This window comes from Chamaea fasciata, unplaced genomic scaffold (genome assembly GCF_029207755.1).
Source record: "Chamaea fasciata isolate MVZ Bird 193981 ecotype frontalis unplaced genomic scaffold, bChaFas1.0.hap1 SCAF_5, whole genome shotgun sequence".
NCBI lineage: Eukaryota > Metazoa > Chordata > Aves > Passeriformes > Sylviidae > Chamaea > Chamaea fasciata.
This window is the reverse complement of record NW_027094090.1, coordinates 61,702,794-61,991,151: the sequence shown is the minus strand read 5'-3', so window position 1 is coordinate 61,991,151 and position 288,358 is coordinate 61,702,794. Positions and strand designations below refer to the sequence as shown.

General features: G+C 43.8%; 4 protein-coding genes across 4 annotated transcripts; 1 reads left to right on the top strand and 3 right to left on the bottom strand.

Moving 5' to 3' along the window:
* Positions 1 to 8,353: 8,353 nt before the first annotated feature.
* On the bottom strand, positions 8,354 to 8,920 carry ASCL4 (achaete-scute family bHLH transcription factor 4). The gene has a single exon (XM_066184647.1). The coding sequence runs from the start codon at positions 8,918 to 8,920 to the stop codon at positions 8,354 to 8,356; it is 567 nt and encodes a 188-aa protein (XP_066040744.1).
* A 6,274-nt stretch (positions 8,921 to 15,194) lies between these two features.
* On the top strand, positions 15,195 to 31,482 carry PRDM4 (PR/SET domain 4). Its single transcript, XM_066183994.1, has 11 exons — positions 15,195 to 15,271; positions 16,799 to 16,932; positions 17,574 to 17,759; positions 19,776 to 20,570; positions 23,688 to 23,837; positions 25,015 to 25,133; positions 25,866 to 25,951; positions 26,946 to 27,073; positions 27,619 to 27,933; positions 29,086 to 29,254; positions 30,308 to 31,482. Exons 1-11 carry the CDS (start codon positions 15,261 to 15,263, stop codon positions 30,615 to 30,617), a joined length of 2,403 nt encoding a protein of 800 aa, XP_066040091.1. The 5' UTR covers positions 15,195 to 15,260; the 3' UTR covers positions 30,618 to 31,482.
* A 524-nt stretch (positions 31,483 to 32,006) lies between these two features.
* Positions 32,007 to 49,756, bottom strand: PWP1 (PWP1 homolog, endonuclein). Its single transcript, XM_066183993.1, has 15 exons — positions 49,631 to 49,756; positions 49,491 to 49,549; positions 47,170 to 47,327; positions 46,635 to 46,720; positions 45,033 to 45,129; positions 43,406 to 43,516; positions 42,516 to 42,646; positions 41,882 to 41,952; positions 39,630 to 39,726; positions 38,637 to 38,698; positions 36,789 to 36,900; positions 35,411 to 35,501; positions 34,916 to 35,037; positions 34,367 to 34,472; positions 32,007 to 33,648 (listed from the first exon to the last, which is right to left on the bottom strand). The coding sequence occupies exons 1-15, from the start codon at positions 49,694 to 49,696 to the stop codon at positions 33,533 to 33,535; spliced, it is 1,485 nt and encodes a 494-aa protein (XP_066040090.1). The 5' UTR covers positions 49,697 to 49,756; the 3' UTR covers positions 32,007 to 33,532.
* Positions 49,757 to 71,016: 21,260 nt separating this feature from the next.
* ABTB3 (ankyrin repeat and BTB domain containing 3) lies at positions 71,017 to 237,284 on the bottom strand. Its single transcript, XM_066183992.1, has 17 exons — positions 236,315 to 237,284; positions 142,397 to 142,546; positions 128,742 to 128,946; positions 118,103 to 118,255; positions 105,876 to 106,041; positions 102,534 to 102,623; positions 99,311 to 99,412; positions 98,094 to 98,187; positions 97,847 to 97,982; positions 95,973 to 96,193; positions 94,388 to 94,566; positions 82,703 to 82,808; positions 81,796 to 81,898; positions 79,983 to 80,064; positions 78,963 to 79,031; positions 75,907 to 76,020; positions 71,017 to 73,461 (listed from the first exon to the last, which is right to left on the bottom strand). The coding sequence occupies exons 1-17, from the start codon at positions 237,273 to 237,275 to the stop codon at positions 73,252 to 73,254; spliced, it is 3,141 nt and encodes a 1,046-aa protein (XP_066040089.1). The 5' UTR covers positions 237,276 to 237,284; the 3' UTR covers positions 71,017 to 73,251.
* Positions 237,285 to 288,358: the final 51,074 nt, after the last annotated feature.

The window sequence follows — 288,358 nt, the reverse complement described above, 5'->3', positions numbered from 1 at the left end:
AGTGAGGGGAACAAAGTGCTGCTGGGGAGGATTTGACTCAAGACAGCACTTCAAATGGAAATTTCCCTGTTTGAAGTGGATACATCCTTCAATCCTACACCTTTCATTTCTGTTACACTGTGGGAGCGAGGGCTCAGAGGGTCTGTTCACAGGAGGGTCAGCTCCTGCCCTGGCTCTTGTCTGCAGAAGGTTCCGATCACCTGGCTGTGGGTATTCTCACTGCTGATGGGAGCCCTGGGGAAATGTTTTCTTGGGGTGAAGGGGCTCCTGCAGCCCATCTTGGGAAGCACGTCAGCCACTGCTCTGCTGCCCCAGGGCTGCAAGCTGGGAGCCCTCCACTCCTGACCAGCTCTGGGCATGGGCGTCTGTCCATGTAAACACTGAGCCTATCCCAGGTATTTCAGATCAAATCACAGGGTCTTCCCCTTCCTTCAAACACATCTGAAGCCTAAAGGAAATAGATCAAACATGTAAATTTGAACTGAGATTAATTATACATTTGCAACTGGAGGGGGAAGGAAAAAAAAAAGCCATTAAACTTGTCTGCATTAACTATGCCTGTGGGGGTGTTTCTTTGTCTTTGCATGTGATGATACTCCATGAGATACCAGTCTGGTTCCACCAGATCTCTGGAAAAGCCTTAGAGGCTTCAGGAGACTCTGCAAATGTGTTTCAGCAGGAGGCAGACAAGGAGAAGGGAACTGTCGGCACTGCCTCCTCAGAGCACTGGAGGAGCCTTTGTTGAGTGGCTGGAGGCTACTTCTCAGCTCCCCGATTTCAAACAAGTGTAATTATCAGTTGGATAGGGTTCAGGACACCAAGGGAGCTGCCAGATCTTTTATGAGGAGGTGAGTTTGTTCCATTGAATCTAGGATTTAAAAAAAATCAGGAAAGATATCAAGAGGGATATAATTTAACCATGTAAGTGTTGTCTTACATCCATAATGTACCAGGTGGAATATACTCCTATCTGGTAGTCTTTCCCTTTGGAGCATTTGTGTTATAACATTCTTATCTAAAACCTGGCCGAAATGAAGAGGCACTGGAAATTTCACTATAAAACCTATTCTCCAAAGAACTCCATCCCAATGAGTCTCATTAAAAATTAGCATGCGATCTTCCAGAAATCTCAACAACTCTTCAAACCTTTTGAACTTTTTTTTACTCTGCCCTGCAAACTGCCTTTGCTTAAACCTCTCCAAGTAAATTTTAAGCAAGTCTAATGAATTTCCATTCACACATTTCATGGTGTGGAAGCCTTAAGCATTCACATATGCCAAGTCATTTTCCTAATTGTTGCAATGAAGTCAATATTTGAGCATACACTTGTGAACTTTGTTCTCTGTATTAAAAGTTAGGGCTAGCTGAAAAAAGGAAATGCTTGCAGAAAACAAAAATAAACCCCAAACTGCCTCTGTTTTGTGGGCATGGCTCAATACAAAAATATTTTTTACATTATCTCTACTTATATTCTTCCAAACTGAAAATGGCCTCATTTACAGATTGACAGAATAAATTTTTCCTTATCTGTAAAACTTAACTTCAGCTATAAAATAAAACACACCATGCTGATGATTCCTGGACACAGTTTGCTGCTGCCACTGTCACACCTGAGCCACAGGTTATACCAGATGACACCTGCCCCGTGCTCCAAGGCCCTGCTCTCCAGACCCTGGTGCCTGCTATTGCAGGTGCTCTGTGGCATTTGCCCCACGTGTCTGTGCCTACACCTGCATGCCAGGCATCATTCCTTACGCTCTCACTTTATCTCATGCAATCAAGAACCATTTGGGAAACTCACCAGTGGCTTTCTCAGAGGTGCTCTTCTTAACCCCTGCTACAGACATTGGAAGTCTGGCCAGAGACCCCACTAGACTTTGTTATTGGGAAAAAAATAATCCTGATACTGTAAATGTGCTCCTTAAGTCAGTGGCTTCAGTGAAATTCTAGTAAAGTTTGCAGAAACTAACAAATGCTCAGAGATTTTTGTCAAAAATAAATTTAAAAATGTTTAAATGAAATATGTTTTTCAATCACAGAGCCACCTAATTTCATTCACCTCTGAAGGCACTGACCCCTCATACTACAGAGCAATTCAGCTATTTCGTGGTGGTGGCATTGCTGCTGTTTTGTCTTTTCAAAGCAAGCTCCCCCAACACATGCGGCTCCAACTCAGCACCCTCATGAAACTTGCTTTTAGTAAAAATGAAACCAGCTGGTAACTGAATGAGCTGCTCAGACAGGATAATATAAACACCACTTAATAACCTTATGCTTTATGGGCTTGTTAATCTAAATGGAAATTTTAAAGCTTTCATAGTGCTGCAAAATGCAAAGCTATGGAGCACACTGCACATAAACAAAGGCAAATTCCTTGCATTTGTATTGCTTGTCATGCTGACAGCTTTGATCTGTCCTAACAGGGCCCTCGGGATCTGCACCGCCACTTGCAGTGGGGCATTGCCCCTGCAAACCAGGGCTGCAGCATTACCCAGGTGTGTTGGGAGCACACCACTGGGGTTGGGGGGCTGAAGGAGGCAAGAGTGGAACTGGGCAGGGCTTTTCATGGTTTTTTTGCCTAGCTTCAGCAGTGGTCTGCATTAGTCAGCAGTGGAATGCTCGTGGGCAAGGAGGATGCCAGTGGCACCGTTGTCAGGACAGCCTGGTAGAGAGGTTTATTTGTCCCCACCACCCTCACTGTAACTGTACCATAAGGGAAAGAGATGGAAGGAAATAGGGATAGGGAGAGTAGAAATAGAAATAGAAATAGAAATAGAAATAGAAATAGAAATAGAAATAGAAATAGAAATAGAAATAGAAATAGAAATAGAAATAGAAATAGAAATAGAAATAGAAATAGAAATAGAAATAGAAATAGAAATGCTGGTAGCTCTGCAATACCAGAGTTGGGTAACTTGCAAGGGCAGGTTTATCTACAAGCACAGGGGCTCTGGGTGCTTCCACTCACACAGGGGACAAGAAACCCATGCAACCAGCTCCTGGTAAAGCATTACAGGGGCAGTTTGGTGATGCTTTCCAGTGAGGCAGCATCTACTGGTGTTCCCAACACAGAGGCAAGAGGTGGGCCATGCTGTTGTTGAAACAGAGGCAAAGCTCAGGGCTGAAGTAATCTGGGTTTATCACTTGGCTCGTGGCAGCAGGTGAGCTGAGCACTGTAATCTTCCCCTCGGTCCCCAGGTAGAGCACAGCCTGCTCACAACTGCTCAGCTTTTTGATAAAAAATACACTTGGAGGTATTTTGCAATGATGAATAAGAAGTGGTGATAGGTAAATAAATACGGTGTGTCTGAGATGCAGGAAAATATATTAAGTTTGGGGGGTGGTTGGGTTTATTTTCCCAGAATTAATCCTCCCCAAAGATATAATATCTCATTTGTTCCTGTTTCCCTTGTTTCAGCTGATATGGTATCAGTGTGAGGCACTTCAAAACCACTTTCTTGTCTCCCTCCCCTCTTCCATGCTTCCACCTTTTCCCATGCACAAACACCACAACACACACTCCTGTGTTTGTACCTCTGGCTTATTTCATTTATGCATTACAGTTTATTATCAGTTTCACTGGTGAAGCCCCAGTGTGCTTTAATGCCTCTGGGTGTGGAGATGCACACATCACCTCTGCATGAGTGATCCCTTGGGATAAGCTGTCTGCAGCTGAGCCTGGAACTTCTTCAGTGCTTTTTACATTTAAAAAGCTACATCAAGAGAGCAGCCTCGCATAGCAAAATGCTGCAGTAAAGCGCATACATGAAAAGATGTGAAAATTCCGTTTATTTGTAACTACTTGTTCTCTTTGTGATCTCAGTGCAGGTGGAAGAGATTGGTTAGTATTCAGTGCTGACATCTTATAGCCCTGGAACACAAAAATCTGCTGTGCATGCCCAGAACCACACCACATCAAAACAAAATCACGGAGACAAGCAAGCTGCTTTGTGAGCAGCACAGTAAATGCAGCTTAGCTCGGCTTTGTGCTGTATAAGCTCCAAGGCTTCACTGCCCACTGCCTTCCCCACCATTTCAACTTTTCAGCCTCCCACAGACCATTCATGTAGCTTTCCCCTCCTGAAAAAAAACCCCAAACAAACCCACCTTCAAAATACTTTTTTTTTTCTAACTAGCACCAGTAGAACAGGCAAGAGGCAACAAAAAGCACATGTGCCTGCTCACAGCTGGCTGGTGCCTGTGGGCTGGCTGACCATCACGAGGGCACTGTTAGCTTTCCCCTCTGTAAGGACTCTACATTGGCACATTTTCCTACTCTGGAGCCACCAGCGCTCGTGGACCATGTAGGAATTTCATGTCTTGGACACCTCTATCTCCAGTCGTATCAGAAGTGAGCTGAGGGGTCTCAAAAATTTTCAAGGGGGTCTTCACTCCTCTAACTTGTTCTCTCAGCAAGCAAAGGCAACTTGAAGAACTTTTCCACTGCTCTGTTAGTGGATATAGTCACAACATGGTAGAAAAGAATTGTGTAAGAATCATGTGGGAAATACATGAGTGAGCATTTATAGTGGATTTTTACTTACAAGCATACCTTCAAGTCAATGAAGAATGCTGATCCTCTTGAGTTTTCAGAGCTTCTGTGAGGTGAAGACCTTGTGTGGATGCAACTGCAGTCTTGCCGTTCTGCTGCTCCCCATTTGTCTAGAAAAAATTTAGTTCTTCTCTGTAGCCATCTCTCTGTATTCTAAGGGTTACTAGTGAGAAGCACATGCTGAAGTTATATCTGCTTAGACTATTTTGGAAAGGCTTACTGAGACCTTACTCAGCTACTGCACTTACCTCAGCTTACTTCAGCAGGGCTCTCCTGTTGGTACCTCTTCAGCGTGTCTCTTCAAAATGTTCTGGATCTTGTTTTGCCTCCTGCCTAAGTATGCTGGAGACAAATGTTTTCAAAGATACTCTGTGTGTGTATGGGTGTGTGTGGACATTCCCTGCTCATTTATTCCAGTGAGATAAATTGGCCCTGATTGTTTACAGCCTGAACATGACTTTTCTATAGTGCCTTCTGGTTTTCTTTGGCCACATTATTGACACTGGGTAATATAACATGAAAGGATTGTAGGTGGGCTTTTACAAAGAAATCAGCTAAATAGCTATTAGAGGATTGAAAGCAATATCATGGCTGGGATAACACATCTTTAAAATGCTGATAATATCAAGAAGCAAATGGATTTGTAATTTAATGGCAGCATAGGGAAGATTTCAGATGTCTGTTTTTTCCAGATTTTGGAGAAAGATTAAAGTGTCTGCTTTTGGTGTGCAAGGGTTGGATAAAGCTGTAGCATGGTTGCCTAGAGATAGCAGCATTCACCTTTCTTGTAAATCGTAATTGTCCCACGTGGAAAGAATTCTTCTGGTCAACATTTTCATTAAAACTTTAATTTTCATGGTGGCAAGTTGGATCATTGTCTGCTTTAAAAGTCTGATAATGATACACTTTAGAAGCTTTGAGAAAACCTTTGTCTAGACAGAAACAGCTTAATAAAGCTTCTGAAATATGGCATTCACTTTAAACCTTTGCTGATGCCTGGATAAAAGCACCAATCCATATTTAGGAAACCTCGTTTTCTACTTGCTTGTGCTAAAATTGTGCAAGAGGTTTGCATAACAACAGGAACTGTGAGAAACAAAAACGTACAACTTTCCTCAAGAGAGGGGTTCAATCTGTGACAGATTTTTCCCACAGAAAGAATTTCCTCTTCTGCCAGAATTTTTTTTTTAATATAAAATTAAATTAAAATGCATGTGGCATTCTGGTTTTTGCATCTTCAGCATTGAGGTTGGATTGGGAGGCATTTTAAGGACATGTCCAGATCTGTTAAAGATGTATAGTCTGAAAAAAAGTAGCTAGACAGCCTAAAGCAGTGATGGCCAAGCACAGCCCCAGGGTGGGATAATTTCCACTCTATTAGATGGGAACACTGAGGAACACTCCACGTGAGAGATGAAAAGGGGCAGAGTCACAGCTTTGTCCCCTTCTCCAGCCAGCTGCTCACGGAGAAGGTGGCACAGTGCACCATCTCTCTGAGGTTTGGGAATCAAGGATTGAGGCTCCTGGATATTCATCTGTCAGGGTCAGACCTCTGTGATAGCAATCTGACCTAAAAACTCATCTGTGGCCTTATCTGACATGTCCTGCCCAGGAAGTAATGGTCACTCTGGCAATTTTTATTTTTGATGGCTTGGTTTGATTCAGCTATTTATTGTCATTATATCATGAAGATGCTTTTCATCTTCGAAGTGCTTTCTAAAGAAGTATGCTTCACAGAATTTGCCTCTGGTACTCGGAGGGAGTGTAAGTTTTTTATAGATAACAAAGATTTAATCTTTGCTTTAAGGGAGAAATGCAGTGCAGGCTAATTCACAGAATTACCAGCAGCAACACCGCATTTCCAGAAATCTCAAAACTGAGTCAAAGAGAGAGACGGGTAGAGTCTCTTGCCAGAGAAATAGAAAGGAAACACGAAGAGCCAAGAAACAATAGAACCCAATCAGGCATTTGGACCTGTGCCTCGTTGTCCTCTTCTTTCTTGGGTAAGAAATACAAACACTGCACAACACTGCGCTCAGAAATGAGTGCATTGGCTCTGGATCTGAACTGTCCAGGCAACTAAACCTCAATTTCTGAGTCTGGTAAGCAGCCTCTGCAAAAGTAACAGCCCTCAGTGAAACAAAAGTCAGTAGAAAATGGAGCTTCTCCTACGTAAAGGGTAAAGAACAAGGCCTGTGACTGCCATGGACACAGGAGCCTAAAGTGTACAGATGTTGAGAATAGTCTTCCAGAAAGCAGCAGAGTATTTTTATACCAAGTAATTTTTATTAGATGCCCAAAACACAAGCCTTCTCTTTATCTAAATTTTAAAATCTAGATTAAAAATTTAGTTTTATAGGTGGCAGTTCATATTTTCTTCCTTTCCATTTTCTCTATTTTTTTCCTGAAAAGTTACTACTCCTGCAATCAGAGCTGTCTTGTTTGTTATCAATTAAAAGTGAAAAAAGACACAGGCAGGATTAATCACTTTTTTATTTAAAGGAAATTTATGGACACATTTTGAGGTATTTGATCAGTATTTGTTCTTATTTAAACATGAGTATTTTTTCAGATGTTCAGTCAACATGACATGAAGGAAAGAAAACAAGATACAAAACCACTTCATCAACACAAGGCCAAAAGAGCAAAAGTTTGAAAGGTGTGTGGAAAGTGGATGGGTAAGACATTTACCCCATATTCAGAATGGAATTTAAGCCTTGGAGAAAGTCAGATTTTAAAGCAAAATGGAGAGAAAAATCTCATTTTCAGTATATGCAATCCAAATTAAAGGTACTCCATATATTTTGAAGTATTAATTTTAAAAGCTGTGTCCTTTGAAAAAGTAATACAATGTCCTAAAAAAGGAGCAATACCCATATTTTCATGCAGATGTAAACTGCTATATTCAATGTTTCCCCTTCGGTACACACCACTACAGGTTTTATTTCTGAGCCTATAATTTCTGACCTGCCAAAGACACAAAGAAGACTCTTTTGTCCATGAACTCAGATTTCAGAAAAGTAGGAAAAAGGCTTTCATTTTTTCAGTATCTTGAGTGAAGCTTTGATTTTGAAGGTGCAGTTTTAGAGAATTCTGTTTCCCTCTTCCTAGCATTGATTGAAATAAGTGTCCAGCTTTATTTTCCAGAAAATTATCCTTAGAATAATCACCAAATAGTCAGTGTCCAGTGTATGAAACGTTTCTTTCACTTTAGAAGCTGCTTTAAAAGAAACAAATTTCCAAATATAGCCTTGTTCTTATTTGAAAAATTGTTGTTTCACAAATAGAAGTATTTCTGTGAGTTTTCAGAAATATTTATGGAAAGATATTTTATCTAAATCTTACCTTCCCCAGTCCAAGCGTTTGCAGTGCAGTGCATCTCAGGTTAGCAGTCAGGAAAAACAGACAGTAACACTCACTGGACAAAGCAGGAGAAAGGGGAAGAGAATTTCCTGAAATGGATTTATCTGGTTTGACTGTCTCGAGTGAAAGGCAAAAGAAAATAGAACAGAACAAAAGCTGAATGTAAAGTAGAATGCAAATGTTGCTCCAGTTTAGCAGTCCAAATGAAGCTTAGTAACTCAGCTGAAGCAGCCTGAGAGATAATGTTTGTTTACAAATCACATTTAAGTTTTATACAGCAAACATTTAAAGCCCTTTGACAGATTAAAAGTACCTCTTTTTTGCCTTTCCTATCTGTTTCTCCTTTCCCCAATATTGATTTTCATCTGTAGAAAATTCCCCAGCATTTGGAATTGTTTTTCAGCCAAACTTGAAGCTTTCTGTGTCCAGAGAGGAGACCTAGCTGCCTGTCTCCTCAAATTCACTGTAGGGGGATGACGCTGAAGAAGTTTTGGACTCTCCATCGCTGTTGCACTCCCGCTGGGAAGCCAGACTAGGAGCTCCTGGGCACTCCTTGGCAGAGAGCGCTTCCTCACTGGTGGAGCCTAAGGGATGGCAGTCCAGCAAGCTCTGCAGGTGTTTGATGTAGCTTATTGCAGCTCTCAGGGTCTCCACTTTGCTGAGGCGCTTGCCAGCGAATTCCTTGGGCAGGTGCTCCCTGAGGCGCGTGTAGCCCTCGTTCACGCAGCGCACCCGCTGCCTCTCCCTCTCGTTCCTCTTCCGAATGAAGGCAGGCTCGAAGGAATAGTCATAGATGCCCATGTAGCCAGGAAATGGGATGTAGGAGATGCGAGCTGTGTGCCCACTATAGGCTTGCTCCCAATAAGATGGGTCCAGGTGGAAGGGAACCCCAAAGGGCTCCCTCAGGGGTACCCCATGGGGGTGCATGTGGCTGTTAGCCAGGGACACAGCTCCTGGAAATGCAATCCTCTTCAACAGTTTATCATCGTCTTTAGTGCTGTCCATGCTTCTTTTTTTCCTCACCAGTGGAGTGTTAGTTCCTGAATTTGGCTTCCAGTGTATCAATCCAACATTTGTATAGGTACCCTGCCGCACAGGCTGCAGTTTCCTCCTGTGGTGTATAGAAAACTCAGATCTCAAAGCAAGGCTAACAACTCATGAGGTCCGCACTGTGCCTGGAGAGCCTTGTTGTTTTTATAGGTGTAGGATGCCAGTTAATGTACAGACAGGTTTTGAGGACCATCACTCCACAATTTAAGCCCTTCTTTTCCTGTGATCTTCATATTTCAAAAGATAATAAGAGGGTTCCTGTGTATTCCTTTTCTCTCCACTTGAAATTATGACCATAAGAGTTAATGCCAAACATAAATAATCTTCCAGGCTCTAAACACTTCTCATGTATTGTAATCCATGATATCATTTGATATAATTGTCTCCAAAAGATGGGTAATTTGCAAAGTTTACAGGGATCTTCAAAGTTTTGGCAGAACTCCTCACTTCCAGGAACCAAGGATCTTCTGTCATCTAAAAACTACCCACAGGCTTTTCACAATGAAATCCAAAAGACAACTGCAAGCTTTGTTGTTTTGGCTGCTCTGGTCTAACTGAACCAGCTCACAAGCAGTTTGCAAAACTTATATGGCATATCTGCAGCTTTCTGGGGAAGCTGAGACATCTTCAAAGGAAAGAGTGCTCTCTTGTGGTTGCAAGTCTTGTCAGATCAAGAATGTACTACGTGCAAGCATGAGAGGAAAACTGCCTTCTTTGCCCCAAGAGACGTTTTTTCAAGAAGTGTGAGTTTCACAAATTGAACATGAGCATTTTGGCATTTTCAAACAGTTTTCAACGTTTTGTGTGTTTCTGTTCATTGTAGGAATGCTCTGTCATCCCTACGAGAACTTGCCTCAGACAAACAAACACAAAGGTGATGCCCTGATAGCCCCACGTGTAGCTATTACCAGATGTTTACATGGATATTTGCTTACCTGATGGACCCTACCCACTGCTTTAATGGGAGAGCTGAAAATCCCTCTTGACCATGCCAGGTCTGTGCTGTCTCCTTCTGTCTGCCTGCAGCTTGCCAAAGCAAAGAGATGGACAAAAGACAAGGACATTTGGCAGTATAAAGTCCTAATGTCCTTGTCTGTACCTTTCCTCTGAGATACCCTGCTGTGCTAGGATCTTCCTCTGCAGCAACTTGACCGTCTTTGACTTTTCCCATGTTGTTGTTCAAGAGCTCCTTAGTTACAGTTTTTTGATGAAAACACATTTTCACAGTTAACTGAATCTCCTTTTTTGGCCATCATCAGAATGTTTGGTCTGGGAGAGCTGTGAGAAGGGACAGACATGAAAAGGTACAGGTATGTAGGCTCTATTAAAATTGTTCTTTTGTTCAAAGTGAAAGTTTCCACCCTGTTCAGTGTTTCATGCGAAACTGCCTCAGAAGTGTCAGTAACTGAAACAACATTCTCCACTCTGAGAAACACACCTATGCCTCTGCTGAGTTAGAAACTAGCAGCAATGATGTGGGTAGCATGCATTTTCGAGTCAGCCTCTGTGTCTCTGCTGGCCTATTCTGCAGCTTCAAAAAAGCAGTGGTAATCTTCAAAGTACAATGAATGTACAGGCAGACCATTCCAGACAGACATGAGTGAGAACAGTCCTGGACTCTGGTTTATGTCAGGGGTAGAATCAGCACCAAAATGGCTCAAAAGCCTGAGGAAAAATTACTGGGGAATACCCCATGGTAGGTACAGCTCATTTCAGATCAAATAAATGAGAATCTTTCTGCCTGTTAAAAAAATCTTTGGAAACAGTTGATCAGGATGGACTTTTCAATATTACTGCACTCCAAACTTCGTTGTCCAGAAATGTTTTCAGAAATACATGCTTAAAGGAAAATAGCTTCTTCACTATAGCACTAGGTTGGGCTAGGACTACTAGCTTTTTTAAAACAAAGAGGATGTTGACCTCTAAGCAAATACCTGAAGCAGGCAAAGGCCATTTGATCTGTGTTATCATTAGATTTAAAACACTGCTCTCTGGCAGTATTCCTGTAAGGAAATGGAAGCATGCCTCTTGGGGGGCTCAGCTGCCGGATCATTTCACAGCTCTCCATGACTTTGCCAGCAGCCTGGCCATGCTCAAAAGGCAGGGTCACCTTTCAGTTCTGTCATGCAAATGCACTGTGCCCTGCTACCAGAACTCTTTTCTGTGTTTACTGTAAATGCAGGCCACCAGCACTTCCCAGAGTTGTCAGAATTGCACCTGTGCTAAAGACATCGTCTCTTCTGAAAGAAAAATCCACATTTCTTATCCTTTAGAGAAATACATGAAGAAAAATTACCGGTAAATGTTAGTTGTTGACCTGAATTATTGAAGCTGATCTCATATCAAACAGACTCTGAAGTCTGAATTTGTTTATGTGCAAAAGAAATGAAAAAATATGCCACAGGCTTTTGATGAATGTGGTATCTTGTTGACAATCTGATGTCACTTGCTCGGAAAGGGATTTGCCCCTGGGCAGAGAGCCAGAGCAAGGCCAACACATCTTACATCCCACTGCAGGTCCTTGTTGAGAGCGTGAGCCGGATTAAAGCAATTTATTGTTCCTGTACTGACTTCTGCACAAAGCCTCAACATGTCTGCACATGCAGACACAGTGAAAGTAGCAGGACTGGACCACCAAAGGGAAAGGCTAATACGCATTCTTTTCAATTTTAAGAGTAGGTTAAGACTACATGAATAATGTTCTTCTTTTAAGATAAGCCTTTGATCTTCTTTCTTACACTGTTTCTCCAATTAAGTCCTCTTCACACCTTTGTCTGGATGAAGCTTTGACTCCACAATGAAGTATCTGTCATGCTGATGCAAAGCTGATGGCCTGGTTTGCTTTTCAGGCAGTGAAAATCAGGTGTTCACTGCTCTACAATGGCAGAGCTCATGCTCTTTGTACACATATAGTATGTTTAGCTTTTGCTTAGGTTTTTGGTTTTGGCTTCATTATTGTTTTGGGTTTTTTTGTTTTGTTTGTAAATACAAAGTCTAAATGGGGATTCTGGGAGATTACTTACCCACGCCATCATCTGTGGTATTCAAACAGGTTCTCTTCCTTTTCTTATACTTACTATAAGCACTCAATTACCCAGCCGAAAAAAAAGAGAAAATACTCTTGACATATCTAAAAATAAAACATTTAGGCATCTTCCTTCCAGTTACAACTTAGTTGTGGTTTTAATTGCATATATCCTAACACAATATCTGTAAGTATTTTTGTACAAAAGAACCCTCAACATGTTCCCACTCCCACGGGAACCATAACCATGACTAACACTACTGACATTACACAATGATTTGCTTTGAATTATTCGAAGAAAAGTTCCTCCTTGACCCTGTCCCTCTGTGTATGAAAAGAAAGTCATCGGTGGAGTTATTGTAATAGAAACACAAGAGTCAGCTGAACACATGCAAGTCCACTAACTTCCCAACAGAAGATGTCCTCGCTGTTTTATGTGTGAACAAGTTACTGAGAAGGAAGAAGAAAAATACACCATGAATTTAAGAAGAAACTCTCACAACAATGTGCATTTCTTATATTGAAACTTTCATAATATTGTGCATTTCTTATATTTTACTGTGCTGTAATTATGTCAAATTCTAGTATCTATTATACATATCATAGGTTGTCTAGGCTGCTTCAATTTAATAGATACCAAAAAATGTAATTAGATTAACTTGTTAAGTGCTCTCACAGAATTATAGTAATAACTTTGCTTGAGACTGGAAAACGGGAATACAGGATTGAGCAGGTTTGTGTCTGTCTTGTCCTGTTTTATCCTAAACAATGGGTCATCTCTTCCCAGCCCTACACCTAGAAGTGAAAGCTGCACATAGACTACCTAGGCTTCATACTGTGACTATCACCAAAAACTGCTGACAAGCCAATAAAAGGTGATGAGAAATTCGGATTTTTGATGGTAAAATGGCTTTTTGCATAATCTTCATTCCAGTGTTATTCTGCTTGGTGTGAGAAAGAACCCAAGGGCAGGTTTGCAATAGCAGAAGAGAACGAATAGTACCAAGACATGGGCACGGTTCAGAAGTGACTTTGGCTCATACTGCAGAGAAGGACTGAAACATGTTTACTGCCTCTCTTTCCCCTGTGGTTTCAGAGTCTCCCTCATCTTTCTGTATGTCTCCAGAGTTTGAAGACTACTTGAAAAATAGCTCAACAATTTGTTCCTCACACAGCAAGTACCGCTATAAATGTCAATAAACCAGGCTTTCAGGAGACATAGTGCAGTTGTCTTATCAAAACACTTCACATATAATAAAAGCATTTGGTATATTAAAAAAATATCTTTCCTTGCAGAAGAAACAGTTCCCAAATGTGTTTTATCACAATACCTTGGGCACGCAGCATACATCTCCGTAGACAGAGATTAATTTCTCATTCAGTGACACTTCATATTATCACTGGCTTCCTTTGATACTTCTGCTTTAAACTGGTAGTTAAGATATCACTAGTTCAAGGGAGTAAAGTGACTACAAAAAAAGCTGGAATCTCAGAGGACTTATGCTTGACAGTGGGGAAAATACTCTTATCTACATATGACTACAACCAATCTGGCTCATAGGCTCGAAGTATTACTTTCAGCTCAGACAGTTGAAATAGCACAAAAATTTCAGTGCCAGGACACCTCTGCTGTGGAATCACAGTATCATAATCGGAATTAAGACAAGCTGAGGGCTTGGGTTAACCCAGAATTTCAGGACAGAATTGAGATGTACTGAGTGTGACTGTGAAGTTTTAAGAATGAGAACTGAAAATGGAAGGTCTCCTGCCATCTCCTATTAGGAAATACAAAGTGAAGAGAAAGACTTGTGGGCTTGTCATTCACTGTAGGTTCTAAGAAAGATGTGAAGTATTAACACCAACATGTGAATATGTGGGACTACACACACAAAAATGAAACAGACCTAAAGCCCCCATCACAGGATTGGCAGTCCATAAAAACTTGAGTATTGGTGAGTTCTTTTTTGACTTGCTGAAATGTTTGGACAATTTGGATAGTCAGTCAGTCATGATTAGGGTAAGGATTATTTGTCTTGGTGGAGGAGAGGTTGTGGCATACGTGGTAAACTAAATAAGGTCATTCTTTTGGTCATGAATAACAGAGACCTGGACTTACTTTGCCTTAATGTACTCCTTTAAACGTTAGATATTTAGACTAAACCCATTATGCAGGTCCCAGTTTCAGGCCATAGACACAGAAAGGCAGCTCCAAAGGGAATTCTTCTCACACATCTCTGACACCTACTTCAGGATGGGACGAAGCACTCTCTGCAGCAAACTATTTCTCTCCTTCAGCTACAGAGAGAGCTTCAAAAAGAAGTGTATACAAGGTGTTTAACTTTCTGACAAAGTCAAAGAAGAAGAATATGTTTCCATCCCCAGAAGAATCGATAGGTTTGTACTGAACTAAAACGACCTCTACATTTAGGCTCTTTAGATCAGGGAACGATCCTTACAGATCCTACATTTAGGTTCTGTAAAAGAGAGTAGACAGAAAAACACTTTGAATTTCCTCCTGCGCAGACAGGCTATCGAGGGAGGGGTCATTTAATGAGGCATCGCCTAAGTGTCAGGCACACGCAATTTACCAAACCCCATTCCAGTGCTCCAGGAAACAGCTGTTCGCCCCGGCACTGAAGGAACGCAGCGTGTATGATGACTATCCACGTGTCGCAGGCGAAAGCGAACTACAAACCTGCTTGCACACATCAAGAGATTCCCTTGCAATGTCACCTTAGCCAGAATCGCACATACGATCAACCACAACTGAACGACGGTGTCCAGAAGGCAGCTGGGCACGTACGGGCGGACGGTACCGGAGGACACAAAACGCAACATTCTAATGACAGCAGATACGACGGTGTGACGAGAAAGCGGTGAGACGGCTGGGGATGTTGTGTGGGAATACTGTGTGAAAACCCGGAGTAAGCATCGCAGCGTTCTGCAGGAGGCGGCCCGGGAAGCCTGGGGCAGGGTGTCCGCGCTGGCGCGGGGCGGCCGAGCCCCGGGGCGGAGGCGCCGCTTCCTGGCTCCGGCTCTCGGCGGCGGAAGCGGCCCCGGCCCCCTCCCTCCGCCATCCCCGCCTCCCTCCGCTCCCCCGCCCGCGCCGGGCCCGCGCCGGCCGGGTCCCGCCCATGAGGCGGCGGCGGCGGCGGCGGTGGCGGCGGTGGGGGTTGCGGCCGGGCCGTGGCCGTGGCTGGGGCCGGGGGCAGGCGGCGGGCCGGGGCGCAGGGCCCTGATGCGGCTGCGGGCGCTCCGCCGGCGGGCCCCATGCACCCCAGGTGAGCGCCGCGGGGCACCGGGCGGGGCGGGCGGGACCGCGGGGGACACCCGGCCGAGGCGGCCAGCAGGGGAGGGGGTCCCTCAAGCGTTCGGCGCCTCCCGCAGGCCCCGAGGCTCGGCCCCGAGGCTCGGCCCCGAGGCTGGGGTGGTGGTTCCCTCCCTCGGGCATCGCCATCCTCAGCAGCCGCCTGGGCCGGGAGGGGAATGCCCTGCCCCGCCGGGCAGCCGGAGCCCTCGGCCCCGTCCCTGCAGAGCCGTCCCTGGCGGCAGGCAGGCGTGGTGCCAGGGCTGGGCAGAGCCGAGGTGGCGGTCCGCGACTCCCTTGGCGGCTCAGCGCTCCGGGTGGCAGGTGGTCTGCGAGGAGCTGCGGGTGGACTCGATGTTCCTTACGGGCCCCTTCCGTGCTGAGATCTTGTGCTGTTAACTTGCGTGAGTTTGGTGGATTCGGCCGCTTTTCCTGGATGAGTGGTGCCTTTCCTTAGCGGAGTGGCAGCCCAAGCTCCAGCTCTCCATCAGTACTGCAGCGCTGGGGCCTGCTGCTGGCAAAGGCCATTTGGGAGGCCTTGGTCAGCCGGGGGGGCGTTGTGTGTGTGGCTGCAGTGGGGCAGCTGGTGTGGCTGGCCCTAGCGGCTGCTGGTTAGACCTGGTGTGTGGGTAGGAGGGCTGGGGTGGGCACAGCCTAGGTCAGGCACGGCTTGCAGAGTTGTGACAAGTGTGAGTAGACCTTGTCTTCCTGGTGTCCCCATCCTTGTGAACTGGTTTGGGCTGCATGTGCAGCTTGAGACCCCAAAGGGTATATGTGCTCCAGATTGACATGGTTTTTACCAGGGCTGAGGGTTTGGGGTGTTGGGCAGTTCCTGCAGCTACTGGTGTGGTGTGTGCCCACTTGAGCGGTGCAGTTGGTCACTGAAATAGCATGGCATCCATGGGGCCAGTTTTTAATGTGATGGGAGCATGTAGAACCAGACTGAGGCAGTCTGTTAAAACTGTGCTATGGCTGTTTTGCAGTGGTAGCTGTTGTCACTATTGGCCTGGTTCAGACTGGTGGGGAATTAGAGGTTGTGTGTCTATTACCAGTTTGAAGCGATCTTTCCCCCAGAGTCTGGATTTTGGATGTGGATGTGGTATCCAGAAGTCATGAAATATAAATCAGGTGCTGTTGTCTGCATATTTCTGACATTCAGCTTGTAAATGGGTCTGTGTTCACAACAGTTTAATCACAATGTCTTTTAGTACTAGGAGTAAGACTTTGTTTTCTGGATGGCAGGGAGGAAGCTGTGGTCTGGTTTGTCTTTCTGATCTGTTTTTCAATCCTGATTATTGCTATCTAATATGATCAATATGTGATGACCGTGTGAGTGGCTGATGTGTTTCATGCGTAGCTTTTTAAGGCAGAGTTTTTATATACCAGTATCAGATTTTGAGTTTATTTGCTCAACCTTTCCTCACCACAGTGCAGTCAGTAATCAGCAATGCTGTTGCATCTGTTTCTTTCTCCTGCTCCCCTCTCTGTTCCCTGTCTCCAGAATGAATGAAATGAACTTGAGTCCTGTAGGGATGGACCAGCTGACCTCCTCCTCTGTGAGCAATGCCCTGCCAGTCTCAGGGAGTCACTTGGGCTTGGCAGCGTCACCCACTCACAACGCCATACCAGCACCAGGTAATGTGGCAGGGTCCCACCCAGGGTACTGCAGCTGCTGCTCTGTGTTCTGCTCTCACAGCAATGGTCATCACTGGGCAGGAGTGCCTGCTCTGATAGCAAGTCATGCCGTAGGTAACGAAATGATGCAGAGCTGGGGAAGGGGAAACCATAAATCTTTGCTTATATAGGCAAAGAAAAACTGCTTATCAGGCTTATGTTTTAGTGGGGGCCTGGTTTTGTTTTAATGGGGTCATTTGTAATGTGGGTGAATAGTATCAGAATCCTTTGAAATTAGAGCCCTAGCTGAAAATCTGTCTTCCTCCATGTCAGATTTCTCTCAGGTGAAAAATCACTTGTAAAGCAAAACTGTTTGCATAGCTCTTCTTTCCAAGGGGTTGCACAGACAGAAGTCCATTACAATTGTCAAATAGAAGCAAGCCCTACAAAATGTACCAAAAAAGATCTAGCCATATTCAGGCATGCCTCGCAGTGCTGTGATAACTGATCCTTTCTTTGGTACCTGGCACCTTATGTGGACAGTGCCACGCTGTATTTCCTTAGGGCAAGAGTTCCTGGGGAGTTAGTAATCTCTTTGTTAGTTCGTGCGTTCATAAACTCAGGGTGTTCCATTGAATTTAAATGGGCATTTTCTCTTGCAGGCTTGCCTGTTGCAATTCCAAACCTGGGCCCCTCCTTGAGTTCCTTGCCCTCTGCTCTGTCTCTGATGCTCCCAATGGGTATTGGGGATCGAGGAGTGATGTGTGGTATACCAGAGAGAAACTACACCCTACCTCCACCACCATACCCTCACCTGGAGAGCAGCTATTTCAGACACATTCTACCTGGTAAGTGCTCTGGTGCTGATGGATGGGAACAGACAGAGAAACTGTTTTAAGAACCATCTGTTTCTGTCCTGAAGCAGGCATGACTGACAGTTTGGCAGAGCTGCTGTTTCCCTGGGTTCGTCTGGAGACTGTTGTGTCATTTACACACCTTTATTTTCAGATATCTGTTTCTATACTTGTGTATGAAAAGAATTGCGGGGCATTTTCTATTTAAACCTAACCTTTGATTGCTCCTCCTGATTTGATTTTAGGATTAACAGAAAACAAAGCATGCCTGGTTTCTGCCTCCTATGGCTTGTAGCTTGGAAGTTGCTTCTGTTTTTCTTCTCCTGTAGTCTGAAGCAATATTTATTATGTGCATAATGGGAGGTCACAGTAGTTCAAAGCTGAAAGAGGGCAAGACACCAGCTGTGGTGTTGGGCACTTTCCCACCTATTTAACCTAGGGCACATTTTTTCTTAATTTTTCTTCAAGGTTGACTTCCAAAGGCCTAACACACTGACTTCTATCTTCATTGCTTTCTCACATGTGCTTTGGAGTATAAATGTAGAATTTTACATGTTAGTGTATGAAAACATAGAAACTGGAACTTTAAATGCAGTCCTGGTTTTTTTTGGTAGCTAAGATTGAAAGGGTAGAAGAGGTAGTTAAGCTTCTTCAAGGTAACTCACTGGGTGTTTTTGGTTCAGCCTGGGTTAGGAATAAACTGTAGCAGCCCAGGTCTTCTGCAGCTACCTGTTGACTGATGGCTGAATTTGCAGCTGCTTAGGAGTAACCTTTCCTACTGCATTGCATGCCTGCCTGTTTAGTTGCCAAAGAGTAGACAAGGAGACTGTGCACTAGGACAAAAGGTATTTGCCATTCTTCTGACCTGGAATAATCTTCCTGTGATGTTTTATAGGGTTCTTCTGTCAGTCATCTTTTGCTGCCATCAAGGATCCTCTGTGTTCAAGCCACAAGGCAGCATTGCAGGCAGAAATATTTGATGCAGCTGATTAAATTAAACTTTTCATTTCTTGCCTTGTTGTGCTCCAGAAAGAGTACCTGTGCTTGCATCCTTGTAGTAACAAACCTATTTGAATGGAAAACTCTTACAGAACAAGTGGCTCATTGGGTTGAGGGCTAAAAAGAAACATGCTGAATCAGATCTTGCAGAATCTGCAAAATCTGTCTCTGTCTCTGCTGGAAATAATGTTTACTTGAATGTGCTGTTGTATTTCTTCCAAGGATTTTTTGTTTGTTTTTAGTATGTAAACACAGTTTAGTGTTTCCTCATATCTTAAGTTTCAAGGTTATTTGATGTTGAGAAGCTTCCCAGAACTACCAGAAAAGGTGGTAGGGTTTCTGATTTAAATTCAACCAAACAATTATTTCAGGAGGAACAACATGCTTTCATGTAAGGAAAGAGAGCAAATGATTCATGAAATCTGTGAGAGAACTTGTCTTTGTCCTTCAGGATTGCAGTTGATGACCTCTGAGACAGACAGTTATGTCACTTAGTCTTAGAGGAAGGAAGTAGTCATAGTTAAAACTTGAATACCTGATCAAAAATCATGTGTCCTGGAGAATTGTTTCTGCTTCTAGCAAAGATGAACCAGGAGTTAACAAATTATACATTCCACTAGCAGTCCTTCATCCTTTGTGGGCTGTTTCTTGGGAATGAAAAATTAAGCCTAAAATGTGAAGAACCTCTTTCTCATTCGATCTTTGTACTGAGCAGCCTAGGTGGAATTCTGCTATTAACTTTGCTGTTCAGAGTTTGAGAAATAACGAGAGACTTGCTCTGTTGGGTGGAAGCTCTGAATTAGTTGTTAAGTGGTACTTTGACAAGAGTGTCGGGCTGGCATATGTTTGTGAGCCATGTTTTAAAATTAGTGGATTTTAATTGGAAATAATGTAGAGAACATGTCTTCAGGGATCTGGGTCTCAGTGTGCTATGCTTCGACTGATTTTTATTCAAGATTTGAAAACTGATGTAATCTCACTCCCTTCTTTTTCTCCCTCTCTTCCTATCAGGTATCTTATCTTACTTGGCTGACAGACCACCACCTCAGTACATCCATCCCAACACTATAAATGTTGACAGCAATCCAGCATTGTCAGTCTCCAACAATCCATCAGCCCTGGATCCCTACCAGCCCAGTGGGACCGTGGGGCTGGAACCAGGGATTGTCTCCATGGACTCCCGCACAGTGAACACACATGGTCCTCAAAATCTGCATCCCAGTGACAGCCACGAGGTAGCACTGGATACTGCAATCACCATGGAGAGCGTTTCGAGGGTAACCAGCCCCATCTCTACGGATGGGATGACAGAGGAGCTTACAATGGATGATGTAGCCGGGGATCACACGCAGATCCCAAATGGCTCCCGGAGCCATGAACCTTTAGCCGTAGACACAGTGGGGACTAACTTGCCATCAGACGCTGTGGGACACGGCGGTGTCATTCCCATTCACGGTAGCACTTTGGAACTCCCTGTGGTCATGGAGCCCGACCACATTGCTGGGCGGGTGGCAGGGATTTCGGACAGCACACTAAATGACCCCATTCATACTGTGGCCATGAGCACCAGCTCTGTGAGTGTGGCGCTCCCTACCTCACACAACCTCGCTTCTCTGGACTCAGTAGCCTTGCATGAAGTGGGTCTCAGCCTGGAGCCCGTGGCAGTGTCTTCCATAAGTCAGGAAGTAGCCATGGGGCCAAGCCATGTCGATGTGTCTGCGGACAATCTTGCCTTTGTACCATCATCTCTGCAAATGGAAGACTCTAATTCCAACAAGGAGAACATGGCAACCTTGTTTACCATATGTGAGTGGACATTTCCTGCTTTTCCTGGGGTAGGGCTTGTCACATCGCTGTTGTCTGGTGTGGCAGGACTCTGGTTACTAGTCTAACAGATTTATGGTGAAAAAAACAGGTACTTTTAACAAGTCCAAAAATTGAAACACCTGCAATGCCAGATTAACTGTTCTGAAATAACAGTAGTTGGAACTAGTAGAAGATGTAGTAGGATGTTTTAGCCTAATTCTCTTTGTATCCATTTCCCATGTTGACATGAGGTTGGAAACTGAATCTTGATGAAGCTCGTGATTTTGTGAATATGCTTGATATCCTTTCCAATGAGATTTCTGTTTTTATAAAGTCACATCACAAGTGGCTCTTCTTGCTACATTAAGAATACACAACAACCACCACCACAAGCCATACTTTCCATCAAATGGGTATAATTATTGAGTATGACATTATGTGCTTTTGCAAAATTTATATTAAACCATGAACAATCATCATGAAATTGTTGTTCTAAACAGGAAAAAAAGAGCAGAGAGGGAAGGAACTTTATAATATTTCTAATTATTCTCAACGAAGTACTTTAGTCCAGAGGTTAGTGGATCTCATGGGAAGAGAGGAGCACTGGGTGTTGTATTTCCAGTCCTGTTATCATTCAAGGAGAAGTGTTTAAGAGCTGAGAAGTTCTCATTTGCTGGGAGAGAGATTTGAACTTTCACCTGCAGATGTCTGGCTTCCTGCCACTGAACCATAAGGCCAGCTTTTATATTAATTTTATTATCTGCGGTAGCATTGCTGAGTGCTGCTCTTCATCCAGTCTGGCCCTACAACTGCCAGAACCTAATGGCTTGCTTTGTTTGTGGAACATATTTTAAGAAATTGAAAGATACAGTGCTTTGGTTAGCAAAGGGAGAGGTGCAGTTTAGTGTAAAGTGTCTAGTCAGTCAGACATTTAGATTAATGTATTAAGATTTCGTTCTGTGGGATAAAATACAACTTCAAAATAGGTGGGCATAGAACTATGATTAATTCACAACTCCCAGAGGGAAGAGTTTTACAGTTGATGCACTCAGAGGTACCTATAAGCATCTGTTGCATGTTGAACAAATAATGATCCAAATACTATGATATCCAACATTCTTGTGGTGAAATCACTTCTCTTACTCTCTTAAAAGTGAGATTTGATGTGTCAGCTTTTTGTTGTTATACTTAACATAGTCCTAAGCTGTTTTCCAAACGATTCTCCCCTTTGGTGGGACATTAAAATGGCTACTGCATGCCTTGTGCTTGCATGTGATTTGCAAACAGATTCTTGACTTGAGGAGGTTTAAATTTTAACCTTTTGTTGATGTTTTTAAACTTCACCTGAATAAAGAGGAATTTGTGTCCATGTAGGTGACAGCAAGGACAAAGAGTTGTTTTAGAGCCCCTTAGTAGTTTTTCCTCACTGAGATGGCAGGAGTCAGCACCTTTTTCAGAAAACTTGTTACTGTTCCTGAGCAGGAAATAAAAAGTGTGCCTTTGCTACAGTCCTGAATGCTTGCACAGCTTCTAAGAAGCGGGTTTTTTGGTCATCTTTGTTGACAGTTCTGGGTATCCAAATCAGAGAAGTAATCACTGATTTTCCTCTTTTAATGATTTGACAAGGACAGTAATGGAAATTATATTTCACTTTCTGCAGAATGTGAGATTTTTTTTCTTTTCCAACATCTTAAAAGTGTATGAATGGTTGAACTTCTCCAAGTGTTAATGTCCCATGCCTAGAACTTTTCTTCCTCTGCCTCTCCTTGGAGCTGGTCCACAGACCCATAGTGGATGTGTGCCAGGCAGTGCTTAAAAGCAGCTGTTCCACCCAGTGGTTCTCATTACTCAGGTCTGGCCATTGTTGTTGCTTTATTACTGCATGTCACCTGTGCACATGAAATAATGCTTACATAGGCTCTACCTGATAATTTTTGGAGTACTTTCCTATCTGTTAATGTGCAGTTGCTCAAACTGTACTTTATATGAGGTCACATTCTGGTACCCTGGTATATCAAGGAAGTATCTGGGAAATATCTTTAGCATGTAAGGATGGAGCTGCTGTTCAGGCCTGCTGAAGGCTACTTCTGTGATAGCTCTTTTATACTGGAGCTGTGTCATCAAGAGGCTAAAGAAGGTCTTTGTGGAGATCCTGATTAATTACTTGAACAACTTTCTTCTGAAGAAGAATACTTATTTATCAGGAGAGTGGTTGCTGAGTAGGTGTTGGTTGCTCCATCCGCAGAGAATTAAAATGACATCGTTTTTGTATATGAAATTGTAATGCTTTAGAGAGCATTTTTTGTGCTGTATTTTCCCTCAGATTTGCTAGGCTGACTGAAGACTTTCACTGGTTTCTTTTATAACAGTATTTCTGGTGAATGACAGATTGGGCAAGCGAAGCTACTGATTCTTCTTGGGCTTTTGTTTTTTTTGCATTCAGTGGCATACTCACACTGCATGAGCTTACTGCAGTGAGTCCTTCAAATGCAGCAGTGAGGTCAAGCTTTTGCTGCTGTGATTTACACATTGTCTAAATTTAAATGGAGGTAAGGGGATTTGTGGTTCACATTCAAAAAATTCTAGAAGGATGACCTGACTGCTCCATTTGCGTAGATAACCTCGAGGTTCTACATGCAAGAAGTTTCTGGTTAATTCCAGAAATGTAACCAGTTAGAAGGTGTTTGGTTTTGTCTTAGATTTTTCTGCCAGTACAGTTCATTTCACTTGTGATAAGAGTGACATTCTGAAGCTCTTCCATCACCAGCATTGCCACCAGCACTCAGGAGGCTGTCATCCATTTTGCAATAGCCCTAATGAAGAGTGGGCTCTGTCCCATTGCTAGATGCCCCTGTAGGGGTAGTCTGGAGTCTAGGTCATCAGTTTGACATCAGGAAGGTAGGTGGAGATCCGCACTTTGGATCTGAATTGGATAGAAACTGACATGTCGGTGCCCACCTGACTGTCACAATATGATCCATATTCTTCTGGGTAAAAGCTGGTAAGTGGACAAGCTGAATGTGATAGAATCAGCCTTTGGCAGGGGCTGAGCTGACGCACACTGGTAGGGAGCTGTTGTGTGTTTTTAATGCCTGCTGTCCCCTCCTGTCTCTGCAGGGTGCACGCTGTGTGACAAGGCGTATCCATCAGACTGCCCGGACCACGGGCCCGTCACCTTTGTCCCCGACAGCCCAATCGAGAGCCGAGCCAGGCTGTCCCTCCCCAAGCAGCTGCTGCTCCGGCAGTCTATCATGGGAGCTGAAGCGGGTAAGGATCACATTACTGTGCACTTCCCTGCAGCACTTGAAAATACACTCACCGCCTGAAATCCAAAACCGTACGGAGATTAATGTGGGAAAGAAACTCTGCAAGAGAGAGATGCTTCCCTCTTCTGTAATCACCCTGACTTAACGTTATCCAAGAGCACCTTGTGGTCTGGTTACTGCTTAGACTTCAGCTATAGGGCTGATGCCACAGAGCGTGGCACTTCTTAAGGTCAGGCAAGGTATGTGCTTAACAGCTCAGGCACAGCTTTGGTAAGAAAATAATGCAGCAATTGCAGTTTGGGGGAAGGTGACAATTAGAAGTAATAGAGAAGAATTCTGTCTGCTTGTTCATCAGCTTGGTTTGCTACCTTCTGGGTGCTCTCTTCGGAGTATTGATCACAAGTGCCTCTGTTTTTTTCCCCTCTTCATTTACATTTGGCATGTAGACTGTGACCTTGTCACTGGATGTGGACCTTATTACTATATTTCACGTCACTGTCACCTGGAAATCGTGGATTGCAGTGCAGTACCCTAAGGATCTGAAGGCTAGAGAAGAATGTTATTATTGGCTTGCTTAGTGATGCTGCTTGTTCAGAGTAGATTACATCTGTTCTTTTCAAGCTGCACTAGTTTCCAGTTTATTCCTAAGAGCTATTCAGTGTATTCATGTAGACCTATATATATAAAAATGTTTAATAATAAATAATATACATGCAGGAATCCCTCTGCCCATGACAGAAATACAGCTGCCTCTGGGGAGAAATACAGAAGCTGCTTAACAATGCCCAGCAACAATTCTGGAAGTTCCTGGGGATTAGGTAGGCAAAATAGTAGTTACTGAAACTAGTATTTTCTGCTTCTGCAGAAAGTGCCATGAGAACTTTAATTGGTACAAGTGGCTAGGATGTTAGTTTTATAGCCTACTGAAAAGTAAATTACTTGCTTTTGGCCAAATAAATATTTGTAATTACACCAAAGCGGCTCCATTAGTGTCATGTGGTGGTGGTGGTTCTTGTCTCTGCCATAGGTGTGTTTCAGATGTGAAGTAGAAGCTTTGATGATCTTATGCATAGATAGTACCTCTGAAGCATTATCTCATAAGCCTCCCACTTCTTTATTATGCATGATTAATTGTTTAAAAAAATTGATTTCTTCAGATTTTGGTCTTCTAATGATAGGTGTATGGACACGAGAAACCATTCCTGTGAGGACTTGTTTTGGACCTTTGATCGGGCAGCAGAGCCATTCTCTGGAGGTGGCCGACTGGACAGACAAAGCAGCCAGTCACATCTGGAAGGTCAGTGGTGTTGCAGTTCACAGCCTGCCAGCATACTTTTTTCTGGTGAAAGCTACCACATGACAGCAACTTTAACATTATCATCCTTCCCAAAAGTCAAAAGTAATGCAGTTTCATTGTTTAATTCTTAGTATTAGCAGAGCTGTATACCTTGCAGTATGCTGGTAGTCAGTCCTGAAGTACAAAAAGCTTCTTTAATGCCTTCTCTTTTTCAGGGTTATATGTTGTTTCAGTATTTGTGTGGAGTTGTAGCAGAGATTGTATAGTAATTACTAGGCAGCAGTTGTTTGTTTTGTATCTCTGTTGATTGAAAGTTCCTCCAGGTGATGAATTACTTGTTCTAGGAAAGCCAATTTAAAACTTTCTTTTCCCCATCATTTCATTTTCAGAAAGTAAATCTGACCTATATAAATAAAGGATGTACTGTTTGCCCAGATTTTGTTATTTGCAAGACTTGGTTTGTAAGAAAACCAGCTAAATGCATTTCTGCTGGAAGGTAAAGGTGAGAAAGATGCTGATAAACAGGTTTTCTGGCCTTCTGGATAGCAGAGGTCACAGTACCTGTGTCAAGAGGAAAGTAAGGAGTGAAAACAGGGCTGTGGTGTTGGCAGTGGCCATGGAGACTTCCTGGCTTGTTCTAGGTTAACACATCCTCTCCTAAAGAAAGAGGCTGGCTTTCACTGCATTTATTGCTGTGTTTTGTCTTAAGGTTGCATTTGTTTTTCCTGGTAGATCTATCACAACGGTGTCCTGGAGTTCTGTGTCATCACAGCTGATGAAAATGAATGTAACTGGATGATGTTCGTACGCAAAGCCAGGTGAGAGCCACTTGTACTGTGCTCAGCAGCTTTGAGTCTGAGCTGTGGGCGCATAGGAAGCCTTACTGGAGAATGAAGGTTGACCTTCATTCAGCTGAAGTTGACCTTGATTGTCCTTTTGATTTTAATACTTTATTAACAAAGTGTCCCTGAGTTCTTATGGCCGAGTTCCAAGCCCCTACAGCTTGTGAGACCTGCCGTTTTCAGTTTTTCTGGAGTCTGTGATGAAAACTATCCAGGCTGGCCTAAGTATTGCTCCATCCATGGTCCACTGAGAAGGCTGAACCTTTCTTATTTCTCTGTGACACAGAGGAAGTGTCTCCTGCAGTTCATTTCATCGTCTCATATGCAGGAGTCAAAAAGTGTAATGCTTAATCACCCACTGCAGTGGGGCAGAACTTTAGCTGGTTTCAGATACTGGGAACAAACATATGTAAAATAACTGCTTCAAAAGATGAATGACCACATCTTGAGGAAATGGTCCTCAAGAGGACTTTTTAAAAATAATTTTGCTTTAAGACATTACTGATATTTTTTGTCATGCACTCTCTATTTCTTAAGGGATATATCTGTAAATGAATCTATGTGTATGAAGAATCTATGTGTATGAAAAATAGATAGATTTTTGTAGTGTCTTAGGAGATCATAAACTCACTTCTCTCAGCCCACTTGAGTTTCTATTAATATTTTTCTCAGAAGTGGTGTGAGAAATCATCATTTGGTGGAGGAGATTGGTTCTGAAGGTCTAGTTTGTCTTTCCTTTAATAAAGAAGGACAGAAGTGACAGACATGAAAGTTTTTTTAATATGCTGACAAGCACTGAGGTTCTTACTACCTTTTTATAGGAATCTTTCCTTTCCCCTCCTACTTTACCCTTCTACTTTCCCTTTCCTGTTCCCTTTCCTTTTTTCTTTCTTTTTTACCTCTCCCTCTCCCTCTCCTCTCCCTCCAGTCATTACTTCTGAAGGGTTTTTAACTGTTGTTACTGCTGTAGGAACCGGGAAGAGCAGAACCTGGTAGCTTATCCTCATGATGGAAAAATTTACTTCTGCACCTCTCGGGACATCCCTCCTGAACACGAGCTTCTCTTCTATTACAGTCGGGACTATGCACGACAACTTGGTAAGTAAGAGGCCATTTTTGTTGGCTTTGCAGGGACTACCTGGCTTGAATTCCGTTTCAGTGCCATCTCTGGGCTCTGTGACTTGGGAGTGCATTATGTTCCTTCTCAGTTCCCACTGGAGCGTGTCATAGTCTTTTACATTTCATGACTACAGAGTTCCATCATTTAAAAGAAACATTTCCCTACTTAATTCCACTGATTAGGACTAAAAGATCACAGTTTTGAAGAAAAATCGTTTTAGTTCTGTTCATCCAGGGCTAAGGGAGTTTTGGAGCTGAAGATGTTCCTATCCTCCCCCAGCTTGGATTGTGATAATTTAGATTTGGTGGAGCTGTGCTCAAAACTGTTCCAAAGTTTGGCCCCTCCAAACATTTCAAATGACCTACCTGAAAGAGCTGGAAAGCAACACCGGAGCTGAAAAGAACAAAGGTGAAAATCTCTGCACCTGGTTTTGATACCACAGACTAAATGTTAATGTGGTCCTCGTTCAAGCTCTGTTAGGCCTTACTGTGCCTCATTACAAGTGATGCTTTTGTGCCCAAAGGTGTCCCTGAGCATCCAGACATGCACATCTGCCACTGCGGGAAGGAATGCGCTTCCTATGTGGACTTCAAGGCCCATTTGAGCAGCCATATTCACAACCACCTCCCCAGTCAGGGACACAGCAGCAACCACGGGCCAGGCCACGGCAAGGAAAGGAAGTGGAAGTGCTCCATGTGCCCCCAGGCTTTCATCTCCCCTTCCAAGCTGCACGTGCACTTCATGGGGCACATGGGCATGAAGCCGCACAAGTGCGATTTCTGTAGCAAAGCTTTCAGCGATCCAAGCAACTTACGGACGCACCTCAAGATCCATACAGGTGAGAGCTGAGAGCTTTATATAGATGTCTGTGCGAGGACAGGGGAGAGGGTGAAGGTCAAGTTACAGTAGACAGTTGTGGGTATTTTTGCCACTTTTTTTTTCAGTATTTCTTATTGGGAAATCAGAAAATTCACATTACAGAGCTGGAAAAGGAATAAAACTGGGAGTTCAGTGCTCTCAAGTCAAGCATAAGAAGTTGTAGGCTCAGTAGTCAGGAGTTTTAATGGACTGATCAAATACTAACGTGGTATATACAACCACAGAATACTCAGTGGGGTGGGATTCAAGTGGTATTCAAACTTAGTCTGAGCTCAGTAGCATGCTGGGGTTTTGAACTATTTCTGGCAAAGAATAACAGAAGTACTGGTAAGTTGAAAAATGGGATAAAACAGAAGTTATCAAAGGGCCAGTGAGGTTTGTACCTGTGTGTTTGTTAGATAAGAGGACTTGTTTTTACAGACAAAGGCAATGCATTGCATCAGATGTGGTTGGGCTCCAGTAAGGCATCAGATACAATTCCTGTGGGAAATCAGTGAGGATAGGGATGTACTAATGTACAGTAACTAGATGGTTACCATAGTTACTGTTACAAAGGAAGCTACCATTGTTTTTACTGAAGAATTCATCTTGGATAAGACTAGTCTTTTTAAGCGTTTGCCTGAATCTCTTGGTGGAAGAGTGTACAGAGCTGCTGGGGGTGTTTTGATGTCCAGAACAGGGAGGCACAGTTGGTGTGGACAAGAAGCATAAACCCTGCCTCACAAGAAAGGCATGCTGACCACGAGCACTGGAGAAATAAGAGGCAGCCGTGTTTAGAAGGACGAAGTGCAGAAAGGTGCATCACACCAATAGTTTGAAACAGTATCATGATGCTGTTTTTTTTTGCTTGAGGGCATGGAGTAGAGGATGAAGAGCTTTGGAAATGATGAAGTCAGCTGCCTGTTTTTTTTCATAGCTAAATATAGATTGGAACTAAGTAGGCCTTTATGCTGAGTCTGAAGGAACTGAAGGAGAAAATAAGTCCTGTTTACAAAGAATCTGCCTTTCTTCATGGTAAAATAAAAATTTTCAGCAAGGGTCAGGCTTGTTTGCTTACTGCATTTCTTGGGACGCTGAGTGGCAATCTGTGGGTGTCCCTGTGTACTCCTAGGTCAGAAGAACTATCGCTGCACCCTCTGTGACAAATCGTTCACACAGAAGGCTCACCTGGAGTCGCACATGGTCATCCACACCGGGGAGAAGAACCTCAAGTGCGATTACTGTGAGAAGCTCTTCATGCGGAGGCAGGACCTCAAGCAGCACGTCCTCATTCACACACAGTAAGTGACCTCCCAGCAGCTGTTGGACTGGCCAGTGCGAGAAATAATGAAGATGAACAGCCTGTGACAGACTCTCCAGTTTGCAAATAGTTTGGCCTAGGGAGCATAGGTAGGTTCATACTCTGAAATAACAGAGAAGTCACTCAAGACAAAGTCCTTGTTTTACTGGCTGCAGTTTTGGAGTTCTAGTGTTTGTAATATCTCAGTGCCACAGTAAATTCCAGGCATGTTCCTTGTGTTGTGAAATGGCAGTCTGGAGCGTTCATCATTTTGAAGAGAAAGGAGGTTGTTTGATTTACATTTCATTCTTTGCTAAGACCTGTTCCCACGTCCCAACGTGACCACAAAAGACAAACTTCTCCATGCTATTGTCAGGAGTACCTTGTTAGTGAACTCCACCTGTTTGCTGTAGCCGTGTGGTGCAGCCATTCCCAGCCCTTTTCTCCCTGCAAGTCTCACTCAAGTGCTTGCTCTCCTGCTCCTCCTGTAGGGCAGATTCCTACCCACAGGGCTCTGCCAGGCCAGGTCTTTTGTTCTGAGAATCTCTCCATCATGTACATTTACTCCTAATCCAAGGTCCTCCTTAAAAGCTGCTTGTCCAAAGCTAGTCCTCTGCTTATTTCATTTTCAGCATCTGGTTTTTGTACTTACTTGGAATCCATTGCTGCTTCTGTCATGCTGCCTAGGAGCCAGTGTAGTGCAGCCAGCATGAGTGAGAGAGGCAGACAGCAACTCAGACTTGCTTTGCTGCTCATTCCTACAGCCTGAGCCAGGAGCAGTACTGCTGGGAGGTATTTTGCAGTGTCATTACAGAATTTGTTGCAGTCTGGTAAGCTGCTCTGCTTAGCATTTACAGACTGAGGGTTGTTAACATGCAGCAGCCTTGTTTCCTTAATCGTTCTTCCGTGCATCTTCCCCACCCCCCTTCCAGGGTGGGAAGGAGGCTGACCTTTTCATCAGGGGCAGTATCTTTGTCCTTGCTAGAACCTTAATCAGCATTTTAATACCAGCTGCCTTGTGGCAGGACTAAGCTCACTTTTTTGTGTCTTGCAGAGAACGGCAGATCAAGTGCCCCAAGTGTGACAAGCTGTTTCTGAGGACAAATCACCTGAAGAAGCATCTCAATTCACATGAAGGAAAGAGGGACTATGTCTGTGAAAAATGCTCCAAGGCTTATCTAACCAAATATCACCTCACTCGACACTTAAAAATATGTAAAAGCCCCACATCCAGTATGTCAGCCCCAGAGGAGGAAGAGGAAGAGGATTCAGAGGAGGAATTAATAGACTCTATGAGGACTGAAGACTGTAGGATTAACAATGGAGTCTATTCAACAGGTGATGTTCTCTCCGGACACAAATGAAGAAGAGAGGGAAACTTTCCTGGATATTACAAGTAGGGAAGGAAAAAACCCTCTTCCTTGTTTTCCTAGTCACCAGTGTATGTCAGGTGAGGAGTTTTCCTTCTGTTTTTGTCTCCACACTACCACCACTTAATATAATCTGTAGCCAGAACACTGAACAAGACTGGATCATGCACATCCAAGAGTTGCTAAGAAGGAAATGTGAGGCAAGATTTCTTTCACACACGCTGCACATACTTCTCCTCCAAATCACTCAGATTAATCCATCCAGTGCCAGGACACGTGACACACCTCGCACAGCCCTTCGAGCAAAGAGCCAAGAACCAGAAATGTAGCTGGGAGATTGCAGTGACCTGTAAGCCAACTGTCCTTAACTGCCCAAGCTGTGACATGAAGAGAAACAAGGAAAAAATGGTGGCGGCCGTTGATGTATTTTAAAACACTTTAACTGAAGGATGTGGTTTGGCACAAAGCAAAGACTTCTCAATGCTCAGGTTTCCTTCTTAAAACAAAAACCTTTTGGTTTAAAAAAAAAAAAAAAGCCAGTGAAATCAGCACTTGCATACAAAGTAATTACCCCACTACCGAAAATCAAACACTGGTTTTTGGAGAACTGTTATCCCCTCTTCTCCCTCAAGTTCACAGCCCATGGAAGCAGGTGAAGAGAGAAAGACTGTATGGACTCAGTAAGGAAGGGGCTTACAGACCATCAGGCAGTGTTTACAGTATATGTTACTCCTTGTGCTGTAAACCTTTTACCACCTGGAATGATGGGAGGGTTTGCTGCTAATATTATTTATGGAATGAAGATTATTACATTTGGTTGTTGCCTTTTGAAATAATTAAAAATGTGGCTCTTCTCTAATGTTCTTTTTTAATATTTACATATGCTGAAAAAGAATGTTCCTATTTCTGATAATGGTGAGAGAAATAATACCACTTTTTAATCACCTGCCTCTCCCAAGCCTTCCTGGGACATGGTATGTGTAGGAGCACCTCCATGAACTGGGGCAGCTAAAGAACTCTAGATTTGCTGTGTCACTCCTCTGGCTGTGCTGCAAAAGAAGATTCAGCTGTGCTCTCTTCTCTGACAAGGTAATGGGAGGTTCCCTTAGGAAAGAGGCTCTGCTTCTGGCCCTGAACAGCCCAAGCTTAGCTGTACCTCTCCCTGTACACTGTAGTTCTTAGAGAGCTCTGAGGGTTCTTAAAACCTGAAAACACTTGCCTCAGATCAGTATGTGACCAAAAAGCTCCAGAGACAGGTGCTAGGATCTTGGTAAGTCCAAAGATGTGTTGCTTCCAGTAATGCAATTTCTTCCAAAAACAAAAGAGAGTTAGTGCCACTCATATTAGTAGGCATAGAGGTAAGAGAAATCACCCTCAAACATCTTAACACAAAGCATTTATTTAAAATCAAAGCTTTGAAAAACTTGGAAGTTTTCAATGGAGAGAAGTTGGACAGAGGTGGTTCTGGTACTGACACCTCCCTAAGCTTTACAAAAACAGTTATTTATTGTCCACACATCATTCACTACTGCTTGGCAGAGACAGGATGGAGGCAGGAATCCCAACACAGCCAGAGTAGTCTTGGTTCCTGCAAAGCCATGCTAAACACCTTCACCAGACTAGAAACAGCTGAAGTAGTTTTAGAAGCAGCCAACTATCTCAAGGGATAGGAAGGAAAATTACATACCTGCCTTTTCCCCAGCTGCAGTTTGTAGGGACTCAATTTACCTGCTTTACCTCACCAGAATGAACTACAGTGAGTTAGGGTGGAAAGCAGTGGGAAGAGCCTGGCAGCTCTATGTACGATCCTGCAGCTGCTTTGGCATCAGTGGATTTAAAACCCAGGTCGTTTCTGCAGCAGGAACACTCTACAGGCACCTTTAGTGTATGCAAAGGACAAGTATTCAATGGAGGGTAAGAGTATGAATTAAGTTCCTGAGGAAAGCACCTGGGTGTTACATTATAAATGCAAGGAAATCCTTTGAGTCACATCCCTTGATTAGGTTCCTGATCCTGCAAACAAGGGGCTTAAGTTGGTGGTTAAAGTGACACCTAAAACTTTCCTCTGTGCCTTCAGGTGTCAGGTGTCTGCCTGGGCGGAGTTAAGAAAACAGCTTTTCACCAGTAACAGTGACCAGCTGGGATCCAAACCCTCACTTGGTGTCCTGACAGCCTCTCATCCTCCTTGAGTAGCAGCTCCTTACTTCAGTTCAAATTCTCTTGAAATACATCTGGAGTGTGAAGAAAAACCCAATACTATGTGCAGCATCACTAAACTTAGGTGCTGTGGAACCTGGAAAAAGAAACCGCCAGTTTTGGTGGGATAGAGCTGGGTTATTTTTGGTTTGATACTGGTGATAACAGGATTCTGTTTGGAGACTCCAATTTATTGCCTGAGAATACTCCTAAAATCTAAAAAGTTACATGGAAGATCTAAAATCTGTAAATCTAGCCTCAAATTAAGGATAAATTATCTATTTACACTTGTAATTTAATTCAATTAATCTTTTGTTTATTTATTACACAACTGTTGTGTGAAATATTTTTCCTTACGCCCTTAGAAGGTAGAAGATAAAACTGTCTTTGCAATATTCGACAAATTTCTGGAGTCACAGAATATTTTTCTAGTGACTGTTCCACTTTCTGTATCAGCTTTATATATGGTAGCCCCTGTTTCACGGATGATTATCTCAGGCTAAAGCGAGTGATTCAATCTTTCAGAGCTGGTAATAGAGGCAGGAGCTTAGAGCTTAACCACACCAACATCTTTCTTTGTCTGAGATGAAGAAGCCTGCAGATTGCAAGACACCCGGAGTCATGTCCACGAACTCTCACCAAGCAGGGGCATTTGCAGAATACACATTAGTTGTAGTCCCATTGATTATTTTGATTTTTTGATCTTTGGTCCATCATGATTCCATTGCTGTCTCCAAATCGTTGCTGCTTCTGCTGGCCATGGAGCTGGAAGCCGCAGAGTTGGCACTAGCCAGGATGAGCCTCTCTCTGTTTCCAAAAACTTCATTCACTGCAATACAAACAGGGAATTGCTTATATGTTACTTTCCCAGAGGAAAGAGGAGTAGAGCAGGGACAGCCTGGTGAGCACCATGGAATGGACATCCTAACCTGTTTCAAAGCTCTTCCCCTTACCCCAAGTACAGAGTTGAAGCTAAAGGTCAGACCAATTGCCTGCATATGATACTTCAATTACAAGTCCTGTTATTTTTCCTCCAGAGCATCTAGACATTTCCTCTGCATGATTCCTGTACCTAAGTACTGTAAAACTGATGAGGTTTGAAGAGCACATCATTAAGTTTCAATAATTTATTTCTGGTTTTAGTCTCTGGTTCCCAAAAGGCTCTTAAAAGCCTTCTCCAAAAAAAATCATGCTGTTTAGTTACACATAGCTGCAACTGATCAAAATTGGTCCTCACTTTTCTTTCTCTACTTATCGAAGTACTCAAAAAATGTGATACCAAATCACATCAGGAACATGAGGAAAAAAACATAGGTATTATAAGGTATTACACTTCAGCTGCAAGAAAATAAATCATGTCAAGCAGTTCTCCAATTTAGAAAAAACCACATATTTTGGAAGCTGAAAATGTGACCATACATGCAGTATTGGTGTATTTTAAAATACTGAACTATGGTTTTCTGTCATAGTCACAATCCATTACTGAATACAAATAGACCCTGAAAGCAAGGGGAGAACCACAACATTCAAAGAAATGAGAACACTACCTGCAGAGATCTTGCTTATATCCCAAACGCGTAGCCCTTCCCGCTCTCCTCCAAAGGCAAAGACAAATGGCAAGTCAGGGCAGCAGGCTGCACAAAACAGAACTCCCTGGCAGGGTGGGAGAAAAGAGAATTTTTATTTTAATCTTAAAATGAATTTGTCATCTGAAAATACTTTCACCAAGCAAGTTTTAACAAATGTAATTAAGTTTCTGAAACTTCTTTTGTAAAGACGTAACTACTTTTGTAAAGTCAAGAGCTGTTAATTATAAACAGTTAATCACATCTTTGTCTCGAATGTAGCACATGCAAGCTGGAGCACCCATAGTTCTACTCAGAACATTGTATCTGGAATTTGGGTGTGAGGCTTTGAAGCAGTTTGCCAATTCCATGTGGAATACTGCACTGTGATGAGAATGATTTACCCAGAATGTGTCACTTATTTTTTTCCCTATGAGACCATAAAAACAAGATTCAAACTAGACAGAAAAAGAATAACCAGACAGTTTATATATAAAACTTTGTAGAATCAAGAAATAAATATTACTATACCATTTTCATATCCCTGGAATGGACTAAACTTGGTCTGTCTCCCAAGATATCCCAAATTTTCATGTATTTGTCAGCAGATGATGTCACAAGGCACCCTTTGATCTGACTGCTTAGTTGTAGCCCTGGAGGATGAAGAGTGCAGCAGTGTGACAGCAGCAGGCAATCCCCATTTCAGAGATGAGGATACATTTTGAAGTGAAGACACGAGAACAACCCCAATATTCTCCTCACACTAAACTCCATTTCAGAACAAAGGATTAATGCCGCCACTGGTCCCTGTAGTGAGAGCCAAGGGAACCATGCAGGCCTATTTTGCCTCCCAATCCCCCTCAGCAGAGATTTGTTTCACACAGCAGCTACCATGATCAGCATGCACAACTTATTTGTTAAACAAGGAATCACTACCACCTCAGTGCTACGGATTACAGGCATCTTTCAGATGTGCCTTGCCCACTTGGAACAAACAGGACACAAAAGGACACACAGGCAATTTACCTGACACCTCTTCATTGTGAGCTTTCAGGGTAAACAGGGGCTTATCAGTGCGAGCATCCAGACAGTACACGAAGCCATCGTCTGTGCTTGCCTAAGGAAAGCACAGCATTTGAAAAACAAACAGCCACAAAAACCTCCAGCGAAATAACAGCCACCCTCTGGCAAACCCCTCAGATCTGAGGCAGACACTACTTCAACCTACGACATGTTACACTGTTCCCAGGCTGACACTCCCAAAGTCAGGCTCCACCCAGCTGGTGCCCGAGCTATTCTACAAACCTCAATTATGCTGCACTGATGACATGAAGTCTTAATCCCAGGCAAATTTCTTTATGTGTATTTTGAAGAGAGTTGCCCCACTAAGTCTGACCCTCAGGTCAGGCAATGAAATGCAGAGCCTTCAGCCTCTTGACTGTCAGTTCAAAGCTTTCAGAGCCATCAGTAGCTGCACAGTAGTCCTGTGCAAAACTAAGTGTGATTACACCAGGAGACATCCACATCATAAACCCAACCGAGCTGAGCAGCCACTTCTGTTGGCTGTATACACAAAGCAACAGAGAACTAGACAGCCACTGAGATAATAGCGAAGATTTGTTTTAAAATTCTGTTGCAAAGTTTTATTGTAAAAAACTCAACCAAGATATTTTTCCCTTATACTCTAGGTACTTTTTCCCAGGTAATAAGCAATAGAACAACAGAAAATGGCCTGAAGTTGCACCAGGGTTTAGACTGGACATCAGTCAAAGTGTCTTTACTGAAAGGGAGGTCAAGCACTGGCACAGGCTGTCCAGGGAAGAGGTGGAATCCCCACCCCTGTAGGTATTTAAAAGCCATGCCGATGAGGAACTTATGGACATCTAGTGGCGGACTTGGCAGTGCTGGGTTAACCTTTAGGCTGGATCTCAGAGGACTTTTCCAACCTGAAGGAGTGGATCACTCCATACCAGCCAGGAGGACAGTGCCCTCTAGCGCTGACTTGAAACACTGATTTAATATTCAGGATCTCAGTTCTAATTAGCTATTTCTCAGCTGCAATTGCTTCATTGCGTGAAACAACAGCAACTGTGCAAAGGAAAACATATCTCAGCCACTGAACACTGCAACGACGTGACCAAGATTGTCATCTCTGGAGTGAAAAGCACCAGAATCTATAGCTTTTCTACTGTCACAGTGAAGATACCAAGTAAGTAGTTTGTCTAGAGATACTCACTGAAAAAACTACCTAAAAACATCCTCCCCCAGACTGCATTTTTATAATAAGCAGCACAAACTATCCAAATGTCCACTGGCTCTGTTCTGATTCAGAAACATAATTAACACTAAATACAGGTTAAATGACATGGCAACAACCAAGGAGAACAGAAAAGCATGTACTCACCAAGAAATGGCAAGGTGAAAAATGATTCCAAATGACTCTCTCAACCTGACCACTAAACCGCCACACTCGATGGCTGTCCTGGGGGTTTCTGCAGTCGTACAGCACTGCTGATCTAGGGGACAAAGGGACGGGAAATAAAATTAAAAAAAATCAGGGCAGAACACTTTATGGCATAGTTTGCTTTCCCACTGACATTTACAGAAGCTCCATGTAAACTATAATTAAAAAATTAAATGGAAACAACTTTACTACTTAGTCTTCTAATTCAGCAACAGATTAAAATCTTGCAGATAAGCATGACATTTTTCCATGTGCTTCAAAGTTTCATCTTGGTTACCAACAGCCGCTCTATTGAAACTAAGCAGAGCTTGAATTTGCTCAATACGTAAGATACTTATCACATAGCAGACCATAATTATGCAAATATTTCACTTAATTACGAACAGACTTCAGTAAAGTCAAGTAATGATGCACTAATTAGAAGATCATTTTGTCATACATATGCATAATTTTCAAATATGCTTAATAAAAAAAAATTCTAAAAAAGCAACAATCTTAACAAATAATTAGAGAAACACTACTCCACGAAGGAGAAAGAGTGGATGGCAGTTAGTGGGTCCTCTGGGATTCTTTACAGACACGTGCTCAGCTGTGTGGCTGCAGAATCCGTCCCAGCTCAAAAAGCTCCTGGGTGCAAATGCAACAGAGGAGCAGTCATGTCACTCCAGCATCACCTCACCACTGTCAACATCCTCAGTGTAACCTACTCCCACTCTATTATATAATTAAAGAAGTGTGATGTGGGTCTCCCAGGTCTTTTACCAGGAATTTTACACACAAACGTTTCTTTTTTCAGGCTATGAAGGCATCTCCCAACGCTCACTGCATTGCCTGTGGTCCTGCAAGGCTTTGCAAGAAAAATCCACAAGGGCACTCTGTTAGTTTATGGATAGCACAGTGGTTTAGAGGTGTCCATGGTACCAAAGGAGCAGCTAAAAAGGAATCAGCACCTGGTCACTGCTTGGACTTAATGCTTCCTTTTATCAAAGGAAGTCGAGAGGGAGGAAAAAGACGGAAGCAGCTTCCTAACAACAGTAAAAGGTCCTCCTCCAATACTTCAGCAGATGCAGCAAGAGCATAACAGAAGCCAGAGAACTCAAAGGCTTGGCTAAAGGTTGGCAAGTCTATAAAATATTTCAACATAAGGACAAAGTCTTAAAAACTGAATTAAAAAATCAATGGAAGAAAATCATTGTAATAAAACAAAATTTACCCCATTGAGATGGGAGAACAGAGAGGGAGTTTTTGGCTGGCAGGACTTACAAGAACTGCCATCTACAAAGTAGTCCAAGTGTGCAGACACAAACCATTTCCCAGCATCTCCAGGCTGCAATCACAGGAGACAGCCCATTACACTTCAGCTGTGCCTATAGAGGCTGGAGGGAGAGAACTGGGATTTTAAAGTCCCTTGTGCCTCCACCCTGGCCTTACTGGCTGGGAAACACTGGGCAAAGGTGTTCCTTTGTTCCAAGGAATGAAAAGTGACACGTTCCCAATGAAGGAAATGCCATTAGGCCAAAGTAAGAAATAAATTTGGTTTGGAGCAGGCAGACACCTGGCACAGAAAATGTCAGTCCAGATGGTTAAAGCACTTGCTACCCCTGAAAAAGAGGTAAGGAAACTACACCCTGGCCATATGCAAACGTGGCTTCCTTGCTGGAAAAAAACAACAGCATTACTCAAATTGGCACAGTTATAAAAAAAAAAAAAAAGAAAGAAAACACAAGGCTTAACTGAAAAGGAAACCCCTCCCCAGGTGCAACATGTGAAAACATTACCCTGACATACTTATCAAATGATCCAGAAACGAGGGTCTGAGTTTCAAAAGGATGAAACTGCAATGTCTGGACCTAGATAATGGAAGATATTATGTAACACACATACACAGGAACTTTCTTGGAAGGAAGCACATCCATCCCAACCCCAAGCCAGCACACAGTCCTCCCAAAACTCCCTCCTATTAGGCTTCTTGATCCTCATATTGCTCAAAAACAGTGCAAGAGATGCACGTTATTTCAAATACCCCCACCTAGTGAAAACAAGATATTTTCCAATATTGAACAGAACCCCATGCCCCCCTTCTGCCCTAGATATTAATTTAAAAAAAAAAAACCAAAACAAAACAAAAAACAAACAAACAAAAAACAACAACAACAAAAAAAAAACACAACAAAAAAAACCCCTAGAGGTAAAAGAGTATCTGCTTCCAGTTTGGGGGGAACAAAGCAGATGTTAACAAAAAATGAAAATCAGGAGTTGGTCAAGGGCAGTGACTTTGTTAGCAGCAAAATAAGGTTACAGCTATTAATAACCAGCTGTTACATTTTAATTACTATGAGATTAATTCATTTCTGAAGTACCCATCACTATGGTATTTTAGTATCATTTATTTTAAACCTTTTCACCTAGAACAAACTGTAACTGACAGTCATTGTTCCCTTAAGAGAGTTACAGTTTGACCTATGTTCAGACATCTATTTTTGTAGCCTATACCAGCACTACTATATTCCCCACCATTAGGGCCAATACACAAAAGATATTTTAAAAACTGTTACAAATCTTTACTAACTTTCTAAAAGTTAGGTTAAATAACATTTTAAAAAGCAAATAGAGTGCTGTTTGCAAAAGTAACTAATTAATAAATTTAAACAACTCTGCACAGATGTCAGAATATTAGAGAATTGTTGTTTTGAGGGTTCACTAACAAGTAGTTAATGAAAAACTGCAGTCATATTTTTCTCTGTATTCTACAGTGGAAAAAATACAGCAATTATTCCATACCTTGTCTGTATGTAGTGTCAGGCTGGCTGCTGGCTTACCCACAGCCATGTCCCACAAAATCACTGTGTTGTCAGCAGAGGCACTTGCTAAAACATTCCTGATAACGGATAAAAAATCAGTTTTAAAACTTTTTATACAGATAGAAACAAATAATGGTCAAAACCCCAAAAGACACACAGACCCCGATTCTGAGAACAAGGACATTGTGGTCAATAGATTATTTCTCTCAAGTCTGAGGGCTAACTCCCTGAAGGCAATTCTAAGTTATAAGTAAAGATTATAAATAGGCTATATTACATTACATTAGTACAACACTTATAACAATGACAGTTCTGCTTCTATTTCCCCTGACATTACTTACAATACCATTTACTCAAAGATTTCTCGAACAAAACAAAGTAATAAGGGTTTCGAAGCACATTCATTCCTTTGACATTGAATAGTATTTTAAACATTACTTATGCTACTTCATTGTGTTTGCATATGCATGCAGCCAAGAGCCTGCCAAACCTGTTTGTGAAATATTTTGCTCTCTAATATCTGTTTATACACCTACTGAAGACATAACACTCTACCCTTTGTAGACTGCTGAAAGTAACCACTAAAATTTCAGTTAGTTTACAGACCCCACATTTCAACTTAAATTTGACCAACTGTGTTAAGAGCAATAAACACACCTTAAAAGTTTGATCAGAAAAAACAAATCAGAACATCCCCAAATGCCTGTCAAACACACACTACAAGTCCTATAACTGCTTCATTGCTCTTAAAATCAGATTTATTACCTCACCATGTTGTTTCTGATTGAAACTGCTCCCCCTCCCCTTTTTATATTAACCAAGTGCTTCTGACTGAAAGAAACATTTGGTTCGTCAAAGAAACATATCCATTCTGTTTTGCCTAGCAAGGTTACAAGGAGAAGTTAAGAAAATGCATAGTGAAGGCTGTAAGAACATTTTACAATAACACCACTATGACCTACAGGCAGAAAGCTATTTGTAGAGCTGTCACAACATGCCTTGCTTTAAAGAAAGAAACAACAGTAAAATATTTTATATATAAGCTGCTCCAAGGAGTTCCTTGTTTTGTCCATAAGCTGCCCACTTCAGGGCTGGTTTTATTTCCTGAAAGACCAACGAGAATTAATGAATTTGTAACTCTGCACATTACAGAATTACGCACTTCAGACTTAACTACTGAAGCCATCATTTTTTTTATCCTTGTCTATAGTATCACCAGACCATTCCTAAGTAAATGAAAGCTCCTCTTTTTTAGATGGACTGGTCATTGTCACACTCTGTGCATATGTGTGTAGTTTAAGAACAACAGACTGTAAATTAAGAGTGCAATTTATATACATTTACTGAGGTCTGTGTGGGTGTTTTCTTCATCAGTATCTAGACAAGAAAGCAGTAAAACTGAAGGCTCACACCTGCTCATCAGAATATGCAGAATTGTCTGTGTACATCTTCAAAGGCAAAGGCATTTATGACAGCAGAAAAATAAAATTTAAAAAATAAATCAGCCTGCATCTGACTGAAGCAGTTTCAAGACCCCCGCTAAGGATCCTCTGACAGATGAACTGATAACAACCACCTAAGTGATAAAAAACCAGCAGCATCTTTACTTCAGTCAGCACATTGTCCTTGACCTCTGCCCCAAGATGGGCCAGCTTTGTGTTGCTTCAATAGCAGCACTTCATTTCTAGTTCATTCTCAAGCAACAGGGAATTTTTCTCTGCCTAGAGGCCAGAGACATTTAGGGCTATAACTGAGCTATTAGGGCTTTTACACTCTCTTTCCTGTTCACAGCTTTGGGGCAAAAGCCAGAAGGAAAAAAAAACAAAAACAACACAAAAACAGAATAGCAAGGACTTTCTTCTATAAATCTACTTGTCTCTGTTGAAATGGTGGTTTAGGCCACTGGCAGATCAGCATAGCTCATGCAGCCCTTCTGCTTCTCCAGTCTGAACAAGAGAAATGTAGACAATTTACCAAATGGCTCACACCCACCTTTGCCCTGCCTTCATCTGGACAACCTGCAAATCAAAAGTGACCTGCAGTAATGTACAAGTATTAAAAAAAAAAATTAAAAATCAATAGCTCTAGTTAAAAGAAAAAAGTCAGGAGTGTATTTTTAAGAATGTGTTCATTTTAGCAGTGCTTTCAAGGTTTTAGATTTTGTGTGAAAACTGTATGCCTAATTAAGACTGCAATTTTCTAACATCCATTGTTATTCAAGGATTCTTTTACCTGCTTTGTTTATTCCATGAAAGATCAAGCACAGCATCAGTATGTCCTTCCACAGTCCCTTCTGATAAACTCTGTGTACACACAACATAAACAGACTTTCGAAAATTACAGCTTCAATGCAAATCAAGCATTACTCCACATCAGTACGAATTTCCTAAAGCCTCCACAAACAACTTCATATTAAATTACACTCACTTGCTGCAACACAGCTTTTGAGAGAACTGTCTCTGCACCACCTGCACCCTGCCTCCCACCCCAGATCACAGATTGCTCCAACTGCTGCTTTACAGAACTGGTTACTCCCTTCAGGCTAGTTAAAGAAACCTCATTATTTCCAGCTAATGTGCAAGTTCTTCAGCTTTTTTCTAAACACTTCTGGCAGTTCCCTCTCTCTCCTCCCAATTATCTGAGCTTTGGGCCCTTGCAACTGCCAGCTCCTGCAACTTCTAATTTTAAACAGTCAAGATTCAAAGTTTACTGGGACACCACCCCATTCCTGTTCTGCTCTTAACTCCAGGTTTTAGTTATTTAGAGAAAAATTAGCATTTCAAATACTGAAAAAGAGAAAAAGAAGGCATTATCCCTGCTCTAAATTTCCTCCACCCAACCAGGTAAACCATTCTGCAACGCTTACTTTCTTTCCTTTCTTTTTCTTCTTTTTCTCTTTCTTGCCTCCAAGAGAAAAGACTGGTTCCAAGGATTCTACTACATCAAGGTCCCAAATGTCAATGACTGGGGTCATGTTACCCACTGCAACATAATTTCCTACAAACAAAAAAACAAATGCAACCACATTTATTTAGCTATGAAACAGTGCATTTGGCAATCCAGCTGTTCCTTATTTCTTTAGTTAAGTAAAACTTATGTGCCACAATCTTCTATTTGAACATATTTATGTTTATAACTGGCATGGAACAATTTAAAAATATCGGCTGATAGCAGATGTTGCCAGAAAAAAAATTACTGGGTCTCCTTCCCTTTCAGTACAAGTAACTGTTCAAACAAGCTGTATAAAGTTGCATGTTTTGTTTGTTTTTTAAAGAAAAAACAAACCAAAACTAAACCACATCCTCTGTACAATGGAAGAAAAAAATCTGTGAAACACAAGAAAAAAGGTTAATAAATACATAAATACAAAACAAATATATACATTTTGCTGTGTTTCACATTTAATTAACTGCCTTGGACATAAAGAGATTGAACAAAAGCAACCTTTAATTTGCAAACAGAAAATAAAGCAGATTTTAGAGATTGCTCTGGTCTGCTGACAATAACTTGCTTATAATAAAATCAGTATTTTAGTAAAACCATTTGTTACAGCAGCATCACTAAGATGACTGTATCACCAAGGAAAAATACCTGATATTCACATCTTGGTTATCTCAAGTCAATATTATCTTGATATTAACATTGATTTTATTCCTTTGTACTGCAGGAAGAAATTATTTAGTGACAACATTACATTTACATGCCTTTCAAGCAAAAATTCTTAACTGGACTCTGACAGTACCCTGTGTAATTTACCTGTTGATTCATCTGGGTTAGGATCAAAATTCAACCACTCCAGACTCAGAGGGTAAGCAGGCAAGATAATGTCATGATGTACATAAAATGAGTCCTCTTCATGATTATAAACTGAAAAATAATTAAAGTTAGGCAATACATCAGCAAAGAGGGAAAGCAAACAACCATGAACAGGTCACTTCTACAAAAGGCAGTTGTGGCAAAAACTAAATTCTCAAGGAGATCTAGAAGGTAAATTCACAGAATCTTCAGAGTTTTACTGTAGAGGCCAGATCCTCTACCAATGTTGTACTTCACAGAATTACACAAAAGAAACATTCTCCTGTGTACTTTAGATAAAGAAGTGACAAGTTCAGTCAAGGTTCGATACTTTTACCTTGTTTGTAAAACCTCTTCATAATTCATGCTCCATATCCAGCACTTTCTACATCAAGACAGATTCATTTTACAGGACTAGCAATTAAAAAAAATTGTTCCAAATGAGGTTGAAAGAGAAATGAAGGTAAAAAGACAAACCAGAGGAAGATGAACATGAGAGAAGGACAGAAGACCATTAGCAGATGGCAACTGAGATACAGGAAAGGTTTTGCTAAAGCAGGCATATACTAAACACAAATTTCCTGTAGCCAGCTATTTTTCTCCTTATAAAATAACTTACCAACTGGACAGCATACAAAACCCATTAATTATTTTAATAACGTCTCATCACACACACAAAATAGCTTTTAACTACATGTGACAGATATTAACTGAAGTCTCCAGTTAACTAAGTAACCTTAGTAGTCAGCTAAGACAAGGTTACCCAACTATTAGAAACTGCAGAAGCCTTTGCTATTGTTTTTTAAGTTAATATTGGATATAAGCTTACAGTTGATAAAATTTGTAAACACCTCCAGACACAGAAAATGCCACATGCTGGTATCTGAGGAGATGCTTTCACACATTTTGGTCATGTTGGTTGCTTAAAATGAAATACTTTGCCTACAGAAACATGGAGCACAAGCAGCCAGAAACATTCCCAGAAAGAACCACAGTAAGCAAAGAGAGTAATTTCAGCACATTCAGTAGTATTCACTGGCTGCAACAGAAAAATCTTTTACACAGCAAAATTAAACCTATTTCTAGAACAAGCAGTATTCAGGCCCTGTTAAGGATTATCTCTTCTAAACCATCATGATAAAGCTACTGGTTCTTTTAATCCCAGCAGTGGAAAGCCCACTTAAAGAAGCAAAGAGAAAGCTAAAGAAAACAAAACAAAACAACAAACCACTAGAGGATGCTTGCAGGATATGCAAAGTAAGACTGGAATGAAGGGCATATGTTCAGAAAATAAAAATGCCACAGTATGCTTCCTAAAAGTTTTAAGAAATGAAATAAGGAAAGAAATTGCTATACAGCCTGAAAGAGGCAAGCTATCCTTAAATAACAACAATTCCGCGCAAAATACTCTAGTCCTGAAAAAGTGCTGCTAAAGCACTGTGACTTGGAAAAGGACAAAACACAAGGAAGAAGGGGAGAAAAATCCTTCCCAAAAGCAACCCACTCCCTCTTCAACACAGCCACACGGCACATGCTAGGCAAGACATTCCCTATGTTCACTGCAAAGAACAAACCGTATTTTACTCACCATGGACCTCCAAGCTACAGCAGTCTTTATCAACTCTGCCACAAAGGACAAGATTGTCACTGGGTTTAATCAGAAAGTCTTCCTGTTCATATTGCTCCTAAACAGCCAAAAGGAGAGGACAAGGGGCATTGAGCAAAGCACATGAAAGCATCAAACCACACATTTTCAAAACTGTTATAAAAAACCCCCCGTTTCTGCTTGGTGATACAGCCATAACTGAAAATACTCAAAATCCAACACCCTAACGCCCACCCACCTGAAACCAGGTAATGGTGCTAAACAGAGAAAAGCTAGAACCAGACCCAGTCCTGGGGAGAGTGAATAGTCATTAAATTAGATTGAAGGACTTTTATGTGAACCTAGGTGGGTTTGTAGAGGTGTTTAATTACCAAATATAAAACCGTATTTCAAGGCTATCCTGATGCAGCTGATTGTTGAGAAGAAAATCACACCCAGGAGTCCACAAACAAAGGTCATTTCCCTTGTGCTCCTGTGCCTTGACCACTTGTATTATACAACAGCATTTTGTCCAGTAATGATGCTGTGGCTGCTCCTCACATCCAGGAAATATTTCCCCTGTCTACTTCCTGGAAAATATCTCCCAAGAAGTACTGCCTGCAGCGCTACCAGGCATTCAGCTGTACCGGAAGAAATGTAACCTCTCATCTGATTTTCACTGTTACTGAGGAATGGGAGGAACTTGGGAATTTTTGTTGTGAAAAATTAAGAACTGTACAGATGTCAATAATCTTACAGAGTACCATCCTTCCCATTTTCAACACATACAAGACTTTTTGGACTTCTCACTGCAAGCTTTTAATTTATTTTTTTATTCAATTGAAGCATACTTCAATGTTTGAATTCTATCAAGTCCTGCAATTCTTTAAATTAACTTAAGGTTATACAATACTTAGTCTTCAACAGTTCCAGCAGTAAATACCAAATGACAACAGAAGATGCACACTGAAGAACTTTCAGAATCTGGGGAAAGAACTTAAGCATAGGAAGAAGAGCTTGAGAAAAAAGTGTTCATTTTCTGTAGATCTACAAACCCAGCTTCTGCAACTTCTGCAAAGATGTTTCCCATCTGACAGTGGAAACTCACACAGGCAGAACGAGCCAATGACCCAGTACTTTATACATAAATATATACGTATATATATACAGAACATTGATATATTTATATATCAGACACATTGCCTGAGTCCACCGCAGCCTGATTTCTTACACAAACTGGTGGAAGGTGCAAGAGTCTCGAGACCTGCGTAATTTTCTCATTTTGGTCACTAGTGGCCCAAGACTTGTTATTTCTCCAAGTGCTTTCTGGGTCCTAGTAGGCAGGTGAAAAACCACTCCACGTACAAAAGTGCAGAGTTTAAGTAAGGAGCCAGTTCACCTTAACCTCCTACTTAAATGCAAAAGGCACAGAAAGAAGGGACTGTACAAAGCAACCTTAAAAGAAAAGAGCACCGTCCAATCAAAAATCTGGCACACCTTTGAAAAAGGACTGCAAGCACTTACACGCCCCAAGGCAGAGTGGAAAATTTAACTGATTTTGAAGTATATGCTGCTGAAGATACTTAACATTCTTTAAGTACTCACAGTGGTTTTTAGAGTGATGTAAGGATCGTTTTCATTGCTCCCATATACTGCCAGAGTAGCCAAAGAGTCTTCAAGTTTTACATCACCTAGATGAGAATTTCAGAACACTTTTATACACATCTGTAACAGGCAGAGTTAGAAACTCCTGTAGCAATACCTGCATTACCTATACAGCAAAGTATCAGGAGTGGGCTAAATGAACTTCCAAGTTCCAAACATAAGCACCTCGGTAAGACAAACTGTTTGGTGCTTTCAGGGACTTCTGCTGCTCTGCTCCAGCACTACAGCAGCCAGAGTGACAGCCTTTCCAACATGCTCTTGGTCCTAGTGTCAGCGAAGGGCACACTGAACTGCTTCCCTCAGTAAATGGCTTCCCAAGATGGGACAAGCAAACCATTAAAACTGTGAATTCCTAGCATCTGAAACTTAACACAGTTAAGTTAGGATAGCCTTAGGATACTAAAGTCTTAAGCACAACAAGAGATGGAAAGGTTCTTCACTTACACTGCATATCTGACACACAAATTTTTCTTACCCGTGTATTCCTCTTTATCATAATTGTCCAAGTCATATTCATCCAGTTCATGATCAGACAGTTCCTCATTGTTTTGGGAAGACTTAGTGCTGCTGCCAGGCATGGATGCATTCGTGTCACCCGCTGTCTGGCCTTCATCACTGCCACCAGCACCATCACTGTGGAAAGATACACAGCCCTGAGAAACTGTGGCAGACACATGGAACACTTCCAGGGGGCTGCTGGAGAGATTTCAGCACACAGTCCCAGCTGCTCACATGGCTTTCAAGTCTTTATGCCAATAATTTTGAAATCCATTCACTCCTGCTAGAGCCTTTCCTCAAATACAAGGCATCTATAATTCTCAAGCTGTCAGAGAAAGTTCTTCCTTGAAAGTTTTCTTGACAAAAACATGGCATAAATTTTCCTCAACAAGGTAAACTGTGTGTCCAAGTCCCTTTCTCTTACACCTATTTGGTGGATACAATGCGCTTAACCTCATTTCTGTGTGTTCACATGTGTCCATGTCATTCCTTCCTTTCCTTTTCCCCCTCAGAGGAACAGTCATGTGTGAGAATTCCCACATTTTTTCAAGCTTTTAAACACCTCATTTCCTCATACTTCCCATACTTATGCGAAGTAAAATTAACACAGAATTCATAAAGTCACACTGTGGATTTTTCTTATGGGGTAAACTAGGCAACATCTAGAAAATTCAGAACTTTGTGGCATCACTTCTACGTGCAAGGAATTCAGGAGAAGGAAATGCACATTAAACACTGGCTGAGAAGAGAACAGACATCCAAGGTGTCCCAATGGAGCATGCTCCAAAGAAACTCATCCCTGCTCAACACACTGTATTTCTGTCCTTCTGCATGCAAAATTCCCAAGCAACAATGAGCCAAGGTGCTTCTCAGATACAGTTTCTAAATTAAATATCAGAAACCCCATTTTCCTAATTTGTTCAGTAAAATAAACACATCACATTAACAACATAGCTAGAGACAAGTAACAAGATAATTAAATAAATTAACTAAATCCGAGTTTGATTTGTGATCTTTTCACAGAGAAAAAAGTGAGGTGTTGCAAGAAATTCTACAAAGCACAACAAATTATAAATAGATCAGCTGCTTCAGATTGTCTTCATACTTCCATGCAGAAGTTTTACAGAATTCATAAAAGCCAGCACCACAAATCTTTCCATGCTTTTGAAATTGCCAAAGAAAGGAAATCACTCAGAAAACCAAAAGTTTACATACAGAAAGGGGAAACAAGTAAATCCAGAGAAAACAGGAACATTAATCAGTTAAGAAATTAACATGACATGAGAATCTTCCAAATGTTTTAAGATTATTTTGGAACCATTAAATAACCAAAACCAGCAAAACCAGAATAAAATACATCTTGGGATGTTACACTGTTCAACAGTCGTGTCACTGACGCATCCAACAGAAACGGGGTGGACAATATTCATCCAGCTGTAACAACTTTTTCTGCGACCTCTTGCATCTGTTCAGCCACACACACCATGGCACAGCCACACACCCTACACAGCTGAAACACTCAGAAGCCTAAACCTATGAAGGGATCTAACAAAAAATGGCGAGAAAATGCAGTAAGACCTCAACCCCCCGTATTTTCTAGACAACAGAGACTTCTCTTTCTTGTCTTCTATTGCGTTTCCTAAATACGTCACTTCTTATATCAGTTTTGCAAATACCTTTTTCTTAAAAGCAGAGCGACAAAACTCAACACAACTACATGACTAAGGGCTCTCAGGGCTGAGGGGAGAGTTGCGATGTCGCCAGTTTCACTGTGAACCATAAATACACCCCGAATGACGTTTTGTCTTTACCAAAGCACGAACACCACGTCACTCTGATCCCCACCGTGCCCTCCAGATCCAGACTGTCCCGTCACACCCTCGGCATCACTTTTCCCCAGTCAGTTCAGGAACTCCATCTCGGTTTGCCACATCTCCGAAGCACCCACAGCTATAGACCCAGCGCCTTAATGCTCGCTGTAGACGGGAACAGGAGCTCCAGAGAGCGCCAGGCGCCGCAGTGCCCGTCCATCCTGACAGCCCGCACGGCATCAGCGGGACCGCACGGGGACCAGCCGCGCTGCCACGTCCACGACGGCAGCAGCATCTCCTCCATCCGATGCTCCTCCGGAGCGCCGGCCCTCCCGGACGCCGGGCTGCCTGGGCACGGTGTCTCCAGGAGGAACCCGTGCTGGCTGCTGCCGCTCTCCGGCACGGCCCTGCAGCTCCCGGGCTGCGCTTTCCCCCTCCCCGGCCCTCTGAGCGGCCCGGCCGAGTCCCTCCCGCCGCCCCGGCTCACCCCAGCCTGTCCTGCGCCTCCTCGATGAGACCCTTCAGCTCCTCCTCGCTGAGCTGCACCTGCGGGGCGGACACAGAGGTGTGAGGGCGGCGGCGGGGGCAGGCGGGGGTCCCTCAGCGCGGTCCCCGCCCCGGCCCCACCTTGTCGGGCGTCTCCTTGGCCACGCCGCGCCGCACCCAGGCGGCGCAGGGCACGGGGCAGCTCATGGCGGCACCGCCACCGCCACACGTGCCGGCGGCCGGCGCGCCCCAGTGACGTCACGGGAGGAGGGGCCACCCACGACGGCGAGGACCGGGGGACGGAGACTTATGTGGCGTCATCTCCGCGCGCCGGGGCGCGGCCACGAGAGATGGGCGTGCCCTGAGGGGCGGGGCTAAGTGGGGCGGGGCCGAATAGGGCGGGGCGGAGGGCGGGGTCGGGCGCTGTCCCCTCACGGGGACACGGGCGCTGGGAGTGCCCCGTCGCTGGGATTTGGGCAGAATCTCGGGATCAGTTAAATTGGAATAAACCTTCTGAGATCACCGAGTCCAAGCTTCCAGTGCTCCGCTCCCCACACCGGGTCACGGCCTCCCTCACGCGGTGGGTGAGAACTGCCCCGCCGCTGAAAAATCCCGGCGGCAATCCACCGAAATTAGAAGTTAAGAAAGGCCTTTTTTTGTTATTGGTCCCTACATTTTATCCAAGGAAAAGAATCCAGTGCACAGAGTCAATGGCAACGGGGAGGTGCAGGGAGTTGAGGGTCTGCTGTCTCCACGGGAGCAGCTGCTTTCTGCTCTCCTACACGACCTAACTCATTAAATCAGAGGAAATGGATTAAATGCCAGATGGAATGTACAGGAAGGTACTCTCTTCCTAATATACAGAAATCATTGCTGGTCCCATCACTGGAATCTTAATTCAGTGCAAAGTACAGGGGTGGGAAGCTGAGGAAGGGGAACATTTCTCACCTCAGTAACCGAAATGCTTGGCAGATAAAATGGCTTCATTATTCCATCCACAACACCGCTCATTATTTTTTATCCCAATTCTTCTGTGGTTCTGGCATGAGAGAGAAATAAAAATCTACAAAATATTACTATCTCTTCACTTCCCCTTTCATTTCACCGATATGCCGTGTTTTGTCTTAATGTAGACATAAACATACCAAGGCAGAAGTTGGATCCTTCTAGCTCTTCCTTGTAGGAACCTGTCACATGGACATCCTAGTCCTACCTGTAATCCTGCGTTTTGGTGTGCTTGCCTTTTTGCTGGGCTGTATTTGCTTTGCTGGCCATCTTCTCTTAACAGTGTTCAAGAAACCCTTCTTGTCCTCCCATGCATGAATCGGCCACAGTTTGACCTTCAGTCTTCCTCCAGACTCTGAGGGAAGTTTTGTGAAACTGGCTGCTATTCTCAAAGGACAGGCAGAGGGGAGTGTTAGGCAGCCAAGAGTAAGAAAGCCAGGTTGCTTTCCCATGACTGTGGTTCCTGGATATTTAGGGGTATTTTGGGATATTTTTCAGATGTATACATTTACGGTGTGGAGGTTTGCACACTAAATGGAGCCAAACTTTTTTTTACTGAAGCCATACTCAGAGGGGGCACACAAGCTCTCCCATCTGTCCCACCATGTACATAATCAAAAGATAGCAGAGCACTGTGGGGAGTCTCAACAGCAGAAGTACCAAAGACAAGACAGCTGGAAAAGGAGGAAGAAAGGAAAATAGGTAGCAATTGTGCACGATGGATATTATAGCTTAGAGAACTGCAGTTAGTAGTAATGATTTTATTTCTGAGACTCAGTCCATAAATGTTGGGTGATTCCAATACCTCTCTCTGTCTTGCTGGGGATGTGCCACTGTTTGTTTTTGTTTGTTTGTTTGTTTGTTTGTTTTTCCAAAAGAAAGGCCATTCTGTTAAATATATTAGTGTTCCACAGTGCCTTGACAATCACAGAAATATGTCTGAAAGAGAGGTGCCCCAGGCAGGAAGCTTCTTGCAGATGGAAGCTGCACACCCACACCAAGGAATCCCCCAGAATGACTTATGGGACATTACACACCAATGAAAAATGGTCTTGGTATTCAGCGTCCAAAGATGGCTCAGCCACAGGGATGGGAAGATTAGCAAATAAAGCAGATGTTAATTTCTTCATTTGGATGGAATTCTGCAACCATTGGAGGGATTTTGGGACAAGCCCAAAGAGCTGTCCTAATTGGGAATGAGGCTGTACAGCTGACAGAAGTGTTTGAATCTTTGCTAGATGGGAAAAATGGCCATGAAGAAAGGTATGTGCAACATTTCTCAAATGGCTGTTCCAGGAAGGGTGTGAGGACTAAGCTCAGATCCTGTGGAAATAAAAGAATTGTCATCAGACATTTTCATGACACAGCCTGTTCTGGACTGGCCTTGGGCCTTTCCTAAAAATGATCGATCTCCTGAAAGGATTCAGCTCCACTCCCCTGACCCCAGTCAGAGGTCAGACACAGCAGTGCCTGAATCTCTTAGACCCATTTATTAACATCTGATGAGGAGAGCTGAGATTCTTTTTATCGCCATGAACATCCATAAAGGAAGGCAAGACTTGACAATAGCAATTTTCATTTTCAATTTAGTCACTGATTCTGGTGTCAGAAATTTCTGTCTGTCTGAAGTGAAAAGCACTAAAACATTGTCCCTGTTTCTGGATTGGTACTTGACCTATGCCCACTGCTTTTCACCCAAGGATGCAAGTGCTGGATGAAAGCAAACTTCTGTTCTGGAGTGGATATACCAGGTAAAGAAAAGGAATCAGTGTGGAAAAAAAAAAAAAATCAATGACTCCTTGAAAGGGAAGATTCAGCTTCTTTTTTAGGGGACATGTCAAGGTGCCCAGGGAGCACCCAGAGTATTCTTCTTCACATGAAGTCAGATGGAAAAGAGGAGAGCTGGTTGATGAAGTGATGTTGAAGTAGCTGGTTCCAGCAGGCTATCCAATAACTACTGGAAAACTTAAAGAGCTCCAATGTCCAAGACTCTGCTGAAACCTTAATATACCTTTGAGTCATGAGACTCTCAGAGATACTGTAAAACATCTCTAGCATACAGCTGAAAGGTACTACAAGGCCAGGAAAAGATTGATTGTGCAAATCATATAGGCTGTCGGCAAGAAAACAAAGGGGATTTTATGTGTTTTGGAGGTTATGCTGTAGGTTTACATCTGTGGTTAAGTTGACCTCTTCAGATGAAAAAAATGGAAATGTGATCAAAATACACTGGCATCTCAGATTATTATTTTTCTATTTTATCAAATGATCTGCAAAATACCAGTGTTGCAGTCCCAGGGATGCTAAGCGACTAAAAGCAGTCACATAATCAAGAAATCCTCTAACTTAGGAAAGAAAGAAAGGAGTACTTAAGAGTGACTTTGAAATGCCAGTGGTAGCCATCTAAGTCCTCAAGGTTACCTTTTGATTTTCTGTTTGCATTCCCTGTGTGTTTCTGTGAAGCCCCAGAGCATGAATAGTGGCAGGAAACCAAAGAACTATCAGCTCTCAGTAGGGCAGCATCTCATCAAGGGAAATGACATGCCCCGTTTGCACACTGCTGCATAGCCTGGGGGGAAGAACTCTTGAACTGATAGCTAGGCAGAAAGTTAAGTTTTCAGGTAGTTAAAACAAGGCTGCTTTGGTTTTCTTTCATCCAGGATCTCCTTAAGGAGTTCCCTGGGAGAGCATAAACCTTCTCACTTTGAAAGATAAAACATCCTTGTGCTAAGGCTTATTTTCCCAGATCTTACTTATTGCTTTCGGTAGTCTTTGTTTAACTTTATGGAATAAATGAGGTCTATCACTTATCTTTTAGCTACATCTAATAAGTGTGATCTCAGTGTGAACCAGATAAGTGTGAAAGACATTAAAACCTCACTGGGGCACAGGAGCTGCGTTATCAGAGATGTAAGCTTATGGAGCAGCTGCTTCCCCAAAATGTGTGCTGGAGACTTTGGGAATGAGAATCCCATCATCCCTGCAATGACTGCCATCAGCAGGACACCTCAAAACACCGAGGACTTGTACCCCTCCACCACCATGGGAGCAGTGGGGGACATCAGGACCAGCGTTTGGCTCAGAGATGATCTTTATTTCCTCCGTGTCTAAGCGTGTTACTCAATGCTGGATGCTTCAAGTACTCGTTATTACAGGAGGACACAACAACTTCTTACACAACCCAATGGCTTGTAGAGCCAACAGGCTAATAAGCTCCTAGGAAAGTAGCCAGGCTGCAGAGTTGTGCTCGGAGTGGTGGCCTCGCAGCCTGCAAGGATATGTGCACAGGTTCTCAGACGTTCTCTACATTGCAGTTTTACATCTCCATAGCAAAGCTTAAAGACAGACAGCCCGCACGCTTACTCTAAAACGTTTTCCATGAAAGACTCATTGGACAAAATAAAAGCCACTGAGGAAATGTTCATTAAAATAGAAGGCTCTGTCAACGTAGAAAAATTTAGCTGATACCACTAGACACCTAGAAATATAGCTGCATAAACCTTTATGTAGATTTAGGAAAAAAATATTTCTGAGTGGTTTAAATGTTACTTATACATAGTCAAACATAATAACCTTTATGTTATACACATGCTTCTGCTGCTGATTCCATCAACAGAACTACATCAAGCACTTCTGGCAGTGCTTTAGCCTCAGGATGAAACCTTGGCTCCTCAAGGCGAGCTCTGCTTTGTAGCAGGGCGAGTTTAGACATCATTCGCCATTTCTGCCCTGTGGAAGGGAAAACACAGCAGTGGGCAAGACTGTCCTAAACCTTAATTAGCCCAGTGAACATGTGCCACAGCCTTCAGTCTCTACAGAAAACCTCAAGAACACAAATGGGAACAGAATGTAGAAAAAAACATGGATAAGTTTACAGAGAACCCAGAAGAATGGTGTGAACATTTCTGGCTGAACTTCACTATTTTTCTCAGTGAAGCGTTAATTCAAATGCCCAGAAAAAACGGTTTTATATTGTTCCAGTATCAACAGTTGGGTGTGGTGGCCTACAGCTGGCCTGGAGGCCTCAGTTATAAATAATCCCAACTTTATAACTGAAATGTGGTTGATTACACAATTCCCTTCCTTATGTAACTCAACCAGTAAGGCCCATTGGAGAGCAGGCCCAGGAATCCTGTTGGGGATTCAGGCTGCTACTGGCTGGGTGGTTGGGTGGCAAACAGCAAAGAGCTCAGCCAATGAAGATTAACTGCACGGGCCTCCTGATCTAAATAAGGAGAAGATAAACGTGGCTGTTGCTGCATGGCCTTCTTGTGTGTTTGTTGCTTTCCTGCCTCCGACACATCACTGCAAAGTCTGGTGACACCGATGTGATTTCAACAAGCCGCCGTGTGTAGAGCGGAGGAGGCAGGAAGGCAGCGGGACCAGCTGCCTGCAGTGTGCAGAGCTGCTACCCGCGACTTGTAGAGCTGCGGAACCCTGGCGAAGGCAGCGTGTGGAGTTGCTACCTGTGGTGCGTAGAGCTGCAGAAGATGGTGTGGAAAAATGTGTCTGCGTCTGGACGCCCGCCTTATTTGAGGATTTAAAAAGAAGCCACCAGGATAGGAACATGGGGCTCTACGCCAGAGGAGCCTACCCTCCAGGTATAGACATCTCTGTTAAGAAACGAGGTCTAAAGTATGTTAACCAGGCTCTAATTGCCCTGCTAACATGGTGCAAAAGCCACAAAATGGATGTGATTGAAGGGGCTGTTTTAGATTTTAAAATATGGGACCGGGCTGGCAGGCTCATACTTCAAGCAGCATCCATTGGAGACGAGGCTGCCATCAGCGTTACTAAGCCATGGAGACTCATAATGGACCTGCTAAGGCAGCTACAGAGAGTGGAATGCAAGGGTGGCGGAGGGGCGCCGCAGACACCTTCCAAGGCAGGTGAGGGGAACCAGGCATCAGGAGAGCCGGTGGGAGGCGTGGCTGCCGCTCCAGGTGTGCTGAGGAGCAAAATGGCCATCCAGGACCAAGCCCCCGCGCCGTCCCGCCCTGCATGTGGAGCGCCCCACGGCCACACGGGACCGAGCCCCACAGAAGTGATTGCTGAGCCATTATCGGGAAGTCAGGAACCTGAGCGTGGCACAACTGAAGCATACCCGGTAATAAGGGGCAGTGGAAAAAGCACCAGATGGTTAAACACCTTTTCAGTAGCCAGTTCTTTCCAAACTGCATCAGCTTGTAGCCAAGTACGGCCAAGCAAAGAAACCTAAAGGTCACCTGAGAAGAGCCATGTTATGAGGTAGGGGTCTTTCAGCTTTTAGGACTACCACCATTGGCTTGCCCTCAGCTCCAAGCCAGGCTGGATTCACTAGTGCTGACACAAGTAAAGGATTTGGGGATGCAGGCATTGTTTAAGGTAACAAACATGGCAAATCCAACCCAGACCTACTCAAAGGTCAGACAGGGAATTAATGAGGGCATATCTACAGTTCACAGAAAGACTGCAAGATGCAATGGAGAAACGATAAACATAGAGGTCAGAAATCAGTTAATTTTACAATTGGCCAAGGGCAATGCTAATGAGGACTGTTGAAGGGTCTTAGGACTGCTGCCAAATGAGAACCCATCCTTGGATGCAAATGCATGCACCAAGGTTGGGTTGGATCCAATACCCACGATGTTCTTGTTAGCAGAATCCATAGTGGCAGCTGCAAAAGTGACACTCCTGTGCTACAGATGTGGACAACCAGGTCACCAAAAAGCCATTTGTCCCCATAAGTCTACACTACCGGGGACAATTCATGGACGAAGGAATACAACCTGTAGCCAGTGTGGAAGAACCAATCTACTGACCAGACAATGCAGATCCTGAATTCATTCCAACAGAACTTCCTTTATGGACCAGGGAAACGGAAGACCCAGTGTGAAGGGGAGATGTGCCATGATACAAGCATCTTCCCACCTTCCTGTCAGAGCCTCTGTGACCAGCTCACGAGAAAGACCAGAGGAGCAGCTGGAATGGATGGTTCCACATCCATCTTAACAAGCACAAGACTTTAAAGGTACACAAGGTCCCTCTCGAGGCCCACAGGCCCATCAGGAGAGGACTGAGTGCACTGTTGATTGGGGGATCCAGTGCTACTCTACAAGGTATTTTTGTGCACCCTGGTGTTATTGACGCAGATTTCACCAGGCAGATACATGCTTTGGTTTCAACCCCTATTCCACCCATGACAATCCCTACAAAAACACAAATTGCCCAACTCATCTATTTTAAGTCTCTTGTCCCCAAAACAGAGCCTATAGAGCGAGGAGACCAAGGCATCGGATCCACCGGAGAACCCCAGGTGTGCTGGACTCAGGTCATAAGTGATGAAAGACCTAATATGGTGTGCACTGTTATAATGCCTCAGGCGAGGCCCTCACAAATACAGGTCAGCAGGATGGTTGACACAGGGGCGGATGTTACCATCATGTCTGCCCATATCTGGCCATCATCATGGCCCACCACAGCTGTAGGGGCTGCTGTTGCTGGGCTTGGGGGAACCACACCGAGCTGCTTGAACAGCAAATCGGTGTTGGTCAAAAATCCCGAAGGTCAAACAGCTACCATCTGACCATACATTACTGCAGCAGCACTCAACCTCTGGGGGTGGGATGTTCTTTCTGCACGGGGAGTCCAGGTAGGAATGGATTTTTTTAAAGTGGACACTGTTTTAAAGGGCATGAAATATCCCACACAAGCCTTAAAATGGCTCAGGCATTAACATGAGTCAGAGAATAATTTCCGGGGGCGTACTGCTACCACTATATGGATAATATTTTAATAGCAACCCCAACCAAAAATGATTCTTCATTAATTCGACCAAGCCTGATGCAAGCATTAAAAACATTTGGACTGCAAGTGGCACCAAAAATAGTGCAACAACAACCACCCTGGAAACATCCTGGACTCAAAATCATAGATCACACCATACAGCCACAAACAATTTGAACAAAAATTCAAACTCTAAACAATGCACAAAAGCTTTTGGGTACCATAAATTGGCTGAGTCCATATCTAGGATTGACTACATCACAATTGGCACCCTTATTTAACATCCTAAAAGGTGATCCCAATCTGAATTTCCCCAGAAAATTAACACCAGAAACAAAAGCCACTCTTGAAATAGTAGAGCAGGCTGTCACAAAGAGACAAGTTCATCAGATATACCCCGACGTATGTATTACTGTGTTTATTTTCATAGTTGATTTCCATCCTACAGTTATCATAGGGCAATGGGATACTCAGTGGTCCAACCTTTTGCATGTCTTAAGAGTGGGTGTTTCTACCCATCAACCTAAAGAGACAGCAGCTACCATCTTTGAGTTAGTCACTCAACTAATCATTAAATGCCATCAAAGATGTTTGCAACTGGCTGCAAAAGATCCTTCCAAAATTATTATACCTGTGACTCATGAGCAATTTGAATGGTGCTATGCCAAACAGCACATCTTCACAAAGTGCTTTACAAAATTTCTCAGGACAGATTAACTACCACCTAGCAAGTTATAAATTATTGCAATTAGGTGGGACTACTGAAATATCCTTAAAACCACTGAATAGTCGTATACTCCTAAAGGGTATCACTGTATTTACCAATGGGTGTGGGAAAATGGGAAAAGCCATTGTGACATGGAAAGAAGAAAAGGAATGGCAGAAACTGGAAGGTTTTGAAAATGGGTCACCTCAGGTTGTTGTGCTACCTGCAGTAGCTATGGCCTTTTCAGTGTTTTCCAGACACTCCTCTAAATATTGTCACTGACTCCGCCTACGTTGCAGATATAACACAAAGACTGGACCGAGCCCTGCTCAAGGAAATTGATAATGCACGATTATTCAGCATATTAAAAGGTCTGTGGCATACCATCCAGGCCAGAGATTGTCCCTATTATATTTTACATGTTAGAAGCCACACAAATCTACCAGGCTTCATTGCAGAGGGCAATGCCCATGCAGACTGCCTAGCAAGCCCTGCTTGGACAGCACCACAACTGGACAGGCATGCACAAGCAAAGGCTTCACATGCCTTTTTCCATTAAGGCATGCGAGCCCTGCAGAGACAATTTGTTATCAAATTCAGAGGCTTGCAACATAGTCAGCTCCTGCTCTGACTGCCAAGGTCGCACAGCACCACAGTTGAGAGTTCATCCCCGTGGCCTAAGAGCCTTGCAGATTTGGCAAACAGATGTGACTCACATTCCAGAATTCGGAAAACTAAAATATGTGCACGTGTCAATTGACACGTTTTCTTTGGCTGTATGGACTACTGTACATACTAGAGAAAGGAGCAGGGATACCACTGTGCATTGGCGATCAGGCTTTGCTGCTTTGGGTATCCCGCACACCATAAAAACAGATAATGGCCCCGCTTACACTGCACACAGCACTAGACAATTCCCTCAACTACGGGGCATAAAACACTACACAGGTATCCCCCATTCAGCAACAGGGCAAGCCATTGTCGAACATGCCCATGGCACTCTAAAATGTATTCTAGAAAAACAAAAAAGGGAAATGTGTGGCGAGACCCCACAAAGTAGAGTAGCCAAAGCCGTCTACACCTTGAACCACCTAAAAGTCCCAGAGAAATCCCAGAACCCAACATTCCTGAATCATTTTCTATCCTTGCAGTCGTCTGGTGATGCTCAACCACCTAGACCTAAGGTAATGGTAAAAAACATTATTATGAATAAGTGGGAAGGTCCATGGGACCTCATTACATGGGGATGTGAGTATGCGTGTGTTTCTACAGACACCAGAACGCAGTGGATACCTGCCAGGTGTGTCCGTCCTGCCCTACATCATGCTCAGGACCAGAGAAAATATCCTCATGATGATGCTCCAGCAGATGTCAAGGAGCAGTGACCTAAACAACTTGTACACCTGCCACACAGAGAACTGGATTTTCTTGAGATGACGAGTCTATTTAAGGATTTGATCTATTTATGGACATGAAGGTTTTATACATATTCAAATGTGAGGACTTGATGATTTTGACACAGATTGTTTTTCTTGTTGGTTGTTTTTCCCACAGTTCTGAGAGTTGCAGTGTTTCCTGTTTTTAGAGTTAAGTTGTAAATTGGTAACCTTTAAGCTATAAACCTGCCCCATGCCAATTTGACAACTTGTACTGTTACCTATTCCGCCTGACAGCTCCGAGAGTGAATGTTCCAACTTCAAAGGTATATGGGATACATCACCAACTGAAAAGGGGCTGGGCCTGTGGAATTGAGTTGAAGGCCTGATTGAAGCTTTTCAAAACCTAGGTTTTTACACAATGCCATGCCTGTCATCTTGTCTGCAGAGGCCCTGCAGAGGATGACAGACACTGCTTTTGTATTTAAAAACAAAAAGGGGAACTGTGGTGGCCTACAGCTGGCCTGGAGGCCTCACAGTTAGAAATAATCCCAAGAGATCACTGCGACAGTTGGGAAAGGGAGGCAGATCATTCCAGTTTTCTACATGTGAAAGCTTGCTTTGTTTTCTTCCAGATGCTGGGGAGGCAGGCAAGAGGGAGCTACATCTCCTGCAGAATTTGGACAACTGCAGGGTTCCCTATGAGGTGCTTTTCAAAGTCTGCTCCTGGACAGCCAAGTCTGCAAAACTTAAAGGCACCTGAGACAGTCACCAGTGGTCTGGTGTGAGTGGTGTCTTACTTCCGCAACTTATATCCAAGACATGAAAGGATGTCACCCTCTTTGCCTCCTGAACCAACCTGTTCCTTAATAATCTGGAGAAAGATTCTAACTACAAAGAAAGAACTCGACTCCAAATCTACTAAAACATACAAGACAGAATATGCTGGAAATCAATTTAAGGAGTAAAAAAGAAAAGAAAAAAAAAAAGCTTAACCAAAAATATTTTTAAAACCCGATTTTCACCCCCATGCCAAGGGTAATCAAGTCCCTCTGTTTATACCTGACTTCCCTTTGAGATACCCATTTCCAACATATTTGTACACACTTGCAGCCTTTCACATCTTCCTGCATTCCAACTCTATGGCTACGATGCACTTGCATCATAATTTTAAGCATCCTGGAGCTCCATTCCCAGGTCTTATGTGCCCATTTTATGGCAGATTAGCACTTGGAGAAAGGTTTTTGGGAACCAACTCCATAACACTTCTTCAAGTGCACAGCAAGCACACTGATAGCAGTGTGTGTGGGAAAACAGCACCAGGACTTCAGATGTAAAATCCTGAACACGTGGTTTCTGGGAGATGGTTCTTGGGAGAAGTCCAGTCCTGCTGCTTTCTGAAATACATCAAGAAACACCTTAAGGGGAGAAGAAACAACAAAAACACTCACAGCAGCCATTTCCTAGGCTAGAAAACAATGGAATTTTTATTGAACAGAGATGGCTCATAAATACACTCAAAGGAGTTCCACCTGCTGTTCAGCAATATTCATTGCTATCTGGTAATAACCTATGGGGGCAGCTGTATAAAACAGGAATAAAATACCAAATGGCTATATTCATTAATAACTTTGCCTTCCAAATACAGAACCGTAAGTATTTCAAGTCTGAAAATAGACCACAATTGTTAGCATTTAAACCAAACCTTTATGATAACAAATATACAAAAAAAGGCAGTCAATATATTAAACATTTAAATCAATAGCATACATTTCTCAGAGGTAAACATTGAGCAAACAAAGCCACCAATGATGTTCAGGAATCAGGTAGAAGTTTCAAGGTCAAGCTCCAAACACTGTAGCTTTTCTAAAGCCCTACTGGTATTACACTTTTATCTAGTCCCTACATTGAAAACTATGTAGCATGAACATTTGAAAATATAACATTGGCTATCTGGCAGGGAACTGCGAGTTCCGTAAGTCCTCCTTGTGTTTATATTGGAGCACCTGCAGAGACAGAGGGCAGTAGGAGTCAAGCACTTTGTTTTGCAATGTTGGGGTTTGAGTTCTGTTCTAGATGACACGAGAGTATTTGCCTGACAACCTGCATGAAGAATCAGCCTTGCAACTTGCATTAAACAGAATGGGACTTGCACACCTGCCTATTTACTGAAAGCCTGTGCTATTTCTACTGCACAGAAAAAAACTTCTTCAGTAGCTGATCTAATGCCTGAGGTTGAAAGCTTGGGCATACGTACATACACTGAAAAACAACGTGATAAATCTACTACCAACAACTAATAAAAGTTCGTCTTGCGATATTGCTCACAACATAAATGTACAATTTGCACAAAACATGGCTCTTCAACGTGAAAATTTTGCAAGCTACTATATATATATATATGTATGTATATATAATATGTATAATTTCTTTTCTTAAAGAATTAAATGCCAGAGTGCATGCAAAGAATTTCAAAGCAGTAGCACAACAGGAGCAATCACTTGTTTACAGGTTACTGAGACCATTCAATACAGAAACAGTGGGGTATTAGATAACAGACAGACAGGTAGGTAGATGTATGTACACACTGCTTCTTCAGGGACCTTCCCATGTGATACCTGAATCTCAGACCCCTTTGAAAGACCAAACAGGGTTCTGAAGGTTCTCACACTCTGACCATAAACCGCTTCTGTTGGAGACGACAGCGAAGGAGGCACTTGTCCTTCAGCCAGGAGTAGAGGCAAGCAATCTTCTCCATAGCCAACATCTGTTCCAAATCCTGCTCCTGCATTTCTAAGCAGTGAGTGGCGAGCATCTATCCGTCCAATGTTTTAGCTGGTCCCAAGCAGTCTCCTGCAGCCTTTACAGCTGGAAATCCAGGACTGAGAAGCTGGATCCCCTAAAGAGCAGTGCACAGCACTGCCACCATTCTAGTCAGATATGTACAAGGAATGACATGTATCCTCTGGTTTAAAATTTACATAGAGTATATACAAATAAAGCTTTTCTATCAAGGTGCAAGTTTATTATTCTCTGGTGTGTTCCAATGAAGATTTCTTAAAAAACCTTTAAACAGACCCACCAGGAGTGTTTAAACAAAGTTGACATTTTGTCAAGCTCATTATGTAGGCTTCCTTTTGCAAACTCCTGAAACTAATGGAAACTCCTGATACTTTCCCTTGGAGTTCTGCCTATGCACAGGGCTGGATTTGATAGACTACAGCCACGTCTAATATAATTTCCTTGATTTCAATACATTTTAAACTCAGATGAAATGGCACCAAATGTTTTGTGTTTTTTTTTCCAGGATGTCATTCATCTCTATGAAATGAGGCAGGACATGTAACTGGATGTCAGGGGAGTTACACTTCATGTGCCCGGTCCAGCTTTCCTCACTTTTACTGGGACTGTGGTGTGTGAAGCTGGCACAGTTTGGCCCTATGGGTATGTCTGGAAGTCCTTGGTGCTATTTTACACTGGCTGATGACAGGCGAAGCCCTCAAAAGAAATTAAAGAAAAAAAAAAACCCAAATGCAATTTACTAAACAGTAAACACCAGACTGATGCACTAAACAGATGGGTATGGAATGCATCTTCTCTAAAATTAGAACTGTTGTTTTCTTAGGCAGGTCTAAATTAATAAAAATCTTTCCCATCCCATGCAGGCCTCATTCTGCAGCATGTAAATATATGATGCTTCTAATAAAAGTCATTGGGAACACAAAGGCTGTGATCAAGGAGCAGAAGGAAAGCCTGCCCTCTCCCATTTCTCTTCAGAAAAACTCAAGTAACATCAGTACATGTTTATGATCCCAGCTGAAGCAGAGGGGCTGTGTGCAATGACAGCAGGATTTGGCCTTCAGCCTTTATGGTGTACCAACCACAACTGTGCAGATGACTGGATGGGAAATTACATCTGCTACTGCATTAAAAAACCATACAGCCTTGCAGTAACTCCCATTAAAAATTCCCCCTGACTTCAGGAGAGAGAGCAAGAGAGCAGTCTTTAGCAAGTGCATGTTCTGCTCCACTGGAGTTACATTTCACAAAAATCTTTCTGTAATACTATTTCCCTCCATTTTGTAACCTGATTATATCAAGGCATTCACAGCAGAGGCTTTGCACGTGTCCTCTCTAGCTAAGGGGAGCATTTCACACTAGAAACAAAGATCTCATTAGGTTTTTTTCTTTTTCAGAGTAATGCAATAATAAAAATCAACTTGCTGGTCTCACATGCTGCAGTGCCTTTATACAGCCTTAACAAAATGACATCTTGCAATGACAAATGAATCCTAATCTCATTGGAGATTTTAAAAGGATCAGCATCAGACAGACATTAAATGGGGTTTAAGATGACCTAAGGTGCACTTGGAGAAGATGCTGTGAGAGCGCTGCAGCAATTAAAAAAAGGATTCAAAAGAAATTAAATACAAACACACCCTTTAAAATAATGTTCGAGTTGTGGACACAGTGGACAAAAGCAAACAAAGCTGCCACCTCAAATTATAGCTGAGCTCCTCTATTTTCATACATTTCCCTCTACCTTGGTTCTGAGTGTCCTCAGTCTCTCCAGTGGAAGGGCTTGTGCTGGATCATTAACAGCACAAACCAGGCAATTTTCAAAAGCAAAACCCACTCAAGAGAATGGCATCTTTGAATGAGCTATAGCTATATAGCTATAGCTATATGCCTATCTGTCCTTTTAAGAAAAAATATTTGGTCCCAGAAACATTTGTATTTCTTAGATATCTTCTTTCTCCACTGAAAAATATCTGCCATCCTATTGTCCATACTCTGTTATTTTGTTTTTATCCACCATAAATGGGTAAGCAAAGGGGAAGAAAGTTTCACCTGTGTTGTTAATTATAGATGACCTCAACCATGCCTGTGAAGCCACAAAACAGTATTTAAGCCACATCTGTGGGGTGGAGGACAGGATCTCTGTGTTTACTGATGATGGCTGTTGGGTTATGTGATCTTTCATTTCCTTCTCAATAAAAAGTGAAATGAAACCTTCACATAAAACCCCAACAAAAGATGGCAGCAAACAAAACCACTTTACTAGAAAAAAACCCGCAAACCCAAATTCATAACAACCATAACAAATGCAAAACAATCATAACCATTCCTGGGTTTCTATTACACAAATTAGGAGTCTGCCCAAAATCTGCAAAAAATCAAGATCAGCACAATGATTCTGCACATCTTATTTCTGGCACATCCTTTCCTCTTGTTGTCACTTTTCTTTCCTAGCTTTCAGTTCCATGACATCTCAGAGACAGGTGGGAGTGGAAGTGAAGAGGGAGAAAGGAAGGAAAGAGCTGTCCCACAGACAGTGCTAGCTCTTCTGTCTTTTCAGGATGCTCACACTGGGATTTCCTAATTTAGGTGTTGCTTTCAGTGATAAAGACACAAACCCAGCCCTTCAGAAGTGGATCATTCTCCATTTAAAACTGAGATTGTGCTTTCTAATTACATATATGCATTTGGCCTGCAAAGACTTCAAAGGTGACACTGCATGAAAGAGATGGAAAACAGACCTAATCCACAGACTAGAGAAATCAATGAAAGGGCTTCCAGCCATTTTAATGGAGCAAATCTCATCACACTTTCATGTTTTGGTTTGTGAATGATGTTGTAGTAGAATCTTAACTTGTATTTTTTCATAGAACATTCATTTATTTTTAACATGTAAATTACTTCTTGAACCCTGTATCAAATATTTATAAATGCTAAACTAGGTACAAAGTGAAACCCATTTGGAAAAGTGGAGCAGAGGGAGGTTTAGCTGCACTAATGGATATTGCATTAATGCTTAGCGTCAAGGAAGGCTGACTGCCATTAACAAGAAATCTCATTACAAACATGATTTCACGCCTCATAACATATCCCGTAGATCTATTTACTGTCCATCTCTCTCTCTTGAACATACACACAATGATAACTATAGACACAAAATCCAAAGCGTTGCACATGCTTCATCTTTTCTTCCCAATGAAAAAATAACCAAACCAAACCAAGCAAAAAGAACCCCCCAAATCGCCCCCAAACCGGCCAACCAACACAACACCAAAACCCACAAAGAAACAGAAAATTCTCAGCGTGGATGATTGGAATTCAATGTTTTACAATCTCACTTCTGCCCTGAATGACTTAAGACACTTTCCAGACTTTAACCTAATGGAAAGCCTGCTCTGAGGATAACTAATGTACAAATAGCATTACAAGAAGCTTTCGGGAGTGGGACTGAAGGATGCTCTAGCAGTCCACCTGTTACTGGGGATGGGGAGGGCAGAGAATGTGTTATTTCCTGTGGGTTTTTCTTTTCTCTCCTCTCTGTGGTAGATGGCACAGCCAAGAGAGAGTGGGGACAAAGAGCACTGATCCTAACTTGGGGCTGTAAACAGCAGAGATCCATTATCCAACCTTCCCCATAGTGCTGAAGAGATCAGTAGGAGGAATGTCCTACACTGCAGAGTGTGAGATTTACTTATTTGGTGTCTGCATAATGCTCAGGGAACCTCTGTTCCCCACTGGCACAACAGATACGGCTGCACAACAACTGCCAGGCTCCAGAGAAACAGGGACAAGAAGCAATCTTCTGGTCAAAATGCACTGATGGGACTTAAATGGGTCAAGTTTTTCTAGTATGAATTGGAATTCAGCCAGGAACACGAGGTCAAAAAGCTTTGAGATACATTCCTATAGTCCATGTATTCTTCAATGGATAAACATAACTCACGACTGAAGTAAGACTGCACATTTTACTGCATCCCCAAATGGCACAATTAGTCATTGGCTTAATAATTGCAAGGCAAAACTCAGTTCCCAAGGTATTGAACTGACTGGGTTAAGCAGGGTATTTGACCAAGAGACTGCTTGGATGCTGGGGAAGCAGCTTTCACTCTGATGAGGCTCCAGAGGCTTCCTGTGCTCTTTCCTGCTTTCTGACCCAGTAAGGCACAACCACCACTGGGGCACAGGGGGCTTTTGACTGTGCTGAGGGGCAAATCCCAGCTTGCAGATGTGCTGTGAGCTCTTCAAAAGCTATGCAGAACAGAGAGAACCTGACTTTGGAAAGGCTCATCTGAAAGTCTCTCATGCAGTAAGCTACCGGATATTCAATTTATCCACTGCTGGGAAGGGGAGAGGGTAAGGCTGGACTCCCTTGAACCTGTAGCTTTAACAAGTCCAGATGTTTTGAAACATGTTAATCTGTCTCTGTCAGAGTAAGGTTTTGACCTTAATTAATTAGAATTACCTCCTAACACACTGGATTTTCCTAAAGTGGCAGTCTCTTTTTTTGTTTCTGAGCATCTCCCTTTTCCTTTGTGGCCTATTGTAAACCATAAAAGATTTTCAATTGGATATTTCAGCAAAGCTTTTTCCCTGTCTTTGTTTGCTTTAAAAAGGCAGTAAGAAACAAGATTGCCTCTCACTGTGCTGGGAAAAGCCAAATAATGGAAGTTTTAATGATAACACAGCAGCAGAGATGATGGGGAGTGGAAACACCGAAGCTAACCAGCAGCAGCAAAGGAGATATTTGTAAGGACAAGAAAGTGCCACCAGTTGCTTCAACTTCGTGGCTTTATCTGAGCACTTCTGGCTGTATCTCGGACCAAGCAAACCCTCTGTGTGCGCACTGAAGAGACTGGAGCCAGCTGGGCTGGCTGGGAATGCCAAGCAAGTGGTGGGAGATGGGGCTGCTTCCCCTCTTCCTGCTCTCCCCTTCCCTTTGATTTCATGGAAACTCTGAGTTGGGGAACAAATGAATTAGGCAACAGTGAACACTACACCTCTGGAATCAGAGGCAAAGATCTGAGGTTATACATTACAGTTCTTGCATGAAATCCTCTTCCCTTATTAAGACCTCTTCATTAGTGTGCCATCCAGCATGTACAGAAAGCTGTGCCTAAGCTAAGCAGGCCCATTCACACACTGTCACCACCTCTACAGGGTGAAAGATCAAAACTGTCAGCCCAAAGAAAGGTGAAAAATGCCTCTCCAAAGGAAAAGAAACAACGAAGTTGTTGTTCTGGTACAATCAAGTGGACAGATTTAGCCAACTAAACATGCAAAGCACAAGAATTTTTGTAGAATTTAACCTATCCAGCCAACACAACCTCTCTTGTAAGTTGCTGCCATGTCTCCTGTGTGTTTTAGCTGACAAGCAGTCCAAGCAAAGCACAAAACCCATTGTCTAATGAGACTCTTGACTTTGAGGTGGTGAGATATCACATTTTAAGTCCTGTGCAGGCATGCAGGACAAACACACTCTAGGCCATTCATGGCTGTTCCATGCAAGAAGCCTTGGACAGAGCTGAAGGAATGACAGCTTAATGGCAACAAAAAGAAACTGAATGCCCGCCTCCTACCCACACTAAGCTTGCTTCCCCAGCTCAAAGGCTCACTGAAGGCAGCCAACAAATTCCCATTAGTTTTTCTGCAGGTTTCCAGATTTTCCACTTTGGGCACCACACGTACAATATTCTCAGCAGTGGTCTCACTGAAGTCATGGAGCATGAGCCACAGCTGAAGACTTGGCTTAGCTGTTTTTTGCACTTGAAGGCCAGTTACAAATAGCAGGTCAGGTGCAATAGTACTGAAAAGTGATAATCTGGTCGGAGTGGGCATCCGCTGTTCTCACTCACTGGAGAGAACAGGCCTTACCTCAAAATAAATAACAAGTTAAAAAAATAGTAATTTTGCTATAAGTGTATGGTAGTGCTGCAAGTTTCTTTACTTATAGGTTGACATCTAAAATTAGTAATGTTCTCATCTATGGGGTTTCAGATATTATCTGAGGGCTCTTTCAAGGGTAACTTCCTGCAAACTAGTTTATTAAGTTTTAGGAAAATCCTAGGCAGCTTTTTCAATTCTTATAAATCGCAACATCTCTGTGCCAGAGGATGAAAGCAACATCAGGCCCTTCATTTCTGTGAAGCACTTGCAGAGCCTCACATGAAAGACACTTTGTCAGACAAACGAACTAACTTAAAGTCTTTGGCTTTAGGTAAGTCTCATTCACCAAAAAAACTGCAACAAACAAACAAACACAAAATAAACACACACAACAACAAAAACCAACAAAACCCAAACAAACAACCAAACCCAACAACAACAAAAGAAAAATAAAGTAACCCCTCCCCCCACAACAACAACAACAACAACAACAACAACCAAAACCTCCCCAGTGGCTTCAGAGGCAACTTTAGTGAATGCAGGTTTCAGGCTGTCATCTTTCAGCAGTATTTTTAAGACAGAGCCAGCTTCCTGAGGGACCCTGAATATGTGCAACTGACTTCAACTAGTTCTGTAGGTTCCCAGCTTCTCCCAGGATTTAACCCACAGATGGGTGCACTAGGAATGGCTGCTTTTTCTAGGATGGCCTAATCCTTGCCTTGAGTATGTGAATGTGTTAACTTAAAAAACACCCATTTAAACAGGGTCCTGCATGCCTGAGTCCGCACAGACCTGGCGGCATTCCACACCGTAACAGAAGCCTCCTCTGATTTTAGGCAGGTACAGCTAGGAAGAAGAGACAGCCTTTCCTTTTTATAACTGCACCACCTCAGAGCATTTTTATTTCAGTGCAAACTTCCCTTCTTATTTCTACCCTTTAAAGAGCAGCACATGTTGCTATGCTTTGAAAAAAACTAGACTTTATGAAAGCCCCCAGCACATCACACACTACAGCCCATCCAGGACTTGTGCAACGTTTGGTACGAAGCCAATGGATATTCAGTGGAAAAAGGCTCAGTGTCCAAAGCAGCATGTGGAGGATTCAGCAAGCAGCTCTCATTAGTGCCAGTAGGAGCCTGGCTACTAAACCTTCACACCTTTTTAAAGATGTTTCCTCTGTCTTTAATAGACATTTGCACAAATCTACTCCGGAGCCGAAACCAAGCAAGCAGAAGTTTTAGCTGGGGAAAAAATGGTCTTAACCATTAGAAAGCTGGCCCTGTTCCAGAACAGAGAGCATCTGGCCACCAGCTGTGTTCAGAGGACAGCAGGCCTGAGGAACAGATCAGGGAGAAATCAGAGAAACAAGTAGACAGTGCTGAAATTTGAAATGAAAAGAATGCCAGCCTTCCTCTGTGATGTCCAAAACCTTTGACCTCCTACATTCCCCATCCATTTCTCTTCTCAGCTCTTGAGCCTATTATTGGAGATTATTGGAAAATCAACTATTCAGGACAACACAGATACCACTTCTGGGCTTGGGAAAGAATCGAGCAGGGCTCTAGAGTAAAAAAAAAACAACTGGGAAGTGTGGAAACTGGCAGGCAGCACATGAAGCAAAGTGGGAATGTGAGGAAATTCTGGAAACTAAGGGAGGATCGTGTAGGAATATAAGGAAAGATCTGCCATGAGGCAGGGACAGGATGTCTGTAAGTCTTCAAATATTACAGCAGTGGATTAGTATAACAATGACAGATGGAAAGGCACCTTCACTCCTTACAGACTGGAAAATTCTGATTAAAAAAGAAAATCCTAAGTTTTTCTAAGGATGTTGTATTTTTTTTTTCCATTTTACCAACACTGGAGGCAATATTTGGCCTCAAAATGTGAAAATTATTGCAGCTCATACAAAGACTAAAGGAAGAGAAAGCTTTTTATTTTCTAAGATGATAACACCATGTCTCAAAAAAATGCTAATAAAATGCTCTGTTGGAAAGAGCCTTATCTGATAGGATGGTATTCATGGGCACCCACTGAAACTCACATTGCTTTTTAGATTAAATTGACAAGAGCCCTTCCCCCCAGCCCCAGATTAATGGAATGAAGAATCCATGCATGAAGCCACATATAATAAAGGTTGGTGATTATGAAACAGGCTAGAAGACACGATCAGAATTGCAATTGATCTTGATGAAGTGGGGAAATTGCCCTGATTAGAGCAGAACAAATTTAATAAAAAGAAATTGAAAGTGTTATACTTTGAAAGGTGTAGTAAACAAATGCACGAATAAAGATGGAACTCCTGGGAAGGCAGCAGTGAATCCTTCAGGAATTATAAGATAGACTAGATCAAAGTCAGCCATGTGATGTTCTTGCAAAAAATATCTGGAGATATATTTTCTGATATGCTCTACATAAACCACAGCAACAGTTTTTCTGCTTTGCTTGTTAATGTATAAAACTCCTGCTGAAGTACGGAAATTTGAGGAAACAGGAAGCCATGAGGGGAATGACAGCAAAAATCAGAGATCTAGAAAACACTAGCAAAGGAACTAGGAAAGACTATACTAGTGAGGCAAGGCGGATAATTCCTATCATACGCAGAATAACTTTCTAAAAAGATCTTGTAAGATCATCTGTTTTCCCCATCAATCAGGACTTGAAGGAAACGTGGCTCGATTTGCAATGAAGAAATTCTGAAGTCTCTTAGGAAAACCTTCTGATTATGAGAGTGGTGAAGATCATGGATCCCTGTGAATAGATTTTAAAGAGTCTGCAAGCTGCACATTGTCTGGCATGGTTCAGCTGGACCTCACCTAGTCTCATATCAGGAGAGGCAGACTAAAATCACCATTTCCAAACTCTGGTTTGTGGATACACAAAGGTTTGCTGGCTGCTTCCAGGAGAAATTAATGCCAAGTTTACACAGGCTGGCTCTTCTGCGGGCAAAAGTCCTGGGGACCACTGGTCAAAAAATATTGAAAGTTATGACTTTTTTCTTAAGGTTTCCTTCAGCTATACATCTGTGATGTATTACTGGTATTTCGATTACCAGTATTTCCAAGGACAAAAGTTATTCCTGTATAAATCCTTAGCTCCAGTCCCTTCCTGTAACAGCTCAGGGTGCCAAAACACGGTGACCACCCCAGGTACAGCCACCAAAGGCCCCATTAAGTCCTTTATTGCTGAACGAAACACAGTGAACTTTACCACAGATACTCTCAACTCAGAGGAAGGACTAACATGGAGTTACCAGTGTTTCCCTCCCATTTAATATAATGATTGTTCTTTGAAAAATTTTGCTATTTTAAACCATGAGGCTGCAGGGTGAGGCCTGCTCTTAGCTAGTAATTTTTGTCATAGAAGGATGGGTTTCCACGGAGGAGAAGGCACACCAAGCAACAACAAGCACCCCTGTATTGCTGTTGTATTAACCATGGTCTTGCTTCTCTATGATCACAACATTCACACAGAAGTAGCCATTAGTTAGAAGTTCCAGACAACATCTTGAGTGAACATCTACTATGCAGAAAACAGTATCTAATTGATATGCTGTGTCCCTGCAACATTAGTGGCAGTTTAGATATTTTGTTATTTGTTGCAGAAACTGTAGAGGCTTTAGAAGACCAAGCACAAAGGAGGAGTTACACCTCAGAGTCATAAAACAGCTTCTTACTGATAACTAAAGCCAAAACAGTGTTCTCTGAGCATGTCAAAAGCTGGAACATGAAGGGGCACCTGATGTTGATGCTTCAACAAAAGAAACAGGTTAACATGCAAACTTTTAAGTTTCCCAGAATGGCACGCTAGAAAATAAATATATTAATGTCACTTTGCCATGGAGTAGGCAACATCTTTGCCTGCTTCCTACTGTGGTTTTCAGAGAGAGGGCATCTGGAATGTTATGGCACATAGCAGATTTGTCTTGCTAACAATATGCTACAAAATAAACAAAGCTTTGACATTTAAATCACAACCCCCCCACCACCCCACCCAAGCCCTGCATTCGTAGCTTACCTATACATTCTCAGGATACAGTGAGAAACCATTCTATAGTACATATTTAATTATAATTTTAAAAAGTCTAACTTGGACACAATCTCTGGCCAGTAGCAAAATACCCCCACATCACTAAAGTAAAGATCTGTTATTACCTCTTCACTGCAACAAACATGAATCAGCATCTTGAGAAGGAGCTCCAGGGGTATCATATCGCAGCCAATCGCACCAGATAAAAAAATAAGCTAATTTCACAAATGAAGTTTGACAAGAAGTAACATTGCATTTGTCCTGGTGAAACAAAGCACGAACGTAACATTTCACAGGTACAGTTACCATGCAAACGCATGTTTGTTGAGTTTGTCGTTGATTTCAACCCCAAATCACGAGTAGCATGCAGTTCTCCTGCCCCCCCAACTACTGTATTAGAGACAGTCTGGGTAATGTGCCTGTTTGGTGTAACCATAGCCTCTTGGGCAAGATTATACCACCCTAGGAAGGAATACAAGCAAAAATTGATCATACATGTGTTTACACAATGTACATTTTACCATTTAAAAAACCAAAACATGTTACATAGATTCTCAAACACAGCTCTGTTGAAAATGAAATTTTAAGCTTAAGAAATAGGTTTTAAACTACAAGGCCACCCCATTATTTTTTATGAACAGTTTAAAAAGTTCCCACCCCTAAAAATCTGCCAGTATATTTCCTCAACTATAACAGTCTTACCCACTCTCTAATACAATTGATCTTTGCTGGACAGCAATAACAGTTCTTACATTTCTTGAATGCATGAGATAATGGACTCTGGGATAGATATAGTTCTTAACTGTGTAACACTGGAACAAATATGACTTAAATGATTAATTGGTCAATTCAGCACTACCCTTCAGGCAGGGACTTCTGCTGTTCACTGATGTGAGTTCTGGCTTTTGTTGGCATCAAGCTCCACGAACAGGCTCGTGTTCAGCATGTGAGTACAAGGGATTTCACTGGACACTCTGGTATCCAGCTTGCTCAAAACCAGGGAGGAACTCTGTCTTCTGTATTCTCTCATCCAGGTGGGGACACAGCCCCAGCGCAGCACCTTTGGCCGAAACAGAACTATTTGGATGCAACGTAGAATTTTTTACATTTTCTTTTTTTGTAGTCATTTAAGCAACTGCAACAGGTTTGAGCAACTGCAACAGCAGGCTTTGATTAGAGGGTTACCATCTTCCTCAGCTTTACACAACAGAGCCCTTTGAAGAAGACAAATGAATTGACTGAATCCTTGTGGCCAACGTCCTCTGTAAGTCCTCTAGTACATTCTGACCAGATGTTTCTCCATTCTTGTCATACAACAACTGTTTGAAAGCTTCGTTTTCAATGAGGACCATCATATTTTTTAGAAAGTAGCCTTCACAATAGGCAGATAGTTCTGTGACGCCGAGGAACTACAAGAAGTGAAATTAGAGAAAGATAACCATTCTGATAAAACCCAGGCAGCAAATACAGTGCATAAGAGCTGCACACCAACAAATACACAAGCTAAGCCTTTTAGACAGGAACAGTCTAAAATGTGCCTACTTACAGATATGAATGCATGGAGAGGAAGGAGTTAATAAAACAGTATTTTATGCTGATGATTCTCATCATAATTCCACATTAAAAGACCCTGGCTGTTGGGGAAACAAAATTCCACCGGCTGAAGCTTTGCTCCCTTGGAAATGGATGCGAGTTTTATCACAGTTTACCAGACCCATGATTTCATGCCGGAAGGTTTAGGTTTTCACCCTAAAACTACAGGTTTGAGAAAACATTACAGACCATGTTTCAAGAATGCTGTCCTTAGCAAGGATGGGGCATATGACTGCAGAAAGCTGTCATGCAAAATTTCATGCTTTGAGGAGAAATGGAAATAATCAGCCATTGAAAAACATCTCCCCAGAGCAGAGGTGGATTTCCCAGCATTGGACCCTTTCAGATTCAGCTGGGCAGAGTGCTGGGCCATCTTGTCTAGACTGTATTTTTGCAAAGAAAGGTTACATCAGATGATCCTTGAAGTCCCTTCCGAGCTGGTATTCTATAATTCTATGATTGCATTTTTAAAAATGGAAAGCCCACAGGGATATTAATGATATCAGTACTCTCTAGTCAGCTGTTATTTGTAAATATGACCAAATCCACATTACAGAATCACAGAATATGCTGAGTTGGAAGGGACCCACAAGGATCACTGAGCCCAAGTCCTGGCCCTGCAAGGGGCCATCCACCAAACAGTATCTTTCTCTCAGTCTTGATGACAAAGGCTGTGCCCCACATGTCTCTAGGCCAAGCTGCTCACACATCCCCCTCTGGAAAGGCAGGTGATCTGCAGATGCAGATGAGCTTGCAAAGCAGCAAGGTCAAGAAAGGTGTCCCTGACCATGGCTCTAATTAGATGATCTTTAAGCGTCCCTTCCAACCCAACTAATTCCAGAAGTCAAAGATTCATACACAGCCACGTTGGCTATTGCTGCAATGCCCTACGCACAGCAGTGTCAACATGACTCTGGGCTGTAAAACCTACCTAGGTACCCCATTTCCACTGATTCCATTGGAAGGTGCAGGCACAAATAACTTGCAGGTTGGGGCTCTTACAGGCAAACAAGAAGCTGTTTTTAGCCACTGGGTTTATTAAGTCCCAGCATGTAAGAATTTTCTTCAATCAGGATGTAAATAACAGACCCATTTCACAATTCAAAGCAAACATGATTTTAAAGCAAAATTATTATTTTTACTGACAGCAATACAAATTGACAAGTTCACACATGAGCTAGAAGACAAATCAAATATTTTTCAAATGATTCCTGCACTGTAATTTTTTTCCTCTTCCATAAAATGGACCTCCAGATATACCTCATTCCTTATTTTTATATGTAGACCTTTGTGCTATTTCAAACACTGATTCCATGTTATCTGTACATGATGACCTAACATTACTATTCTCTGTAGGAAATACCTGATGATGGGAATGGAGGTTAGATCTGCAGGGGTTTGGAGAAGTCTGCAGGATTACTCTGTTCAATCAAACCTCCATGTCACAGTGCATCAGTTTATCTTTTGTATAGACCATGCAAGTTAAGGGAAAAAAATCTCGTAAGAAATGCTTGAAGAATATTTCACTGCACTTCTTTGTGCGTCATTTCCATCTTCCAAGTGAAAATCTAACTACGACATGTGAGGAGGGAAAAAAATGAAACTAATCAATGTGGTAACCACCTCCAACAATGCGTGAAAATATGTTTTCTAGGTCAAGAAATGCCATGCTTTTGTGTCTAATGACTTAGGCAACCTCACAAGCTACGTATATAATTTGATTCCAATAAGAAACTCTCCAAGACATAAAATTCTCATTACCATCCTTGCAGGGCTCTGAGCCACTGCACTTCCACAACGTGGCATTTTTATATATTGACAAGGTGTCACCAGCATTGAGCGTATCACCCCACTGGGCTTCAGGCAGGAAGAAACAGGTAATGGAAATGGGAAAATGCATCTTGGAAGGTGAAAGCAGAGATGCCTACTTCACTTAGTGATTCCTGTAGAATCAGCTCAGCAGTTTGTGTTGCTATGAATGAGGGACTGATCTCCCGCAGAGTGGTACACTCAAATTGAGCTTGAACCGCTCAGTGAAGGGGCTGAGAAGCTGCCACCTTGGACTAGACTACCTAATTTTGGATTGTCACTATACCAGGTGCCTATTAATCAGTCCCTGTAAATGAATGACAAATCTTAAACATGCAACAAATGTACTAAGCATACGAGATATACACACATATATAAAACTACTTATTATAAAACTACCTACAAGGATGATGGCAGACACACAACATGCAAGCATATGCAGTTATTTTTACCTTGGCATGATTATAAATATCCACGCAGTTTTCTGTATTAATGCTTTTTGCACAAATGATCTCACAGTGTCGTTGTAAAGCTTCAAGCTGGAAAAATTTAGCAGCAGAGAGAAGCTAAAAAAAAACAAAAGGCATGGAAAAAATAGTCAAAAACTGCTGAGCGATACAGAATCAGAACTTGCTTCTTTACTGTTTCATTACAGTTTTTCTCTGCCCCTTCTTCAGTTAGCATGAAAGTACTGACAATAAGTCAGAATAAGAAGATTGCTTGGTTGTTTTAACCCTCTGCAGTCCTTCCTGAATCACACAACGGGAATCTATACACAGAGAGAACACCAAAGACTGCTCAGGTGCACATGCTGACTTTGGAATGGGACAGGGAGAAAAAGGAAACAGTGGCTTGAAGAACATTCTGTCACTTTGCAAACACGACTCTGCAATAGGGGACCTGCAAATACATGCCCAAACCCCAAAGTTCTAGTTCAACTTTCAACTGTTCCCCAAGATCTTTTTGAAACAGAGTACCTGGATGTGGGGAACTCAGCGGGAAGGTCAGGATCAAGAATATAGAGGAATTCAAACCAAATGATGATGACCATCCTGGGCAGTCTTAATCTAGAAAGACAATAAACCTCAAATCTGCCACCTCAGCAGGCTCAAGGGAATCGAATCAGATCTCCATACGCTCCTTGTCCTAGCTTGTGAGCAGCTGTAAGGAGATGTCCAGGCTAGGAGCACTGAAACACTGTCTGGGGTCCATGTTACTCCAAGGAACGAGTGCACAGAGGTAGGAACCAGCTTTGTGAGGCAATGCCTAGCTAGCATGCATGTGAGAATCATGTGGCTGTCACTGCTCTACCACAGCTCTCCTGACACCAGCAGTGACCTCCCTCTTTGGCCCTGCATTCCTCCTATGGCTATACTGCCTACCCTGGCACTGCCTTGGCATCTCTGAATGCCTGTGGGGTGAAAATGGCTTGAATTTTGAGTTCTCCAAGTGATTTCAGCAGTGTTAAGATTTCCTCTATTGTCCTTTTTCTGTCCTTTTACAGCAGAGAAGTCATTTCATTTTCTGTCTTTCCATGGTAGGTCATTGGCTCTCTGCTCTGCTTTAGAAAGTAGGTTGGAGTTCTTCATTGCCTGACACCTTGCTGTAACCCAGCCAGACCTTAGGCCAAGCTGTTCATGTATTTAAAAAGCACTTATTCAGGTATTCAGGCTTTTACACAGCCCTTATTATTTGAGACTCATATCAAAAAGCTAACACGTGCACCCAAAGGGGCTCTCATGCTGCACTGAGGAACAAACAAAACCCTGAAACTTCCATGACATTATTCTGACTTCTCCTATGTAGTCTGCTCAAGATCTACTTTAATCCCATAAATAAATCCAAGTGCTGGAAATCTGCAGTGCTGATGTGATAGCAGCCAGCTGGCCCCAATTATGAATTGCAGCAAAGATTTCTGTGGAGTATTTCTGGTGCTTCTTGTTATCATATTTGTAATAAGGCAAGTTACTAAATGCAGTTTTGAAAGATAAAGCCAATTCCTATTCCAGCTGTCTCTGTGGCTCAAGCAGTCATGTGCTCATTTGTAATTACTTTAAACTGTGAGGAACCATGGCCAAATCTGTTATCAAGAGATCAATCAATCACTCATACATTCTGGAATCTCAGAAGTTTTGAGATGTCACAAAAGTAGAGCAAGCTGCCAGCTGAAATGCAGCACAAGCTTTTTAACAGCCTAGGTGATAACACACACATCTCCATAAAGCCACTGCACTGCCTAGTCTAAGATTCTCTATTTCAGAAAAGGTTAGAAATTCAGGAGGTTTTTCAAAACTCTGAGTGCAATAGAGAATTAGAGGACTTCTATACAGCTCAGGAAGTTATTGTAGGTATGCTTACTTAAAAATCCACTGCCTGCACTAGAGAGGGGTAATTTCAGTCCTGTTCCACCAGCCAGCTTCAGCCAGTTCACCCTCTGGCTGCCAGACTGTAGTGTTATAGGGACAGAATAATACAGGCAACAGTGGGACAGTGACAGGACACAAGGAAATGGAAAGCAGCTGCACCAGGGAAAAGTGCAGACTGGCCATAAGGAACAGTTTCTCCACTGAGAGGGTGGTCCCTCACTGAAGAGGCTCCCCAGGGAAGTGCTCATGGCACCAAGCCTGCCAGAGTTCAAGGCACATCTGCACGACACTGAGTGATGTGGTTTAGTTTTACATAGCCCTGCAAAAGGAGCAGGGAGTTGGACTTGATGATCCTTATGGGTCTCTTCCAGCTTGAGTTATTCTATGACCCTGTGATCATGGTGGCAGGCACTGATGATTACCAGCTGTTCAAGTAGCTCTGAATTTAGTCTTTACTGACCTGCATTCTTTTTGGCTGCTGGAAAAGTCCCCGAATGATTATCAAGAATTTGCTCAATATATCTTAGTTCTGTACAGTTGGAGTGGTTTTGCTGATCACAGCTGACAATGATGGCACACAGTATTTGGAAGGGGATAACTTAACATCCATAAGGTTTTGGTTGCACGGCTACACTGAAGGTTCAGCCAGCTCCAGCTGGCTTGGGTTGCCTTTTGCAAAAGGCCACAACAGCACCTGAGTGTTTTACATCCAGTGAGAAAGGGGCAAAGAAGTCTCTGTATCTGAGGGAGCAGATTATGGTTTTGTTCATAAAGTTTGAGATCACTTGAAAAAACCGAACTGTGTCTCCATCTCTCATGGTTACAGCCCAGCACATGCCCAAGACTTCTCCCATGTGAGGAACCAAACTGGATGCTTTAAAGCTGCTGAGATAGGGAGGATGGACCACTAAGCTGCTGGAAATTGGTTCTAGATTTTGGTAACACCAGGTTTGCCTCTAAGTAGGTATTTGCAAAGTCCCCAGTCTCCTGCAGGACTGCAGAGAGCCTTGGGCACTCCAGGTGAGGCACTGCAGGCTCTTACAGGAGTGCTCAGATCTTGCCCAATGGCCAAGTGCCCTTGGGTGAATGGCACACAGATCGGTCAGCATCACTCCCACTGCAATTAAATAAATATCTCTTACCTCCATAATTTCATTGTTTTTAATCAGGAGTGACTCTGCACCTCCGTAATAAAGGTACTGCATAACCAGCTGTAATAAAACAAAGGGAGTTTTATAAAAACCAATCCAAGACATAGAGGAACAGGAACAATGCAGGCATTACCCAAGGCTCTCCTAACACCACCACAGATTTGTAGGTAAAAATGGCTCAAGCCTCCTGATTTCAAAGATAAACTCGGTTATTCTCTCTGCAAAGTTCAGTGTTTCCTTCTCACTAGTAGTCTAATGTCTCAACCCTCACCCTCAAATTGTCTGGATTTCCTGGTGAGCTCCAAACAGTTTGCAGGAAACTGATTAACTGATTCTGAATTTTCAGTCTATTTCCCAGTCTGTTAAGTACATCACTGATTCACGCAAACACAGCATATATAATGGTTATTCCCTTATACCTTCCCTGGCAAAGGCCACCTTCATCCAGCTGTGTGTGGGCATGCACGGATGATAAGAAAGAGATGGAGGAGGCTTTGCACTGTAATACAAGCCAGCTAGGATCCCTCTGTGGGGAGCCCAGTTATTGTAGGCAGCTGGGAATTATGTGCAGCAGTAACAGTCGATACATGGACCTGCCTGAGCTCCAGCTCAAAGCAAGGGAAGCGTATCCATGTACATGCTACAAGTACAGAGACCAAGCTCTGCCTTTTCATGGCAAAAAATTGATTGGAGAGCACTGCTAAGGAGGAGAATAACATGTGTCTCTTCCAAACCTGTCCACTAAATACAGGAAGAGCCAACTACAGAAAGCAATGCCTTATGCTGACAGGCAGTGCTTTGTGTGCACAGCCCATGTCAGTGAAATGCATGTTGCTGTATCTGCTGGGGCACATTTGCAATCAATAGCACTCAGCAGTGCTCAAACAGATATGAAGCCTGTGCTTGTGAAACCACTGCTCTGGTTCATCAGGTACATAGGTACTAATTTGGACAGGGCATGCATGGTCTTCCTCTTACAAGTTCCATTCAAATTCAGCATGAGGACTGTACCTGAAAGATGGGGTACTTCACATAGTTGATCTCAATACAAGTACTATCAGATGAAGGCTTGCTAGACAGCAATGCTTTAAACCTAAATAAAAAGGACAAAATTGAAATATCAGTTCAATTATCTCTGTGGGAAAATGCAGTAGAAACAGTACAGAAGTGTAGTGGAATGACAGCATCAACTCTTGCAAAAAACCGCATACTGAAATGAACGTATTTGTCACCAAAAAGCATCAAGATTTATGACACTAACATAAAGTTCAAACCAAAAGGAAGAAGCCTCTCTCTAGAAGATTTCAATTTGAAATTTTTGAAAAATACATCTAATATAACAATAGAATATAATGTACATCCAAAATTCAGATTCTGTAATGATGCATATTACAGAACCAAATTTTTTTTCTTGAAGGCAACATGGTCTTTTATGAAGGTTTGCAACATTTGAAACATGAATGTTTTCCTTTTCTGAAGGCAATAAATTTTGGCTTATGTCCATTATGCTGATTTAAAAAATGATTTGGAACAAAATATTAAAAAAACAACACTAAGACTTTTAATGCTCCTCTGCACGCTCAGTATAACTGTGTAAGAAGAGGCAGGAGAGAAAACTGGATAGGTTGCTGCTCTCTGAGTATCAAAACCTGAAATTCAGACACAAGTTTCAGGACAAAAACCCCGCATGTTTTTAGTAAATAATTGCAGACTTATGTGAGATATATTACATATGTAACAATCTACTTCTGAAAACCAGGTATTCCCATAGATCAGAAGGTGAAAATGGGAAATGTCCTGCCAGAAACACCTGCCCTTGTACTTCCTCTCTTTGATAATTCATCTGACCTTCCAGCAGTAGTTCAAAGCTCAGCTTATCTCTCAAGACCAGCATTTGCTGGATGGTAACCTTTTTCGTATCAGGACTGCATCTCGTTAATTAAAATACACTCTATTATGAACACAATTTAGTAGGCTTAAAGCTGGAGTTTGGAACATATTTGCACATTTACCAAAAAGCTCTAAACCCCAATACCCATTTCTTAATTGAAGGCAGGGTCAGGTACTGCAGTTACTTTATGCAAATCTCTTTGCTCTGTGCTGTGGGTTGGCAGCACGACTGGCATCAATTCCCACACATTGCTTAAATTATCCCAACTCAGTGCTTTGTCCTTGCCACATTTCAAAATAAGCTGTTATGGAGGGCCAGGAAGATTTGTTTAAAAGCACACCTTGAATTACACAGCTGCATACAAATAATGTTTGTGAGCAACTCTGAGGTTGGGTTGAGCTGGGTAACCTACACTCAGCCTTCTGAGCACAAGAAACAGATTATAAATACTGCTTTTGGATACAGTATGGTATGTTTCACAGCTATTTAATTTCATTTAAAAGTTGTCAAATGCTCTCAATGAATTGTGTGATAGTAGCTTGTTCTTCCTGGAGACTGCTGAAACTGATGCAAGGCAGGATTTAACCACTCATAAGATAAACTATTAAGAATCAAAATACCACAACTCCTGTATGGTCGAGAACTGGGTGCAGGAATGAGCACCATGCCAATGTGCCTCAGTGGAATGAAGTCAGATACATGGTCGGAAGCATGGATCATTTACTGGATGAAAATCTCTTGACAGGAGCACTTGTTAAATGTCTGGCAGATCAACCAGAAACAAGCTGTGGGGATGTTCTGATTAAGAAAAACTTGAAGACTGGACCACTAGCCTTCAAAGAACTGGAACAGCAAAACAAACAAAAAAACCCCAGAAATCCACAAAATCAAATTCTGTTTTTTTAAAAAAACAGAGATGTATCTCTATTTTACCTTGGTGATGCAGTAAATAGCAACACTCTATGTGCATAAAATGGTCTTCCTTCCACCAGAAATGTGACATCTGACATCTCTTTATTGTTAAGAAAATGGGGATCTAGAATCACAAAAAGAAGGAAACAAAAAAGCCAATAACTTTAATTTGGAAGAGGTCAGGAAACACTGAGTACTTCCCTGTTTTGACAAAAAAAAGCAACAGAATAGAAGGACGTTGGTTTTAGTGAGTAAAGCCCATAAAGCTATTTGGGACAGCCTGAGACAACCACATGGAGTTCAGACAAAGGGATTCAAAGCTCTGAAGCCCGTGACGACCTTTGCTGAAATGACAGCCAGCCGTCCCCGCCACGTGAGGCTGGCACAGCCTCCCAGCTCTGCTACCCAGAGCAAACTGCAGCTCAGCAGATGCTGGGGGCCCTGTGCTCATTTATACTCGATTATAAACAGGGCCTATGAGCATAGGGCCACTCTTCCTGTGTGAGGAAGTCTCCGTCAAGGAGAAGAGGGTCCTGGAAAACTGCTTGGGTCTTCTTTCAGTCCCTTGAAAACACCCTGGGCTCTGCTGACCAAGCTGGGAGGGCTGTGCTGGTGCAGCATCACCTGCAGCCAGCCAGGGTGGTTTGAGATCCAGACAGACACCTGCCTCCAGGCTCAAGGCTTGGATCCCAGCCTAATTAGCAACACAGACAAATCTTTGCAGATTTACGGCCCCACTCCAGCGCACCTGATGACCCTCCTGATGTCAGTGGGAATTTTAGGTAAGGCTAAGTTTGGGGCCCTTCCTTCTTCTAATTCTTTCAAATTGAGATTTTTCTGACTTGTGGCCCCTTCAAGCACCTGGCCAGCAACAGCCTTCCCACAGCTCTCCCTGGAGGGCCAACGAGGATCTTCCAGTCACACTTACCCAGGCGGGAGGTTTGCTTGCGCTTAATTTCCACGAGCTTTGGAATTGGGTAGGGTCCATAGCAGTGAGTGAAAATGACAGAGAGCTGCTGGCTAATCACCTCGTTCTACACAAAAGAAAACAAATATATACAACATAAGATTAGTATGCGAACGACATGTTACGTTGTTCCCAACAGCTGCCTGTTTTAAAGGTGAAAAATGTGATTGCTGAAGCTTGATTAAAAATAAGAGCCTACGATTATTAGCATTTGTTAGAAACTGCAGTTGTCATTTACTTGATTGCTATGTCTCCTGTACAAATCATTTTAAATTAAGAAGTCTTCTCCTTGGATGACAAGTCTTCTTTGCCTAAAAAATTCCATAGCCCAGTCCCCTCTGCAAAAACAAAGTTCCTTTACAACAGTGATTTCATTTTATTTGCAGACTTACTGTACTGGAAAATGACATTTTTTTTGCTCTTTAGAAAATGGTCACTGATCACATCTTAGAAAACCCGAGCTACAGACAGATGCAGCTGCACAGCCCGCACACATTTTTAAGTGCAGCAGTCTCACAAACAGACCCTTCCCCGACAGAGTGACTGAGGCACCAGAGTCAGCCCCTCACTGAATCCCAAATGTTTCATTAACGTGCTCTTACACCTCTGGCACCAGTGTGGGCACCATTGTGCTGTGGAAGCCGCCAGACCCTCATAGAACCAGGTCTGGTCCCTGGCCTTACTCCTTCCTGCCCCAGCTCTGGGGGCAAGGCACCCACAGGATGTTTTCCTAAGCACTTTGAGTATTTGTACGCCTAAGATGCAAGAGTAGTGACATGGATTTAATGCTTAACTACCTAAGTCCTGGATGAAAGCAGGATTTAAAAGCTTTGGCAAATTTAATCCCACACTTTGCTGATAACTGGAGCAAGTCTAGACAAGTTCAGCAGTGCCACACGTTAATTTATAGTGACATCTTCTAACTACCCTGTTGGCTGGTGAGTCTCTCCACACCAGGAAAAGCATGAAATGGCAAAGCACTTAAGACATAAGAGGGTCAAAGGCAAAGGAAATAAGCAGGTGAGGGACAAAAAAACAATCCTAGTATAAAAATTTGAGGAGTGTAGTTATTATACTAAAAATATCTCCAGGCTTTAGAAGCGGAAATCGAAGCTTTCCTTGCTCTGAGCACGTTTCAGAAGTGCTCCTTAAATCCCCCAAGTGACAAGGAGGAGTGGCAGAGATGCTGTAATGACTCTGATACTGAATCTAATCAAACAGGGTGGGAAGGGGTAGAGCTGTTCCCTCACAGGCACATGCTGATGTCAAAGGAAATTACAGGCACTCGCCCGCAGGCAGAAGTTGGCTCCTATTACTACGTCAGATGTAGCACTGAAAGAAACGCTGAGATAAGAGGAATACTCATCCTGGGAGAGAGCATTTAGCAGGCACAGGGCCCAGCCCTCAGAGAGAGGCTCACTGCTGTGGCTCTGAGACAAAGACAGCGTCTCACCCCAGGAGCATCTCACTGTTCAGCATCCTCCCGTCGGAGCTCTGCAGAGCGCCTCACAAAGGGAGTGAACCACAGGCTAAAGAGAAAAGGAAGATTTAAGGCCAGATTTAAAGAAGGAAGTGACTCAGTTGCTGGGAGGGCTGGGAGGGAAAGCTTTAGACAGGCAGGGCAGAAAGAGAAATTTCTTCTCTGCTGGGAAGGGCTGTGCCGAAGCGCCAGGGCCGACTGAGTCAGCCAGGGAGGAGCGCATCCGGGGGGATGCTGATTACCAGCAGGGCAGCTCCCGGTTGGATCTGGGAGATGCTAGAAGTCAGAAAATACAACAGAAGATGGGGACAATTCCATGGTTAGAGCAGAGGGAAGCTTCTGGAGAGGAGAAACAATGCTCACCTTTACCTGCAACGAATAAAAGCGAAGTGCACTGAAGAGGAGAGCTCCTGGCAGCCCCCTCCCCAATCTGCCGGGTGCACAGGTCCTGTCTGTGTCACTGAGGTTTTAGTGGGTTCCACAAACTCACCAGTCCCAGCCACAGCTGTGCCTACACAATAGCTTTTTAAAAACACACACATGCATCAATAAAGGCAATGAATCTCCTCCTTCCAGGGTGTTTGTGGGAACGAGCTGGAAAATCAGTGTATTGGCTTTGCAGTGCCTTGTTAGGAGCTGGAGGCCCAACTCACCAGACCGAACCACAGCACCACGGACCAGGACATCCAGCTGCACAGAGAGCAGGCAAGGACAGGCCAAATTCAGCCACCCAGCTGCGAGAAGGGGATCCCTACTACTAAGTCCAACCAACACAAAGAATGAGTCGTGCCTGCAGACAATCCCATGGGAGCCTGCCTACACGAGCAAGGTGCTGCCACCTCCCTGGGTCACCACCTCTGTGGCGTGCAGATACAAGCCCATTAAAAAAACACTTTGCCCACCAGCCTGTGAAAAAAAAAAAAAGGTGTTAACTAAGCTCTAATTAGCTCAAAATGTGATACATTTATGTCAGAGACGCTTCAAAACCCCAAGACATGGAACAGAGATGGGACAAAGAGAAAAGAGACCTTAGGATGGACACATCAAAGAAAGCAGGACCACCAGACAAACAGTGGCTCTCGACCTCCAATGCAGAGCACTGACCTCATTTGGCAGAGAGGAGGCTGGAGACCTTTGGCTCCATTGGTAACATTAAATACTTACATCTCATGCCATCCAAAGGCCAAAAAATGTGCTCAGCAAGAAAGCTACAGCATGTGCTTATTTAGAATCATTGCTAGCCAACAGCAGCAAGGGAGGGGATTGGTAGATTATTACAGCACACCAAGTTTGCTTCCCACACCCCTAGCACGTAGCCAAGCTCACAGGGCTGTGGCCCTGGATCTACTCCCCACAGCGCCTCTGCTGACTTTTACCAATAACCCAGGCAGAAACAGGAGAGAGAACAGGGATGCTTTATCTGCAACTGGATGGCTGGGGAAAAATTGGCTTTGTTTAAGTCAAATCCTGCTCTTGGAGGACTTGGGCTGCCTGTGAAGTAACTGGGAATAACTGCAGCAGTCCATGATCTGGGGTGCAAGCACTGCTCTGGAAGACAGGAGGACATGTTCAGCCTATTCAACCCTCACCTTCACACAGCGCCCACACCGAGGGGCTCAGAAACTCCCATTTGAGCACCAAGATGGTGCTTAAATTCTCCCTTGTTTATCCTTTCATCCTGTCAACCTAACTGTGAAAGCCCAGCAGTAAGAGCTCACTGCAGCAGTTATGGGCAGCAAGATTAACACTGGAGGAGCAAATCAAAGTTTGTTTTCTTGCTACAATTTGATGTTGGAAAACATTGAGCCAAGATGTGTGAGGCTGATACCTGGAGCGAGGCCAGCCTCCTTTTAGACACGGGCCTTCATTTGCACTCAAAGGGAGCCGACGCTCATCTTCTTCTGTGGGAGGGGGAACAAAGCTTGGCACAGGATATAATAAAAATATTTACCTAGCCATGGGGTAGTTTACAGATAGGCAAAAGGGAACAGGGAACAACAGCAAGTCTTCTGAGAGAGATGGTGCTTCCAGCAGAGAGCTGGTTGGTGAGCAAGCAACTTTGCTTTGTAGATACAAGCAGTCCCCTGACTTAAAAGCATTCTTCAGCAGAGATCTAAAGGAATTCCCCAGTCCTGCTGAATGCACTTGAACTGTGATAGGAATTAATAAGTTCTTTTGAAGCAAAGCTGGAGGCTTTCAAGTTGTTGGACCAGAGATGCCATGTTGATTGATCTGAGAAGAGGTGAAGACCTGGGTGGGAAGTGCAGGGATACTTTTTCCTGAATGTCCATCTGACAAAGGTCTGTGGCAGGATTCAGGGAAGTCTCCTCCAGGCTTCAGCACACACCCCGGGACAGCTTGCTCCATTCCAGGTTACATGGATCAATGCAGCATAGCCATTCTGGGATGTGTTCCTACAAGGTACTGGACACAACTGGGAGATACATAGCCAATATTCTCCAACACCTGTGCAAGACACGTGTCTATGCCCCAAACTCTGCAGGGTAAAATGCGTGTTGCAGACTGCTCAAACCCCACTGCTTAGTTCTTACCAGCCTATAGACACCCTACCACCTCCACGTGGCTGCCCTCTACAGTGGTAACAAATCAGGCTTCTTTTCTTTACCTCTGAAATCCCAAGCAGTATTTTGAGGTTTTCATCTATTGATGCTACCCTCACCAGCTCAGCTCCATTAATGTTGTTTTACCTTAAGTCTGCCAGGCCCTCAAAGTCCTCTCTACCACATAGCCCAAAAACTGAAAGACCACCACATTAAGGCAGAAAAAGTAACACCTATTCTTCTGGGCTTGGTATCTGCCTGTTAACACACATCTCCCCAGCAGGCTGAGAAACCACACTGCTCAGAGAACAGGAGCACTAGCAAAGATACCTTCTCTGGTCCTGAGACTGCTCAGGGGACCCATTTCTCTGCTAAATGCAGAGTGGCAGAAGTGCTGTTTCCAGTCACCCATCTCACACACTGTCCCCAGCAGCTGTTCTAGCAGTGGTAGTCTCAGGATACCCCCGAGCCCACCGAGGTCTCATCCATGACATGCTGGGATATCCTTGAAATAGTCCTCTATCTATGCTCCCCTTCCCCAGAAAAGATGATAAAGAGTGAAGTAACAGAGAGGGATTTTTGCTGTCCCCCATCCGAGACCTTCTCAGACTCTGAGACCTTTGCCATCTCAGAACTGTCTCCACCTTTGCACAGGTATTCTGGCTACTGTCCTCTTACATAATTCACTTTCACTAAATGCCTCAAAACTAAATAAATACCACTTCAGATGGTCACTTCTGGATGGTTAAGCAGCATACACATAATTAATATTAGTTAACAACTGGAATAGAGGGAAGCCCCAGAAGCTGGAGCTACAGTTAGAGGCAGTGAACTGCGCAATGAAGCAGGTTTTGTTAGTGCTGGGCTCAAGCCCCTCCACTGCAAGCACAAACAGAAAAGAATTAATCACAGGTAAGGCACAAACGGACCCTTCCGTTGTTCTGGGAAAGCCGCCAAGCCTCCTTTTCAAAAGGCTCTTTATATCAGAGCTGTGCATTGTATGTAAAAAGCTCAGATCCATGGGCACAGTCTAATCCCTGGGTGAGAGCCCAGAAAAGGGCAGGTGTCCCATCCACGGCATTTATTTATTGTAAATGAAGAAACGGTTCCTGCCTCCGGCAGGGAAACATTTCAGAAGGCAGCAGAGGGTAGGAACAAAACCACACCTGTGTTAGTAAGTACCAAGTTGAAGGTGTGTGACAAAACCACAGGATGGGGTTAGCAGTGTGTTACTAACATGCCACTCGGTACCTGGCGCTCGCATCTCACACGCAGAATGCAGGATGTACATGTGTGGATAACCTGGGTCCGCCTTGCTCGGAACTGTTCAGACACAGAAGTGCTACAAGTGACAATGGGCAATGCTACACATCACTGCAGTTGCTTGAGGACAGTGAAACCTGACTAACAAAATCACAGCAAGTCCCAGCCAAAAGATCGATCGCTGCGTGCTGGCTGGGCACTGGATGACACACAGAAGGGCATTAGCCACTCCATGGAATCCATAAGCAGACCTTTTAGCGTCCTGGGATGTCTTCAGGGTTATTTGCAGTGCAGGTTTTGTGTGTCTGTCTCTCCTCTGTGGAAACTCCACGTTTTTCTTCAGCTGAAGTATTTCAGCTGTCAGCCAAAATATTCCTTTTTCAGGTGTTAATTTTTTCAAGAAAGGTAAAATATTATGTGGGAAACAAATATCCTTGTAAAACCTTTCACTACAATAAAACCTCAGTGATATGTTGAAAAGCAGTTTAACAAGACAAGGAGGAGTCTTTCCTGATGGTCTCCAGGGAAGAAAACATGCACAGCACTCTCCCAGGGGAAGATTCCCTTGGGACACAATTATGACAAGAGTGCCTGCCCTAGTGCTATGCAGGGTTCACCTCTCCTCTGTACCCACAGCCCTTCTTCCAGAACAGGGCAGTCTGGCTTCACACAACAAAGGACAGCTTCACACAAGCTCATCTGAAACATTCATTTCAGCCCACCACGAAGCAAGGGAAAACAGTGGGAATTTCTAGATCCATTGCTTTCCAGTGCTTTTTAGGTCACATGCAGACCCTGGGGAAATACTGATTTTTGCTGACCACCATGCCTGGACTTAGTAGAACAGACACATGAGCTGAGTCTGTTGACATTCTTCAAGGAACCTCTTCCAACATTTGTTTTAGAAGAATCAAATCCAGAAAAACCCCAGCAATAGAGAAACAGAATGCTCATCTCAAGTTTCAGCTTCTGAAAGTTTTCTTGGAACCCAACAGGCAGATGTTTCAGTCTTTCCTGCTGCCTCCTATTTGATGGAGATATGAAAATGCTTTTTCAGAAGTTAGCACATCTGCGACAGAGGCTATTTCTGAAAAGATGTATTTTAAAAAACACCCCAAAACTTTCTTTTTAAGAGATTTCAGTTTCCAAATGGAGAAGTTACTGCTGAAAGAGTACTCTAGCTTTTAAACCGTATAGGTTAGATTTCTCAAGATACCCACATGCCTGGATCTTTTTGGAATTTTAAAACTAGTTATTGTTCTGAATTGCTATTTGTTCTTGATAACTGTCAACACCAGACTGATGACTGTTATTCAAACAGCTCAGACTTCCAAAAGAACCTGTGCACTCCTGCACATTTTTTCAGCTGCCTGTAGGTGCATTTTTAAATGTTGGAAAGCTGCAGGAATTTTAAATCCAGAGGAAACATCTTTGCAAAGTAGTTTCCTGCATCTTTCAACAAGCCTAGCTGTCCAACGCCTCACTAATGGGCTAAATATTAAAATAAACTAAATAAAATAAACATGTTGTCACTGACAGATGGATGGGAAGGACGAAGAGAGAGCTGCAGAATGCAATGAAGGTATGGCAGTGAAGGATCGCTCCTATGACTTCCCTGGCTGATTTAGTCTTAGACAATACAATAGCAGGAACACTTACAGTCCTAAGCCAAGTTTTTCTGGAGTGAAGCACCTCTAGGAGCTTCAGACAGTGCTTCAGCACATGTGCTCAATGCAGGTGTGGACTCACACATGCACTTCAGTAATGCATGGCCCAAAGAAATGGCAAAGAGCTCCTTACCTGTCCTACGGGGGAAAGGAAGAAAGCTGTAAGAGAGATTATTTGGAATTAAAAGATTGTGTATTTTCTCCAAAAAACAGGCCAAGGACACACTGATGTAAATTGCTGTAGGCAGAAAAAGTAGTGGATGAAACTGGCTCACGACCTCATACAGCTGGCAACAGTGCTGGTTCATCTATATGGATGGAGCTGGGTGATTTAATGACAATTCAGTCTTATGCAGAGCCCTGGAGTGGAAACCTAAACCCAGCCTCCTCCAAAGGCCAGATGTGCCTAACTTCCAAGGTTGTGGGTTTGAGTCTCTCTTTTCAGGTTGTGGAAGTCTCAAGATCAAACTGAACAGCTCCAGGATTTTTGTAGACAGAGGACACAGAAACATCTCTGTACATTCAGTGTATTATCCTTAAAAGAATCTCTGCAAAAACAGAAGAGATGACCTGCATGCCTCACCTCAGGCACTACAAGCCCACAGACCTGGATGCAGCCCCCAAACAGCACTTTTAAAAGCCTCCATTGGGGGGGGGGGGGGGCACATATCCACTCCTCAGGTAAATATGGTCCTCTGACATGGGGCAGGTGGGCATTCCAGCTCAGAGTCAAGCTCAGGCAATGCAAACATCAACCTCAGCTGGAGGGAAAGGAAAGCTTTTAGTCCGGAGTTTGGGGAAGTTTTCCCAGGCCATAAAGAGCACAAAATAGATACCAACAGGCAGGAATTCAGCTGTATCTTCCTATCATTCTTCCATAACAAGATCTCCAGTGCAATTTTAATTTTGAGGGACTCGACTCTGCTCTACACAGCAGCTCAAGTTTAGCTCACAGCTACTCACTCCCAGAAGTGACTCTCTGGCTTCTGCCTCACACACCCCTGTCCAAACCACTTCTAGCAGGTTATGTTTGTGTGCTTGTCTTCCAAAGAGATTGAATCCATCCCTAAACGACAGTGCCTTTCCCAGCCATGTAGTGTCTCAAAACCATCATCTGTCATCGACATCTTTAGTGTCAGAGTTTTCCTGGTTTGGGTTTTGCTTGCTTTTAGGAGAGGTGCCTCAAACCAAGCTCTCCATGTCTCTGCCACAGATGTTGCTTCTTCTAGAGTACCTTGACCCTGGTCTTTAATTTGGTAATGACCCAAACTCACTGCAGGACAGCAGAAGCTGCTGAGGGAGAGACTGCATAGCAATCCTCTGTCTGTTCTCACAGCTCTGCCTCAGCAGCATGGAAATACTGCCACTTCCCCACTCCCCATGCAATTCTCAACAGTGCAGCTGATTTAAGACATTTAAAGGGATGAAAGGAAATGAAAGAGCTCCATCCCACTGGAAGCCACCAGGAGCTGGGTATCAAACCTTCATCGGTGCTTTTGGAAGACTTCCTCCAGGGCTTCAGTGCAGCAGGGAACAACCTATATGCAACCTATACACTGTTCTCCCCCACTAACTTCACAGTTTGAAGAAAGGCAATAAACCCAGGGACTTCAGCTCAGCTGCCCGACTTGCTGATTTTTGTTGCTGTTCTGTGTTACAGCATCCGGACTTCTGCAAATTTTATTTTTGTTTCTACTGTCAGCATCCTGGCACATAGATGGGAATGGAGTGCTACCCTGTCAACAGCATCAGTGCTGGCAGAGCTCCCACATAAATCCTCACATCTGTATCCTCTAGAAACAGACATTTTATAAGCCATCTGTAAGACAAAAGGGATTCCTCATATCTGACACTGGTCTTGTAGATATTGGTTACATTTTCTTTCATATTTTCATATCTGTAGCATGTGGCCTTTTTTTTTTTTTTGCATGGCCTGGGAACCTGCAAAAACATTTCGTATGACAGTGCAAAGTAGAAGGTGGAGGCAGAAAGTTTGCTTCCTACACTGAGACCTGCCCTTATGTTTCCATGTGATTTTTGGGCAGCTTCTCTCACCAAATTACCCAAAACTGTGAATTGCAGTCTGGCTTATCCAGGTTATCACAGCCTCTGAGACTGGGACTGTCACTCCATGAGACACTGAAAATCTGCCTGTTTAATTACCTCAGTTTCCCTGTTGGTAAAGGGAGGATAAGATCTTCTTCCATGTCTCAACTCATTAATATTAGTAAATTGTTCTGAGATTATGGGATATCTGGAACTATTTATAGGAACACAAAATGCCATTTCTACTAGGTGCAAGTTGCCATGCAATTAAAATATACTGAGCATCACAATATGTAGCAAATGGGACAACTTGTTTTACATCAGGCAAGAACTGCTAAGTGGCCCTCTGCTTCCTAGTTGCTTATTTTATACTTTTTGCCCTGAAAAACTCATTAAGGAAATGTACTGGGCCAGACTGTGATGTTTAGCAAGAGTCATAATCTCTCTCGAAGTTTCTAGCCCACAGGGAATAGAATGTCTGTGGGGGCAAATCAAGCTCTTCTCTCCACAGCTCTACAAAATGCAGAGCTTTCCAATTTGCTGTCAAGAGAGGGTTGTGAACTGCAGTTATGGCCCTTCTGCACCTCTTAAAGGAGATTTCCATTCTGTGGGTATACACAAGAATCTCTGCTCTCAGCCCTTCCAGAGAAGGGGAACAGAAGATCCTTTAAATCTCAGCTTTCCTCAGCTGCCTTCTATGGAGTGACCAGGGAGAACTTTTATTGGCTCATTCTCCTACAAACGAATTTATGTAGATTCCTTCCAAAGGATTGCATAGTCTCTTTCCTCATTTCTATCTGGGAGAGCTTTGTAAGAGGCCATTTGGACAAGACCACCATAATAATTCATAACATTTGCAGACAATTTGTAAAACCTTACAGTGTCCCAGAATGATTAATTATTTTTTCTAAGACTATGAAACACTGTGTGACTGTGTGTTTGTGAATATACACAAAGACAGGCAGTTCCCCCAGGCCCAGGGGCAGGCATAAGGATCAGCACAGATTTCCTCTTTCTTGTGTAGGGGTTTTTATGATACTTCAGTTGTTTTGTCCCTCCATATTTTAGGTTTCTAAGTGAATCCAAAGCAGAAAGTAGCAGACTTATTTTTTTCCCAGGTCTCCTACAATAGACTGTGGAAAACCTAGATGTACCAAAGGTATAATCCTAAGTAAATGATTTGTTCTACTGATGATTGCTGGCCTTAGCTTCAGCCATTCAGGAGAAATGCAATTAAAGTCACCCCTCATCCTAGATTACAAGGCCTAAACTTATTCTCTGTTAAGTTTTCAATATGATTAGTTTCATATCAACTTCCAAAACAAACAGCACTTTGCTGGTAGTTTCTGGATGAACATACATTAACCCAAGTGAGTACAGAACAAGGAATCTACAAATCCTAGGATTTGGAACAATTTTCTAAAACCTATCTCAAAATATTCTCCATAAATACCCATCCAATACAAACTTATTGCAAAACCAAGGAAGGCTCATGGGAGCAAAAATCAGAACAATGCTGGAACAAACATGCAGGATTTGCTCAAGACTCTAGTCCAAGCCTGCTTCTGCTGCAAGGTGCAAGAAATAAATCCATGTAGGCCATCATTAGTTATACCAAGTCTGGAATATTTAGTATTGAGTACCTATACCAGAACCTCTCCCCTTTTCACATTATTTAGGCTATTGCTAAAAATTATTTGCTCCTTGTTGTTACTCCTAGAGTTGGGTGATAGAAGTTACTTACTTTCAGTTTAACAATTAGAAGGCCATACCAACATGTATTGTGGAGCATGAGGAAGAAGAACACCAGTCAAATAATTCTGATGCTTTTCATCACTACAGTGATTTTCTGTTAACAGTAGATGGTGACTGGGCATTTTTTGGGAGTGACTGACTCTCAGGGGAACTAGCAGAGAAGAGACTATTGGTTGTAACAAATTTTGAATTCTTCACTAGGTAAGACATTTTCCTCTCCTTGCCAGCCCCATGATCATCCCTTTTGCCATTATACTTGTTTACCTGATGGTACCTCCTTGGAAAGGTTTTGTTAGCCTGATTTGCTTGGCTAAGAAATACATCAGCTGAAAGAATAAATCTGGGGAAGCTGCAAGCACAAACATGCACACAGAACATTTGAAAAAAATAATTCTGTTCTGTGCTTGTAGAAACCAGTCTCCTCACAAGGTTAAGAGTCCAAATCCCACACGAAGGGAAGAGAAAGTCATGACAGGCTAAAGAAATCCAAAGTAAACGTGAATTTCAGCTTGGTTGCATGGTTCTGTAAACCAACCTGTGTGAAATTACTCTTTGGGTTGGTTTGGTTATCAACATCTCTTGCCACACTGCCATGACCCTTTTGACTTTAATTTCACCAGTATGCACCAGCTTCTGTTGTCTCTCCAGCTTATTGTTAGCACCTGTTATATTAGGCTGTTCTAGCAGGAGCAGAGATTAGCCTGTGTGTTTATAACCCATGCTTCCAAAAAACCCAAAATACATAATACAGACAATAATAATCCTGTGCAGTCTAACAACCTTTGGGAGAGCTGTTCAAAAATAACACTGCAAGCTTTTGTGTCTTATAGGATGGGAATAAAGGATTTCCTTTAAAACACATTATTTTTCCTACCTTGCTGGCCTTCAGTATCTCAAACATCAGAGGCAACCCTTGTGTGATAAGCTCCTCAGTGTACTCCTCTTCCTGAATAGACTTGAACTCCTTTAGCAAGCACTGGATGAGGGGCCGTCGGTGCTGCTGGAAGGATGTGCGCAGAGACTCCAGCCACGTGTGCAGTGTCCAGGGAACTCCTGCAGACAGAGGACACAGCTCATTCCCAGCTCCAGGGAAGGATGTGCCCTTCTGCTTTTTTTACCTTTACTGATGTTGAGATTTTAAGCAAAACCTGCCAAATCATTCAAGAAATCAAATTCCTATTTATCCTTAATTTAGAAGTCTGATGGTTATCAGTACATCCGAAAGCTAATGCACAGAGGTTTTCCTCCAAATGCTAAGAGAAGACTGTGGTCTCTCTGCTCATCTAGCCTTCAGCTTCTCTGCTGAGACTACCAATTTGTGGTAATTGCTGTGGTGTTCTGCGTTGCAAAAGCCTTTTGGAAACTAGATTTACACTAGCTCATTTGTTTGAATGTGGCCCTGGAGAGCCATTAAACGGTGAAAAAACCTGATTTTGGTCACTACCTACCTAGATTCAAATTGGTGGTCTTCAGATTAAAACTTGCTTTAAGTGATACCCCATGTCCTCTCCTGATCATTAGTATTTTCCCTGAAGAGCACTGGGTGAGTTAAGCAGATCAGCCCTTTCAAGCAGCTTGTCGTGGCAGAACCACTCTCCAGGAAGTTAAAGGGAACTGCTCCCATGCACTGATCGAGAAAGCACATGGAGCTAATGTACCTCTGCAGGCATGAGGCTGGATGTGACCTACTTTCTGCTCTTACAGAACAGAGTGGAAGGAAACACAGGCCTGGTGTTTGGAAAGTGAAGGTTTTTCCTTCCATGTCAGAAAATGTTCAGTGCCTGGAGACCACTCCTGCCTCTCTCCTCTCATTCATCTCTAGATCTTTGCCTGCACTGCACACTCTGACCCAAATCCCATGTCCCCAGGGCTGGAGTACTGCCCCAGGCAGAGGCACACCAGGCACTTGGGTCTCTTTCCCTGTGAACAGATGAATGGAGTTGGTAAATACACAGTCCAGATCGACTTCCATCTGTGCCACACAACCACCCTCCCCACAGGCAGAAGCATCTTCACAGCGGGCTGGTATGATGTCCGTCACTGGCAGAGCTGGCATACCAAGGAGTCAGTTCCCTGCTCCTGCCTTCGGAGTCTTGGAAAATAAAGTTGCTTTAATAGTGGATTGCTTTACAGCAGACTGCAAAAGAGAAACAGCTGGAGGTGGCCTATGACAGCTGAACACTGCCCCAGAGCCACACCTACACTCTGCCATGCAGTAGTGCAGATGGCTCCCAGTGGAAACCACTGTGTCCTGCAGAAAAAAGCCACTGGCCCCTGAACAGGGTGTGCTGTGGAGCTGGAATAGGCTGGGAACCTGTCAGATCTCCCACCACCTTCTATTCCTAAAGAGCTGAGGAAGATGTGACCGTGGTCGGTTTAAGCAACAGCCCATCAAGAGGGACATGTTTCTCCCAGCGGTCCTTCCCCGGACAAGGAAGAGGAAGGAGGCCAGGACTGACCTATGCTCCGGATGTCGATGGTGACGTCCACGTAGCCGTGCTCGGCGCTGTGGTACATGGCCTCCTTCAGGGCCTTCAGCTTGGCCTTGCTGTTGCGGCTGGCGCAGAGCGGAGCGGCCGCCGAGTCGGGCAAGTCCGTGCCCTCAGCCAGGATCTCCTCCAGTGACAGGATATCACTCTTCTCCTTCTCCGGCTGAGCAAGCAGCTTGCGGAAAACATTCCTGTCAATCACAGCATGACAGAGAGAGAGAGGGAGGAGAGGAAAGGAAAGGAAAGGGAGAGCAGAGTCAGTGGCCAGGCTTTCACTGCACCAGGCTTACTTGCTGTGATGGGGCAAGTTAGGACGCCTGCCCAAGAGATTACTCCAGCCAATGGCAGAACCAGCTGAGAGCGGACTCAAGGCAAGCACAGCTCCTGCTAGCCCACCTGCACTGCCTGGGACACGTCTGCAAGTCACTTCTGTCATGACAGGAACCGCACAGATGTCGCATGGGTGGCGGCATCTTGTGGGAACAAAGACTCGTGAGCTAAATGTGACTCAAGACTTCTTCAGCAACCAGGGAAGGCCAAGGTGCCTCTGGACAAGCTCTTGGGACTCCTACCATGGCAGCCCCCTGAGAAGGGAGCTGCCTGGAGCTACTGAAAGCATCATTACTCAATTCACATTCAAAGCAGTCTGGGGAAGCTAGAGCAGCTAGACATTCAACAAGGCCAGTCAGGGCAGGTTCAAGCACAGCCGGGACTACTCTACAGAGCCACTGATCCAGCTGGGCCATCAAATAACAAAAGCCAAACTCAGAGACTTGGTGCGCTCAGGTTCACACCAGCATAACCTCATCAACCTCAATAGCTTCCCTTGGTTTTGCAGCTGAGAGAAGAGAAACTAGGCAGGCTCCCAGCTCATCCTCCTTGTATGCCAGTGTTCCCCCAGCTCTCACTTAGACCGCAGCATGGTGTGTCCCAAACAAATTTAGAGCAGAGAGGGAAGGAAGAAGGTGTGTGTTATACAGGTAGGAACACAAGAGTTAGAGTCTGTGACGTGGACAGCCAGCAGCCAAGCCATGGAGAGTCCCAGGCTCTCTTTGGGCTTGTGGCTCCCATTCACACTGGGTGAATGCGAGACTTCAACACCCCAAGTGTCCTGTCTGTGCCAGGGATCCCTTGCAGGCTCCAGATGGGCAGAGCTTTTGAACCTGCCCTGACGTGCCGTGAGCGTGTTGTTAGACTGGCAGCTTGTCTCTAAGCAAACACACGGTAGGTACTGGCTCTAACCTGTATCTATGTTCCTCTGGATGGCTACAATCAAGAAAGTAGGAATGTGAAGATCATGAGACTAATTCATTACACTGCAGTCAACTCCTGAGCGTTGCAAGGTCATGCATGCCAGGTGCTCATCTCAGTAGTTTTTGGGTTTTTTGTTTGTTTTTTTTTTTTTTTAATTGCAGCATTACAAACAACATTAAGACACACAGCACTTTACAGTAAACATAGATGCAGAAACTCTATTCAACAAAATTAAGGCTGCAGCAGTACAGACACAATTCATTCAAACCTGAGAAAAATATCAAGAAATTCAGAAGGAATGTTTTGGGCATTCCTTTCTGCTGTCACATCAGCTGCCATTTAACAACCACTGCACTGAACACACCACAAGACATTCCCTTCCCTTTTTTTTTTTTTAATACATCAGAAATCAAAACGCAGCTTGTACCACCAACTGGTTTAATTCACATGCTAGCAGAAAGCCTTATATCTCTGCTCAGTTGGTGGCATGTTCAATTGTTCATGCAGAAATTTCACCCATCTGTTCAAACTGGATGCCCAGGCAAAAAAAAAGCACTTGAAGGATGCCACTAGACTTGTTCCCACTCTACCTGTGTCCATGTGCAGCAGCCTGACTGAAAGAGTTCATGTCACCTTGTGGAGTCATGGAAATGCCATTCCTGTACATTGTTCCTATCATGGGGTCAGCTCCTCGCTCCAACAGCAAACTGACCAGTTCAAAATTTCCTGCAAGGCAAGAGGTGCATTTTACTTCTTTTAAAATCCAGTATTTGGTCACCTAAACCACAGGTCCCAGCTGAGGAATTGTTGCAGTGGGAGGAGAAAGAAAGTCCTTACCAGCAGCTGCTGCCAGCTGTAAAGGAGTTTCAGAGTAATTTTCCTCTCCATGCTCTAAGGAACCTTCTACCTTTGCTCCAGCATCCAGCAATAGCTAGAAAGAAAATTCACCATTTAGAGCAACTGGGGGTATCACAGTCTTCAGAGATCATGAACAGTGACAAATGAGAATCTAATGCTTCTTGTTATCTGCAAACCAGATACAATGGAGACAACGTGACATGCAAATTCTGCCCATTGTTTCACAGAGGCAAATAGTTCCTTTTTTCGCTCATTATACGCTGCCAAACACCAGAAGCACCAGCGTCCAACTTCAGAGCCAAAAAAGTGTAACCCAGTGTTTTTGAATGGGAAATGGGGTACGGTCAGTGTTAGGAAGTAATGCACTGAAAATGGAAGAAAACTAGCCCAACAAGCATCCTTCCTTTGTGGTCTTCTAGAAGCCAAGCACCATCCAAAAATGGATCAGATTTCAATTTCAGTATCTTTTATATGAAAACATGGCCAAAAGAAAGGCAATTCTGAAGAACCAATTGCAGCAATGAGTCCAAAAGCTGTGGTCTCCATCGGGGACACTTCCATGTAAGTAGCAACAATGCTGAAAACAAAAGTGGCCAAGGAGAGCAGGATGGAGCCTGTGCTCCAAACCCCCTCTTGGTCACTTCTGTCTTAAGGCCTTCAAAGTTTTGGTGCTTGAGTGTGTCACAGATACAGCTTCACAGACACAGCTGTTTGGAAGAATAAACCTCCTCAACCTCTGAGATGCCAAAGCACAAAACCAGCACATCCCACGCAACACCTGGATGGGGTAAGGAGAGTGAGGGATTCTCCCCCTCTGGAGCAGCACGAGGGCTGTTGTCCACCTCTCTCCCACCAAGGCAGTAGTTTTTTGTTTGCTAGAATATTACAGTGTAAGAAAGTGCAATGAATGAATAAACAAACATATAAAACAAGTGGTCAGGAAGGAGCACAAGGAGTTGTCAGACTTTCTTTGGTGCAACTTTGCTTTAAAATTGTCCTTTTTAAGCCTCATATTGGTTAAAGTTTGAACACCATATTCACTTTGTAAGTCTATCCTGTATCAGTACACTCCTGAAGAAGCAGAAGTAACCAATATGAGTATGACAAGAGGATGCTGGTTTGAGATGGATGTAATTAGAACTGAAGAGGAGAAAAAAAAAAAAGAATGAGATGCAGGTAGGGAAATACAATAATACCTGAACTACAGGAATATGTCCATGCAACACAGCAAATGTCAGAGCTGTCCAATGGCGGGTCTCAGGGTGGACGGATGGGTATTTATGAGCAGTACTGACAACCTATAAACAAATTAAAGTTATTTTTTTTCAAGAGCTATATGGAACAAAATTCAACCTGCCTGAAAGACAGGCATGTGAGGGAGTAAGTGAAATAGAAAACCTGGGAAAGGTGCTTTATAAAATGATTGGCTTCATTTTTTTCCTGCAACATTTTTCTCAATATTAAAACTGTTCATGCTGATTTGACAGCTTGATTTGAGATCTTACCAAATGAAGTCTTTTACCAACTACTGTAGCTCCATCTAAACCACTGGCCACCAGATTCTTTTGCACAAGGGCAAAACATCCACATCTGGTTACAACAGCACACATTGGGGAAGTAAGGATGGATCAGGACACTTACAGCTAAGGACCACTCCCACTGACTTCACCAGACCAGGTACCAACAGCCCTGAGTCTTGGGATTGCTCCAGGCTCAGTCAAATTTCCTTGCATTTAAATCAGTATTTGTCACTGCTGTCATGAAAGACACATCACAAGCCCTACCCTGGAGTTTGCAGGCATTCCTTCCAGGCTCCTCCTCTCTCACCAGAGAGAAAAAAGAAAAAGGTCTGAGAAGTGATGGGGCAGAGTGTCACTTCAGAAATGTTTAAGAAAAATCTCCTTTTTACTGCCTTCTCCTATCTTAGTTGAGCTAAAAGTGCTGGGTGGTGACAGTTAAAAGAGGTGCAAACTATACCCTTAAAAAACAAACTGCTATTCTTCAGATTGCTCCTTCCATTTCCTATGCCTTAGTGTCCGGAGCCTCTAATGTAGACATTGGGGAAGATGAATAACCATTCTTTGCTTCTTCCCTGTCTTAAAGATGGGGGTATTAATATTGATGAGGTTCACAGAGCTGGTAGAAGCTAATGAACGTTTGCAATCCAAGGCTGCACACTCAGATGGAGTGCGACACTAAAATTCAAAATCTTGTTACTGATCTTCAGAGGAGGACTAAAATCAGAGTAAAAGTTGCACCATCTCTCTGTCTCACCAGTCAGATCTGCTTCCACTACCTTGTCTGAAGTACTTTTATCCAAACAGGGGAGCAGGGCCAGTTATTAAATATTCGGTTCCACCAGCAGCTCGCATTTCCAAGCGCCACATGCAGTGTTTTGCTAGAAGCAGGCCCTCAGTCCCAAGGACAGGGATGAGGGCAAAATCTGAAGACCCCAGGCAGATCCCTTGCCAGATCTGCACCAGCACCTGGCTGTTACCACCCAGATCTGCCAAAGAGCGAGCTCAAAGGGCACCACAAGGAGTGTGCTGGCGTCTGAACAAGGACACAGGACTCCTTAGGGGCTGAGTTTGGTCAAAAGGAAGAGGATTGAGCAGTTCAAGCCTTGGGGTTTGGGATGTGGAGCAAGAGCAGCAGAGCGTAAGGATGGGCAGGACCACGGCTCAGTGAATGCATCCAGCTCCTCCTCAAGCATGGTTCCCACCACTGTTCAGGGCAGTCCATGGGAAGCGGCAAAGAAAATGAAGTCATTTTAACTCCTTTGCTCCATTTTTAAAAAATTATTATTATTTTCAAGTCAGAGTTCTCTCCAACATAGTGTTTGCCAAAGACCGGTGGCAGGATAAGCTTTCAAGGATGAGACTGGCTGGGCAGCTACAGGTCCCACTGAGTACAGAGCAAACTGTAGTTCCTGAGCACATCTGGAAATGAGTCCATTTTCACTAAGGATTGGCAATCAAAAAGGGAGGTGCCCAGCATTTGAAGCTACTTTTGGAAACATATTTGCAAAGTGAAAGGGAGAAAATTATGCAGGCACCTGACAGAGTATTTATTTTTGTTCATGGTTGATTTGCCTTTTTTTTTTGCCATAATTGCCCAATTTGCACAGTTGGTTGTGGTGTGCACAAATCATCTTATAATTGCACGCCATAATTATTCACAGTTCTTGTCCAAAAGTGTTTTCATTTGATTTTAGAGCAAACACTCTACAGCAATGAATTGGGGAGGTTCACATTTCTCACTGGAGCTATTCTCTCATACGTCAGCAGTTTCAGAAAGACAAAACTGTTTAAATTTGTATTTGATTCAAGCCTGGAAGATTACTGGAGCAATCGGGAGGACTGCTCCTAATGAAAACCCGTCCTAGGAACCAAATAATGCCACCTCACATCTGAGCCACAAGGCAGGGTTAAGGAAGAGATCAGCCTCCCTGCCCATCCAGTCTTTGGTCTGACTAGGGTGTTCAGTTACTGACAGTTTTGGGGGTGGTGTGCTTGACTGTGGGGAACTGAAATCACCAGCTGATTTCACAACACGGTAGTAACACTGTCAGTCTCCTACGTGTGAGATGTGCTCCATTTCTACTTTTTAAATAAGACTTTTTAAAAGTGCAAAATGTCTGTCTGAAGCAGTGACTCCAATTTATCAGCTCGTTCAAGTCCAAACAGAACAGATGGAACACAGATAAGTGAAGCAGACAGCTTAATTTACTCATGACCTCAACAAATTGAAACTGGAATCATTAACAAATAACTCTTCCACGGATTTTCAAATGGCTCTTTAAAAATGTACATACCTGCATTGCACTGAGTTGGACAACAATCTGTTTGGTGGACAGATTGTCTGAGTTTGTGATGTGCATTCATCAATGAGACATTTATATTCTGGAAGCATCAAGCTCCTCATCCAACAGTTTTTAGCCCAAGGCACTTTGCAAAACAAAACAATGGAACCTATATGGCACTTGTGTGCTGGGGATGCTTACTTGGAACATCCATATGCATAGAAATGCTGAGCTTTGGCAGGTTACCAGATGGGTGTTTCTTTTACCTTCTTCGTTTAAAGTCAAGCTGAGATTCACTGAGTCCTTCTAGCAGCATTAGAGCTGTGCTCAGGGCTAGTGCTAATTGTTGCCTGTATTCATTTGCAGTGTGCAAACACAACTAAACCACTGTTACCTGTAGGTTAAGTCGGATGACCGGAGCCCTTCTGTGCAGTGAATCCCAGTGTTAACCTAATGCCAATTGATTTCGCTGTTCATTTCAGGTGGTCCCAATCCCGGATAATGCACATTTGTTTTCTTTTTAATTCTTGTGATTTTCGCTCTGCTACAGTTTCAGGGGGTAGTTTAAGATGTAAACAAACAACAGAAAAAAGATACAACCAACAAGAAGTCCTCACCTCAGCATTTAGATCTGCTCCAGCATCTAGCAGCATCTGCACCATAGCCTCATCACCCCTGACACAAGCATACATCAGTGGAGTCATGCCCTAGTCATTTTTTGGAGTTAAAAAACAAAGGAATTGACAAATTTAACATAGAACTCTCTTTGATTTTTACAAACAATTATTTAAGTATATATAATCAAGACTAACAGCATGTATTTAATGAAAGCCATTACTTCTGTTACAAACATGCCCCTCAGAGTAGCAAAAGTCAAACATTTTTGTAAAAATCTCTGTTTTTGTTGTCACTTGTGCTAACTGCTTGCATTTTTCATGTTGTCTTCAGCATGGTGAGGGAAACTAGGCTTGCCAGCCTCACCTCCATCATATACTAAACTGAGCACTTTTGTCTTTGGGGCCCCAGCAGAGACGTTTTCACCAAAGCAACCATTATTTCCACTGGTATTTTAAAAATACAAGAATTCTATTCAGTTTTCTATAATAGAGTGTCTTAAAATCTAACTTTTCAATTACTGAAAGAGCCTTTGAAACATCTCAAGCTCCTTTTAAGATCAGTCAGATTTGAGCACAGCTTTTTCAACATGGATACTGTAAGGGGCTGGAAATGTCAAGGTTTTGTATAGCACTCCCTAGCAAACATGGACTTAATTTTAAATGAAATGCCAGACAGCTTTGTAGCAAGTTGCTGGCTCTAGGAAAACATGGCCCTGCTTGGAGAAAAAGTAGATTAAGTGACCCTTCACTACAGAATCACCACAATGCAATTTGTATTAATCTGAAATACCTGCTAAGCCTGATCACCATTTCCCTTAAGGGAAGTACTGCTGTGGCTGTGGTAATGAGTCCAGATGAAACCATGAACAAAATTATTAAATCTAGTGCAAATTATAACAGCAAAAGCAGCTTATTAAATACAGTAGGGGATGTTGACCAACAGCCACCAGTTGCTTTGCAGTAAATCTCCTGAAGCATGCAGCTACTTCTGATGCATGTTTACATCCTGCCTCTAGGTCTCCCACTAAATCTGCTGTCAGACCACAGTCCATTTGCTCTTTAACCCAAGTGCTGCTATGAAGGGAAGTTATTTTCAGAGAAACTGGAGGTACCTGTCCTGGCCAGACACTGAGCTGTGACACTGCTCTTCCGAGCAGGAGCCCAGCACCACTGCTTTTGCTGAACTACCCCAGTTTTCTTGTTTGTTTGAAGGGCTAAAGGTAGTGGGTGCTCCTGTAGAGACAATACAAATTAAGATTTGTCCCTGCAAGGTCCTCAGATCCTTCCTGAAAAATACTGAGCATCTCACAGGATCCAATCTGCAGTGTAGTTGTGGAAAAGGCACTTAGCCACGGCCAGTGGCAAAACATTTCCTTTGGCAGTCAGTAAACACTATGGGAACAAACAGGACCGTGTGAATAACTAAAAAATTGTGAAGGATGGGGTTAAAATGAAATTAATGTTAAAATGAAATTTATGTTCCTACAACTGTTTTTTTTTAGTTTCTGTAAGTGGTGTCACTGGATAATTAAGTCTAATGTTCATTCAGCACAAGGGGTCTCCTCAGATGTGTAGAGAAGAATCTGAAAACCTGGTGCTGAGGCTCCCCCTGCAAGACACAGCACATGGGCAGCCACAGCGAGGAATCCTGCAGCAACATCCGGAGCAAAGGCTCAACCTGGGAACCACACAAGATGTTCAGACCCTGCTGCAGCTGAAGGAGGACTTTACACTGACTAAAAGCGGGCTGGAATGTCATGCTGCAGTGTCAGGGTTTTAAAGAGTTAATGAGGATTTTAACCTCCCCTTTGCTTGCACTGCTGTCCCTGTTGCTTTTGCCTCTGCCAGTCCCCCCAGGCTTGCCCTGCAGCTCAGCCTTGTGCTGCAGCACCACTCACCCCCCTCTCTGCACGTGGGAGGAATGGATTTTTAATGAGCCCATCATTAGTGTTCGAAGCACACACAGGAACACAGTAACCATGTGTACAATCAACACAAAGGGCATTTGGCTTATGGCAAAATACAAAATTACTGTCTTTCTTTCAGCTTTGCATGGCTTGGGGCTCTGTCCTGCAAGATGTGGGATCCTGCAAGATGTGGGACATTTGATCCAGCAAAACATTTAAGCACAGGCTTAACTTTCACTCAAATAGGATGTACAAGCATGTGTTCAGAGTTAAGCATATGATTAGGTACTTTGATGAATCAAGCCAGAGTGTTCCTGGTTTTCAGCATGGATGACAGAGGAAATATGCTGTGAGAAGTTTCCAGGTTCAGACTAACTTAAAATAACAATAATTTTTAAAACTGTACTGTATGAACCTTGGAATGAGCAGTCCAATACTTTTTTTTTTTTTTTTTTGCAGGAAGTATTGCCCTTTTCTAAAGCTTTTCTCAGATGAATTCCCAATACTGACTCAGACTGAAGCTACTGAACGGCAACATAACTCACATTCCTGGAACAGCATTCATCTCAGAAGACCTAAACCCATGAACAGTCCAGCTCCTGTTCCACATGACCACCTGAGGGGTGGCAGACACCTGGCTCCTGTCAAAAATGATGCCACAGCTCTGGGAACACGCAGTGACAAACTTTCGTCAGGGACACCAGAAGGGTCAGGGGACTCTATTTCAAAAGAAAAGGTTAGTATTCATAGCCACCATTTCCCTCTGGGAAGGGGGTATCACCTCAGTGAGCATCACAGTCCAGCAGACAGCTGCCAGTAGGTAGCTGCAGAGGACAGCTTTATCCCCAGGCACAACCACCAGCCTCACAGAGGGGTAACTCCAAGGAAATTTAGGCTTTTCAACTGGCGGATGTTGGCCACAATGACCAGCAGAGGCGTAACTGAAGAGATCTGTGAGGTCCATTCAAACTGGACTAAAATCCATTAAAGAGCAACTGCAATTAACCATTTACTGGCAGGCTGGGTGGTGCACACGAAGTGGTGACAGATCCCAGAGCCGTGTGCAGTGGAAGGCTGCTCACCTCACAAAGCCCTGTCTCACAGCACTGTGCACCACACTGAAGCAGTTTAAGTATTCAGCTCAACACTAAGCTCTCCTGGGATCTTCTTCTGCCTTCACTCAACTCAGTTCACTGTTAAGAACATTTCAGGGGATGCAGTCGCCCTCATGCTGAGCTACCTTAGTACTGGCAAATCAATACAACTCAAAACGACCCCACTTAACAAAGACATTCACCTGCCAGTGCTTTAACTCAATGCAGGGGAAGCACTAAGGTCCTGTCTATGCAGAGCTGAAAGCTGGGGCTCATTTTTGTGACAAGCCGACAAAACTCTCCCATTTCACAGCTGCCTCTTTAAACGTCTCTCCCGTTACCTGCTCGCTCATGCTGTTGATCCCATCTGGCCCCAGCAAGGATATGGCTTGCTTAACCAGATCCGTCCGGCCACAGTTGAGCATCCGGAAACCCAGGTCCTGCTTGAACTTGGCCTCGGTGGCAACTGCATCCAGCTTCCGAGAGGCGCAGAAACAGTCATCGATCCTGCGGGGGGGAGAAACAAACTCCCTCAGAGGACAACCAGAGGACAGACCACCCCAGGAAAATAATACTGTGCCCTGGTTTTGAAGGATTTAGGTCATGCACGCATCCATTCTCCTTTGACCTGCATGTGCAAGGGAAATGCTGAACGTGAAATGATAATGCAAGCTAATGGGAGATTGCCCTTGGTCTACCTTTCACTGGACAAGTTATACATTTCAATAAAAACTGGGGGGAAAAAGCACAGCATTCATTTGATTTTGTGTCCCTGTTTAAGCAATGCACAGTACATTCTCTCCACAAATTTCTCCCTGCATGGCAACGTTATCCAATCCCCCTGATCCCTGAAAACTTCCAGTGACTTCAGTAAGCTTTGAACTTACTTCAGATGGATGTATAATTATTGATAATACACCAAGAGAAAATAATGTCACTCCAAACACCTTCAAGGATCTTACCAGAATAGTCCCAGTAACAGGGAAGCCTTTTCGGAGCAGAAAGTACAAGTCACAGAATCTCAGGCTGGCTGAGGTTGAGAGGAACCTCTGGAGGGCACCTGGTCCAAGCAGGGCCACATGTACGTAAGACCACCATGCAACAGGGGAGTAGGCAATCTTGCCAGGTAGTCATGGCAAAACACCACAAATCCTTGCTGGCTGTGTCTAACAGATGAGATGTCATTCTTTTAAGGTCTTATTCAAAGGATCTTCAAACTGTGAACTGATATCCATTTCAAATGAAAGAAGGGCTAGGAGTTATTTAGCCAAGATGTGAATCTACAGCTCCAGAGAGAGCCAGGCAATTCAAATCTAATGTTTATCCAAATTGTTTTCATCTTGTTAAAAGACAGATTTGCTTTTCTTTCATGCTGAGGAGTGTCTGGGGCAGAGGGTGGAGTCCAAATCCACAGCGCTTTTGCTATGAACTTGGATAAAGGACTGTTTGGAAAAGCACCGCTTTAAATCTGCAGAAATGCTAGGTCAGAAAACGAGGGGCTACTTATGAAGGAAAAACAAAATAGAGATCAAAAGTGAAAAAGTCAAGCATACATCAAATATTTGTTTTCTATTTCATATGTTAAAAACTGCAGCAAATCAAAAGAAAAATAGGAACGGCACATCACTATCATTTAAATTTCTTCTTCAAAGCGCTTTATCAGACCTTTATAAAATATATAACACTGCTTAATATTTAACAGCACTACGCAACAAATATGCTGTTTATACAGAAGCTGTGGTATGTAGCAATAGCTGCTGCTCTTCCTCTTTCAACAGAGAAAGGAAAGTGAAATGCAAAATACAAAGTGTTTTGATCAAAGCTTCTACAGGTTTGAAACTAGCATCCGATCTCAGACTTGCTCTCTGCTGTGCTGGGCCACAACCAGTCTGGAGGACACCAGATGTTTTGTTGATATTCATTTGACTGCTCAGTTTGGGTTTTGACTGATAAAAAAGTTCATGTCCTAAGAATGGGAAAAAAGGTATGCTTGGAGTATCACCACTCAGGGGAACAAGGATGACGTTCCATCACCACAGGATGATGCAAGATTAATGCACAACACTCAGTCACAATAAACACACTGCAATAACAATAACAGATTCTTCACCAGCAACGTGCCCACAGCAGAGAGGAAGAAAGCAACACAGCAAGGCTGGGTTTTCTGCAGTAATTTCTGACTGAGTTTAAGTAAAAAAGCAAAACCAGCACAGATATATGCAGGGCTGAGCTCACTGACACTGACATCCATGGGAGCAACTGAGGCTAAATACATTCACACCACATGGCACATTTCTGACACAAGAGCTACAGCAACATTTGGTGCTTGTTACTGCCATAGCATGAGATGCTGGAGATCATCTGTGCCCTCCTTTATGGCATGGCAAAGATAAAGCATGCTCAGAAGTTAGGTGGTGGGGGTTTTGGTGCATGGGGGAAAGACCTCCCAGCTGCAGATAGCATTCCCAAATGATTCTGGGCTGGAAATGAGGTGGTTCCTCAGCAAAGTGCAGCTATGGAAAGATCTAGACATCCTCTGCAGAGGTGTCTGTTGCTATGAATCACTGCCTGTGTTAAGTCACTGCTTCATCATTTGTACTGAGGTATGTAACATACACTGAATAAAATGGGTCAAACTCTGACAGAGCTCCACTGACGTCAACCCAGCTCCTTGCATGCAAAATGATAGCTGATCATCTCCTCTTAAAAAAAAAAAAAGCCAGACTTTGACCTGGGTTGCACACCCACAGATGGGAGGAAAGAGGAACAAGGACCTATCTCACCTAGCCTGTATGGGCTCCCCAGATCTCTACTCTGGCATGGGGTCAAAAACCACCAGGAACTCAACCATGAACTGGCTCTGGTCTCCTGAAAGTGTGTCAGTTCATCTGCTTACTGTAGTCAAGGAAGGAGAGTCATAAATTTCAGCCATAAATTTCCTGATATTTAGTATCAGCAAATCAGTACTCCTCAATCAGCTGTGGGGATAAGTGTCTTGGTCCAAGGGCTCCAGGGTGCTACAGCTGTAAAAACAGTGCAACAATGACATGGATGCAGAGGAGTGCCTGGGCTGCACAGTTGGGTAGGACACCAGTGCTGACAAAGTCTGAACTAGACCGAGTTCCACAAAACAAGAAACCACAACTCAGTACCACTACCAGTGGCGCACTGCCTTTTTTATTCCAAAAGGAACACTCTGAGTTACAGCCCCAATCTATGGGACACAGCAAAGGAAACTATACAGCAAATTTTGATACAGAACACTGCCTGTGCCACCACTGTCAGATGTTGACTAATAAACTGGATAGTGATCAAACTGGTGAGTTTATTAGAACAGGAGCATGACACAAAGCAAAGGAGCAGAGCACGAAGAGAGAAAGAAACATCTCGAAAAGCCAGAGAGATGAATGAGTTAAGGAAAAAGGGATTTAACATGCACTGATAAAAAGCAGTGAAGAGACATCAAAAAATGATCAGGAACTACAAGTACAAATAGAAGAGCACAGCATCACTTTTAACACTGGAGAAGGCCAGCTGGGAAGATGGCACGGCAGACAGACCGAGCTGTCGCATTTCAAAATGAAAACTGGAAAACTAAAAAAAAACCCAAACCCATCAAAAGTCAAACCTAAGCCAACGCAGCACTGCATTTTCTCCCAAGTTCTCCTTTTTACCATTCACTTTGGCATAATACTGATGCCAAAGAGAAGCAGAGGGTGGCTGCTCCATATTACACAGTATAAGGGGACACTGCTCCATCATGGACACCATCCAGAATCACAAACATTAAAGAAAGCAAGATTAAAAAAAGAGGAAGGGAATAGATTCCCAGGCTTGACTCGCTCCATACTTTTTAACTTTGGACTGAAGCAAACATACTGACAAGCTCTGAAGAGGTGGGAAAGGGATGGGAAAAATCTTGAAACATAAGGCTGACAGGGAACTAGAGAAGTCAGCTAAATATACAGGGTCATTCTTTAGAGTTGTGAAACTGTACCTGCTAAGCAAGGGAAGAGAGCATACGCGCACACAGAGCTGGAACCCTCCCCAGCTGCACTGTCAGTGCAGGGCCCTTTTGCCAAAAAGTCTTTGTGATCTTTCCAAGTGCACAGGAGGCTGACACCAGCCCAACAGCAGGATGTCTCCCCCAAGGCCACCTTGGTTTGTTGCCGGTCTGCCAGCCATCAGCATTCACAAAGGTCATCCTTTCCCCAAGACCTCACCCTGCAGAAAAGGTGCATTTTCATCAAAGGGGCTGGGAAGGCTGATGGGAGGAACAGAAGATCATGGAGGGCCAAGGCTCTTCTGCTCCTCTTCTACCTAGGGACAGTCTCAGGATGGCAGGACATCACCACACCAGATACTGGCTGGGTCAGGCAAACTTTGAGGTCTCCCAGAGGTGATAAAGTGACAAAGGTAGGACTGACCAACATCCTCTGAGACTGATAACCCCTCTCTCAAGACAGAGTCCATTCTGAACTTTCCTATTTAGCAACCTGTGGGGCTGGGCAGGCTGCTTGGCACAACTACCACTGCATAAGTCTCCCATTCCCAGAATTGAGAAATAGTATGTTTGAATTAATAATACACGCTGATCATAGTCCTTGTGCTCAACAGCAAATTCACCTCTCTTATTCAGGGGTTCAGTCACACAGTCTGTCAACTTCCCTACTGTGAATTAAGCCAACAATTGCCTTTATAAATAAATGGAAAATTAGAAACAAGCGAAATAATCTCAATTTTGCATTTGCAGTAAAATTGTGACCACATTTTTTAACTTAGAATGCAATACAACTTTCCCCAAGTCCTTTTTTAATTCCTGACAGATACTGCCTGTACAACTGTTATCTTCAAGATCATTACAGTGTTGTCACTGCACATAATTAAATGGATTGTGGCATTATATGGGGAATGCCATGGTAACATTAATTATTTGCAAATGGTCACTGTCAAACACTGCATGGTGACCATGATACTCCATCATACTCTGAAGTACTCAAATCGCTGAAAGGAGTTAATCTTCTTCATTTGTAATGGGTCCTGGCAGTACAGCAAATTGTTTTTCTTTTCCCAAACTCACATTATAAAAACATAATGCAGCACTTCTACAGCAGCACTTTAAACACAAGGGATGTGGGGTTTTTGTTTTTTTTTTTCATTTACACTCCGACTGGCTAAGAGAGAGCCTGTGCAGATCTTTAATAAGTTACTCATGGGTTGAATACATTTGGGAAAACGGATGATTCAAAGGCAAAGTGTTTCCATCGTAACTGGTAGACGCAGATGACTGAAAAGAAATGGAGTGCAGTCTGTGATGAGCAGCAGGACAAACGTTACCCTTGGCTCAAATGAACAGATCACCGCAATGATAGCCAAGCATCAGAACCTTGTTTGTTCACCTGGGACTCCACCACTAGCCCTTTCAACTGAAAGAATGATAATCTGCTAATTAAGTCCATCTTTTTAGCTTTGTAGAATTTATCCAGTTTGTCCTAAATATGAATGAGGTCTTGAGTCAGAAATTATAGTTCAGCTGGTTGGAAGCCTGGAAGGAGTCACATTTTAGCCAGTAATATACATGCATTTGCAATGCTGAATTTCTTGAGGTCATGGATCACCATTTTGATCTGGGCTGCACAGCCCATAGCACAAAAGGGTCTCGTTCCTTGCCCGGGGCTCTTCAGTGAGACTACAGACACAAACAGCAAGATTGGGAGCAGCAGACAATTTGATTTAAATTTTTGAGCACTCTTTATTCCAACATGGTGCTTTAAAAAGGACTATAATGCTGATATTAATAGAACTGCAATATAAATACCATATTGAGACAATTATTTGCATTTTCAGTTTTGGAGAGAGGAAAATGTAAGCACAAACATGTTGATCAAAGTGATGAAGAGCACTGCTTTTTATTGCAGAAATAGAATATATCCATTTACTTTAATCAGGAGCTAAATTCAGACAAGAAAAAATACTCCGGATGTTTATTATCCAACCTCTTATTCTTTTTAAAGGTCTGAGAATACAAATACCGGAAAAAAACATTAGAAAAGCAATGGGACTATCAAATCAAGACCCAAATCTGTATTTCAAAACAGTCTTAATACACCAATTCTGTACATATAGGTCAGGAACCATGTTCAAAATTAAATCTGAGCTCAGATTTTGAACAAGGCCACAGTGCCATAGGAAACTTTCGGTACAGACTCATCTTTCATATAAATAGATAGCACAAGTCTGAACTTGTGCTTAATGAGTGGAAAACGGTGTGTTATCTGTATCCTGATTATTGTATTCAGGAATGTAATATAGGGACATGTAATATATTCAAGGATGCAATAAAAGAGGCAGAGCATATGAGACCGCAGTAAAAGATGCTGCTTGTAATGAGAAAAAGAAGGCTGGATCCTAAAGCCCATTAAAATGCAAGTGTATTCTCCCCTAAAAGTGAAGGAGAACATGAGGCCCCAGTCCTCCCCTTCAATAATTTTTTTATTAATGCTGTCTTCAAGCAGACAGTTGGCAGGACAGGTTGAGATTCACCCCAGAAATCCATGCTCTAACTCTAAGTAATAAAATCTCCTTCATCTGCTGGCACCATCTGCCCCAAGGGACTGCTGGATTTTGTCAAGTAGCTTGTTTGCTACTTACAGCACAATAGCCATGGCTGGTGTTAAAAGATTAGTGAAAATTTGTGGGAAGAACAAGGACATTCAAGCAGCTAGGCAAACACCAACCATTCCTACTTGAAGGTGGCTGTATCTAATTCAATAGCAGAATTTCTTCACAATTTTATACTCTCCCTCTCTCTCCAGAAACTCAGCCCCTCTACCCAACAGATTTTAAGAGAGAAGGAAGAGCACTGGAAATATTTTTTCTGTTTTCTAATCTCTTTATAATAAAGTCCATTTATATTTCCATGCTCTACTACCAGCACAAGATTTCCATAAATAAAACATTATATGCAACTCCTCTGCTTTCACTTTCAAGTCAGAATTGCACACATGTGGTATAGTAGTGGGATGACACAGCAAATGGTATAGACTACTCTGAAACAACAAAACAACAAATCTTCCCTTTACATCACTGTATTTTCCCCTTTCCATAGTTTCAAGAAAGCTCTCTAGAATGCATCAAGGACACTCAAATAATATTTGCTTTTGAGACTGATAATCCAATTTTCCTAGAGAGCCTTCTTTAAGAGGGATGGTCCCAGACAGAAAAGCAGACAGGTATTCCCCGGACAAGGCTAATAGGAAATCAGGACTCATTTTCAATTAAAGAGAGATTTTCTAACGCACTCAGACCCTGCATTTGCCCAGAGACCTTTCTGGATCACAGCTGCAAATGCAAGTCTGAGAGCTGGGTGAGCCTGTGAAGGGCAGCAGCTGAGGGAGCACATGGGACTGGAGGTCAATAAACCTGGTCCTATGCTGCAGCAAGGCTTGGATACATCTACACCTTCAACCTGAACTTACTCACACCCTGCTAACACTCACATACTCCTATGTCCATGCTGACCTTTAAATAGTGTATTTTTCTTTCCAAAGTGTTTACTCGTGATGTATTTCTGGAGAAGAGCCATAGGTTCCCTCAGCACACACTTTGCTCAGCTGAATGAACCCCTTTCTTCACGTTTGTCTCCATGAGAACATTTTGTAAAAAAACCCAAAACACCCCAGCCCATTTCTTTCCACTTGGTCCAAAGGGAATATTTTTTTGACCAGGACACAGGATTTGTGCTTCCACATCACTTCCTACCACTTTCACGTGGCACCAATACTTTTCTGTTACTACTGGAAATACCTCTCCCAGTGCAGCCTCAAAATGCATTTGCTTTTTTCATGGCTGAGGAGAAATCCACTTTTGTGGTTTACAATCATTCTGAGATTAAATACTGCTCCACAGCCTTTACCATCACCTTTCCAACACTCTGCTCTCAACACAGCATATATCAGGATGTATATAGAGTGTATATGTTACCTATACACTGCAGTTTGTACATTTATATTTAAAAAACACATTTGCCTTCCATTTGTGGAGAAGTGCATTTCCATTTGTGGAAAACTGCATTTCATCCCATTTATTTTGTCCCAGCCCTCAAGGTCATCCACTTTTTCCTGGATGATTTCCCAAACTTCCTCTGTCAGGACAATGCCTCTCAGCATCATGGCATCAGCAAATTTTAACTTCATGAGCACACTAAGATTTGTGCCAAAACCCTTTCTGAAAATTAAAAAATACCCATTTTTAAGAATGAGAGCTGAAGGTCCCTGCTTGCAACCCCGTATCAGCCAAGCTAGCCCTTGCCATCTCTCTCGAAGCCAGCCCCTGCTCACTTTCCAATTTCCTTACTAACCCCCATCTTCTTGTCTTAATAGACCCCTGCACGGACTGTATCAGATCTTCACTCAAGTCCAAAGAGATGCAATTCTACTGAATTTCCTTGGGGTAGAAAATCAGTTATCTTATCAAAAACGTTATTAGATTAGCCTGGCAAGATCTATCTTTAGAAAAATCTGTGTCACATTTTATCCCATTTTTCCCTCAACAACATGTCTTTAATCAGCCTTTGCTTAAAAAAACATTCAGAGGCCATGCATTAACAGCCTGGAATTTTCCTTGGATCATTTCTCATCCTTTTCAAATGTTGGGCATTACTTTTATTAATCCTCAGAGTTTTGGCATCACTCCAGGCTTTGTTAAAAATATTTCCCTCTGACCCCCTGATTTTGTGAGGCAGCTTTTTCTCATCGTTGGGATAGAGGTTATCTGGTCATCCTGACTTGACTGCATTAAGCTGCATAATTTTCTCCTCTTTTATTACTGTTTTCTCCATTTTCATAACCTTGTTGCTGATATTTGTTTCTCCTTTTCCAACAGGATTTTCTCCCCCCAAGCCAGAGGCAAAGTATTCACTTAAGTTCCTGGGTGACGGCCTCTGTTGGCACTGATGCACACTTCTCACAGGTGTTCCAGCATCTTTACATCCTCCAGGATTGCCACGATATATTGCCACCAGAAATGAAGCCCGTGACCCTGATGAAAGGCACAGCAGCCTTTGAGCTGAGCAACACAGGATGCTCCTCCCTTTTCTCCGTTTCTCTGCCATCAGCCTCCAGTCCCCAGATGCAGTCATGCACCAGTGATCCTCCCCACCACATGTCTAACACATTGGGGTTTGTTTTAAACAAACATCCCACAGAATGAGGGAAGGAAAGATGTGCAAAGAGCTTCTTGTGTTTAGCTGGAGCAAGGGGAAAGGTACCCCTTGCAAATGTGATGATGAGGAGAAGCCAACATCTGTTTGCAGCCAGATAGTGCCTGTGCAGGCTGAGCAGTGTTGCTACCTTATTACAATAGAAAGACAGGTCAACATAGTCTTTACCACCAGGCCCCTTTCTGACAACAAATTACCTTCATCCCTGATGCCTTCATTAATAAAAGGTCTAGAATAGGGAGCAGAGTACCCTGTTCATGATTCATGCCAGCAGAGAGTCACCTAAACTGACCGCCAGCTGCCTCAGGTGGTACAAAGGGCCTGGCTGTAAATGAGGCTTTACTTAACTGTGACAATATCCTGGACACAACTTGGGTCTCTGTCTCAGTGAGCTGTTGCGCATCCAGCACTCAACCCATCTGTGAAGCCTATCCCCTTGCAAAAGGTGGAACCAACTGGTCTGTCTTCCTCTTCCTGGAGGAAGGTGAACGCTTACCTCCCTGCTCATCTCCCAAAGCTGGTGAGAGGGAAGAAACTTCCTGGCACATCTGCGGCTGTAAAATGAAAAGAGAGCAGAAAGGAGACAGGCAGCTCCTGGCTGATTCTAGCTTCCCTCACTCCTCTACTAAAAGCAAGAGCAAATCCTCTTTCAGGAGAGGAAAGCATTGCCAGAAATTCCAGGATGATGGGCTTTTTTAAAGGGCTCAGAAAAAGGGCAGAAGAGAGGAATGAAAGGCAGGAAGAAAGCAGGAGTGATTTACAAAGCCGCAGAATGGGAACCTCACTGCCGTAGCATGTGATTGTGCTGGGAAGTGTTACATGGATTTGCAGGGAGACCTTCATGCTGTAGTTCAGATAAGAAGCTGAACACGTGGGTTTTATCCAAACTGATCCAGAACTTCATAGCCTTTTAGATCCCGTCAATCTCTCCCTCTCCCCATATGCATGTTTTTCCAGTTTGGAAGCTGGAAAACGCATTATGCACTTGCAATGACAGGTTGTGAACCAACACCATGGAATGATGCAGTATCACCTGGGACTACGGGAACTTCTGGGTTTGGGTCTCTGTTTCAGGGACTAAAGAAGATTGCTACAAAATCCTAGAAATTGAACCATTTTCAAGGTTCTACTTAATAAACCTTTCCTATAGAAGTCACAAAATTTATCAAGTAAAGTGCACGTAAAATCCTTCCAGCTTCCATCCATCATGCAGCTTACTTGAAAAGCCATCCCCTGCAAAGTCATTGTATTCCCTCCACCAGTGTTAAAATTTATGGAATTGATGCTCCTTGAGGAGTTAAGTGTTGGAAAGACACCCTCCCTAACAAAGAGGAGCGAAGGGTTGCTGTTTGGCTTACGAAAATCAGGAGTGCTGAGGGTCTGCTGAATACAAATAAAAAATTACAGGCTGCAAAGTTCCAAATTAACATCCTGATGACTCATATTATTCTTCAGAAAAGCTCAGTCTTCCCTTTGATCTCAGGATTACAGGCAGCCAGAGTCCTATTTGCAGCTAGGCAAAGAACCTGCTGCACTACACCAGCAGTAGGCACAGACCTCAAAATAAAACCCAAGGTATGTGAACACTCATCTGCCAGCACAGCAGAGAGATTGTCATTTTGGGACATCACTGGATGAATCCAGCCCCTGCAGTCAAATACAGGCACACTGCAAAGGCTGGTCTCTCTAAAATCTAGAATTTGTCTCAGGAATAGTTTTCCCTTTTCATTCTCATTTAATTAATCTCAGGCCGTGCTCTTCAGGCTCATTCCCATTAAGACAAGTAGGACAACAACAAACATTTGTATTCTTTCTGAAATGAATTCTTGATGGCAACCTTAAACTAAGTGCTGATTTGTTCCCCATAATTAGTACATTCTTCTGCAGTATTATACAACTCTCCACAAGTTCCAATTATTCTGAAACTTCCTAATAAGAACTCAAATAGTGTAACAGTTGATGAGATTTTTATATTTATGTGTATACATATATACACACACATACACACTGTGAAAATAAAACTTTGGCTCGTATATTGTGGGGTTTTTTTTAATCCACAGGTATTTTACTGTATCTACCTTAATTTTTAAGACAGAGCATATAGAGCAGAAACATTACTGCCTTATTTGCAATGCTAGCTAAATACTTGGAGGAGGATTAAATTAATTGTGCCCTTTCAGAACCAACTGCCAGTTCTTCAGACAGTGTGTACCTGTACCTCTAAGTCCTGACATTTCAGCAGGGACACAGAATGTAGCACTTCTGGAAACGAAGGCCATGGTGTGCACACCAAGGGGAAGCAATTACAGCAAAGGTTTGAAATCTGAAATGATCATGATTTGGCTTTTGAAATTCCATATATTTCTTCAATTAAATATTGAATAGCTGTGGCTATAAAAAGCCTATGTAGATCTGGCAGTAAAGTATACTCTCTGGTTAAAGAGCACGTCAAGGCCAGAATCAACAGAAGGCAGCTGCTCCCATGCAGGTTGTCACAGCTAATCATGTAAATCAGCCCCCTGCGTTCTGTTGCAGGAAAGAACGCATCTACTGCTGTATCAAGAGGCAGACTGCTGAAAATTGGGGTTTCAGAACAAATTTGTGAAGCAATAGCAGCAAATCATTTCTGCTTTGGCAGATTCAAAATGCCTTTTCATATGAGCACCAAAACCAAACATATTCTTGACTCCAGAACAGTCCTAGAACATACTTTTTTCCAAGTACATAATAATAAGGCAAAACAGACACTAAAAACATATCCTGGCAATAAATACTTTAAGACTTCATTAGAAAACCAAAAGGTCACATCTGATACACAAAAAAGTCAAATTATCTAGGCTGACATTTACAAGTAATTTGAACTGACATTAGCATGAAAAATACAATTTAACTCTAAGAAGCAGTCTTACCTCTAAGTTTAAATGTGCCCTTTAAGCATTAATGCTGAAAACAAAGACCTGAAAAATATCTGCAGCCCTGCCAATTACATTTCAGTATTTCATAGCAAAGCAACGTGAATCAGACAATTAGCAGAACGTTTCAGCCCCTCATTAGCAAGCAGACCCTAATAGGAAGAGGAAAAAAAAAACCACCACCGTGTAAGCTCTGACGAGCAGATTACAGGCTCGATCCAGCTGTGAGATAGTCAGGCACCCATTACCATGCAACCAGCTTATCCACGGATGTGAGCAAATAGCAGGAGATGATTTTGCAACACATCCAGCGAGAGCCGGAGCATGCCTGCGCCTCCCCAGGCAACAACAGAGCCCCGTGCCCACCCGCCTGCTCCCCGGGAGAGAGAGAGACACGTTCCGCACAAAGCAGCCGATCTGCATTCCGGGGACTTACTTCAACTGCCGAGGCTCGCAGTCAACTCCCGGCAGCAGGAGCCTGGCCGCCTGCCGCACGTCATCGCTGTCCACCGAGAAACTGCGCCGGTGCCCGGCGTGAGCCACCGCCACCCGAATCCACTCCATCAGGGGAGGCAGCACGATGAACGGCCTGCGGGAGCACACAGACATCAGCCACACTACCATCACAATGACAGGTAGAGAGAGGCAGAGAGCAGGGGGGTGCGGGTGTGTGCGTGTGCATATATGTGTGAGGACATAAATATACACAGAGAGAAGGGAGCAAGGATAACGGGAAGAATGGGAGAGCAAACCAGCCCAGCAATTTTCAAATAGGTCTAAATCAAGATGTCTCATCCTGTCTCCAGGCCAGGACTATTTGGAGAGTGAGATTTATGAGCCGTGCTCATCCATGGGGCTCTGCGAGGTCAGCGCACCCAACTGGCAAGCCCTCCTCCCATCCTTCGCATAGTGTAATCCCAAAAAGAGGACAGGAGTCTGGCACAGGACCATGTCCCGCTCTGGTTGATGCGCTGGCCTGGGTTCACTCCCATGTCTCTTCACAATAAGGACAGGAGAAGGGACCCGGGCAGAGAGAGGGGATGCCCCAACACTGAGATGCCAAGGATGGAGTGGGAATGATGCAGGAAGTCTCCAACATCTCCTCCTGATGCAACAGGCACCACGTGCTCAGTGCTGAAAGTGGGAGACTTCGTGGCCAACGTGAAGGTTAGCTGTGAGCGAGGTCAGGAATCAGGACATGGACTGTTTGGTCTCACTTATAGCAGTATCAAACTGCTACACCTTCAGGTGGCAGCTGTACTGCCAACAGCGCAAAAACATACAAAAAACTGCCCCCAAAAGTGAATGCTGGGATTCTGGGCTACACCCCCACAAAGTCTGGGCACTATCAGAGACACGGTCCTTCACTACACAATACCTGGACAGCCCCATGTCCCAGCAAGAGCTGCCCGGGCTGTAGATGAAGCATGCACCACACAGTTCATCTAGGCTAAGAATTATTTGGGAACCAAGAGAAAGATACCAAACCATAAGTAAAAGCCATAGCTTCAAGTCCTGTTTCAGAAGAAAACTAATAAAATAACTGCAGCTGAACACCTTGAAGGTCACTGCAAGTCTCTTGCTTGCCTTTCCTTCTGCGGTCCCTTTTCATGGAGGAAGGGGGGAAAAAAAAGTCTGCATTAGGTGCCGAGTAGGCAAATATTTTACATTTTAAATGTACAACTTTACCTCAAAAGGATCTACCCTGAGAAAAATTATTTAAGAAGATGTTGATTCTGGAATATGCTTTTCCTATTTATAGCTCTTTATGCATTTCTTTCGCTATCTGAGGACTTGGCTTTACATAGCTCTGATATTAATATTCTTTAGGGGGGATGAGACACTTCAGAAGCGCCGAAGGACAGAGAAGCCCTGAGGCCACTAACTCTCCCTAGGACACCGGGTTCCCAAATCTCACAGGCACGTAAATGAACAACCTCTTTTTGAAATATGACATCTTTGGCTGACTTGCCACTTCCATCATTTTTCTATTCCAACACATCACCTCAAGACCAGCTTTTGTTTCCAAGGCTTTTGCTCTCCCCTGACCTGCCACGGCCGCATAAGGAGGCAGATAAGGACAGAAGATCGTCTCCCACAGCTCACGTGAAACAATTTCCTAACGCAGCTCATTTGTCACGAGGGTGGTGGGAGCCAGAGGAGGAAAAGGCGGGAAGCAGGGGTTTGTTCCTGAAGGTGACTGCTTCCCAGATCATCTTCAGAGCAGAAGGGACCCTCTTTTGAGGCATGAAATGCCTGGGAACAGGTTATCAGTAGGAGTTTTTTCATCCCTTGCTGAGCAAACAGCAGAAAGGGAGCTGCAAATCTCACTGTAAAACTACATGTAGTTACAGATACAACTTGGTTCTAGGAATACAATTAAATGAAAACTCAGTTCGAGGTTATGTTTTGCAAGAGTGAACACAGTTTGGATCAGAGAAATGAAGACAGGCTTGTACAGGGCCTTCCTGTAACATCTGCTGGGCAAACAGAAAAGCAGGGAGCTGTGGCTGAACAGGGGGCTCAGAGGTTCACATTTTTTCTCCTCTTGTGCAGGACAGAAACTCACCCAGCACAAAATCTGCCCCATCACAGTAAGGAGCAGAGCAAATGAAAATATTTACAGGAACCCAGATAATTGCAATATAAAATTGCCTTTTTTTTTTCCTTTCCCGGTCTTGCAAATTTCAACAGAGAAACAGAAATGAGCATAGCTATTTGGTGCAATAAATCCCAAGAGGGAAGAGAATCTGTGTTCTGCAGCGCAGAAGCAGGGAAATTTTCTATAAAGTCCAATTTCAGTCCCTAGATGAGGATATGGAGTTTTCTCACAACATATTACATTCCTTTTTCCAAGGGGAAAAAAAAAAAGGCAAAAGATCATCACTGCATATCTGTAAGGAAATTTGTATTTTGAGAAGAGAACCAAATCTGGCTGAGTGCAATAGGTTAAAAATACCCTTCAAGAGTCTGTGCACCATGTGAAGGGCTGGGTTTTTTCTTTTAAATACTGCTTGTGTGCCAAAGAGGAAAGAGGAACACAGTGTTATAAGGGTGTGATAATCCACAAGACAATGTGACATCAGCAAGAAATATTTCACTTTTCAAACAGCACTGTGTGAAAATGGGTTAGCCAAATGCATCACATCACTGCCATATACACTGATTTATGTCTGGTACAAAGGCAGGTACCAACCAGGAGAATTCAGTAATTTTGTGCTCCAGAGCAGACACAGAGCAGATAAGTCACCTAGTTACATGCTTTGGTAGCACACACCTTAATTAAACTAGTCTAACCACGGTGCTGGGCTTGATTCTGCTTTAAGGAAATCAGGAGCAGCTCAGCTGTTGCACAAACACCTTACCTAGGCTGCAGGTGAGAGCCCTTCTCTGTATCTGTGTTTAACTTTAAATGCATGCTTCCATCCTCTAATTCCATGCAGTTTAAAGTCAAGTATGAACTTAAGTTAAAAAAAAAAAAAATAAAAGCGATGCATTTTGGCACAGACTTGTATTTTCCTGAGCTCACATCTAAACGGAAAAATATGCCAGATGAGGATTCAAGGAGAAGTCTGTGCACAGAGCAACTCCCATCCCACACACAGGAGCTGGGAGGTGGGGGAGGGCTGGGGGAGATCAACACAAAGCAGATCCCAAAAGGGTTGGACCCTTTTGGGCCCTGTCCCCCTGCTCTTGGCAAGGGGGTAGCTGGCTCCTCTTGGGATTTGCCTTCTCCTACTTCATCAGAAAAGGCAATTATGAGTGCCCCACCAACCCTCACACCTCTGGTTCCTCCTCCCAGGCAGCATCCTTCCCTGTTCCCACTCCTCTCACACCTATTTTTTTGACAGCTCAAGGTCCCATAAGCTCCTATGCCTTGAAGACATCTGCAGGTAGCAACACCCTGCTGGCCCTGCCCCACAAGGGACAAGTCCTCACTGTCCTGGCTACCTTCACACGCTGCAGCTCCCTGCCAGCACCCTCCCTCTAGAGCGGGGCAAACGACCCCTGCCTACCCCATCAGACCTCAAACTTATCTCGGTTTTGTGGGGCTGTTACCTCCGGAGCACTCAATTACAGAACGACTCAGTAGAAAAGCAGATGGTATGGGGGGGGGAACCTAAATGAGACCACATGAGAGCTTCCCTAAAGCCTGCACTCCCTCCAGAGGCACACACAGCCTTCCTGGGCTGCCCACCACTCCCCCCCCTCGCTTTCTTGCACAGAGATATTAAAAATCCTGTCATGCATATGCAATAACTCAGACTTTTCCATTCTTATTAGCAGTAGTAGTAGTACTGTTATTGTTATTGTTGTTCTGGTAGCAGTCTACCTGTATATAAACAGGAGGAATTGTCAGGTGGAAGACCATGAGAAATTGTGCACCATAAAATGCAATAGGATGCCTCATTATTTTTGTATGGGTCTGTGAGAAGATGGATGAAGCTCCTGTCTGGACACCACCTGCTGCAATGCCGGATTTGCAAAGCACTAGGGCCATCACTCTGACAAATTCCAGCTCCAAATAATCCCTGGCCCTGTTTTTTCACAGTTCCTACCATCTTTGCAGAGTGCAGAATCTCTGCTGGCTGCTGACCACCTTCACAGTCCATATTCTGCCCAGAGCAGGGCCACTACACACAACCACTCCCTCTTTGATTCCCAGCAGCAGGAGCAGTTCTCTTCACCAGCTGCTCCCTCTCCCCTATGGCGAGTAAGAACACTCATCACCTTTGAATGCTCCTCACAAAGGCTCACAAACCCTGGATGGGCCACCAGGCCCCTGTTCTCAGCAGAGCCTACAGCATGCTCCAGGTCCCAGAGCTCATCAGTGCACATGAGAGATTCCCAGACAATCACAGCACTCCAAGGAAAAAAATCATCATTTCAAGCACAGCACAACAGCCTCTTTATTTCCAGGGCCACTTCACACTGCTCTTCTCCAGACACCTATGGAGCCCTTGCCCCACCACATGCACTCATTCACTGCCCGTGTGAACTCAAACTTTAGGGAAAGGACTGGCTTGATAGTCACAATGGGAAGAGAGAAATTCCCGAGGCGTAATCCTATCCGGATGTGAAATCCCACGGCTATCTCCTGTTGTCCCTCCCTCAGCTTCCCCAGCTGTGAAGTGGACACAGCTGAAAGATCTGACCTTGCTTTAACTTGGTTCAGTTGCTACAAGTGCTTCAGATGACGTGTTTGCAGGATCCTTCGGCTACTGAGGAAGACGGTGGTGGTGCAGGCGTGGAGTCCCTTCTCTCACTCCAAGGATTCAGCGCCGACTGCCAACCTTTGTGGCAAATTGGTACACAGAGGTCGCTGCTGTTTAAATTTGCAGAAGCTAACAAGTTAAAGGTGCTTCTCAAAAGCATAAGGCTGTACTTTTACACAAAAAAAACTTTTCTAGATAAAGGTAGGGAGATTTTTTTTTCTTGCAGATGTGAGTCAGCAACCTTAACACTGTAAAAAGCTCTTTATATTTGTTTGGTTTGTTTATGTTTTCATGGATGGTTTTTAAAGAAAATTCCAATATATGAATTGAAAAGCATCCTAAGTTCTGACAAGTTTTCATTTGGAACATATGATGAAAATATATATGCAATGCTAGTCCATTTTTAGCATTACTGAAAGACAGAAAATCATGGGTTTTTCCAATGCAGAGCACACATTTCAGATGGGTTTCTGGGCTGCAAAACTCATTTATATTTACACCATACGCTACTTGTCTTCAGAGGGAGCAAACACTTTTTGATGTCCTCAAAAAGCTGCAAGTCCTAATCCTTCCCAAAAGCTCAGCAGTGCCAGCTGATGCTCCATGTGAGTTCACGCAGCTACTCTATGCTAGGCAGCTGCTCTGCCACCCCAGAAGCCCAGCTAAGGGTGACCCAAGTAGTGAGTTCTGCATCTTGTTCAGGTTGAAGGATCAAACCTCCTTGCTCTCACGAGACCTGCCTGGGCAGAAGGAGGATCTACCCTTAGGCTTTTGTGCACCAAGACATTGGTGCTCCAGAGTCCACCAACGGGTATCTGCACATCAGGGGTTTTGAGCTCACATCCAGGCCTGGAATGAGCTGTCCCTGTTGCCTCTCATGCATTAAAAACATTAATGGCCAAGGCTTGAAACACAACTGAGTCAAAGTGATGACTCAGCCAGCAACCGCAACAGGCAAACATTTCACTGGCAGTTCTGACATCAGATTTGACACGACTGGCAATGGCATAAATCCCTGAGGACGCACAGCATCCAGAGTGCAGCACAGAACAGCCTGGATACCACGCAGTTCTCACAGTCTCCTCCACTGAGAAAATCCTATAGCCATCCCATGGACAGTAGAAGTCCAGCTTGACAAATTAGATGCAGAATACAGACCCAGTCCAGCAAGGATATTGCCATGTAACAGCCAAGCTACAAATAATGCCTGAACTATTCCTTGTGACATGTGCCATCTCACATGCTGCAGGCAGCTCCAGTAACACTGCTGAAGGGATTTCTAGAAAGTGGGAAGTTTGATATTTAGCATGCAAATCTAGAGGCTTTAGGTAAGGATGCACTGGGATTTCTTTTCAGTGGTTCCAAGTCAAATCAACCCTGCTCTCAATTTTGACTTCAGCAAGGCTACAGCTTTACTATGTGAAGTTTCCAATCTATAAAAATAGATGGGGTTACATGGGGCTGTGGCATACTGGCACACCAAGCATGTGTAATCCCTTCTGCATATACAGGTTCATTCAGGTTTCACTGCAGGACTCTCATATTCCCAGTGCTTTACCTATTTTTCATTAGCATTCCTCACCACTCTCTCCACTCTCTTGTGGTCTTTGCTGGAGACTGCCCTACCCAGGGAATTTCTACCACATAATAATTTAAATCAGGGACACTTTCCCCTAGTTCTCTTACTGAAATTTTTCTATAGGTATAATCTGTACTACACACATGGCTGTAGCAGTTACAAAAATACTCTGAAAAAGTTCAAATTATGTTTAAAATTATTTTAATAGCATGAAACACTCCTCTCATTAGAGGGGCTGCATCACATTAATTAGTCAGCTACCCCAATAGCTACCTGAAGCATGAAACAAAACTGGGTTACCCAAACTCTTTACATTAATCATGAATGACCACAGTCTCCAATTTGCAGGTGTATGCACATGCAGGGAACATATATATTTTCGTGTGTGTGTCCCTGTGAGCGTGCAAGGCAGGCAGAAAGATGAAAAGCAAGCAGTAACAGCCCATGGGAGTTTCCTAAGAGACTGCTCCCCATACAGGGAATAGCTAAGGGAAAATGAAAAGGTTAAAACCAGACACATACCCATCAACTCAATTAAGACTGGAGGAGAAAAGCTAACAGCTGCCAGGTAGTAGAAGGAGCTCCTGCTCCTCCAAGGTGGAGCAGCTGAGGAAGCACCAGAGAAAGGACTTGGCTGCCTGTGAGCAGGATTAATGGGTGGTTCTGGACTGGCTGAGCTGCTGAGCCACAGCTTCTCAGCGAGTTGTTAACAGGGAACACGGCAAGTTAGGAAGTAATGAGGACTTTGTCAATACAGCTGCGGATAAAAGTGGGTAAGGAACCACTTAAGGAAAAAAAAAATCACACAAATCTGCAACTACAGATTCTGCACTTTCCGGTGCTTAAGAAATTATTTGCAATAATTTTGGAAGCATTATAGGGGCTGACAAGCCAAACATAACCATGGGACAGATCTTTTTATTAAGATAGAAGCAGCAAGCAAGCAAGAAATCTTGACAACAGTACCCTCATCTACAGTTCTTTCTCTTTTTTTTTAATTCCAAGAAAAGCAAAAGAACCACAAACCTAAATAATCCGCAGCCTCCTGCAGGTGGAAGCACTGGAGGAGCACTGCTTTTGTAGGCAACACCCAGCACAAGATAAATGGCTCCAGCACATCCCAGCTGGGTGCAATAGGGAAAGGGGACCCCACAAAGAGGTTCACCCTCCTCTCCCCGTACCTCCATGCCTGCTAAAACAGCCATCTACAAGGTATTCAGGGGCAGCAGAAATGGCTTGTGTTGGTGCCAAAAAATCAGAGAGTCTCTTCCAAGGGGACCAGATTGAAGGAATACGAGTTTGGGGTGGAAGGGACATCCATCTTATGCTTGGGTTTGTCAGCATTTAGGAAGTGGGGAATATTTTCCAGGTTTTCTAAGCAATTCTGGCCACTCTCCACTCCTCCCTCTCCCATGAAAGCAGCCCCCTCTGCAGCAAGAGTTTCACTATATAATAATTTTTCCCTTTTATTTTCTGTGAAGGTAAACACTGTTAAAAACATACTACATTCTCATTTCTTTACCTCCATGAAGCGCAAACACAGAGAAACGCTCCCTAGAAACGAAGTGCCGGATTTATTCAAAGGTAAAAATCCCTTTTTATGTCTCCCCCAAGGCTCTGAGGGAGGTACTGCTTTCTGAGCTGGAAAGTGCTAAGCCAGGCAGCAATGCCACCATACTGGATTCCCCTCCCACACCCAGCCCCTGCAGAAGCACAAGTACAGCCTCTGTGGGTTGGCCTGGTTCAGACCCAAAATCCAGGTGGGCTGGAGATGAGTGAGAAGAATGGGATGGCCTCATGGTCACCAAGCCCTGCAAGTGCTGGGAGAAGCCTTTTGCTGCATCCCACAGCCCTCTCCTCCCTGGGCTTGCACTGTCAGCGAGGAGGGGGCCAAGACAGTAGCCAGGCTGGCTTCACAAAGAGCCAAGGACGACCCCTATTTCATGAAAATACTGCCTACAGCCAGATCCACACTGTCCTGGCTTCTCTGCACTAGCAGGGACACAGAGAAGCCAAGGATGGGGAAAAATGCCTGGACCTTCTTGCTTCCTTCTGGGCTTCTTCCAAAATAAAAGCCAACTGCCGCAGCTGGAGAGCAAATACAGCACACAGACACACCACAAATCTTGCAAACATTTTGCATATAAAAGTGTCATGTTTAACAAACCCATCACCCTGCAATGCACAAAACCCCATCGTGGAAGCCGAAACCACCAAAGATAAGTCATGGACCACAAAGCATGACTGCATGTAAAAAACCAAAATATGGGAAATGGGTAGAAGGCTCCTCAGAGCACTAAAGAGAAGTCGGCCTCAGTGCTCTCCTTTCTGAGCAGCACAGGGTGGTTACATCCAGCTGGTGATACTCCAGAGCTCAGCTCCATGGAAATATCCAGGCTCACACTCAGCCCTGCACCGCTCCCACTCCAGCACTAAGTACTAATGCATGTTTGATTAGGCAGCAGGAGATGAGTCTGCTCCTTCCAGAAGTGACCACAGGCTCTTGGCAGTAACACCAAGTCCTTGCTCTGGCCCTCACCGCACGCCGCAGCCGTTCACCGCCCTGCCAAGGGAAGGCGTCCTGCCAGACAGAGTGTGCAAAATAAAGCAAAGAACAATCCTTTTACATAATCAGTATTTCAAGTGCTCTAACGAAGAGGATGTGTATTAAGGCAACCCCAGAGAAAGGAAAACCTATTAAAGCAAATGCTGGAAGTGATTTTTCAAATATATCTGCCCTTTTCACTTCTGCACAGGGAAGTCTGAAGAAATCTTACAAAACCAGAGGCTCAGCTTTATTTACCCCTGTATTTCCTCTGGTTCCAGTGGCATTATTCCCACAGATAGGAACTACAGATCAGGTGAGGGTATAATCAAATTTTTTTTGTGCATGCTAACCACTCTTGGACATGAGTTAGGCCTTCCACAATAGCAAGACTGGATGACAAATCATTAAATTACAAAACAATTTTTTAAAAAAAGAGAAAATTCTGGATTTTTGTCATTTCCATTCTGGTTTTTTTTTTCATACTTTGGAAAAAACAGAACAAAAAGTGACAAGCATGCTCACAGAGCGACCCAAACTTGAAAAGAAACAAAATGCCATCCAAAGGCAAATGGCAAAATTCCCAGTAACATCATTAATGCCAGAATTTCATCTTGTATGCTCTTCTGCAATTAATAAAAAACTATTTCAATTAAGATATCATAATATATACCATTTACAGCTACACACACAATGAGACCTTCAAATGCTGCTTTTGAGATGCAGACCTCATTCTGCAACAATAGCCAAGCCCCCATAAGTGCAGATCAGAGTTTGGCTCACATGTACACTGCAATACATACCCTGGGATGTAGATGTGGAGCCCAGCCTGACAAACCAGCTTGCATTTGCATCACCACAATACCCATCCTAAAAATTCATATCCAGCGCTTTCCAAGCACCAGCCGCTCTTCTCATATCTCTGTACTGGGGATGCCTGGTTTAGGGCTGGTGAGAGTGTGGCAGGGAAGCAACAGAGTGTGCCCCAGCACACAGCTGGAGGCATGTTTTAAAAGAGGGTTTGCTGGGCTTTTGATGCGAGATGAATTCATTTCCTTGGTCAGCGATCTGTCCCCTGTGCTGGGCACCCTGCCTGCCAGCTTCAAAGGCATCACCTTCTCACCTTACATCAGGCCCTGAGCCAGGACAGGGCCACAGGTGCACCTCCCGGGCCCTGCCCATCCCTGGAGCAAGGACAAGAGCAGCACAGCTGGCACTTGCCACCTCCCTGGCCAGGGCAACCCCAAGGGCACTCCTGTGCTCCGTTACTCAGTGCGGCTGGAGCCCAGCATCTTTAATGACTTCTCCTTTCTACACACTATTCTATTCATTTTCCATTTCCCCAGTCACAGCTGTTGAGCCCTATTAACACGCAGGGGAAAAAAAACCCAACCCTTTAAAACCCAAACCTCGTAGGCCAGAAATAGAAGTTCTCATTTTCTTTTCCAAAACACAGAATAGCTGAGCAACAACGAAAGGAAAAGGAAATCTCTCCCAAGTGCACATCTGGAACCAATTTGCTGTCTGTAGCCACTGGGTGTCACTTTTGATATATATTGGTTCAGCCACGCAGCAGTATGGGGAGAGCAGCAGATTTCAAGGAGGTGATCCTAAACCGAACCAGACTGCTCCGCAGCCTCTCGCGCACAGGCTGTAATTAGCAATTAGCCAGCCAGGCTGATTTATTAACAAAACATCCTCACCACTACACCAAGCACCGTGCAGAGGCTCTTACCTCTCAGTCTGCAGCGTGACTTTCGACGGCTCCACGTTGGGGTTTTCCCACTCCATCTGTGGACAGTGCATGAAGTAGCAAAGGGTGTACAGAGCCTCCGGCTCCCAGTAGAAGGATCCCTGCTTCTGGTGCATCGGTGTCCCGTTCCCGTGCTGCTTGGCATTGAGGGGCTGCAGGTGGTGCATCGCTCGAGACACCAGGTCACCTGGGAAAAAGCAAGAGCCAGGTGAATGCCAGGCTGTTCAGTTGCCTCTCCTGAGTTGCAAGCTGAAAGGCACACTGGGTTGGTCTTCCATTTGACCTCACATACGCAAAGAGCAGAGAGTAGGACAGGATCCTGGGTGTTACTCATCACAAGACTGAACTTTTCCTGGTGGTTTTAGTGGCCTGGTGTGACATACCCAAGCTGCAGACAAGCCCACAAAGGCCTGCAGGGGACGTGTTTCTGTGAAGATGCTGCTGTGGGCAGTGCCAGGCTGGCCCGTCTCAGCACCACCACGAGAGCTGGCATGCTGAGGCCAGGATCACACTTAACTACTCAGCAGCCTTTGGAGGATGGTAAAACCATACAGACCCAAAAAATGACCATGCAGGGTGGCACCAAAAGCTGCATGCTCCTAGTCAGAGGGACAGTGAAATCCAGCCCCTTGGAATGAGGAAGGAGGCAGTCAGATAACACACAAAGCACTGCAGGAGGATGTGAATGGGCACATGGGTGAAGAGAAAAGGGGGGAAATATTGCTAAAAGACAATATAAAAAATGTGCAACCAAAACTAATTTTTTAAGTGCAGGCTAGGCCTGGAAAACTTCTTGTAAGCAGAAAAATAAAACCTATGAAGTAGGCTCACCTGGCCCCCCAGATTTCCAGAGCACTGAAAAGAGGAAGATGCTCATCATCCCCTCCCTGCACCAATATAGTTTGGGGCACTGACTCACAAGGCAGATACAGGAATCCAGCCACAACATGTGGACTGGGATAAGCAAAGCCAGCAAGTGAGATTACCAGGCAAATACATGGGCAAGCAGCAGCACAGTCTCTTAGCACAACACTGATTGTAACTAATTAACTAAAGCATCTCTCTCCTAGGCAGTGAATTTTATATCTATTGACAAGTGACCACTCTATCAAAGGCAGGGAAACAACTGTGGTTTAAACTGCCTTTTTTCACATGTTCAAATCACTCTGAGAGTGCTTTTGGGGGAAATAATGATCTCGAATCAAATCAGTTGGTTTGTTTTAAATGAAAATCTGAGCAAGAGCCCTTTGGGTCATTCTTCAGCTATACAAAAGCAGGTGATGAGAAAAAGAGGGCATAATTTTCCACTGTTAAGAAGAAGTCACGCACTCCCTCTTACTTGCTTTACCCAAGTGACCACTGAGCACTGAAACTTGGAAGGAAAAGTTTAGGTTGTACATCAAGGTAGGAGCATAAAACCAGTTGCAAAGGGATAAATAATGAACTCCTGGGCAAACTTAAAGGACAACCACTCTGACAGTGTGCATGGCTGAACCACAGGTTTTTGCAAAGTCCCACCCCTTTGAAGATAACACATCACCTCTCTCCAGCCTGACTCACACAGAAAATGCTGCTGCTGCAGTGATAATGTGCACCAAGGAGAATAGAAATCCACTTAAAAATCTCAGCCAGTCCTCCAAAAACGTAGCCTTAAAACCACGAAGAGAAGAAAACCACTGGCATGAGGAAACTGCAGAGTCCATGATTTCAGGGTTTTGACACAAATTTTTGCTTCACTTTGCAATATTCTTCTGATTCAAAGGTTTCATTTAAAAATAGCTTGTGTTCTCTCCCTCTGCCAGGAAATTGCCATGATAGAACCAATCTTGCAGTCTTGCATGCTCATAATTTCCAAGAGAAACTATGCATGTAGAAAGTATGCAGGATCAGGTCAGCAGAAGAGACAGATGTGCCTCTGAGATGACTCCCCAGTCCCGCACAGGGCTATTTGCAAGCAACCAGAAGCAGCAGGAAAGTTTGGGACCTCCTTCACTCAGCCCACTCCAGTCACAGCAGATGTGCACTGCCAAGTCTAGCACAGGCCAATTTAACTGCTAGCAGCCTTGTTCCTCCATTTTTCTCCAGAAGGAAAAAAAATTGCATAGAAATGCTGGCTGCAACATCCAGCTTTAACAATAAGAGCAAAGGCAGAGAAAAGGGAGACACACACTAAATTCAGCCTTCTCAGACCCACGCCATTACAGCTCTGAAGAACATGGGTCAAGTTTAGCAAACAGCTAGCCTTATTTCAGTGGATTGAGACAGCAGGCACCAGAGAATGCCTCTGACTTCTGTCATGAATGACGAATAAAAACTAAGATGCAATTTCAGCCCAGATTCTGGCAGCAGCATTACTTCATCCCACTCCTCCCTGAGCGCTGGGGTGGTGTGACCTCAGTGCCACGCCCAGGACCAGAGGAAGCTGCACGGTGAACAAGAAGGGAAAGCAGCAGCAAGAATGATCTGCGTGGGACAGGCAGCTAAGCATCACTGCTGATGCAAGACTGGAGGAACTCAAGCCTTGCTGAAAGGCAAAGCTCCAGCCCATGTCAATATGACCAGGAGTTCATCCTTTTATGCTGTATTTCCTCTACTGCTTCCTAAAAAACCCAAAACAATTCATACCATTAAAGCTGAATTATTGTTTTTTTAATATTTTAGCCTCATTTAATTACATTATACCAAGAACTCATTACTTAGATCTTTCTTTTGCCTTTCCTATGCTTTCTCTGGTCACATTTGAAATAATTTCTATATTAGCAATTATCGTAACATTTCTTTACCAGAAAGTTGACTTTTTTCTTTGGACCAACTCAAAGCCTAAATAATCAATACCTGTAAAACACTGAGCTTCACAGAGAACAGTAAGCAAGCATAAAAAGCCCCATTATATGGGTACCCGACGGACAGAGCTGTGGAGGCAGGACAGGAATCACTGCTCTGTTTGATTCCACAGCCTAACCTCGAACAATCCGATACTTGCCCTAGTGCCCTTTGCCTCCTCCAGCCGCATCCAGTTACAGCAACAACTCTCCAGGGCAGAGACCGTGCCTTAGCATATCTGTTCTCCAGGATCAGTGCCAAGAAGGCACAGGGAAGCTGACAGGCACATGCACACACTGCATGGCAGCACTTAGGCAAACACTGTAAAATGTAGCACAGTGCAACATCTGGTTCTAGGTGTGTGTGTGTGTGTTGTCTTGAATCCCTACCAGGTTTTGCTCCTTCTATTGTTCCTTGCTAATATGCTTTTGCTTCTCCATTTCCTTCCTAAGAATGTATCAAGAGTTGAGACTCTTTGATTCCAAGGCACCCCAAAGCCTATGGATGTGAAATCAGCTTCATGATGGGACTCTGGTCTGCTCTCCAGCAATCAGCCAACTCCAGTCTTATCTGGCAAACCCAAACTACACATGCTCTCCTTGCCAGCTGTAAAAGCTGTGTTATATCTGAACAATGAGGGCAACCTTGAATTTATGGCCACACACGAGAGAGCCGCCTTCACAAGTCTGTGCTATCCCTTCATCAGTGACAGCACCCCTCAGGGCTGCGCTCAGCACAGAAACGCTCCGCAAGGGCAGGTTACCTGCTCACGGCACTGCTGGCTTTTCTGCTTCTTTTTTGGCCCTGAAAATATGTCTCTGCTGTATCAGCTGAACACATCTGAAAGGCCGATAAATTCCTCACTGCATCATCTACCCAAAGAACACATCTAAAATAAAATTCCCAGCAGCTGCACTGACCTTGTAACTCCATGAATGAGGTTCCCGATGGCTGTGGCATCATGACCCTAGGGGCTTGGCAGGGATCCCTACCTTGCCCTCCACTGACCAAATTTTCACTCTGTACCACCACCTGAAGGACAGAGTGGGGAGATGATCTGCCTGACAAGAGAGCTTGCCAATTTTATTTTGTTTTTAAATTAAACTCAATGAAAACTTCCGTAATTTATGCAACATAAGCCAAGTGAGCCAACGCACCAACTGCTTTGCAGGCACAGCCAGGAAGACAAAAACATCACATTGTGCAGGGTAAACACAAGAAAAAAGAAAAAGAACAGCGAAGTGGGGGGACATTTCAGGATATTTTTGTTGCCAAAGCTGGGAAGCTACAACTAGAGGACAGGCTCCCAGAGGGCAGCAAAGGCAGCGGCAAGCCCCAGGGTGACACTGCCTTGCAGCTCTGATTCAGGATGGGGAAGGGCTCCAGGAATGCGGCTCCACACTGGAGCTTGTCAGCCCAGAGGAGAAAGGCTGTGCCTCGCACACCAGCTACCAAAACCCTAGGAAACCACCTCTGCACCGCGGTGTGTGCAGAGCAGCCGCTGCAGCTCCCAACATTTCACTCTTCCCATTACTAAAGCGGGGCTCGTCCATTGCTGCTGCTGTCAGATCAGCACAGTCAGTGAACGCAAGGTCCACATACATTTGATTTAAAGATTGAAAATATTATGTAATGCACATGTTGTGACATGGGCCTGGTTTAAGGCAACACTGAATATTTAAGGAACAGCTTCACTGACTTCAAGCCACAGATATGATGTGACAGACAAAGTAAAGCTGCTCCCATCTGCATAGGAGTGCAACATAACATACAACAACATACAGCATGCAAGTGGACAACTTCAGCCTGAGCCCTCTCTGCAGCGACCAGTACCAGTACAGCTTTTTTTTTTTTTCAACTGTGTCTGGCTTCAGTAAAAGCTATTATCACTGCTTTTACTATTTTAGAGCCTGATGTTTAAAGAATAACACATCTGTTTCCAATTTTGTAGGGGGGGGGGGGGCAGGCAGAGGAAGGCAAAGAAGAAGGAATAGAAAGAAAATGACAGATACCCAATGCCCACGTCTGAGAAGCTTCCTGTGGGATTTTCTGATCTATCATGATAGACCTGATGATGCTATCTATCCTGCCTGCCTAGGAGCAGGCTAACTTTTTTCAGACTGAACGACTGCCAGAGCCAAAACCATTCAGCTGAGTGTATGCCTGCAGAGGCACAGCCCTGAGGTGAATGACATGGACAGATCCTTATGTAGCCGCTCCTTATGACACCCACCTCATGCTTTTATTGTTCCAAAAGCATGTTCTAAAACTACCAGAACAACTTAGCAATGATGTCTTTGCACACGGAAAATGAGACACTCAGTTCTTTGACCCGTGTCTTTTCCTTCAAAACCCAGGGGAGAGAGAGGAGCATCTCTTTCCACCACAGCTGCCTTCCCACCTGGTGCCCTGCTGGGGCACTGCGTGAAGCACCAGGAGACCATGTTTTTAGCACGACAGCATTGTGCAGGCAGCACCCATCAGTTTGATAACGCTGGCCTGGTCATCATTCCAGGTGTCCTTGACTCCTACGTGCATAGTCTGCACTTGGGAATCATGCCCTGCAGTGGGGCATGTTGACAGCAGCAGTGTTACTGCTTTGCTGCACTTCCTGGGTGGATACTTCCTCCTGCAATGAGCAGGCCAGAGCCAGAGGCAGGAGTTGTGTCTGTCTTTCAGAGCCCTTAACAACCTCCTGTGTCCTGTACAGACCATGAAAAGGAGGAGTATGCATCAGGGAGCCGCATTCTAGATGCCAACTTCATGTCATGGTCAGTAGATTTCCCCCTTACACGCACGTGAGCCAGGTGCAAAACTCATTTTCTTGACCTAGATTCATTTCACACTTCAACACAGAAGTCTTGGATCTATGGTTTTGCTCACAACCAGCTCTGGGGAGACTGTATTGAAAACGTGAACTTATATCTGACAATAAACCATGTTCTATTTAAGCAGACTGCTAGCTGGTAGCCACAGCCATTCTGCATCCTTCCCAAAGTGTACCTAAGTCTCTTTCCCTTTCCACCTCCTGCTGCCTTTGGTTTCTGCACCCAGGGACAAATTGGTGCAGTTTGCCCCAGTACACACCTGTCAGCACATCACTGCAGGTGAATACAAGCAGCTGAGCTGCGTCTCCCCTACCGGGTCACCCTCAGCCCGCCGAGCCATCCCTACTCTTGATTCCAGCTCCTCTGTTTCTCCACGTTCCTCTGCCTCCAGTGGTACATCAATCTCCATCTTTTAAAAGTCAGCTGAGGCAAAACTGCTTGAGCAAAACCCATCCTCCAATGATTTATCGTGAGGCTTTCTATTGTTAACTCAACGCTACTCATCTACACCAGGAAAGGAGTGCGCACAGAGATAGGGTGGCTGCACACTAGAAAGTGTGCAGAATGTATTCACAGTGTGTGTGTTCTTAGCACAAAGTATCTTCAAAGATAAGAAAGTTAAGTTGTTCTTGGCACACAGTATTTTCCAGATTTTATTCCAGCTGCCTCAGGCTGTGGGTGTGCTTGGGGTGCCATAACCCCCATCCAATGTGCAACAAATTAATCATTGAGCTCACCTTGCAGAAACCTCCCCAGCTCTGCCATCTCTGCTGTTCCCTATCTGCTACCACAGGCAACCTTTTATTCTCCTAAAGGCCATTCATCTCTTCCATACGAAAGCAAAAGAAGGAACTGTGGTCCCAGATCCAGAACTAAGGACCAGAACGCAAGCAGCCCATTTCCTGGCAGTGGTTTCCCTGTGGCCTCCCACAGATCATTTAATCTTTTTATCTTCACTTACTCCACCATACCAAGAACCTTCTATTTATATTACAGAGTAAATGTTTGCATGTAATTTAGTGTTTGCAAAGCCTTTGAAGACTGATAAATTAGGGATTGGATATATCCCATAAAAAAGCCACAATAATAATTAAACCCTCTCAAGTTCACATACCTATTATAACAACACTTACACGTTTAGACTCCCCAATCCAACGTGGCAAGCGTGATGTTTGTGTCTGATTCCCTTAAGCCACATCAACTTCAAACAAAACAAGCTTTGACTCAGATGAGCTATTCATGTGCTGGCCTAATGCAGAGCCTTCACTCTGCGGAACACCACAGCCTTATGGACCACCATTCCCAGATTTCCTTCGGCCTGACAAAGACCCCTGTCCTCAAACAGAATTTAAGAGTGCCCATGGCTGAGCAGACCAACTAAAAGTGCTCACCCTGACCTGACCAATTGTCTGTGCTCTGCACAGCAGGGACATGGAGGACTGCAAGGAAAGGAAAATGTCATTTGAATCCCGAGTGTGATTGTGATGCAGGGGTTCAGAAGGAACAGGAGTCTGTACCTCAAATGTGGTGCACAGTGGGGAGCTCTGAGTTCTGTGAGAGTTCACACTGGTGTACCAGGGAAGGCTAGTGGCAGTTCCAGCACTCCCCAACCACCACGGCAATGCCTTTTGCCTCTAAGCATCAAACCTGAGTAGGCTGAAACATGGGAGGTAGAAGCCCCGGAGGAACAAAAACACCCTGGGCTTGCCCCCAAGAAAGGCAAAGGTGGCTGAGTCTCACCCATGGAGGCAGCCAGGGAGCCCCCAAAGGAGCACTGAGGACCCAGACAAGAAACAAGACAAGCTGCCTTTGTTACTCAAGACAGAAATCCACCCCCTTGGTCAACAGGGCAGTCAAAGGGAAGATAAAGCCTGAGTAGGGTGTAACCTGGTATTTTCAAATTATTCTCCCTCACACTTCATCTCACCTGATAAATAAATATATTGTTTTATGGCTGATGACAGTGGGTATCTCAGGGGGAAGAGAAGAAAAGCAATATATATTTTTTTTTTTTGCTTTTCGGGCTATTAAGTAACCCAGAACTCTTCCTGTGCACAAATGCAGACGGTGAATGGAGCCTGTGGTCCATCACTCAGAGGAGGCAGCAAGGAGAATGGGGTAGCAGCTAGGAAAGCCTGAAACCAGGCAGCCCTTAACAAAGGCAAGAAAACACCTACCATTTAAGCACTGCATTCATCGGCCTTCTGTCCTCTGCTGGGGGGCAGGGCTTTCTCTGCTGAGGAGCATCTGAACAGCTTCTAACTTTTACACACAGACTGGATGATGTGTGGATATCAGCAAGGAGAAGTTGCAAATTAGACACTCAGAAAGCAGGTGAGTGAGGACCTAGAGACCTTGGGCAATAACCCAGTGGAGGGCCCTTGAAAACTGGGAAAAGCATCACCATATCTGAAGAGGTGATACACAGGATGTCAGTCTATGACCAAACACTATGCTGAAGGGAGCACATCCATCTAAATGGTTTTGGCTAGTACCAAAACCAAAACTAGCAGGTTTTGGCTAGTACCTCTGCTTAGCTCAGCACTGTGCTCCACAAACCAAACTGTTCACAGGGAATAAGCTTGGTCTTACTCTACAGTGCTGCTTAGTCTGAGAAATACATCTGACAAACAGGGCATTTGTTCTGGCAGTAAATTAGCAGAGCACTTACAACCACACTCCTTCAGATGCCACCCTTCCAGCAAGCACCTTTAACCTGGCATTTGCTTCTAAGCCTAGGTTTAACCTCTTATTTAGAGCACACAAATCAATTTGTATGGCTCCTGCAGCACTCCTTCCTGTTGGCTGCAGAGGATTGAGACTAGATGAAAAGGCAAGGGAGGGGATGAGACTTTCATCATCTCAGCTGGGGCTGCGAGGAGAAATGAAAAACAGTATCAGTATGTGCAATCACATTCCTACTTATACTTGAGCAGTAACCCTTCCTTTCATCCGTGAAAGGGTGCCAAGACCCAGTGGGAGGCTTTTATTTTGGAAATATATACATTCAGCAGTGTGGATGCAAAGTGAGGATGATGTGTAATGAAAAGAGGGGATGGAGGGTAGCATTTTTCCAATGGCAAAAAGGAAAACCTTGTTGAGACCCGACTGGTGGGAATACCAGCCTGGACAGGGAGGGAATATCAGCCTGAACATCACATCTGGGGACTGCTCTAAATTAAACACCGTTCAAAAGCAAAAAACCTCTGATATCAACAGTGTTAAATCACATCTTCAGATTATCACAGTTTAAAATGAAAATGATTATTCACTGCGGTTAACACTCAGAGTGATACCAGCACCAGTCACTGCGGTTTGCACAAGTCTGGGTGGCAAACTTCTCACTCAGGAAAGCCGTAGGAGATTGGCCATCTTTGCACCCAAAATAAGCCCCAAACAGATTTTTGCTCTAACCTGAAGACACACACTAAGAGACTCTTTGGATGACATCCTAAGCCATGGTTTATCTCCCTGTGCTGCTGGAGACACACAGCCTTCTGCAGCCCTGCGAACACATATCAGCACAGGGTGGTTGTCCCACGTCAGACACTAACACCTTGACAACCTTTACCCCAAGGCAGTGAGGGATGAGTATTTCTTGATGCCAGGACTGATGCCCAGTGCACCATAAGGCTCTGCTCTGCCTTCTCCCCACTTACTTAGTGTACGCTCAAGAGAAAGAGGGTCCTCCTTCACCCCAAAAAACTGCAACAACCTTCAGTTATGAGCCTCATTCCTTCTGCATTTGGTCTCCAAGCCAGCAGCGGTATTTTTAGGTGGATGATGAATACGTGTCTTGGAGCATTATGCAGTCAAATATAACATAAATGTCTGTGCACTGCAAACATGCATATAAAGAAGTTAGGAAAAATATTCAAAGGTCAAAATACAGTATCATGGGATCTCTCCACAGCAAAAGCTCTCCCTAATGTTCCTGTCTTTTTCTATTCAGTCTACTTATTTTTTTCCCATCTGAAAGGGGAAAAAGTGAAAGAGAAGAACTAGAAATCTAGGAGAATCCCAAAAACTTTCTGAAAAAACCCAAACAGATCTATTTCCTTTCTTCTCTAAGTCTGGTCTAGTAATACAGGAAACTTCAAGGAAAAAAAACTGGGGGGGAGAAAAAAAAAAAACACCAACCCAACGGAAAAAAAAATCCTGTGAAATATTTTCCCTAAGACTCAATAGTGAAATACTGTCAGGCTACTCTTTAAATCCTATTATTTCTGCTGTGCTTCAGTTCTTCCCAATGTTCTCTATATAATAAGCATTTCAAATGAAATTACATTATTTTAAAACACACTGTAGTAGGCAATTACAACTGCTGCATACTAAATGCCAATATAACATAGACCAGATTTATTGTTGTTCCTTAACTTTCTGCCATGTTCATTATATTTTAATGAATAAGGTTTCACATTAATTTTTTAAGCCTTTGCCTTGGAATCATGCATTGCTGCTGTAATTGTGGTGCAGAATTAGGTGTCTATTTACATGCTCCTCCTAAGTCACAGAGACAAAACTTCCCTTTTTTTTTTTTTTTTTTCTCTCCTAAGTCAGCAACATCACCTCTTCTTCCTATTTTCTGGAGAACACCTGATGGCCAGTGACACTGCTTCACCTGGTCATTGCCAGCCAGGACGTGTCCCAGCGAGGACCAGTGCCTGCTGAGCCTGGAGATGAGAGCAGAAGCACCAGGCAAGCAGGATTTGGCAGGACCAGAGCAGCATCCATGAGTCCAGTTGCACCAGTCTGACTAGGAGCACTCCTCAATGGCAGCATCACCAGATGGTGCTGCCCTCCCTCTCTGGTCATATCTGCCATCCCACCTTTCCCCAGTTTTTTCCTACCTTCTGTCACACCCAAGAAGACCCAGCTTACCCAAATGGCCTTTTCTAATACACTGACAATACATGAAAAAAAGAAAGGGTGCAGACACATGAGGGCCATCATGGGTAGGGCAAGGTAAAGGTACCAGATGATACAAGGCTTGCCACCCTGCGAATCTCTTCTTCCCCTAGGACAGACTGTAAAGAAATTAAGATGATGTGCGCTGAAATACAGGTGCTGGGCAGAACACAGGTCCCATTTGCAAGCTGTTGTCTTCCATGGGGCAGATTCAATTCCCTGGTCTCAAAGCCTCCAGCAGCTCAGCAGCTGGTCACGCTGCTCCACGCAAGGATGCTGGGTAGAACTGAGAGCAGGGGAAGCCTTTCCTCTGCACGCAGACACTTGTTAATTCCCGTTATTCTGTGTACTTACAATACTTTAATTATTCATGTCAATAAACTATAGGAAATTTCATTCAATTAGAATTGCTTTTTAAAATATCTTTTTTTCCTGAGATAAAATTAAATTGCTTTATTGCAAGATCAGTCTTTGCCCTTGTTTTTGTGCTCTTTTGAACAGAATGAAGTAGCTCTGCCTTAAATGTGCGACAATCTTTCCTTTACTTATTGCAGCCTTCAGCTTTCTGTCTGCCCATCATAAAACAGACATCCCACTGAAATGAGAGAGGACACCAATAAAGAAATTAAATCCTGGCTCCTGGGATACTGCAAGCTGATGGGACAATGCAGACACATGCCTGGGGACTGCTCACTCTGCTGGTCCACAAGCCGAGCTTCTGCCCCTGTCATCCACTTCTGGTTGCCATCTCCTTCTCCTTGTGATCCTCTTCTCAAGTGCTATCCTCTGAATTCCCTCCTCTCCAGAGAGTCTCCCACATCTCTTTTATTCACCCCCACAAAAGCAGGCTCTTTTCCCTACTCAATCCTTCCCTCATATCTCATTTTCTCCATGGCAGTGCTTGCCATATCCTCTTTCTTCTCCACAGTGTCCATCCCCCTCACGCCACCAGGGCAACAGTAAATCCTCCTTTGCCTTCTGCCTTCATGCCTTTATGATCCCCAGGTGTTCCCCCCACCCTCTCCCCACTGCTCTGCATTTCAGCCCCACGCTGTGGTTCCCCACCCACCCTCCATGGCAGAGGTTCAGCTGTGACCTCCAGCTCACAGCCACTGCTTATGCCAGAGACAGACACACAAGCACTGAACAAAGAGCAAACCTACTTGTATCTCCTCACTGCTCCATTTTCCTCCCACTTCATTACTTTTCCTCCAAACTCAGAGGGTTTTCCCCACCAACATGCTGCAACTCCTTCCACATTTCACAGCTCGGTTTTGAACTCTGCACCGGCACTGCTCCACAGCACAGACTTCTACCCAACTGAGCATATCAAGCCTTGCAAGCTTTGCCAGTTACTGCTCCTCCCACTGCTGCTTTCCTGACATGCATCTGCTTGCAGTGGCCAGGGAGGATCCCCCAAGTTGGCCACAGGGCTTTTTGGAGGGCTATCAACCTGCTGGATGTGCCAGCCTCTCCGACAGCTGCATCCAACTCCCACTGACGTGCTCCGTCCTTCCAACTGGCCACCCTGAAGAGTGTTTTGCCTGTACAGACGTACAGAAAGCAAACCCTACCAACCAAGCGTGTGAATCTAAGACAGGACACTCAGAGGTGATAGAATTCAAACTGCAAAATGGGATGGGGTGCTCCATCTAAGAAGTCTGGCTTGTTGGGTTGAGTACAAAGGTCCAAAAAAAAATCCAGAATAAAAACCCCACCCACCCTGAAATACCCACAAGTTACTTATTTATTAAACTCCAACCATATGAAGTGTAAGAAAGAGAGCTGTATCATGCATAATTTAGTTGGGACACAGACATTACTGTTGTGTGTTTCATACACGTGAAATAAATGAGCATAAATTACTTCATTTGAATAACACTGAACACCTGATTCCAGAGATGGAGCAACACTTCACACTAAGGCTCTTGGCTTGTTGGCACTGCACCAGAGCAAATTAAAATTAGCAAGCTGAAAACAGAAATTTATCTTGTGCCTTCTAGACAAACACCCTTGGTGCACTCACATAGCTCACAAACAGGAGGAGACTGAACCATGATGACAGAATGGAGCTACAGAGGAGACTCCCATTGCTACAGGAAGTGCCAAAAAATGAACAAGAGTTCTTTATGATGTTGGTAACACACAATTCATTAATAACAATAGCAGTAGGTTAGGTAGTCTATATCTTAATGGATTTGAGTATTTTTAATTTCTCCCCGAAATTTTGTAACAGACTTCAGGAAAAGAATAATTGACAGTATTTCTCACAAACCTCAGAAAAAACCCCAGGTTTTTTGTCTGAATGATTCTGTTTTCCCACACATAGCTACACCACAAACATGTGATTGGAATGCTTCTCTTTTAAGAGAAGTTTAAATAAAGCACTTTTGATAACTTTATCTCCATGTCACATGAGGATGCATATGGCCTTTGCCTCCTACCATATATCAGTGCCAAAAGCCAACGTTTCAGATTTTGACAACTACACAGATCACCATGTTTCTCAAAAAGTGCTTCGATTAATAGCCATAGCAAACAATTTATCTTTCAGGAATTAACACCTCTGGTGCAGGTTTGAGTTGTAGGGCTGGAGAAGGAAAGGCAGGTAAAGGATCTTCTTTAACAGAGGACGAAGCAGCTCTGCCTTAAATATGCAACAATATTCCCTTTACTGATTGCAGCCTTCAGCTTTCTGCCCACTCATCATAAAAGAGACATCCCATTGAAATAAGACACGACACCACTACAACAGACACTTGCAAATGTGGCCAGGCTGAGAGGTGCTCTCAAATACAACAAGGGGAAGATGGAAGAAAGCATCTTTCGCCTTTAAAACTGAGAGCAATGTACACAAACAAGCAATAGACATTGCTATGAGTCTGCACAACACTTCTTTCCTCCTACAGCTCCAGCTTCTGAACTACCAATGGATCATGAACACAGCTAGATCTACCCAACGTCTCCTTCAACATTACACAGCCCCCTCATCTCTCCTCAGCAGAACCAGGCAATGCACTTAGCTTTGCTTTACTTCAAGGAGAGAAATCCAAACATTCTCAACGGCCTGGTACTTACTGAGTTCGGAGATGCTCCCCACGCGTGTGGCAAGCAGAGACTGCTCGATGGTCCTTAGCTCTGACTGGCTGAACATCTGCACCTCCCCGGGCTTGTTTGACCTTTGCTGGTCCTTGTGAAGGTTCAAACTGTCCGGCAGGCAGAGAACACCTACAGTAGATAAAAAGAAAGGAGAATTCCAGTGTAATTTCAGCGAGTATGGTAACTTTGCTGCCACCACCACATCGTTTTGGGGACATTCCAAGACACGGCCTGCGTGTGCAGAGCTCGAAGCAAACAACGTGTAACGCAATGTCATAGATGACTCATGCAGAAGTGGCCCTTGTTAGCCCTTCTGAGTATCTTCAAGCTGATTACAATGTCACCTCGGGATAATTCTTACAGGAAAACCTAGGAGGATTGCTCAAGGAGGATTTCAAAGAAGCCTCCAAGAAACTACTCCAAACCGATAAAAAATTATTAGAAAATGGTATCTCACAATTCCTCAAGATTGGTATTAAAATTATATATGAGACAGCCAACACATTTACAGGTTTTTCCTGCAAGGGGATTTCACCATCAATTGCCAAAATAAGGGACAGCATCAAGATGCTAATTGAATTTCTTTTGTAAATACAGATCCGAGCAATTGAACTGCTTGGGCTCCAAAAGCCCATTATGCAGAAGCCCTTAGAGCAGTGAATTTTTAAGGTGCAGGGCGAAAGTAAAGCTACTGACATAAAATGATTTACATACACATTCATTCAGGCACAAAAGTCACTTTCTGCCATGACATGTAAACCCTCAGGAACAGATGGAGGGCATCTATTTATTCAACAAAATCATTGTCATGCTAAAAACGAGAACATATTTACAAGAGCAAACATTGCATTACCAGCCTTGGGCAACAGCTGCATTGGTCCAGCTTGAAGAAGAAGCTCTCCTCCCTTCCCAGGCTCGCTGTACTGTCAGCTATGGCTATGCTTTTCACAGCATCACCTTCCCAATCCCACTGGGACATACACAGGTGGAGAGGCACTGGAGGCAGTGGAATTGTACCTCTTTATGATGACTACATAACCTCTTATCTCCAAACATTACCTTTGAAAACAAGCCAGAGTAGGAAATGTATTTTTTCCATTAGTTTTTACTACTCCTTCTTTAAATACAGAGTGTAGGTTCTGCCCTTACAGACCAAGCAGACTGCAAAATCCATTAAGGAATAGGTATATACTTCATGTCCTTCTTCAAGGGAAGAACTTAGTTTCTTAGTTGTTTCATTTCCCAGCTCAGTAAATATATGACATTTAGCGCTACCAACCAATATTTCTGTCAGTAGGTTGACAGAACTGTCAACTGCTTTGGAGCACTGCAACACCAGGAAATGCACCTGAAAGGAGATGCTTCTCAGACATCTTGTTAGCTTCACCAAACTGATTTGGATTCCCCTCCTCACATCCATCTCCTCCCTGCAACCAATTGAGTCTGCGAGTAATATTTGTAGCACAGACCTAAAAACATCCATCCTGGGAGGAAGGAGGTGACACAGGTTCAAATGAGCCCATTCCAAAGAAAAAAGCAGGGGTATACACTGGGAAAACCAAAGGTCTTGTCCACCACGGCCATGAGACAGCCACCTAAACTAGGATCATCCTCTGCACGCAGCAGTGGCACCAGAAAAAAATCCCCAATAGCCAGTTGGAATCCTGGAGATGAAGGAGCAGGAACAGATGTAATTCCCAGCCCCTGGCCCTGGTCCCAGGCTTCTAACAACCCCATGAATGTGTAGAAGGTCATGAGAGAGTAACACAACTCATAAGAAAGTGCCCTGGAGAGAAAGAGCAGGACACCTGACTCGGCACTGAGGAGGGAAGAATTCAAAGCCAAGAGGTAAGGAATGAAAAGTGACAACAGCTTATCAAACAAGCCCTTCAGATTTTCCTGCCATCACTCAGTGGGCTGACTCTCATAAACACTTGGTGCACTGATCAACATTTATATTCTGTGGATGTACAGAGCTCAGAAAGTACAACACCTGCATTTAAAATGCAGGTTTGCCTGCATATATTAGTAAGCATTCTCTCTTTCTTTTTTTTTTTAGATTCTGCTTTATTATTTTAATCAATAGAAATTAAGATAAAATTGGAAGAGTCTTCCCTGCAGAAAACAGATGTAAAAATGATACAATATTCTAAGAGATTTCTAAAAACAAGAAATAGAGAACAAGCAGCCTTATGGCATCTTTAAAAAATGAATTGGATAATTTTTCTACAAAAACACACCTTAAGTGCAGAGAAAAAAAATACTGTTTTAAGATAACTTTACAAATAAAATTCAAATGGTTTAAAATGATAATTGTGTACAGAAGATATTTCTCCAAGTGATTTATGCAGTGGGATATAAAAATTTTATTCTCTACTTTGCCTATGACTCTGTTCCCATAGACAGGCCTTTTCCTCACTAACAGCCCTGATGATTAATTGCTCTCGTCTGTAGTGAGGGGAGCATATTCTTAGGCTCTGGGAGAAAAAAGCACCAACAAAATGCAAAATGAGCCATTGTTAGAAAACTTAACAAATTATAGGATGTGTCATGCCAAAGGGTTACACTTGGGTTGGAGATTGGCAGAGACACACAATAGCCAAACATCTGATTCTTATATCAGCTTTGGAACTATAATCGACCACAGCGAATGACCAGTGGAGTGATGGAAGATTTGTTTGTAACTCATAATTTTGCTGGATCAAATCTGGTTTTCACAAGCACGGAGAAAAATAATTTTATGGCTTGGGCATGCAACTCAGCCAATCTTCTAGCTTCAACTGTTTCCTCCAAAAATATAGAAGAGACTAAAATGCTTTTTAGAAGAAAAACCCACTCTCTTTTTATCAGTGTCTGATGTAAAGCTCAAATTTTCTGATGGAAGGCTACAGCAGGGAAGAAGAGAGCACACCAAAATGAAGGGGAGGGGGAAAAGATAAACAGTTTCTGATTATAAATATCTTTTCTATAGATAAAAACATCTAAAAAGCCACCATCATCTTTCACAGGTTTGGCTACTGTTCAACATCCTTATTTTAATTCTCTGCCAACTGGTATTATCCACTTCCTTTTTCAGCCTTATTGTGTTGCACTTGAGAAACAGGTGAGGACAAGTTTCCAAAGGCCTGAAAACCAGAAGTTTTTCCCTGTTCCTTTTCTGGCTGTCACCGCCAATTCTATCTGTCATTCCCCACTGAAGATTTCTGCACAGTATCTTCAGAAATGAACAGTGGTACCTGTCTTTTCTCTCAGCTGGCACTATTCAACGTCCTTCCTTTCTGCATGGTTACTCAACCCTGTGTGCTTCTTCGCCCATTATTTTATCCCTCTTCCTCCCTGCAATTCACTGGAGTGGAAATTAAGCAGTCAGCTGTTGCCCAGCGATTCCCGGGCCAGACTCTGTCAGTGCATCCCTGTCTGCTCTGTGCAGCAGCCACACACCAACTGCTGTGAAGTGCTGGAGCAAGGCAGGACAACCAAAGCACTCCAGTGTATTTGGATTTTGTCACCTCTTTTGGTGCTTCCCTTTGTCTCTGTACTCTCCTTAGGGCATGGATCTGCCTAGCACCTGACTGCATGGACACATCCAGAATGGGCCATACCCAACATTGCTGAATTCATTTTGCCCTTGGCCTCAGAGTACCCTGCTATCTACAGGTAAAAGACTGAGGAGAAATACATACATTTTAAAATTAGCAGGATTAAAAAAAAAAAAAAAAATCACAGTGATAACCTCTTAATGCTCCACCCATGAAATCTCTAAAGAAAAAGCAACATCATAGGAAAAATCTGAGGCACAATTAATACATTTCACGTTTTCCTGCCTTCTGGGCTCACCTAAAGAACAAGCTGGAGTCCAATCCCTAAGGACTTAAAAATCCCAAACCGAAGTGTTGCACAAAAGGACGAAGTGAAGGTGCCCAAGCTTATAAAAGGAGCGGTTATTTTAAACCGTCATGCAAACTCATCCAGAGACTGGGGTACCTGGTAATTCTTTCAGCCTCCTCCTGCACATTCCCACCTCTTGGGGCTTAGCTGATACACCACCCTGCACTGCAAAGCAGATTTTGACACAAAAATAGGCGCTTTCCTGCACACTTCTTTCAGAGCTTGCCACAGAGCTGACCAATGTTGTCCTTGCAGCACAAGACGCGTGAGTGCATCACACAAATATCCCAAACTCAGTGTCCAGAAGCAGTCCCAGCAGAGCTCCTCAGTGCCTCCCCAGCAAAACAGCCTGAAGGACCTGAGAGTCAGGAGCAGCTCCAACACAAGACACAGCAGGCATCGTGTGACTTCTTACAGCTTTTCAGGAGAAATGCAGGGTTTGTAGACCAAATTTCACCTAAATACAGAAGAGTCATTTAAAACAGTATTTTTTGAAACCAAAGCTTTCTCCACTGCTTCTAAATTTAGACAGACACCTGCACTTATATACCAGCTCTTGCCCAAACACCTAATTCCTGAAGTGGTGGCACCTACGGTGCCCATACTCATACCTCACGCCCATGCCTCAACAATTGCTGAATTTATACATACATATATATCTGTATGTAAAGTGACAGTGCAAGGAATGTGCACTGCCTATATTATGGGTCTGAAATATCTATTGTCATTCACATTTCAAATTCTTCGCCTGCTCCCTCTCCTTTAGTAGCCAAATATCATGCTCCAAACAAAACAAATTTCCAAAGTCATTAAATTAATAAAAATGCTCACTGAACAATGTGATTCAAACTGGCCCATGGCTGAGGAATCCAGAAGAAACCTAATACAAATGTGTTTGCTTTCACTAAAAATATAAGTGCTGTAAACACCATAAAATACTTTTTTCATATTTTACCATTCACTCCTTTGGAAAGATTGCCAGACTTCTTTAGACCAATTTAGAGTCTGAATAGAAGCATGAATACTTTCTTGTATCTCTTTAAGGGCTCCTACTTTCAAGACAAAGTAATTCACATAATCTTTGACCTCCCTCTTTATTACATCTTAAGCAAACGTTTATATATCTGGAAAAGCGTTTATACTCCCACTGCAAGGAATAGCTGGATCCCACTAAGAGACTATAGAATTTAAGTGTGCAGGATAGATATAAGGCAAATTGCTATACAAAATGAGCCTGAAAATGGTAGTTAACCCTGAGCTGTCCCCAGTACGTGGTGTTGCATATTACATTGCTCAAGTAAATGCCAACCTTATCCAGGAGGACTACCTTCAGGAGTAGGAAATCCCCTCAGTCATCACAATTTGTAAATTTTATTACATGGGAACACAGGACTAGAAAGTCTTTGAGTCCAGTCTCCTGCTCTCATAAATAATCATGTGAAGTTCAAGAGCTCACAAAACATCAAATGAAAAAAGAACAAAAACCCTTTTCTTCCACAAGCTTACGTACAAAAATAGTTTCCAGCACCAGGAAGCATTCTTGAGACCTACAAATATGAACATCCATGGGAAAAAAAATAAAAGGGTCAAAGGTATTGCCAGCTGCCTTTGGAACAGCAAAATACTAGACTAGGTGCAAACCCCTCACGGTTGGTATTTCAACATTCAGAAAAACTCTCCTGACCCCACATTCTGCAGTTGTGGCAACCATGAGTACACGAGAAGGATCCCATCCAGATGCTCAGCAGATTTTGAGGGATGATATGGGAACAGCAGCACCCTGAGCTCAGCACCCGGGCACCTGGTGAATGTAAAGTGACACAAACTGCTACAGCCAAAGCTCACACCTGGAAAGAAACCCTACGGTCTCCATTGTTTTAAACCACCTGCGCCATCATTCCCAGGCTCAGCCTGTCCACCTTAATGGGCAAGGCAGATGGAAAACATTCTCCTTACAGAAATGAGACCACGGGGAAAACTTTAAAGTTAATCATATCAGCCACTGCTTTCAGGAACAGACGACCTGGAAACCATTCAAGGCAAGAAGAGCAAAGTGTCTTCTTTCCACACATTCCAACCCGGTTAAATAACAAGGAGTGGCTTTGCATGGAGAAAATGCAAAGCCCTTGGGACAGCTAGGTGGTGAGATCAAGTTTCTAGAACTGGAGTCTTACAGTAGGCAGAGCAGCCCAAACCAGGAAGGGTGGAGCAGGCACAGGAATCAGGAGACTAAAAGGACACTGCCTTTGTGTGTCTAACACCCAGTACCCAAAGACATGAAAAAGCATTCCAAAGGTCTATGTTTCACCTCAAGACACTAGCGTTATGCAGGTAAGGTAATATTCATGTCTAATTCATAGAGAAAGTGAAAGTAAAGCACAGGAGAGTTTAGTAACTGATTCAAGGTGAAAAAAAGAGTGTCAGAGAAAACCAGAAAAAGACCATAAGGCCTCTAGTCAGGCATTTTAACCACAGGAGATCGCCCATTCTCTCCTGGAAAAACCAGGAGAAGAGCAAATGAATAATACTTAAAAATTACAGAACTGCAAGCCTAACTGAATCATCCAAAGCAGAGAGCACCTCTGTGAGATACCAGAGCAGATGCGACAGGAAGACAAGATACTAGCATTATATTACAAAATGCGACTGTGACATCTTTTCTTGTAATAAAGTTTCTTAGCACAGCACATTCGACTTAACTGGGATGTCCTCCCTATTAGGATCCCCCTAAAGGCAATAGTTTTCGCCTAATGATAATGAGTGGCAATCACTGCTGCTTAAAATGGCATACAAGTAACAACAATTCAACTAAATTAGGATCCATTCTGCTAGCACCAAGCAGTTAAGTGGTGCACAACCAAGTGGAACGCAGGATGGATTTGATTGTTCAGGCTATATATTACAAAACCAAGAAGAATCAGGAAATTAAATCCCCTTAAACATAGAAACTGAGCTCCCAAATCACCAACTACAGGTTTACATTTATTTTTATTAGGATATAGAGAAAAGAAAACCTTAAGTCTTGCCAAAATGAACTGCTAAACTTCAAAATCCTCAAAACCACCACAGAAACAACTACAAAAGCAGTGAACACGGAGCAAGCCAGTCCACGAGAGAAGAAACGGAGATCCATCTCCTCATGCTTATGCCCAAAGTCTTGCCCCAGTCTCCTAAAGTGATCTTTGTGGTATGCTGAAGATGCTGTTTTCCAGCACGCATCCATGGGCTGGACAGCCAACGCGTGGGATGACAGCACAGTGAGGGGTAGCTGACGCCACAGTGCACTGATGTGCACCCTGTGCCTTCACCTCCCTGTGATTTTCACTACTTCTGGCTCCCTGTTGGCCACAAAGGAGCATTTTATCAACTTTGCAACAGAAAAATTGCACGACAGCACACTCTGCTCAGTCATGCTGTTCCACTGTCACTGTGACCACAGAAGTTTCAGGGAGAGTTGTGATTTTTTTGGCAGGGAGATGTTAGAGCTGACATAGAGCATTAATTTCATGTTGAACACCCATCAGCTTGAGATTACCCTGATCTAAGCTATGCTGCCCTAGAACTCGCGATGTATGGGAAAAAGGTTTTGTCTTACTCTTTGATAGGAGGCATTCACTACAAAAAAAAAAAAAAAAAAAAAAAAAAAAAAAAAAAAAAAAGAGGGAAAAACAATTAAAAATGCCAGTACCATCTTCCTTCTTCGCTACATGCAAATAAATATAACACATGCAGCCTTCAGTGTGGCAACCCGGTAAGAAGCTGAGAGGTCATTGGGAATCTGATGGAAGGAAAGATCACAATGAATGTGTTGGCAGTTCCAGCAAGTGAGGAAGTTCAGAGAAATGCAGATTTGATGGCAGTCAAACCATGAGAGTGCCTCTTGCAGCAAGACCTAAGACACATACCCAAGGAGGAAAGGATGCACACTGGTAGAAATGTGACTCTAGGCATGCACATAAGTACTAACCCATGCAAAAATGGGTTTGGCTAAAAACAAGCACAAGTTCCTCTTAGACTATGAGTTCAAAGAAGGTCTAAGCCTTTGAGTCACCAAAAATGACTAAGAATGCATTAATGGGTTTTATTTTACAGAAAAAGACCTGTCAGCTGATAAGAGCAGAATGAGAGAGGATTCAATGATTCATAACTTATAATATGCTTTCCCAGAGCCTGTAATTTCCTTCATTCATTACCTGGCCCCCTGAAATGCCCAGCCCAGACTGAAGCCTTCCCCTACAGAACTGTGATGTGGGCACAGCCCGAGAGCCCCACAGTGCTGATACAGCACCTCTCCTGACCCAGCCCTGTCTCCTCCACTGCTGGACACACAAGGCACCAGAAGCTCTTTGGGCACTACCATGTATGAGCAGTGGGCTTCTTGTAACAATGCTGGTTGGGGCTTCTTAAGAAGAGAGACTGGGTATCAAACTGCAAATGAGTAACCCCACACAAGTACATAATCTTCTGGTTTTGCATAATCTACAGTCCAAACAGGCTCGTGTTCCAGGTCCTGCAGCTATAGTAAAACAGCACAAAATGCCTGGTCCAAAAGAGCCTATTTTCTGTTGCTTTCTCTGTGTGCCACCATCCTTCTGGCACAGGCACCACGTGTCAGATGCCTTCAAGGGTCAGGCACATCATTTCAAAAACACCCACGTGCTTCCATTTCTGAGCAGTTGCACTAATACTCTACAACACACTTGGCAAGAATACTCTGAAAATCCTAGAAAACACCTCCTCCATTTGCTTCAATATTTGCAAAGATTAGCATGCTTTTTACAAAATAAGGAGCTGATCGCCAAAAATCCCTCCTTTCACTTTGGAACACCATCAGCTTATACAAAACTCTTCAAATAATACACAGCAGACCAGACACACAGCGCTGAGACTGAGCACGGGGTTTTCCCGTTGTAGGTACCAACTGCACCCTTCCCATTTCCCAGGTGGAAGCAGCTGGAAATGGGATTGAGGGGAGTGTGACAAAGCACCTGTGGTCTATGGAGCAACCACTTGCATTTGGGAGTCAGTTACGTATGCAAAAGCTGCTGCAAACCCAATAGGTAAAACAGGAGTAAGGATGGTTTGCAATTCAAACCGGTGAAAACACCTGACCATACAAAGGTGAGGGAAATGGTTGATGGGAGAATGACACCACCTCCTGCAGAGCTGGGTGCTCGCTCTTTGCTTTTTAAGTCACCTTCCACAAATGCCAAAACCTTGGACTCTGGCCCAGGCAACGCTACTGTAATATCACAAAGCTGCTAAAATCATCACCATCCTTCAATTCAAACAACTAAAGCATCAGCCCTAAAGGTTTCTGGGAAGGCACTAGGTATGTGTTTTAATGAAATAAATATAAAATTAATAGAATTAGTGATGCCTGCAATTAGTAAGGCATCAAACCCCAAAACACATGACATACAGTGGCTGCAAGGAAACCCCTGAGCTTATGAATACATGTGAACAAAACTGCACTGCTGCTGCATGCCCCAGCAAGAAAACGTAGGCAGCTCTGACAGAACTCTTACTGACTTAGGATCAGGATGTTAGTCCCCCAAGGAATAAGTTTTGGGCAAACTGGAGTGTGTGAAACCCACAGAAAATAAGTAATTAGGATTTCCTTTCAAATGCTTGCACAGATGACTATCAGATTAGCCACTCCACCCTCACCATGAAAGTCCATGCTTCATGAAAGTGAAGAATGATAAGATGATTTAGAAACACAAGCTGCTATTTACCGGCTTTAGGGCAGTATCCCATCGCTCCAAGAATTAACTATACTCTTTCCCACCTTGCTAAGGATGCACTAAGCAAACAGATTATCACAGCAGGATAAAAATCACCTACCCACAAAGTTTACGGTACAGGGTTACAGCAATCTCCTGAACTGCCTACAAACCCTCAGAAGGACGTGCCCCACAGTCTCTGTGCGGTTGGGTACATCACCTGGGGTATCCCTAGCAGGTGAGGCGTCCCCACCTGTAAGCACCTGAGCTCAGGGACTGATAGCCATGACCTGCATGGGAACAAGGTACCCATCCTCCCTCAGGAAAGGGGAAACCTTCCGCATGCGCTTCGATGGGGTTTTGCCATGTATTTAAAGCCAAACACTCACCTAAAACTTTCACTGACTGGAAACCCTGGATGCCAGCCAGATGACAGTCTTTTCTAAAAGTAACCTTTATATTCTTCCAAAATTCCACTTGGCTTACTAAATAGAAATTGCCTGCTAATAGCACGTATTTTACCATTCAAACCTTTGATATATAGACACCCACAACAATAAATCAGTTCTGACCAGTAAAGGTTAACCTATATACATATATATATGGCAAAATCATTACAGACAATGAAAAAAATTTACAAGAAGAGAGGTTAGACTATGCTGCTAGCACACATTTATGACTGCTTGCCTTACAGATTGCCTGGCTGAACCCATTTCAAATAATTCAGGTTTTAGAGAGCTGATCGACACACTCTTCCCTACCCAGCTATAATACAAATTGTGTTCATGTGCATGTGCTCATTACATGGCTACCAGTTTATTTGAAAAAGACTTAAGTTTATTTTACAGACATCTAATAGTTCTTTTTAATCCATGCAGACTATGCATTCATACCTTCTGGATTTACATAAAGATACACAGTTTTATTCCTAAAATATTTAATATATTTTTTTTAAATTATGCCCTCTACTACTTTTCCCAGAGAGAAACGGCTGTACATTTATTCTCAGAGTGGTTAAAGGTCAAATGCACTTTTCATTTATGCATAATCTGAAGATTCGAACCTTTGCATTATTAATCTTCTCCTCTGCTTCACCTAGGAACCCACAGATCAACACAGACCAACAAACACCAAAAACCCTGTAGTACAGGAATATGACCATTTCTATTTCAGCCTTCTCCAGAGCACTGAACAGAGAGTAGTTAATGAATAAACACGCTCACTATTTTATCTTAGCGGTTCAGTGTGGTTTCCAGCACGACTTTCACGTGACCACATCTTATCCATCCTCTGCTTTGAATAAATGCCATTCCCTGTGGGCTCCCATCTTCCCACTGGTGCCCTTGCAGGGACTGAGACAAATCCTCAGCAGTGCCTTGGCTGCCCTGTGGAGCTGCTTCACCTCAAAGCACAGCTCCACCAAATACTAAAGCATCAAAACCAGGCTGAGGAGCAAACCACAGAGCAGTTCTGCCCCCACAGCCTTGGTTTTAGAGGCAGCTGAGACAACTCTGCTGAAACGAAAACGAAAAAGCCAAACAAAAAAACCCACACCACACACAAAACAGCCCACCACTTAAAAAAAAAAAAAAAAAAAGTGTTTGAGAATCATTTTGGGGGAACTGATTGCCCTGGAAAAAGCTAAATACTGCTGGACCATATCAGAAGCAACTGAAATCAGGGAAGAATTACAATACAGCAGGTAGCTATAACTGCCTTGCCAGCTACATCACATCTGCTGATTTTATCTAGCCTTTTTACTTTTAAGCAGACTGAAAGAAACCAAATGGTGTTTGGAATCTTCCAGGCAGGGCTTCAGTGGGTCAGCCTTACTTACCTGACTGGCTGACTTAAGCAGCACTATATGCAATGAAGGACATAGAAACTGAATGTAAATCTTCAAAATTGATTCAAGTCAAAATCTTAGACAGGAAAGACCCCAAAATAATAAACCAGTAACACTAAACTCAATTTCTTTCACTCAGGTACAGTACCCAAACAGATGTGCGCTCATGGCGTCATGCAGGTGGCTATAGCTCTTGAACTAACTAAAGTTGTATCTATTCCAATCACATTCTCTATGGATAAACACAAAAAAAAAATGCTCCCTGGTTTAGATTTCTTAATACTAACAATTATATGAAGCACAGGGAATTAGAAGAGAATTATGAAGTTTGTTTTATTAGGGAAAGACATGGATTCAATGGGAACTGTTTTGCAGCATAAAAGCACACCATGAAATTTAATTGCAATGCACAACACTACAAAACCTACAAGCATGTTTTCATTGCCTCAGCTGCACGTCAGAAGGAAAAGGAACAAAAATAGACTAGATTTCCAGTGTGAAAATAAAATAAATTTGTAATTAATTATTTAAATTCTATTCTAGTGAAAAGACAGAACTCTGCAGTTCAAATCATTTGCAGATTTGTGGTCTCCAGCTATGTGAGGACAACACACTACCACTGACCCTAGACACAGGGACTGCTACACAAGGCCAAGAGTGATCTATGAGCTTCATTAAGAGATTTAAATAGAGTTCATATATATATATATACGCACACATACAATGTGAAATTAAAGCAGGCATTTGTATCCACCAGACTGCCCAGAGAGTACCCACTGCTGAAAAATTGTCACTTACTTTGAGCTCATTTGCTCAGAAATAGATAACTAGGGAAGTAATTCTTGCTGCTAGGAGCTGGAATAAGAGTTAGACTTGGCTGCGCAGAGAGATGCTTGGAGGGTCTCCACATACACCCCTCCTGGTGGGTCTTCTCTGGAGCCAACAGACAACATGCAAACAACGAGTTACCATGCCCTGTCCCTTGTTTATCTGGGCTTCCATTCCACCTCAAAAGTTAACAGGCAATTGGAGCTGACTCTTCTCAAAGCATTTCAAATGAGGGCTAAGCCACAGTACAGTGCGAAGGATGCTGCCACACAGGCATCTGACAGCTTCTGAACATAGCACCCAGAGCACCAGCAACAAAATACCGTATTAAGTAAATCAATGCCATTTCTCTTACTGCTGTGGTCTTTTACATGAAGTTTAAATGCACTCAGAGACAAAAATTTACTAACTAGTCTATGCACAGGCAAAGCTAAACTGTTCGTTTTAAATGGGAAACTGTCATTTTCTCTAGCACCATTATAGATATAAGTTACACAGGTGCAACATGTGAAAGATATGTTGCACATTGGTCATCTTTTCTGATGTGAGGTTTGCATAATGAGAAATTTCTTTCGTTCAAATTCTTCATGTTAATCATGTCCCTAAATGACTAGCAACGGATTTACTGGACACTCAAAAGGGTTTGTTGTGTAAGAAAGTTGCTTCTAACCGTGGTAGTTGTGGAAGAAACCTCCCTCCTCCCCAATTCCGCCAGTGGAAGCATATAGTACTTTACTGGTAATACTCCAAAATAGGCAGGTCACCATGAGCCTGGTCGCTGTGGGCAAAGCCTTCAGTATGAGAACTGAAAGACTGCATTTAATCCAGAGGAATTTCGACAAAAAAGCTAAGCATCTTTTCTTTTTCCACACAGAAATTGTTCTTGGTATTTCCATAGCACAGGAATGCAGTGAAACTTTTTCACTTCATATGTCTAAAGCTCCTTCCTTGTGCAGTTTCATCTTTGTTCAGCACTCAGGTGGTATGCTTTGTCCACTAAGCTTAGCTATGGAATTTGACACATTTCCATTTGGTTTCTGAAATCAACTGTGTGAACACACCATCTGTACTGACTTATGACCGGGGGTTCTCTCCCCACTCTGCTTAGGCAGCCACCACATGAAACTTTCAATTCAGAACAAACTTTATGGCAAACAGACAGGAAAAACCCTCCAACTCAAGTGATTTAAAGCAATGAGTGTAACAATCATGGCAAAAGCAATGACAATGGAACAGTTTGAAAGCCTTCAAAACAGTGCTCAAAATTACAAACATCGGAAATACAGGTTTTACCCTATACTGAACCCCATAAGGATTAAAAATTCTACCAGTTCACATTTAAGGATCCCCAAGTAATCTTGACTTTGCCCTGATCACAATGGGAACAACTGTAAATTTTCAGACCAGTTTTTCTTCTTCAGAGAGAGCTGGAAAAGGAACTGAGGAACTGTCCTTTGGGTTTGGCTCTGGATTTATTATAAAGCTCCCACCTGGAAATCCCACCACCAGAGTTCTTATGCTAAAAAATGTTTCAGTAGAGATCTGACTCAGACAGGGCAAGTCCAGCAGCATGGCTTTCCCCAGCACACTCTGAGACAGGGAAACAAGATGCAGATATAGGCACCAGCAGCCCTGAACTCATTTCTCAGGATCCATTGCCATGATCTTCACAATCTGAATTGTTCACACAATGAACAATACATTCTGGGGTCAGCACATCATGACAGGGGGTGAAGTAAAATATGACTGCTACAGACAGTGCTTGAAAATCTCAGAAGAAAATGAGCAAAATATTCTTGCGATGACTTCAGAATCATGGGAAATAGGCAGGATGAAGCAATGGCTTTCAGGTGCCATAAAAGTATGATTAAAATGTCCTTAGGCACATAACTCAAGAGTCAGCACAGACCAATATGATGTAGAAAAGAGAGATAAGGAACTCGTGAACTCTGGTTTACTGATAGGACATACAAGATTAATGCAAGCAGCAGTAGAGAAGGAAAACAATAAAACCATAAATGATGGGAAATAATCCTTACACTAAGCCACTCTGTATGCTTTTGGGGGATGAACTGACGGCTGAGTGTGCGATAACATTCATGTGATCTACCACCCTCTTACCCTTTCCTGAGTTAACAGCAACTTACTGTGGGTGTGTGGGAGCAACATGTAAGGACAGCTCTGTTGAAGCAAACACCAGTTTGCACTTCATTTTAACTGTGCAGCACTCCTTAATTTAGGTACTTCAAAAGCAGATTGATCAAGAAACCACTCACTCTGAAGCAAGCAAGGAGAGAGATTCAAAATATGTAACACTAACTCAGAGACAGATTATGCATCCTGGGGACAGCCAGAACATGCAGATGTTCTTTGGATGAAGGCAACGTTCAGGACATCAGCTAAGGAAACGCCTTATCCAAAGACCAGAAATATATTAATAGAGATGTATTGCATCCAGCTCTGGAGTCCTCAACACACAAAAGACAAGGACCTGTGGTAATGGGTCCAGAGGAGGTCACATGACAAGAGGGCTAGAGCACTTCTCCAAAGAAAACAGAGTTGGCGTTGTACAACCTGCAGAAGAAAAGGCTGTGGTGAGACAAGGAGAGTTGATTGAGATAAGATATAAGGACAAAATTTGTTTATAATGAGGGAATTAAAACACTGGCACACGTTTCCAGGAGAGATGGTGGATGTCCCATCCTTGGAAACATTCAGGGTCAGACTGGATGGGGCTCAAAGGATTCTGACCTACTTGAAGATGTCTCTGCTCATTGCAGGGAGTATGAATAGCCTTTAAAGGTCCCTTCCAGCCCAAACCATTCTGTGATTCTATGAATCTAGGCTGGGGGGAAACATGTTTTTGCCAACTTTCAGATGGACAATGGCAGTTCATCTACTGACCATGAAGCCTTCAGGCCCTGCCAAGCCCCAACTAGTGCAGCCCACCATCTCAGCCACACAAACCCCTGCAGGCACCTAAGCCACCACATTTCCCCCTCAACTAAGAGCCCCGTGGTGTCCCACCTTGCAATCCAGGTGCAAGACACTTGACAACCAAATGGTTTGGCTAATACCCTGTTTTGAGATTGAATGCAGATCCACACAGGACCCGCCGGAAAAGCTGCCGCTGAGCTGGGCAGACCCCAGAGTTTTGGATGTGGAAGGTGACTTCCACAGGCCCGCGAGCTGCCTGCAGTGCTGGAACTCAGCTGGCGACAAACACCAGTGAGCTGGCTGCCTGTGGAAATCCTGTTCCAGCAACAGCTCCCCACCGGTGCGGCTGTGCCTGTGCCAACACCTGCTCTTTATTCAATTCCCTCCGTTAGTTATCTTTGGCTGTTGACCAAATCTCCACACGCCACAGCCTACAGCCAGGAATCTGTGAGGGTGGCCAGGGAACAGCAGGGAGGCTGATGGCCACAGCCACACCACCGCCAGCCCAAGAGAAGGGAAACCAGCACTGCCCTGAGCTGGGCTGGCTCCTCACGGCTGCAGGAGGGCTCAGGAACGATCTGTCCCCCGAGGGACGTACGTGACATCTGCAGGTGCCGTGTGGTTTGCGGGCTGTGGCTGCAGACAGGCACGGAAACGGGCTCGGTTCTCAGCTCGTGCAGCTGCACGTGTGGGTGAGCATCCTCCGGCTTAGGGGAGCCACTAGCACAAAGCAGCCCTCAAGTTTGTAAAGCACACTGATGGGTTTGCTTTAGCACCACAAACCGAGTACTACTGCAAATGACTCCCATAAAATGAGATACACTGCTGTAATAAAGGAAATAATATTTACCAAGATACTTAGAACTCTTATTTTCAATATATATCTTCAAAGCAATTAACTAATATTAGAACATTCATTTTCCTCAGGCCTCCACGACTCCAGTGAGTACGGCTAGACCTCTCAGTTTACACAGTTAAGGTGTACTACTTCAAATCTGCTGCCTTGAATAGGAGCAGAGGTATCAGCACCTGCAACACAAGCAGAGCTCAGAGGTCTTAATCCACAAGCCCAACCCTGGCCTCCAAAAATACCAATGTACATTCCTGCTTATGCCTGTGTAAAACTAGTGATGCCACAGAAGCTTGTTACAGCAACATTTAGAAACCACCTTGAGAAGCACTATGCCACATAAGCAGCTCCCTCAGAAGGTTTTATCAACAAATCAATTCTCAAAAGAAACTCTGAAAATGGAAAATGGGAACTTCATGGTGGCTCATTTAAACATGGGCAGATGACTTGGCCTCAGTAGCAGATGAGCACAGGCTCTGCTCCTTGGGGGCATTTCAAAGACTACTTGGCTATCCAGAGGTGAAAATGAAGTGCTCTTAAAATAAAATGCTCCCCTCACCCTGCACTGTAACTTTAATAAATCCAGATGTCTAATATTTCAATTCTGAAAACTGCGCCTTGTAAAAAAAATAAAAAAAGCACACTTTATATTCATTAAAGAGCTCACCAAACTGTACAGCCTAATCAGGAGAGTGAAAGGAAAGAAGGAAATCCCCAAAACCAAAGTACAGACATTTCAAATCATACAGAGCAAATATTCAAGGGCTGTGAAATGTTATGAAGTAGCTTAGTTGAACTGTTTAACAGTCTCAAAGATACTTTAAAACATTTCATTACTGGGAAAACCAAATGTCAAAAAGCCCCAAAATTGGCCTAAAAATATATTTTTTTTATGAGTAAAAGTGGAGTTCTTTCATTTGCTGCTTCATTTCCACAGCTCTCAGCGCACGCTCTACTCTAGTCATGCTGTCAAACTTTTCTCTTCAGACAAGAAAAACAGAAATTACATTCTCCTGCATGTCAGAGCAAAAGCTCTCAAGAAAACACAGGAATCCAAGAGCCGGGGCTTTAGGAAAACCATCAAACAGGCAGAGAACTTTACTAACCACATCTGACATGGTTCTTAACTGGATCCTCACTGGTATCTCAGCCATTCAGTCTGAGATTTTTAGTAGCACCTTTCATAGATTTACAGGCAATAACTCTTTCAAAGCCTTCTGCTTTTCTTTCATCTTTTCTGGGGGTGGGGGAGGGGAAGATGAAGAATGCCAAAGAAAAGCTTGTGTTGTCTTCTAAGGAAAGAGAAGACTGAAAATAATTCATTGCTACAGAAAGGAATCTGTATTATCAAAGTTTATAAAACTGTGGGGCAATACACATATGATTCACGCAAAAGTCGCACAACAAGAGAGCATTTCTTGCAAGTTGTTTCATGATCGTATCATTATTTCTTAAATCATTCCAATACTCTGACCTTTAGCAGTATGAAAACAGAAGAGACCCCTGCAGGTCTGGGGACAGAGGCAGAAGCTGGGGGCCAAGTGCTGGAGCTGCCTGGTGGGACTGGAGAGCCCCAGGGCTTCGCAGAACCCCATCAGTGTCATGCTTTGCATGCAAACATGCCACAAGGGACTTAATAGAAATTAGTAGTTGTATAAACCATGGTGATTTTAAATATAATACAATTTGAAAATTTTGGCTTGGATGTCACAGCATTTCCTTGCTTTCAGCTCCTCTGAAAAACGTAAATGCATCATCACCCTTTCGTTCTTAAGAGAAGTTTAATAAAAACACCAAGAGACAGTGATAAATGACTTTAACAGGACCATGGATTCAGCAGAATATTCTAAACCAGATGAAGCCTGCAGGAAACAGCTTTCAGACAAGGCAAAGCAAATACTGATTTTATCATCAGCACCATAAAGATTAGTGATGGTGGGATATTTTTATTTGTCAACTCACCTGTTTTTTGGCTTTTTAAAATCCTACCATAAAAATAATACACTAGTTCAATTTCTCCATCACTACAGTGAAAAATGAGAAGTAACAGCAACAGAGTCACTGAGATGACCATTGAGCAAAACTCTTGGGAAAATCTGGTCTCCTCTTTCTTTTTTGGGTATAAATACATCTCATCAGCAGCTTGCTAATCACTTACAAAATCCCAGGAAGCAAGGGATGCCAAGAGAGCCATCCATAAGGTGTGCAACCCATCCAAACAAGAGGCAGAACACACTTATCTCTGCAAAGCTTTTGTTTAACTACCTCAGTTGAAAACACATGCAAAGTTAAATTTACAAGTAATTTAACCTAAAATTCATCTGGGGTTTGTCAGTCTTTGCTGGAAACATTTGGCAGCCATACCCAGCCTCAGTGATGGGTACTCACAAAAAGCTGGCAAGATTTACCATAGCTTGCTGGTCATTTTTTCAAAAATGCTTTTCTCTGTCATTTTATATAAACTTTGCCTCAAGTTCCATAAACTTTTATTTAGTGAACTCGAAGTGAGTTCACTAGTGAACTGATTTTCACAAAAAAAATGAAAGAAAAATATCCATGAAAATCTGAAAGAGGAAGGGAGTGAACAGTTTGACCTGAAAGCTCATGTGTTGACCAGATTTGCACTGTAAGGCTAATCACTGAGGAAAGCACCAAATGGCAAAATTCAGTCATGATAAACTTCAGAGATTTCAAGAAAGCACTTGACAGACTCCATCACTATTCACTCTGGAACATCTTGAAGTGTTAGGCTTGCCAACAAAAATAATTACATCATCAAGCCTTTATACCAAGCTACAGCTTGAAAACTTGGAGATTTAAGTACAGGGTTCAATACAAAGGCTGGTGTCAGATCAACAAGAAATCACACGCTTCTATAGCTGGGCACTGCAACCGACTGTATTAGGAAAACAAACATAAATGCAACAATATAAGGTTTAACAACGCTCCTCTTTAAAATCGGGCCACTGCAGCTGTCCCCAAGTCCTCCAAGGGTACCCTACCCAACATGCAATACTGATAAAGGCCAACAGCTGGGTCCAGCACTGGAGGATGCTGAAGTCAGCAGGCTGGTGCAGAGGGAAAAGTGTAATTAGAACATAACTTCCACCTTAGAAGTGATCCAGTTTATACAGTAATTGTGTGTGATTCAGAGTCAACTGGGATAATTTCACCAGCTGAGAAGAGGGCATTTCTTCTTAGCATCTTAAATGGGATTCACTAATTAAAAAAAAAATTATCTACGCCTCAAGCTCTTGAAGGCTACAAGCCTTCAATCCAAAATGTTATTCCTGCCTTGATTTACAGAGAAGAAAGTTGTAAATCCGTGAACAGTACAGACAGATCAATGCTGTTAGAAGCAAATTTATCAGAAAAACCTGGGTATAGCAGAAAATGAATTGATAAAGAGGTACAAGGATTTACCCCAAAGACTGTCTCTTATCTGTAGGGTTATTGAGAAAACAGGGTGGAAGCATTTGGCAAGTGCAGTGGGGATTAAGCAGAAGGAGGAGGGGGGAACCTGGAAAAAGTGGAAATTACACTGGAAGTTCTGCAAGCACAGGTGGCTTTTTGAAGTAGCTCCTTCTCATCTTCAGCTACACAAGCAGACAAAAAGCTGCATCATTAGATCCTGGCCACAGCAATGCAGAAATACCAAAATGCTGCAATTTTGCTCATGTAATGGAATCTACCCTTGGGGCTTTATGCTGGTCAAGCTTTGCCAGCTGACAGCCACACCAGCAGGACTTGGCAACACCAGCACAGATCCAGCCTGCCCTAGACCCATCCCCAGCAACCACTGCACCATCACACGTGTGAAAATGCAACCCATGGAAACAATGCCCATAAAAAACTGCCCACAATCAAGTACGTGGGGGAATGGCAATAAATCTGTCCCCCTATGTAACTGATCTTCACTGAAAGAGAAAGGTTTTATAGAGCTGCAGAAGAGATGAGGCACTTACCAACTAGAAATGGGATATGATGTGAATGGAATCCTTCTTTTCTGCTCTTACAATTTTTATGTTTCTATAAATACTTTGCACACACATACTATCTGTCCTTATTGTAAGGTTGTAAAATATAAAGACTTATTTTTTAAAAAGACTGATTTTTTAAAAGAAATGTACATCCCCCTAAACAGCAAAAGAAGTCTACAGCTTTTAATATATTGCATCTACTAACAATCCACTAGTGTTAAAGTGGCCAGTGTGAGCATGACCTGGACTAAAACTAAACTTCACAGGCCAATACTACATGGATGACAAAAACGGCATGTATTTTAAGACATGCACTAAATACAAATCAAAGAATCCTAAAAATTTGGAAAAAGCCACACACATGCAGGAAAATGATTGTACTCATCAATATATAAGTAACAAAATAAACAAATCAATACTTCTAGTTGATAATTCACAAAAGTTACAGGAAATTCCACACATAGCTCAATCAAAAACCATAACATGAGAAACAAGTTAGTTACTGTATGCCCAAACCACACCAAAGGAAAATTAAAGTCTCAAACTCATGTATTTCAGAATTAAAAATTGCAAGATTAAATTTACTACTGCAATCATCATTTTGTTCTCTTGTGCATGCACCCTGCCACACATGGTTTTATTCCACTGCCAGGTTTTGGTTTTGTTGTTTTTGGGACTTTTCCACAAAACTGAGAAAAACCTGCAAAAACTACTGTAAAGTTGGAAGAAAAGCAGAAATAACAGGAGATTACAGTGATTAGTCCCTCATTCTAGAGAAAAACAATAACAAAGAAAAAAAAATGGTAACAAAAACACCCGCTGTGTTTCTTTGTCCTCCTGTCACTGAGATAGATGGCTTCACATTGATGTGTTTGCAATGTACACTTAGCCACCCTTTCTCTGGCTGGACAGCTACAGAGTGATACCTTCTCCTGGGACCAAAAAAAAAAAAAATATATAACCACCATAACAGATTTTCCATCTGTAACAGGTAATATTCCAGGCAATCTGGAAACACAGGACAAATCTGCTTTTGTGAAATACTGCTTTGTAATGACAGAGTTTTTGTTCACCTCATTTTTTTTCCTGTTCGGCTGTAGGACACTCAAACACACAGCAAAACCCAAAAAAGGAAGCATCTGAAACTTTATTTGCTCAGCTTTAAAACTATATCCCCTCATTAGAGAGCCATCTCATTAAACAGCCCATCTGGGTCATTGTGCAGGTTCTCTGCTCTAACAGGCAACACAAAACCCCAGAGAATTCAGGGACTGCTGATGTCCAAGAGCTTTTTCTTTGCTGCACTGAGCAAAGATTTGTCTGCTGTCTCTAAGGACCCTGACACCAAGAGGTTGGGAGCCTTCAGTTTGTTCTCTCCATCATTAAATCGCCAAGGGGAAGCACTGTCTTCCACTATCAGCATCATTAGCACTTCTTGGTGACTATGAATTCAGTTCCTTGAATCATCTCTCACAACTCTACTGCAAAAATCCTCTGCAGGAGCTCGCTGACTCCTTCTAATTCCAGCTAAAAATGTTTGTATTACTAAGTTATTTAAGAGGACATTTACACAGCACAGAGAGCACATGTTTCAAGGGTGAGGTTCACCAACAGAACAGGATGATGAGCGTTACAGCAGTGTAGCCATCATTTCTTTAACACCTGAAGAACCACTGTGTGTCCACACATTCTAAATCTCATGTTTATTTGAGGTCAGAAGCAGGGGTGACTGAATCTAGACTGACATTTGTGTTCTCAGTGGCAGTTCTTTAGTCATTTACTGATCCTCTCTGACCTTCCCACATGATCACTCACATGAACTTCACTTTGCTAAAACAGCTATTGAATAAATTGAGAAAATCTGAGAGGGTGCAAGACAAGAAAACAAAATGTCCTAATGGCATTTCTCTCCCTGAATGCCACTAACACAGAAAACAGGACCCTACTTGTAGTTCCAAAGGTAACAGACGTTGAAGTGCCTTTCTGATCACCTTCCACATATTTCTGTGTGTAGTTCCAAGCTCAGGAACTCTCAGCTAATATTGACAACAGACCAAGTGAACATTCAGGGCTTCATAACCTTCAAAAGGTAAATGCTTCCACACCAAAAGGAGGTTTCAAGACTGCTTACACCATAATAGACCTTTAAGGATGTATTTAGAGCATGCACATAGTAAACAAACAGCCTCAAATGTCAGACAAACTGTTGATGTAAGTTCTGAAATAAAGAGGAAATCCTGGAGTTCACAGTTTCCCAGTGAAACAGCAGCTGGATGCTGCCACAAAGCTGGCACACGTGCTTCAGGATATCAAAAAAAACCAAACCTGACACCAACCACTTTGAAAGCAGGAACAAAACAACACCTTGCTTAAGCAGAAGAGGAAGCACAACTTAAAAACTCCAGCCTAAGATTCAAAGCCTCTTAATAAAGCAGCATGCACACATATAAAAGCAAGATGTTTGTCACCTTGATTCTTCTGCCTTCTGATGTTTTCATTCTTGGACCAGAACTTTCTCACACTTGTAACAAAAACAAAGACCAATATTTTGTAAATATGCATTCCTTCCATGAGGAAGGACAAATTGATGAACTTCTAAGGTTGACCACTGAGGTCAGAGAGGTGTAACTCTCTTGTCCCCCAGTCCCTGAACAAATTCCAAACCCTATTAAAACCCCAAATCACAATAAACTTTCTCTCCTCACTTCTCAACTTAACGGGTAAGTGTAGTTCTTTCGCGTCCTCTAGCAACAGATGTTCGAAACCTTAGAAAACACCCCTTTCAAAATTCTTTATTTTGTTTTCTAGAACATGTACTTTGACCCTCATGTCTCATGCCACCCTACTTTGTTTTGCTTTTTTCTATTTCATTCAGAGAGAACAAAAGGAACATGAGTGACTCAGACTTGGAGAGAACTACCCACATTTGATGGTCTTTTTGCACCTCAACGGTGTGCAAGAGCAAATACCCCAGATGTTCTCCATCCCTCCCTTCCTCTGAGACCACATCCTCTCCTGGCTCCAGATGTGTCCTCAGTAATTCAACCAGCATTTTGATCATAGTGGCTCCTGGATGGGGATGGAGACAGTCTCTCCCATCCATGCAAACAGCCAGGCTGTGGAACCAAATCCTCCAAGCTGAGTGGTGTTTTCTCAGCCCACAGAATACCGAGGAGGCCATTCATTAGTTGCAGCCTTCACCTATTAGCTTTGTAATCTGCCGAGGCAAAACCCTGCTGAGCGCTCACATTAGCAGGAAGTCTTAATGAGAGTAAATGCTGGGAGCATGCCTCAAGAAAACCAATTTCCTAGCTTAATTTGGACAAGGCGAACCTGACAAGAAGATATTGCAGTTATAGTTAGTCCGTCGTACCTACAAGCTCAGGGCAGGTGGAGGCTGCTGGCTTCAAACCTGCAGCTGCTACTTTTACAAGGGGTCTACTCAGTAGACATCACTAGTTTTCCAGCAGATTAGGTTCACTCATCCCTCAGAAGGAGGTCAGGGAAAGGCAAGATATACTACAAAGCACAAACCCACACCTGACACACTCCTAGATTAGGTATGCAATGGGGGCATCTTCCTAGCACACAGCATACAGAAAAGGGCTTTTCCTAACACTTATAAAATTTCAGTCAACTACAGAACAATTTTACATTTAAACCTCCCTTTTTTCCTCTTGTACACCCAAACCAAAATAATTAATCTGACAATAGCCATAATTTGTCTTTATTTCTGCAGTTAGGCATGGGGCTTCTACTGGCACAGGTATCTCAGCTGGGGGTAACACAAAGTTTAAAGATCTGGTAATTTTAGCAGAAAAATGCATCTGATGCAAGACTAAGAAATTGTGGTGCAAGCTTTTAAGGAATGTGGTCCTGAATTCCTAAACACTACCTGTCACCCATATTTCTATCATCATTTCTTTCTTCTTCATGTACAGAAAAGTAACTTGAATTATCAGGAAACCTGTTTTCCATGCAAACACAAGGCAGGTTCACTCATTTAACAAAGAATGGCTTCCAGAGTATTCTGCCTATCAAGAGACATGGACTCTATTCTCAACTTGAATAAACCCTAAACTTCCAAAATTAACTTCACAAGGAGCACAGAGTCTTCCACCCTGAAAACACATGCATATGTATATCTTTGCTTAATTGAACTGTTATTCATACATATAGATGTTTGCAGAGCTGGGGCCTCTACCTCTTTGTATTCAAGTTGCTTGACAAGTAAAATGCAAATGAGGTGATGTGCCGTAAATGCAAATCATGTATTAATGATAAAAAGTTACCATTCAGCACCAGGATATAAAGAGAAAATACTGAGGCCTATACTGAAAGAAAGGAGTTGGAAAGTTAAAGACTTTTTTTAATCTTTTACATTTTCTACTTATTTCTGCCTCTCAAACATTTTTCTCTTTGTTATCCCTCGAAATGGAGCACCTCGCCTTCTTTGGCAACTTCAGACTGCAGACAGATGCTGAGATACTATTCTGCCTACCAAGATGTGCTTTTCTCTACATTATATTAAAAAATTCCCACAGAGGGCACTGAAAGTGGGTGATGGCAAAGAGGTGAGAAAGGCAGAAAAGACTGCTGTGCTCAAAAGCTCTGCTGTGTTTGGCCACATATTTTTCTCATTTGTTTAGTCTGAAATTCCTCCTTCAGCAACTCTGGATTTGTTACTTTTTCAGAAGGCATCGAGAACATCTGGACTCCATATGGCTCACACCTACTCTTTGCCAAACGAAGCTATATTCTGTTTTCTAAACCCTTTATTTCTCCCTGCATTGCCACCGACAGGGTTTTAAATATCTCCAGAACGGACTACAGCGTAACCTCAGAATCACTTAGTTTGTTGACACAAATTCCACCGTACTGCATTAACTGTGCCTGGGTTTGCCAGCATGTTTTGCCTTATCTTCTTCACTTTTCCCAAGATTATGATAATACAAAGGAACACATACTGAGAAGGCAGTTCAGCAGTTACGACACCTGCACTCAAAAAAGCCGCCTCGCCAAGATAAAGGGGGGAGACAGATCATCCTGATGGCCCTGGCAGAAAAAGTCGCATTTCTAGACAGAGTTAATTTTTTTTCTTTGATCTTTTCTCTTCCAGCTTTTCGTGGAGCTACCTTGAGTTTTCTTTCAAGAGGTTAATGATTTTCTGAAACTCAAAAACCGGGGAGCATGTAATAACCTTGTAAAAGTATTACTATCTCCCTTGGGTAAAAAAAACCAAGAAATAGAGCTCTTTTTTGTCCCCTCCCTGCTAGACATTTCTGCATCACAGCACCTCAGAGGCCTTTCTCAATATCCACTGCTGCTGGGACTGCAGCTATAGCAGCTGAGGCTGAACTCAGGTTTCTGCCAGTCAAACCCACTGAACCAGAGGTTTGTACCACCTTGAACCTTGACACAGGGTCGTTTTGCTGTTCCTTGCCCTTCAGGAGGGTTGCAGAGACACAGAAACACCCCGCTGATTATTTGGATGCTGTTCCAAATCCAAAGAGGATTTTAAATATTGTCTCTGTTCTAGAATAATTGGATATCTGTATCTTTTTCCTGCTGCACACCAAGTTGATTCAGAGGTGTTAATCTTAGCAAAAATAATTGGCAATCTGTATTTTTTCCTGCTGTCCACAGGTTTGAGTCAGAGGTGTTAATCTCAGCAAGGAATCCACTCAGGCTCTTTATACTGAAGGAAATACCAAGCCCTGGATCCCAACAACTACTACAATGCATCTTCAGTGTTAGAGATGTCATGCTTTTCCCTGAGCTATTACGTTTTGCTTTGTCATTAACAAACGTCACCTCAGTATTCAGGCATCAGCCTAAAATGGGAAAGACTGGGTCCACTTCTACCAGCTCCTCAAGGGGCCTGAGACAAAGCAGCTATGAGAATGTCCAACCTCCGATCTTCTCCCACCCCATGTCTACCCACAAGATACTGGGCTTGTAAGGAAAGGAGACAGTCTTTCTGAATGCAAGAAATGTCCCTATCTTAATGTGACAAGCAGCAGCAGAACCTTCTGGATAACGTAATAAAATCAGTGAGAGTCACACCACCCCCAAGGCCCAGTTGGTATTCAGGCTATTTTCAGTGTTACTGGTGAGACATTGGAACAGGTTGCCCAGAGGAAATGAGGATGCCCCACTCCTGAATGTGTTCGAGACAAAATTGGATGGGAGCAACCTGGTCCAGTGGAAGGTGTTCCTGCCCACGGCAGGTGTGTCAGAACTAGATGATCTTTAAGGTTTCTTCCAATCCAAACCGTTCTGTGACTCCACAGTTATGGGTCAAAACCCCAGCTATTTAAACCAGCATACCAAACATGTATGGTTCAAGTAAAATCCACTTGTGCTCCAGGTGTGAATTGCCTAAGGCAAATGTTAGTCCTCACAAATATCTCTCTGTCAGTGAAGACATATTTAAATTCTGCAGTAATTGTGGCATGAATTTACTGATGTACAGAAGATTGCACCTTCCTTTTCTTCCAGGCCAAGCATCCTCAGTGCTATTAACCTCCTTGCTGAGTAAGACAACAGTGCTTCAAGAGATGCTTGCAGACAAGACTATATATTTATAAAAAGTTGTCTACACAGAGGTGTAGCTGTTCCACTACATGGCACAAGTGCTCGCATCTCCCCGGGCACTGTGCAACTCTTCACGTGGTCACAGCAGCGGCAGTACAGCCTCCACAGTGTCACGGAGAGGTCACTCTGGAAGTGAACCAGGAGGGTAATGCACACTGTCACTGTCACATCAACATTTCTACACGTCACCAGAGCAAGAGCAAAAGCTGGGATAGTTTCAGCAGCTTTTTTTCTGCCCAACTCTGTCCCACAGCAAATGAGGGACTCATGCTGCATGGCCAGATGCACAGGCAAGAGGGGCTGTGCTTCCCCCTCCACTGCAGGTGATTCCTCTTGCTCTGGTCCCATCCAGTGAGCAGCCCAACAGGCTCCTGCACGGCTGCCCACAGAATCAAACTTCTACAGAATGGAGCCCTTGCTCCAAAGGTCTGCTGCCTCTTTGTCACATATACTGCTTGCCACATGCCAGACAAGAAACTTCTTTACCTTCACTGCTTTCAGCACCCACAGTCTCCTCACCTGTGCTCCTGGGGCTCAGACCCAACAGATGCTGAGTTACCAGGCTGTCATCCAGGGAGACACTTGAGGTGCCTCCTTGAATGCCCCATTGCTGTTTGCACCGTGGGAGTTTGAAGTCTTCGCCAGGTCAAGGCTGAAGCTCTGACACCCGGTGCACCTCGTTATGACCAGCCACGTGCACACAGGTGACATGCATGTCTCTCTCACCCACAGACACACACCCATCCCCATCCCTCCAAAGCACAAAGGAAAACACGGAGCTGTCTGTACACAAACATCCCCGAGAGGAGGAACCACATGTGGCAGATGCTACTGCATTGCTTAATGCATCATTTAAAGCCTTTTGGGGACTGTACCGCCGTGATGAGTAATTTGGCCAGAATATTGTCCAGAGACCATACTGTGTGGATTAGGGCACTCTGAAGGTCACTAGCTGGGTTAAAAGCAAGAAAACTCTGCAAAAATCAAAGCTCACCATCAGCATTTTCATCAGCAATGAAAATGAGAGGAGAAATAGGCTGTGTAATGCAAAAACATTTCTTTCTTTCACTGCTGAGCCTCCCTGTGTATAAAACATGCTGCAGATCTGTTGGAAAGCAGAGGCTGGCAGAACACTGCCTGTTTGCATCTACACTCAAACCCAGCTTCAGCTGCTTTGCCACTTGAGCTGGGTACAAATTCAAACCCAAGGAGATGAGCAATCACAAACCACATCTCCACCACAAGCACCTTTTCCTGCCCCACAGCAATGCAAACGCCACATCTGTGAATGAGATGAGACAATCTTAACTTGTCCTTATCAAAAGGAGTCTCAGGTCAACAGGGATTGTGACTGCTCAAGTGCCACCCTGATTTACACAGCTCTAAACTCCGGCCACTTACGAACTCAGGCAGAAAGGCAAGTTCATGAATTATGAACAAATACAGTGTGCCAAAACACATCAATCATCATCAGTCATGGACAAGCAAAGTGGAAATGTTGACATTTGCACAAAACTTATACAAAAAATCAATCAGATTCCATGGTTGACTGCAAAAGGAGATGTCTGGTTTACGTTACTTAATACAAGACTTCTCACTGAATGAGAAATCCTGAAAGACTTTAAAATAAAACTGATGGAGAGTCAGAGCTCTGGTCAAAAGTCAGATAAATGGTTTCTGACCACTAGAGAAAATCGATTGATTCACCAGCTAATTCTTTTCTTCAAAGCCTGCACTGTCCTTCCAAAGAAATGCAAAGAAAAGGCTGTAAACACAAATGTAGGCAACAATTGTTTTAAATGCTTACAAGAAGGCTGTACAAATTACCCAAGTAGCCAGAAGTTGCAAGCTGTCATATCTAAAAGTAGCAGGACTAGCAATATTTAATAAGCTTAATGAGTTTTGATGAAAAACTTGCTTATTGGCCTGTCTTCTTTAAATTACTATTGTCAGCTACTTGGCACTATTTAGCCTCATATTAGGACTACTGAGGGTTGTCTGGAGACAGCTTGCAAAATGATCTAGCCTCGTGTGTTTTGTGCTACAAACTGCAGAGCTCCCAGCACTCTCTCAGGCAGGAACAAGCATTTCCTGAGAGCGTGTTTTGGGCAGAGTACATTGAAAGAAGAGGAAACTTCTGTGGTTTTCTTTCTCAACTGACACACAAAAAGGACTTCCTTGTGTTTGAGATGAAAAGGGAAGACACACTTTCCAGACAGCCAGGCAGCCTTTGCTGTAAACACAAGGTGAATGCGGCTCTTGTTCTAGAGGCCGTACTGTTACCGGTGACAGTTCTTGAAAGTTTTTCAAAAGAAGCTGCCATTTATTTGCTGGAATAGTTTTAGGAGGCATCTTAGATCTGTCACCACAGCACGGGCCAATGCAAAAGCAAATGCAAACCAGCTCTGCAAGCAACCACCTTGGCGAGGTGCATGGTTTTATCAGCCAGCAGAGCATTCCCAAAGCACCCCGACCCTCAGCGGGGTCCAGTGCTGCTGACAGAGCCACCCGACTGTGTGGATGTAAAGCCGTGCGAGCACACAGATGAGATAAGAATGCATCTGCAATATTTGCTCTTCACACAGTAGTCCTCTTCCCTTCTGCTACATACATAAAGAATTGGGCACTGAGTCAGCCAAGCACAGAAGTATGCACTTACATTTCAGATAGCAAACGCTGATAATAGTCACAACGCAAGAATTGTTGCTATTGTCAAGGGGAGGCACAGGATTAAATGCAAGTGCTTTACTGGATTGATGTTCTGATCTCTTTTTCACTTGTATCTAATCCTGTGTCTGAGCCAGACCATAAGACCCCAAACATGGAGAGAAAAAACACCCTTCTGTGACCTGAAGATTAACAGGCATGCGAGAGAAGGGTTAACTATTTATGTAACATTGGATACAACTTCAGGTTTCACTCCACATTTGTATGAGATTAAGAGCAACTCCAAAATAAATAAAACCTAAGCTGTCAGATACTCTCCCTGGGAAAAACTGAAAAGGTGGAGTGGGGGGAAGGCAAGGGATGTGCATGCACTGGCCAGCTGAACAACCGGCTGTTGTTTCTGAGGTTGGGATGAGTCTCTGGGAACCTCACAGTTTCCCAGTCCCACTTTGTGGCAGCTGTGGGATCAGTGAGGCCCCACTCACCAATCTCCTGCCCTGGCTCTAGGCTCTGCTGGGACTCTCCTCTTGGGGGCTGCACGGCAAACGCAAGATGGCAACAGCACCTCCCAGACTTTTCCCTGGGATGTGGGACCTGGTCATGTCAATGCCTGTGAAAACAGCAACTGCCCTTTGTCACAATGCTGACTGCCAAAAGAAAAGCTCTGGGTCAAGATCTTTCATCTGAAGGGGCAGGAAAACTTTGGTTTAGCAGTTAAACCACACATCTCCATGGCTGCTGCAAGAAGGAGGGGTAGGGAAGCAGGTTCTGTGGGACACTGAGAGCAGCACTTCACTGCACCCAGCTCAAAACAGCAAGTAATTAGTGCATTTCAAGGTCGATACACTGCAATTGATTTTCCTCTCACTTACCAAAGTAAACTGGGAATAATTACATCACAGTTGATGTAAACATTAGTATAAAACTGGTTTAAGTCAGAAAAGCATGGGGTTGAATGTGTTACTATACTGAAAAGCTGATTTCAAAAGAACAGTCCTTATTTCCTTATAACTATGTCTACCATCAATAAAATTTTCACGATTATCTTCATTCTAAGGCCATTTCTCAGATTCAGACTGTAATAGAAAGCACTTTTGAGTCAAAATTCAAAGGCCCATAAGAATTCACAAGCTTCCTTCTTATGTGCCACAAGTTCTACTTCTGCAGAACACCCAGGCTGAAGGCATATCCAGCACAAGGAGTGATCCTCAGACATGAACACCATCATTCTCTCCACCTCTGTGCTTCTCCCTCAACAGAAACCAACGTGCTTCTCCTATTTTCTCTAAGGATAGCCACAGAAACTCTTCTGTGCATGAAAGAGGGTTTTTTTCTGATTAAGGCACAACCTCAACACTGCCATTCCATAAAGCAAGAGCAGATGCTCCCTACTAACTATACTCTAAATACAGTCCTAGGCCACACCCCAAAAAATTGGCGGCTTAAATTTTGTATGTAAAAGGCAAGTCCCCAACCAGGACCCAGTGCTTGCCTTTTGCTGTGTGCTCATGAAGGGTGATTCCCCACACCACACTTGGATAAGCTCAGAGCTACCCTGGGGTCCTGCAGCAAGGGGCGTGAAACAGGACTGCAACAGTGACTTGTCCTGCAGGACTGACAAAGTCTGGGTTTAACAGCCAGTCCCCACCTCCAAAGCAGCAGAGAAATTTTCTAAACCACCCCAGAAAAAAATGAGAAAAACTTCTTGGTGTACTTTTAGAAGGAGATGGCAGATTTTCCCGGCTGCTGCGGAGCGGAGCTGGGGCATCTCTGCTGTCTGTGTGATGCCCAAAGCAAGCGGCTGTCTGCTCTGTGCAAACGTCTTGCCTCTCACGGCCTGGATTTAGCCTGCTGGAAATTTACACAGAAATGCTGCTGTCGAAAGTTTAAGCCCACAGTTGTCATCAGAGAGGTTTCTTTTCCAGAGGTTTCTAAAGCTAGTTGCTATTTTCTCCAAGCATACAGCAAATAGATCATCACGACACTTCTTCTTGTTACGATCACTTTATCTTTAATGTTTAAGTAAACCTACCCAATGAGTCCTGAAGAAGACAGAGCAAAAAGCCTGAGCTCTCCATTTGGGTCAAGTTTCTGCCAGTTTAAACTAATGTTATAAGTATAACAATGCTATCAAATGCAGATCCAGAGCTTAGCAAAACATTTGATTCTCACACCAATTATTATCTCTCAGTAAGCTGACATCTGTGAGATCACTCCTGGGCCTTTTAATTTAGCATGTCTTCTAATTAAAGAAAGATTAACTGTACTTCCAATAATTGCTCCTCCTACCTCTGCCAGGCTCAAGCTTCTGTCTTCCTCCGAGGCTCTGAGGGAGGGGAGCAACCTGAAAACACATCCACCACAGTCTCTCTGCCATCTGCAGGGCAGAGCCCAAGGCACCTGCTCCACCACAGCCATGGTTTCCCTGGACAGCACCTTCTTCTGAGGAAGAGAATCTCCCTGTGGCAGGACAAAGGCTGGATAAAACCAGCTCCAGATTCAGGCTTGAACCCTGCTGCTTCCCACAAAGCTGGTGACAGAAAATTCACTTCCTCCTTCCAAAGCTATAATCAACTGCCTGAACTTAAATGGGACAAATCCTAGTGTTTGTGCTGAAAATTGAACAGGCAGTCTTGGATCACCTCACAGTCATCTACTCAAGTCCAACTCTTCCCTTATCCAAAGGCATACGCCATCCAACTCTGCTCACCACCCAGGGAGCTTTCCTCCTGTGCCTCCCTGGAGCATTCCCCAGCACTCCCTGACCCCACAGTTCAGTTTCCATGCAGATATTTCAGGCATCCTCTTCCCATTAAAAATGCTGGGGGTTACATACCTGCAACCTGAACTGATCAGAAAAATCCACCCAAAAGCCCTCCCTCGTGCCCCCAAACCCAGCCATTGTGGCAGATGGTCAGTGAGCCACATGCACACAAACACAGACACTGCAGGTGCTCAAGGGTAATAATGAGGCCTCCATATGCAAAAAATAGAGCTGGGAAAGATGCACCTAGATCTCATTTATCTCCATGAGGGAAAGCACCTGGTGTTAAATGAGTTTCAGGAGTGGTAAAGAAAAGTCCAGCCATCCCCTGACTCTGGCGTAAATCAGATCCCTGCTAACTTCCCACAGTAATGGATTTTCTGTCCCCTCCGCACCAACCCCTGAAGAGTATGGTAAGGGGACAGCTGGAACCAACAGACACCAGCCATGAGAGGGGTCTGCCAAAATTTCCACTTGCAGAAACATCCTATAAAAGAGCAATTCCTCTGATACACACCTTAGTGGACACACACAAACTTTCCAGACCAGTCTCTCCTACAAAGTGCAAATATTCAAGACTTATCTTGAGAGACAAATATGAATATTTTCCTGCCAGTGTGATCTCTCATGGGTGGTGTGCACTGTAGCCCTGGTTTCATGCCTGAGATGTTTTGGTTTTCTGAAATTCTTTTCCCAGGGAATTTTCTGTAAATGAGAGACATGTTTTTGTAACTGTACTTACGTTTACATTCTTTCCCTAGGAGGGACTTCTTCTTGATGTCCCTCTGGTCTGACCAATGTGATTGAAGAGGTTTGTGTTGTCACCAATCCAATTGGTCTCCGTAAAAAAGTATATAAGGGAGACACATCCCAAAATGAAGGAGTAATTTACAGCCTTCTGAAGTCGGAGTCTTGTGTTGTTGTGGTATAAAACAGTGTCAGTGCACAGAGAGAGAAGTGCTAGTACACCTGAGGGATGAGGGTTCACTATCCATCTATCTGCCTGCAGCACAGACGACAGACAGACAGGCAGCACAGGCACCCCCATATGCAACAGCCTCAGTGCCTGCAGATGACACCCACCCTCCTGCTCCTGATGGATGATCAGGCTTTTCCCCACACTGCCAAAGGGCCAGGAACACAGCTGCTGGGCTCAGCCTGCACCCATGCAGCTTCGCACAGCCCTCCATCCCACTCTCTTCCACTGCAAGGTTTTTCCTTGGCTCTCTGGTAAAGTTACTACCTTGCCAGGAAGCGCATAGAGCAGGGAAGAATCCAGCAAGGGGGTACTGGGAAACCTAATTACAAAGAAGGAGCTGGAGCCTGCATTCTGGGAGCAGCTGTGTGCCCAAACATACCCTCACACTGAGGTGGTGTGAGTGCAGCAGCTCCAGCAGTTCAGTGTGGGATTTTAGCAGGCTCCCTCCACCCACATCTGCTGCATTCTAACCTGCAGGACCATGTGCACACTGGGCTCAGCCCATGGCAGTGCTTGGCTGCACCCCTGGCACCCCCTCACTGTGGAGACACCAGGCTTCCTTGGACCCAAGGCGTAAGCCAGTCTTCTACCATGTCCCATCAGCAGAGGCTCCCCGGGCACAACCTAATTCCACCACTGCCAAACTCTGTAGAGCTCCTGATGCACAGTTTTCTGATACGAGCAATAATAAGCTAAAATCAAAACATGTTCTTAACTTTTTCTACATATGAGTTACTATGAAAACACTGGCTAGACAGCCAAGGTATAGGAGTTGTCCCAGAAGGAGGGACGTGAACAGGTCACTCCACCCTGTGCCATATCAAGTTGGAGATCAGTACTGATCACTAACTCTACCAACAGCAATAGACCTTATTCCCATGATAGCGCATCAAAATGAGCAATACATCCGTTCCACTCAAGAGAATTTGTTATCAGAAAATTTTTTTACTTTCTCCATAAAAGACTCTTGCTCACTCTCATTTAAAATCAAAGAGCCACTTCATCAAACACTGCTCCTCCTCCACAGACAAGTTTTGCAGAAAGCAGAGGGGGTTCATGTTAGATCTGCTGCAGACTTTTGAGTGTGATACTGGTACTCTCACTGGTCACGGGTTTCACATTTGCAACACCATGGAATAGCACCTTCTCTCCACCACCCACCACTCTCTTTCCCTTCCCATTTTATCTGAAGCACAGATGCAGTGACTTCACTGTCACACACCTCCTGGGCCAGGCAAACGATCAGCCATGGCAGCGACAAACCTGGGCTGTGACTCACTCCTGCCCCGTGTGGAACAAGACTTCATTCCTGCTCTTTTTCCTTCTCCACCCATCATTTCAAAAAGCCTCTCCATATAATACGTGAGGCTCAGTACAACCCTGCTGCTGGCAGGGCCAGCCCTGAAGCACAGATTACCTTGGCTCACAGACAATGGTCTGTGAAGACAAGTTTCTCCACGACACTTTAAAATCCATCTTTCTGGGTGGTTCCCTGAAAGCTCAAGTATGAGCCTTTCTTATGTGGGAAAATGGGGCTGCTTCTATGCAGACAGCCCCTAACTAGGGCATTTTAATTAAGGGCTCAAAGCATGTTCCAGCTTGTACAGTAACAGCTTGTAAAACAATCCCGTACAACACCCGCTCACATGCCTATCCCGGTGCAACAGCGGGACAGGGACAAGGAGGTTCTGCACCACTGCAGCTCCCCACCAAGCCCTTCTCCTGCATCACCCTGCCAAAATGGAGAGGCATGGCGGGCAGAGCTTGGAGTGGGTCGGCCCTGTCCCCAAAGCTGCTTCATCCCAGGGCCTGTCCTGTGTCCTGTCCACAGCCTGCCTGAGTAGAGGGAACCCGCTCCTCTTCCTTCACCTCTGCCACAGCTCTCCAGCACCTTCAGTCTTGCTTTGCAAACGGTGATGGGTTGGGAGAGGGACATCCCCACAAAAGACTCCTGCACAGAGCCACCTTGCTCCTGGCAGAAAGAGGCAGTGGGGATGCTCCCAGGACCACACGCAACACCACACCATTCCCATGACCCGAGATATCCGGGTGCCTGGCAGGCCTGAGTTTGTAACAGTCATCTCAGCACCCCACTCTGCAGGGACTAATGAGCTTCTTCTCAAAAAAACCCAAAAACATCCACTTAAAAATAAAAAAAAAAGGTATTATCAAGGAATACAACTACTTCTCTCTTGCTTTTTCTAACAAACAAACAAAACAACCCTCAAAATATTGTGCAATGACAGGTTTAAGTATCACATTTAACATTTAAGAAATCTGAGACTGTTTAAAGGGAAGGTTTTATCCTAGAGGCACAGAATTTGGAAGGGTGGGCAATCCAGCTTCAATCTACACCCAAGTGTTGCTGCAAACAGAATCACCTGCACCCAGGGCATCACCTGCACCACTGCTGGCCAATACCGAGGTCAACACCCTACTTATTTTTTTGGAAAGAAGGGGAGAGCGGCAAAGGGAAAATAAGAAAGGTTCATCTTACCTTGTGACTACTTGCACAGAGCCTGGGACCTTCATCACACACATGTTAAAGTCAGTGAATTCACATCTACAGGACAATTTTCATCTTCTCATTCTGCTCAAAGCAGAACGACTCCTCCTCTCTATCTCTTAGCAACTCCTACTCCTCAAGACCTAAATCAACCTGATTTTTCTTTTTCTTTTATTTTTTTAACTTTTTGTTTTCCCTGGTCTTGGAAGTCTGAACGGAAAGACAAAAGGAGAGAGTTGACAGAAGAACTAAATATGGAAACATGCAATCTCGCTAATCAACATGAAGAGCTCTCAGACATGAAGAAGTTCTGACAAGGGGACTTGCACAGACACAGCATATTGCTTCAGACATCCTGTGTATTTGTGTATCTGCCTGAGAGGTCTCAGGGGGCGCACACTCCACATAAACACCAATGTGCCATTCCTGGCCATGTCTCCTGCGTTCCCTCATCTCCCACAGCTGGACTTCCCTGACAGCACATTCTCCCTGGCGCTGCAGCACCAAGACAAAATGTGGCAACCCCAGTCACTGGCTATTCCTCCACATGGCCCTGGGTTTTTTTTTGCCTGTTTGAACTTTCAGTCCAGGAGAAAAGCACAGATTATAAAGCTTTACAGTGGAAAACCTTAATCCCTTAATTGTAGTAATCTCCCTCTGCTGTGCCTTACTTGCTCTTACCAAAACATAACCATATAAAGATCCAAAATCCTAGACCAGCACAAGGGCAAAGGCCACTACAATTGCTTCGGTGAAGCTGAGCTAAACACAACCTTTTATTCTGTGTTGTAACATTGCTTTGTCATCCACCAGTGGCCAGGAATGATGCTGCTGCTTCCCTCAGAAACTTGCCCCAGACTGAAAATTGTGAAATTGCAAAATCCTTTCTGTTCTAAACTGCCTGAATATAGCCAAGTTTCACGGCGAGGTTCAATCCATTAGCTGATTAAAAGCTATAGATCACGCTGTCTTGGACACATTCAGGCCATTATGAATAAGACCTGTCAGAAAAGCTCCTGGCACAACTGGTATCTTTGAAATTGCTAGGGCTCCAGTTAATAAAACCTCATGTTCAATCCTTCTTCAATCCTGCAATACCAACAGGCAAAGAAATTTATGGCATTCTTTGAAATTACGCATTTAGAAGAGAGTTACAGGTACAGAAACTTTAATTCCCAAACGACAACAAAAATAGCATCCCAAAAGAATACCCAAGCCATTCTTGCATGCCAAAGACAGTCTGCTTATGAGAACTGTAAAAAAGAATTTAAATAATCACTGATTAATTCCAGTGCCAACTTTTAGATTTGCTTCCGACAAAGGAAAACCTTGAAGTTTCTCTACAGACAACTTTCTTCATATCCATCTATTTTTCCCCATCACACCTCAAAAACATCCAACACCCCTCTAACCAACAATGCATCTAACTATTATTGACTGCTCTTGAAAGCCATCAGCTTCCCAGAGCAGGATTTTAAATTTAACAAACAAACAAACAAACAAACAAACAAAATCAGGATAAATACCAGAGTTCTTCAAAGTTTGCAAATAAATGCTGCCTGCCAATCAGCAGCGTCTGGTTTTGAGTGTCACTATGTGTGTCAAGCTCCTTCCAACTCAACTCCACCCCATATGCAAGGAGAGCTAGGCCCTGGGGCTTCCACCATGCCTAAAATTCAGCCGTAACCCCAAGGATGGGATGGGAACTTGCACTTGTCTGGGAGGCCCCATCTCTCCTGTGCTAGCACCAAAATAGCACTACCTGTAGCCAAATCAGGCAAGCAAATTCAGAGAATGCAAATGGGTTTTGAACACCCCTAAGCTTACTGTGTTGTTGCTTCTGACATCAGTTGCCTTGACAGGGAGACACGAAGACCACTGTGCTTCCTCTGCCCAGGTAAATTCCCCCTCATTTCTGCCATGGGAGAACTCATTCCTTATGAAAGCACTCTATAAATGCACCTGGACATGCTGCTGTCTTTGGTGTAGAGTCAAGCCTCCTATTACAGGAGATTTACAAGACCTCCTAAAGGCTCAGCAAACCTTCTCACTTCTTTTAAAATCTGTAGGATAAATAAGTCAAGATTTTTCACCTGCACATTACAAGGACACTTAAGCACTTGCCTTTTAGAGCAGCAAACCTAAATCTTGTCAAATTGCTGGCTGCATATTTTTTACCTAAATATTTACCCTTATATGCTCCACATGATCTTCAAAGAGGCTGTACAGGTTCCCAGTGTGTTCAGCATTCATGGCCATGAGACAAATAGTTTATGCAAATATTTTTAGCTCAGTTTATATTTGCCAGGTAGCTGCTGTGTCCCAATCCCAAACTCACCAAGGCAAAGAAAAGACCCTGTAATTATTTATTACTCCTTCTTCACCTGCCATTCTGTATGAATGGTACCCTGTGAATATTTGCAAGTGTTCTGTGACCTTGTGAATAATTTTATTGTAAAATGTAGAAAAGCAGCTTTTCAGAGTGACAGGGAGTCATTTATAACCTGCACAGTCTGGTAAATGATTTAAGTGCAACTCCACACACATATCAGCATTCCTCACATGGTATTATTTTTGAATGTATGCTTATTGTTATAACACCCTCCACTTTCAAATGAGAAAAAAATACAGGGGAAAAAAATGTAATTTTGGCTACATTCACGTTAGAAAAAAAATCTTATCCCAGAAAATACTCTGGGCTTTACTACCCCATTTAATGAATAGCTAACAATGAGGTTATCATATGTTGTCTGTTTTGAACATCAAAGAATTTAAATAATAGTAGTCACCCCAACTGGCATATCACAATCAAAATATCTAAAACTGTTTTTTTTTCTGATGAAACTCTGAAGATGAAGAGAAGTCTCCAAGAAAGGGGCTTGGAGCTACAGAGTATGAACAGCATTTATTTCCTTCAGAAAAGAGAAGGACTTTTGGATCAATGAGAAGGGTGGTTTTAAACTCCACTTCCTAAAAACTTTCTATGTGCACCACAGATTCACAGTTCTGTTGATGACAAGGAGCATTTGCAGGGACCTCACAGTTAATGCACTATAAAGTGCTAAATAGAGGTCAGAAATTGCTGGGCAAATGGGCTGGCAAGCAAAGCAAACATTCAAGTAAATACAATACAGAAAACGGGTCAGGTAACATCTGACTACCAATGACTTTGAAGGAAAATCCAGAGTTCACTGGATCATGGGATGTTTTTTGTTTAGATTGTTTCCCCCCCACTTGCCCATGATTTTTATGCATGAACACCGTGATGCACTTGCTAATAAACTGCTGTCATCTGTAACAGTTGAAAGAAAACAGCATTTATCTCAAAAGGAAACAAGTGATCAGAATATTCCTAGAAGCCTTGACCTTCAAAAGTAAGAGCTTGACTTCTTAGGGCAGCAAGACTGTGAAATAAGGACATAAGAAATTAATAGAATGGCAACTTGACTGATAGTACCAAGTCTATAAAAGACAGTTTTCAAGACTCAAGAGCTACTTCAGTCAACCAAATAGAACTCATACATATCTAAAAAAAAACGTTACAAAAAAAGTCCAAATCTGCGCCTGCATTTGGAGCAAAAGATCAGCTAACTAAAGGAAACACTTTGACAAGGAGAAGAATAATCCAAGGTCTAGACCTGTGAGAGATGGGTGAAGTGATCAGATTTACTCTGAGGTCAGCAAACACATCAAAGGTTGCCACAAATAGAAACAAACCTATTTGTTCTCCACAATGACAGTGTGCAGAACAGGAACTTACAGACTCAAACTGCAGCAAGGAAGATCTAATTCAGGCATTAGGGAAGGCTTTTTTCCAATGGTAAAGATAACCCTGGGCAGGTTTGCTGAGGGAGCCTGGGGAATTTCCCATGTTAGACTTCTACAAACTGAATACGCAAATTCTGCCAAACATGGCAAAGGTAGTCTAGCGGGGGGATAAGGAAGTAGGCTCCTGAAATAATTCCTCAGGCTACTCTTATGAGTGTATGACAGATTCCTGGACTGAGAAATGGCAAATGTCACGATCAAGAATAGAAAAGATGCTCCCGTCTGTGGGCGAGGACAGGAAGAAGGACAGTGATGACGGAAGGCTGAAGGAACACTATTTGCCTTCAAAACTCTTGTTGGCTGGCATTGCTTAAGCTCAAAATGGCAAACTAATGACTCTGTTATCATGGAAACGGTTAAGCCATAATGTATATGCACTGCTTGTTCAGTGCTAAACCCAGACACATCATTGGTGAAAGAATAAACAAGATTTTAACAAATACACCACCATCAGTTCATAGATCCTCATGCCTCAGGACCCAAAGCACATCAACCAGCCTCCCACTCAGGGCAGTGACATCCCCACTTTACACAGAGAGGTGAGGCAGACAGAGCTTGGTTTTCCATCTCCAGTCAGGTCATTATGATGGGAGGTACCGACACCCCAAAGTGCTCACGATTTTCCCATCCTCCCAACACTATTTTAACTGCCATGAGATTTCCAGCTGATATAAACCCACTGATTTCTTAATGACTACCTGAGATCACAGACCTAAACTGAAGAATGGCAGGGACTCCAGAGGTTTGAGAACTAACTCACTGGGGGAAAGCACGGGTCTGAAATTATCTGACAGAGGTGGCTGCCAGGAGCTCAGCAAGCTCTGGAACTGCATTAGCCTCCAGATACATATGTCTGTGTCTTCATTTTTTCCACTGAAAATGGGTGTTTAGAAGACTAGAAAGCCATCACTGATAAACATGGGAACTGAGGATGTTTCTTTTTGACCACAAGATAATATGAGCAATTTTCAGCTATCTCTGTCTGCCCTCTGTTTTGTATTAGAGGACATTTATTAAAAAAAAAAAAAAATTGGCACATAGGTGTATTTATAAACATTAAGTAACATTTCACCCAAATGTAATCCTAAAATCACAAGTACACTTCCAGGTGAAAGGAATGACAGCACCGTTACCTTTGCAGTAGCATCTGCTCCAAGCACTTGCTTGCATTGTTTGCTATCCCCAGGGAACAAGACAATACTGCTTCAGTGCAAACGGAGGCTTGGGAAAGGAGATAACGTCCCAAACCACCATTTCTAAGGCTCTCTGAAGAGCTGGTACAGATATGATAAACAAACTACTGAAACTTCTTGACAGCAGTCAAAAAGAAATTTGTTCTTGGAGTCTCATTTCCAAGTTTATGAAATGCTGGACTAAAAAAAGCAAAAATCACTTCTTGCATACTAGCAACACCTAAAAAAAGACCTTTTGAAAGCCCACCATCACAAGCAGCCAAGGACACTCACTGCCACATGTGTGGGACTGCTCAGGAGGACTTTTCAGACGATCCAAGGTAGGAACCTTCTCAGGAGAAGCTTTATGTACACTGTGATGAAGAAACACAGAACCAGTGCATTAGGTTTTTCAAGGGGAGAAGGGATTGGCAGCATGTAATGCATGCCTTGTGCAATGATGCTCAGCTCAGGGCTTTTTCTAGGAGACATCGTTTACACTGAGTACCACTTTCCTACACAGTGCTGAACACAGGTTTTGGCAGGATCCCAGTTCTTGGGGTCCTGCCACCCACCAGCCAGCTCTTATTCAGCCAAACCATCCTGCATGCAACATGACCACCATCCTTCTAGGCAGCAGTTTTCAGGCAGGCATTTCACTCCTTGACACCGCCTTTCAGCAGTAGGCTCTCAAATGAGGACTGATTTCTGCCCCATTTTTAATCCTTGAAGGCTTAGCCTCTGATGTCTTTATTTATAAGCATGCCCATTAGACCTTCAGATTAGCCATCTGAGGACATCTTCAATACGTTTCAATTTCCAGATGGCTCACAGAGCTGTTATTTTCCTATCTGTTTTAGCTACTGGAGTTATTTGACAACATTTTTATCTAAAACCTCCTTCAATCTAGTAAGATTTTACTATACGCTGCATTTAGTATGATAAAACCACAAAATAAGGATTTCTCTTAGATATCTTCTTCTCACCCATGGGATCACTCCTGCCCACATGGTAAAAGACAGTTTCCTGTCAAACCACTGAATATGGATCCGCCAATACTATCCTTCAGGGCAGGTCCCAAAGTTTCCAAGCTGCTTAAGAAGGAGCAGCTGCTCATTAGAATTTATTTTTTTTTTCCCAGGAAAAATACTTTCTCAAGCAGAGAATTAGATTTAGTTTACCTCTTTGGGATCTCGTTATGCCTGGTAAGTTGGAAGCTTTACAGGCACAACTAGCAGCAGGGAAACAACAAAAGTGTACGGAACAGATTTTTTTCTCTTTCTATCCTCTTTCCCTTTCTTCCTCCCTCACCCCAATACACCTCTTACCACCTCCTTGGAAGTGATGGGGTGGTAGATGATGAGGGAGGCATCCTGAAACTCAGAATCTAATATAATGCTCCTGAGACAAAAAAATCTCAGCAAAATGGCTCAGCTTAAGCATCGTTAATTATTTAGAGAAGCGCCAAAAATACTCCAATTAGACAGTTCTGTTATCCTCTTGCTGCTGCCTTTGCTGAGGAATTTCCAGAGCTCTGCACTCCATGTAATCTTAAAACTTTTCTACAGGAGAATGAATAACAAAAAAATTAAGTGCCTGTCTGAATACTGAAGCTCTGGCCCACCTACAAAGATGCGGCACTTTGTGTCCTGTGGCTTTTCACTACCTCTCAGTTGCAAGCATACACTGAATCAAAAAAAAATTTATGTATAAGTTTGTGTTTTCCATCTTTCTTGCTCATCTTAAGGATGCTGCTGTTACATGTGCTGGCTTTAGATATCCACCGAGCATTAAAAAGAGAAAATATGCTGACAGGTAATTTAAGTTTTCATCATCCACTCCGATGGGAGTGGGTCAGGTCTTCAAGTCTGACTTGCAGTACAGAATGTGGTGACTCCCGAACCTATTCCTACATCTACATAAAGGCTGTATGTTAACTATGACAATGTTAATACTAAGCCCACTGCTACCCATTGAAAACTAAAGGCAATATACTGAAGAAAGCATCTCTGAACGACAGGATATGATATAATCACCATGGCATTTTTCTGAATGACAATTCAATTGTCTCTATCCTAGAGATGCACAAACTTTGCTGTAGTCAATCAATCTGTTATCAAACATAATACAGCTATTTGGAGTACCAATTAGCAATGAAGATTAGGTGAGCATCAGTTAAGCTTTTCATGTATTTACATATAATTAATTTTCATGCAAAATGTTACTGGATAAAATGATAGTCTTTATGAATGCTGCCTTTTTGTTGTCTTGCAGGGTGCTACATCTTGCTTTTCACTCATCTAACATAGGTTTACTGAGTGCTCAGGCAAGCCTTTGCTTATTCTGAATGCAACTATTTATGTTAAATGTTCATTTGAAAATGTCTCCTACCAAACCTATGGATCTGAAGCAGGTCAACTAATGTACAGGCTAGAATCAGATGACACCAATTTTTCACGGGCTTTTCTCAGTGATGTCCTTGGGTACCCTCTCAAAATAGAAAACACCACCAACATAGACAACAAGATCCCAGACCCTAACAAAACATAACAATGCAATAGGTCTTACATTAATAAACTGCAAAGCTAAGAACAGGCCCAAAGAGAATCATTAAGTTATTCACTCAACAGCAGAAGCTTCTTGGAGACGGTCTGTTGAGTACTGCACTTGCACTGAACATTATGAAATTGCACCTCAAGTTTAACAGGGTTTCTCTGCAATGTCACACACTAAGCCGCTACCAGCAAGAGACTGGCAACATGACCCATGGCACTCTTACTGCTAATTCTGCAGTCTGAAGAATATTACCCATGCCCAAAAATTTTAACTGTAGTAAAGTAATGCCAGGTACTTCAACAGCAGCTAAATTCTCAAAAAGCACAGCCTAACATCACCATTCTCTAAAGCACTTCCCTTCAGACATCATCTATTTATACACACTTGGGGACAACTCTAGAAAGTAAATTACCAGCTTCCGCTTGCCACAGCGGGGGGCAAAAAGAGATGACTGAAAGCAGGGCTCTGATTTAAAAACCTGTGTATTCCTGTCTTAACACAGGAAATCGAAGGAGAAAAACACACAGTCATCAGCACATCCATCCTGCCCGTTCCAACATTCCACAGCTGGGGCACCCCAGCTCCTGCCCCACAGGGCGCCCAGGCAGCAGCATGCCTCTGTTCCCACTGGCACATAGGACCTTCCTGAGATGACCGAATTGTTCCTGACCAGTTCTTCCGTTTCGTCCTGGGATATCCATGTCCTCTTCAGAGAAAATGCCTTTACAACCTCTCCAGCCAGTTCAATGCCTCAGGGACCAGTTCTTTGGCTGCAGGCCCCCTTTGCACCTCAACCCTGCCACCTGTGCCAGAAGAGCTGCCCCCACCGACTCTTCAGTAACAACAAGCAATGACTCACTGAATTAAAGCACCCTAACTCCTGGTAGTTACAAATTTAGCACACAACTGCTAAGTTTTTGGCTGAGCTTCAGCCTGCTCTTGATTTTCAACCAGTCTTGCAGAGAAGCATCCCAACCCGAAGGGGAAAGGATGGTTCACCCCACATCACCCTTGTGGGCGAGTGGAGGGAAAGGCACTAGGAGGAGGCTCCACACAAGCCCCGCAGCTCAGTGCAAAGGCTGGCCAGGCTGCTGGGGAAAGGAAAGGGAAAAAAAGCATCCCCTCCCCACATTCACCAGCTGGGTCCCCAGGGCTGCCCGCAGCCATGAAAATCACTGCTCTGCCCCCACAGCCTCAGCCCTGGAAGTGACATGGCTACAACCGCCCCAAAGCCCTTCGGCCTCACAGATCAAGGCACTACCCTCTGGCAGGGTCTCCAGCTCCCATGCCACAGTGCTCAGCTGCTCTTCTCCAGGCAAACATTTCCATTTCCTCATCACACCCGAATCTCCCCCGCAGTCACTTCCCCAGCAAATGTGATTAGAGCTACACATTTTCTCACATCCTCTAAATAAAGAGTGGGGTTTTCACATCCACAGTCACTCTCCTATATGTTTGTTTATCCAACTATTTACATTGGCAAGCAATCATCCTTGTAACCATTACAAACTAACCACTGGCGAGACCAAACCAGCGTGTTACCCTGCAAAGGGCCATGGCCCACTAGTCCTGCTGCAATCACTGGCTTTTTGCACATTCTCATTTAAGCTGACATTTCTCCCCAGCAGTTTCATTATCCCGGCCGTCAGCCAGCAAGTCCGACCCCTCCTGGGAAAAGTCTGCCTTCCTGATTTGCCTCGTTTCTTTGACCCTTGGCAGGTCTGGTCCTGTTTGCATTCAGCCTCCCCCAGGTCATGTAAAACTAAGAGGGGAGCAGGGAGGTGGGGGGAACTCTGCAAGAGGTGCAGGGTTTCTATCCTGACAAGTCCCACATTAAAGCTGCATGTCTGATGGGTGCGGGCAGCACCGCTGCAGGGCAGGCTTTGGGCAGAAGCAGGTGCACGGGTGTGCTCCTCACTAATGGTCTTCAGGCGGGACATTCCAGCACCTCCAAGGTGACCCATTAACGACTGGCAGGATGCAGTAATGAGAATAGGACAAAGAAAACGGCACACGCCTGACAAGGCCGGCTATTGAGCCTGCGCTTCAAAGGGAAACCTCAGAAATTAGACATTTGCTGGCCTAATAGCATCGGGACCAGTATATAAATGTCTTTTTATATATTTAGACATTTTCCTCATTGCTACCACTGGCTGTACATGTGCCTGAATTTCCCTGACTAAATGGCAGAAATGCCACTGATATGGCTGTTGGAAGCCTGCAAGGAACTGAATGTGTGCTGGGTTTAGGTAACATCCACCTTGTGCTATCTATTAATTCACTGGGGTGCTTTTTCACAGACCCATTTTGCCAGTCTTGCTCTGTGTTTTAGCAATGCTCCAATCAATTGAGAAATCGAGAAAGTTAACTGTGGGATCTAGGAATTACTTAGAAAAATGGAAAACTGGAAAATGATCTGAAAGTCAACCAGAAAAAGGACCTGAAATTCTCCTTTAATCACTCTTTTGATACTATGAGGCTAAGAGGCTTATTTGTACCTTGGAAGGTTGAATTTTCTCATCCCTTTTGAAAAGCAAAGCATAAGCAGCAAAACAAAGAGTCTCAAAACCAGGTATGAAATGTCACCAGGAAAACATGGCACAGTTACAGCACAGATAAGCAAAAAGAAAATACTAGTGATAGCAAGTGTGTTTGGCAGGGAGGGCACTGTTCTCAAACTGCAGAAAAAAGCAACCAGAACTATCTAATAGTCCCACTACTTTCAAAGGGCTAGTTTGTTTGAATTCTTTTTTTCTTCTTTTGAAATGGGGACAAATTTTGCCAACATGCAAAACAAATTTTGTGACGCTTGTAATGCTTTCCCACTGAGAATAGAGGGCAGGTTGCTCTCCATCAGCAGGTACCCAATGGGTTTCTATTGCTGCAGCACCCACAAGGCATCTTGCTCTCACCTAGAGGGGCAGCAAGAGAGTTTCTTCCCTAGATATCTGAGGCTCACTGGGGAAGCCCATGTATTATTCACTGAAAACTTTTAACATCCGTTAAATTATTACTTAATGTCAACGTTTAATATTCCACACAAGAAGGGATGCATTTTGTTGCCCTTCAAAATAAATGTTTGCAGTAAAATCTCATGAGGGTCGCCCCTCATGAAGAAGAAGAGTGAGCCAGCTGGGCAGGGGCTTGCCCTCCCCACTGTTTTCCACCATCAGCTTTAATTTTACTGTTTGAATTCATCCTTCAGTGCGTGCAGTCATGAAGAACATCCTTGTCATGACAATAGTGAGACTGGCTGGGGTACTTTGGGTTTAACTTTTTTTCAGAGAGGCAGGGGGACACCTCTTAAATACCAAAGAAAGGTTGAGGAACCACATCTTTCAGCCGGAATTACCAGCTAGAGTGAGGCATCTCCCCAGTTTCACATCCGCCATCACAGCCCTGAGGTCAGCAATGTCGTGGGTTTTACACACAATGATGCAAAACACCTCGGGGTTGGAGTTTCCTGGGTGACTGAGCCTGTTCCTGCTACACACAATGAGGGAGCAGCAGCTATGGCACTGTCTGGAAGGGAAGAACAGCCCAGTCCTCAGCAGTTTCTGCTCCCCACAGCTATGGCTACAAGAGACACGTCCAAGTAGTTCGGTACAAACGTCCCCCTATTTCTTTTTTAACTCCTCATGCTGCCAAACTGAAGACTTTCAGCTACATGGTAGTTCTTAGGATCTCTGCTGCTTTTCTTATTTTGTGGAGAACACTGAGATCCTTGCCTTAAGCACTCCTTTCAAAGAAGAAGCAAAAAAAAAAAAAAAAAAAAGCCTCTATCTCCCAAGGGAAGGACTTAACTGAGCATCTCACTGCAAGCGTCCTACAAGGTGATGCTGACAGTGGTGTCTGCAGTTAATGCAGCTGCAAAAGCTTATATATATCAGCATAGGTACCCAGCTGGAAACAGTCAAGAGGCATCAATATCAAACTCCCCAATTCTGGCACTAAAATTTATGGCTGTGCTACCTCCTGATTATTGGCATGTACATGTTGCCTGAGATGGGAGTATTTGCCATCACCTTCCAGTCAACAACTCTTGCTCCTGCAAAAGTAGTACACTAAGAGTGGGACCTACGCAGAGTACACTCAGAGTGGGACCTATGCAGCAGATTTTCACTATCTATTCCACCCTTGATAGTGTCTATAAATTACCCGGAGAAACCAGCTGTAAAATTGCTAAATTGCTGATGACATGAAACTGAAAGGAGTAGTAAATATAAAGCAAGTACAAGAGAGAACCAGAGGGATTCGGATCACTTATGTAACTAGGCCAATACACTGAAAATTAAATTTATTGCAGAGCAAACGTAAACTATTGCTCAGTTATTGAAAAAGTGCAGAAGCAAAATAACTGCACTTCTGAACTAAAGCACAAGGGAACAGGACCGTAAAATAGTGGCAGACACCTATCAAAAATCTCTTGGAGGAAGAAAGCTAATCCAGCAGAGCCGCTGCTGTGTTGGGATCTGTGGGAACTGGGAACAGCACAGCCCTGGCAAGGGGTTGAGCAATTTGCTGACCACACTCTACTCAGAGACTGTAGGGCAGCTACGAGAGCAGGCTGCACAAGGAGGCTGCAAATAGAAAACATCTCTTCTTAGCAGGCAGAACTGCTGTTTGATTGCAAGCCCAGCCAAGGGCAAAGCGAGCTGCTCGGGAACGGGATGAGAAGCTCCCAGACCCGCTGGCCATGACTGCAACAGCCAGTGGGGAGCCCCAGGCACTTGAGCCCAATAAAAGCTCTGAACTGAGAAATGCACTGAGCCCAGGAAATGCATGAACAGTGGATATAAATTATGGCTTTCCCAGATTATCCAAGCAAGGACTCATTTGTCTCAAAGAGGCACACAACATCTGTGTGTTACTTCATACGTCTGTTAAACCCAGGGGAGTTCAGGCAGAATGGGAGCACCACGAAGCAGCCGGGGTAGCCGTGACACCACTCAGTCGATGCTGTGACAGGGACATTGGGAGCTGAGGGAGCAAGGCAATGGCACCTGCCTGCCCCAGGCACCAGGAGTCCAGTCCAGCAGCAAGGGCTGCCCCAGCAGGGATGGCCACTGCCCAGCGGGATGGAGGAAAGGGAGAAGCTAGGAGCCAAATCTGGTCTGCTCCCAGAATGACATTTTTCCAATGCTTTGCACTTCACCTCCTTTGTACAGATCCTTGGGAGGACAGGGAGGACGGGGAGGAGGCGTGCCTGCCACCAGGCAGCTTCTCTGCCAGATTCCAACTCCTTACTCCCACAAATAGCTCACCTGGGCCAGGCAACTTATTTCCCCATAATCTCACTCTTCAAAATACCTTAGCTATTTTGGATGTAATTCCTTCCCATTCCAAAATAAATAAAGTAACGCAAAAGCATCACTTTGGCTGACCTTCTTGGGAAGTTTCAGTACAGAGATTTATGATTTGGCAACCTGCAAACAGATTATAAAGTCCCAAAGTGCAAGAAGTCAGTCAAAGGACTTTGCAGAGTTTGCTACCTGCATTGCATGCTCCATTTTAAAATTACAGAGGAAGTGACAGGATCCTCACTACAAAATATGAAAGAACCATCTAGTGGATGAAGAGAAGTTTGTGCTTCACTTTAACACAGCAGGTCACTGGGTTGCTATTTCTGCCTCCAGCAGTGAGCAATACCTGATTCTTGCAGCAAAAGCAGACAGCCTCAGGCTCCTGGTCTGCCAGGTCCTGGGCAATCCTGTAAAAGTGCTGCCAGCCTTCACAGGGCACCCAAGGATGTTCAAGCTTCCTTGGCCGTTTGCAGGACCAAGGCACCCAGGCCACTGTGCAATGCGACAAACTGCCTCTCCTCATCCCCAGACAAGCAGCTATGTCCCCAAGGATAAAACTCATTTAGTTCTGCTTTCATATGGAAAACAGAGTATCTGACATAAATTACATAATCTCTATAAATACATATATAAATAAATAAAAAGGAGTTTTGATGCTTGGCTTGACAGCACCTAGTAAACATGAAAGGAGAGGGGAAACTTAAGGAAAAGATTAATTTTTAACTGGAAAAAACAAAATGGCCTCAAAAAGTAAAACCATTATGATAAAGAACAATATTGAAAATGTAATTTAAAATGTTATTAGACATAGCTTCAGGAGAACATAAAATGAAAAACTTAACAGCATTGATAAGCCAAATCTCCCATTTAACGTGAAACGTTATTGTCTATAAATCAGTACCAAATTTCACCATACGTTATTTCCTCCAGAAAAGCTCATGTTTTTATTTTTCTGCTTTTTTCTCATAAATATAATACAGTTATCTGACTGCATTAGCTCAACCATTGCCTCTCCATCCACACAGAAATTTCTCTAAATGTTCTTCCCCATTGTGCCATTCAACAGCAGCCTGCTATCCCAGGACAGGGAGTCCCATGTCTCCTGGCTCCTTCTGAACCCATGTCCACCCTCACTCCTGTCTGAGGGAGAGAACAAGGTTTCCAAAACGTGGAGGCTCTCCAAAATGAATGAAAATTGACAGTGAGACAGAGGGTCAGAAGGAGCCAGAGGGCTGGCTGCCTCTTGTCTGCCTGCAGCGCGGGGGACAGGAGGGGGCTGGATGGAGCCTGCGGACACAGGGACAAATAGGGGACACGGGGGGCTTGTCAAGGAGAGAGTTAGGACTGGCATGCTTGGCTAACGCAGGCATGCACAAATTCATTGAGAAAGCTTCTTTTAACAACTAATCACAAATTACTCATTTTCCATCTGAGGCTCTGCTGGTTTTTTTTTCCCCCTCTGCCTGATTTTAGCTCATAATTCCACCACGCACCAAGGCTTCTTCTCCAGGATCCTGCTGAATCACAGTGCTAAATTGGGAAGTGTCCCAAAATGTGTTTTCCCTTACAATGCCTATTGCAGGATTTCTACCAGCAGCACCCAGTGGTGAAAAACAACCCAGTAAGAAAATAAAGGAACTGATGGGTCTGGTTTTTCTTTCCCTTCTCCTCCCATCCTGATGAGATTTCAAAACAGACATCAGTTCATGAATAAAGAAAGGTTGTTTTGTTTTTGTTTCCAAGACAATGAAGTATTGTATATTTTCAGTGCCAAGGAAAATAGATACAGAAGAAAAGGAATGAAAGCAGCATGGGTGCTGTAATTTCCATTTTCCTGAGTTCCATCATCACCAGACTATGCTCCACAAAAGGAAGGACTGGGTCTTCCTGGGTGGCACAACATGTGATTTTATGCTATACTGAAGTCAATGGGACAAAGGCACATACTTAAGTTTGAACAGCCTCTGAGAGACCTTCACTCAGTCCAGGGCTTCCTTTTGATGGGAAAAATTCAAAACCAAAGAACTACCATAGGACCATGAGCCACAGCAGCAGAAGGGGATTTAAAAGCTTTGCAGAGGAGGAATAAAAAGATGGTAGGAGAGGGTTAACATCTGTAGCAAGGCTTGAAATGTAGCAATAAGAACAACTGCATTTGGATGAGAAATGCTAAAGATTAAGAGCTTGCCTTCTACAGCAGTGATCGGGTAATTGAGTCTTGGTTCTTTGCAGCTTACAATGAAGCTGAAGAGAAAGGCGAGATGGATGGTAATTGCCACAGGTATGAAGTCTGGGTGCAGCTGTGAGCACACCGGGTCAATAGTGATAAACACACCAATCTATATGGTTTCTGACACGAGGTGCTCTCCTCTTATGTTTGCTGAAGCTGAATTACTGCCATCTCTCACCCATTTGTTCTCTTCCCAGAAGAAGCAGCATGCAGAGGAACACCTTTGTCTAAACACGGCTGGTTTGTTCAGACATGCATGGCTACACATCCCTAAAGACACGTTCCTCAGGAAAACCCAAACTCATCCCACAGCACTGGACAAGCTCACAACTCTTCCACAACCAAACTGGGCTTTTAGCGTGGCAGCTACCAACAAAATAAAGTCTACCCCAACAAGCAAATGCATATTTAGGATAATGGCAAACACTTTTTCCAGTCAGATGTCTATTCAAAAACTGTCCTTACCAAAGGCCTGATCTTACCATAGCTTAGTACACCTAGCTACAAGTGCAATCAACATCTGCTCCCAGGCCCATATGAAACCTCTTAGCTCATTCAGATGATGGCATGCGTGTGGAGCTACTACACTTACAGAAAAAGAAGAAATGCTCAAGAAAGTTCAAATGGAACCATTAATTTCTCTCTGTCACTAGCATTTTCCTCACCATCCACCAAGTTAACATCTCAGTATTTATTTATATCCATGGCACCCAAGGATTCATTCCCGAGACATCAGAAATAACCTCTACCTCTTGCAAACACTCACACTCCTCCGCTGACTATCAGGTCATTCCAGCTTGAGCAGCTTTAAATACACAGCTCCTGACCTGCAACTAATGCCTCAAGCTCCAGCTGCCACTGGAAACACCTCCTTCAGTGCTCTGGGTTCATTTTACCATTTAAAAACTCACTTTGAAATTATCTCAACTTACAAAAACTGGAGAGTTACATTTTTCTGGGTGAATGTCACCTGGGCCCTGACTCAGGAAAGCAGGTATTGAGGTCCTGCTGCCACTGGCAGGACTCCAGTATCCACCTCAAATCCAGCAGGTGCTCAAGTGTTTCCTACATACCAGGATCTGGATACAAAATAATGTCTGGCCCTGGGCTTCCCATGATGATACCCACTGGCTGTACCCCACAACAGGCAATCCCTGCCTCCAGAAGCCTGCAGCATCTCCAGTGGAGGCTCTGTGGCCCCCTTCTGAAGCAATCTTCATCTTTTCCCCATTCATTCCACCTATTTTTTTCCCTCTGCTGCTTCATTCATCACTATTTATATCCCAACTGACTGGAAATAATTGATCCCTGCCCGCTCTCAAACTGTTCTTTATGTACTTGTAGATATTGTGTCTCCTCAGTCGAATCTTTGCACAGAGCTCATCCTCAGCCTTTTTTATTACACATTTTCTGCTTCCAAATATTTTTACGGTTTCTTTTGTCAATCCCCTCTGACTATTTTCTAGAATATCCATTTAGATTAACAATGGTACCCAAAAGTTAATACAGCAGAGGAAGCAGCACTGGAAGAAAAGCGGAATAAATTACCCTGCTTTGCATCCAACATGCCTGCGACTCACTAGAGACCAGTGACTTTGAACGCCAATTCCATGGGAACTGGGAGAGGTCTGGCTTTCAAAAAGCACAATTTGTCACTTCCCAGAAGCACAGGGTGTTTTTTACTCAAAAAAAAAAAAAAAAAAAAAAAAAAAAAAAAAAAGTACCCAGTATCAAGGATCACTTCTGAAATAAAAGCAATTTTTAAAAAACCCCATCTGGATATTTTAAGCCAACTTCTCACAGCTGGAGATGGAGGTTCAAGCCTCAGTCCTCTCTCTTGAGAACCAAGACACGGGTTTGTACAGCAGGTGGTTAGTCTTAAAATAATAAATGTATTTCATGTCTTTGATGACCAGCTACTGCTGCTTCTCACTTAATAAGGATTTGGGAGAAAAAGGGAGTCAATGACAAATGCAGCCATATACATCAAGAAGATCAAGCTATGCTTTGGTATTTCAAGTAAGAGTTTAAACAGCACATGAATCCTTCTGTCAGCTGTCTCCACCTGCATGAATTCAGCACTGACATATGGGGGGAAAATGGGTCCACAGATGCCCACATCTTTGGGTGATGTGGCAGAAGAAAGCTTCTGCACAGGTCTGGTCCTGAGCACACCCGAGACAGCCAGGTCTCGACAGCCTCTCCAGGCTGAGACCAATGTAAAATCCACTCAGCAGTTACAGCATTGGCAGAAAAAGTCCAGCCATATTCCCCCATATATTTTCTCTATGACCTGGAGGATCCACTCAAATTAATTAGATGACACTCCAGTACATCCTGGATCAATTACTCTTTGGGCAAAGCTCATGTTTTAGAGGAGACTGTGGCAACAGCATTAGATGCTAAGGTTAATTATTTAAATAAAAGACTGCTTAAACTTCATTTATAACAAAATGTGAAATGCACTCAAGTTTAACATGTTCTCCAACACTTTTCCCAATGTGCTCTGCCTGCCTGGCTAAAGCTTCTTTGACATGCATAACCAGTACATGAGGTCAGGGACTCAGATCAGCCAACCACAAAGTTTTTTATTTCATCTGCCAGCCACCCTCTTCCCCCCAATGTGTGACTGGCTGGAAAAGTCCAGTGTATGTATTTTCAGACTGTAATTCTTTTTATTTGCTGTCAGCTTTCTGAGCCTCTGGAGCACACATGCTTCATATTTTTGAGATCTTTTGCACAGCCACAGCATGTTAAAAACTGCTGTGGGTGGTGGGGGTGGATTTTTAGAAAAGGAAGAAAATTAAATGAGCATAGGAATTCTTCTGAAATCTCCGGGCAGTAGCTGGGACTTTAGAGGAAGTAAGAAAACAGCCCCCAAAACACTAGCAATAAAAATCACATAAGCTGCCAATGGTGTCACTATACAAGATGGTCACAAGCACCACCTCAGTGAACTGGTGGTCTACAATCATCATCCCCAATCACCACTGAAAAAGAAAAAACCCTGTAGGTTATATACCAACAGCAGTATGTTTTCAGTGCTGCTTCTTCTGCCAAAAAAGGAAGCAGGTTTAAAATCCACAGTCAAAGACAGACTTCGTGGTCACATTTTCAATCACACCAGTTCTGTCCCCAACACCATTCAAGCTGATGTGAAACAGAACAATGTCAATTTCTTCCATCTGTTTAGCTATTTCTTCTTACTCTGAATTTCCAAGTTCTCCCTTGAGAGGCCAGGAATAACTGGTTAATCAAAAACACCCTGTGGTTTGGGATAAAAAAAAGCATTAACTGATTTATTTTTTTTTTTAGAGTCTAGCATTCCTGCTTGCAATCCGCACTAACCATAACTTCAGTTACATGATGGTATCACCTTGCTTTGGGTGGCTGAAGTACCTGGATTTTCTTGTTTATACCCAAGTTACCAGCTGATATTCTAGAAATAAAAAAAAGTATTTAAACCCTTCCTACACGATGCTTTTAAACCGCCACTGTACTAAGTTACATCATTAAATAAACAGTTCCCATGGCCCCAACTAACCAATGCTTTCCACTGAAAAATTCTACTTTTTGTTTTGGTTTGGTTTTGCAGGCTAGTATTTAACTAATAGCTCTTTGGTTTATCCTTGCTTTTGAGAAAAGTTGTTTTAAGTAACCAGATTAACAATATTGCAACACTAATTTTAATTTTCATGGGAAAATGATTTACATGCTTCCATTGTTGAAAACTGATGGAAGATATGAACCAACGTCTCTTTCAGAGCTGTTGAATATGCAGAACCTCAACAGAACTGGTCTATTTGATTATGTATCAATTTATGTTTATGCAAAATTTAATGTGAATGTATCTTTACCTTAAAGGCAATAATCTGTTCCTTGCATACACACTTCATTCTTTTATTGAATGCCTTCCCTAATGAATAATCGCAGTAATTAATTTTTATAAAAATGTTCAGGAAAACTCTCAGGCTATTTTTAAACCAGACCATTTTACCACAGAAAAATGCTGCAAAGAGAACTGTTCAGCTTTACAAATCGCTACTAAATGCCTTGTAAAGCAATGGAACAGCTAACTCCCTGCCCACCATTTTGGGCAATCTATTTCTGTAACCTCCACATCCTTCATGCAAAAGAAAGCAACCTATTCCTACAGGAGAAAAAAAATAGAATTCTATGGGGGGCTTCCGCATACTTCAGGAGTCTCTATCCATTCAACATCCATGAAAACATTATTATTTATGATTTCTCCTTCAAGGAAGGATGTCTCTGGAAATATAATATCCAAAGTACTGTTTTAGAGGAAAAACAACCAATAGACTGCTCAGAACTACTAAAGCAGCTTTACACACAAAACTCACATTGTTTTAATTCAATTACAGCTCAAGGAAATTCCTGTCTTGGGGAAGAACCCAACAACCACACAAGTACTACTGACAGCCAGATGTGCCAAAGCTAATTCTTTGAAAAGATCAGATCCTCTAGAAGTAGCAACATGAAAAAATAAAGTATTGGAAATCCTTTCCTAGGAGAAGAGAAAAAAATAAATAACTGACAGACAGATGCAAAGTTGAATCTAGTTTTTTTTTCATAATGTACTGGTTTAAATTGTTTTTCAGACTGTAAACAAAATATGCACATACTAGAAAATATAAATTGAATCAAAATGACATTTTTAAAGATAGCAAAAGACAATTACTAGAATTAAAAAAAAGTTAGAAGCGTGAATGAAAATTTCTATGTGCTACAAATGTTTCAGCCCAAACTTCTAAGATGTGCTTTTCAATTTTTTTGCGCTGACAAATTCTCTTATTCTCTCTCCTCATCAGACCATGCTTTTTCTTCTACCTTCTTGTTTAAGACTCCCCTCACAGAGCTAATATCCAAGTGGCAGCCAAACATCCTGCCACATGGATTTACAAGGGTGACTCTGACACAAATGAGCAAAAAGCCACTCAGGCATGCACCATCATTCCCTGGTCCTTTCCATGCCTGCCTCCTCATGCCCCTCTTCTGTGCTCCAGATTTCTCCTTTGATAAGCCCTCACTGTACCACCAGCCACCTATAATTCCATCATTGTACCTCAAAAGTCGACACCCAGACAGGACAGACTCAAGTTATCACTCGGTTTTCTGTGTCTCAACAGAGCCCAAGGACAAAGGAAGAAATGAACACAAGCCCAGCAGGCAGACTCACTGGATTAGCTTCAAGCACTGCTCACCTGCAGGTTTTCCCATGCAATTCCTGATGGACTGGCTGGTGCCTGAGCTCTGCATCTTGCTAACAATACCTCCCTCCTTCTAAGGGCTGTCTTGCAGTTGAGAATTACACTTTCTGTGATGAAAAGCACTAAATGCTTGATGAAGGTCAGTGTCACTGTGCACATGGTGAGCAAGCTATTTGCATGACCTTTCTCCAAAGCACCAGAAACACAGCGACTTCTGGGGGTCTTGCAGGTGTTACAGCTGACTTAGACACTGGTATGTTAAATTTCAGTACGACTGCACAGGCACTACTTCTTCTGGGCTCCAAAAACTAGACTGAGCACCAGTTTGGCACACGTACCATTCATTCCTGTACCCATTCTTGGTACCTGCAACCCAATAGAAGGCCATCACAGGCAGAGAAGCGACTTGTGTGAGCAGAGGTGTTTTTGCATCTGCAAGGCCAGTAATAGGTGTGGAAAACTGGGCACGTGCTTTTTTTGAGGTGGCACAAACTCTTCTGTACATGCTACAAACATTAGCGGGACTGTAGTTTTTCCACAGCCGGCTCAAGTCATCCCCCCCTGTGAACATGCAGAGCAAATACCAGCTGCCACCCTGCAACACCACCAGCACACACATGCATTCCTCTTCAAAGCGCTGCCCAAATACCTCACCCATTAATCCTGAGAAGCAGACACCTCTGTTATCCCCAAATTACTGACTGGGAAGCCAAGGAGTGGAACTGGAGACTTGAATATTCAAGGGGATCGAAAAGCACTAAGGGCCGCATTCAGCTACCCCAAATTCCCATGTACGTGGTGTACGTAGACACAGGGATACAAGGACCACAACACTGAATGAGCAACCCCCAGCCTCCGCCTTGTACTCAGGACCAAACAGCTGTCCCCTCTCCACACCATCAAGCTGCAAGAAGTAACACAAACCCAGGCCTCCGCTGCACAGACACAACAAAGCACCAAGATCAAACAACCAGGTGAGCAGACACCTGTCTGAACTCATACCAGTAAATACAGGTTGCACATCTTCAGAATTTTAACCAAAGCAAAAATATGAAAGCTCTTCCCATGGCCTGAACAATTCACCTACGCTGGCCAAAACAGTAGAATTGCACATATTTATTTGCAGGGCAGGAACACAGGTTCCTTCCCTTGCTCTTTCAATTTAACACACTTGAGTGGACAGCCCTTGAGCAAAGTGACCTAAATTTGAAGTTGGTACTGCCTCGAGCCCAGTGTTGGACTAGATGCTCTCCAGCAGTCTGTTCAAGCCCCAGTCCTCCTCTGGCTCTCTTCACCATGACACTGGAGCCCTTTTTGCACTGGTGATTTGCAGGCTCAGAGTGCAGCGCTACAAACCACGCAAACATCCATGGCCCACACCTCCCTTCTGCCTCTTTTCTGGTCTTAACCCACTACAGGGAACTATTCATACAGGTGACTCTGTTTTGGGGGGAACCACATCTGATGGCAATCCAGTCATTCTGAGGTTTGTTTAAATCACCACCAGGTGAAAAGCTAGTAAAATGATGTATTTTGGAGAACAATAGGACACGGCCACAAACACAGGAAACTGGAATAGCTTCAGGCAACATGGCTCATAAGCAGGCAGCAAACTGAAGAGCATTCAGCTAGAAGGAAGGCAAACAGAGCCAGTGTTGAGAAGGGGGAACAGTAAGAAGACAGGAGAGAGAAGGGAAAGGAATCAGGGAAGGCGCAGAGAAGAGTGACGCCCTGGTCACTCAACAGAATAAGCCAGACTGGCAACTGGTGCAAACTGGCCAGACATGTCTCCCTCTGCAGAGCTGGCCGTGCTGGGGATGGGTGAAATTCAGCTCTTGGTGACGTGGCTCTAGGAAGGAAAGCTGTTGGGGCACCCACTGTTTTGCTAGCACACACACCCAGATGCTGACTGTGGAACATCCAGTGCCATTTCTCCCCTTTCTTATTTAACAGTTTCTACAAGTATTTAAGTGTCTGCATTCAGAAGCCTGTGATGAGCAAAATACATGAGTTTTTACAGCAAAGAAAGGAAAAAAGAAATGACATGGATGATCTTTTGTGATTTAACCTTACTGCGGGCTGTGCTCCTCACTGCCTGCACACACAAATCCAGTGCACTTGAATCTCGGAGATCTACTGCAACAAGCTTTCTCTAGTCCTGATCTAGTTTAGTATATCCAGTCTCTGTGCCTAGTGACATGCAAAGTACTTGTCTTCTCATATGGCACATAACACAGCAAGCAGCCACTCCTTAAACCACTGTACCTTAATACGGCTGATGTGGAACAACTACTATCCTGTAAAATGTTATAATGAAAGAACTACCAGAGCCTTTTAGTACAATTCCAGAAATGATAGAGCTCCTTCTTCCTTCATACACTAATTGCACTGAAATTGCATCCAATGAGTCCATGCATATTTAATCAAGTCTGGGGCTGCTGAACACACTGCTATTGCATGGGGTGCTATCAGCCAGAGCCATAAATTATTAACTTTGCCAACTAAACTTCTGCTGAATAATTTTAGGTTGGTGGTGCATTGTTTGACTGAGGCAAAGCTTGCATTGTGTATCCCCTTATCATTAATATTCTTCCTGTGTTTCCTATGGCACCAAAGTGCTGGGAAGGGTCACTGCTCAGCTCGAGACAAGGCCCCCAGGGAGGATGTGGTGCCTCAGACAGACTGTATTATATGCCATCGCTGAATATTTTCCTAACCAAAGCACCTCCTCTCGGGTCATGTCTAATCTCATCACTAATTATACCTCTTTGTTAAGGCCAAAGAACATATCTGGTAGTCATCTTTATTAGGGAAAGATTAATAAATAGACATGATCCTGCTTTTCAGCCTTCCAAGTAACACGTAAAGCACAGCTAAGTGCTAGGAAAAAAACACCGGGAACAGATCCAATAAAAGAATCTTTGCCTTCACAAGGCTTTGCTCATTAAATAAAATGAGGCTGTCGAGAGCTCTGCTCTAGGTACTCTCCACAAGCTCCCAACCCACAGCCTGTGGCAGGAATGAGGCCAAGCACACCAGCTTTGCCCCTACTTTGGTACCACCTCCACTGTCCCCTTCCTGAGCAGCCCCACCACTGCCTCCCACTTGCTTCCACCCCTCCCACCGCCACCCCACAAAGAGCACCCAAGTTCTGTAGGCAGCCAGCGGGCGTTCCCAGGTGGGGTGCACACCAGGGCAGCCTCATGCTGCTGCTGCTGGGGAGTGGGGCTGCCTGGGGCACTGAGCACGTCCCTCCTGAGCTGCGCTCTGCGGGAACAGCAATGGACCTCTGCTGACCTGTGTGCGACCTACTGTAATAGATATCAAATAAGATCTACAACAAGCAGCCTTGTGTGGGTAGAAGGGGTGCTACCCACAACTTGCTGTTGCTGAGAAGCAAAATTGCCAAGCTCTTATTTCCAGCTTTCACAAGCCTTTTATTAGGGAGTAGTGGGGTTAAAGCCATCTACTCTAGCTGAATCAAGACTAGCCCACAACTACATGCATTTTGAGACTCTCAAAATAAATGCATTGTAGACATATAAATGATCTTTATCCAACCTTAATTATTATTAATGCTAATTACTCCCTAACATGAAGGACTCCCCGCGGAAGATGCAAAACATAGCCTTAGCTGTCAGTCTGCACAACAGCTGGTGGAGCTGAGAGAGGCAGGCATCTGCTTATCAGGGCTTTTTCCTGACAGGGAGGCAGCTAACAGTAAGGGTGACACCTCACATTACAACTCAGTGAACCCCCAAGAAAAAAATGGAAATTTTGAACCAAAAACAAGGCACAGATTGTATGCGGACCAGCATCTGCTATTCATCCAGCAATATGTGCCAGCTCACAGTTACTCCCTCTAAATAGGCACTCTTTCCCAAGAAGTGAAGGCAATAAATGCTACCAGCTCTGTTAAGTATCACACAAAAGCCATGTCCAGTGAACTGAACTCGGTGGAAGACCCATGGAAATTGGCACCCTGGACCATAATCCCCCATGTGCATTCCCATCACTAGATTTATACATAATTTGGGTCCCAATTCAAGGAAACCAGCAAAAGGAACCACCCTAGCACAGCTGATGCAAACCTCCTGGCACAGGCAGCCCAGCAATACTTACATGAAAATCTAACTGCTTTGAAGTCATGCTTTTGGTTAACCAGATGTAACCTGGGATAGGAACCAGCTCCCACCTGGGCACCCAAACAATCCCACTGACCTTGTTGGAAATCTCACACAGAAGCTGAACCCTGGCCCTGGGTAAGTCTCATGCATGGGACCGCTTCCAGCCAAGCTACTGCTACCCCAACCCGCACCATCTGCAGGTAACAGCAGAGGCTTGCCAAGCAAGAAGAGCACAAACCCACATTTCTGGCACCTAGTAGCCAAAGAAAGGGATCCTATTGATTAGAGCTGTTGAGCAGGCTCATGCCATAATCTCTTTTTCTCTCAATGGCAGCCATTCATTGGCTATCCTCCAAGAGTCAAAGGACAAAACTAATCTTATTTGTCACTCACAAGATCGAAGTGTCAAAGGATGCTGGCAGAGCAATTTGGGTGTAGAGTGGTGGAAATGCTCCCAGCAGCAGCAGCCAGAGAGCCAAGTACCCTGAGCATGGGAAGAGGGCTCTTTTCCTTCTGGCCCTCACTGCAGATATTTAGGATGCAAACGAGGTCTTGGGATTGGAGGAGGAGGATTGGTGGATGGGAAGAAAAGCTACTGAAGGAAGGGACATGAAGCCACAAACTGCTGCAGGGTGTCACCAACCAACCCCACGGTTGTCCTGAAACTTGTACAGATGAAGACCTCCAGTGTCAGCTGCAGTGTTTCTCCAGCTGTTTCGTGCATCACCCTGTTTTGAGTTGCAACAACACCTCAACAACCACTCTGAAATAAACGGATCTCCCTGCGACAGGATCCAGTGACAGCCCTGCATCCTTACAGGCAGCCACTGCTCACGGCCTCCCCTCCATGAGCAGCACCAGGAGCAGCACATCCCCAGCATCTGTGTGCTGTGACACAAAATCATGAAGGCACAAGTACTGCTGCACCAGAGGCTGGATTTTGCAAAGTCATCATTGAACACAGACTGGGCAATTTGCACCACTGGGTAGTACCGTATTTCGCACGTGTTCACAAACACCCAGTCAGAACAAAAAGCAGCATTTTCAGTTAAGGAAGGCTGAAGGCCAAAGCACAGGCAGGAGCTGCCAGAGGGGGTGAGCAGTGGGAAGGTGTTCAACTGGAAGCGCAGGGACACCAGACAGGGCTCTTGGTGAGGAAGCCAAGAGGAGCCATGATGGCAGAAAAGACAGCAGCTCAAGACCCACACCATACTGATAGTGAAATACAGCATACTTTCAAATCACCCTTGGATGGAAGAAGGGGAGGGTTTAAGACAGCTGCAAGGAAGAAGCACAGAAACTGAGCTGAAGCAATCAAAGTGCTGTTGGTGTAATTTTCAAATACAACTGTGCAATTGAAGCAGCTCCCATCTGAGGCATGTAGTGAGAAGCCAGCCCAAGCCCACTCATGTGGTTCAGGAGGTCACCAGAAGAAGCAGCACAATTATATCCTTCTGTTGGAGCTACTTATTACTGAAGCACACATCATGTTTTCTCTTGGCTCACAAGTACCGGCATTTTAAAAGCCCTACAAACACACTGCTACTTTGACAACTTTTCAGGGGAAAAAAAAAAACAAAACAAACAAAAAAACCAACAACAACAACAAAAAACCTAAAAAAAAAAGACAACAGAAAAACTAAAACCATCACCAAAAAAAAAAAAAACCCCTAAAGAAAAACAAACAAACAAACAAACAAAAAAAACCCACCAAAAAACCAAACTAACCCCGAAACCAGAAACCAACCAGGAGAGAAAGGAGGATCATTTTAGGATCATTTTGCCCACCTTATAAGCTAGCTCCAAAACACCCATTTATAACACACACCCCAGGTTCTGTGCTCTTCAGCTGATTTTCTTGGAATGCCATGGGGTATAAGTACATCACAGCATTACTGTTTCATAGCTGTACTTCTCCTTTCAGTTTTTCAACAGAGGGATCTGCTGCTTCAGTAGTCAAAGGCTAAGCCTGATGAATGCAATGATTTTTGTCCTGAATTAAAGATACTGGACATTAAAGAAAGAACATTAAGCACCACGGTGAGCACCAAGACAGACAGACCTTCATGGTCCCATAGGGGAGCAGCAGTCAAGATCCATTCAAAAGTCTTTGGAATAGAAAAAAAGAAACCACTACAAGGCAAGGACGAACACCTGGACACAGGGGCTTAAAGGGACAGGGGGCAATTGCAGCAAGTTCCTGCCCAGCACAGCAGGCACAACTCCTCTGTGACTAACTCACTTTCCCAGGTGTCCTGGCACCACTAATGTGAGGCTCTGCAAGTGGGACCAAAGACAGTGGCTCATGCAGCATGAAGCTATCACTAAGGTTAGGTTTACAGACACCCTGAGTTGAAGAGGAGTGTTGATCTGCTGGAGGGCAGGAAGGCTGCACAGAGGGCAAGCTGGATAGGTGGGGCACAGCCACGCTCGGAAGAACACGTGAGCACATCATACAAAATGCACCAGAGCGACATGACAGGTCTCCTAAGCTGCTGCTTCATTTTGAAATAGGTGTTTACCTCCACTAAGCACAATACGATGATATTTGGATCCCCAAAAAGAGTAAGTGGGAGGGTGGGGGAGCAGAGGTGGCTGTATTTATAACAGTTTAGAAAGGGGACAGAGGGAAGTTAGATTGGCAGTGACAACATAAAATGCTGCACAAACATATACAAATAGCTCTTTTCTAAAATGAAAGAAATGTATGCTTTGCTCATGGCCACAAAAAGCACTGCACTCAGCATATTTATGGCCTATGTGTTAGTTTTCCACATTAAGATGACTGCCAGTGCCTTCCAGGGCTCTGAAAACTTAAACTCTCACTGGAACCCAGCTTCTGCTGATTTATGTTTGCATCATCTAACCTCTGTGAACCTACCCTGGTATAAATGACTAAACTGCTCTGAAATAGGATTATATCACTTCTAGCACGAGCAGTGTGTATAAATATTGGACTTAAGTTTCCAGAGCAGTCTAGCCAGAAAAAAATAAACTCACATTTAGCCAGCTGGAAGTGGAAACGTGATTTTTTTTTCTTTTTAATAATGCAAAGAATTTACTGTCACAATCTGCCTAATTGGCATAAACACGTGTTGCTATACACACTTTAATGCATGCAGTGGATTTACTCTATTTTTATATAAGAACATTAGGGATGCTAATGGCCACCCATATCTGCGTCTTCAGAACCTTTGCAATGCCCCCAGTCATTTCATACAAAAACCAACTTCTGCCAAATAGGAAAAAAAACCCAAAAACTCACATCACAACAATTTCATCTTTCTGTGCAAAAAAGATCTGTTTGCAATCAAACTCCAAGCATATCAGCCTGTTGAATGCAAGTCTGTATAAAATCCATCTTTTGGAACTCAAGGTATTATCTGGCTCCTGCAGTAGCTCTTGATCTATTGGTAGTCCTTGGTTCTGCAAAGAGAAGGAGTCTGCCAATGGCCACAGAATGCTCCTCGGAGATTAGACCTCTGGGGTTCATCTGATTCATTGCCTGACTTCTGCCAAGCCACATCCTCTCCATGTGTCCATCAAAAACTACTTCACGGGCCCAGAGGCCTTTCCTGCAGAGCTGCAGCACAGCACACATTCTCAGCTCTCCATACCTGGGTCCTTCTCTCTTGACCTCTAACTGACTTCTCCAGCTGGGCATGGCTGCACCTCCAGAACCCTCACATTCCACATTGGGATGGAGACATCTGTTGGTTGCCTACCTTCCACTCCTGCACTATTTTGGTAAGCTTGCTGCCACACTGATATATTAAGCAGAGAGCACACTATATATGGGAGCATCTACCAATGCATTCAAGTCTTCCAACCCGTAAGGAGCAATCTGATCCTATCCCACAGCATCAACAGCCCGTAATTGTAACTTCTGTCACAACAGCTGACAGACTAAAGCACAAGTAACAGCACACCAGGCAATGGGATCCCCCAGCAGGTGCTTTCCCCTACCAGTTGTTGCAGGAAGGGCAGGAATGTTTCCCTGGCCCCAGAACACTGCCGGTGAGCGAATACTTCCCATCACCCTCAAGAATGAAGCATGCAGCACGGCGTTGGATGTCAAGCTAAAATAGTTCATTTCAGGGTGAAGTATTAGGTCCCATCCCTCCCCACACGCAAGTAACCCTGCAGCATCCTCGAGTGTGAAGCCCAAACCAGCTCCAAATTAAGTCAACAAGAGCTTTTCCACTGACATACCTGGGAGCTGGCTCAGACCACAAGTGACCACGAATGCCATCCCTAGAGGCTGGAAGAGTAGGTGGACATTTGGTAGGTCAGTGATGACCATCCACCATCAAGCATTAACTCAACGCACAGAGACACCCCCTCCCCAGCTTCCATACGTATCCAAAACATGCTTTGCCTGTTTTGACAACGGAGGTTTGGTTTCAGTTACTGGTAACAAGGAGGTAAACGCAATACAGCTTATTAAGTAAAAATTAAGCAATCTTCAGATGCACTCTTGGTAATTTTTTTCCTGTCAGGTGGAAGGAGGCTAATTTTCACTTCATGTGGGAATTAAAAAGGCATTGCATATTAACACTTTTATTCTATTTTCTTGCCAAAGCTGCCTTTTCTCATAAGCTGTATTAAACCATAGGCTCAAAGTCTGAGAAGATGGTGCTGCTCAGTGCTGTGAAAACAATAAGACTATGCGTGTGACTGAGCAGCATCCCCTGCCCTGCTGGAGCTAAGTAAATTATAACCTTCACTACTTTCAGAGGAACAGTCCCAGCTGCAGAGAAATGATTCTTTCAAATGACAATATAAAATGATACAGTCCAGCTGCCCAATTTCATTCCCAGAGAGATTTTCTCTTGGGATGCAATCTGGTTCGAAGTAGAGGGAGTTATCTGAACACTGCATAAGAATACAGAAGACAGAGCTGTCAGCAGTGGTTTCAGCCTCTTCAGTATACGTGAAAACACTCACACGTCATTATTGAAAAGGAAGGGAGTCACCTCAAATGTTTTTCTATGTCCCTGAAAGGCTCCCTGAATGAATAAATATTCTTTCATTATGTTTCAGCTGTTGCCACTGCAGTAGGCTCCAAGGACAGAATTTAAACTCAGGAGGAAGGAGGGGAGTGCCCTGCAAGGAAAATACAATGTAATTTCCAGTGGACACTTTGAACCCGGAGGAACTCAAGGTGGGTGCTCCATCACCACAATATCCTGCAAGATGCAGTCCCCAAGGGTGCTCTCTATGGCACAAGGCATTAAGAGGGTTCTGTGACTGCATCAGGCCTTGGTATCCTAGGAAAATCTTCAAGTTGTCCTATAAAAACCTTCAGCCTAACTGGGATGGCAGTCCTATGCTTTGCTTGAAGAATCAAGGAGCTTAGAAAGATGGTAACAGAAATATTCATGCTAATTGCAGAAAATGTTGGAAAGTAATATGGCATAGAGACTGGCTGAAGGAGCCAGTCCCAAGCATCCGGTCAACCTAAAAGAGTCTCAAAAGGTGCCCAGCAAGAAAGTCCATCTAGCAGCAGAAGAAAAAACCACAGCTGATCTGAAGAACTTCAGGTGCTATTGATGGGGGCTTTTGTTCATTTGTTTTTTGGGGGGTTGGGGGTGTTTAAAGAGACTAAACAAAAAGACAGTCTCACAGTAGATGGTTGCCTCACACAGTTGAAGGTTACCTTGTGGTACTACCAGGGAGAAAGCAATGGTCCCTCTTGCTCCTGAGCACCAACAAATTCCCTGGTGTCACTGTCAACAGGCTGGCTAGCGCTCACAGAGGGCAATTCTGCCAAAATGGGCTGATAACAGAGAAGGATACAAGTCAACTAGCTGATAATATCTCCCTCCCTTGTTTACACATTCATCATAACTGCTTTTTGAGTCAAAAACCTCCTTATAGTCAGTGGGTTTACTGGAATAATTGGGTAACTGCAAACCAACAAAGCAAGTGTTACAGGTATTTACTAATGTCTTCACTGGTATTTCATACGTAACATTTTGCAATATCATAGATGAATATGAAAGAAAACTCCCACACTATCAACCTGTAAGTACAGGAGCCTCTTAGAAGTACCACTGACTTTTAGTTTCCAGCATTACACATAAACCAAGGGTCTGGGCTGCTGTATAGGGTGAATAAAACCCCAGTAACACAGGATTCAATTCAGAAGCCTACTAACTCAATTAATCCATGCTTATCCTGAGTTACCCTGTTGGAAATGACTACTTGGGCTTGTGATAACTCTTTTCCAAGAAGAACTCACTCATCACTTAATCTTCACCAGCTCTGAACACCCAGGAACAGGAGATGTGACCTTTACAGGATCCAAGCACACAGGAACAACTGGAGGGGCCATAAGGCACACATTCTCAGCAAATGCACCTGATGTCTAAGATCATTTAAAAAGAGAAGAGCAAGTCTTTGCTGGCACCCTGGCCATAAGCCTCGAAAGTCCTACCTTGCAGGCTTAGCACTTGTCTTTCCATGCCATAGGTGAGTAGTAAGAGGACCTTTTTACCTTTTTTTGCCTTGTAAGCACAGCAGGGGGAAAAAAAAAGGCAGCAAAGCTTCCCTTGTTAGGTCATTCATGCAACGCAGGCAGCAAGAATTAACCCATCCATGATAGCAGTGGGAACAGGTTCGTAAGAGCCAGAAGTGCACCCAAGCACCAAAGCAATGGAGCAGTGAGGTGACCCCTCCTCAGCCAAGAAACAAGATATCAAACATCACTTCCTCTTCTGCTCTCCCAGATGCTTTGAAACACGGCAGATAATTAAGGAAAATACCAAAGTGATTTCAGTTTTCAGCTGTTTCCATGACAGAAGAACCTACAATAAGTTTATGCGTGACTTCTAGCCAAAGCTTGTTACCACTGGCATAACCAACATCAAGAAAGAAATCGAGGTCCTTTCTCATGCTGCCTCAAGTACAGCCATCCTATTTCACCCCAGCGCACAGGAATGCTAAGCGGGTCCACTTAAGAATGCATTATTTGCTCTTGGTCATATTCTCTTGTAGTCCTGGAAGGCAAATAACATTTGCTTTCTGCAGCACATCAAACTGAATACTCACATTTGATTAGCTAGTTATGGGAGATATCCTCAGGCTTTCTCTGCTCCTCTGCATTTTAATAATCTCTTTTTAATTTCTGTCTGATAGTACTTTTCACCCTAAGTGTATTAGCATCTCCACACACCCATGCTAATTCCAGCACTGCCAAGGAGCTGCCCATTCTTCTTCGCTGTCCTGGTCTTCCTACACTTTCCATCTCACAGTTGCTGCTGCCATGTGAAAAGCATGCCCAGTTTGCCGTCTTCAGATAACTGGGTATTACACACCTTACTCTTGCTTCACTCAGGCTGCTTGTCAATGCATTGAAAACTCCACAGAGACACTGTCAATATTCCTTCACACAGTACAGCCACATCTCAAGATTTTTCACACCTTGAGCATAGATCTGCTCAAATTATGTAACCAATCCATTAGTCCCATACAAAAAGCAATTTTTTAATCTTAATTTTCTGCAGAATGAAAAATATAATGCTAACCTTGAAATAAAATTATTTGTACTTCAATCTTTTAAGTATGTGAGGTTTTCTTCAGATTTTGCTTTAAACCCCTGCTAGTACATGCAATTACTTGAAGCATTCTTATGTTAGACCAGAAGAAAATAAACTGCATTTATCCCCTGCAGAGTCAATTCTGCACACCAACAATAAACACCCTAAGCCTGCTTCTTTTAATATGCAAAACCCTGACCTCAGATGTATATGCCAGGTTGCTGCTGGCTTTAATGAAGACAGGGGCATATTTAAGGGCAAAATTTGTAATAGAGTCTGGTTTTCCTCAATATTTCATATAACCACTCCACCAGATTCCTAAGAGCCCTTTTACCCACACTACTGTAATGAGCTCTTGTGAGCTACACCTTCCAGTAAACCCCTTTCCCTCCTGGACTTTGAATTTCAGAAACCTTAATTTAACTCTGCATATAAACAGCAACTCCAGAGACCATTTCAACTCCCACATATTCTTGCGATGCCGCTTCATGGCACGTTGCTTTTCCGCGGCCTTTGCTCACCCATTTGCTGCAGCACACTGAAACAATCCCAACCAGATGTCCTGCTCCCCAACGATCAGGCACATAGGAAGCTTTAGGGCACATACCAAAGCCACGGGTAACGCAGGAATTTGAGGCAGCAGCACATGACACTGCTCTCAGAAAACAATGGAAAGCCTTGGCTCAGGTGATGTATCCATCTCACAGGTCCAGCCCACCTAGAGGGGTAATATCACTCTAGGACCTTGACACCAATCAGCAGACATGTAGTATAGTCCCTAATGCATGCCAGTAACTTCTCAGATGCAGAGTTTTGGGAAATAAACCAAACAAACTAAACCAGTCAGATAGCTCTTTCCAAAAAGAGGCTCCTCCAAAAGCAGCAGTGTTGGATTTCTGCTACTTCATGAACCAAATCCATGTTCAGCCTTATCAAGTCCAATTCTACACCTATGCCAAATACCCTGTTCAAACAACAGAGCTCAGCACAAACCAAGGACAATTAACACAACATGGAGTTTCCTCTTGGAGGCAGTATGCCCAGGGTGGATGGAGGTGGAGACCACTGCTGTAGGATGGCAGCATCACCAGCAGGGTCCTCCTCCATGCCAGCACCCACAGGGTGATGAGGCTGTGGTTGCTCAGGGGAGACAGAAGTGCATTCTCACATCTCCTTGCCTGGGTCTGTGGCAAAATCCTCAAGTTCACCAGCTCTCTGCTTTCTGCCTCCTCCCCTGTTGGCTGCAGCCACCCAGGGCCTGGGCAGGGCTCCAGGCAGTTTTCCCAGGCAGCAGTTTCAGCCCCTTGTCCTCTCCCAAGCTCACAGTGAGCACAGTCTCCCAGGGCATCCACTGATGTTCGACTCCCAGAAACATTCCCCTCCTTCTAAAGCACAAGAATAACAAAGCTTCACCCGCAGGCAGAGCGATGGCAAGAAGGCAATACAGATCTCCCCCGGCAGCAGGGACCAGGGGGAAGCCCTTGGACACGTCCCAGGAGTAGGTGGCCACACACAGCCCAGCTCCCAGGCATGGGAGCAGCGCTCATTTTAGGAGGGATTTGGGGTTTCGCAGATGCCTGCTGCTGAGAACACACTTCTATTGTGCTGAGGGTGGGACGGTGAGTAAGAGCCCTTCATCACCCAGCACACCTCTGCACTACTTCCCTGTTTTCTGGGTGGAAGGGCAACAAGGGATAAACTGGGCTGCATGACATTGTAAGTCAAGACACTGGCATTGCAGAGAAAGAAAGGTGGGTTGTTTTTTATTCCTCCAGCTCCCTGCTGTAGTTTCCATTAGGCACAGAAAAATTCAGCTAGCACAACCATTTCCAATTCAAATGATCCTGCTGTGCCCTCACCAGGACAACTCCCCAAGGAGAAGTTTCACTATTGCTGTTGCTGGAGATTGATAACAAGAGCGTAAACACTGTATTATCCTGCTTTCAGGTGTTCAGCCAGATGCTTACCTGAAATTAAAAAGCAAACAATATTCAAAACTCCACCATCTTTTTCCAAAATGCTCGTGATCTCCGCATCTGATTTTGCATATGCTTCTTGAGATGAAGGTTATTTGAAAGACAGACATTCCAGGAATGGTTGCAAGTGTACAGGTTACCTACAGGTCTAGTTACAGAGGTTAAAAAGGGCAGCTGACAACACGATGAAACACTTCTGTCCAGTTCTCACACAGCAAAACTCACAGGCAAGTTAAGATTTAAAAAGTGATAGTGGATTGCACATTTTATTTCATTATACAGACCAAATCCAAGAGACTGGGACACACACCCCTCCACATGGGTGAAGTGGACAAGATGACAAAACAAAGGTCAGTACTCAATTACTTTTTTCCCAGAAGGTCGAAGCCTCCAACAACAACAACAGTGATTGCATTTCAACTCCAACAGCGACCACGTGTAGAAAATGGAGCTCCCTGCACTGAAAGTGGATGGACATTCTCAGTGCAGCCACAACACAAACGTGCTTGTTTTCATCACCAAAAAACATGGATAGAAAAAAAATTTCCAGCGCCAAGCATCTCTTCTGGCTTCAGGGTGACGACAAATGCAAGCCAAGCAAAGGATAAGCTTTGAAAATAGTAATTTTAACTTGTAAATAAATGAGCATGGCAGGGACTATTTCAAACCATACAAAAGGTATCAAGCAACTGGATTTCAGGAAAGATCTCATCTGGCATTCAGCAACCTGCTGTACTGAACACTGGCCTTCCCAGGATAGTTCTTAGTCCTCAAATCTCATCCCACCCACCACTAATGACATATTGCGCCAGCCTCTGCCATGTCACTTGGTTTACTTTCTTGAGTTTATCCATCTATAAAGTAGGAATAATCACTTTTAATTTCCTTGCAGAGCTGTTATTAGGGTTAATTAGCCAATGTTTGTACACTGCTTTGAAAAACGCAGGAGTACTCTCTCTCCTCTCTCACTTTCTCTATATATAAATATATGATGTTCTATTATCACAACCATCTGTGCCAGTGGGAAAATGTAATTGCTGAGCTAGCTCTTGGGAAAGACCTGCCTTTCTGTAATATATAGGTCAGAGGACTTCTGTGAAGGTAACAATATGTGAAGGTAATGATAACACATTTCAATGGGAAATGCAATGAGACACAAGGTAATGCTAAATTTGGTTCTAGAAGGAAAGTGTTTACCAAAAATCTAGAAGAAAAATCTCAGTGACCCTTCTGTGTGAACCGAGTACTAAGGAAAGGACTCACAATCTCTCTTCAGGGAAACAGATTTATCTTCAGCTAAAAACCTAAGAAAACAGTGACCTGCATTTCAAAATGGAGAGGATGGGATATCCTGAAGGCTAACCTGAAGAAATACATGTGAAAGCAATTCCATTGCTAGAGAGAAACAAGTGGGTCAAAATAAATGGCTTCCCTGGCTCTTGGCATGAAGAAAGCTCATTTCTCAAATGAGAAATAAATGAGAGAGGAAAGAAAAGAAGTTAAAAGTCTGAATATATGCTGGAAGTAAAACATTATAAGGTATAATGTTAAGGGAATAAACAGTAGGGTTTTTGTTTTGCTTTTAGCTTGAAAGAGTAATGGGAAACAGGTATATGTTTTTATAAATATAACCAAAGAAAATATAGGGGAGAGAATGAGTCTATTGTTCAACAAGGCAGGGGGATCACGTAACAAGAATCCAGATGGATGAAGCACTCAATAGTTATTTCCCTATTTGTTCTGTATAAAGGACACAAATGTATTTAACAAGAGATAAAATTTATGACTTAGAGAAGTCTGGAAAAATTAAAAAAAAAAAAAAAAAAAAAAAAAGAAGAAATTTGTTAAGTGTATCCGTTTAATCAATGTGCCAGAATTCTTCTATAGCAAACATCTACTGAAGTCAATGGACTTCAGGGATAAATTTAGCCTACCACTTTAAAATTCCGTAAGACCAAATGACATGCACAGAAGGGATCTAAAGACACCAAATATATACAAAGACCATAAAACTGTTGTTGAGCAGTCTTGGAGCTCATATGGAACCAGCAAGATACGAGCAGTCTGGAGATAAACTGTTTGCAGAAAAGAAGTGTGACACAGGGATGGGCTAAGACACAGAGTTAGGAAATTCCAATCAACTGCTTTATTAGAAGAAATAAAATTCACAACATAAACCAGAACAATGAGTAAAAGAAAAGTGTAATAAAGAAAGATTCTGCCCATAAAAACCTGAATGTTTTCCAAATATGAACACGTCTTGGAGGGAATGAATCCTAGATTAATTAAGCAATGTTTACTACTTATTCTTGTGGGATTAGAAACATACATGGAAGAATAGATAGATTTCAACAATAACCCCACAAAACCAGAGGGGATGGGGAAGTCTCTGCTCAACTACACCACTGTAAACCTGGATAACATTCCCCTGCTGCCATGGATTTAGCACAGTGGAGCTGGAAGCCAAGGTTGACATGAACACCTTCCAAAAGCAAAATTTTGTGTCAAAGGCTGCAGGTCTAGGGGGATGAGGGGATGGGAGTGGGAAGACAGGCACAACTGGGGAGATGCCACCAAGAGGATCAGCAAGTTCAGGAAGCACAGGGGCTTTGGGGAAATCTGCTTATAGTTCAGGGAGAGAAAAGGAAGTGAAGACAATTCATGCATAATTGAAAAATAGCAATATTCAGCAACAAGGCGGGGAGGGGGGGATAAAACGCAATTGACGAAAAATTCTAAGCAGCTTCAAATAGAAGATTCCTACAGGTTATGGTAAAACAGTATCAGACCAATCTGCCAGGGTGCAGACTTCCTGGTACTTAACCAAACAGCTCCTCTGTTGGCACCCTACCTCAAAATTGCTTTTTATTTGACATTGTCTGCACTGCCTGCAGAGGTACTTTGTAAATAAACCATCCCTAATAACACACCAGCAAGTAAGAGCTCCCTGCACCATCATTATTATTATCCCTGCCCATGGCAGGACAGTCAAAATAGACGTTCTTTAAGGTCCCTTCCAGCACATACCATCCTATAAATGTGTAAGAACTGTTCACTTCAGGAAACTCCCCACCATGCCCAGCATACCCCTCTGCCTCACAGTGGGACTTAACACACACAGGAGGGGAATGGTCCTGAACACCAGCCCACCCTGGGCTTTGAAGGGACACACTGACAGCAAGACCAATGCCTGGCATTTCCCAGAGCTCATGCATGACCTGCTCAATGGCTCTGGCAAGTTCCAGGGGATTTCAAAGCCAGGCCAGGGCTGCCACAGCAGCTGCTGACCAAAGGGCCCACAATACACTCATTTCTGTTTCTCGTAGAAGTAACTACAAGAGTCCGTTGTGTACTTTGTGTTTTTAAAAGGTAGTTCACCTTGTTGAGGCAGGATCAGGAAAACAGGTTTATTCAGGCTCACCCATTCTTTACAGAGTTCATGGGCCTCATGAAAATACCTCCATGCCTCGATCCAGTGCTCAGAGGTGACAGGCATTCCCACAGGGATGGCTGAGGGGGGGTATCTGCAGCACTTCTACCCTTAACGTGACTTGTCGGGAAGTCCCAGGCCTCCCCGAGAGGTTATTCCCAACTGCTGTATCAGCAGCTTGCGGGATCAGCCTGGTGCCAAGTGGCTTAATCAGGGATTATCAAAAGCTGGGCTGCTCCCCACGTCTCTATTTAGCTGCCCTTCTCCACTCTCAGTGAAGTTCCTGGAATGCCTGCTTCTCCAAGAGGAGGGTTTTTCCCAGGATGCCAGATGATGCAGGCCTAGAAACAATGCCAGGCGATGCACTGGGAGACACTGGCCACATGCTAGTAAGAAATCCCTGCACTGTGATGCCAAAATCCAGGTCCTTTGGTGGCAGGGAGCCTCAGCACTGGCTGTCCTACCAGTCACATTGCCAAAGGAGCTGCAGGAGGAGGACCCCACCCCATCAGTCTTGACATCCTGTATCTTTACAAATTTCCATGGCTCTGGTTAACACCAGGGGCTCTTGCAGGTCACAGGGCTGGGAAAGCAGAGCATTAAGAGGAAGGCAAAGTGTTTGGAAATATGGTTTTAAAAACTTCGAGTCTGTATCAGGGCATGTATCTTCCAGTGACAGTTCACGGATTTTCAGCATGGTCACTGTGCTCTTTTAACCAGCTGCATGGTATCATGAGGTTTTGAGGAAACTTCACACACGACACATATTCAGCAATCACTTATGAAGCAAAAAGTAAAAGTGGAGCCAAAACACACATCCTATTTTCATCCCCTCCACTGGTGCTGTAATGGTGATCTACTTTTTCCCTTCCCATCCCAAGCCCAGACATATGTTAGACGTATTAAAAGTCTATGTCTAACCCATTAGACCAAACTTAGCAGATCTAACTAATCAGAAGTTTTGTGGCCATGGTTAGGAATGAACTTTTGTGGCTCCTCCCATCCCTGCACACCTCAAGTTTCATCCTATCTGAAGGACAAGATAGAAAGGATATCAAGAGAAAATTAAGGCAACTCAACCCTCAGAAAGCCAAACTGCAAAAGTTATAAGTTAGTAAATGCTATGGACACATTTTGTGTCACCCCAAAGCAGCAGAAGCAAGAGCATCTAAAGAAGAAACTATTTCCAGCAGCACTGATTCAAATACAAAAGCTGGAAAACCAGACTGTGGAGTGCATCCACTCGGTTTGCAGGCCCATATGGCTAAAGCAATTATCTCCACTCAGTTCACCACTCCATGCACTGGAAAAAGGAGGTATTTGGAAAGGACAGAAAAATACTGCTTAGAAAGAGCAACGCTTTTTCACAATTTCTAAAAACATTTCTATATATATATAATCTCAAAAGGATATGAAATAGCATTATCATAGCCCATGCTAAGCTGTGCCACCTCATAATACACGATCACCGCCACACAGGACCTGTATGGGGTAGATCAATCACTCAGCAGGATACCAGGGACATCAGGGCACCCCGGGACACCACAGGACAGTGGGGACAGCTCATTGCTGCTGCTTCTGGCAGCTTCAGAGGTTTAAATAAAGAAATGAAGTACATGGCTAAATGCTCCCCTTCCTGTTGCTGTTTGCACATTTTTAAAGGGACAACTTCATTTTTACAGCACTTTACGGGTCGCATTGAAGAATTCACCATTTAAACCCACATTTGCTTTCTATTTTCAAAACCTCTTTTCATGCTTTGTAAGATTGTACTGCACTGCCTGGCAATCCCAACTTTCCTATGCAATAGGTGATGATCCACAGCAACACTTCCTGCCTGTACTCTTCTCAGTTATGCCTGTAGGCATTTCACATTGAAGCCAGGAAAGTCTGAAACTTTGGGGGAATTGCAGGGAGGTTGGGGGAAATGGCAGCTGAGATCTTCTTTGGGAAAACATCACCTTCTGGCAGATGTTTATCCTATGGATGATACATAGGAAACACCAGAGACCACCAGCAATACAGTAACTCCTAATTAGTAACAAATGCAAGTCAGAATGTATGGAATGTACAATGCACAATAATTAGTAACATGCTGCACCATGCATGGTACATGACACTGCCACTCCAGCAACCTCCTGTTTGGTGAAACAGGCATAAGGTTAGACTTCCCAACACAACAAGAAGTTTCAGTTTAAGGAATTTATTTGAAGGATGCATCACAGTCACAGTCAAGGAACATCCAGGCTGGATGTTATGCCTCAGGCAAAAATCCCAAATCAGCCCCTCTACTTTCCATGGCCTGTGGATTTTAAATGAAACCACACAATCCAAAATTAGAAGTGAAGCAGAAACCTTGTGAAGAGGCCACTCCCTGGGAAACACTGGGAGTGCTGCCTTGGACTTCACTAGGAAGGTGCACAACAGTGATGCAGGCAAAAGGCCATGTCACAGAGTACCTTAGAGGAGTGACTGCAGAAGGGACATGGCCACAGGAGCACTGGGAGAGGCAGCTGCCCCTCCCGCTTCAGGTCAAATGTGCAGCAGCCCCCGTTACTGCCGAGTGCAGCAGAAAGCACTCTGACATGTTTTCTGCACCCACTGACAGCTTTCTGACACTGCTCTTGCCTCCACTGTTTACACTTTGAAGCAAGAGAAAGGTGCTGGGAAGGCAATTCGCCTGTAGAAATGTCTGCCTTTCAGAAACCAACCTTTTTGTTTTCCATGGGTAAAAATAAGCAGTCGGCCTCGAAAACTGTTGAAGCTCTCAAACACCAAATGGATCTACTGAAATCTTCCTGGGCACCATGCAAAGCTGATCCTTCCTTCAAGGTACCCTTAAAGGAGTGGGAGGAGAGCCATGCAGCAGATACACTGCGGGGCTTGACTACACTGCTCCCCAGGTACATTATGTTATAGACAGGTAATGCAGTGGTTGGCTTTTCCAATTAAGGGATTAATATTACGTGTATGTTAAGGGAAGTTTTACTGATGTATCGTTATGCTACTGTGATTTGCTGTCTGGATGTCCTCCGTTCTCCCCATAGTCCCCTTCCCCTCCCTGTACAGTTGCCAAGGGACGGCCTTGGCAGTAAGGACATGTGCAGGGAGGGCGGGTACCTGCGCCCCTTGCATGGGGCATTTGGGAGAAGAGGAGGCTTGCTGCTGCGGAGCAGGGCATGACCACACCTGACCTCCAATCAAGCTGCAAGAAAGCAGCCTCCAACAATAAATGGGAAAGAAGAGTTGGCTGACAGACTTTGGGAGGGGCCAGGGTTGCCTGATGCAACCACCCAAGGGGTAGAAAAGGCAGAACAGCCATTTCGTAGACGAGCTCGTGGCTGCCGGGTCACCAACTCCCAGCGCGCTGTCCTTTTTCTTTATTCAGTCCTTTGTTGTATTTGTTAAAGTTTAATAAACCTTCTAAAATTTTAAAGTGAGCAGTTGTTCCTCACGCTTATACATATGGGTGGAAGGGTTTTATCCCTCCGTTCTGTGTCTCAAATTCAACCTAGCCCTGACTTATGGATGAGGAAAGGGAGGAGTGAACGTGGCAGAGGGCAGCACCCGATGTTGTCTCACCTGCTTTAACTTCAACTGCAGAGATTTGTAGCCAGCCCAGCACCATCCTGCCAAGAAACATGGGATTATCTGACTCAAGATGCAGCCACTACTTGAGGAAGAGCAAGACAGAGAGGGAAAATAATTCCCATGGAGTTCAGTTGGTGCAGGGTGACAGAAGGGAAGGACTGGAAGAAGTTTCCAGAACACACTCCACACACAGGAATTCAGCCACTGCTTTTGTCACAGGAACATTACTCATTCCTTCCTGCTTCCCTTGTCTTTTGTTACAGATCACAAACCCAACATCTACAACAACCAAAGAAGCAATTACGGGCATGTCACCAAAATACTGCAAGGACAAAACTATTCCAAATTCACGGTGCACCCTCACTGCTTGCTGACAAGTGTACTTGCTACGGGCCTGACTCTGTACCAGCTCACACCCTGCAAGGGGGTGGAGCAAGACTGCCTCAGGTGCCATCAACACCTTGCAAATAAAGGTGCTGAACCAGGTTTTCAAACGCAGGCAGCACAGTATCATTTGCCAAACCCATTCAATGAACAACTGTGTATTTTCCTTTGAGACACATCAACAGCTGGCCCCACTGAAGAAGTGATCTAAGACATCTGTTACCCACATTTTGGGGGCGGGGGTGCTGAGTCAGTATGAAAGCCACTTACAGCAACCTGAGCAACAGTGTTCCTGAGCAACCAAAACTGAAAATCAATTTAGCTGGTCAAACAGATCTCTTAATTCCCACAGTGCTGCTGGCTAGCAGACAGCAAGCAATCAAATACAAATGTGGACATTTAAATTTCAGTCAAATTTGGATCCTTGCAATGCAAACATACGTACCCTTCATCAAGGCACATGCACTTTTCAGAGAGGAATAATGATACATTGCAAGGGAAGAGTCTGCCTGTCTGTGTGGCTTCAGGTATTGATCCTGACACCCAAATGGCATCATCTCAGGAAAGCAAGGTTCTTCCCCTTGTCCATGTGGTTTTTTTCTGGATAGATGTCTTGGCCTGAAATGTTACTCAGATTCCAGGTGTCCTTCAAGGTTCAGTGCACATATGCAAGAACAGAAGGGGCAGTGTCCCGTGTTCCCACAGTATGGTAATTGCTACTCCTGGAGGGATCCACCCTTCCTTGCCACTTCCTTTAACTCTTACTTTCTTTCAAGGAATCACTCACATGCTTGCAGGACAACACACGATGCATACATCTCCCCTCAGTTTCCTCCAAGTTTAGGCATTCACTTCACACAAGTCAGAAAACGTATCTGGCCTTTTATTACTGTTTTTTAAAGACCATAAATCCCTCCTTCCTTCTCTGGAGGAGCCAACAGGACTTGTTAAGCCTTCTGGTTCCCTCTGCTGCCATAAAAAGGTGCAGAGTTTCTGAACGTGACCAGCTGCTGCACAGAGGCCCAGCTACAGTCTTGGAAAACATCCAGAGTTCAGAGACCTCCTGAGAACCTCCCAAGGGATGGTGCCAGCCTCCCAGCACTGCTGAGCTGGGGGACATGGTGCTGGCAGCAAAGGCCATCTCTGAGCAGAGAGGCTTCCAAAGACCCTCCTCTTGGCCCCAGGTCTTTGGAAGCAACTAGGCTTCAGAACTGACTGTCTACACAGTGCACAGGGCTGAAAGGAGTGGTCTGGCTCTGCAATGGAGATCAAGAAGTCAAAGCACTTAAGCTTTTGGTTTCTACTAGGCTTCCATGATACCATCTTCGAAAAGATCAAAGCCAGGCATCCTGCTCACAGAGACAGAGAGCTGGACACTAACAGAGCATCTCCTTACTGGCCCATCAGCATCCCAGACTCACAGCTAAGAAAAAGGGGAGCAGAGACCCTAACTCCCCAGAATCCCTCCTGCATGGTTTCCACCTGGCAGAGCCCAGGGCTCATGCAGGGCAGTGAGCCAGGTTGGGCATGTCAGGAGATGTACCATTTCCATACGCAAAGGCAGTACCTACCCCTACTTTACATCCCTCCCAGCTTCCCAAGAGTCAGGGAAAAAGCTCCCACAGTTAGGCAGCTCTTGCTGCACCAAAATGAGAGGCATCACGCTTCCTCCCTAGATAGTTACGGCTGCACTTGCCGCTGGTGCTCTCCTGCGTGAGCACTGAGGTGACAGCAAGCCTCAACATCCCCAGACTGAAATAACTACACAAGTATAAGGTTGGTTGGTACAGGCTCGAGGGAGGTGGTGTTTCCCAACACGACATTTACATATGTAAAACACAGGCAAATTGGCACTAGCTGACAGCTTATCCAGCACCCTGAGCCAGCAGGACTGCCTCCAACGGCTCCTGTCAGGAAATCACTTGCATTCACCGGGAGAAGGCATTGGGCAACCTGATGGAAACGGACCGCAGAGTATTTGCTATATCTGGATATCCTGAAGCTGCCCTTAAAAATGGGTGGCATGCCAAAGCAGCAACATGCTGTGGTCATGTCCCCACAGGCCACTCACTTCAAATGTTATAAGACAGACTCCATCGACAGCTTCCATCAACAGCAGTGCTTCAGACACAAAGGCTGCTATCACGGAAAATTGTCTAAGGAGGGAAGTACTGTTACAAAAGTTCAAATGTAAGATGTTTCCCTCCAACAAGCACACTTCAGAAACAGAAATCTCAGTAAAACATGGTGATTAACACAAGTACATACATCTAGGTCAGCTCTCAATAACTCAAGCAGATACCAGGTCACAGACTCATCTGGTGGATGAGTTCTTTAGCTTTTTTTTTTTAAACACAGTTATGCTGACTTCAATGGATCTTTCCCACTCTTCAACCACTAGATCTGACTGATGATGTATTTACCTAAATGAAACTGAAGACACTTTCCCTCACACTAATGATAAGACTAAGAAAGATCATTGTAGCACATCACCAGATATAAGAAGCAGAAATTTCAGAAAGGTTTACTGTAATACTTGAAACTAAATTGTGCTTTTGTGGAGTTTTAGCCTTGGACCTGCTGCTCAAAGTCTACAGACAGGGTAAGGGAAAAATCAGCCAGTATTTCCATCCTCCTCTGTAATTTGAAACCACTGAGACATATCGCAGGGTAGAAATCACATAGCTCTATAAATAAAATAAATTACGATTTTGTACTCTTTGGAAGAAAGCTGACACCAAATTCACATAGCAAGTCCAAGAAAAAATAAGCCTGGCCCACAGCCCAAGCACATAAGAAGCTCCCCCTTGTTCCCAGGGAGGAAGCTTCACCATCACCATTAGTGTGCCATTCCCTAGGGGACTTACATCTACAGGTAGTCTACAGTGTACTAAATGTCTGTCTGTACACAGCACCTCCAGGTAGAGCCAAGTGTTTGTTATTAACAGAAAGTGCTACAAGCAAAACTCCTGCAAATCCCCATGAAAGGCTGAACTCCTCTTTTCAGGTAAATAAATGGGAAATCTTCCCAGTTAGTCTCAGTCCCAAGCTCACATCACACGGATACCTATGACTGTTTCTCTTTGCTACTTGCAGTGTCCCATTTCTTAAATGCTCGCTGTCACTTGTACGACCTGAAGTGTGACCTCTCCCTGGCACAGGCTTTTTTAAAGAAAAGCTTCTCCATACATATTTAAAAGCAAGTAACCCACTACCATAAAAATACTTTGTTTTGTATAAGCCAATTATCCTCTGTGGTAAAAAGATCAGATAAACACAGTTTTGAAAGTGTGTGGTTAGAAAATGATTAAGTGTATCATTTTGGCTCTTTTATAGGAAATTAAAAGATGAGACTGAAGAATTATTTCATTTCATATCACTAAATAAATCTTCCAACAGAAAATTGTCACTTAAAATCTCTTCATAAACATTCTATTCAGTTTCAAAGTGGGGGACAAAAGTACATTATAAAGTACTTTGAGAAATGTATTGCCTCTGTACTCCCTCCCTCCTCCCACCCACAATAGATAACAAAGAAAGCGGGAAAGAATCTTGGAATCCACCAATACAGAATCAGCCAGAGCTTTGCCTGCCAAAGACACCAGGATCCTTGGCGATGCCTATAACCCACCCTGTCAGGAGCCAGAGCTGCAATTCCTGTAAGCTTCCGTCTCCTGTACGTGATACAAGCGTGACTGTTCAGGGAGTTTACAAGAAATATGAATGAGCACATGCAGACCCATTTATCAAAATCCTTGCAAAATGGGAAGTTGTGTTTCTTACCTCATTTCTAAGAAAATGAGTTTTATGTGGTGAAACATGCCTGCCAGTTCCTCCACCATCCCCCCAGCAACCTTCCAGCTCAGGGGCAGATTTCCAACCCTTCTGGACAACGACTATAGCACAAAGGATGGCCACTAACAACTCCAAATGTTATGGAAACCAGAGATTTAGGAGAGACTACATCATTTTCCCCCATGGCAGGGAAGGCTGGCAGCAAGGTGCACTTTTGTCAGGCACTGGAGAAGCAACACAGGAATGAGTTGAATGACAAAAAGATAGAAACAGCATCCATCAACCCAACCCAAACATGTAGCCACCCTCCACCGCTGAGTTTTGGCCACAATTAAATAAAATACGGAGGCTACTCACTGTCTGAGCAGCCCACCCTGATATGGAGAGAGTCTGCGCGCTTTCTGAGGAGCCCACCCTGCCTCACGGCTTGTTCTGCCTCTCCCCAGGGTCTCCTACCCACACCATGCCTGGATATCACGACAGGGGACACCAGCTGCTTTCCTCAGTGAGATCAAACCTTTCCCTGAGGGCACAGCACTCAGCCAAGCACCGCCGGCCTCTCAGACAAATCCAGTGATGTCAGAAAGATGACAGACCTCCACCTAGACCTCCCTCATTTCCTGTTATCCACAATCCCATGGGGAAACACATGCAGGCAAAGCCTTGAAGTCCACAGCTCCTCCATGGCACTTTTCCCCCAGGTCAGTCCCCATGGTTGTCACAAAACATGGGTGTAAAAAAGCAGAGCAGCAGCCTCTGGCACACCACATGATGGACAGGGAAACCCACTCCCATCATGAGACACATTTTTTTTATTTTCCTGTGGATAATCCCAAAAGAGTGGGGTCAGAGTCCTTGGATGGAGGAAGCTGAGCTCAAATGCCCTGCATCCACTTTTAACAGAAATTGCTTGCAGGACTTAATTGCAAGAAAGCCACAGTTAATTGTGCTACAGTATCAGTAAACACACTGGTCCCATCATTAGATCCCATTATTTTCCCTCCAAGAAATTACATTACTACATTATTGATGCAACAATCCAGTGTAATGAAGTGGTGCTTTGCATCCTTCTTTCTGCTTTACACCAAGCTCACAGTGTTACAGCCCTGATACCAAATTTAGTGAGGGTTGTATTGGGGTTTTTTTTTCAGTAGGTCAAAAATTCCAGTTAACAACTTAAAAAGCAGCTGCAGAAGAAGTTAAAACACCTGTCCCTAATCAACTGCAAAGGCTTGGGTTTCTATTTAATACAACTCAAAATTACAGCTATTTCTAAACACTCTGCTTCGACAGTGAATATTTTTACCTCATATTTTTACTTGGACAGACTATTTTCAGAAAGGCATTTGAGAGAGATTATGCCAGAAAGCAGTAAAATAGCAAGCAAGCTGCTTATGAAAATACTGAACTTCTTCGAACTTGAGGGGAAAGAAAAGGAGCAGTATCCAGAAGGTCACCGCTCCTAATGGAGAGAGCACACATGAAACTCAGCGAAGGAAGAGTTGCCCATGTCAAAATGGCAAAAGAAAACCTGGAAAAGTGATCATGAAAGGAACTCAGAACAGCAGAACATTTAGTCCTGAGGCTCTCACTCATTCACAGGACTACTGAAAGCAATAAAGGTTATTCCTGTGCTACTGCAGGAAACAGCCTCAGTTTGCAGTGCCCATCAGCAGCGAATGGCTCTCCAGCACAAAGGGCACCAACACCCATCACTTCTTGTGCAATACCTGCAAAGGTTGTCCAAGCAAAGCTTTGGCTAAAACACAAACCAGTAGCTCCTCTGCAATTATTAATAAATTATTAATATTTGCATTCATATAATTCATACAATCTTGAGAAATAGTCTCCATGTGCATAACCCCAGCATGTTGTTGCCCAGCCACTCCTTCGCAGTTATACAGTTCCACAAACCCCCACCATGCTGGGAAAAGGAGAGGGCTCTTGAGAGTCTTTAAATTTACTCTTTCAGTCTTGCATCTTGGCACTCTGCAAAAAATTCAGCAGTTGCTCAAGTTCCCACTTTGCCACTCAGTCCCTTGCATGGTGCAATCACAGAATCCCCAGGTGCCTTCTTTCTGGACCAAATAATACCACTGTGGTTGACTATCACTGCAGAGAAACAGTCCCTATGCCCTCCCACCCCCCCCAAATTTCATTATCTTTTCTGCTGTTTGTTCTATTCTTTCTCTTTCTGGAAATCAGGCTATGAAACTGAACTAATTACTCCTGGCTCAGAGGATGTTTTATGTGGGGTGCTGAATTGTTCTCGTTTTTCCTTATGCCATGGCCAACATTTGTGCTTAAATATCAACAATTTTTTCCGCCTACCAGTGCAATGCCAACAGCACAGCAAACCTCTAAAGGAAGAAAGATCAGAACTCACCCCAATGATGCTTCTCAAGTCACAGTCAAGGGGAGAAGTAAACTAACAACTCATTTTCTTAACACCTCTTCCCTCTAAGTGCTGTCCTTGCCCAAAAAAAAGGATGTTTCCCAGGGACTCACCCAACTCAGACCCTATCAGACCAGAAAATGTGTAAATCCCAACCCTAAGACCCCAGTGTCTGCACTTCATCCTCTCACTCCAGACAGGAATGTCTTACCAGCACTGTCAGGAGTATGCAACATGGACTGCACAAGCAGCCAATGCTTCAGGTTTAAATCTGCTCAGCAGCCAGCTTTGTAGCCAGTTTTGCAGTTGGGTTGTGTTTGCACTGTTTGCATGAGAAGCACCTATGAAGCAGGCAGCATCCTGGTTTCAGGTAAACTTCCAGGGAGTCTCAAAACACAGCCCGAGGTTGGGCAAATCAGAGCTATGTAGTATCAGGCTGACAAAGGTGGCGGAGAGGGTCCCATCCAAAGGAAAACCTGGTCCTGCCTCTTCACTCAGTGAAAGAAGTCCTCTGCAATAGTGGCTGACACCTGAGCATCCAGCCCCAAACCTTAGAAAGCACTTTGTGACTCACAGCTCCTGCCTCACACCTCACACAGCCTGTAATTAGAACCTCACCAGCCCTGATAAGGCAGTGTTCTCCCACCCATCTGATAACTTGAGTGCCTCCACAACCTCAAGCTCCATCTCGTGCCTTGTTCTCCCCTGACATCCCTGGTCAGAGGAGGCAGAGTGGGCAGGAATCAGCATCCCCATCTGCTCTGGTGGTTTGAGGGCTCTCATCACCACAGGTCTCCTTATAAAACCTGCCAATTATCCCACGCACAGGCAGTTTCTGTGTGCTGAAGAGAGGTGACAGCCCATATATCCTTCCTGAGGATCAGTTAGACTATCTGTACACTTAAGGAGGAATGAGTTTTGGCTAGGGTGTTTTTTCTCTTGTATTTAATCTTGCTTTAGAAGCATTCAGCCACCACAGTTTAACTGCTGATGTGTGTCAGACAGACAGCGTCACCAACTTATCTTGGCTCCCAGCATTCTGCTGCAAGAACATTGCTACCTAAGTTCAGCATCCTTGCATTACATAGGTGTTTATGTCATTCCTGCATTTAAACCTGTAAAATATTTCAAACTACTCCTCCTTGTCTTACCCATCTGTTACCTAACATGCTCTTTAAGATGGAAGCGAGGCATCATATGCATTCCCATAGGCAGGTATCAGGCATTTTTCATCAAAAAGAGTCTGCGCATTGCCGGTGTCCGTCCCGGCACTCGACCAGCTTGCAAAACTGTTTCCATTCTCCAGAAACAGAAGGTAATTCTTTGGTGAGCACACTGGTATAATGAAGAACTAGTTAACAGGTAAAGCACAACAGCAAAGCAACAGCAGGTCCTAACTACTCAGGGACAGCTATGCTTGGGTTTTTTTCCATGTTAGAGGAACTGCGTATTTTGAAACTCTTCCTCCTCACTGAGAGCATGCCAGATAATTAAACAGAACCTCTTATTTTTAAAATCTAATTTACTTTTGAAAACCTACCCTGCTGGACTATTTTTAGAATTTTTCTTATGTGGGCCAGTGGAAATAGGCTAGAGCCAGGTAGCACAAGGCCTCACAGGATGCACTGTACAATCTTGAAGCTGAACACCATTAGTCAGTGAAACAATGGAAAAAAAATCCCTTCAAATTAGGAGTAAGTATCTGCAGTAAGTTACTCATCTTCAGTTTTGGAAAAGCTTATCTTAAGCAAAACTAAATGTGGGCCTACAGCTTTGACTCAGGAATTTCTTTAATTTTAAATTCTTTAATTTGTTACCAAATGCAAGAGCTTATCTTGGTGTTTGACAGGCTGTCCCTACCATCAAAATCAGTGGGGATGTTGCCCAAACAAGGACTACAGGACTGTGTTTAGCACAGCTTTTGGAACAGCTTGTATCACACAGCACCCCGCACAAGACATGCACTAGAGAGGTTTAATAACACAAGCAGCACAGGGATACTTTTTCTGAAGTACGGAGTTTTGTGATCCTTATGTTATAAGCATCCAGGGAAATAGAAGCATCAGAGGTACCTAGCCCCTAGCAGTTGTCTCTGCTGTATGGCAACCCAGAGCAAAATAATCTACCTACTCAGACTTACAGTGAATGATACAGTGAAACCAATTTCTGTGGTATGCTGGCATGCATAGAAATGTCGCTGTATTACAGAAAAAAAAAAATCTTCCTAGCATTCTCCACAAAAAAAAGCATCTCAGTGGGTAGCCAAAATGACTCTGACCTCTGAAATCTCTCTCATTTCTGCTGGCAGCACTTCCCACTGAAGGTCTGGGAGTGCAGCATCCATCCCCAGGCATCTGGCCCACCTCCCCAGAGGCAGCTTGCCTTGTTGCTGGCCACATTCCCTGCTTAGAGGTCACAGAGAAGTGAAGATGCTTCATCTGGGGCGAAGGACCTGTAGTCTGGGGAGTACATATGGCCCACAGCACTACAACCTCTATTTTTCCAAATCCCTGCTGGATAACATCCCAGAGAGAGGCCTGCAAGACCTGCTTAGCTCTTTGCAAGAAAAAGCCAACCTTGCCTGACCATAGCAACTCGATCACAGCCAAACACAACACATAAGCAAAGGCACTACAGCCCCAGAGTGTTTATCCAAAACTACCACAGGGCCAGAGAAACTGCAAAACACTGCCGGATGCAAAGTTTCCTTCAATTATTTGACTGCCTCAAAAATGCAAAGACATTCAACATACCTCTGCCGCAACCCCAGCCCCGCTCACTTCCCCCACCTGGGAGCAATATTTCGTAGCAATGCAATTTAAAACAGGGTGGTTTTATGAATTTTAAAGCCTCAGACTCTTGCAGGTCCAGGTGCTACTCCACAGCACTTGAAGACAAATCCGGTCCTTGAAGAGGCCTCTTCTCTAATCTTCTCGGGGGTTCCTGTTCGCCTGCTCACTCACCAGCCTGTCCCAAGGCCTTTATGGCTGTGTGAAGTCCATGTGCTGTTCACATGAGCAAGGCCTATGCACATAAGAGCTCTGGGAAAGCCACGTAAGGCTGTGAATTTGCTGACCCAGAAGTATTACCAGTCCCTCGCGGCTCAGCTGCAACGCCTCTGGTGTGCTCCTATCTCCTGGTGAGCATCCCGCTGCCTCCCACACATCCTGCAGCGCTGATCCCTGCCTGCACTTTCGCTTTCAGCTGCCTTAAGCCACCACAGAAAGAGCTTTACCTGTCTCCTGTGCCTCCACGGATCTTTTGGAAGATCCCAGTACCAACATCCATTACTGCCTGCAGCACCATGGCAGGAAGAGCCCAGTGCCCAAGCGTCACGCCAGCCACGTTCCCACAAGCAGGATCGACATCCCACTGAGCACCGGCATCAGTCAGCCACACACCACCGCTCACAGGGATTTACACCAGGTCTAACACTGTGCTTTTAAATGGCCTGGAACCAACCGGGGGGAGCAAGTCCTTCTTCCCTCATCCACCTCTGCCAGCTTGATTCATCAGGCACACAATCACCTGTCCTGGTACAGGGTGTCTAATTTTTGTCCTATTCCTTATTATCAACCCAGTATTGTTTAAACCAAATCAAAGACAATTTCTTTTCCTTATCAGTGGTGAGCCAAGAGAATCCCTGTGGGAAACTTCAAGTCCCTTCAGCACCTCTTCACACTCCAAGCTGGTCCACATATTTACCACTGGATACCCTCTTACCATACTATAAAACCTCTTGGGTTGTTTCAGGAACAATTACATCAAAAAAGGGTACTGCTTACTATGAACTCAGCCTAGGAATCAAGGAAGAGGATAAAATACCATCAAGATGACAGGCACCTCTTCAGCAGAGCCCAAGAAAATGGCCATGTCCCATAAGGCGTGCTGTAGAACTTTCTCCTTACCCACGAACTGCCAGAGTAAGGAAGTGTGATGATTCAAGAGCATCAGCACATCAGGTTAAATTAACTGAAGTAACTGAGACAAGCCTCAGCAAGGTGTCAGCATGCCTGTGCCCCATCCATGCTGTTGAACTGATCCACACCAGCGGTGGCTTCTTCTTCTTCAGCTGCTCCCAGGAACATGCCTCTCATTCCTGCTGTAAAAATGAGCCAACAGCTGTCTTCTCACTGACTCACTTCACCTGATCAGTGCCCTCCACTCTTCTGTTTTTGCAAGAGAGAAATGCAGCCCTATGGAAAGCAAAAGGAGTGACTAGACATCAGATTATATCTCCTCACATCGTTTAAGGGCGGGGTAACTATGTGACCTTCTGGGAAAATGGGAAGCTCATCCGCTGCCACACAAATGTGGCCACTGATAGAAACCCTTTGTTGTAGGAAAACCCTGAAAGCAAGGGCAGACCAAGAACCAACCACATGTGACCATTTGTCTGGCACAGTCCTTCACAACGTCTGTGTTTTTTTCAGGCTGCCTAATTGAACACTTCTGGCAAAGTAAGCAGAGGTTAATAAGCTCTGGGGTAATTTTCACTTTATGTCTTTTGAAATTTTTAAAATACTTAGCAAGTACATAACAATTGTAATTACATATTCATACAGATATAGTGCAGTATGTTGCTTTCGGCCAGCAAGGAAACAAGGACAAGAGCAAAGAAAGAAAACAGTCCCTACTTTTTGTTATGCCTTGCTAAAGCCTCCTATATCCTGGGCAAACAGGCTGCACACAGAGCAAAGGGACTGCCAGGATGGCACTACTGCCAGAGCTGGACATGATGGCCCAGCCTGGGGGACTGAGGCAGCAGGAATCTTGAAACTGGGAAAGTGAACAGGCACTGATGGGATCCACCATCCACCAAGCATCCACTTCAGCCCCCACGAGTACACAGAATGCCAACCTGCTCAGGGACACAAACAGTGGCAGTGCTGCTGCTCACCACACTCACTGCAAGAAAACACAGCCTGGTGTAAACTCTCTCATCCATCCCCTGCTTGCTTTTCCTGTACATCCTTTGCTGGACCAGCAACAGAAATATTTTGCATGGAAGCTAATTTCAGCAAACCGCCTGAAAGGAGCCCCCTGACACTTTCTGCACTACACATTGGGCAGAGGAAATTACTCTGGTCAGAGGACTTAACTCCCAACACCCACGTGCTACAGGAAACAGCTCTCTCCTCCTCTGGTGTCATCTCATTGAACAGGGCTTTCTTCTTTCACACCTGCATTAGGGGAAAGGTGAGGGGAAGACCATAAAGCTTTTTTTCTAACTTCTGAGACAGGACAACTCAACCCCTAACCAGGACAAGGGGGAAAAGGCTCAGGCTGTAGATGTTCCCAGCCGCTGCACTACTGGGTATTTACTCTGGACAACGTGGAAGGTTTGTGGCTGACAACTGCTTAGTATGACACACACTGCAGAAACACCAACACACTAAGAGTGGTGTTTTTCTCATTTTTTAAACTTTGAGCAGAAGAAGAGAGAGCATCTGCCGTAGCATTAGGAAAAGGCGCCAAGTTGTCCCTAATGTTCACCTGCACCTTATGTCATCAGCTCACAGGATGGCTGAAAAACTACATGAAGCCTGTCAGCACTCAGCAAAAAAGCCAGGAATCCAATATACTGCTAAAACTATATTGTTATTCCCCTAACATGCTCCTTGTATACACAATCACATTTCCCAATCATCATTCCAAAGCCTCATTTACATCAGAAACTAAATAATGTAGATGCAGCCTGAAAACTCCCTAGCGTGGCCAAGGCTATAAATGCTATTAAGGTACTTTCCAAGATGACAAAAGAATAATCATATTGGCAAACATAAGCTTTATGAGCATCCTGGGTGCTTCCAGTATAACCATTTCTGGGTTGGTTGCCTTTTTTTTGTTGTTGTTTGTTTGTTTGATGTTAGAAATGTTTGCTTCATGAAACAAGTTACATGAATCAAAACATCCAGAGGGGAAACAAACCTTCATCACCCAGTCAGTCAAACCTCAACCTCCCGATGGGTCTCCATTTCCCAGACCCACCATTACTCCATTCTTAAGGTGTCCTCCCAAGGCAACAGAGGTCATCAAGAAGCACACACAAGCTGATTGTCGTTCTGTCCCACTCCTGCCAACACCAGGTGTCAAAGCAACCCACCCCACTACAGAGAAGGAGCACGGTTTCCCCACTGCCATCCCAGCTCCCACCAGCATCAATGACTACAAACAGGCAAAATCTTCTGCCCTTTGGGGATTTCTCCCCCTCTCCCCCACCAGAATGGAGAGGGGACAAGTTCACAACTTGTTCCAAGAGGGTGTGGAAGTTTGCTTAGGAGGTTGTCAGGTAAGAGCATCGAGCAAAAAACCACACCATTTGTAGCACCACCATCCACATCAGCCTCTTGGCATGGGACTCAAGTGCCCTGAAATAGATGGGAAAAACAAACCAGCAAAGACCTCATATATAAACACACTGGCATATATATAAGAAACTTCAACTCTATTACTTCTTTTTTTTAAAAAAACAGCAAAAAATACAATGGAAACAAAATGGGGGGGGAGGATATTCTCGATATTACAGTTTAAAATAAGGCCAAGAAAATAGCATAAAATTCCATTTTGTGCCCAAATATTCCCCTATCATTTTAGCTGAAATAAGTTTTAAATTGATTTTTACACTGCCCCTAAGGCCATAATGGCATCCTGAATGGTTCAATTACAGCAAAAAGCAGAGAAGTAACAGATAACAGTATGCTCACCAATAAAAGAAGGGTATGGTCTCTGTATGCACACATGTATGTATACTTATATATCAAATTTTTAAAGCATTTATTGATTTGGTTAAGCTGTGCTGATATATTGGTAGTGCTCATTTGCTTGGACTCCCCCTAGTTCGCCTGAATTAGGAGAAGAGGCTGAGGTTAAACGGAGGTTAGCTGACACGTGTCAGCCAAGCCTGACCTAATCCAGGGTTTCTAACTAGTTTGATCTTCTTCTCTAAATAATATCAAGAAGAGGAAGAAACCACAGGGATGCAGTTGGGTTCCAAATCACTATTTTTAGAAGCTGTACAAAAACAGGTAAGGCAGAGTTGTGCATGCTGACTCCTCCACAGAAAACTCCACCCTGTGATCCCCCAGCTCCCCGGCTGTGTCCCTCGCACCACAAGTCCTGCCACGAAGACATGGAGACCCCCAAGGACTCAGGACACCCCTCTAAAACAGGAAAAACCCATTTTCTTAACTCTGTATTAATTCAAGTGTTGTCTAATACCATCCCTCCTCCCGGTGAAAAAGGAAATCCATAATACCAAGTAGGTGACTTTGAGCTACTTGGGCCTGCCATCTAAACCTCCCCGTTAAAACAACATACATAGATTTACTCTAATGATTTGCACTGGATCCAAGACCTGGGGAAACTTCCCATTCATCTCAAAGCATTTCTCAGATCTGGCCTAAAAAGTAAGGGTTTGATGAGCAATAAAGAAGCTAAAATAATATTGCTTAAACCACAGAGGTGCCAGCTTTTACTGCCTTTCATTGAGCATACTATTTTTCTCCCACTGTTCCAAGGGAAATAACACTCTGTGCAACTGTTATAGGATGTAAAACGTGCACCGTGCTGCTCAGACAGAGCTTGTAATTGAAACATTTAAGCGTCAGTGAAATCCCAAATGTAAAGTTTTTGATTTTCATTCAGCCATGATGTTAAAATTCTGGAGGGGGGGAGTAGAAATTACTACCTCAGAGTGCTTTTAAAGTCTATTCTTTCTGATACAGTAATCAGAAAGATAAGCTCAGTCAATACGCCAGCAGTTGCTGCCATACTCCAGCGGCTCCTTACCAACTGCATCACCTGCTTTGCCTTTGTCACCCCTGCCCTGTCCCACACAGAGGTTATCAAGGGGCTTATCAAGGACACATGGCCTGCTGCCTGCAACACAAGGACTGCCACTACCTTCATTCCCAGGCTTTCAACCCTGCAAGAGCAATGAACAGGCTCCTGTTGGAGAGTGGGGCTCCCATTGAGGCAGCTGTCCAAGCTGAGGCCAAACACACCCAAAAGAAGCCCAGCAGGCTCAAGGGCCCATGGAAGGAATTGGCTCAAACATCTTTGACTGAAGACACGGGAGCATCATTTATAGGAAGCAGAAGGTTATCTTGCAATACTGATCTTATTCAGCAGCTTCCAAGATGACTGAGTATGACATCAGCCCAGAAAACCTCAGCTGAAACCACTAAAAACTCTGCAGAACTTACAGGGAAGCCCTGAAAGGCTGGTTTGTGTCTTGCAGATCCTCCAACCATCTTCCCCAGCACTCATGTTCACAAACTCTGTTAGAGAAATCTTGGACTGCATCAGACACAAACTCATGTTCTTTACACACCTGCATCCCGTGATCTTCACAGGTTGCCTGTTTCACAGTCTGGGTGAACTTTAAGGTATTGAATTTAGCCTGGAAATTTTTTAAAGGTTTGATATTTGCCTCCCAGAGAGAGAGGCACATCTCCCCACAAAAACTTGCCTGCAGATAAGGTACTGCTACAAAGTCTGCTTCTGCACTGCTTTCCATCCCCCACCTTCACTCAAATAAACTGGCCGTGGTACCTCCAGAAAGGACCCCACCACTGCTTCTTGTCCACACCTGATGGACCAATCCACTGACGCCAGCGCTTGTGCATTCATGTGCAACCCAGCTGGGAAATGACAGCCCAGTTTACTGAACCTCAAGAGTACAAAACCTGTCTCTTCTCCTGGAGAGGCGCAAAGAGATGTCAGAAGTCTGCTACCTGCTGAGTTGAGCTATCATGGTGTTTCAAGTACTGAGGACAGGAAGGATGAACTCGTGGTTAGGCCACTAAATGGAGATGTAGCTTCCAGCAGTCCAAGCCTCCTGCCACAAAACGCCCCAACAGTTTCAAGCCGGTCAAACAATCTCTCACATCAGACTTCCCCACATGTTTTAAGTGCCTGAGATGGGAACATTTGCAACCAAACATGGAGCACGCAAGACATCAAAATGGTGAGAACTATATAAACAGATACATGTACTTCACTGGTGAAGAAATAGACTGATGTGTTTAATGGTCTATAACGCCTGGTTTAGTTGCCTTGAAAGTACTTAAGAGAAGGCAACACACCCTTGGATTGAATCTAAATAAATATTTACAGCAGGAAAAAATGGCTTTTACTGAGAGGCCGGGCTCTTGCTTGCACCTGTAACTCTAAATACATTTAGCAGGATGCCAGATTATGTATTGTAAGATGCTAAAAAGCAAAACAATATTACAGACATTTGCATAGAAAGCAGAGAGACATAGGGAGAGAGGCAAAACAAAATGGACAACTTGCTAAGGTCTGATTCAAACATCTTAGAAAAACGCTATTTGCTCAACTCAGGACTGAGCTACCAAGGAGATTTGTAGCAGCTAAAACAGCAATAAAATGGAGATGAAAACTCTGTTTTGTGTCCCTAGAAGGGAGATAAATGAGGGTCAGAATGAAGTTCATTTAAATCCACTGAGCTGATACAGAGGGAGTTAGAGAGAACCGCAGAACAAAATGAAAGGCTCAGTAGGAGCCTGCACAGCCAGTGCTGCAATGTCAGACACGCAACACAGTGCCATCTGAAACCTACAGGCACCGTAGCAGGACTCAAGGAAAAAAACAACGGTGGCACTCCTGGGGAAGCCATGCCTGCCTGCACCAGCACTGGAATAACGCACCGGAGTCCTGCGACACAAGCCTCCGAGAGCAGATGCATTTTGAGGGGTGGTTCAGCGAAGCCTCTGGGGAGGACGTCCACTGCTGGATTAGAACCACCAGAGGAATAGAACTAAGCAACATCTATTTACAGCAGGGGGGAGCACCTGCCCCTTTTTTTTCACTCCCACTTGGCATCCTCCTTTGCGTCTCTTATGGGATAGAAGGTGCCTTAAGACAATAGATAATTAGCTGTAATGCATCCTCTGTGGCTCTAACAACTTAACAAGGCTTATCTGGAGACGTGATCTAGACTTCCAGTTACCCTTGTTCTCCCAGTTCCCTTCCTCTTCCACACCCCCTCCCCAAATATTTGCATCTCAGCTTGACAGGAATTTTGAATTGAAGCTTAATAAAAGTGTTTGCATGTGTCTGTGCACGCTTCGGAGAAGCTATGAAAAACACACCCTATTTTAACTCTGCCTCCCCAAAACACGACTCGTTCCGTTTTCCCTTCCCTGACAAACAGAGGGAGCTGAAATAAAGAACATCAACTTTGGAATACCACTCTACTAAAAATATTAGATTCATATTTTTAAAACGAAGGGAAAAAATGCCCAGGAAGTTGATGCATCACGGTGTTGCATTTGTGTCAAGCTCTGGGTAAACATGCAGCAACATGAATGAAATCTGTCCAGAAAGACTGCATTTCAGCGCCAACCACGCAATCGCTGGCCAAACCACTGCATATGTAACAAAGTTTGATCTCGCCTGCAAGCGCTCAGCTGCGCTCCTGCCATTTCCTGTGGAAAACTGAAGCTCTGAACCACTGTCTCTCAGCCAGCCCTCGCCGACACCCAGCCCATCGTGCGGCGGCAGGCGGGCGGGCGGGCGGGCGGCCCCAGCAGAGCCGTGCGGGGGATGCTCGGCAGCTCCCCTCCAGCCCTCCCCGGGCCGCGCACCGCCGTGCGGGAGCAGCCGCGCCGCTCCTCCCTCCCCGGCCCCCCGGCCCCGGCGGCAGGTGCGGCGGCGGCGCGCCCAGCGCCCGGGGGGGCGGACGGGGGCCCGCCCGGCGCAACAGGTGGTCGGTGGCGCCCGGTCCCGCCCGGCGGCCGCACTTACCGCTGGCGTTCTTTCCGCAGATGAGGTGCTGGTAGGGCTGCAGCAAGCCCCAGAGCTCGGGGTCGTTGTTGACCGTCTGCTCCAGCGCCTCCAGGGTGAAGCGGGGCGCCTCGCCGCCCTCCTTCTCCTTCTCGGCCGGGGCGGCGGCGGCGGCGGCCGGGGGGCGGCCGGGCGGCGGGAGCGGGGCGGCGGGGCCGGCCAGCACCCGCGCGTGGATGTCGCGGAAGAGGCTCTCGGTGCCGGCGGTGAGGTAGATGGCGGCGTGCTCGTGGATGCGCAGGGCCACGCGGCTGTCCACCATCCAGCGGTAGAACTTGCCCACGGAGAAGGCCAGTCCGCACCGGGCCGACTTGCCGCGGCTGAAGCGGTCGCCGCCGCTGCTGCTCATGTTGTAGAGGGAGAGGGCGCCGAGGGCGGCTGCCGTGCAGCGGGCCGCCAGCGTCCAGCCCAGGACGATCTCCATGGCGCTCCGCACCTCGTGCTTGGTGCACTTGGCGAAGCGGAGGCTCAGCCGCTGCGCCTCCCGAGCGATGCGCACCAGCGCCCGGCTCACCAGCGTCGAGAGCCGCGCCGCCGCATCCCGGCTCCCGGGGCTGGCGGCGCCCGGCGCCCGCGGCTCCCGGCGCGGCGGCGGCGGCAGCAGCAGTGCCTCCACCTCCTCCAGGCTCCAGGGGACCTCCTCAAGGTCGGGCAGGAGCCGGGAGCACTGCTGCCCCGCGCAGTCCAGCACCTCGGAGTCTTCCGCTAGGACGGTGTTGACGGTGTCGAAGCTGTTGTGCCGACTGTGCATGGAGTCAGTTAGGTGCGGCCAGCAGCTTCCTCCATAGGGGTACGCGGGGTGCGAATCCGAGCAGCACAGCGACAAGTTGGAGGAGCGCACCGAGTCCGCCGCACCACCATACCCGGAGTCCAGCGTCAGGTCTTCCAGCGTCCTCACCGCCGTCTTACCTCTCCGGGCCATCGCCGCACTTCATGCTGCACCCGCGGGACCCGGGCGGGGAGCGGATCACGGGAACGCGGGTAGAGAGAGCAGCGGGCGGGCGCGGCGTGACCCGCCGTCCGCTCCGCTCCGCCAGACGGCAGCGAAGCGGCAGTGCTGCCTGCGCCCTGCTCCCGCTGCCGCCGGCCGAGCCCCGCTGCCGGCCCGGCTGCGGCTCCTGCACTGCGCCGCGCCGCCGGCCCGACACCGCACCGCAGCGCAGCGCCGGCCAGCGGGCGCGGGGGGCGGGGCCATGCAAAGCGCCGCCGGCTAGCGGCCAATGGGGAGGCCGGGGGGCGGGGACATGCAAAACAGCGCGCCCGACGGCCAATGGGACGGCGCCCTGCGGCGGCCGCGCCTCCCTTCGCTCCGCGGGGCCGCTCCGCGCCGCGCGGGCCGGGAGGGGGCGCGGCCCGCCCCGCGCCGCCGGCCCCGCCGCGTCCCGGGCCCGCCCGCACAGCCGCCGGTGCGCCGAGCCCTCCCGGGCCGCCACCTGCGCCCCGGCAGCACCTCCAGGGCCGGGACCTCCTGCGCTGCAAAGCTGTGTTAATGCGGTCCTGGCCCCGCCGGCAGCCGGGGAGTGCGGCCAGCCGCGTCCTCTTGTCCCCGCGGCTGGGAACAGCACGGCTCTGCTACGTGCATCTCCGCCGTTCCCCAGGCGTACGAACTAGAGTCCCGCTCCAGTCCGCCCTGGGTGTTCACACCAGCAGTTCCCTGATGTTGCCATAAACAAATGACAGGGAGCGCAGGCACTCACGCATCGCATCAGACAGACAAGATGTTTTGAAATCAAGCAGAAACTGCCACGTAAGAATCCCAGCCATCACTCGAGTCAGGAAGAGCAATTTCCAAATAATTAAAACAAGTACAATAAAACCCTTTGACATTCTTGACGTTAACCCATTAAGTATCCTGAAGGCTTTGACAAGTAAGAATTGTACTGGGTTTAGGGCACATTTCCTATGAATAGTAAGATGGTTTTTGTGCAAGACAGTTTATCCTCGACTAATGTATTTTAAACTTACATTGCTAGGCTTTAGCTTTATTAGGAGTTGCCTGACTAATGTCCCAGGCAACAGACTGAGAATGTGTGTTTGTGTGCTCTGGTTTTGAAGACATCTCACATCCTTTTAAGCGTAAAATACCAGCAAATTTCTATCCCTTTAAGGATAAAAGCCTAGCAAACACATTTCTCTATCATGCCAACAGAGGCAGCCAAAATTCTTGGACAGACAAGGCAAGTCACGTAAGAGATTTCCCCATTCAAGCAAGCCTGGCACTCCTTCACATCAGCTTCCTAGAGGAAAGGCACGGACACAACTACAGGTAGGCTCATTTGTCAGTCAGGTTGGGGAGAGCTATGACACCACCAAAAACAGAAAGAGGGGGATGCTTTCCAAATGAAGTCAAGTGCTCTCAAAAACTGCTTTCTCAGCAAAGTCTTGGCCCTTCCACAAGATGCACAATGGGTTTCCTCAGAGTTCCCAAATACCACCATATCCTGATAAAAGTAGAAGAGCTGAGAATAGGAGCAACCTAAACTTAAGCCACCATCACAAGTGAAATAAGATGCTGAGGCCTGTGCTGCTGGCAACAGCCTGCCTTGGGGCTGGCTCACCAAAAATGAGAGCATACCTCGAGAGTAAAATCCTGTGGACTTTGCAGCAATCCAGCAGTACATCTGGCAGTAGAGCCCTCTGGTGTCTTCACCGCCTCAGTGCAGTGGTTGTTCAAAATTCCCCTTTCCATCTGGTAGGAGAAGGAAGGCACCACCAGGACTAAACCCCTCAGGACGGTTATTTTTCTTATTCCATTCACCTGGCTCTGTCCTTATGCTCTCACAGAATGCCACAACTGCACATACTGAGCATACAAGACCAAGTCAAACTCAGGGAAAGTTCAAGTTTGGGAGATTTTCTGGTAATTAGTTTGTAGGGTTTCCTAGAGACACAAGGTGGGCATCCAGGGAGGATGGAACAAGAGAAGTGGGTGTTTTGTTCCCCAGTCTTTGTGAAAAATGGTGCTGCAGAGGTCAACATCCCCCTTAGGTGCGCCATAATTTTTAGGCTACAACATTGCATTGACATGCATAGGATAAATGAGAAGTGGACAGTTGTCTTGGGCACCATGAAGACTCAGGCATCTCTATCATTGACTCAGAAACAATTTCGACTTCTAAAGAGGTTGGGGTTTCATATTGTTAATTCAGAAGGCAAAATATTGGGTCTTACTGGAGATTTTGTAGCTGCAACCTTGCACACGGCAGTTTGATTCCCAGTCACACTACCAGCTTGGAAGATGTTGCAATACTTGGACACACCAAAGGCATGTCAGCAACACTAGGCTGGTTTAAACTTTCGAAAGTGGTAGTAAGAATTTCTGACTCGTTTGTTCAGAAGACTAATTACCTTCCCATTAAAAGGGCCGAAGTTCAAATAAGTTCCAACCAGTCTGCATCTCTGGTAATCTTTTGGTACCCAAAGAATTTCACCTACCCAGGTGTGGATACGCTGGCTCCTGCATCCCAAAGTGAGATTCAGCATTATTTGGAAAATGCTCCTTAGACAGGATTCTTTTAGCCGCCCTCGGAAAAGACAGGATCAAACAGTTTGGAGCAAAACGCACCCCTGCAACATGTACAGTGCCTGCATGGAATGAGCTCTGGAGACAGTCCTTAGCTTTAATCCAGAAAGGGCACCACACCTCTCCTGGCCTGGGAGGAAGGGCAGGTGTCTGCAGCTGCACTCCATTCTGCAAGCTTTACAGCCAGGGTCATTTGCCTATGAGACAAGAACACCCACTGCAGAAAACAAAGTCCCTTTATATGTCAAAGGCTGGGTGGAAACAATTTTCAGCTTGTTGGAGACAGGAACATCAATTATCCTTACAGACAATTCAGACAGGGACTGATTAAGTACCATACCAGGATGATAAGTGCCAGCTAAACCTCTGAAAGAGGGAAATTGAACCACATTTTCAAAAGGTGCTTAGGGCAAATTTAAGTGAATGGAAAGTTGGCGTTTTTATGGGGAGGGCACCAAGTGCTGCAATTCTTTCCTTCCCCACCCAGTCAAATGCCTGCAAAAGGCATCTTGTTGACAGCAGTAGGGAAAAAACATGACAGCAAACAGGCTGCCAGACAGAGCAGGAATTCACCTAGGATCAGGCCACTCCATGTAATTTCTATATTCAAAATTCAGCGTGCTGCACTGCAGTAACATCTCAGATCAAAAGCAGAATTCGCAGGATCTCCCAGTGCTATCTCCAGCTGCTACGAACAAGCAGTAAAACCTTAAGAGGGCCTTGCTTATGTTGCTGGGGAAGTCGGAGTGCTAGTGTTTCTAATCACAGAAACAGGAGTTCATTTACAAAGCAAGGCTGTAATCCTGTGACAGTAAAGCGGGTGTGAAATGCACATCCCTGGCAGAGGAGCCTTTGGGGCTGCAGCATGTGTAAAGTGGGCTGCAAAAACCACACCCGTCAAAGGAGCCGAGCGCTGGCATCAGGTATCACCGTCCCTGCAGGACCACTGGGAGACTGCTGCCAACTGTTTTGACAAGCAGGCTCAGGGAGATGACTCTAGTGTTGCTCCTCAAACACATACAACTCCAAAAGCAGTGGGAATGAGTGACGCAATGAGGCCACCGGCTTGCCAGCTGGAAGGGAAGCACTGGTGGTGCCTCCAGCATGAGTGGGAGGGAAGAACACGTGGCAGGCAAATACCACACCGCCCGCTTTTTCCCGATCAGCTCCATCCTGCTGAGTTCAGCAACAAACTGAATTAGGACCCCTGGCTAGGACTTAGCAGGAACCATTGCCCCACGGAGAAGCAACATTCAGCTGAGCAGCTTCCCCTCTTGCAGACACTAAGGAATAGGGCTGCCCCTATATTTCAGCTGACAATTGCTTAGCCAGGGGCAGCCACCTGCCTGTATTCCTCTGCTGTGCAAAAGCAGCAGCTCCAACTTCCCACTAAGCTCAAAACCCTTCCCGACTTTCTTCCTGCAGCCCCCGTGCCCTCGTATGCTGACAGTGGAGTTTTGTAATAGATAGTTTTTTTACAAGTGTAGACTTGTGCCTGACATGGAAGGGAAAGATTACTTGGAATTTCTCAAAAGACTCAAGCCGAGGATGCTCTGAGAAACTGCAAGCCTAAACCAAATCTCACCTCGTATAACAGCTGTGGGGACCATGGCCATGGTACAGTTTGGAAGACAAGAGCACAAATGACTTCAGAAAGAGATCTGACAAATTCCTGGAGGCTAAAGACACTGGTAACTATTAAACACAATGGTGCGTGTGCAATCTTCATCTCAGAAAGTTTCTCAACAGCTGTTCACCAGAAATGAGGAGGTTATGCCAGAGGACAGAGGACTTTGTAATCGCTCAGTTACTCAATGGGTCTGTCCTTGATGGCTATGCAAGAGAAGACACTTCACTGCAGACACAGGGCCATAGCCCCTAAGGCAGTTCTTTGGTTTAAACACTTCCACACCAGCCAAGGGCGTTACCACCAGTTCACAAGTGCACCTTGGTTCTGCACAGCTAACACAGAATAATTTGCTGTCATTACAAGATACTGAAAATTGTGCTTTGTTCTAAGACAGGATCAACTGCAATCTCTACATGAATCCTGACAGGCTTTAAAACTTTTCCTCAAACCATCCATGACAAAGTCTCTAGAACTTCCCTAGATACTCTGTTTTCAAGTCCAAATAGTCTTACCGCTTGAAACAGTCTTCCTAACACTGACTGAACCTTTAGCTTGCCACAAATGGAAAGAATAAAAAGATGCTACCAAACCTTTTAGTGGTCTGGACCAGCATCTCTGTCTTGTTTACTCTTAGGCAGTATTAAAAGCATGTAGAGCCAAGCACAGTACAAGTTAGCCCCCAGCCAGCAGGTATAGGTTCTTCTCACATTGCACAGCACCACTCCAAAAAGCGCAACAGTGTTTGCATGCTTTATGTGTAGTAAGATTATACATACATACATACTATGTTTTGATCAGAACTGAAAAGAAACAGGAATAGCAGGCTTCCCAGAGGACAGACACAAGGAAAGACTGTTCAGCCAGTGGTAATTTTCATTCCCATCCAATCCATGACAAACCTGCATAAGGGATATATGTATGAGTATATGGGAAAACAATTTAAAGGTGAAATCTAAAGTGACAAATGTGCTTGAGATCAGCAGTGGCTGTCGAGTAAGCCAGCCCTTTAGTCTTCCCTTGGGGGAATGTCCAGCATAAAACTGTTTCAAGTTACTCTACCATTTTAAGTAATTGCTTCTGTCTGTCTGTAACCAGTGAAATCCTCTTCCGATTTGGTAGTTAAGGAATGACAGTTTATCTCCTCAAGGTGCAGAGTTGCTGGCTGTTTGCAGGGGTTCAACCTCACAGTGTAACCATGATTGCTGAATCCGGATGCTGTGAGGAGGTGACAAGTGGCTCTGGTGCTCACTAGGCCCACGGTGTGTCATGCAGTGCATTTGAGTACAGTCCCTAAGGGGTTGCAGTAATTTGTCCTCGTTTGCAATTTAAAAGTCAGTTCTGATTTTAGAAGAAAATAAGTATTTTGTAAGTTTCAAATACTATTCTTCATGGTACTGTTGTCCATGCAATTTTAGGAGGAACAGATTCTACAATATGACATTTCCTGCTGGCACATGTGCAAAAGGAAAGGAAAGACAAGCCATACTCTCCATTGTCCCCACTCATGGGCACTTCTTTTAAACCAGAGCAGCAGGAAAAAGACTGAGAAGGTTATCTTTAAATCCATTCACACCTCTGCTTCTTGCCAGCACTTCAGGCTTACTTACATTTCTGCTATTAAAAAAGTATGATGTCTTATTCCCAGCCAGCACTATTTCATGACAGAAACTCCCAGGTAAAGATTTTCTCAGACCACTCCTGGGTGGGTGGGCAGGCAGCAAAACAAGCTGCCCCAGCCATCTCAGCAGGGAACAGCTCTCACACCATCAGCCTCCAGGCCAAGTCCAGGAAAAGGGGCTTTTGTAAACAGGTTCCCTACATCATTCTTTTCTTATATAAGCAGGCAAAGATTTTTTTCTCCCTTCCCTCTGCAATAACTTAGGAAGGTATTAGTGAGCTGCAGGCCTACCCTATTGCAAAGCATGATTAAGATAACAGACTAGTAATTCCCTGATATAAAATGAGAACTTCCTATTTGTAGGCAAATCAAAAAATAAGCCATTTTAAGATTAAGTTTTTTGGTTTGTTTGGGGTTTTTTTCCTAAAAATAAGAAAACAAACCCTAGGGATTTTGGCAGAAGCTAACATTTAAAGAACTGAGCAGTATAATGTAGTGTCAATCCCTTTCCTTTGTCACTTACAACTTCTTTTGCTTGATTTCCCTTCAAAAGTTGATCAAAGCTCCATTTAAAAAAAAAAAAAAAACAACAACAAAAAAACCTACAGCATTCTGTTCATTCTTTGACTGACCAAAAGTATTGCTGTAATGCTCATAAATAAATTAGAAGAAAACCAAACTCCACCAGCTCGCCTCAAGTCAAGTAAGAACCAGCTCCAGAAAAACTCATATTGCTTTGAAAGCTTTTTCATGCAGAGAAAGAGGTGTCACATCAATGCAGTCTATCAGGTTCAACAGCAGTGGTACGTGGAGCAACCTACAATGCAAATATATATATATATATATATATATATATATATATATATATATATATATATATATTTAAAGATTAATAGTAATTTTAAAAGATTAACAGTAGAGAGCACTAGGTGACGAGAACTGACATTTCTGAATTCTGTCATGAGGTGTGTTTCATCATCGCATGAGGCCCTGACATGGTGCAGTGAGGCCCAGCGCAGGTCCCCTTGTGAGTCAGAAATTAAGGGCACAGCAAGATGGGAAGGGGAAGGCCAGCTCTCTGCTCTGGGAAATGCGCTTGCACAAGGTCATGATTGGTTTAGGATACCTGAGGACTCACCCCACAAGGGCGGCAGCCTCCACAGGGGAACAAACTTCCTATGAACCCACTGTGGCTCTGAGTAGCTGTTCTCAGAAATCGGAAGTTATTACAGACTCCTGCTTTCACACATGGTGAAGGTGGGAGCAAATCATAAAATGTTTGTGGGAAATCTTTTCCTCTAATCAATCCATAATCCTCACTCTTCTCCACCCTCTCCCATTACTGGGAGCAGACAAGCTATTTATGGTGCATACAGAGATTATGCTTTATCCACTTTATCCAACCAGCTACTACTGGAGTTTCATGTACTTTAAGAAATACGAGCTACCAAACTGCCTCTTCCAATTGTTGTAATTTCAAGTATTTTTTGCATTTGCAGATGCCTAAAGGCTGGGATACAAGCGTTGCAGAAACAGTGCAAAGGGCTGGAAACCATTTCTACCTCACATCACAAGCTCTCAAATGACCTGTATCTCATTTAGAAACCTGTCAAAACACCTCTCCAAACAAGCAACTTTTTCTCCTTTCAGAGTTCCCTGTAGTACATCTTGAAATACCTCAAGGCTGATGTCAGTTGCAAAGGTAAAATAACATTTTCAGTACCTGAAACAGGGGCTGGCAAGGGCTCACACTTGACAGCTGCTGGATGCTTGAAGGAGACTGTAAATAAAGGACATGAGTTTACCCCGGGCCTGGGAGGAGGTGTGGGTTTAGCACACACAGAGTTTTTACCCTTTAGTTACAAGGGCTGTGGAAGGGAAGGGCTAATGACACACTTTCCCTCGCTCCTGCCCCTGTGGGGAGGGCTCGTGTGCAGGAAAGTGCCCCTAAGTGGCTGCTGAGCATGTGCTGCATAGCCAGGTGGGACCCAGTTTGGAAGCCAGATGGTTAAGGCCCCGTTGAAGAGTAATCCTGTGATTTTCTTCACCTGAGTTTAAGGCAGCGAGATAAGCTCTCCATAGACTCACAACGCCTGAAGTTTGTTATCCCCAAGCACAGAAGCTCTGTGGTGATGGCAGCAGCCCATTGCCTTAATCTGGACTCCCATCTGAATTTCAGTTTAGTCTTAGGAAGTCCCTGGATCCCCACACCTCGTGGTGCTCCTGGACCTGGAGAAATCACTTCATGTCTCTGAGCTTATACTTTACAACAGTAAAACGCAGATAATTATACTGACCTTCTTCATAAAATGCCTTGCAAATGCTAGACAACAGCTGAGTACTATCATGATTATTGTACAAAATAATCCATTATGGCCTCTGGATGCCAGAGAAGAAGGGAATGATGGTGGGAGTCCACATAAACACTGTGTGAGATCAATGCGGGCATTATTACAGTCTTACTGGCCTCCTAGGGTTTGTTCCCACAAATTCACATGGGGGTGAAAAATCCAAACATATCTCTTGGCTGACAACTGACTGAAGCTATGTTACCCGGAGGAAAAAAATATCTTACCCCATTGCATTAACCAAACTACATAGTTTCTGTTTTGATCACAGAAGGAAAAAAGTTATTTTGGCCAAGTTTTCTGCATATGAAGAGAATTGTTTTCAGTCTGTTTTGGGGATTACTTTTGCAGATGAGCCATCTGAGTTTGATATGAAGAAGGCACATTTAAATGTTTAACACGCTGTCAAAGTGGGGCACTCATCAGCTTTAAAAAATAAAAATTGTCTGAGAACAAAAGCACTGTCCTGTTTGCTGACAATGGGAAAGAAAAATCCCAAACTCTATGCAAGCTCAAAAGAACATTTTCTGTACTCCACTGAGCAAAGAGGCAAACAGGAGAATGAATTCAAGGTTTTTCTAGGAAAGCTTCAGAAGAAACCAGCTTAATCCTATGCTGTGCTAAAAGCCGGTCAAAATCCACTTGCCACCTTGTTGTTGAGAAACTGTCTGGTTCTGACCCTCCCTCTACACACCCCAGTCATCACCAATCAATGCCCATTAAAGGTTTAGAGGAGCTACCTCCAAAAGCAAAAATCACTTAGTGTACTCAAAGAGAAGTGCATTGCTTTCATTCTTAAACTGCTCCAACTCTTTCATTTTTAACAAGGGTGTGTGACAGATGTGCTTCACCCCCGGGTGAGCAGAGAGCAGTTGTGTGCCACGGGCTTGCCCCAAGTGGTGGGTACCAGTCATCATCCGTGATGACCCTGTACTGCCCAGGAATGGATCTGCAGGGATGGTACACACTACTCAGCCTTTTCCAAAGTCCTACAGTGAGGGAGAAGAGGAATAGGTTTATAGGGATATTTTCTTCTGAAAAGAACTGGTGGAGAAGCTTGGTGCACAGCCTCTGCAGTCACAGGGTGCTGCACACACTGCACAGCCCCATTGGCTCGGGGATCCAGATCAGCATCTAGGAGCTGGACTCCCTGGGGTCACCATCTGCACAGCACTTGTGTGGTATCCTCACCAAGCACAGCGAGGCTGGCGGCTGGCGTGGTGGCTGTCTTCAAGGACAAGCTCATCAGGGTCCACATGACATTGGACTTCAGGGAACACTCACAGCTTGATACAGGCTGGCTCTTAGTGCCAGGGTGGTTATTAGTCCTTCCCAGGGCATTTCAGCTGCTACCTCTGGCTTTTCCAGAGCTGCAGAGCGCACCACTTAGCTAATCTCCTAATTACAAGCAGAAGCCTTAATTTTAATGTGACTCCTTCCTTCCTTATACTCTATGCTTTAAGCCTCATGATGCGTTTCTTGAGGAGACTTGTTGCTCCAGGTACATTCTCATTTTGAGAATGAAAAATGCCCCAGTGACATACCAGCAGATAGAAGGACCATGAGTCTCAGTGAGGCTTTTGGTTGCAATAACCCATCACCTTAAATACAACAGCATATAGCCCAGTCATCCTCCAGAACAACAGGAGATGTGGGAGTAAAAGCCCAGGATTCAGCTTTTCAATAAGGTGGCCTAAAATCAGAGGTCCAGCCTGAGATTTTGTAAAAGCCTCACATATTCTCCTTTGTCTCAGCTGTGGTTTTAAAAAAACAATTCATCCCAGGAAAAAGCATGCATAGTATTGGACAGTTAAAACCTGCCACATTAAGAAATACAGTGGTGTTTTGTCTGCACATATCTGAGCATCCCTGTCCCAAGAAGGCACCAAGTTCCTGCTCAGGATGTGTAGAATGCATTTAAACACTGAAATAATTTTCCTGCCATAGCCCAAGTTTATTTGGAAAAGAGATGACATTTATTCAGTTGGTAAAATAATCCAGCAGCACATATTGTGCCCCTCTCACAGCTTCTGGAAGAAAGCCCAATACCAATATACCATCTTACTGGTATAAAAGCTTTTCTGCAGTCACTGGCAAAAGTATTTGGAAACGGTTTCAAAATACTGGTATCAGCAAGATGCGTTTGCCTGATTTCTGTTTGCATGGCTCCAGTTGCAGAAAGTCATGTAAAGAAGTAGTTAAAAGGCCTTTAGTTACATATTAGAAAACAGAGTGATTGCAACAGGATTTAGAAGTGCCTTTGCTAATGGGAACCAGGCAGCTAATGTCAGTCCTTTTAGTTGTTTGACAATAGCTACACCAAGGAAGTTAGATCCAAAGGCAAATAGAATAACCAGTGCTTCACTCATCCACCCGCAGGCACAGAAAATCTTCTGTTCCCTGGAGTATGTCCCTGCCCCATCACAGTAATCCCCAGCCACACTGGGGACACTTGTTGCACCACAAATGGCAGCGGAGAGCTGAAGTGGCGGGAAAAATAGTGTGGAGAAAGCAAAACAGGGAGGGGAGGGCAAGAGCCCCACTCTGTGATGGAGTTCAGAGTTGGGTCAGCCTTCTAGGTGCATACAGCCGGATGAGGAGAAGGGGGGAGCAGGAGTGAAGGCACAAACCTGCATGGTTGTTAAAACCAACCCTCAAAGTCCCAGCACAGTCGCTTCTTGGACAGCCGTAGCTGAAACACAACCTCTTCTTCCAAAGCTGTCACCTCAGTACAGCCAATTTTGTCTCTCCTCTCATTTTCTCAGGTCAGGCTAGACCGTGTTTGGAAGCTGAAGAGTGACCAAGGGAAACATTGTTCACATTCATGACTGTACTTTGCAGATCCTACTGTTACATCCATGCAAGTGACCACATTGCTAATGTAAAAATTCTTTTTTCATAATCATTTATTCCCAGATGTTGCCACAGCAGCAATTTTTTTTTTCATTAAGAGGTACCCCTGTCATATTGGCTTGAAGCATGAGACCATTTGATTGAATAGCTGATTTTTGGCAGTGACTGATCTTGGCTTCTTCCAAAGAAGTTTTAAATATGCTCTATAACACATGCTACTGGGCAGCAATGTGTTGTGGAGGAAGATTTTATTTCAAAGATGACTAGATCTCAACATGTTTTTGAGTAGATAGGATAAACAGAGTAATTGTGCATTTATTTTTTCAATGTGAGTGTCTCAAACTGACATTTTAAACACTCTAAGCACTGATCTTGGGGGAGGTAGGAAGAGCTAGATTTTTGCAATTTTCTCAGCATCAAACGTCTCTTGGCTGGCACCTCTACAAATGAACATGCATGGAAACCCAGAGGCAAATTGCTTAACAAATCAAAAAAATGGCTGAGCAACCTCCCCTCACCCCTGCAATGCCTCAGAATTATTTCTGTTGTTTTTTGTTTTTTGTTTTTTTTTTTTTTTAGGTGAACTGGAATATTTTTAAGTCTCATCTTTCATCAAGGTTTTGCTCCTCCATGATTTTCTATTAAGGCAGAGAGTATTCAGGAACACTTTCCTCAGTGTCTGCTGTTTGTTCCTCCCCTTATTCTTGATTTCACAGACTCTGGTTTTCATCATTCTGCTGAATTCTACAACACATTTTGTCTGATATACTAATACATACATATCTATCTATCTGTCTCCATTTTTGCATTATCCTTCTCATGAGGAAACCAAGACAAATGCTATATTCAAAGCAGTGCTGGTTTTCCAAGCAGTATTAAGTTTCTCTCCCTGTACTGCGATCAAGGGATTTGTTTGCTTTTTGCTCTAATACAACCATATCCTCTGTTTCCAACATTGACATACCTGTGTTCTTCCTTGGAGACTGCCACTAATTCCAGCACAGCCAGATGAGACAGCAGTGAATATTGTTCCTGACAGGGTTATTACTTTGTACTTAGAATGCTGAAACATTTAGAAAAATTATCCCAATTTCAGTGTTTATTCATATGCTATGACATTACTGTTCCAGAAGCAAAACCACACTCAGCCATTAATCCTGTCTGACAGAGCTGCTCTGTTGTCCATGCTGATAGCATCTGTATGAAAGGAAAAACAGAAGATCAAACCACACATAAACTGACTCCAGGGCTGAAATTAAGAATAATCCTTCCAACGAAACAGTAAAGGTTTGGAAACAGTTGACATTTTTTATAATGTACTGCTGATAAGACAAAAATGCAACAAAAGCTTCTCAGTTCAAAAATATATGGAGGAATGCTGAAAGCTGTAATATACTGCTTTAGATCATCTATAAAGGATCCAGCTGCTGAGAGAGGAGGTTCTGGTGAAGAACCTAATTTTTCTGCTTAAACACTTTTCTGTTCAGAAAGTTCTGTCTCCGACTTACTCAGATGATGTAGGCAACCAGAGCAGAGTGAAGAATAGATTTTCAGCTGGATGCTAATTCTAACAATATTTTTAAATGATTTTTAAAAAGTAGCTTGTGCATGAGGCAAACATTTTGTATTGTTTAAACATTTTGTCTTTGAGCATTTAAAACTTTCAAACTGAACCTGAAGAATTTTGCTATAAAGTTGTGGCAAGTCAGAAGATGTCAAAAAGAATGGCTCAGCTGCTTTGAAGTTTGAATGCTCATTTCTTCCCTCATTTTGTGCATATGAACAATTTGACTAAGATGATAATTCAGTTTCTAAAGTAACTTTTTTTTTTTCTTTCCAGAGAACGTGTGGCTATCAAAATGTCATCTCTCTGTGTAGCAAGCAGATACAAAGAGGAAGGTCTCCCACTTGTGTTCCCTTAAATTGCTACTCCTTAAAAGAGTGAGATGCGACCCCTAAACCCCATCACTTCACAGCTGAAGTACATACAGTGAAAGCAAAGTCACAATGACTGCTTTATACTGACAGTAATTTCTGATTACTGGTGTCCACTTGCTGAGCTGATGTGGAAAACCATCATACTCCAGAAGGTCAGTTCAATAAAAAGTTGTAGCAAGATTAATTCATAAAAATCCTCCCTTTCAGGAAAGAAGCTTCTTGTGAAGTCCTCAATGAAGAGAACTTACGCCTAGATGGGCAGAACAATTCCTGTTACAAACACCATCCTGACTCCATCCCATCCTCCTCCTCACACAGCTCCCTGCACCCTGGGAGAGCCAGAGATGCAGGGCCAGGTTAGTGCAGCCACCTCTCTCCTTGAGAAAGGAGAAAAACAGGAAAGTCCCCAATAGGGAGAGCTCCCTAAGACCCATCTAACAGTAGGAATCATGTACGTCCTGGCTGGATGTGGGCAGAGGCGAGGCAGGCATACTGCTGCTCAGTGTACCCTAAATAAGCACCGCTGCTGTGCCTCACCAGTGAAATCCACTGCAGCACCTGCCTCCAATGTAACAGGCCTGAAAGCAGCCCAGTGACTCTATTTAAAACTAAAGAGGAAAGTACAAAGCTTTGAAGTCAGAAGGCATATAATGAATTCAGCAAAACTTTATATTTCAAAGCCAGTTCTATTTGCAGAAGCCATCTGCCCAGAGAAGAGCTCGAACATGCACCTCTGACAGGAGTCAAAAGAGTTGAGGGAAACAGATCTCATTGAGGATGTTTCAGATTATCCATTCCCACAATATCTGAAATGTCACTTTGTAGTGGAGCAGCTTCCATCTTTATATCAATTACAACATTTACATCCAGTTCCCACAGCGTTGCTGGCATTTGAAGAGACTGTCCAGTCCAGTAGCTCCCAGCAATTCCTAATTAGATATGCCAATAAGACATCACTGCTTGTTCCTCCTAACGCTAACTGTGAGCTCTCTGAAGCTTTACCTTAAGCTACTGTCTTACTTATCCCTCCAATGATCACTGACCTTCCTCTGTCCCCTTGCCAGTACTCAGCTTTTAAGCCACAAATCCAGAGATAACTCCATCCAGAAGGACAAGGGGTAGTGTGATGTACAGCCCTTTCTTTCACGGGGCAGGAGCACAACCTTTGAGCTCTTGTGAGTTTTCTTCCCAGGCAGCAAATGCAAACCCACCCTTGGAAAGAACCAGGAACAGGGATGGCTTTCCCAGCACCATTTTCCCAGAGTATCCATCAGCCAAACTGCTCTGCAGCATGCAAGGGCTTATATTTCTACTGCAGGCAAAAAACATTGTATAAAGCTCAAAACAAGTCTGTTTAAGAATTCCCTCTGATGTCTCTGGTCTTTCCTATGACCCATAAGAGCCATTAAAATTCTGTCTGATAACTGGCTTCCTGAGAGCATAAGAGCCAGGCAAGACCATGCCAGGCTCTACCAGTATTTCTCCTGGCTTAAAACAGACACTGAGATAAGTCTGGAAGTCATCTGTGAAGCCAACCTATGTCTTAGACTTTGAAGATTATTCTCTTATTCACAAGGAAGCAGAGAAAATCAGAGGTTATTCCCCTGGGAAAAGGTTTAAAACCATCACTGGAAGTTTATATCAGCCAGCAGCTGGGGCAGCTGAAAGGAGGTTGGCCATGGCCACTGGTTCTAGCAGAACTTGGAACTGTGAATGCTGACTGTCCAAAGGCAGCATCTTCCCAAATCTCTCCCCAGATGCACTGCTGGCATTTACAGATCTCAGAGGATCATTGCTGTGTTTGATAAAGAACAGTGACCCTAATAGAGGCAAAAGTTACCATGGAGAATGGGGATGGTATAAGCCAGCCAAGAGAGAGAGATAGTATGACTGTGTAAGCCTTATTTTATTAGAAATCCTCTCGAAAACAGTTTCCTATTATTCCTTAAATCTTTACTTTCTTTTAGTGCTCACTGGATGCAGTCCATTGCAAATGTAAACAGTTCCCAGTGCTGTAGTGTTTCAGCTCATCAGAATGTTTAGTGTATTTCACTTTAAGACATTCCTGTCAAGTAGCTATTTCTTCACCCATGGGTTTGGTTAAGACTTTATCAGCCTTTGCTCACCTGCGCTCATATTTATGCCTGTGGGAAACCAGGTCCAGAGCCCTGCTGCAGCGCATCACAGAGCCCTTCTAGGAAAAGCTGTCTAGGATGTGGAGGAAGCAAAGTGCAATATGCATCCTTGATAGCCTTGAAACAGAAGTTTTTAGCCTCTGCAGCTTTGTCAGTCCAAGAAATTGACTGTTTTTCTGTGCCTGTGGATGCATGTGGGGGTAGAGATCCTCCACACTCTGACAGCAATTCAGGGGGGTGCTTCAGAGCCCCTGTGCCACACAGATACACACAACAGTCCAGTGCATATAAGCAAGCAGTTGAAATTGGGTTGCAACCACTGGCACACAATCCCACCTCCAATCTTACTGTGACTCCAGGAGCGGAAAAAACTTCACACTTACACACAGCTGCTCTGGCTTCAGCTGGGCTCTGTCTGCATCCAGCTCCTCTTAGGTCAGTGCCTGCACAGCAAGAGGACCAAGTCTTCCAAACTTTTTCCTAGTCTCAAAATAGCTGCTGTTAAAGAAAAAGCAGATTCTTCACAATCAGCGACAATTATTATAATAATGATAAAAACAAAACCCCACAATAAACCCACTGGTAGTCACATAAAGAAATTCTAACTGCAGCTTTCCATTAATGGTGCCCGAATTATCATAGCATCCCAACAGGATTGCAGACCCCATCTGAGCCACACGGTGCATTTTCCAGCTGGTGTCTGTCAGGACAAACCCACACAGGTACAATCACCTCTAAAATGCTGAGGCTCAGGTGCTTCTCACTGCCTCACAATCTCTCTGTCCACCCTGCTGGAGGACCTCCCAGGAGCTGGTAGAAAACGTGCTGTGTTGCTGCTGATGCCTAGGGATAATTCCCTATAGACGAGGCTGCTTCACACGGCATAATCCTCAGCCCTTTATCTTGAATTTTTGGACAGTAACTTCTTTCTTCTTGTTCTCAGTTTTTGGGGGGCTAATTTATTATCTGGACACCTTCACTCAGCAGGTTACCTCCTTCTCATTTTGAGGCCAGCTGTTGTCTTCAGAGGCATTGGACAGCCAGATGGACTGAGCGATGTACTCACCTGTTCGACACTGTGCTCTGTCAGCACTGCTTTTGGCGAAGGGTAAGACAAGGATATGGCTGGTTTTTTCCACCTTTTCTTTTTAAAATGGCAACCCCACATGTTATGGGTTTATTCTAAACTGAGCATTTTTCATTTTCCTTCTCAGAAAAAATCTGTGGCAGAGCAAGCTGATGCACAAATTGTCATTGCTGGCAGCTAATGCATTGCTGGGTTTTAATGCCTAGAAGTGGGCACTGGAAATAGATTTCTTTTGGCCCGCAAATTTTATATGGTAGGATGGGAGAGGGAAGAGGAGCATAAAAACCTAAAACAATTTATGAAGGTGGAAAACAGTGGGAAGGCTAATTCAATAATCTGATGGCAGACCATGGCTGTAAGGGGCAGAGGACCCTTTTCCCAGGGCAAAGCTGCCTCAACATGGGGGCCAAAATATTGGATTTGGAATCCAGAGTACTTGTTCCCAAAACTTTTGAAGCACATACATCAAGGAGACAAGCAAGTAAAATCACAGCTACCAATTTATTTGTGTTCCAGCAATATACAACTGAAGTGCTAATATGCACCAGCTGTACCTACACGTCAGCTTTTATGAAACTAAGGTAATTTCTTTGCTGTACCAAGAGGAGGAGAAGGTCAACAAAGACACGTTTAGTCCAGAGTCTGCACTGATAAGAGGTCTAGTGCAGGCTGTTAATTCTTTCCTGCTTCAGAAGGCCTGAAAAAGCAGGAGCTGGACTCTTCTTCAGCATAACCTGACATTAAAATGGCATTCTTCAAAAAGTGCTTGCAATAAAACAGCATTTTATTACTGAGAAGGTGTGCTCCCAGAAAGGATCAAGGTCATATCTGCTGAATTTAATGACAGAAAATGAGCTTGTGACATATTACTTGTGCAGAGTTAACTTGGCCAAGAGATAATTAATGGGAGATGTGTAGTTGAGTCTCGTGTGCTGCTTTGAAAGTCTCAGGCTTTAATTGGTACCATAGGCTCTTGTAAAATAAACTGTGCTTCTGATGCAGCTCAGAAATCAAAACACAGCATTAAAAAAAAAAAAAAAAAGGCATTTTTTCTCTAGGAACTGGCTTCCTGATAAAGTGTTTTTAAAATTCAGAGTGTTTTAAATGGGTTTCTGGCTTCCAGAGTTGTTACTCTCCTCAATGATGTGTTATATACTCTCTGATTTCCCTGCCACAGCTTATACTTTATGTAGCTGGTGACTCTTGATGACGCATTTTGATGCATTCAGCACAACCACACACTAGCATGAACCAGAGCTCACCATATTTCTGGCTGTGGAGCTTGAGTAAACATGGACCTGTGCCCAGACAGAGTTGGCGGTGGCTGGAAAACCAATACTGAAAGTCTAACGAGAACTGGCAAAAAATCTGCTCTACTTGAAAACATGGCACTGGAGCAAAGCTGTCATCTTTCAGTGTACTGAGGCAGCCTAGTTTTGGTGTTGGAAGCAGGCACTACTCTTCCCATTTCCCTGGCTCCTTCCCACTCTTCACAGTCACTCAGGAGCCATTTGCACAACTCTTACTTGTGCGCACAGATCAGGCAGAGCTGATAAGGAGGGAGAGGAGGGTCTGATAGCAGAGTGTCTCTGCCACTGACTCTCTGTGTGGCCTCATCACACCACGGCTCAATTTCTCCCTATAAAATGACTAACAGCACTTCCCTGCCTCCCGGGGAAATTGGGAGGATGAAAACAGTGACAGCCACAAAGCGCAAAGTTATTACAGCCATCCGTCCAGGGTGACTGTCAGCTTCAGCACGCAGGCTGCCCTCAGACACAGTGCTGAGAGCAGTCCCAGCAGCTTCCCTGTTGGATGGAGCATTATGCCGTGCTTCTCTGGTATAGATGCCCCTAGGCTCAGCGGGTTGAACCTCATACTAACTATATTCTGCCTCAGAAAGTAAACCTCTTTCATTAGGTTTCTTAGTTTCTGCCAGGAGAAGGCAGCAAAGGAAACCTCTGCCACCTTGGACATGCTGGGGAAAACTGAGCATGGCATCACCCCCTGCTTTGTGCCAGCCTCCTCCCCTGACAGGGAGAAGCTGAAAAGCCATACTGAGAGCCATACTGGAAGCCTCTGCTCCTCCCTCCTCCACAAAAGCAACAACTAGGTGTGGAAAGATGCTGTCAAACCCTACACCACATCAGTTCTTGCCACAAGGGCTCCCTCACTTCTAACCACCCTGAAAGGAAGCACAGTGTAAACAGTCTAGTAAGATCTATTCCAGATGCCTGCTGTGGTACATCAGGAGATTAACATATTAACTCTTAAAAGCCCTCTAATTTTAAGGAGAACTCTGTACTTAAACTGAAAGAAGTTTTGCAGAGATCAGCAGAGTTCCTCTGATGGTAGGGAACCAGGGAAACCTGTTAACAGCAGACTCTGTGCATAATTGAGAAAATTATTCAATGCTACTTTTAAAATATTTTGGATTACAATATTACATGGGTTGGTAATACTTTTCTCCTAATCTTTTCAAGTATGCATTTGCAATGGTTTGTTTATTGCTAGGTTTTGCCTTGCAATCAGATAAACACAGGCTTTGCTCCAACTGGAGCTCCAACTAAGCAGAGTAAGCAAAGTCAGACATGGCAAGAAAGACCATGGACAAATACATCTACTTGATGCAGTAAGTTTTGGGGTGTTTTGGGCAGTGGTTTTGGGCATATTTTATTACCTACAATCTGTCACTAAAGTACTAATTGTTAAAGAAACAGGAGACAAAACAAACAGCTCAAAATTGTACAAGGACCTGAGGCTGATACCAAGATGGCCCATGGGGCAGGGAGAGGCAGAAGCAAGTACACAATAGAGGTCAGCACAATGGATGGGAGGGATAAACCTCCTGAAATATCCAGGACTGGCACCATGCCCAATATATGCATCCAGGAGCCTGGCAGGCTTCTCCTAAAAAAACAAGTTTCCCAAGCAACGCTACATCAGCTGGACCATCCTGCCACCAGGGCTGATTGAGGAGAGCAACCTGCCTGTGACCAGCTGTATCTTCGAGACAAAGGGGAGGAAGAAGCACGTTAGACCTTTTACACCACAATTGATTTGTTTCCATGTCTTCCACCATGACATGTGGGTACTCTGACTGAGCTCTGCAGAAATCAGCAGTGACAATAAACGTGCTTTCACAGCCAGCTGCTCCCATGCCCCCTTCACTTGGCCAAAGAGACAACATATACAGCTTTTTAATTATCAAGGAGCAGTCACAAACAAATGCTATGAAAATCTGGCCCTGAAACAGTGCTCAGAGCAAAAATTAGCCCCAGAGCAATTGGTTGTTTAGGCGTTTCCCACATTTTCATCTAGACATACTAAGCAGCAAGAAAGCTGGTGGAACCAGAGACTTGTGAACATCCCTGGTGCAGAAAAGATCTGGCTGCTAGGGGTCTGCAGTGGTTGTTCTGGAGGAGCTTCTCCTGGGCAGGCAGTGCTGGAGAAAAAAGGGACACATCTAAGGCAGGCTAGGCTTTCAGGGAGCCACAGCAAGAGTGGCATGGCATGGCATGGCTTGCAGACACCAGAGTCCCAGCTTGCCCCAGAAACCCTGTTCTCAGCCTGGTGTGCATCTGCCTTCAGTCCTGAGCAGCACCACATAAAGTGTCTATGTGGGACAACCACTTCAATTTAAAAATACCAAAGCAGTCAATAATTCAGGAACCCAGAGCTGCTGCTTTTCCTCAAGGTGGATTTCTTTTGAAGCCAACTATTCATATTTCCTCCTCAGTCTTGTCAACAACATTGACAAAAGTTGTTTGGTTAAAGTAGGTTGTTGCCCCGGTTTTGTCCTGTCCCTTTCACCTTTACATCACATGAGGACGATGTATATTCCATTTCACATGAGCCCAGAAGTACGAGAATGATTATGTAGGACCAGCTACACATATAATTGTCTTAGATGTAGGCCTCTAAATGATTCATTAAGATCTGTATCAGCTGGTTATTTAATGTGTCCTGCTAATTAAAACTTTGTGATAAAGACAACTACAGCTCTCTGTAATTATGCCTCTGGACAATGCGATGCACTTCCAACTATTATTTGAAATCCTGGGTGTAAGTTGACTCCTAAAGTAGGGTACAAAAATATAGGTTAACTACTGCTCTTAATTGCCCTTTGTTACTAAGATTATTGTAGAATTTCATTGTACAACTCCATGAGACTCTTCTATGCGATACACATTACAGACACCGTTAGGTGACAACGCTGTACACTGCATTATCTTTTTGTATACCTGAGAAGATTGTGGGGAACAAAATAAAAAAAAAAAAAAAAAAAAAAAAAAAAAAAAAAAAAAAAAAAAAAAAAGACTATTTCAGCTAGAAGGAATGTGTCTGGCCTGGCTCATTTGGAAGGGAGTGAACCTTCCAGATGAGGAAGGTTCAAGTTTGAGGAAATGCAGTGTTTTACCTTGCATGATCAAATTTGGCATTTCGTGCTCCAGCTAGAGATCCTGCTAGGCTCAGTGTAAGCTTCTCTGAGTAAGGTCCACAGATCCGTGGTCACCATATGGAGGATACAGCTTCCAGAAGAGAAACACAGTGACTCAGAAAGCACATTAGGCCATTTTGTTGGTCAAAAAGGAAACTTCATTAAGTTTATGTCAGTATAACTAAGCAGGCCTAACTCAGTTTGTCTACAGTCTTGATCTCTCAAAATATGTTTGGTGTTGAAGGGAGTATGTCTATATATGAAACAAGTAAGAACATTAAAATATTTTTGGGGATGGCTATCGCTGTAATAAAACATCAGTACCAAGTGATAAATGCTAAGTAAAAGAAGCTTTTCTTAAGCAGCTTATGTTAAGAATATAACTCTCGCCCCACTACGAAAGACTACATTAAGTGTCATCCTAATCTCATTGGCAGCCTGATATCACCACCAGGATAAACATTAAGATCAGTCACCTCAGTGGCTCTTCCACTGCAGTTTCTGCTTGGTTAGACACAATGGGAGATGACTGCCCCTGTGTCGACATTTGTCATCTCCCATGAGGATGCTCAGCTGGCTCCTGTCATCATCAGTCCAGGGCATGTTTCACCCAGGGGAATGACTCAAGTATAACTTGTTGGCTCTTGTTAGCCATAGAACATTGCCTAAACCCTAAAGTTTGCATCCCACGGGAGCAGTGCACTAATCTTATCTCTGGTTAGTTTCTATAAACACTAATTTGTGAAGACAAAACAAAAACTATGGAAGATGTATATATCAAATGCATTTTGGTCCTGAAAGGTGATCTGGTATAGTCCATACCACTGTGGCCAGTACCATTGGCTCACCAGTGAAGAAGCGGCAAGAAGTAAACTCCATGCTGACCCTACATGCTTTCTTCTCCCTGCTGTCTTTTTCCAGCTTCTCATATCCAGCCTCATTCACATGGTACCACATCCTCAAAAGCTACTGAAGGACAGAGCTAGAAGGCAGTAGTTAAAGTCTTTAGATAAAACTTTGCTTTGGTTATCAAGGTTTCTACTGACTGACCTTGTGCCTATAATAGCATAGAAGTAGTATGTAAAAACCTTGACCATTTTGTACGAAAAACACAACAAAGTCCAGTTTCCTATAGACCTGTGTCTCGGGCCACCTTACAGTGCCTTCTCTATTTACTTTTCTGTTACTCTCATGATACAATGAATGTGATTAGTCCTCAGTCACTGTTGTCTCATCTTTTCTTTGCCATGTATTGATGTCTAAGATTCAAGTTAAGCTCTTCAGTAATTTCTAATTCTGTTGCTGATAGCAGCCTCTGGTGATTACTCAGGGGAGCACTCACAGTGTAGCTCTCTACACTATGGGAGCATTTCACAGGGGTTGTCTCTCCAGCGATCTTCTTTAATTAAACTAATAGGAACTGGTTGAGACGCCTACTGATAGTTTATCAAAAGTGATTCAGACTGGTCAGTCTCAAATAAAGAGGTGCAGACCATGTGAGTGTTGAAGTCTTAAATTTCCCATAAGTCAAAAATGTTTTCAACAGGATAACTCTGTGTGTGCCAGCTCCAGCCTGTGAAGGCTGTAACAAGGCCAGCACATTGTAATAGCTTATAGAGAAGGACTTTGTGCTTAAAAAAAGAGAGAGATGAAGCTGCAGCTGTTCAAAAATTCCTCAGCAAGCACCAGCCTTGCTCCTGTCTTTGAAAGATGTCTCAGACAACTTCGTTCTTTCTTAGGAGCATCTTGCAGAGTGGCCCCACTGACCAGCAGTATTCCCAGCAAGAGAAATTAGGTAGTGGACAATACTCAAAGGGTTCACCTGTACACAACTCAGCATCATTTTCCAAGCTATTTGTATGGCCACCTTAGCAAACCACCCAGGACAGACAAGAAGCAGCTTCTCTGGGGTGATAAAATCGGGTCAAGTTCACCCTGAACTGAAACTATAAAGTCAGTGAGGAACTATAGGTACAGCTTATCCCTGTCAAGCCTCACACTTGAGCAACATTGTAGAGCAGTAGGGGCCTGTGAGTGAAGGGCAGGCACAGTCCAGGCTCAGGCCTAGCTGCAGTCACAGGTGTGTGGCTGTGGCAGTGCACAGATGGAGTACAAACAGGGTGTGCTGGCACCTGGAACAGCAGCAGGAACACCTAGAGCCTGAAAGGAGGAGCAGAGTCTGCCTGCTACTCAACAAGAGCCACTCACTAGGATGGACACGTGCAGCCCTGAGAGGGAAGAGGGGAGATTCTAACATCACTTACTGAGCTGAGGGCTCAGTGAGCAACTCACGGCTGCAAACAGCCTTGATGCAGCACAAGACTTGCTGACTTTCACTTTGCATATTCTCTGGGTGCAGCAGCACTGCTGGAAAACCTCAAATTCTCATTGCAAAACCATTTTACTAAATAGCTGAGGCACTCAAACAGGGAAAGTGCTGGTTCCCACTTGTGCTGCAGCATTTACCTGCAGCCTTTGGGTCACATCATCCTGGCATTCTCCTCCAAAAGCAGGTGGTTACAGACATGGACTGATGGTAGGAAATGAGTAATCATCTCCCCTGAAAAGATATGGAAACAGAACAGGATTAGATGTTTTACCCCAAGGGCCATGAGAAGAAATGGGGTGTAATCCAGAATTAGAGTAAGGGTGCTCTAACAAGAGGATACAAGCTCTAGCTCTGCATGCTGTCTAGCACAATGTGGCCATAATCCTGCCGAGGCCTCCAGGCAGCACTGCAATAGGCATCATCATAATAACGAGTTTCTAATCCCAATCAAGTGCCCAACCCAGTAGGCACCGCCTGACTCACAGAAAGGATTAGCTGACAGATGTAAACACTAGTTGTAGGAGTCACTGTGTACATTATGCAATCCTTTTGTGCTGAGTTTACAGAAAGAGCTGAGAAAATTAGGCGCTTTTGCTGAGAACACAAGTAACTGAGATTTTCAAATGTACGTAATGGGTAGTCTCATTCCTCAGCCCTAGGGATAACCCCTTGATACCAGTGCACCCCATTTCTACCTCTTGCCTCAACCAGATTAACAAGGACAGGGACTCATGTTCATACCGTGAGACAATAAAGACAAGCTACTTACAAGATGATCCTCTGAAGCATCCAGATCATGCCTTCCTCTTCCCAGGTCCTATTTTCTTTCATCACAGATGCGCCTCTGTCACAAGTTGGAACGTGTGGGAGAAGCAGGGGGTGCATGGGAAAAAATCAACAGAAATTGGAGAAATTAACATTTCTTTATGAGAATGAAAAAAAATTGAGATCGAATAGATGTTTTGTTATTAAAATGCGTGCTACTTCTCTGGAATTTCATTCCAGGAATAGATGAGACCTGGCATCTAGGAGACAGCCAGAATTACTTCATTTACTGTAATGCAAGAAGAACTCATCTGAGGACAGACAGCTCTATTGCAGACCAACAATGTACAGTTTCACCAAGCTTGGGGTTAATCTTTCACCTCACAGGGGAGCTGCTTAAACTCTCCCCCCAGTTCAAGTTGGAGTGAAGGTGTATTAAAAAGGAGTCAGTTAGGGACAGTATTCAGGTCTCACTTTTAGATACTTATGAAGGAAAAAAAATTGGGTTTTTATTAATTTTTTAAAATGTATTCAGCTTTTGTAATTTATGATGTTTTCATGTCATTTGTTTCTAATTTTGCTATCTTTTCCATAAGAAAAACAAGATATACAATAATAAATCAGACCCAACACTTACCATTCCAGATTTTTTGGTTGAGGAGACAAAACAAACTCTTAGAAACACGCATTGCTGCTAACCTTGTCTGCAGGCATTAAAAAATCAAGGGGAATTATGTGTGCTAATTTTGTTATCTTTCTAATGTTTGTGATCTCAAAAGTCCTCAGGGGGTTTTTGAGATGCTCCCTCTCTGTCAGTTCCAAATAGGAAACATGCTCCATGTGCATTCCTCAGATGAACAGCAATTAACAATGAAACAACAATTATGATAAATGATGATCAATAATAAAACAATGAAAGGAGCAGTAGTTCCTGCCTCTCCATTTGCCTTTTATGCACCATCACAGCTTCCTCCTTTTTTTGACCAAGCAGGGCAAATAATCCAGCACAGCTGAGGGCAGAGCACTTGTGCTATGGACTTCAGCAGCAGCAGGACAGGGCCAAAGCAGATCTAAGTGAAAGGATTTCAGTACGATCTGGGGCCTGTCAAAGGGCCCTTTAAACTTCGCATGCTGGGTGATGCTGAAGTCAACAGCAGCAATGAGCACTTTGTCGTTCACATAATTGTGGTCATGCCTGTTGGATTTGTGCGGAGACTGCTCTCCTGCACCAGCATTCTCATCAACCTCTGATCCATGGGGCAGCCCATGAACAACAGAGTTGATATTAAACTCAAAAATGCACTGTCAAAGTGATAGGGGGAAGGGATGACAGCAGTGCTCTATCTGGGAAAGTGCCCCACCACTCCACAGAATGCACCAGTGAAAGGGTAGCTAATGAAATTAGGTTTTGAGCTAATGTAAACACTGCTTACTTTTACAACATGCTGAAGTTAATATTGCTTTGGGAGGAAAGATTCAATTTGCTCCTCTTTGTATTCCAATTTTCACTTTTCTCACGCTCACAAGACAAGTTTACATAGCTGTCTGGTTTTGGTAGGTTTCAAATCACACATTTTTGTGAGAAAGGTGTATAGCAAGCCAGAGACTGCTCTTTCAAACATGAGTACTTTTGCAGAAAAAAACAGCTAGAGAAGCATGGGCTCAAGTAGCTGTTGCTGGATCGAGCTGTTGGCCCTACTCGACCCAAGTCAAAGGTCACGCCCAGCCAGTCCAGTACAAAGCCTCACATTGGCATCACCCTTAGGCTCAAGTACACAAAGGTTGCTGAGAACACCAAAAGAAAGGACTGGGGTTGCTCATAAAGATCTGGAACTAATATGCCTAAAATAACGAGAGTAATCAAGTGTGCTGTAAGTACCTATCAGACCTGCAGACCATTTTCATATCTGTAACAGCAAGAAAATAATAAAGGAATTTGTCATTAACTGTGAAGTGTAGCAAATATTTCCTTTGCTTCATACTGAACAAAGACAATGATTTAGTCACACATGAAAGCAGAGAGGTTGCTCCTTACATGTAGTGCTGCCCCAACACAGCGGGTACTTTGACCATACCTCTGTACACTAGGGCATCCTGCAATTCATTGGTTTTCCAGAGAATGAAATTGAAGGTTGTAGCTGACTGTGCAGCTTATTATTCCCTTTGCCCTTTTCCTTTCCCTGTATCTTATTTCTAGGTAACTAATAATGTAGATTATTTTTGCCATTGCTAGAGTATCTTTGTAATGCAGAAAAATGAGATCCATCCATACCTGTTGGGTAAAGCAGAAGAAACCTTTAGAAACAAGGCAGGGCCTAGTGGTGGGAAAAGCCGAATATTTAACTCTGATCACAAGACTGCAGAAAGTCAAAGAATGTGAAACAAGACTCCAAAAAATGGTCCTTGAGCAATGCACAAGAACAAGACAAATCCCAAGGTTTTGCCAATTCACCACATGAGGAAATTCCTTCCTAACCCTAATGTAGTCAGAGCTTCAGCAGCATGTCTGGGAGCAAATATCATTAGGGCTGATCCAGCTTGTTTTTATCCAGGCGTGACACTGGCACTCAAAAGATGATGTTGGGTTTTGATCTTGCCTTTCAACAATTACACAAGGAATCTCCCACGGCAAAAAAGTCCAAATAGTGATTAACCTTCTAGGGCAAAAGCCAGACTTTCCATGTGTTTGATCTAAATTCAGTTATTTTTTAATTTTCAGGAGTGGCTTTTTTTCTTCCTGTCACTGCTTAGTTCTCATATATTCAGGACCCTGTGTGGGTCCTGAAGATCTCCTGAAGACATGTCAAATCCTAAATAGAGATCTGAGGTTCAGTGGGGGTGAATGTGTTTAAGCTGTGAAAACATGTTTCTGTAAGTGGCAGCGCCGCTATGCAGAAATCTTGAATATGAAGTAATTTCACATACAAGGAATGTCTTGCAGTTCTCAGTGGAGTCAGGTTGCTCTTTTAATTTCAATTCTTGGGGTGGTAGTGGCTGCTCCCTGGCAGGGACAGCAGCGTGGGGCTGTTACCAGATGGGCCTCCTGGGGAGACACTGAGCACATTGGCTTTCAAGGAGTGCAGCTGGAGTTGAGGATATTCAGCACTACAAAGGATCTGGCTTTTCAAATGCTTTTCACTGTTGCAGGCCAAAATAATAAAAAAATCAGGGGGTATCTTGTTTACATATTGATGTTTCCCATGTCCAGGCACTTTATTATACTTACAATGGTCATATAAACTGTTCCTAATCTGATTTGGCAAGCTGGTCCAATGATTGTGCTTGTGATTAAAAGTGTTTCCACACTTGCTGAGTGAAGGCTTAACTCCAGTTAAGCCCTTGCATTGAAGTGATGAACAGCAGACTCAAGAGATAATTTAAAGATTCCAAATCTGGTTGTTTAGTGGTACTTGGCAGAAATCAACTTCACTGGCAGCAGCCGTCTGCTGTCTACCTCTGTGGATCCACCTCAGAAGACAGATAGCAATTTTCTGGAAGCACTGGCTGTCCCAAAAGTGTGGGAGCAGCAAGCTGGGTCAGAAATTCAGTCTCCATAGTCATGATGTGAAAAAATGGGCTCAGTTGTACTAAAATAAGCAAAAACAAAATAAGCAGCATTCTTCAGTCTTCTTGCAGTTCATTATGCAGCCGGGCAGCACTGCTCCGTGTAAAAAACTTCTCTCAAACCAAAGCTGCACTAAGGTATAGCTGAAGGGAAACAGTTCAAACTTTTTGTGATAAAAAGCTACAGACACTGCAATAATCCAAAATCTAAGTATTAGATGTTCAGCGTGAAAAATGCGCTGAGAAATAACAGAAGCCTGACTGAGCACTGAAATAAATTGTTACTGCAGTCAAACTACCTTTTCTCTGTTTTAAGGTGGTTCAATATCATGACCATAAAAATAATCTAAAACTGTGGCCAGGTAAGTGGGATCAGAGTTACAGTTGGACTATTTTACAAAAATTTAAGGTTTAAAGATGTAAACATAAATAAATAAATGCAGATCCCAAAAGTAAGCTAGCAGGTCAAAACAACATTACCCTACAATATATTTGTAATGTGCTTTGAGAACCCTCTTCTCCCTTCCCTTGTTCCATTGCCTGAGCTAGTATATTTTCTAATTAAAAAACAAAACATCCTGGTGTAAAGTGGGGAAAAATTGGACTCTGATTAAGACCCCAGGAGATCAGGAAAAGGAGATGGGTGATAGAGCAAGTCTGCTTTCTTACATATTCTATTCCATTCTTGATCCCAAATATAAGTTCAGAAATACATAAGTATCTGATCCCTCATATATTAGCTATCTAAACAACAGGATGGATGGAAAGGAGAGAGCAGGATGGAGTCTCTGCCTCTTACTTGAGGAGTAACTCCCCTCTATGGCGTTGTCTGGAAGCTGGTAGCAAAGAGATGTCCATGGACAAACATACACCCTGGGGATGGCACTAGTGCCAAGCCAGCAGCAGTGTAGAGGGAGGAAGGAAACATCACTGTCTGAATTGCAAGAGTGCAAGTAATTGCAAGTGTTTCCTCTCAAGTTCTCAAGTGCATCCTGCACCAGTAGCTCCTTAAAACCAGACACGTTGAAAGAACCACAGCTCGCTTGCTCTTTTTGCTGCTCTGCCTTCTTGCCAAACTCCCATGTGGGCTGAGTTTCTGCATGTGCTGATGTCTTTGCTCATCACCAGACTGGCAGGAGATGGAAGCAAGAGGGACTCAATGGCAAAAAAAGCTCATCACAGCTGTACCAACATGGTCATCATTGGTGATGTTGAATCTGCTTGTTGCATACCCACCTAGCCTCCTACGAGACCTCTGTGTCACATTTAGGACACTGTCCTATTTCAGCTTACTTCTTTGTTTTCGTTGTGCAGAGTGGTGGATTTTAAGATCTGGGAATACTCTGAATAGCACCCAGGATCTTTCTGCATCACTGGAGTTCAGACATGGAGAAATCCTTTCCAAACTATGATTTCTTCTGCTCTTTTTTTCACTCTTCAGGGGGGAATACATACAGAGCTGAATGTTTTATTATATGCTAAAACAAAAAGTACATTAGATACTTAATCTGTGCTCTAGGATTCATTAATTCAATTTTACTCCCATGCTATCCTTTGGAGCCAGCCTGCCTTGTTTCTTCCAAGGCTATGAGCAGCAGTTGGGTCCAGTATGTAATTCTGGTCTCTTGCACGTTTCCTTCCTGGCATCATTGGATCCAGGAGCTTCAGCCTTCCCAAAGTGCAGAGTCCTTAGATGTTCATTTCCAGTTTAGCTATCCAGGAAACAAGCAGGAAGAATTGCAAGGACTTTTAAAAGCCTCTTCCTAAAAACAAAACCAAGTTGCTTATAAATTACAACAAGGAGGTGTGCAGTCATGGAAAAGCAGAACACTGAGCACATCTGCCTCCCACCAGGTAGCCATGCTGCCATCAGGTCTGTGATACTTGCAGGAAACCCAGGGACTCCAAGTCTCCTACTTCTGCCTCTTATTCCAGGGAGTTCCTACTCCTTGGTGGAAGCCTCTTCTCTCAACAACAGTCAGTCTGTGGCACTTCTGCCCATCCCCTCTCTGCTAGGATTTTCCACATGCCAGTCCTCAAGTGGAAACACTGACAGAGCTATTTTGAGTCAATGACTACCCGTTGCTGCCAGGGATTTTGTCAAGGTGGGGCGTGCCTTAATGGGGTGGGGAGTGCCTTGATGTACCTTGCTTCAGTGTCTGAGACTGAGCTGGTTTCCTGGTGCCAAAACCCTCACAGTATTCTCCAGAACAGAAATTAATTCATAGGCTGCCACTGATGCTCTCAAAACCCTCACTGTCTTTCCAACTTAGGTAACGGAAAATGGAGAAGTTCTCAGAGTCTGCCTTTCCCGCACAGGGTAGGCAGTGTACAAATTGTACCTTACTGGTTTGGGATTTAAAACCCATATTCTTCTTAGTTGAAACCATAGCAGTTTTCTATGTATAATGTGCGAGAGTGGTTTTTGATCAAAGATGCATTCCCAGTAAATTCCCCCTCATACTTGCTGTGGATACCCAGGGTGGTATGAATCCTCAGAGTGTGTGCACTATAAATACAAAGCAGTGGAAAAATCCCTGGGAAGGAAAGGTTAGTACCTGTTTATATTTAGAGCTAGTATTTCATGTAAGCTGTGATGTTACAAAGTCAAGTGTGTGTAGTTTTATAAAGACATTTCTCCTTGCCCCTTTGTACATAGCTTGACAGACGCAAGAGAAAGTCTCTGACAGATGCTGATGAAATGAGCTATCTGGTTACAGAGCTGAAATATTTGGAAAAGACACAAGTGAGAACAGAATTTATTGCCTTTGTGAAAAGGGGATTTAATTTCTAAACTATCCACACGTGGCAATGAACAACCTTGTCTCTGCCCTCTGGTGACAGTCTGCAGGCACCATGCAATTATGATTAAAGCCTTTTATTGTTTTTGTCCCAGATTAGATTATGTTGGTATTTAAAGATACAATTTTCTAATTGTGTTGTCACGCCAGAACAGAGACGTGGTTGTCTGTGCACTTTTACTGAGGAACCAAAAAGAAATCTGAATGCTTTGAGGTAAACATGGCTTAGCAACACTCCTAATTTCCAGGAAGGGCAGAAGAAGTAATTACAATTCTTCTAGATTGTTATTAATTCTTAGTGTTCAATTTAACTGGGAAAACAATTTTTAATGTGTTCACAGAGTCACTAAAGACAAAGCAGGGAAGAGGAGGCCGCTGCTCTGTGCTTCTAGTGATGCTTACAGCAGAGATCCTTTCTGGCCACAGTAAGGTCAGCAACCCTGCTCCCAAAATCATGCCACCATTTGAGGTAAAAATAAATCATAATGACTTACACTAGTCTGGATAAAAATCATACTACTTATTAGCTGTATTCCAGTATTACAAAGGCAATGGGTCTGAGTGTGAGACAGACCTAAGAAATGCTATCAGAACAAGGGAAAGATGAGAAGGAGCTATGAATGAGTACTTCCAGGTATTTAACATCCCTAATTTTAAGAAAAAGGAACAAAGGTGACAAGAAACAGCTAATTGTCCAAACAATTTCAGAGAAAATGGTATGAAGAAAAGAAGAGACAAATCAGTGAGGAGGTTGAGATGATAAGACAAGGAGCACCAGCTTGAAACAGAAAGTGCAAAGGAAACATTTTTAGGAGTCCTGTTTAATCCCTCTTCCTATTCCAAAAAGCAGTAAAAGGCTCAGAGATTTCTCTAGCATACCATGTGCCAAGTAAAGCCAAAGGGATTTTGCATTCTGTCTTACAGCACTTACACCCCACTTACTGTGGGGATTTTGTATAGGAGGAAGACTTCTGATTTGTTTCATGAGTTGTGGACAATAAGATCCCTGCTTTTTTTTTTCCTGTGTAGATACAGAAAGTCACCAAAGAATTGAAAACGAACACCTTGGTGCTGTGAAAGCACATGGAAGAATAGCAGTCATGTTTCAGTATGTCATTTATCAAAGTGAATGAGAGCTCTGCCAGCAGTCACAATGGTGCCATGTAGCAAAGCCAGCTCACGCTCTTCCAGCAAACGAGACCAGAGCAGACACAGGCTTGCTGCATATGGAACCAGAGGCACCAAAGAGCCCTATATCAAAACAGCTTTGGACAACATTACAGGTTTGCTCTGGCTTGCATGGGCTGCTGCTTTCAATCTTTTGGGATCGACTGTGATGCTTCCTACACCTATTACTTTCACCCCCCAAATCGTGCCAAAAGGACATTATAGCAAGATATCAAATCTAGTGCATCATGGGCAGCACCTACACAACCAATTGGACTCACTGCCTGCTCACCCAGCCTGTGCAGCCACACTGCAATGTCGCTGCCTGGACAACATCATGCTCAGGGGTTAACTTCTGCTGTACTGGCAGCACAGCATTACCCCAAATGTGAAGCTGGCCTGGATGGATACCAGTGCCTTCTGCAGCACAACCCCTCCAGAAGCTGGTTATTTTTCATTATAATGCCTGGCAGATGTTTTGGCAGAGTTTGGCACAGTGTTTTACTTTGCTTCAGATTGATTGAGGGAAGCAAGTGCCACCAGCCGAGCAGCTCCCGAGGCATGTCCATCAACAAAAGCAATGCTCTCCAATTAGCAAGTCAGCCCCAAGGCTCCTTCTTTTTTCAAGAAAGAGAAACTTTCAACCAGCAAGAGGCTGAACAAGAGCTCCTGTGCCTGCCACTACCAGTTGAGCCACAGCAAGATGGGGGCTCTGTGGGAGGGCAGCTCTAGCAGAGATGTCAGGCTGGGACCAAGGAAATCCCTGCTGTTTTCCCTGACTCCGCTACCAGGCTCACCAGCGACATGACGGGCCCCTCCTTACCCCCACCACCCTTTGCCTTATATATCTATGGGTGAAGATCCTCAAGGCAGACAGTGCCTTTAATATGAGTGCTTCCAAGCAAACCTGTCTGCTACTGCTTCCAAGGAAGTCCAATTTCAAACGAAGGCCCCTTGTACTGTTACAAAGCTATTATGAATGATCCCAACTTCCAGTGATGCAGAAAAAGACCCTAACACCCATCTTAAAGAGACAGATGGATTCCAAGTCTTGCCTGTAGTCTAGGCAGACCTGAGTGACCTGCATTTGCAGAAGCAGAACATGTTTACTTGTTTTTAAAATATAAAGAACAAACATTTGGTTGACTATTTCAATGTCATGTTTCAATCTCTGATCTGGGAAGTGAGTTGTGCCATTTTTAAATAGAAAATACTTGAGTTGTTCATGAGATGTTGAGAGTCATATAATATGCAGAAAATCTATCAAGTGCCCATAGAAATTGGGATAAGTGTGGCTCTACAGCTTTTTTTTTTTAAAGGCACTTGAGAACAAGACTTCATAACAAGCATTGCTGAGAATCTGCAACTGTCACAAAAGGGAGTGGAAATACATGTACTATATTAGAAGTGTCTCCCTGACACACTTAAGAAATAGTCGCAACAGCCCCTTCAGGTAGTATCTCTGAAAAATCTAACTGGAGAGATGTATTTCATATACAAGCAGAGCATTCAGCTTGTCCCCCCCCTTCCTAGGCTCTGAAAACACTTTATTTAGATCTGTCCAGGATCTTCCTTCTACTTCTTCAGCTTTTATCTGATGAGCTTCAGCTCACATTCAGTCTTATTCATGTGGTTGGCCACCCCGAGCTCTAACTGGGCCTCTAATCATTTTTTAACAATCTAGCAAAAGATCTGAGAGGAAAAAAAAAAAAAAAAAAAGTGACTTAAGAATAAGAACATCCAGAGACTTAACACACTTAAGAATATTAATTTCATGGCTCCAATGGATTTGTCCTAATAATCACAAGCATCCTAGTAATGATTTCCCTTCTTCCTTCTCCCCCACCCTCATTTGAAAAGCAGTGAGATTGATAGAGCTGTCATTCCACAAATTTACATTTTCTGTTCCAGCAATCCTCACCATCCCAGCTATAATCAGTTCGCACCCTCTGCTTCCACTGCCATATGGATGGGCAAGATGGCTGGACCAGCATCAGGTAGCCTGAGCTATGAGCTCTGGACCCCCTTGGTGGATCCCTGGCTGGGCTCAACTTCTTGATTTAATGAGCCACTTCATAGATCTGCTGAGAACACATAATGAACTTTGAGACTCCTAAATTTCTCTCAAACTCTGATGGATTTGGCCCGTGGGATCAAAATTTGATGGTAGTGTCAAACAACTGAGTGTCAGTATCCTTCCACTGGGGGCTGGAAAAGGTGTCCGTTCCATGAATGAGGAGCAAACTCCTCCACTTCTCCGTGGTGGCTAAAATCCCTTCATCTCGTTCTACTACCCATCCTCACACAGGGGGTTACACTGCTGCTGCAACAACTGTTTCTGGCAGGCAAGAAGGACTCAAGGCAAGCTGTGCGCAGGGTGGCAGTGGGAATCTTCCTTGGGGTATTATTCCCACTGGAATGCCCTTCCCTCTCATGCTCTGTGAGTCTCACAGCCTGTTTTTGAGTCTCCTGACTTAATTGGGTGTGCTCCAAGTGGCAGATACCTGCACAAACTCCCACTAATTGCACTGTACAAATAAATGCTTCATCCAGAGAACATAAAGCAGGAAGGAATTAACTCATCATCCTTCCCAGCTATATTAACAGGGTATTTTACAAACACAGCATCCCTGGCACTGTCCCCAAGCTTCAGGGCAATAAAGTAACCTGTGTATGACCTGGAGGCCTACACAGCTGTGACAAGGAAGCACCAGACCACACCTTGGATTGCTCCAAGCTTTTTAAGCAGAAAGCTGTTCTGCTCAGCTTCAGTTACAGGACTTTCCTCCTTGGGAAGAAAATATCCCTCTTATCCTGGGTGAGAAGGGTCTGTGAGAAACTGGCCCTGGAGGCAGCTCTCCAGGATGGCCTCCACACTCCCTAGGCTGTCTGATTGATACCCCTGCACCTCAACATTTAAGAGACATGCCCTAGGGTTGTTAAGAGTTTTCTTCACTCTTGGAAAAGCAAACCCAACTGCTCCTGCTAGTGCACAAAGCTTCCAGCATTTGAAAAGCAATTCAGGAGAGAGCCCACCCCACAAGGCCGAGTGACTCCAGTACCAGCCTGGTTTGTGTCTGTCCAGGGGGAACGTGGCCTCTTTCCCTGCCGCCTTCTCTAGCCACTGAGCTTCCAAATGTCAAACAGACAGATAAAAACATAACAAGTCATCTGAAGAACTATAGAGAAAGAGGCTTTTGGAAGAGGAAGAACAACAGTACAGGAGTAATACGAAACAATAAATCAAGTTTTGCAATACGAAAATTCTCAGATTTTTTTGGCAGATAAAGAAATAAAACTTTGCTGTCTAAGAGGGAAAAGAAAGGTGTAATTTTAGACATTGCCAATCTCTGCCCAGGATGAAGTTAGGCACATAAAAATTCTTGAGGTATTTGGGAGAGCAAGCAAAATCCTGATCTGGGCATAGGTTTGGAGGCTGAAATCATAGTCTGCACAATACAGGTCGGGGCTGAGTGCTCTCACCACTGGTCACTCAGGCAAATGGTTCCCAAAACAGGCAAATATCTGTGTTTCAGTGGATTGGCATCTTACGGCAATACAGGCTGCAGAGGGCAGATGAGCTCTAAGCTACCAGAGCTCACTACTGAACATGGTCCCCTCACCTCACAGTCTGCAAAGGGCTCCCAAGAGCCTCTACCTGTCCAGTCTCAGATTTAGAGCCCAAAAACTGCTGCACATGCTCCTACATCTGCCAGCTGCCTCTGCCAGCTGCCTCTGATAAGCTTGTCCAGGCACCTTGGGCTCCTAAGACCTGCAAAGGGGCGAGACCAAGGCTGCAGCCCCATTAATGAAAGCCTCAGTCACCCAGGGAGACTGAGATGTCTGAGAAGCACCTGGACACACATGCTTCTTTCTGCACAAATCTGCTTAAATGCAAAACCTGGCTGTTTTCTCCCCACAACAAGCACAGGAAATTTGAAGCGGTCACATCAGCTGCAGGGAAGGATGGAAAGAAAACCTCAAACAGCAACTCCCATCCCAGCTGAATGAAATCCCTAAGAAAGTCACCTGCCTGGGAAGGGAATGTGCTGCATGTGACACATGTTAGAAACTTTGTTTAGCCAAAGAACAAGGACAGTGATTCTGGCATAAGCTCAGGCATTTCTCCTTTCCAAGGGCACCTGCTTGGGAAGCAGGGCCTGATTGGTAACACAAGAAAGACAAAACAGGAGCAAAAGTGAGAACCACACCCCCCACCCCAACAATACTTGCAAGTATAGAGACAAAGCATAATTATGCATATACACACTTTAATTATTTTATACCCTCAAAATGGGAAAAGGTTATATCCAAAAAGATAACTTCCCTTTTAAAAATTGAAGTATTATTTATTGTGGGGTTGTTTTTTTTTTCTATATTTCAAGAATGCTCTGTAAAGGTTCCAGGACTTTAAAAGAGTAAAAGAGTCTTTGAATTTTCTGTCTCTTCCTGTCTTTGCCTTCCACAGCTGGGAGAAAAATCTAAGGGCCTTAAATAAGTTTAAATATGAAAGTAAAAAAAATGGCTTTGAAAATAAGCTGTGAAGGAACACTCTGTATTTGAACTCCTCAGAGAAAATTAAAATCAAGGGAAAATGTAGAGCTGAAACTGTAATACATCAAATTTTTACATGTATTTATATATATATTTCAATCAGAGGACTCAATGTCTTCCAGCTTTCAATGGGACTTTTGTTTGTGTAAAGATGGAAGAACAGAGCTCTGTTTCACCATGGCTCTGTGCTTTGTCTGCCATCTTGAGTCCCCAGATTTTTACTTCAAACTGTGGTAGGACGGTCGTCTCTCAGAGGAGCTGAGCTCATGAAGGATGGGAGCGTTCTCCTTTGTGTGGCACCACCAGTGCCAAAACCCCAGCTCTGCTGAAATCAGTGGCAAAACTGCTCCAGGAGAGGTTGCTTCCCACTGCCACCTTGCTCACTCCCCCAGCACCCTGCCACCCCACGGGTCCCCTGCCATGTAAGATTAGTTGTGCTTGTGCTCAGAGGGGCTGTGCCTTGATGGGTTTTCTCCCCTAGGAATGAGACTGCTCTTGCCACAGCTTTAGCTGCCTTTGGGCTGGTTTCCATCACCTGTGTCAGCCGCCAGAATCAGGCTGGAGGGAGCAGGGCTGAAGCTGAGTGGACACATACTAATGTCAGGTGGCATCTACCAGTGACTGCTTTTTCCTCCTCACAACTTGTCTGCTGACAGCTGCATGAAGGTCTCTGTGGCACGTTCATCACCCACAATCACACCAAGGTGAGTATTTCCTAGCAAAATCTAGGACACACCAGGCCCCCACCCTCCACATTCCATGTCCATCAGCACAAAGTACAACACCCCTCAGCATAGAAGCACTCCCCTGCAAACAGCCCTGACTCCGCTACAACCAACAAATCCACTCCGGAGGTTTTCTAACATATTTGTGTAGCCTGCTTCTTGTATCCACCCAGCGTTAAAATATGGCCCATCACTACAACACCTGGGCACAAGACTAGACATGGTGCACGCTGCAGACCAAATGCAATGTTCTCCTTTGAGGTCAAGGAAAATAATTCATAGGCAACAAAAGATTGGACAGAAATTAAGAGAACAGAGAATGTTTCCTAGTTAACTCACAGGCAGAGGAGGGCAATCCCTGCCACTCTTACTATTAGGGTTTGTAGGAGCAATGAGGAGGATGGTTGAAAAGAGTCTATTTTAACAACGGTACTCACCAGCCAGAGAGGGGAGAAAATTGTTGAAGCTTCAGTCAACATCTCACAGCTTCCTCTCTTCCACACGCAGGACTTCAGAGGACACAGCAGCAGGTGTGGCATCACAAAATATTCTTTTTCTTCCTGTTTCTTCTCCAGAATCTCTCCAGCCTCAAAGAAACCTCTCACCTCCATGCCATGGCTTTGCCTCCAGGAAGAAACACAGTACCCATCTGTATGAACCATTACGGACTCCTCTGCTCACCAGGACTGCATGGATGCCAAGTGCCTAATTGCAGTATTTTTCCTCTTTTGGAAAGGCAATTCTTGTTCTACCTGGATTAACTTTCAGAGGAAGTGAGGGACCTGCTTTCTATCCTTGTCTGTATCTCCTCCAGTCACAGACGGACCATGGCAGTGCCTTTTGCTTTTGATTAAAAGAACTTTAGGTATCCATTAAAGGCCCCTGACCCAGTTTTTATCATCTGACCCCACTGGTAAAGCTCTCTTCTGGGAGGCAGCATCCCTCAGTGGAGATATTACAGAAGCCTAGGAGCCTTGCATCACTGGAGAGAATAATTCTCCAGAATAAAACCTAAATGATGGAGCAAGACAGAGTGGGTGTCTGTGTACATAAACATTAGAATTTGTTTACTAATGAAAACAGCTCTCAGGGTGAGAGGAAAATAGCAGAAATATTCAGTTAAACATTTATCTCAGTTAAACATTTATGCAGGATTTACATATGATGACATACACAGAGGTGGAGTTTGCATGGCTGACACTATTGGCAGTGTTGGATTTTTTAGGGATGCTTTCCCAGAGCATTTTTCTTGCCAGGAGAATTTTTAGTGAAATTGTGCAAGTGTAACAGATCCATCATTCACATACAGAGCTGTGCAATTTTAGTTCCTTCCAATGAACAGCTTGTCCCTGTATTTACAAGGTATTAATATAGGAGGTCCTATTCCTGACACTTGGATACAGCTTCTCAGGTTTCCCACATGGCTTCAGATCTCTGCTGATTTAACCCCGTGAGGTCAGCACATAAAATTGGAGGGAAGTTAGCAGATTAAGATCCTTTTCTTTAAACAACAAAAATGCTTCTATGTACATGTTCCCACAGGAAGGTAGCCCCCAAAGCCAAGGACTCTCTTGGAGCACTTACTGCTGCTATTACAGCACTATGCTAAGGGTTGAGAATGGAAACATTAAATTAACCAGACGATGTGGGGGAAACAAAACAAAACAAAACAAAACAAAACAAAACAAAACAAAACAAAACAAAACAAAACACCCACATAAAACACAAAAACCACACACTTGAATTTTCCTTTTCTCAGTCGACCTGAGATGTAAATTAGATCAATAATACAATTATCAAAACACAGAGCAGAATCCAAAAAGCACTTTATCTTTACTAACTTACATTTTGTTTATATGAAAGTATTCTGATAGACAGGATACTTTGCCCAAACAGACCCTGGGGTAAGATACTTCAAGAAAGTTAAGTCCTATGTCAGTCACATGGTTGAGGATTATATATTCCAGGTGTGCATTTAACTTCTCATCAGCTGTGAAACTCACCTGCATAACTGAATTTACAGCTCTGAACAACAGGGCCTGATTCTACTGCAGCATAACCAACCTCTGGTCCCTTAAATTTATGATGCAAGGATTCAAAAAAAGTATTTGTGGGGTAAGTTTACTATGGCGACCTGAGATACCTTTACGTACCTTCTCATGCTTGAGTCCCAAAGGTCCTCTTTTTTATTCTCATCCACAGGTAGAGGGAGAAACTTCTCCCCTTTTTTTCTTTGTCAGGGGCAACTGGAATGCAGTAAGGCTCTCATGACTCCAGGAACTGCAGCTGTAAAAAGAAATGCACAAACAATTGAGTGCACACATTGAAACCATGAGGTCATTGTGAGAAGTGCCATTTTTCTGGTCCAACTACAATTAATTGGAACATTGCTACTGTTTTCCAAGGCCAGCAGGACTGCCTTTTCCTGCCTGCTGAGCTCTGTGGCAGGTGAGTTTCAGTGGGATGAATTCCAGTTTAATTAACAGAAAACAATTTTCTTAAAGAGAGAGAGAGAAAAAAAAAAAAAAGCCCAGACAACAAACTGTTCCTACAGTTCTCTCAAAATGAATATATACGTCATATAGAAAACAAAAAGGTAATACAAAGAAACTTGGCTGCCTTCTACTCCTAGGACATGCTGGAAACCCTTTTGGTACTGTGTCTTAAAATACCATTTATACTGGCACTGGATACCTTAGCTGGAGAACCCCATGATGGATGGATTTTTTTTCTCTCATTGAAAAGCATCCATTTCCTCTCTTAGGCCACATAAGAGGCCTAAACATAAATATAGAAATAGATCATTCTGAATTGGTCTGTTTACGATTATTTATGTAATGGCTAACCACAGTGTCTCAAGCTACTACTACATAATTTAAATGTCTCACAACTACAGCACTTGGTTTTCAATTCATTGTCTGTACATATTCAATAAACCGAGCATGTGAAAATAATAAAGGAAGTGAGGCCTCAGTTATCAATTCTGACAGGGTTCACAGTCCTTCTAAATGTGTCTTTAAGTCATTTTAGCTTGCATTTGAACATAATTATCATGACAGGCAGGGCTTCAACTGAGCCAACAGAGCTTTCAAATAAATACTGGAAGCTGCTTGTCCAACATTGATGCAAGGTCTGAGTCCCAATCTGGCAAACATCCCCATTTCCCTCAATAACCCCAGGCCTGGCAGGCTGAAGATTCTTTGTTAGCCATGGTGAGGGTCACCGAAATGTCTGCAGGAAATAAACATCCAGCCTTGAAATTCAGCTTTTGTCATGCCTCCACTTCTTCTCCCAAAGCCGATCTGAATTTTTTAGGGCCTATTTGCCGTTTATGCAGGGGTGAATGTCCCTCCTGTGCCCCACCCCTGGAAGAGCGAGACAATTTTTCAGGCTTTCTGCTGAAGTCCCACAGGACCATCTGTGTAGCCTGCTCTACACAGTTTCAGTACTTACGCTAAAACTCTTTGCGTGTGAAAACATTGCAGCCCACATTTCACACTTACGCTCATTTAGGCTTTACCAGGGGATCCATTTCATATTGCAATTAAAAGCTACTCTAGCATGCAGCAGTTTAAGAAAGAATGCACCTTTAATATTTAAGTATACTCTATCATGCTGCAGGAAGCCAGATCTTCAATGAAACCTAGTCTGCTTTGATTAATAATTGATTACATTTTTGCATAGGAAAGAAAAAAAAAAATTCCAAAGACACTCTTCCTATTGATCTGAAAGTCTCAAATAAATGAAACAGATTCAAACTTTTGCCTATGTTTTTTAACAAATGATAAAATGGCAGTACTGATCAGAAGCAGCCATATGTACAAACGTAAGAATGGTGATAGAGTTTTAAACTGCATCTGGTTCAACTTCTTGAAAACCTTATTTGATGCTGAGCAGCCAGAAAACCAGTGTATAATGACAGTACAAGGTTACACACATCTTCCATAGGTATTGCAATGTATGCTAACATACAAGAAGTAGTGGAAATTGTGCAGGCACTCAAATGACAGAAAGATAAAGATTTGGGGTCAGATCTTGAGCTGGGAAAAGAAGTGGTTTAAAAAGTACAGTTCATTAGTCTGACTTCTTTCACGTACAACTTTTTCGAACAGATATTGGAAAAAATAATAATTAGGATGCAGAAACAAAAGGAGGCCAAAAGGCAACATGATTTTAGGAAAGACAGATCCCATTAGACTAAACTTGTTTGGATAGGTGCTTGTCTTGATCAGAGAAAAGTGGTAGATCTAATCTTTGGACTTTGCTTACATTTTACTTAGGCCCAGATGGAAAGTTATCTGTGGATCTGGAGATGTGGACTGTTCTTAGTTTGTGGTTTGGTGAGGTGTGTTTGCTTGCTTGTTTTTTAATTTACTGCCATTGCTCCAGTTTACTCCAACAGGAGACTAGTCCTCTTGAACTTCAACAACTTTCACTGAGTTTGTAGGTTGGGACTCTGAGCACTGATAACCACGGAGTGTTTTGTTCAATCAGAAGTTACCACGGCTTTCCCTGTGGCTGACAGCAGAGCCAGCAGGGTCTCAGCAGCGCCTCAGGCTCAACATCACCCTGTACAAACCTGGGGAGCTCCTGGAAGATCTGCCTGGGTAAGAAGCCGGAGTCTGCTCCATTTTCCCAATCTGTGGGAGAAGTTTCAGAGTCAAGGTGAGGGGATTCTAATTAACCAGAAGGACACACTGGGAGGGCATTTCCAAACGATGAATATTTGATTAGAAGAGTTGAGAGGCAGAGGCAATCTATAAAATAGGACTGATGAGTCATTGACTGTCAGTCTGGGCCTACCTGTGCATCAATATTTCTTCTGGAAGTTCACAAAATTAAAAATACTAATGGGTCAGATTTGGCTCCAGAAGTTTTGAAAAAAGTTGAGTGGGGTTATTTCCACAAAATCATTTTATCTTTCCAGCTACATTTAGCTAGTGGCAAGTACTGCTGTTCTCCAGTGTTTCTAGTCCTATTGCTTCTTCCCAAGTTTAAATTCCCCTCTCAGACCAAATGGCCTGTATTTGAAAATGGCTCGTTTAGCATACATGAACATTTATAAATGCCCTCCTAAAAAATGCCACTGCACACAATTCTCCCTCGCAGGACTACAAAAAGAAACAAGTCTCATATGAGAGACATTAGGAACTGTCAGAGGGAGAGCAAGTCAAGATGGAGAATGACAACAAATCAAACTAGCCAGAAGCACAGCCACGTCGAGGTTCTTTTCCCTTGCATTTCTTTGTCAGGTTCATGCCTACTGCAACACATCAATGGTAGAAAGCAAAACAGAAAGCAGATTTAAATATGTAAAATGTTTGGTATATGAAAAGCAGTTAAAGTTGACATTGCTCAATTGAGAAGTGAATAAATTTCACTTTTATTTACCTTTGACTATAGCATTGCATGGGACAAAGCTGAGGGAAAAAAGCAGTAGTTCCCATTTACCAAAGAGATAATTGGAAAGGACAGGTATCTATTCCAATAGCTGATAAGTTAAATGTCCAAAGATTATCATACTTTGACACACCGTATTTTCTTTTATGTTGGATGATTTCAGCCTGCTATTTTACACCTAAGAAATTATTCGGGGTGGGGATGCCAGGGTGTGCACAGGTCACTCCTCGAATGACTGATACAAGAACTGCCAGGCTGTGCTTTGGTTTTGTGGAGACTATTTGGTAAGTCTATTAAATCTAGTGATTTTCCACGTGATTATGGATAAGGATTTCAGACTAGAATCTGTGTCTATGCCTATGCCAGGGGAGGTATGAGAGGTGTGTTTCACAGTCCTCACCACCCTGCAAATACAGTTACAACAAATGAGTTAATTCAGTGACATCAAAATCCATTAGCGTTTCATACTGACTTTAGTACAGACAGGATCAGACTCTCTATCACCTTACTGCCTATAACCTACCTTACAAAATAAAGAGTTACAAAAGATTAATTAAATCAGCGATGAAATCCCTATGACTCTGGAGGCTTGGGAACAAGCCTGTGGTGTGAAAAGCCAGCAGGATACCTTCTGCAGGAAAAGTTAAGCAGAATTGCTTTTCATTCAGTAAGCAGTAGAAAAGCAGCAGCTACTAGACAGCCTCTCACAAGCTGAATGTACAATTGAATCAATACTTTCAGTTTTACACAGGCAGTGGATAGAAAAGTTTATATTCCAGTCATGATATCTGATGGGTCAACAACAAAGACCATTCAAGAAAAATGAAAAAAAAAAAACAAAAAACAAAAACCAAAAAACAAACACCAAAAAAAAAACCCCCAAAAAACCCCCAACCCCAGAGGCATTTAAAAATTCATTCTGTGACAGTGGGTACCTTGCCTTTATGTAGGAAATGATTCTACTAAAGAGACTTTAGCAAAATTAATTAGGTCATCAGAAAGGTTTACAAGCTACATTCACTGAGTTAGCAATTTTCATGAAGCAGTCTCTTGAAATAGCTAGGTAAACTCTAGAAAGAAAAATCACTTGCTGGGTATATCCCTGCAGATTAAATACTCTTGGTAGAATGAGAAGCATTAAAAAAATTCAAATCAGTCTTCTTGCAAGCAGTTAATGAAGAAAAAGTCCTCCCATGCCACATCCCCAGCTTTAAGCATGTGCAGAAGCACTGTCTAGGTCACTGAGAAGCAAGTCTGCCCTTTGAGTAGTTCAAGCCTTTCAGAGAACAGGCTGTCCAGTGACAGCAGGGCTTGCCCTCTGGAGACAGGGAACCTGTGCCTCTACACCACTTCTGGCTCAGTGCAGGGTAGAGGAGGCTGTGGTGCCCTTGGGCTGCAGGAAACAATGTGGGACTCAACTTACAGCCAGCTCAGTGCTAGTGAGCAAAACCCAAGGGATTTTGGGCTTGTTTATCCTATATTATGTACAATTAAGACTGGTGGTAAATTATCTAGCTGCATGTCTGTTGGTGACAGAGGGGTTACAGCAGCAACCCAGCAGTGCCCCTAAACACATGCTTAGATTTGTCTCTAGTAAAATAGTACACCTGTTCTGCTGCACCCCACATGCTGTTCTGCACTTTTCTACAAACCCCTCTGCCAGGTGAATGAACTCACTCTGTTAAAAACACTGCATTCAGAAGCAATGGTTTAGACTGGACTGCCCTTCCTATGGGCTGTCAGGGAGAAAGACCAGGTAGAGCCACCCCAGAGGAGATGAGATTATAGTGGAAAGTAAATACTGTACACAAGAGCAAAAGGGGTGGTGTACCATCTTCAATGAGTGTGACGAAGGAACACCTTGGGGCCCTGTATGGCAGCACTGCATGATCCTATGGCTTTACAAGGCATAAATATGGTTACCTTTTCTTAATTTGTCAGCTATGTCCCATTTTCAAAATTGACTTGCAGTGAAAGCCTTTTACAGTAGCTATGTAATTTTTGAGGATGTAGTCTGAGGACTCCATCATTTTTGAAAATTTTAGGTGCACTGAATTTGAACTTGAATATCTGAATGTAAAAAACTGGACAAAGGCCCCTGACATGCAGGTTAGGGCCTTATGTGGGCACTGCTTCAATTATGTAAAAATCCTGCTTCAATTCAGAAAAGAGCTGCCCATCCCAAAGGTGAACCTTTGCAGTTTGAAGGATGTCTGGCTTGTCTACAAAGAGCAAAATGTGTAATTCTTTAATGCCTGAAACCGTCTGCAGAGTAGTCAGCAGACCTTAGTGTTTCACAGCAGCTGACAGCTCATCTCAGGGAGCATGCGACTTCAGTGATACCAATGCTCGACTTATTTCCAAGGAAAAAACCTCTGTTTTATAAAACACTGATTAAAAGACTTGGGTTCCTAAACTAAGTCAGCCAAAATACCAGGAAAAACCCCAAGTGCTATAGACTGAAAACTGACAAAGCTGCTGCAGACCAAAGCAAAGGCATATGAGCATTAAACCATCAGTATTTTAGTGACTGACTTTCTTGCATGGGGAGCAGCAGTAAAACCTCTGCCTTGTACAGTGCTGTGCTGCATAACACGGAAATGCCTTACCCACACAAGTGTCCAGTGATCTGTACTGTGTGGGTACTCACACACTGCAGTAAAATAAATACTGAGTAGCAAAAAGGGAAATCTGATGGCTTTTTTCATATTGCCCCTCTTCTGTGTATGTATTCTTCCCTTTGGAATGTGCTGCTCCTGGTCAGGGCTGGCCTGGAGAGCCCATGTATGACACACATCTCCCTAGTCAAGTCCATGGGCAAGACACTAAGTCGTTTCACAGCACCCACCTCAGGTTCATGCATGGCCATGTCTTCCCTTAGTTTGTTTGTCCATGACAGTTGTGAGCTAGATGTGCTCTGAACTTCCAGCAGTGGCCTTCATCTTGGCAGTTCTGGCAGGGGGGAAGGCAGCCCTCTGCACTTGTGCAACAGAGCTGCAACTTCCTGGGGAAGCCTTTGCAGCCACCATGCACATCAGCTTTGCAGCTGGTCCCACACTCCCATGAGAACGGCTTTGACACACCAGGGAGCCCCCAAAACAAGGATTTGTGTGGAAGCTCCTCCAAGACAAGACACCAGAACCCATGCTAGTCATAGCAGGCAGAAAGTAGCTATGAAGAACTGCCCTGTATTCAGGAGAGATGTAAATCCTCCAAGTTCCACAGTGATATTAGGAAGGGCTGAAATCTGTGGAGCAACCTCAAGTATTTGCTTCACTTCTAGGCCCACAGGTCCCCTGGAATGCTCCTACCACGTTATCTCTCTCCAGATGGTATCCCCTGGCTTTCCCCAAAAGTGGCGCATTTTCTCAGGCGAGTTGGTACATGGCCAGAAAGACATTTCTTTGATGCTGAAAACCACCACATGCCAGGTGCCACCACTTCTTCCACACGTGTGGTTCACCCTGTGGCAGAGCACAAGTACATTTAACACCAGTGATGATGATTCAACCCTTAGCTAAGGGCAAGTGCTCTCTGCAGCAACTGCTCCTGGTAGTACTTACTGTTCCTCAGGGAACTCCTAGGGCCTCTCCATGCCCAGTGCATTGGTTTGTATTACCACCAGCAGTACACACAAGGTGTCCTAGAAGACATGGGATGCTGGGCAGCCTGAAGCCAGAGCACACGATTTTCAGTTTGCCTGGCACCACCTTACACTTCTTGGGAAGTTTTCTTCACTGTGCCACAGAGCCTTACACTGCAGCAGAAAGGAAAAGAGATAAACAAGACCCACAGTTTTCAAGCTGCCACGGGGAGAAGGCATTTTGTGCCCTGCTTTGGCACACTGACTCAATGAGATGGAAGAAGAAAGGCAGAACAGTAGATGGGATTCAGTGCTGGATAGTGGATCAGCTAATGGAGGGAAAACAACTCTCTGAGTAAGAAGACTGAGATGATTATAGGACACAGAGTGTGCAAAGGAGGGTGATAACTAGAGGATAGTGGGATGGAAGAGGAAAAAGAGGTAACCACGAGAGAGATCTGAAGATTTGGACAAAGTCTTTAGATTACAGAGCAGAGAGAAAATGCAACACAGAGCTGCACTGGAAGAAACAATAAGCTCAGGAAACAGAGGCAGAAATTCTCACAGGATTGGCTGACATTCCTTATGTACTGCTGGTACCACACAGACATGCTCCACAAACCTGTCAAGGCAAGGTCTACCCCAAGATCACCTGCTGCTCCAAGAGGAACAGCAAGTTCTCTTTGGCTATCCCTCAATATCACTTTCTCCACATCTTGACATTTCTCCCTGTGCTGCAGCACAGAAGACTTGCTCACCCTCCAGCTCTCCAGGATAGAAAAGACTTTAGAGAAGAACTAACATTTCTCTCCAAGGTGAGCAGAAATAGGCATTGTGCTAGTGGATGCAGGTGTTATGACCCGTGCAAAGGCAGAAACCTCTCAGTGGTGGGTGGGTTGTAGAGGAGTCAGGGAGAAGAGATGAGACTGGTTTTGGTGAGGGGCCCTGGACAGTCAGCCATGCCCTCCAGCAACGAGGTACCAAACAATCACTGCTGCTCCTTCCAGATGCTGAGGGGGTGAAAAAAGCCTTTGAGTGGAGAGTTAATTATAGGGGTTGTATTCCATTTCCTACAATTAAGGGAACCCATCTGTAGAGATTTTAATTAATGGAGATCTTATAGGGAGTTTCAGTTTGGCTGGAGGGTTTTACTGGGTGTACTCTGTCTCCTTGGTATTTTCTGTAGTTGTGCAGTCATTAGCTCTGGCCATTAAAGACAGGGAGATGGCAATAAATGAGGAATGGACAACATAAAGATTTTCACACATAGCAGATGGACATATTTGCCTCTTCCCCAGACTCCCACCATCTTTCCCTAATTAATACAACCACGAACTACAAAAGTCTTTTTTTATTTAAAAAAAAAAGGGTGGATGGTACAATTCATGTACATGAAGCCACTTTTTAAAAAATTAAATTAGGACATTTCACCCCACATAATATATCAAATATAAACAGGCATAGGGTGAATATTAGTAAGAATTATCAAAATAAACTCTTTTTCTATCTAAAGCATTTTCATTTCATTATTTTCTGTGTGTTACAATTAAACCTTATCAACATTGATCTGTCTGTTATTTCCCAGCTTCCTTTAGACATAACCCTACTTCTGGGATAGACTTTGTTTTTTTGTTTAACCCGCTGTGCTTCCCCTAAATGCATCTTGAAATGAGCAGTTCTTAGAAACAAAAAGTGACTTAAATCACGTATGCCACACTCAGCATGTGCCTAAGGCACCACGACCCGCTGAAGTTTGTGCAGCCGTGAGTGTAAAACCAAAAGCTCAAAGCACTGGGCATCTCCTCTTGCTGCAGGGACTTTGGGTCTGGCATATGCACATTCCTTAATTCACGAACTGACCAAAAGGTACCACACTGCTGGCTCCTGCTCTAGACTACTTAGGTTTTACTTGGATTGAATTATTCTTCATGTCCTAATTATTCCCTGTTTCCCCAGACACAGCTGAGGCAGGGCTGGTAAAGCCTTGGTGTGAAGTGGGGAGACTGAGCCCTCCTGGTTCACCCTGCTTGCCAAACGATGTCCTGACATAAAGAAGCCATCGGGTCATCCAGGCATAACTGATTACCCTTTGGCAGATTCCATCACACACTGCCTCCAGCTGCATCCTGCATATCCTAAGATACAACAAAGATCTGGGAGTGAAACCCCTGCAAAGCAATAGAAGCAACCACTCCGTGGTTTCTAGACCCTGTATGTTGAATGGCACCGCCCATATTCACCTGTGTTGCAGCCCAATTCAGACATTCCTCCTGGGTCCAAGCCTCAGCTGTGTGGGAGAGGCTGCTCTCTCTGGGAGGGTCACGGGGATGGAGGAGGTCACTGCTGGGTGCTGTGGTTCCACAGATGCAGCTGGAGTAGTTTCTCCACTTGTATGAAGGTGCTTTGACTTTCTTGCTGCCTGGATTTTAGTTCAGTTCCTTCTAATTTTTTTCCTATTTTCAGAGACTATTTTTCATTCGCTATCTGTAATGCGACATTCATTCCACAGCAATATATAGCTCATCAATCTTTCCTTTCAAGAGCACTGCTGCTTTTACTGTTCCTCTATTCCTTTTATATACAAGGCCATACACAAACACATTCATATATATGTGTGTATAGAGAAGATTTCTTTCCTTCTGTCTTCTTGTTCTTTGCTGTGTTAAAGTTGTTCGCAACATTCTTGTAATTACCTGGTGTTTGATTACCTTACTGATTTATTGTTGCCCCCAATGCGCTCTCTTACACGTCTCTCAGGAAAAGTATTAACTTTCCTGTTATTCCCTTTCTATGCCATTCCTGCTTGCTAGCTGTCCAGTGGGATCTATCTACTCATGCATAATTTTCTGGTGAAATGTGCTCTGCAGCAAAGAATATCTATTCTGACCTTCAGAGAGTTAGTCTGAGTCAAAGGTGGATTCTTACTAACCTCAGATTACCATTTAAGAGGCTTTATAACATCTACCCTCCTAACAAGGTCTACCATGTTGCTCAAAGCCCCAGCAGACAGCTCTGCTTCCTCTCCTCTTCGTGCTCACTGAGCTCCCAGTGCAGGCATTTCCAAACTTTCAAAGCCAAAGAGCTTTACATATTGTCTCTTCTCTGTCTCAATGACTGGAACAAGCCGTGGTCGCCTTTACTACTCAGTCAAGTTTCTGTAGAGAGACACTGTAGAGAGACAATATGCTATGCAAACCATCAGGCCTTTGGGGGTTTGAGGCAGGGACAAAGGCAACTTCTCCTGTGGGAGCAATGCAGAAAAACAAACCAGCTGTCTGGATTGAAGTCATGAGCAATTAACAGTAGTTTCAATTTCCCAGAACAGAACTTTATATAAATATTTGCAAATTACACCCTACCTATTTTTGCATGATGAGTGGCAACCCATGAGGGAGCTCTCCCTAGATCAGAGGCATGTCATCTGAGGGATTTCTGAAGGTCAGGGGTTCAAGAGATATTTTGAAATTATCTTCTTAATTCGAAACAGCACAGTCTAGTCTGCTGTGAGTAGATGGGCACAAGAACTACAGGTTAAAATTAGAGAGGGAGATTGGAGGGAAACTCTGCCAGCAAGTTCTCATCATAAGACAGCATGGCAGGGATTCCGGCAGGAAGAGATCCCACTCCTGCCTGCCTCCAGCATCCAGTGGAGACGCCACAACCGTCAGACTGCAGTTAGCATTGGAGAAAAAGGGACCCATTCATTTATACTCATCCCAGGAGAAAAGATTGGCTTGAAAATGAGTGCTCTTGCATACTGGAAAGATTTCCTTGGGTGGGGGTGGGCTTAGGTTTCCTTTTTCAGGCACTGGATGCTGAAAGAAACTTATGGACCATAACATTTACCACATTAAAATACATCATGTCATGATAGCTGTAGTGACAGAAACTCACCCCAGATCATCTGATAAAAATAGTTACACGGGGAATGGAATCCACCACCAGCTCAGTGGAGCCACAGGAATCTCTTTCCATTGTAAATACACTCCATGCAATGATGCCAGCTCTTGCAGGAGCGATAGTAAAACATAAATCACACTAACTTGTAACAGCATCCACCAAACAATGCAAAATGGCTACAGATTGAGGCTTGGCTCTGCCTGCAGAGAACTGTCTCTAAACTTGGAGCATTTGCCAGGGCAGACAGAGGAGACACTCCAGGCTCTGCTCACATCATGGGGAGGAAGACACAAACCTGGGACAGCCTTCACAGAAAACTCACACTCCAGTGTATTTTGTTGCTATCTTGCTTATAGTTAGTGCGCAGTGCGTGAGCAGAGGCCCATGCAAAGGGTACTAGATTGAAATCGGGCAGGAGCTACACACCCATGGCACCTGTGAGAAAGAGGCTACGTGCCTATCAGTGTCAGATGAGAAATAACTCAAAACCGAGACTCTGACTACATTTGGCTGTCATCAATTATTTAGAAACCATCTAAATCTGATTTAGATCCTGAGGTCAGGAATTCAAATTTGAAAGTCTTGGTGTAGTCCCATCTCCCATGGCTCCATTTCTATCAGGATTTTCCACATATATCAACAACAGCAGTAAGAGGAGAGTGACTTCTTTCACCAGTGCACATTCCCCCAACCTACGGATTCCAAGGGACATACTCATGTAGCCTGAGAACCAGCCCAGGAGGTTTTTTTGGTGTTTGTAAACTGTGAATTAAATGAGAGCTCATCAAGCAGTGCTGTTTTCAGGGGTTTCAAAATTGCAATATTCTTTATCTGCATCCACAAACACAGGTTTGATTAGGCCTGTAAGTACATGACAAAGTGCCTTGCAGTACAAATGCTACACATTCATAAAGATTATGTTTCAACAATTTTTCTTCTACCTACAGGCTTCATTACTTTGGGTGATATTTTGTGGTATGGAGCATAAAACTGTAATAAATATTTCAGATAGTACCTTCAAATTTGCACTGAAGTGATTTTGCCATTATCCATTATGAGTTGATTTGGTTTTTTTACATGTTTATGTTACACTTTTGGCATTAAACCAGAGGATTAAACCAATGCTTTCCAAAGTGGGACCATTTACAGGCTTCTAAGTCTTGTCTGGAGCCCTCTAAGAACCCCGTTAATGGAAGGTGTCACCCAGAAAAATGCTGTCTGCTCAAGACCAGGCAGCTATGAGAAACTAAGGACTGGCTCTTAATTCTCTCTATGGTGACCAGGGCCACAGTGGGGTAGGGAAGAGAGCCACAGGGAGAATTAAGAACCATTCTTGGAAACTGAATTACTCTGAGTGACTACTAGGTGTTTCTGCCCTGCCAGTAGCTTTTGTTGCACAGCACCTCAGTGCTCCCCTTGCAACCCAGGAGCAGAGCCGCACAATGTATTTACATGGAACTCGGCCAAAACCACACAACACTACAGCCTCTACAAGCATCTACAAGCTGGCATCTAAAATTCCAGCCTTTTCACCCTCAACACACATGGAGAAAAAGCCTCTGATGAGTTCCAGCTTCTCAGGCAGAGTCTAGCAACAGGAGCCACAGCAGAGGAGGGGACCCCTCATCAGTAAGTGTGGGAAAT

Bases quoted from the DNA above. Each gene is read 5' to 3' on its own strand.
- ASCL4 (XM_066184647.1), bottom strand. From the start codon at position 8,920: ATGGACAGCACTAAAGACGATGATAAACTGTTGAAGAGGATTGCATTT.
- PRDM4 (XM_066183994.1), top strand. The intron at 17,760-19,775 runs GTAAGTGCTCTG...TCTTCCTATCAG, and splicing joins TTTCAGACACATTCTACCTG to GTATCTTATCTTACTTGGCT. The intron at 29,255-30,307 runs GTAAGTGACCTC...TGTGTCTTGCAG, and splicing joins CACGTCCTCATTCACACACA to AGAACGGCAGATCAAGTGCC.
- PWP1 (XM_066183993.1), bottom strand. From the start codon at position 49,696: ATGAGCTGCCCCGTGCCCTGCGCCGCCTGGGTGCGGCGCGGCGTGGCC. The intron at 47,328-49,490 runs GTGAGCCGGGGC...ATCTTTCCACAG, and splicing joins GAGGCGCAGGACAGGCTGGG to TGATGGTGCTGGTGGCAGTG. The intron at 39,727-41,881 runs GTAAAAGAATCC...ATCCGTTATCAG, and splicing joins TCATGGAATAAACAAAGCAG to GAATGTTTTAGCAAGTGCCT.
- ABTB3 (XM_066183992.1), bottom strand. From the start codon at position 237,275: ATGGCCCGGAGAGGTAAGACGGCGGTGAGGACGCTGGAAGACCTGACG. The intron at 97,983-98,093 runs GTAAGGACTTTC...CTTGCCTTGCAG, and splicing joins ACAGCTGGCAGCAGCTGCTG to GAAATTTTGAACTGGTCAGT. The intron at 81,899-82,702 runs GTAAGTGTGACT...TTGTGATTCTAG, and splicing joins CAAGCAAACCTCCCGCCTGG to ATCCCCATTTTCTTAACAAT.